General features: G+C 34.9%; 1 protein-coding gene across 1 annotated transcript; it reads right to left on the reverse strand.

The window, feature by feature from the left end:
- Window positions 1–55,844: 55,844 nt before the first annotated feature.
- On the reverse strand, window positions 55,845–228,518 carry LOC145666167 (uncharacterized). The gene is made up of 5 exons (XM_081733246.1): window positions 228,455–228,518; window positions 211,921–212,101; window positions 115,221–116,037; window positions 109,186–109,283; window positions 55,845–56,657 (listed from the first exon to the last, which is right to left on the reverse strand). Exons 1-5 carry the CDS (start codon window positions 228,516–228,518, stop codon window positions 55,868–55,870), a joined length of 1,950 nt encoding a protein of 649 aa, XP_081589372.1. The 3' UTR covers window positions 55,845–55,867.
- Window positions 228,519–288,358: the final 59,840 nt, after the last annotated feature.

The following is a 288,358-nucleotide window of genomic DNA, read 5'->3' on the forward strand; positions in this document are numbered from 1 at the left end:
AAAAATTGTTAAAATTTTGGTATAACTTGGCCACCGCCAAAACTATAAGAGCAACCAACTTGAAATTTTCACCAAATATGCCCCTTAACACCCCCGATACATCCACCAAACTTCATTGAGATATCTCAATATTTACTATATATATCTATATAAAAAAATTCTTAAAATTTTGGTATAGCTTGGCCACCGCCAAAACTATGAAAGCCACCAACTCTAAATTTTCCCCAAATATGCCCCTCAGCACTCCCAATATATCCACCAAATATCAATGAGATATCTCAATATTTACTATATATCTATATCAAAAAATTGTTAAAATTTTGGTATAACTTGGCCACCGCCAAAATTATGAGGGCTACCAACTTGAAATTTTCACCAAATATGCCCCTCAACACCCCCAATTCATCCACCAAACTTCATTCAGATATCTTAATATTTACTATATATCTATATAAAAAAATTCTTAAAATTTTGGTTTAACTTGGCCACCGTCAAAACTATGAGGTCCACCAACTTGAAATTATCAGCAAATATATATACCTACACCACCAATAAATTCAGAAATTTTCATTCAGATATCCCAATATTTACTATATACCTGTATCAAAATAATCGTAAAATTTTGGTCTAACTTGGCCACCGCCAAACCTATGAAGGCAAGCAACTTGAAATTTTCACCAAATATACACCTCTACACCACCAATCCATCCACCAAATTTCATTCAGATATCAATATTTACTATATATCTATATCAAAAAATTGTTAAAATTTTGGTATAACTTGGCCACCGCCAAAACTATGAGAGCAACAAACTTCAAATTTTCACCAAATATGCCACTCAACACCCCCAATTCATCCACCAAACTTCATTCAGATATCTTAATATTTACTATATATCTATATCAAAAAATTCTTAAAATTTTGGTATAACTTGACCACCGCCAAAACTATGAAAGCCACCAACTTCGACTTTTCCCCAAATATGCCCCTCAGCACTCCCAATATATCCACCAAATATCAATGAGATATCTCAATATTTACTATATATCTATATCAAAAAATTGTTAAAATTTTGGTATAACTTGGCCACCGCCAAAACTGTGAGGGCTACCAACTTCAAATTCTTACCAAATATGCCCCTCGACACTCCCAATATATCCACCAAATATCAATGAGATACCTCAATATTTACTATATATCTATATCAAAATATTGTTAAAATTTTGGTATAACTTGGCCACCACCAAAACTATGAGAGCCACCAACATGAAATTTTCACCAAGTATGTCTCTCAACACCTCCAATACATCCACTAAGTTTCACTGAGATATCTCTATATTTACTATATATCTATATCAAAAAATTGTTAAAATTTTGGTATAACTTAGTCACCGCCAAAACTATGACTGCCACCAACTTGAAATTTTCACCAAATATGTATCTCAACACCCCCAATATATCTGCCTAATTTCATTGAGATATCTCAATATTTTCTATATATCTATATCAAAAAATTGTTAAAATTTTGGTATAACTTGGCCACCGCCAAAACTATGTAAGCCACCAATTTGAAATTTTCACCAAATATGTCCCTCAACTGCCCCAGTATATCCACCTAATTTTACTGAGATATCTCAATATTTACTATATATCTATATAATAAATTGTTAAAATTTTTGTTTAACTTGGCCACCGCCAAAACTATGAGGGCCACCAACCTGGAATTTTCACAAAATATATCACTCAAAACCACCAATATATCCACCAAATTTTGTTCAGATACCTCAATATTTACTATATATCTATATCAAAAAATTGTTAAAATTTTGGTATAACTTGACCACCGCCAAAACTTTGTAAGCCACCAACTTGAAATTTTCACCAAATCTGTCCCATAAAACAGCCAATATATCCACGTAATTTCATTGAGATATCTTAATATTTTCTACAGATCTATATCAAAATATTTTTTAAATTTTGGTATAGCTTGTCACCGCCAAAACTATGACGGCCACCAACTGGAAATTTTCACCAACAAAAGAAAATTAAATTTTAGTGTAAGTTGACCATCGCTAAATCTGTGAGGATCACCAACTTCATATTTTCATCAAGTATATCACTCAACATCCTCAATATTTTCACTAACTTTTAATGAAAAATCCCATTATTTACTACATATTTTTATCAAAAAAATTGTTAAAATTTTGTTAAAATTAATTGTTATAAAAGTTATCACTCAACTCCCTAATTATTAAAATGAAAATTAAATTTTTTTCAGTTATAAATTTTTTAGTCGACTGCTATTCAATGTCTTCTTTTTTCTTTTTCGGAATGTTTTAATAATTAATCATGAGACTGATTGATCTCTCTTAGCCAAGTGGTTAGCCCTTATTTTTTTGTGCACATGGTTTAGGGTTCGATTCCCACTGGGACGCTCAATAATTTTGATGATCATTTAGCATCTTTATATCAATTTGTGGGCTATCTGAATTAAGAGGAGGCAGACTACGGGGTGGAATATCAGCATTACGTTCTATGAGTTCTGTTGTGCTGGCTACGTACCCTCCATATTAAACGTAATTCTGCTTGCATGTCATAGCCTCGAGGCTACTGTTAAGGGAGTTTAGTGGTTTTAGTTTAATTCAGTTCGATTAGTTTTACCTTGTGATAGCAGTAGTGATTTCACATTTTCCAATGTAGTGGTAGAACTTCAAAATTAGCCCCTTGGAAAAGGTTTTACCACGCTCCCACCAAAAATTCATATCTAAGCCCCTTAGGTCCATAAAACAATTCAAGTCATTTTATATTTCTTTCCAGTACAGAATTCGAAATCTGACCATGAGTGATGCAATGTAAATACTAGTAAGTAAAATAATCCTAATACTACTTTGCTTTAGGACTACTACCAATTGTTTAAAAAATATCGCCCACTTGTATTTTATAGATGAGAATGGATTGTTAATCATTGTTGCACTGTTACAATACAACGAACAGATACGTATAGACTTCTATGATCGACAATAACGAGTTCTGCAGAAAAAGAATAAAATTGTATTGTGTTACTTCCATAATGATCTTTCGATTTCATTATGAGTTACATACGCATATATTCCATCAAAACTAATTGTATTCAAAGAGATTTTGAAATATATTAAGTTTAACTCAGGCCCGTAACTATTCCAAAAATTTTATTTTATATTTAGTCAGAAAAATAAAAGATAATTCTGTTTATTCCCCCTGGTATAATCAAATGATAAACGACAATAGCCTATCAGTTGTTGTAACAACTCAAAACCAATAAAGGGTGAAAATAGTACCTAATTTTCAACGGGAGTAAATAAAAATATTTTAGTTGTGATTTCTGTTTTACTTGTCAGTAAAAGAAAACTTAAAACGCATCTAACTAGGCCACTGCGTGGATTGTCCCCCTGAAGTTGCCTCCGCCACTGACTCGATTGATACCTTAATTAATTAAACAGAAGGTGAAAAGAAAACTACGAAAAGTGAATGTCGTATAACAATCGTTAATAATAATAATCATTAACACCGGAGGTAAATTTCGTAGCTTCTGGAGGTTTCCCTTTTAGTCACACTCAGAAATTACCACTGCGCAGTAAGCGGACATTAAATGATTGAGTGGTTTCTAAAATATACCAAAGAAGTATTCATGTTGTGAAGCACAAAGCAAAATTCCCAAGAGAAGGAACCAGAAAAGTAAACTTTGTGCTTTCTAATTTGAACGTAATAGTTAAAAAATGAGCATTGACCTAAATGTTCAATAGGTGGTGGTATCAGCGATTTATTCCTTCAACCTTACTCAAGTATTTCTAAAGGGGGATATCAATATAATTTCTTATCGGATTTATTTTAAGCTTCATAGATTGGTGAGAGGAATGCATATTTCTTTCCGTTTTACAGCTTATGTGTCACGATATACACATTACCGTAGAAACCTCGTTCAAGATGAAAGTCAAAATTTTTATATTTTCCTTGTCACACACCATCAGTAACTGATACACTAGGATAATGTATAGTTGTTCGTCAGAAATACTAAGTGACATTGAAATTGGGTATATGTGGATCTAGAAGGGTGAAGTGTTTTTGATTTTTTCATAACTGGTGTTGTGGATATTATGTGATGTTATGTGTCTGCGTTTATTTTGTGGTTAGTGAAGTGCTGATGTAATAATATTTTTATGTTGGTTCACATTGTGCTTCTATAGCAGCAGGAAACTACAGGTAAGAATTTTTTGTGAACGAAATTAAATTTTTTTCAATCTAAAGAAAATGAGTACCGGTATTGCCTTACCATATGCGTTACACAAAAACTGGTTAACTATAGAAGATTATGTTAAAATACTGAAAAGTCCCGATAATGAAAAGTGTATTAACGTACCACCAGTCAAACCTAAACCAGGAGAACTCTATGTTTACAAAAACTACGAGAAACCGGAAGACTGGAAAAGTGACCAATATCGATGGAAGAATAAGGGTAACAAATGTCTCCCGAGTAAAAAACCCCTTGTGAGATGTTCCTACTTCACCCATTTTATAGCAAAAGACTTTTGTAAACGATCATTTGTATTGCTATCACATAAAGAAAACCATGAGTGCACTTTAATCCATTACAATGGATCACTGGAATTAGTAGTTCCACAGCCACATGGAAACAGCAAGAAGAAAAATTCTAGACCATATGTTATGACAGCAAAATCACAAATAAATCAGCAAAAATCCTTCGTATCAGAACAGCCGAAGGACGTGTACCGCAAGCTTCAAAGTCTAGACGTTCGTCCAGAGCAAGCAGCCGTATTGCTACCAAGAAATCCGAAGCAAGTCAAGAATACTCTCTCACGTGAAAAGCAACGGCATCTTCCTTCTCAAGACGACATAATAGGACTCTACATTTTGAGTCAAGAGCTAAATTTGTTTGTACAGAAATTGCAATTATTGCCAGAGTTTTATGCTATATTGTTTAGTAATTCCATGTTTACTTTGTTTACTGACATTAGTAATATTGACGGTATAGTGCTCTATTATGATACAACTTTTCTGTTAGGAGATTATTATTTGTCCGTTTTGATCTATAAACATCCACTTTTTGAAGAAGGTCCATCCATTCCCCTTGCATACTTGATTCACGATAGAAAAACAACTACTGTTCACAAAGGATTCTTTCAGTTTGTGAAAGAACACTGCAATGAAATAGATGGGAAAATTATTATTACTGATAGAGAACGTAGTATTAAAGTGGCGATCGAAACCATTTGCTCCTCATCTCCTTTGTTCTTTTGCTGGAATCATATTCAACAAGATGTGCGTAACTGGGTAAAACAGCAAAGAAACACAAGCAGTGCTGATGTGTCAATTTATGTGAACCAAATCTGGGACTTACTAGATTCAGATACAGAAGAACAATTTGAAGATAAATACAATGAAATGTCTATTTGTTGGAGCGCAGCTTTTAAAATATATTTTGAGCGATACTTGAAATGTGATATAAGGTCTAGTGGAAAATGGAAATTATTAGAAAAGAAAGTGTACACGCCGCGTAGTGGTGTAACAATAAACCCATCAGAAAGTATGAATGCAGTCTTAAAACGGCTTCTGAAACGACAGGAGGTAAAAGCACAAGTTCTCGCTTTATCCCTGTACGAACTAGATCTTTACTATCAAAAGGAAATTCTATTGGGAATATGTGGACTTGGCGAATACAACATAAAAACAACCTACCACAAGAAATTTCTTAAAAATGTGGAAGACATTAATTTCCCGCAAAGTCATGTATCATTAAAGAATGTCCCATATGCATTCGACAGTCAGAATTTGAGATATACGGAAAGAGCAGAAGAAACGTACACAAATTTTGGAGTCGCAAAATTGATCATTCTTCACGGCGGTGTGAGACATGTGCCAGAAGAGCAAGCTTTCATTGTGAGTGGAACAAAAGCCAAACATCTTGTAACACTTTTTCCACAAGCTACTTGCACCTGTCCCTCAAAACGAAATTGTCATCATATTGACGCTGTGAGATTATCGATCGGAGACACGGTGAGAAAGACAACAAATCTAAAGCTCAATACAATCCTTAGAAAAAACAGAGGCTATAGAGCAGGGAGGAAAAATTGCCCCAGGAACATAAAGATAGTAGAAGCAGCTGATGACTCCAGTGTGGTTCATGATAGTGAAACTTCAAAGATTGTTTCTATCCCAACAAAGGACCCAGGGAGTGAGATAATAAAGAATCGGCTTTTTCGAAATACAACTCTTCCATCTCAAGAGCTAATTTCTCATATTAAACATAACGATAATAACAATGATGATCAACCGGATTGTGTCGAAGCTAGTGATCCACATTATTTTATTAGAAACGATTTACCTTGCACATCTACTCCTACATCAGAAAATATAAACACAAAAAACAAGTGGGCTGAAGTCATAGATATCTCCAATGATTATGATGAAGAGTTGAATTCTTTTGACAGTTTCGAAACGAAGTACAAGAAAAATGAGGAATTTGTTGTATTGGGAAAATCTATTTATCCAAGTCACCTTTTTCCCTTGTTTAAAACTTTTACCGAAAACGTTACAGACTGGTACGTAAGCGATTCAGTATTGGAAGCTTACCTTGCTATCGTAGCTTATGAAGAAAGTAGAGGAAATCCCACTTTTAATGTGTATGTTGCAGATGCTATCTTAAATAACTTTGAAAGTAAAGATGCAACTCACAGTGCTTTTCTTGCTTTTTTGAAATATGGTATACCTGAAAAGGACATAACTCTCATTCCTTTCGTACATAATGCGCATTGCTCATTAGTCGTAGTACTAGGAAAGCAAAAAAATGTTTTGTATCTAGACAGTTTATTACGTTTACCCCCTGAAAAACTACTACGAACCATATTTTCTCTCCTTGCCGCATATCAGAAATACCACGGTATGACATTTGATATTAGTGAATGGAAAGTGTATGTTCCTGACGATATTCCTGTGCAAACTAACAGCTATGACTGTGGTCTCTATGTATGTCTATTCGGAGAAATTCTTTTACGAGGGTCATTTACATTTGTTTCGTACCATGAATGTGGAAGAATGGATAACTATCGCAAGTTTGTTGGACTCAAAATAAAAGAGTATATGAAAAAGGGTAGAATTCCTGGTCCTAGAACTTATTATTATAATAAGAAAAAGGCACAGCTATTCAAAATTGAAGAAGTACAGTGTATTTGTTCAGTGTTCACAGGTAATCCATCTGATATTCCTACAACAGCTTTCTTGTCAAAACTTGTAAAACATTAGTGCGGAAAAATTAGATGTTTATACTCAGGACCTTGTGTGAAATCATGTATCATCAATATGATTGCTGTATCCATGTTAAAAATGCAAAACCAAAAGCTAACACATCTTGCAACATGCTCCAAGTACATATACATTGTAATATAGATGCTCAAAGTGTGTAAATTGTAATATATAATATGTTAGTTGGTTATTTTATATTCAAGCTAGAGTTTAGTGGAAAAATTACATTTATTTTTCTGATTATAATTCCTTATTGTGTATTTGATAGTTATAGTAGTTATCACTCTCGTTCAAAAATTCATAGAAGGAGGTTTTTAATAAATACAGAACTAGTATTACACATCCTGGCATCAGAATATCGGTAAGATCTCAACTTTCTAGTCTAAACTTCTAAAATATTAGTGGGGAAAATCAGATGTTTGTACTAAGAATCTTGAGTGAAATGATGTATCATCAATATGATAGCCGGATCCATATAATGTCTAAAAATGAAAAACTAAAAGTTACCACATCTTACAACATGCTCCAAGTACATATATATTGTAATATAGATGCTCAAAGTGTGTAAACTGTAATATGTAATACGTTAGTTGGTTATTTCATATTCCTACTAAATATATTTATATTTATCATTTGTACTAAGAATCTTGAGTGAAATGATGTATCATCAATATGATAGCCGGATCCATATAATGTTTAAAAATGAAAAACTAAAAGTTACCACATCTTACAACATGCTCCAAGTACATATATATTGTAATATAGATGCTCAAAGTGTGTAAACTGTAATATGTAATACGTTAGTTGGTTATTTCATATTCCTACTAAATATATTTATATTTATCATTTGTACTAAGAATCTTGAGTGAAATGATGTATCATCAATATGATAGCTGGATCCATATAATGTCTAAAATTGCAAAATTAAAAGTTACCACATTTTTACACATGCGGAAAGTGGATCTACGTTGTAATAGAGATGCACAAAGTGTGCAAACTGTAATATATAGTACGTTAACTTAGTTACTTTATAATAAAATTAGGATTAGTGAAAAATTGCACTTGTTTTTTTAATTATAATTTTTATTGTGTGTTTGATAGTTGTAGTGGTCATCATTTTCATTCAAAAATTCATAGAATATGGCTTTTATTAAATACGGATTGCCTATTATACGGTCTGGCTTCAGAATGTCTTTAAGATTCCTAATTTCCTATTGTAAACGAGTTTCTTTCTTTTTGACTTCCAAAGACTAATAATATCTCTGGGGGTCATCATATTGTTAGTGTTGTGGTAAATTCAAGAATTTTTGAGGGATTACATATTAAAAAGTAGACGCTATATGTATGCTTCTATTAGATTGTAGAAGTGAGTTTTGCTAGTCATGTGGATGAACAGAAAAATATTCTTGTTTCCAATATTCAAGAAATAGTCAATATCAAGACCTCCAAGAATTCTTTTTAAACGACAATGTCGTCGCTCCGCCTTGAGAAACCGCTATGTGACATTTTCGTAGAAAATTAGTTTTGAATTTCAATACAAGCAGAAATTCATGTTCCAACTTCCCTTATATTCCTATATATGCATTCTTGATAGTTTTCTCGTAATAAGAAAACAATATATAAACCACTATGTAAAACGACGTAAAATCTAATACTTTTAATTCGCTATTGAATCACATCGTTTGATCAATTAGAGTTTCATTGCCACTCGTACTGACGTAATTCATATAATTTGGTAGACGGGCAACAAGTATACCTAACAGCCTCCATGGAACCAACATAGATCGAAATTGAGCCAGATCGCGTCATCTTCGTTTATCGCGTTTGATCGCCAACAATTAGAGTTTGATCACCACGCGTACTGATCACCACGCGTACTGCAATACGCATAATTTTGTAATGGAGGCAGTAATAAGGACATCTAGGAGGACTCCCCTTTTCCTCTAATAACGAGAAAACGACGATGAAGCGATTTTCCTCATTCCGATCAATTTTGCTTCCATGAAGGGGCTATCAGCTATAGTTATTCGCCCCTTTAACCCGTACTCCGCGTTCGCCATAACTTCCAGTTCTACCGCCTCTCCAAATTGTCTCTTCCTTTAACTTATCGGTTATATTGAGTGTATATGCGAAAATTAACATCGTGTCGGTATTTTCCGCAATATATTTTTCGGAGTCTGGCAGACTCCGCGTAGTAGTAATGTGACAGAAAACATGCGTAGTACTTAAGAGTACCGGTACACTTGGCATAGAAACACTAGATGTTGGTGATCAAACAATGATGAAGGGAACTGACAATTTTGCTTCCATAGGTTCGTGGTATCAGGTATCTTGTTGCTCCCCTACAAAATTACGTGTATTATCTCAGTACATGTGATATTCAAACACTAATTGTTGGCGAACAAACAAAGATGAGGCGAACTGGGCCAATTTACATCAATTTTACGTGCTTGTTGGCCTCCCTACAAAATATGTGTATTAAGTAAATGCGCGTGCCAACCAAATGCCAATTGTTGGCGATCAACGGGATGAAACCATGATAAAATGATGTGATTAAATTTCGATAAATTTTCTTTCCATGGAGGGCTAACAGGTAATTGATTAACGTCCGTGAACTTGGTCTCTTCACATTAGGCACTAATGATAAAATAAGTGTCATTCGTTAGTGCATCGTTAGTGCCTCTTAGTGCACTAACCCCTAACGTTAGTGCCTCATTAGTTTAGGTGCTACAAGTAAAAATTATTTGAGGGGAGCAGGCTGATGTTGCCCTCCACTTCAAATTGTACCCTACCCTTTTCAGGATAGTTACATTTATTTATTTTACATTATATATATTTTTTTGTAATTGTCTGAATCTTTATTATTTTAGAGAATTTATATTTTCTATTTTTTTGAACAAACATGGTTTCTTTTAAATTTTATTCAACATATATATTTAGTTTTATAACTGAAACAAATACTTATCAGCATACTTCCATTGTTTCTTGTTTCAAAGAAAAAAAATAACCAAAAAAAATCCCTCCTTTTGTCAATAAGTCTCCTATTTCATAAACTTTTAAATCATTTTCGCCCTTATTCGTTCTTTCGAACAAAGAAGTGTATTTTTATCATTTTACCGCCTAATCTCTCAAATCCTCGTAAGAGGCGCTTCCTCTAGTTTTACTCCATCCAATTCTTGAATTTATCCGCCAAATGTGTAATTGATCTATAAAATGGTCATTGGATATCTAAATTTGTTTCTTTAATTTCATTAGTTTTTTTTTTTTTTTTTTTTGTAAAACTCTGAATAGTTCTTGGCAACTTAAGTATTTATAATGTTATTCAAACGCAGAATTTTAATCTCCACTCCTTGGTTAAGCTATCTGGGTTCAAGAATTCACAACCACTTTTTGGCGCACTTGGTAAAAAAGGCGCATTATACGAGAAGGTTCTTCGAACTGTCAGTACATGTTTAGCGTATTGCAATCAAAATTGCGAATTTGGTGAAGCTGTCTTCAAAGAAGATGTAAATAGCCACGTTTAGTAAAGTATGCTATTTTGATTTAGTAACGCAGCCAAAATTCGATTTTTAAATCGTTTCTTTGTGGTTAGCTCGGCACCATGTCGAGCTGACGAACAAAACCGTTTGATAGACTAAGCTATATTGCGTGGAACCCATCGTGATTGTTGAAAACTAAGTCTGAAAATAATTAATACTATTTTGCAAAATGTGTTTAAGCCTCGCCATAAGAAGATTTTGAACTTATAAGAATCGTCAGAAAATTTCGTTCAATTAGAATCCCATTCTCCTGGACATGTGGTGATTGATTTCAGTTTGTATGTGGTTCCCCTTTCTTCTGTAAGGACCTTACAACGAGAAGGAAGTGATTAGTTAGATAGTGAGTAAAGTGAAATATACAAACTGTATCCTGTATGCATTCTAATGTTCAACGCAGGAAAACAAATAACATTGTTATTGCTATATTCTTAAGTGAATTAAACGTTGGCATAAGAAATTTGATTTTCTTTTTCAAAGTTCTTCTTTTTTAATGGCGGTAAATTTAACAAACATTATAGAGTCTTAAATTAGCCCTAGGCTCCATCACATAACTAAAGGAGGGCTCCATCACATAACTAAATTTTACAATGTAATTTTATAAGGCTTTACGTCCATCTCGTTTTCTCCTGTCGCTTGTCCTGCCGCGTGTAATTATGGAAAACTAGGCACACACACAATTGTATAATCTTTAACCTTCATATTATTATTTAAAAAAAAAAAAAATACCCTTCAGAAATTTTTTGCGTCATAAAATTCTCGTTCCTTTTAAACTTGCCAAATTATCTTAAGTTTAAAATCTTTACTATTATTACAGTATCAATTTTGGCATTACAGTTTCCTCCACCATTTGTATGGCGGTCTAACACACTACATTCTTATAGTGATAGTTTATAAAGATACCGAACAATTAACTCTCCCACGTCTTTCATTCTCTTTAGTGTGTTAAACGTATTTTAGTATATTTTGGCTATCCCTATAAAATACTACAATTTTTGGTGCTTATTTAGTGTTATATAGGTATATTATATAGCACCTTAACGTACCCCGTTTATTTTGTGTAATTTCATATTGTAATGTTTAAGAGCTTCATGATCTTGTGGGGATTGTTATTCTCAAAAAGGGAGTTACAATCTATTTGTTTCTATTTAAAGTGCATTTTGTTTCATGTGTGTGTTGTAATGTAAATGGGACGAATAGTAAATGAACACGCTAAATATTTCTTATTCATAATTTTATTTTGGGAGATAATTTGTTATTTAGTTATCCGCTACCTTTATGGTACAGCGAGCTGGTGTTTGAGAAACTGTGATAAAAGACTATTATGTTTTCTGTATTTTCCTTCGTTTAAAATGTTCATACAAAGCATTCGAAAACCCTTTTGGCAACATTATAACAACGTTCATCAAAGGACTTTCTTGTGTAATATGACTCCTTGCTAGGAGAGAAAAATAAGTAAAGTTTCATAAGGTTCATTTCAAGTGTAAATTGGCATATAAAATCGACCCTGTTGCTCGGAGAAAATTCCTTAACTCGCTATGAGCTAAACAACCTATTGTTATTATTATTATTATTATTATTATTATTGTTAGGGTCTTGAGACTACAGCTGTTGTCTGAATTTTTTTAAAAATACAAAAGTTGCTTTAATAAAAATGTAAAATTCTTTAGTTAAATGCTTAAACAATAAAAAAAGACATAAAAAGTTATTTAATAGATTATTATTTCTTTATTTAACTATTTGTAATGTGTTAATGTTTTAAGTTTCAACTACTTAAAGGTAACTTTAAAGTAAAAAAAAAAGTGTAATGTGTGTCTGTGTATGCCAACATAAATTAAATTCATTAACTGCGTATTTCGTGTCTGGTTTATGTTTGGGCAGCTTCACATCTCTAAAAATCTAAAGTTCAGTTCCCAGTCAAAACCCTTTCTTTTTAATTTTTTTATACACATTGTTTATTATATAATATAAAATATTCTCTTCTCTCTTTGTTTATTTCAAAATACTAACGAAAAAATTACTTCTAATCGTTACTGCATCTTTAGTGCTTCTAGAAAACACATATAGTTCAGTTAGTGTTTCACTATTAGTGTAGTTATGGCCAATTAACTTTGCCACCGCACTTCAAGCACTGACAAAAAGAAATGGTGAAATTCGTTAGTACATCGTTAGTGCTTCTAGAAAACACTAATAGTTTGGTTATTGCTTCAGTATTAGTGAGGTTATGGCCAATTACACGTCACGAAACTCCAATAAGAAATACATGGGGAATTTTTTATTGCGTCAATTCTCCGTCAGATTCAAAAGCACTAATGATTTCTTCTACTCCAATCATTAGTGCTTCTTGGAGCACCAACACCCAACATTAGTATTTCAATAGGTTGGACGCCAGAAGCAAAAAAAAAAAAAAAAAAAAAAAATCCAAGAAAGCACTAACGATGAAACCTAGTGCAATCGATAGTGCATCGTTTGTACTTATAGAAAACACTATTAGTTTCGTTAGCGCTTCAATATTAGTTTAGATATGCCTAATTGTATGTCAGAAAACTCTCATAAGAAAAACAGGGGAATTTTTCATTGGGTCAAGTTCTCGTGAAATTCAAAAGCACTAATGATCTATTCTAGTGCAAACGTTAGTGCTTCGCTAGTGCTTGCTAGTGCACTAACTCTGAACATTAGAGTTTCTCATCTTGAATGTTTTTGTGGGGAGGAGCCAGCATTGCTAGAGCTTTATAAAACACTAAGAATTGTCGTTAGTGCCTTGATGAATAATGCTGACAGGACTAAATTTAAATTTATGGAATTTTACACTAATTGTCCAACAAAGGTGTGATAACTGCCAATGGTTAGTGCACTGTTAGTGCTCCACAAAACGCTAATCTCTAACGTCTGTGCCATCACAGTTAAGAGTTATTAATAAATAACTCGGGCGGGGTTAACTCCAGGTTTTTCAACTTTTACACAATTATTGTAAAATTTGATAAATTTTAATTGAGTTCCGTCCGAGTTATTCACTAATACCTCTTAAACTATGATAGCACTATCGTGACTGCTTAGTATTTTTAGAACACTAAAAAAGCACAAACCCTTAGCGATTACCCTACTTTTTGATGGACAATTATTGTAAAATTCGATAAATTTAAATTTATCCTAATTAATAACTCCTAAATTATGATAGCACTAACATTAGTGCTTAGTTTATGGAACACTAACCGCGGATATTGCCTCATTTCTGCCTGACAATTAGTGTAAAATTGTATAAAAATTGAATGATTTGAAGCCCGTGTTGTTCATTAATAACTCCTAAACTATGGTAGCAGTAACGTTAATGCTTAATGTCATTTGCAGCGCTAACAGTGCACTAACCATTGGCGTTTATTACACCTTTGTTCGACAATCATTGTAAAATTCGGTAATATTAAATTTAGTCCTTCAGGAGCGAGGTTATAAGAGACGTGGACCTAGTGGTTAACGTGGAATCCTAACCACATGAGCTCCCTCCGGGAATTTAACCCGGGTCTCCCACGCCAAAGGCGCGTACGCTAACCGCTTAGCCACGAAGGAGCTTAGGGCTAAAAAAGTTGACGCTAAATATTGTTAAATTGGCTTCAGCTCACTAAGCTCTAAATAACCATTAATAAAGAGAGGGAATATTAACCTTCCAGAAAATAATCTTACTGTAATTTGTTATATCTTTAGTTCGTACGAGCTCGTAATTTTACAGAAAATAAGCCAACAGCGTCGAATTTTTGACACAGAGAACAGCCAGTGCTGATTTTTTAAAAATTTCTTTTCGTTAAGAAAAGTCATCTACAGGCAATAATGCGAATTATATGATATACTTTTAAACATGGTAACTCTTCTACTGGTTCTATCAGAACAGAGGTTAATTGTTCATGCTATTGTATTACAGTGGACTTTATATTCCTACAAGTTTTTAAGAAGAAATTTGCGACTGTCCATCTGCTTTCTGCGATAAGGTGACTAAACTATTTGCTTTTCTTAAAAAAAAAAAAAGTTATATATACTGTATCTTTGGTTCGTCCAATTCTTATATTGAACCTTTTGCCTTGGTAGATTGGGTTAAAATGATGGGGGGGGGGCCTTCAGAACAATCGCATTCACCCAAAGGGGAGCTACGCTCGAAAAGGTTGAGAACCACTGCTCTAACGAATGGCACTATTTTTTCTTAGTACTTGAAGTGGGGGGCGGTCAGCGTGTAATTACTCTCTATTATTGCTTTGGTTCTAGAGTGCTATACTGATGAAGTACTAGAGGTTGGTGCACTAAGAAGCACTAACGACGCTCTAAAGCATGGCACTATTCTTTCGTTAATGCTTGAAGTGGGAGCAGCGTGAACTTGGCCCCCAAATGTTTTTTGCTTGTAGCACCGACACTAATGAAGAACTAACGTTAGGTGTTGGTGCACTAAGAAGCACTAATTGTTCACTAACGAAATGCACTAGAAGAAATCACTAGTGCTTTTGAATTTGGCGGGAATTTGACGCAACGAGAAATTCCCCATGTATTTCTTTGGGAGTTTTCGTGATATAATTTCTCCATATCTGCACTAATGATAAAGCACTAACGAAACTATTAGTGTTCTCTAGAAGCACGAACGATGCTCTTACGAATAACACTTTTTTGTTAGTGCTTAAAGTGGGGGTCAGCGTGTAACTACTCTTTATTATTGTTTTGGCTTTAGAGCATACTAACGAAGCACTAATGTTAGAGGTTGGTACACTAAGAAGCACTATCGATTGCATTAAAGTGATCATTAGTGCTTTTGAATTTGGCGGGAATTTGACGCAATGACAAATTCCCCATGTGTTTCTTATGGGAGTTTAGTGACATGTAACAGGCCATATTTTAATTAATAATGAATCACTAACGAAATTATTAGGGTTTTCTAGAGGCACTAACGATGCACTAACGAATAACACTATTTTTCGTTAGTGCTTGAAGTGGGGGCAGCATGTGCCATTGTTTTGGTTCTAGAGTCTACACTGATCCACTAACATTAGGGTTTGTTGCATTAAGAATCACTAACGAATGGCACTAATTTTTTAGTGCTTGAATTGGGAGGCAGCGTAAACTTGGCCTCCAAAGGTTTATTTACTTGTAGCGTCTACACTAATGAAGCACTAGCGTTTGAGCTTGTGCACTAAGAAACACTAACGATGCACTAACGAATGACACTAATTTTATTGTTAGTGCGTCATGTGGGGGCCAAGTTCAGGGATCTCACCGTTTATATTAGTTGCCCTTACATAGAAATACATAAAGTTTGTAACAAATCATAAGAAACTTATTGTAACAATACCGTAGTGTAACAATTAAATATATAATTCATATAACGATATAAAATCTAACAATATAAATTTTAAGATATTTAAATTCAATTATCATAATTCTAATAATTCAAATATTTGAAACTTTCTATGGTTAGAATGAGGTTATTATCATTTGTTCCAAACTATAAAGTTTGTATAGATGAAGTCAGGTAATAAACAAAGAAACATGCTTATTAAGATTTACCATTTTTTAAATAAAATAATTTTATGTTTTCTGATCCCAAAAGCATGATTACATTTATGTGAGTAATAAAAAAAAATACAAAAACAATTGTTACGAGAAAATAATGTTAATTTAAATTACAGTTTTTGTATTGTTGTAGTGTGTATATTTAACCTAAAATATATTTTACCACTATTTATTCCAAAAAAATAAAATAAAATAAAATAATTGTTTACAACGGTACGATAATATCTGTCACAGAAGCGAGATCTGAAATTGTAGCATTTGCCAATAACGCTTACTTACTAGAGTAGGGTTGCCATATTTTCAATTGAAAAATGAAACGGTTGGCTTTTAGTGAAAGATTTAATCTTAGGGTACGGTTATGCTGAAATTTTCCTTTTTAATCCTTTGTTTTTGGTTTCCTATCAGGAATCTTTCTTCATAGGACATCGAGTTTACGCCAAGCCGATCAGTTTTTCTCACTTATGGCAAATCATGGCTGCCAGCGAAAACCTTCAAAGAGTTCTCTGCAGATCAGGCATCACAGCATATTTGAAAACTTTTATGCTGCTTATTCCTTATTGTGCGATAATATTATGAATCAAACATGTTATTATGGTCTTCACATCATTCATTTTCAGAACACAACTCTGAAATTTAGTTTAGAAGTGAAGAAATTACAGCAGCGAATGCCCTGAACAATAACTTGAAGTAAAGATAACATCGCTGAGCTACTATGTGTGAGAATGAATAGCCAATCAGCGGGCTGTGCACTTGATCTTTCACTGCAAAACACAAACATTTCTTCTTGAAAGAGGAAAGGAGTTACGAAACTTCACTCGGAATCTGTATAACCAAGTTTTATTTTAACAGTGTGTTCGTTTTGCTTTTTCTCTCCCGTTTAAGGAGGAAAAGGGAAGGATGAAAAATTAAATTTTTGGTATAAAAGAACCCTAATAAAACTCTTTGAAATAAAATGCCATATATTTATTTATACCAAAAACTAAAACAATAATGTTGCATTTCACAGAGTACTCCACTTCTAGAAAGAATAAAATCCTCATTCATAAGTACACATTCACAGAATCCACTACACGTCGTGGTTTAATTTTGACAGATTTGAAGTTCAACTTCCAGCAGTTTCAACGTCATCTTACGCCTTTCTTTATTAAATCATGGATTGTCGCAAGTTGCATTTGAAACAAGAACTCAGAGCAGAAATGATACTAGATATATATAGTAAATATTGAGATATCTCAATGAAGTTCGGCGGATGTATTGGGGGTGTTGAGGGGCATATTTGGTGAAAATTTCAAGTTGGTTGCTCTCATAGTTTTGGCGGTGGCCAAGTTATACCAAAATTTTAACAATTTTTTGATATAGATATATATTAAATATTGAAATATCTCATTGATATTTGGTGGATATATTGGGAGTGCTGAGGGGCACATTTGGCGAAAATTTGAAGTTGGTGGCTTTCATAGTTTTGGCGGTGGCCAAGTTATACCAAAAGTTTAAGAATTTTTTAAATAGATATATATAGTAAATATTGAGATATCTGAATGAAGTTTAGTGGATGTATTGGGGGTGCTGAGGGGCATATTTGCTGAAACTTTCAAGTTGGTTGCTCTCATAGTTTTGGCGGTGGCCAAGTTATACCAAAATTTTTCCAATTTTTTGATATAGATATTTAAAAAATATAGAGATATCTCATTGATATATGGTGGATATATTGGGAGTGCAGAGGGGCACATTTGGTGAAAATTTGAAGTTGGTGGCTTTCATAGTTTTGGCGGTGGCCAAGTTATACCAAAATTTTAACAATTTTTGATATAGATATATAGTAAACTAGCAGCGTTCACCCCGCTTCGCTGCGGTCACCCCGGAACGCAATAAACTTTGTTACTTAGATAATTTTTACTTTTTCGCTTTCAAATTGCAGTAAATGTTAACATTATAGCGCCTGTCATTTATGTTAACCCGCCGAGTGACACGGTCATGCGGGTTGCATATAAATACGTTTATTTTTACCTATGATGAACTAATAACAAAGGATTTGTACGTATGGACACTTGAATGGTCAATTATCTCAAGACACTGGTAATTAAAAATTAAAGTGATATGATAAAAACCATCTAGGGTCCAAATCCTAATAACCCCCCAAAAATAAAAGAAATTGGTTCAGCCGTATTAGCGTGGTGAGGGAACAAAGGTTTTGTACGTTCTCTTTTATAATATAGATATTGAGATATCTCATTGATATTTGGTGGATATATTGGGAGTGCTGAGGGGCACATTTGGTGAAAATTTGAAGTTGGTGGCTTTCATAGTTTTGGCGGTGGCCAACTTATACCAAAATTTTAACAATTTTTTGATATAGATACCGTATATAGCGAATATTGAGATATCTGAATGAAATTTGGTGGATAGATTGGTGGTGTAGTGATGTTTATTTGGTGAAAATTTCAAGTTGCCTGCCTTCATTGGTTTGGCGGTGGCCAAGTTAGACCAAAATTTTACGATTATTTTGATACAGGTATATAGTAAATATTGGGATATCTGAATGAAATTTGCTGGATTTATTGGTGGTGTAGGTATATATATTTGCTGATAATTTGAAGTTGGTGGCCCTCACAGTTTTGGCGGTGGCCAAGTTATACCAAAATTTTTCGAATGTTTTGATATTGATATATAGTAAATATTGAGATATCTGAATGAAATTTGGTTGATTTATTTGAGGTGTACAGGTATATATTTGGTAAAAATTTCACGTTGGTGGACCTCATAGTTTGACAGTGGCCAAGTTATACCCGAATTTTAAGATATTTTTTATAATATATATAGTAAATATTAAGATATCTGAATGAAATTTGGTGGATGTATTGGGGGTGTTGAGGGGCATATTTGGTGAAAATTAGGAGCTGGTGGCCATCATAGTTTTGGCGGTGGCCAAGTTATACCAATATTTTAAGAAATTTTTATATAGATATATATAGTAAATATTGAGATATCTGAATGAAGTTTGGTGGATGTATTGGGGGTGTTGAGAAGCATATTTAGTGAAAATTTCAAGTTGGTTGCCCTCATAGTTTTGGCGGTGGCCAAGTTATACCAAATTTTTAACAATTTTTTGATATAGATATATAGTAAATATTGAGATATCTCATTGATATTTGGTGGATATATTGGGAGTGCTGAGGGGCATATTTGGGGAAAATTTGAAGTTGGTGGCTTTCATAGTTTTGGCGGTGGCCAAGTTATACCAAAATTTTAAGAATTTTTATATAGATATATATAGTAAATATTGAGATATCTGAATGAAGTTTGGTGGATGTATCGGGGGTGTTAAGGGGCATATTTGGTGAAAATTTCAAGTTGGTTGCTCTCATAGTTTTGGCGGTGGCCAAGTTATACCAAAATTTTAACAATTTTTTGATATATATATATAGTAAATATTGATATCTGAATGAAATTTGGTGGATGGATTGGTGGTGCAGAGGTGTATATTTGGTGAAAATTTCAAGTTGCTTGCCTTCATAGGTTTGGCGGTGGCCAAGTTAGACCAAAATTTTACGATTATTTTGATACAGGTATATAGTAAATATTGGGATATCTGAATGAAAATTTCTGAATTTATTGGTGGTGTAGGTATATATATTTGCTGATAATTTCAAGTTGGTGGACCTCATAGTTTTGACGGTGGCCAAGTTAAACAAAAATTTTAAGAATTTTTTAATATAGATATATAGTAAATATTAAGATATCTGAATGAAGTTTGGTGGATGAATTGGGGATGTTGAGGGGCATATTTGGTGAAAATTTCAAGTTGGTTGCTCTCATAGTTTTGGCGGTGGCCAAGTTATACCAAAATTTTAACAATTTTTTGATATAAATATATAGTAAATATTGAAATATCTCATTGATATTTTGTGGATATATTGGGAGTGTCGAGGGGCATATTTGGTAAAAATTTGAAGTTGGTAGCCCTCATAATTTTGGCGGTGGCCAAGTTATACCAAAATTTTAACAATTTTTTGATATAGATATATAGTAAATATTGAGATATCTCATTGATATTTAGTGGATATATTGGGAGTGCTGAGGGGCATATTTGGGGAAAATTTGAAGTTGGTGGCTTTCATAGTTTTGGCGGTGGCCAAGTTATACCAAAATTTTAAGAATTTTTTATATAGATATATATAGTAAATATTGAGATATCTGAATGAAGTTTGGTGGATGTATCGGGGGTGTTAAGGGGCATATTTGGTGAAAATTTCAAGTTGGTTGCTCTTATAGTTTTGGCGGTGGCCAAGTTATACCAAAATTTTAACAATTTTTGATATAGATATATAGTAAATATTGAGATATCTCATTGATATTTGGTGGATATATTGGGAGTGCTGAGGGGCACATTTGGTGCAAATTTGAAGTTGGTGGCTTTCATAGTTTTGGCGGTGGCCAAGTTATACCAAAATTTTAACGATTTTTTGATATAGATATATAGTAAATATTAAGATATCTGAATGAAAATTTCTGAATTTATTGCTGGTGTAGGTATATATATTTGCTGATAATTTCAAGTTGGTGGACCTCATAGTTTTGGCGGTGGCCAAGTTAAACCAAAATTTTAAGAATTTTTTGATATAGATATATAGTAAATATTAAGATATCTCATTGATATTTGGTGGATATATTGGGAGTGTCGAGGGGCATATTTGGTAAAAATTTGAAGTTAGTAGCCTTCATAATTTTGGCGGTGGCCAAGTTATAACAAAATTTTAACAATTTTTTGATATAGATATATAGTAAATATTGAGATATCTCATTGATATTTGGTGGATATATTGGGAGTGCAGAGGGGCATATTTGGGGAAAATTTGAAGTTGGTGGCTTTCATAGTTTTGGCGGTGGCCAAGTTATACCAAAATTTTAAGAATTTTTTATATAGATATATATAGTAAATATTGAGATATCTGAATGAAGTTTGGTGGATGTATCGGGGGTGTTAAGGGGCATATTTGGTGAAAATTTCAAGTTGGTTGCTCTTATAGTTTTGGCGGTGGCCAAGTTATACCAAAATTTTAACAATTTTTGATATAGATATATAGTAAATATTGAGATATCTCATTGATATTTGGTGGATATATTGGGAGTGCTGAGGGGCACATTTGGTGCAAATTTGAAGTTGGTGGCTTTCATAGTTTTGGCGGTGGCCAAGTTATACCAAAATTTTAACGATTTTTTGATATAGATATATAGTAAATATTAAGATATCTGAATGAAAATTTCTGAATTTATTGCTGGTGTAGGTATATATATTTGCTGATAATTTCAAGTTGGTGGACCTCATAGTTTTGGCGGTGGCCAAGTTAAACCAAAATTTTAAGAATTTTTTGATATAGATATATAGTAAATATTAAGATATCTCATTGATATTTGGTGGATATATTGGGAGTGTCGAGGGGCATATTTGGTAAAAATTTGAAGTTGGTAGCCTTCATAATTTTGGCGGTGGCCAAGTTATACCAAAATTTTAACAATTTTTTGATATAGATATATAGTAAATATTGAGATATCTCATTGATATTTAGTGGATATATTGGGAGTGCTGAGGGGCATATTTGGGGAAAATTTGAAGTTGGTGGCTTTCATAGTTTTGGTGGTGGCCAAGTTATACCAAAATTTTAAGAATTTTTTTATATAGATATATATAGTAAATATTGAGATATCTGAATGAAGTTTAGTGGTTGTATCGGGGGTGTTATGGGGCATACTTGGTGAAAATTTCAAGTTGGTTGCTCTCATAGTTTTGGCGGTGGCCAAGTTATACCAAAATTTTAACAATTTTTTGATATAGATATATAGTAAATATTGATATCTGAATGAAATTTGGTGGATGGATTGGTGGTGCAGAGGTGTATATTTGGTGAAAATTTCAAGTTGCTTGCCTTCATAGGTTTGGCGGTGGCCAAGTTAGACCAAAATTTTACGATTATTTTGATACAGGTATATAGTAAATATTGGGATATCTGAATGAAAATTTCTGAATTTATTGGTGGTGTAGGTATATATATTTGCTGATAATTTCAAGTTGGTGGACCTCATAGTTTTGACGGTGGCCAAGTTAAACAAAAATTTTAAGAATTTTTTAATATAGATATATAGTAAATATTAAGATATCTGAATGAAGTTTGGTGGATGAATTGGGGATGTTGAGGGGCATATTTGGTGAAAATTTCAAGTTGGTTGCTCTCATAGTTTTGGCGGTGGCCAAGTTATACCAAAATTTTAACAATTTTTTGATATAAATATATAGTAAATATTGAAATATCTCATTGATATTTTGTGGATATATTGGGAGTGTCGAGGGGCATATTTGGTAAAAATTTGAAGTTGGTAGCCCTCATAATTTTGGCGGTGGCCAAGTTATACCAAAATTTTAACAATTTTTTGATATAGATATATAGTAAATATTGAGATATCTGAATGAAATTTGCTGGATATATTGGGGCTGTTGAGGGGCTTATTTGGTGAAAATTTGAAGTTGGTGGCCATCATAGTTTTGGCGGTGGCCTACTTATACCAAAATTTTAACAATTTTTTGATATAGATATATAGTAAATATTGAGATATCTCATTGATATTTGGTGGATATATTGGGAGTGCTGAGGGGCATATTTGGGGAAAATTTGAAGTTGGTGGCTTTCATAGTTTTGGCGGTGGCCAAGTTTTACCAAAATTTTAACAATTTTTTATATAGATATATATAGTAAATATTGAGATATCTGAATGAAGTTTGGTGGATGTATCGGGGGTGTTAAGGGGCATATTAGGTGAAAATTTCAAGTTGGTTGCTCTTATAGTTTTGGCGGTGGCCAAGTTATACCAAAATTTTAACAATTTTTGATATAGATATATAGTAAATATTGAGATATCTCATTGATATTTAGTGGATATATTGGGAGTGCTGAGGGGCACATTTGGTGCAAATTTGAAGTTGGTGGCTTTCATAGTTTTGGCGGTGGCCAAGTTATACCAAAATTTTAACGATTTTTTGATATAGATATATAGTAAATATTGAGATATCTGAATGAAATTTGCTGGATATATTGGGGCTGTTGAGGGGCTTATTTGGTGAAAATTTGAAGTTGGTGGCCATCATAGTTTTGGCGGAGGCCAACTTATACCAAAATTTTAACAATTTTTTGATATAGATATATAGTAAAAATTGAGATATCTGAATGAAATTTGCTGGATATATTGGGGGTGTTGAGGGGCATTTTTGGTGAAAATTTGAAGTTGGTGGCCATCATAGTTTTGGCGGTGGCCAAGTTATACCAAAATTTTAACAATTTTTTGACATAGATGTATAGTAAATATTGAGATATCTGAATGAAGTTTGGTGGATGTATTGGGGGTGTTGAGGGGAATATTGGTGAAAATTTCAAGTTGGTTGCTTTCACAGTTTTGGCGGTGGCCAAGTTATACCAAATTTTTAACAATTTTTTGATATAGATATATAGTAAATATTGAGATATCTCATTGATATTTAGTGGATATATTGGGAGTGTCGAGGGGCATGAAGGTGGTTGCTCTTATAGTTTTGGCGGTGGTCAAGTTATACCAAAATTTTAACAATTTTTGATATAGATATATAGTAAATATTGAGATATCTCATTGATATTTAGTGGATATATTGGGAGTGCTGAGGGGCACATTTGGTGAAAATTTGAAGTTGGTGGCTTTCATAGTTTTGGCGGTGGCCAAGTTATACCAAAATTTTAAAGATTTTTTGATATAGATATATAGTAAATATTGAGATATCTGAATGAAATTTGCTGGATATATTGGGGCTGTTGAGGAGCTTATTTGGTGAAAATTTGAAGTTGGTGGATATCATAGTTTTGGCGGTGGCCAACTTATACCAAAATTTTAACAATTTTTTGATATAGATATATAGTAAAAATTGAGATATCTCATTGATATTTGGTGGATGTATTGGGAGTGTCGAGGGGCATATTTGGTAAAAATTTGAAGTTGGTAGCCCTCATAGTTTTGGCGGTGGCCAATTTATACCAAAATTTTAACAATTTTTTGATATAGATATATAGTAAATATTGAGATATCTCATTGATAATTGGTGGATATATTGGGAGTGCTGAGGGGCATATTTGGGAAAAATTTGAAGTTGGTGGCTTTCATAGTTTTGGCGGTGGTCAAGTTATACCAAAATTTTAAGAATTTTTATATAGATATATATAGTAAATATTGACATATCTGAATGAAGTTTGGTGGATGTTTTGGGGGTGTTGAGAAGCATATTTGGTGAAAATTTCAAGTTGGTTGCCCTCATAGTTTTGGCGGTGGCCAAGTTATACCAAATTTTTAACAATTTTTTTATATAGATATATAGTAAATATTGAGATATCTCATTGATATTTGGTGGATATATTGGGAGTGCTGAGGGGCATATTTGGGGAAAATTTGAAGTTGGTGGCTTTCATAGTTTTGGCGGTGGCCAAGTTATACCAAAATTTTAAGAATTTTTTATATAGATATATATAGTAAATATTGAGATATCTGAATGAAGTTTAGTGGATGTATCGGGGGTGTTAAGGGGCATATTTGGTGAAAATTTCAAGTTGGTTGCTCTTATACTTTTGGCGGTGGCCAAATTATACCAAAATTTTAACAATTTTTGATATAGATATATAGTAAATATTGAGATATCTCATTGATATTAGGTGGATATATTGGGAGTGCTGAGGGGCACATTTGGTGAAAATTTGAAGTTGGTGGCTTTCATAGTTTTGGCGGTGGCCAAGTTATACCAAAATTTTAACGATTTTTTGATATAGATATATAGTAAATATTGAGATATCTGAATGAAATTTGCTGGATATATTGGGGCTGTTGAGGGGCTTATTTGGTGAAAATTTGAAGTTGGTGGCCGTCATAGTTTTGGCGGTGGCCAACTTATACCAAAATTTTAACAATTTTTTGATATAGATATATAATAAATATTGAGATATCTGAATGAAATTTGCTGGATATATTGGGGGTGTTGAGGGGCATATTTGGTGAAAATTTGAAGTTGGTGGCCATCATAGTTTTGGCGGTGGCCAAGTTATACCAAAAGTTTAACAATTTTTTGATATAGATATATAGTAAATATTGAGATATCTGAATGAAGTTTGGTGGATGTATTGGTGGTGTAGTGATGTATATTTGGTGAAAATTTCAAGTTGGTTGCTCTCACAGTTTCGGCGGTGGCCACGTTATACCTAAATTTTAACAATTTTTTGATATAGATATATAGTAAATATTGAGATATCTCATTGATATTTGGTGGATATATTGGGAGTGTTGAGGGGCATATTTGGTAAAAATTTGAAGTTGGTAGCTTTCATAGTTTTGGCGGTGGCCAAGTTATACCAAAATTTTAACAATTTTTTGATATAGATATATAGTAAATATTGAGATATCTCATTGATATTTGGTGGATATATTGGGAGTGCTGAGGGGCATATTTGGGGAAAATTTGAAGTTGGTGGCTTTCATAGTCTTGGCGGTGGTCAAGTTATACCAAAATTTTAAGAATTTTTTGATATAGATATATAGTAAATATTAAGATATCTGAATGAAGTTTTGTGGATGAATTGGGGGTGTTGAGGGGCATATTTGGTGAAAATTTCAAGTTGGTTGCTCTCATAGTTTTGGCGGTGGCCAAGTTATACCAAAATTTTAACAATTTTTTGATATAGATATATAGTAAATATTGAGATATCTCATTGATGTTTGGTGGATATATTGGGAGTGCTGAGGGGCATACTTGGGGAAAATTTGAAGTTGGTGGCTTTCATAGTTTTGGCGGTGGTCAAGTTATACCAAAATTTTAAGAATTTTTTGATATAGATATATAGTAAATATTAAGATAGCTGAATGAAGTTTTGTGGATGAATTGGGAATGTTGAGGGGCATATTTGGTGAAAATTTCAAGTTGGTTGCTCTCATAGTTTTGGCGGTGGCCAAGTTATACCAAAATTTTAACAATTTTTTGATATAGATATATAGTAAATATTGAGATATCTCATTGATATTTGGTGGATATATTGGGAGTGTCGAGGGGCATATTTGGTAAAAATTTGAAGTTGGTTGCTCTTATAGTTTTGGCGGTGGTCAAGTTATACTAAAATTTTAAAAATTTTTGATATAGATATATAGTAAATATTGAGTTATCTCATTGATATTTAGTGGATATATTGGGAGTGCTGAGGGGCACATTTGGTGAAAATTTGAAGTTGGTGGCTTTCATAGTTTTGGCGGTGGCCAAGTTATACCAAAATTTTAACGATTTTTTGATATAGATATATAGTAAATATTGAGATATCTGAATGAAATTTGCTGGATATATTGGGGCTGTGGAGGGGCTTATTTGGTGAAAATTTGAAGTTGGTGGCCATCATAGTTTTGGCGGTGGCCAACTTATACCAAAATTTTAACAATTTTTTGATATAGATATATAGTAAAAATTGAGATATCTGAATGAAATATGCTGGATATATTGGGGGTGTTGAGGGGCATATTTGGTGAAAATTTGAAGTTGGTGGCCATCATAGTTTTGGCGGTGGCCAAGTTATACCAAAATTTTAACAATTTTTTGATATAGATATATAGTAAATATTGAGATATCTGAATGAAGTTTGGTGGATGTATTGGGGGTGTTGAGGGGCATATTTGGTGAAAATTTCAAGTTGGTTGCTCTCACAGTTTTGGCGGTGGCCACGTTACACCAAAATTTTAACAATTTTTTGATATAGATATATAGTAAATATTGAGATATCTCATTGATATTTGGTGGATATATTGGGAGTGTCGAGGGGCATATTTGGTAAAAATTTGAAGTTGATAGCCCTCATAGTTTTGGCGGTGGCCAAGTTATACCAAAATTTTAACAATTTTTTCATATAGATATATAGTAAATATTGAGGTATCTCATTGATATTTGGTGGATATATTGGGAGTGTCGAGGGGCATATTTGGTAAGAATTTGAAGTTGGTAGCCCTCACAGTTTTGGCGGTGGCCAAGTTATACCAAAATTTTAACAATTTTTTGATATAGATATATAGTAAATATTGAGATATCTCATTGATATTTGGTGGATATATTGGGAGTGCTGAGGGGCATATTTGGGGAAAATTTGAAGTTGGTGGCTTTCATAGTTTTGGCGGTGGCCAAGTTATACCAAAATTTTAACAATTTTTTATATAGATATATATAGTAAATATTGAGATATCTGAATGAAGTTTGGTGGATGTATCGCGGGTGTTAAGGGGCATATTAGGTGAAAATTTCAAGTTGGTTGCTCTTATAGTTTTGGCGGTGGCCAAGTTATACCAAAATTTTAACAATTTTTCATATAGATATATAGTAAATATTGAGATATCTCATTGATATTTAGTGGATATATTGGGAGTGCCTAGGGGCACATTTGGTGCAAATTTGAAGTTGGTGCCTTTCATAGTTTTGGCGGTGGCCAAGTTATACCAAAATTTTAACGATTTTTTGATATAGATATATAGTAAATATTGAGATATCTGAATGAAATTTGCTGGATATATTGGGGCTGTTGAGGGGCTTATTTGGTGAAAATTTGAAGTTGGTGGCCATCATAGTTTTGGCGGAGGCCAACTTATACCAAAATTTTAACAATTTTTTGATATAGATATATAGTTAAAATTGAGATATCTGAATGAAATTTGCTGGATATATTGGGGGTGTTGAGGGGCATATTTGGTGAAAATTTGAAGTTGGTGGCCATCATAGTTTTGGCGGTGGCCAAGTTATACCAAAATTATAACAATTTTTTGATATAGATGTATAGTAAATATTGAGATATCTGAATGAAGTTTGGTGGATGTATTGGGGGTGTTGAGGGGCATAAATTTGTGAAAATTTCAAGTTGGTTGCTCTCACAGTTTTGGCGGTGGCCAAGTTATACCAAATTTTTAACAATTTTTTGATATAGATATATAGTAAATATTAAGATATCTCATTGATATTTAGTGGATATATTGGGAGTTTCGAGGGGCATATTTGGTAAAAATTTGAAGTTGGTTGCTCTTATAGTTTTGGCGGTGGTCAAGTTATACCAAAATTTTAACAATTTTTGATATAGATATATAGTAAATATTGAGATATCTCATTGATATTTAGTGGATATATTGGGAGTGCTGAGGGGCACATTTGGTGAAAATTTGAAGTTGGTGGCTTTCATAGTTTTGGCGCTGGCCAAGTTATACCAAAATTTTAACGATTTTTTGATATAGATATATAGTAAATATTGAGATATCTGAATGAAATTTGCTGGATATATTGGGGCTGTTGAGGGGCTTATTTGGTGAAAATTTGAAGTTGGTGGCCATCATAGTTTTGGCGGTGGCCAACTTATACCAAAATTTTAACAATTTTTTGATATAGATATATAGTAAAAATTGAGATATCTCATTGATATTTGGTGGATATATTGGGAGTGTCGAGGGGCATATTTGGTAAAAATTTGAAGTTGGTAGCCCTCATAGTTTTGGCGGTGGCCAATTTATACCAAAATTTTAACAATTTTTTGATATAGATATATAGTAAATATTGAGATATCTCATTGATAATTGGTGGATATATTGGGAGTGCTGAGGGGCATATTTGGGAAAAATTTGAAGTTGGTGGCTTTCATAGTTTTGGCGGTGGTCAAGTTATACCAAAATTTTAAGAATTTTTATATAGATATATATAGTAAATATTGACATATCTGAATGAAGTTTGGTGGATGTTTTGGGGGTGTTGAGAAGCATATTTGGTGAAAATTTCAAGTTGGTTGCCCTCATAGTTTTGGCGGTGGCCAAGTTATACCAAATTTTTAACAATTTTTTGATATAGATATATAGTAAATATTGAGATATCTCATTGATATTTGGTGGATATATTGGGAGTGCTGAGGGGCATATTTGGGGAAAATTTGAAGTTGGTGGCTTTCATAGTTTTGGCGGTGGCCAAGTTATACCAAAATTTTAAGAATTTTTTATATAGATATATATAGTAAATATTGAGATATCTGAATGAAGTTTAGTGGATGTATCGGGGGTGTTAAGGGGCATATTTGGTGAAAATTTCAAGTTGGTTGCTCTTATACTTTTGGCGGTGGCCAAATTATACCAAAATTTTAACAATTTTTGATATAGATATATAGTAAATATTGAGATATCTCATTGATATTCGGTGGATATATTGGGAGTGCTGAGGGGCACATTTGGTGAAAATTTGAATTGGTGGCCGTCATAGCTTTGGCGGTGGCCAACTTATACCAAAATTTTAACAATTTTTTGATATAGATATATAGTAAATATTGAGATATTTGAATGAAATTTGCTGGATATATTGGGGGTGTTGAGGGGCATATTTGGTGAAAATTTGAAGTTGGTGGCCATCATAGTTTTGGCGGTGGCCAAGTTATACCAAAAGTTTAACAATTTTTTGATATAGATATATAGTAAATATTGAGATATCTGAATGAAGTTTGGTGGATGTATTGGTGGTGTAGTGATGTATATTTGGTGAAAATTTCAAGTTGGTTGCTCTCACAGTTTCGGCGGTGGCCACGTTATACCAAAATTTTAACAATTTTTTGATATAGATATATAGTAAATATTGAGATATCTCATTGATATTTGGTGGATATATTGGGAGTGTAGAGGGGCATATTTGGTAAAAATTTGAAGTTGGTAGCTTTCATAGTTTTGGCGGTGGCCAAGTTATACCAAAATTTTAACAATTTTTTGATATAGATATATAGTAAATATTGAGATATCTCATTGATATTTGGTGGATATATTGGGAGTGCTGAGGGGCATATTTGAGGAAAATTTGAAGTTGGTGGCTTTCATAGTTTTGGCGGTGGTCAAGTTATACCAAAATTTTAAGAATTTTTTGATATAGATATATAGTAAATATTAAGATATCTGAATGAAGTTTTGTGGATGAATTGGGGGTGTTGAGGGGCATATTTGGTGAAAATTTCAAGTTAGTTGCTCTCATAGTTTTGGCGGTGGCCAAGTTATACCAAAATTTTAACAATTTTTTGATATAGATATATAGTAAATATTGAGATATCTCATTGATGTTTGGTGGATATATTGGGAGTGCTGAGGGGCATACTTGGGGAAAATTTGAAGTTGGTGGCTTTCATAGTTTTGGCGGTGGTCAAGTTACACCAAAATTTTAAGAATTTTTTGATATAGATATATAGTAAATATTAAGATATCTGAATGAAGTTTTGTGGATGAATTGGGGGTGTTGAGGGGCATATTTGGTGAAAATTTCAAGTTGGTTGCTCTCATAGTTTTGGCGGTGGCCAAGTTATACCAAAATTTTAACAATTTTTTGATATAGATATATAGTAAATATTGAGATATCTCATTGATATTTGGTGGATATATTGGGAGTGTCGAGGGGCATATTTGGTAAAAATTTGAAGTTGGTTGCTTTTATAGTTTTGGCGGTGGTCAAGTTATACCAAAATTTTAACAATTTTTGATATAGATATATAGTAAATATTGAGATATCTCATTGATATTTAGTGGATATATTGGGAGTGCTGAGGGGCACATTTGGTGAAAATTTGAAGTTGGTGGCTTTCATAGTTTTGGCGGTGGCCAAGTTATACCAAAATTTTAACGATTTTTTGATATAGATATATAGTAAATATTGAGATATCTGAATGAAATTTGCTGGATATATTGGGGCTGTTGAGGGGCTTATTTGGTGAAAATTTCAAATTGGTTGCTCTTATAGTTTTGGCGGTGGCCAAGTTATACCAAAATTTTAACAATTTTTGATATAGATATATAGTAAATATTGAGATATCTCATTGATATTTGGTGGATATATTGGGAGTGCTGAGGGGCACATTTGGTGCAAATTTGATGTTGGTGGCTTTCATAGTTTTGGCGGTGGCCAAGTTATATCAAAATTTTAACGATTTTTTGATATAGATATATAGTAAATATTAAGATATCTGAATGAAAATTTCTGAATTTATTGCTGGTGTAGGTATATATATTTGCTGATAATTTCAAGTTGGTGGACCTCATAGTTTTGGCGGTGGCCAAGTTAAACCAAAATTTTAAGAATTTTTTGATATAGATATATAGTAAATATTAAGATATCTCATTGATATTTGGTGGATATATTGGGAGTGTCGAGGGGCATATTTGGTAAAAATTTGAAGTTGGTGGCTTTCATAGTTTTGGTGGTGGCCAAGTTATACCAAAATTTTAAGAATTTTTTTATATAGATATATATAGTAAATATTGAGATATCTGAATGAAGTTTAGTGGATGTATCGGGGGTGTTATGGGGCATACTTGGTGAAAATTTCAAGTTGGTTGCTCTCATAGTTTTGGCGGTGGCCAAGTTATACCAAAATTTTAACAATTTTTTGTTATAGATATATAGTAAATATTGATATCTGAATGAAATTTGGTGGATGGATTGGTGGTGCAGAGGTGTATATTTGGTGAAAATTTCAAGTTGCTTGCCTTCATAGGTTTGGCGGTGGCCAAGTTAGACCAAAATTTTACGATTATTTTGATACAGGTATATAGTAAATATTGGGATATCTGAATGAAAATTTCTGAATTTATTGGTGGTGTAGGTATATATATTTGCTGATAATTTCAAGTTGGTGGACCTCATAGTTTTGACGGTGGCCAAGTTAAACAAAAATTTTAAGAATTTTTTGGTATAGATATATAGTAAATATTAAGATATCTGAATGAAGTTTGGTGGATGAATTGGGGATGTTGAGGGGCATATTTGGTGAAAATTTCAAGTTGGTTGCTCTCATAGTTTTGGCGGTGGTCAAGTTATACCAAAATTTTAAGAATTTTTTGATATAGATATATAGTAAATATTAAGATATCTGAATGAAGTTTTGTGGATGAATTGGGGGTGTTGAGGGGCATATTTGGTGAAAATTTCAAGTTGGTTGCTCTCATAGTTTTGGCGGTGGCCAAGTTATACCAAAATTTTAACAATTTTTTGATATAGATATATAGTAAATATTGAGATATCTCATTGATATTTGGTGGATATATTGGGAGTGTCGAGGGGCATATTTGGTAAAAATTTGAAGTTGGTTGCTTTTATAGTTTTGGCGGTGGTCAAGTTATACCAAAATTTTCACAATTTTTGATATAGATATATAGTAAATATTGAGATATCTCATTGATATTTAGTGGATATATTGGGAGTGCTGAGGGGCACATTTGGTGAAAATTTGAAGTTGGTGGCTTTCATAGTTTTGGCGGTGGCCAAGTTATACCAAAATTTTAACGATTTTTTGATATAGATATATAGTAAATATTGAGATATCTGAATCAAATTTGCTGGATATATTGGGGCTGTTGAGGGGCTTATTTGGTGAAAATTTCAAGTTGGTTGCTCTTATAGTTTTGGCGGTGGCCAAGTTATACCAAAATTTTAACAATTTTTGATATAGATATATAGTAAATATTGAGATATCTCATTGATATTTGGTGGATATATTGGGAGTGCTGAGGGGCACATTTGGTGCAAATTTGAAGTTGGTGGCTTTCATAGTTTTGGCGGTGGCCAAGTTATACCAAAATTTTAACGATTTTTTGATATAGATATATAGTAAATATTAAGATATCTGAATGAAAATTTCTGAATTTATTCCTGGTGTAGGTATATATATTTGCTGATAATTTCAAGTAGGTGGACCTCATAGTTTTGGCGGTGGCCAAGTTAAACCAAAATTTTAAGAATTTTTTGATATAGATATATAGTAAATATTAAGATATCTCATTGATATTTGGTGGATATATTGGGAGTGTCGAGGGGCATATTTGGTAAAAATTTGAAGTTGGTAGCCTTCATAATTTTGGCGGTGGCCAAGTTATACCAAAATTTTAACAATTTTTTGATATAGATATATAGTAAATATTGAGATATCTCATTGATATTTGGTGGATATATTGGGAGTGCTGAGGGGCATATTTGGGGAAAATTTGAAGTTGGTGGCTTTCATAGTTTTGGTGGTGGCCAAGTTATACCAAAATTTTAAGAATTTTTTATATAGATATATATAGTAAATATTGAGATATCTGAATGAAGTTTAGTGGATGTATCGGGGGTGTTATGGGGCATACTTGGTGAAAATTTCAAGTTGGTTGCTCTCATAGTTTTGGCGGTGGCCAAGTTATACCAAAATTTTAACAATTTTTTGTTATAGATATAAAGTAAATATTGATATCTGAATGAAATTTGTTGGATGGATTGGTGGTGCAGAGGTGTATATTTGGTGAAAATTTCAAGTTGCTTGCCTTCATAGGTTTGGCGGTGGCCAAGTTAGACCAAAATTTTACGATTATTTTGATACAGGTATATAGTAAATATTGGGATATCTGAATGAAAATTTCTGAATTTATTGGTGGTGTAGGTATATATATTTGCTGATAATTTCAAGTTGGTGGACCTCATAGTTTTGACGGTGGCCAAGTTAAACAAAAATTTTAAGAATTTTTTGATATAGATATATAGTAAATATTAAGATATCTGAATGAAGTTTGGTGGATGAATTGGGGATGTTGAGGGGCATATTTGGTGAAAATTTCAAGTTGGTTGCTCTCATAGTTTTGGCGGTGGCCAAGTTATACCAAAATTTTAACAATTTTTTGATATAAATATATAGTAAATATTGAAATATCTCATTGATATTTTGTGGATATATTGGGAGTGTCGAGGGGCATATTTGGTAAAAATTTGAAGTTGGTAGCCCTCATAATTTTGGCGGTGGCCAAGTTATACCAAAATTTTAACAATTTTTTGATATAGATATATAGTAAATATTGAGATATCTCATTGATATTTGGTGGATATATTGGGAGTGCTGAGGGGCATATTTGGGGAAAATTTGAAGTTGGTGGCTTTCATATTTTTGGCGGTGGCCAAGTTATACCAAAATTTTAAGAATTTTTTATATAGATATATATAGTAAATATTGAGATATCTGAATGAAGTTTGGTGGATGTATCGGGGGTGTTAAGGGGCATATTTGGTGAAAATTTCAAGTTGGTTGCTCTTATAGTTTTGGCGGTGGCCAAGTTATACCAAAATTTTAACAATTTTTGATATAAATATATAGTAAATATTGAGATATCTCATTGATATTTGGTGGATATATTGGGAGTGCTGAGGGGCACATTTGGTGCAAATTTGAAGTTGGGTGCTTTCATAGTTTTGGCGGTGGCCAAGTTATACCAAAATTTTAACGATTTTTTGATATAGATATATAGTAAATATTAAGATATCTGAATGAAAATTTCTGAATTTATTGCTGGTGTAGGTATATATATTTGCTGATAATTTCAAGTTGGTGGACCTCATAGTTTTGGCGGTGGCCAAGTTAAACCAAAATTTTAAGAATTTTTTGATATAGATATATAGTAAATATTAAGATATCTCATTGATATTTGGTGGATATATTGGGAGTGTCGAGGGGCATATTTGGTAAAAATTTGAAGTTGATAGCCTTCATAATTTTGGCGGTGGCCAAGTTATACCAAAATTTTAACAATTTTTTGATATAGATATATAGTAAATATTGAGATATCTCATTGATATTTGGTGGATATATTGGGAGTGCTGAGGGGCATATTTGGGGAAAATTTGAAGTTGGTGGCTTTCATAGTTTTGGCGGTGGCCAAGTTAAACCAAAATTTTAAGAATTTTTTATATAGATATATATAGTAAATATTGAGATATCTGAATGAAGTTTGGTGGATGTATCGGGGGTGTTAAGGGGCATATTTGTTGAAAATTTCAAGTTGGTTGCTCTTATAGTTTTGGCGGTGGCCAAGTTATACCAAAATTTTAACAATTTTTGATATAGATATATAGTAAATATTGAGATATCTCATTGATATTTGGTGGATATATTGGGAGTGCTGAGGGGCACATTTGGTGAAAATTTGAAGTTGGTGGCTTTCATAGTTTTGGCGGTGGCCAAGTTATACCAAAATTTTAACGATTTTTTGATATACATATATAGTAAATATTAAGATATCTGAATGAAAATTTCTGAATTTATTGCTGGTGTAGGTATATATATTTGCTGATAATTTCAAGTTGGTGGACCTCATAGTTTTGGCGGTGGCCAAGTTAAACCAAAATTTTAAGAATTTTTTGATATAGATATATAGTAAATATTAAGATATCTCATTGATATTTGGTGGATATATTGGGAGTGTCGAGGGGCATATTTGGTAAAAATTTGAAGTTGGTAGCCTTCATAATTTTGGCGGTGGCCAAGTTATACCAAAATTTTAACAATTTTTTGATATAGATATATAGTAAATATTGAGATATCTCATTGATATTTGGTGGATATATTGGGAGTGCTGAGGGGCATATTTGGGGAAAATTTGAAGTTGGTGGCTTTCATAGTTTTGGTGGTGGCCAAGTTATACCAAAATTTTAAGAATTTTTTTATATAGATATATATAGTAAATATTGAGATATCTGAATGAAGTTTAGTGGATGTATCGGGGGTGTTATGGGGCATACTTGGTGAAAATTTCAAGTTGGTTGCTCTCATAGTTTTGGCGGTGGCCAAGTTATACCAAAATTTTAACGATTTTTTGATATAGATATATAGTAAATATTGATATCTGAATGAAATTTGGTGGATGGATTGGTGGTGCAGAGGTGTATATTTGGTGAAAATTTCAAATTGCTTGCCTTCATAGGTTTGGCGGTGGCCAAGTTAGACCAAAATTTTACGATTATTTTGATACAGGTATATAGTAAATATTGGGATATCTGAATGAAAATTTCTGAATTTATTGGTGGTGTAGGTATATATATTTGCTGATAATTTCAAGTTGGTGGACCTCATAGTTTTGACGGTGGCCAAGTTAAACCAAAATTTTAAGAATTTTTTTATATAGATATATAGTAAATATTAAGATATCTGAATGAAGTTTGGTGGATGAATTGGGGATGTTGAGGGGCATATTTGGTGAAAATTTCAAGTTGGTTGCTCTCATAGTTTTGGCGGTGGCCAAGTTATACCAAAATTTTAACAATTTTTTGATATAAATATATAGTAAATATTGAAATATCTCATTGATATTTTGTGGATATATTGGGAGTGTCGAGGGGCATATTTGGTAAAAATTTGAAGTTGGTAGCCCTCATAATTTTGGCGGTGGCCAAGTTATACCAAAATTTTAACAATTTTTTGATATAGATATATAGTAAATATTGAGATATCTCATTGATATTTGGTGGATATATTGGGAGTGCTGAGGGGCATATTTGGGGAAAATTTGAAGTTGGTGGCTTTCATAGTTTTGGCGGTGGCCAAGTTATACCAAAATTTTAAGAATTTTTTATGTAGATATATATAGTAAATATTGAGATATCTGAATGAAGTTTGGTGGATCTATCGGGGGTGTTAAGGGGCATATTTGGTGAAAATTTCAAGTTGGTTGCTCTTATAGTTTTGGCGGTGGCCAAGTTATACCAAAATTTTAACAATTTTTGATATAGATATATAGTAAATATTGAGATATCTCATTGATATTTGGTGGATATATTGGGAGTGCTGAGGGGCACATTTGGTGCAAATTTGAAGTTGGTGGCTTTCATAGTTTTGGCGGTGGCCAAGTTATACCAAAATTTTAACGATTTTTTGATATACATATATAGTAAATATTAAGATATCTGAATGAAAATTTCTGAATTTATTGCTGGTGTAGGTATATATATTTGCTGATAATTTCAAGTTGGTGAACCTCATAGTTTTGGCGGTGGCCAAGTTAAACCAAAATTTTAAGAATTTTTTGATATAGATATATAGTAAATATTAAGATATCTCATTGATATTTGGTGGATATATTGGGAGTGTCGAGGGGCATATTTGGTAAAAATTTGAAGTTGGTAGCCTTCATAATTTTGGCGGTGGCCAAGTTATACCAAAATTTTAACAATTTTTTGATATAGATATATAGTAAATATTGAGATATCTCATTGATATTTGGTGGATATATTGGGAGTGCTGAGGGGCATATTTGGGGAAAATTTGAAGTTGGTGGCTTTCATAGTTTTGGCGGTGGCCAAGTTATACCAAAATTTAAAGAATTTTTTATATAGATATATATAGTAAATATTGAGATATCTGAATGAAGTTTGGTGGATGTATCGGGGGTGTTAAGGGGCATATTTGTTGAAAATTTCAAGTTGGTTGCTCTTATAGTTTTGGCGGTGGCCAAGTTATACCAAAATTTTAACAATTTTTGATATAGATATATAGTAAATATTGAGATATCTCATTGATATTTGGTGGATATATTGGGAGTGCTGAGGGGCACATTTGGTGAAAATTTGAAGTTGGTGGCTTTCATAGTTTTGGCGGTGGCCAAGTTATACCAAAATTTTAACGATTTTTTGATATAGATATATAGTAAATATTGAGATATCTGAATGAAATTTGCTGGATATATTGGGGCTGTTGAGGGGCTTATTTGGTGAAAATTTGAAGTTGGTGGCCATCATAGTTTTGGCGGTGGCCAACTTATACCAAAATTTTAACAATTTTTTGATATAGATATATAGTAAATATTGAGATATCTGAATGAAATTTGCTGGATATATTGGGGGTGTTGAGGGGCATATTTGGTGAAAATTTGAAGTTGGTGGCCATCATAGTTTTGGCGGTGGCCAAGTTATACCAAAATTTTAACAATTTTTTTATATAGATATATAGTAAATATTGAGATATCTGAATGAAATTTGGTGGATATATTAGGGGTGTTGAGGGGCATATTTGGTGAAAATTTCGAGTCGGTGGCTCTCATAGTTTTGGCGGTGGCCAAGAAAATGTTCTGGTCAGTAAATTAGACACACCCAAGTGTAGGTCCACAAGAATTAATCTATATAAAGCTACATCTATTGGTAGTAATATAATGTAGGTAATAGTTGCGAAATATTATTTGCAGATGGCGTGATATCACAGTTCACACACAAAATAAGAAAACATAAAATGTTCTGTAATTGAAACTTGATTTTGTGTATCTTTTCGCGGTTCAGTTTCGGCTAAGGGATCATTGACTAGGGTTCTAGGGTAAGAAATAACAGAATGCGGAAATTTGAAGAGTACATCTTCCAGTAGAGCAGCAATTTCAATGGCGTTTGTGTAGAATGAACTTAGGAAAGAGATTTGCAACAGAAACAAGTCATATGGGGCATGATATATAAGTTAGTAACAAGATTCATTACTACTTCGCGTAGCAGGTGTTCGAGCCCTGGGTGAAATATTTTCTAATGACCCTTAAGGATTAAGCAAGGTTTTCTGGAAGATGGACTTTTTAATCCTACTCGATGATTGGATATTGGATTTGTTTGAATTAAAGAGGACTCCTGTTGAGCTCCATTAGAGATAAATCTGTGTTCGGATTAGCATAATTATAGTTTGTTTTTGTACTAGTGGTAAGGCCCAGTATTTGAATTACGACCTCTGTGGAAACGAGTACACAGAGGATCAACTTTTAGAGTAATATCTGGCCTGCCTTCTAAAAGAAGAAGACGGATTAGATTTTGTTTGTTTGTTAGTCTATAAATTTACCTGATCTTGAGTGCAGATCATTTGTCTCTCATTTGAGGCACCATCTTAAGAAGGTTTTCCTTTCTTTGTTAACCTTTTGATCCTATACAAGATCAATTATTCCGAAATAAATACATTTTAAAAAAATAAGTACATAGGGGGCACTGGCCAAAGCATTTAACTTTCTCACCCCCATTTTCTAAAGTTGTAGTATATTATGCTACAGTTGTAACGAAAGTATTTATTTGGGAAATATGAACAAGATTATAATTGACGTACAAAAAATCACCTGAACTGCATTTGAGAAAATTGTATGGAAAGGAACTCTTCCTCCTGGGAATAAGTTAGAATTTCTGGATTAAAAATATGATGTTCATTAATGAAACATTTCATTATGAAATACTAGGAACTCGTCGGAGACGTTTGTGATAAACTTGCCCAAATAAACTCATACCTAAGAGTTAAAAAGAAAATCTTTATGAAAAATGATATATATATATTATACGTAAAGTTGTTGGAGCAAAATAATCTGAGAATTTTTGAAGAAAATTGCCGGGAAAGAATCAACTTGCAAGAGTAAACTATCCCTTCTTGATTTTTTTCCCAGAAAAATTATTTATATTGTATTAAGAAGTATTAATGAAATATTGATTCCTAAAATTAACCAAGATCATTAGATACATTTTCCAAAACATTTTCACCTTTCAGTACATTTTTATTTTCAAGGGCAAGGAAAAAGCTTCGTAAACCTTGTATAAACCTGAAGTTTAATATTTTGCCTGGTTAAATTGAATGGTGCTATCTAGAACTGACTGATGAACAAGCAAAGATAAAAGGAAAATCGCTATAACAAAACAGTTTCAGAACACATTAAAGTCTTAAATCTGATTTTGTATAACAGAATTTCAGGTACGGGACAAAATTTGGTTGATTGGGCATTTATTCCGAAGTTGGGCGTCCGCTTTCGCCACGTTTTTTTTTTCTCGCTGTTATCTCCTTTGCACACTTTCTGCAATTTGTTATTAGGTTCATTAATCCGTGCTCTTCACAAACTTTTAAGATTTTGCTCGTTATCAACGTATTGCCTCACAAATGTTAAAACTGTTAGTTGCCCTTGTACATTCGCCATGTTGATAACATAAATGCTCGTTTCTTTCCCACAATGCAACTATTCGGTTACCTTGCGCCAAGTAGTTCCCTCCGCTCACCGTATAGTCCCATGTTTATAACCGCTTATATATAACAAATAAACAGATTTTTCGAGACTCTTATATATTATCAAGCACACAAACGATCAAATTATTCATATCTTTCCTGTAAATTAAAAAAAAAAAATTGCTGGAAACGGACGCCCAACTTTGGAACTTAACCCGTTGATTGATTTGTAGTTTTTTTTCAACATTTTGAAAATATCAGACATGAAACTGAATCTTAAGGTGGGATGTGAATCACATGTTTCATTGGGAAACGAGCCCTGGTCATAAAACTGCAATCACTCAGGGCGACAAGATATTAATTCTTTTCTAAACTCCTAGGTGGTAGCTAAGAGGAGCTTTAGAAAGTTTTACCTATAAGAGAGATGAACAAAGTTAAACTTTACAAAGTAACCTTTTAGATTTTTCGCATTAACAGGTCTGTCAGAAAATTTATCTTACACATATTCATTCTCCAACAGATTATTAGAAAATTTAAGCTTAAATTGCTTCACATAGCAATTTCTTAAGATGTTTACCAATAGTATAATCAAAATCTAACATTAAAATACTTTAGTTTCCCTAGAGTCCACCAATTTCTTTAAGTAATAGCAATTTATTTCTTCTTGAATCTGAATTAGGAATTACATTTATGCTTTTCCAACCTCTATGATCATGTCAACTCATCAAGTATGTTCGCACGCGTTCACACTACCTGAGAAATTGGGGAATAGGAAAGGAACGGAGAAGAAAGGAAACTCCCTGGGACTATTATGCCTGGCGTGAATGAGTAAAACCTCACTTATGATGGTTACCCTGAAAAAGATTTTACAGTTTTTCGACCGAGTGTCTCCATTGGGAATCGAAACCAGGACCACTCGCACGAAAGGTGAGAGCCTTAGCGACTACGCTAAACGGAATCATTTCAATATGGCAAACTTTGGGTACAATAGTCCACTAGCAGGGCACTAACGAAATGATAGAAATACTCGTAGTTTGGAACAGATAAAAAGTGTGAGGTCTGTGGTACGTCAGGCAGGTACGAGGAAGGTATGAAGTGGGAGATGGTGGTGATGCAAAATGAGAGACCTCCCCGAGATTTAAAGAGACCAAGTTGAGTGAAGAAGAGGTGGTCAGTGTGTTAGATATGTCGCAAGGAACAGTGTCCAAGATGGTCATGGCCTGCAGAACTTATGACGAGACGAAATCGGCTGAGTTGTAGCAGGCAGAAGAAAAGCGTTAGTTACAGAAATCGCCGAGCATTGGAAAGGACAGTAACCAAGGACCGTAGAACGAATACGCCAGAAGTGAATGCGGAATTCAATCAACCCCTCGGACAGCCCATTTCGATATTCACAAACCAACGGGAGTTGCATAACTTGAACTACATGATCGAGTTGCAATTTTCAAACCGTTCATATCCACCAACAACGCTTTAATGAAGAGAACGTGCAATGTGAACCGCTGATGACTGGAAACTAATATCGGCCGACGAGTCCTGTTTTGCCTTTTCCACAATAGATCATGTTTACATAAGGCAGACACAAAAAAAAAGCTTATGTTCCGAGTATTTTCTCTACAGTGAAATATGGCGGATGCTCTGTAATGCTATAGGCTGCAATTTCCTGGTATTGCGCTCTCAGAATGCATTATTATTAGTAATTATGAAGAAATTTAAGGTATCCATGTGCATCCCATAGCTGAGATATCCTTTTTCGCCAATGACAGTTTTCCAAGATGATAATGAACGCAGGAGCTTTTTGAGGCTTTGAACGTTGGGGTGAAATTCAATAACTTCCCTGGCCCACCTACCTCTGAGAGTAGTAATGATTTCAGTGGGTGGCACTAGATAATTCACCCCTGGAGTCACGAAATTCCTCTCCCCGGGACTATAAATTCTATCGTGTTCGATATAAATTCTCAGCATTTTCGTAATACTAATTTTTGCCCCAGTGTATTGAAATTCCCCCTCCCTCGGAGAACATTTTCTAAAATAATCATAGTTCGAGACCTCAATTTATTAAGCATCTGTGGTTAGATCTGAAGCTTAGAATGTGGATCAGATCTCTTCTTCCATTCTAATTAGTGGAACTGAGTGCTGCACTGAATGAGGAATGTTATAATATTTCCTCGAGAACCATTCATGTTTTACATGCCTCCTCGCCACAACAAATCGGAGCTGTTCTTCAAGCTAATGATGGTCACATGGCGTATTAACTGCTAAGTTGCATTTTCTTCAGATATTTTTATTATTTTGATAAGCATATTATAAAATTATGCTTGCGCAGTAGTGAGAGTATACGTAGAGCAAATTACAGTCCAAAATTGTTCCGCACTACCGGTTTTTATTATAAAATCCTTTATCAACACTATTTTACAGAAATATTACAATAATGCAACTTCTTTTATATAAGGTAGAGAAAGATAATCCAAGTCTTGAGCAGCCTAGAGTAGGATTTCCACACAGCTCCGAAGCAAGCTAGTTGGAGAGAAATTGGGAATCCCAAATGCTCCGTAGCAAGCAGAGAGGGGTTAAGAGTCACAGATCTCCGAAGCAAGCTAAGCGACTGAGGTTAGGAATACCGGCTGAGCTCCGAAGCAAACTAAGCGGGAGAAAGAAAAGCCTAGAGTTCCGAAGCAAACTAGAGCCTTTGGATTGGATATCTCCTAGAACTCCGAGCCAGCTAAAGGAGGGATGGACTAGCCGAGACTATAGCTGTCCATGGGATCCTCTCGGTTATACAGGCGTTCCAGGTGGCACTGCTGTTCCCTCGTATTCATGTAACTGGTGATGTTGCCGTTGTCTTCGTCGTCTGCAGCTTTAGTACTCCATAGTAAGGTGCACGTGATTATTTTTTATAAATAGGAGTACATGTTGGGTGTTTGTAAGCACAAGCACGTGGGACATTACAATACGCAGATTTCATTCAAGAATACATACTCAGAGACGCAGAACTTGTATTTGGTAGCCTTCTGTTTCAGAGAATATGGATTTATAATTCTTTCTGACGAATTTAATATGAGTGACTCAGAGAGTTGGCGAAGTATATTGACTGCGATAAAACATTTCAATGTTTAGTTCAATTTTACGTACACATCTGAAGAACATTTACTTATCTGAAAAATACTGTACCGTAATATAAAACTCTTTTGTATCAAGGTGTTAAAGCAGCTAATGCTAAAATAACTAGAACTCGTATGATTGTTTTTAAAATAATGATATTTATTTGCAAAGTTTGATGGAGTATTACAAATCTTTCCCTTTTTTAAACATTTTCTTTGTAATTTTCATAACTGGTATATTGCACAAATGTTGTCCATTAGATTATACACTGAATGGTCTGGGTTTGTGACCTGAGAACTTGAAAAAACAAATATAGAACATCTTTCTTAAATAATTTATGTTTATAACGCTTATAATACGCTTATAATTAAGATTACAATACAGAGTATTATGAGAATTGAACTCCAGGCAGGAAATACATTGTCTGATTTATAAGTAAATAGTATAAGTAAATAGTAAATAGTATAGTCGTTTATTGTGTTGATAGATAAAGGGACATGTTTTTACTGAAAAAAGTTTCCACGATTAAAACCACTTAAAAGAATAGAGAATACCAACGCTTTTACTTATTTCTGTCTAATACTCATAAGCAAATTCAAGAATTTGTGAGTATACTGGGGTTATCTTCTATGGTACAGCGATAAGAGTGCAGAAACCTTCACTGTGAAGGAGAGATGCTGTACATCCTTTATAACTGAGAAATTTTTGATCGTTGAAACAATGCTATTCAATATACACTTTTGTAGAATGCTATAACGTTAAGGAACATTTGCATCTCCCTGTTCCTTCTTCGTGTATGATTATGTCTACAAATGTGTTGTGTTATAACAGGATAATTGACTAAGCAAAATTTTGTTTCTACTCTTTTCATTCACTTGAAAAACAATGCGTTACAAATGGCATATTCTTAACAGTTAAGAGTATAATGTATCACTGTAACGGAAGTGTGTGTCAATGTTTGGAAAAGACGGGCCAGGTAGATAATGTATTTTTTTATGTATACAGTACATACATATAGCTTTAAACAATCTGTTCTAGCAGGACTATTAATTATAGCAGGACTAGCAATTAACGATATACTATTTAGTGCCGTAAAAATTTAGCTTTTTATCGATTATTTCGAAAACTGCGCATCAGAAATTACTCTTAAACATATAATTTTGTTGCGCTGAATGTGATCTATCAAATGACATATGTCTTACATTTAAACAATATTTGAGGTACATTCATGTCCAAAATTATTGTCACATGTCTATAAATATGTTGTTCTAGAAATATTATTTGATAACGAATTCGCTCGGTATTTCTTATAATGTTAGTATGTGTATAATTGGCAAAGACATGTATGTGGCAAATTTCATGTCAAAAGAGCAGTAAATAAGAACAATAAAACGAAAATAAATTTTCTTGCCCAGTTAGCAAAATTTTATTTTACTCACTCTAATTTTCTTATGTATAATTCTTTTCTTATGAAATTTACCACAAGCATGCATTTCCCGATTACACATAGTATCAGTATTAAAAATACCCTGCAAAATCATGATCAAATTATGTTCTTACAAGAAAACAGTTATATACATGCGACAATAATTTTGGATAAGTGTGTACATAGAAATTAAAGTTTAAGAATTAATCATGATTTTAAGTTTATCTCATTAACTAAATCCTGTAGTTCTTTTAGTGTCATAATGAAGATTTTCATGAAAGTATCCTTACTAGGTGAGTGGTTTTCGATCAGCACAACTTTATTTGTTTACTAAGTTTTTTTATATTTAAAAATCCTTTAAAATACGCAGGGATTTTTATAGTGACACACATCATTTTGTTCGATGACATATTCTCATGTTTGGACAGTTTTTTCGTTAAACGCTAATAATAAATTGTGTGAAGGCGAGATTTGGGAAGTTTTACTTAGTTATTACTTTAGTTTTCAACTATGAAAAAGTAATGGATTTTAGAGTAAGATTAATTTTAACGAACAGGAAAACAATGAATTTGAGTTACTTACTTTACTTTTCTATATATAATTTATAATAGTCCTTTATCCTTTTACACTTGAAAAAAATGATTGACGTATTGAAAATAGACAGTTCTTGGGTTCCTTCATTTCTCAGTATGAAAGAAACACCGTGTGCGTGGGTTTCCTCGGGGTTCTCCCGTTTCCTCCCACTTTTTTCATTCCACCATTTCACTCATTTCTCATAATCACCGTCTCCTTTAGCCTAACCGGCATAATCGTGGGACGTAAAACTTAAAGATTTCATTTCATTTTTTCAGTATGAAAGATTTTTGACATATTAAAAAGTTCCATAGTTTCTGGTCATAATAGTTTATTCGCTGCTAAATTATTTTCAAACTTAGTAAGCTTGTTTTAATTATCCTTGTCTCAAATCTTAGAAGTCTGGGATTTTATACTGTTTTATGCAAGATTTTAATTTTGGGATAACTCAAAATATATTTAATACTATTTTGTTAGTGTAATATTCTTAAATATATTATTATTAACGTAAATTATTATGATTTCGGCTTATGGTTTACGAAGAAATAGTTTGTTTTCCAGTTGCGTCAACAGAAGACATTTGGAGCAAAGGATCTACAGAGACCACTGTCAAATTTAGAAACAGAAAACAATAAATAAACAGCATGTAAATCTTCTAGAAAATTGTTAAGAATGACATTTACGATAATAATGAATTATTACGTGATTTTAAAGTGTGAAAGGCACTCTTTGTACTTTATACAGTGTTAGGGACAAAGCAAATATCGCCATTTTAAAATACTTTACTTTAGCAGGTATTCTACAGGCCAATATCATTCCATATGCAAAGTCAACTACGAAATTTGTCAATGAAGTGGAATGCATTTCCCTGTCATAGTAGTACTAAATAAGACCTTATAGAGTTCAGTGTTGCTTTCGTGCTGGGCAAATGATAATAGTAATTTATTTAATAGTATATCTTTTTCTTAACAATATCAGGTTTGGCAGCACATGAATTTGCCCCTTCTACCAGCTAAGAACCAACTACACACATGGAAAAGATTGCTTGACAATGAACAAAAATTGTAGGAAAATATAGCTTCATAGTTGGATAGGAGGGCGTTGGTGAATAGAAAGAAAATTAGGGGAATTAATTTCTAGTTTTAAAACGAAATGTCTTAACCATTATAATGAAAACAAACTGAAGATGCAAATGTTCAAAAGGAAAAAAAAATTAAAACTTTTTACCTGGGAAATGTCGGGATTTTTAAACCTATTTCAGGCTTAGTGAAAAGATAACAGTATGTTCCACCTTGATTTTTTCGAGGAGAAAATTCTGAAAACAAATTCAGGAATCAAAGAAAATAGGGAATTCGATAGGATAGAAAAAGCACAAATCGATGGATGCTCTCTAGTTTTAACGAATTGTTTATAGAGCTATTAATTTAACATTCAACGACAAAAATGATTTACTAAAATTTTAATCATGTTATCAATAAGGTAGTAGATATTTTGGAACAAAATTATCATTTGAAATTTATGAATAAACCAAAACTTCATTATGACTTTATATAACATTTACTGAAGCAGTTTACAAGCGAGGGAGAGAACGTTTAAAACAATATCTACAAATTTCTTATTTCGAAAAGTTTGGCATGACATTACAGTAAAAAAAAAAGAGAGAGAGATAGAGAGAGAAAGATGAAATTCTGTGAATAATGATGTCAAATTAAGATAATACCAAAAATAGATATTTATAGGATTAATTTTGTACACTGAACTCTCTGAAGGACAAAACGTTTTCTGAACAGGGAACGAGATGTAAGTAAAATTTTATTGATTTGTGACTTTTTCCTTGCCTGTCAGATTGCATTTAGGTAACCATTAAGACACATAATACAATATGTATAACATCCAGGCACTTGATAAGAAAGTTAGACAACAAAACAACCTTTTGTGATATGGTGGTTGTATGACGTACAGTTGCTGGCAACAACTACAATGCCAGTTTGAAAACTAGCTTTAGACAGACACAGGTCTCACAAGTACTGGATGTGTAAACACACTATCTTAATTGCGGAATCCACTACAGCTGAATGGAAATGTTACTTGAACGAGAAATTATAAAAGATCAAAAAGAGAAAACTTCCGCATTTTATCCACAGGCTTTTTATAAAAAAAGTCCCAAAAAGTCCCCAAAAGTCCCTTTTTGCATATCTAAAATGAACCAAATAAATTGAATGACTTTACTTGTTTCTATCATGCTGCGCACACGCTAAAAGAAGATAGAATTTTTGTGTTTTTAAGTATGTATTTATATATGAGAATGTGTGTGTAAATTTATTTCATTACCATGTAGAACCAAAACACGAAGATACAATTAAGTATTAGAGTTGTTGTAATGTCAGGAGTAACACTGATTGTTCAAATCCAAGAGGAATACTGAACGGCTTGATAGCATTTGTCGACTAAACTATCGATAAATTTTTCATAATGTCATGCATTAATCCATTTCGTGGGCATATAGTGTTATGTAGAACTAATATAATTGTGGTGGGGCGATGAAAGTAACATGATTAAAACGTAAAAATAATATATTGGTAAATTTATGATTTATTCATTTCTTTCCAATACAAGTTGTAAATGGCTTCCATTTTATGTTTTAATTAGTGATAGAACATTGAATAACATCTATTCAACATTTAGTTCTATGATGAAGTATGTCAGTAAAAAATCTGCCATTATAATCGGAGACACGGTTGAATCCCTGACTTGATCTCACGCTATGTTACTTTGATCTGGAGAACATCGAGTTAGTGGATTCTTTTCTGAGTTTCCCTTTTCCTATCAGTATTATAATTCCTTCAGTTCTTCTATTGTTGTACCGTTGATCTTTTCATTTTACACACATCTTTTTTCGTTATGGGGTGCAAAACTACTATTTTATTTCATATATATTTGCAATCATAATACTTTTCTTGTATTTATTAGAGTATGTGACTCGTAATACTGAAATATTCAGGAAATGAATATAAATACTGTATACACATACAGAATTTTGATTGCAAGATATAAAAAATAAAAAAAGATTGGTTTTGTTTTCTTCACACAATTATTCCAAGAAAATTATTAATGTAAGAAGTATATTTTAATTGACATTTAAGTTACAACACAAAATAATATTATTATTTTCAATAACAAGTTGTGAAAGCAAATTTGTAACGTTTTATAATACTTTACAATAATTTATTATAAATAAGTTTCAACCCAAAATAAGAATTTATAAGAACACAAAACGTGTTGTTCTGCAAAAGCATATTATGGTTCAATCTTATAGACTTAAAAATTACTCTTTTGTTTAATACCTTGTTAGTGACAAATTTTAACGCATCCACTTAATATTTTAAACTAAGGTATACTACTTCACTATAGTAGACAGAAAGCAGAATGAGTTTAGAAACTATTACATAAATTCTTGACGAAGAAGAAAGCCAGAATCTAGGAATTAAGTTAAATTTCAAGTTCGTATAGTAAGAATGATTTTTCAAGGTTTGGCAATTACTTACTTATTATCTTAATACTGATAACACCCTTTAAAATTCGTAAGGAATCGTTATCTTGTTATTGAATATACATTAAAACAAGTAGAATATTCAGAGAGAAATTATTTTGTGATAGATATGATAGATCATGTTGGAAATATTTTGATATATTCAATACCTTTTTATTTTTTACTTTTAGAACATAACAATCATTTGAGATTACTCATTTTTATATTTCTTCCATTTGGTAGTTTTACTTCCATCACGTTGTTTGTATGAAAATGGAATATTTTATTACATCTTTATTACATCAAACTACATTTCTACATATCCACGAAATACTAACAATTCTCAATTGCATAACAAGATCCACAATCTATTTCTTTAAAAATATTGTTTAATTTAACTTATTGTTATTGACGTGTTATTAAGAAAAATCGCTATTTCAACTAATATTTGACTGTTAACCAATTATTATGCATTGGGTCAGATTCTTTAAAAAGAATAGCATAAAAGGTCAGTTGTTAACATGGAGTTGAACTACATTTTGCTAATAACGGGACGTGTGAAAAAATCTTGTTGAAACGTTTTACAAAGGAAATATCCATAATCAAACGTCAGATAATGGTACAACTAAATTATAGCCATATTTATACTTTTTATTTAAATTTTGAAAATAAATTTTAAATTATTGTCGGATTTTAACAAAATCTCTTGCCAATTCGAGTTGAACGTCATAAAGAATAGGAATAAACATCTGATAGATATACTATCTATGTACACATGTAAAATTCAATAAAGATATTCATTGATTTAATTATTATAAATAAAAAAATATTTGAGCTCCTCCGAAATAATGGTTGACTTTCATGCACCTGGTCACCAAAGGAAATCTTTGAGACTTTTTAGTCGTTAATTGTACAATCTATGAGGATACTTAATACATATTTTGTAAAACAGGCAATAAGATTCATCAAATAAATTTGTATAATTAATTGAGAAAAGTGCTAGTCAATTAGATACTTTAATATTATCACAATTTAGCACTTGTCAATAGCAAGTGAATTATATATAAACTTAACTAGCATAAATGGAACAGTTTGTGTCACACATACTTTGTGTTACACTCACAGAATCTTTAAAATATGAATATATTTGTGATTAGTTGTTGGTTTTCTTTTCGTTATTATTAATTTTCGTGCTAAGCGAAAAATATGAATATATACTATTTAAAATTTCTACATAAACAAAGGTAATAGTAAACTTATATAAAATAACATAAAACAAAATATAACAAAAATAAAAATATATTAACAAATAAATGTCTTTTAAAGAAACAGAAAACAATAAGATAAAAATAATTGTAACTCTGATGTATAAGAAATATTAAACATTTTTCTTCACATAATATAAAATTCTGATTTTCGAGTAGCATAAGTAAATTTACAACTGAAATAAAAAAGAGGTCGTTTCATTAATTCATAGCAGAATCAGTCTTAAGAGAATGAAACAAAAATGTTACAAACTGTAATTAATATTATATAGTAACAAAAATCGGCGAATATACGTTCAGAAATAAAACTTACACAAAAAGATGATAGCAGTTTAATTCCCTTCTGATAATCGATTGTCCCGAATACTGAAGTGTTTGCTGTTGTACCTAAATTATAGTTCCGTAAGTGTAAAAACTTATTTTATAAGCGACATTGAAAATCGGATTTTTTTTAGATCTTAAAATTAAATTATTTTCGATAATTATTCGACTTAGCTATATATCTCTTATGTGTAATGTTCCTAGTACAGTTGAAGGCCATTTTACATTGATAGCATGAACAATAGAACAAAAGAGATCTTATAAAGTCGGCGTGAACCTACACTTTGACAACACCGTCCAAGCATAAGCAGGGAAAATTTAAAAAGCAAAGTCAGGGTTTTCGGTTTCATAATTCGAATATGAAAACTTTAAGATTACTATGTAATGACCCTTACTGTTTTTTAGATAACATTAAACAGGACAACATGATTATAATTTCTAAAAAGCAAAACATTTTAGGGCTATTCGTACCAGATGAATCCTTAATCATACAACTTGGTAAATCATTCATAAAGCTTCTGTTTACAGATAGCAATAGATAATCTTTGCTGTCATAATATACGATCAGCTTATTTTATTGATAAATGAACCTATTGGTATTACAGAATTTCCAATGCAGAACTCTTGCTCTAAGCTTTGCAAGTTAAAGCAAAGACGGACATAGTTATTTTTAAATGTGAATCAGATGTTTTACTGATCATTTTAATGTTATTTATTAATTTCTAATCATTCAGATTGACTTATGTGTAAACTGAGAAATTTGTCCCTAACGTGATTATCATTTGTTTCCATAGTTTTCAATTTTACAAGATAACAGTAAAGTTATAGTATTATTTACTATTTTTGTTTACAGTATATCCCTCTACTGTATAATGGAGTTGCAATTCAGTATAGTTAGTCAATACTTACAAAAGTTTTTTATTTCCATTCTACTTTCTTTCTTCTGACTAGATCCCTAATGTACAAACATCTTTCTTCGAAAACTTTTATTTCATTTATGTTAACTTGTCACTGATGTTTTGCAATAGGAATAGCTTCTAGGGCAACAATATCGACTAAAATTGACTGTCTTCTTTCAATGAAATAATTTGAGCAAATAGTGTAGAATTTTAATTGATTATAGGAATTATACACATATCCTAAAATTAGTCTTAACTTTAATATTTGATCAATTTTAAACATAAAGCCAGGATTATGCCCAGCGCGACATAGCAAGAACAATAATAATCATAACCGCTCAAAAGCAGTAACGTAAGGATATCTTTCTAATCTGTATGTTAGATAGATCGCTATCTTCAAATAGTAAACAATAGACTTCTTCAAAACATTCTTCTGTTTGAAGAATACCTAGTTATATTCAAAAGCTTATATTATGGAACATCAATTGATATTTTCTTTCTAAAATGTTTTGCTAGAGTGTTCACGAAAGAATACATTTAAAATTAATTTACCAAAAATGCACCTAGAATTGTATATAGTCGTGCCTCAAATTTAAAAATATTTAAATTATGTTCTTTTATAAACTAATAAGCTTTACACTATGGTAAACTTTTTCAATCTTTCATTCAAATCAAATAATTAGTTTGAAACGATCTCTTATTTTTCTTATATTTATTAAATGAAAGATACTGTAATATTGAATAGGATTTTGGAGTATTGCATTAAGTGCTTTCTTATGAAACTTGATATATAAATATTAGTATACCAATAATTAGGATATTTCTTTTTGAATAATGTAGTTATATCAGTCTATTACGACTAGATTGAAGGCAAGATAATTCTGCATAACCAACAATAACTATGGCGTTGAATACTTATTAATATATATATCAGAAGTGTGTTTTTGAATTCTATCTAGATGTTGAATTGAAGAAAATTATTCTAGAAATATTATAAGTGCAAACATAGTTTTCATTATATTTTTATGTATGCAACAATTATTAAATTACAGTTCAAATAATAGCTTACAGATTGTGGTTACATTTGCAAATATCAATGATCTTACTTTAAAAATACAGTCATATTATTGTTTTCTAAACGCAACATGAAATGTAACAATTCAGTTGTCATGAAAACTAATAAAAGCTAGTATCAACAGACGAAAATTAAGTAGGAATACGAAAGGGTCAACTAACATCTATCTATAACGGTTCATAATATATTTGACAAAAATAGTAACTGGTAACTTAAACAATATATATTTAGCAAAAAGTATTTGTAAATAATGCTATGTCATAACTATACATAAACTACGTATACAAAAATATATTTTAATATCTATTGCACTTGCTATTGAAATTTTATGATAATGAAATTTATTTTTGTAAAACATAATTGATAAACAAAGGAATGTAAGAACAAAATATGAGATTAACAAAATAAAATAATACACATTTGGTGTCATTAAATTATATAATGTCTAAAAATGTGGCGTATATTCCACATAAATTTTAAATTTTGCATTTAACTTTTATCGCATTCAATTCTTCAAAAGTTTTAAATACTACTTGAGAATTTTTTATTAATTTAATAAATGGTTAATGTGAAATTTGCCCATATTGGAAACACGATTTTTTAATTGTTGATTACTCTTAAAGTTTCAAGTAATTAAGGAAACAATAAATTTCGATGGATGAATAAATATTTCTTACGCACTGTGGAAATCAAATGAGAATTATCTCTTCTATTAGCTGCCAGTGTTTTCAAGTATATTTAACTTACTTAAAAGAATGAATGATTTGTATATATTTGCAGTTTAAAAAGTTATTGTCTAATCACTATTTACACAAAAACATAAGAAACTTTAAATGTATGTTTACACAGAACAATAGACACATTTAAATTAAAACAAATAACAATTAAAATTTCTCTAATTTACTTAGGCTTAATTCTGCATTATTTGTGTAAAATAGTTGCATATATTGAAAACATTTAAGAGAGATGTTTGAAAGTTTACCGATAATATTATTAAAATGCTTAACTTATGTCATTATGTCACACGTAATATAATAATTTTATCTTTTTACACTTGACACATATTTTGTCTAAATACATTGTGGTAGTAACACACTATTTTCTAAAAAAAAATTGTTTACATAAATTTACCTAATGATTAGATTATTACTAAAACTTTACAAACGTTTCTAACGTAAACAGTATCATCAGCACTACAGAAAATTGATAGTATGTACTTTTATAGTTATTTTTCTGTTAAATTTGTATTTAAAGGAGTTGTTTACTACTTTTTTTTAATTATTTCTAGAAAATTGAATAAAATAATTTCTAATAGTCGCAAGTGTTCTATTTATATCCTAAATTAATATTAATTCAGAATAAAAGGTACTGCATTAGTTAATTGAAATTCAATAAAAGTCATTCAAGTAACTTTAATCCAATAATACTAAAATAAGTAAATCTTTAGGGGTTTAATTTCTGACTGGAGCTCATGTGGTTTGAATTACATGTTAAGCTATAGAATTACATGTTATATCTCGTATAATCTCGATGCTGAAACGAAATCTAACCTCTAATCCAAACAATGAACTAATATTTTAAGTGTTATCAATGATTTACTAAACAGTATTCCAAATCAACATTATTTACTTGTAATCATAATTTGCTAAGGTCATACTGTACTTAGTTAAGAACTGTTATCTATAATTTTATATTTAATAATAATTTAAGTTTATTATTGCTTATTTTTTAAAATTCGTATTTTCTTCAGAGTTTGTGAAAATGTTTCGTTCTACCATATAATTTAAATAATATGAAAATTAAATTTGCAAATTTGAAACAGCATATTTTTTTACTAATCATGTACGTTATAACTTGGTAGAAATCGGAAAGAAACAACATTTGAATAGTGAATAGAATCATGAATTAAAATATTGGGATATGAAAATTTTAACTTTTATACATTTCAGTTTGTTCAGAATATTAATATTGTCATCAATTACTATAACAAAAATAAATAACGAATCACATTCTCTATGACGTAACAGCGACTTTCTGATATCTAATAACGTCAAATATTTGTAACAAACATTTTTGGCACAAATATCTATGAGTTACTATCTTCATATTTAATATCTATAGTTTCAATATCGTGTACAAAATTTTTAACAAAGTTCTCTTTCTGTGTAGAAATGATTTAATTTCGTACTTCTTTTCAATAACAAAGTACAAAATATACAATAAAATTCAAGGCACAATTAAATTTATTACGTAAAAACTGTCATAAAGTAAAAACTTCTTTTATTATAACAAAAGTAAATTTCAGCTTTGTTATTTGACTTGTTAAGTAAATATGTATTGATACATCATACATTATCAGATATTTATAAAATATTGTGTTTGGAGGGAAGTGCATTATAAAAATTTAACTGACAACTTTAATAAACAATTTCCACAACAATCATGACTCCTAATATATATATACAGTATATGTTCTTACTAATATCATTTGTCATCATCTTCAGATCTATACTATAATCTATTGCTATTCCTAATATCTAATATACATAGAGATCAAGGTACAGTGAGAAAACAACACAATTAGTAGAAATAATAGTCGATGCATATTGACATAGAGAGAGTTTGTAATTGAGTATACAAAAGACTAGATATAGTTAATAACACTGACTAAGTCGCAATTAATATTTTCAATCAAGATAATTGTGCAGTTCTTTATACAATGAGGTCAATAACAATTTATTTTACGATATCCTCAACAGAACTAATCATATTCCAAATGCGTGGTGAATTGCAGAGTCAAAATAATTTATTTATATATACATCTAGGTATAATAATTTGAAAAAGGAATGAAAGATTCCGATTCGAAAAATATATGAATATAATGTAATCTTCCTAAATGATTAGATATTATTTTCCATTGTGTTGATATATTGAAATACTAATATTTGCATTATATCAAAAACCGCCTTATAAGATGGAAACGCCTTAGAATTGGAAAATGTATGTTACATGTGAACGAACATATATACGTATAATTGTTAAAAATGGTGAACCAAATATCACAAAAAAAAGTTCCATTTCTAAACAGTATTTGTTCATATACTTATAATTATAGTTTTAGAAAAGACTAACATCTGATAAATAAGTGTAAAAATTACATTGTAACAAAGTTTTATCCAAATCCTTAGCATATTTGTAAAATTGTATCTGTTCTTTTGCAAAACTACATAAATTTTTATATAATTTATACTGCAATTCAATTTCTCCTTTTGTTACCAATTTTGTTATATTTTGATAAAATATAATAGTCTTGATTATTAGATACAGGTAAATATATTTTACTGACTAGATCGAATGAAAGTATTTTCAAGGAATTTATTTGTAAGGATTGTTAGTAATGAAAATTATTAATAAGGATTATAGTGTAATTGTAAAAGTTTTAAGTGAAAGTGATAAGAGTATAGATTCTCTTTGGTAGATGAAAATTTAAACATAACTCTCTGGTAACTTACTGTTGACAATTGTGTCACTGTGCAATCTATGAAGTACAAGGGCTCTATATTTACGACCATTAGAAATCTTCTCCGAGTTACTCAGCAAACTCTCGGGAGAACCTGTGAGAATCATAGTTTTGGAGTCAAGTGACAATCTAGTAAAACTCTTTCTCAATGGTGCACTGGGAGATTGATTACCTTTAGAAGGCTGTTGGCTATTTGAACATGAAGTGGATGTAGTATTAATAGTTCCTTTCCTAACAAGTGGACTGCCACGACGTTTTCTTCGAATACCACACAATCTAAGGAACCCGTCACGAAATTTTGAGGACATAAGATTGTAAAGAATTGGATTGATTGCAGAATTGAGGTAGAGCATTATTCGAGTGAAATATAAAATATTGTAATACGCATCCAAACCCAACGAATTCAAAGTTTCATGCGGAACAATAATTATCCACAACGTAAAAGCACGAAAAGGTAATAAACATATGAAAAAGAACACAACTACAGTCCCTAACATAATTACCACTTGCCTTCGGGCTCTCAGACTGTTACCTTCCTTCTTAGAGTTAAACACAAGGCCCGAAGGAGTCATTAGGTGACGCGCAATAATGGCGTAGACGACAACAACGATTCCTAGAGGCAGTAGAAAGAAGGCAATGATTGTCATGACGAAGAACGTAGATCTCCAGAAGGTATTAGCAGCTGTGATGCACGTAGGAAGCAGTGTATGATCGTACAGCTGTTCCAATTGATATTCAGCAATTCCAATGATGGGACTGCAAATATACAAAGAAATATTTCAGTATTATTATGTGTCAATAACAATTCATAATTCTGTTAGTTCAATGCGATATAAATATAAAGGATTGTGAAAATTGATAATCTTAAACTGCTACCAAATTGAGATGCACTTCTCTCCAATTGTCATAGGCAGAGCTACGAATTGTCTGCTGGGGGGCAGTGGGGGCAGACCATTTGGTCGGTCTTGGAGGTCTTGGTAGATGGCTATCTTATAGGTGATATTTTTATTTTTCGTCAAAAAGTTGGGGGGCAATGTCCCCCCATGCCCCCCATAACTCCGCCCATGCCTATTGTAAGCTGTAATGTGTTTTATCTGTAATAATTTCGTATGTTCAGAAATATGTGCTGGGTCATTATCAATAAAGATGTTGAAACTCTAAATGTAGTTAAGTTCGCTATATGGAAAAATATCCTTCAATTTTTTCATTTCATAGAAGTGGAGACGATTCATCCTAGATCAACTTTTTACGTATTTTTAACATTCAACGTAACGTTGTTACAAATAATGAGATCAAAAAATTCCTACATAATTTCCGATTTTTAGCCTGTGAGTTACAAGAAACAAAACTTTCCCCTTTTCGTGAAACATGGTATATTTTTTTATATTCTCGTTTCACTTCTCTATATTTTATACTTATCTAAAATACTAGTAAATATCTATAACAATATTTAGTAGAATATATCTTGCACTCTTGTCCAAAACACAATATTTTACCTACATTATTTTGATTGGCTTGTCACGTAATTTCATGAGTTCCACTATGATTTTTACAGCAAGGCCCCAAACTTATATTTACGGGTATGCTGGGTAAAGAAACATAGGCCAGTGTCCGTTTTACTTTTTTTTCATGTAAATACGTTTCCTCACCTTCTTTACAGTTGATCCATTTGCTCGTTATGGTTCCTTCTTTTGGAAATATAAACCAAAACTTAAATTTTCTCTTTTAATATAAAATTTATCAGTCAACGCAAAACTCAACCAATGTACGTCCCATATGTAGATAATGTCTTTGGAGACTACAGAAAGCGTATGGTGCCGGAAGTACTTATGAAATTTGATTATTGCTTACCCATCCATTGTAAGTTACATACGAACATATGTAGCACATTTCTTTGATACCTGTCGGAAGCACATAATGGCAGAAGTATTGATGGAAGTACGTCATGCTCGACCAACCCATTAACAACAATTTGCAGAAATTGAATTAAAATATCGTTTACTAGTCTGTCCCAGAAGTCTTGCACCATCAGCACACAGCGCTGCATGACGTGAAGCTTGCGAGGGTAGGTTGCGCTAAGAGTGAAAGTCTATTGGAAGGCACAAAAGACAGGCTCATGGCAGCAAGTGGAGGAAAGAACAGCATATGTAGTAAGTGTTCCAGTGAAGTCAAAGGGGGCTAGATGAGTGAGAGAAATTAAATTTCGTGCAGTGCTATGATTTTTATACATAAAAAAAGGACAGATCAATTGACAGTTTCCTGTTGGTTCACTGCAGGTGATCAAGTCTCGCAGACAAGCTCAGCACATGGGTATCCCTGTTTATGGATGGTGTAAATACTGAATCACAATTCAGTACATATGGTTGGGACATCAAAATCAACAGTAAATCGTAGCTGACATGACAGAGATTATACCATTAAATAGCATGTAGGCTCAGTGCAGAGAAGAAATTTGCCAGAGATTGCAACAAGACCCATATGATTTTCGTTTTCGGAGAAGAATTGGAGCCAAGAAGTGGGTATTTTTTTTTAATCTGATACACGTAAGCAATGGGTGAAAAGATGACAAAAGGCAATAGCTCGTGAAACAGAGCAGATTTAGAAAAACGTTCATGCTGAGTTTATGGTGGAATATTGATGGGATTGTCCATGAGGAGTTTGTCCCAGAAGGTCGTGCGGTAACAGGTAAATTGTATTCTGAACAATTACGCCAAGTTTATGTCATTCTAAACGAGAAATATCCGGTATTAGCGAGGAAGAAGAGATTACTGTTGCAAATTGACAAAGCACCGGGTCAGTATTCTTGAAGAGTGACCAACATCCTGGCTAAAGTTCACGAGACTGAATTTTCACCTCGTTCCACCTATACTCGGGATGTTTTACCAACGAATTAGGTTTTTTTGCTTTCTTATTCATTTCCTGAGTGGTCGGCAGTTCAATTCATATGATGAATTGCATTCTACTTGTCGCCAGTCTTTCAACTCTGAACCTGCTACTAATATATCAGCTGCAGATTGAACAGCTATCTCAGAGGTGGGTGAAGGTCATTTAACATTGAGATCTGTACTTTGCTGAATAAAGTCTGTCTTTGTTTCTGGCACTCTGTGCTTCATTTTCGTCCTTGTTTGTGCAAGATTTCTGGTATATAACATTAGTAAACCCCTCTGAATTATGGAGCTCATTTTTTTCATTCTATTTCCTACTGTGTCCTCCACGTAATCCGTAATGAATTCTTCAAAGTGACTTACAGATTAGTAATCTTTGTATCAGGAATATTCTCCACAGAATTAACAAACATCTCTCAGGTATATGGCCAAAAGAACAATTCCGAAACTGTTTGAAACTTTATTTCGTACAGGGGCACAGTGGCTCAGTGGAAGAGTCTTCACTTAATCACTTCTGGTGCTGGATGTCTCTGGTATGATCCCAATATACTTGAGTTTGTGGTGGACAACATCGTTTTCATGAGTTCTCTCGGGGTTCTTCCATTTCCTCCCACTTTCCCGTATTACCAGCTTTTTTCACACTAATTCCTCTTATTACTCCAGATATCCCTGAGAAGCATTAGAAATAATTTTTTTGTGAACTCTTTCTGTACCGTATGTTGTTCAAGGCCTCAAGTATAATTATAATTTTTAATAACGTAATTTAAAATGAAAACGAAATCTTTGAGTTTTTCGTCCCACGGGTATGTCGATTAGGCTAAAGAAGACGGTAATTATGAGAAATGAATGAAATGGTGGAATGAAGAAAGTGGGAGGAAACGGGAGAACCCAGAGGAAACCCACAAGCACGGTGCTTGTCCACCACAAAGTCCACATGGCACAAGCTGGGATCGAACCAGGGACCCCAAGCACCGGAGTTGAACGTTCTACGACTGAACCACCGCGTCCCCCAATAACGTAATATAGTCAGGAGTTATGACGTAATGGGGTGTCCCATATATGGGATGTCAGGAAAACGCACAGTCGTATATTATAAATTCCGCTAATTACATTAGCTAATATTAGAGCTAGTTTGTAAGTAATTGAAAACATACAACTAGGTAGCATCCATATTTATTCAGCTATTAAATTATTTCTAACACAATATTAAAATTCTTTACAGTATATATAACCTGAAACAGGAAATATTATCTATAATAAGATATGAATTTTTAATTTGCTTTAAGTGTTTCACTCTCATTATCTTTTACTTTGTGTGGTATAGTATAAAACATTGAACATAGAGTCCAGAATCATACTTTCGACGTTTTGTAGGACATTTTCTGAATGATAGACACATTGCATGATTTTTATGAAGACCAACATAATAGTTTATACAATCATGTCTTAAGTCTAGGATTTGATGCCCACCCTGTTGCTTACTTTCACGATCCGTATTTTAAGACGATATCTTGGATACCTGTTTTTAAAAATGCCAAAGTATCATGCTTTTATCCAAAGCTTTTTTCCTGCTACATCCATACAATCCCAAATTAAATGGTAATACCATTTCTTTCCCCTGATTTAAATTCTGTAAAGACTCATATTCCGATCATACGTGTTAACTTCTCACATATTTGATCTGTATAGGGGACGATATCAAGCTCGATAATAATACCTGTTTTCTCTTTTTTTGGATATATATTGACGAAACAAAAATTGAACATTTCAGTCTTCTGCTGTCTTCAATTACACATTTTCCTTTATTTCACGTTTTTTTCAGGCCCTATAAAAGATTGAGGAATGTAAAACTCAAAGTAAACACTTATTACATGCGAGTTTTCAGAAAGCAACTAGTTTGCCGCTATATTATAAAACAACAGAAGACTAAGTTCAAAATCCTTGCACTTCTCATTGATTTGCTTGCTGCTATATTACGAACAACAGAATACTAAGTCCAAAATCCTTGCACTTCTCATTGATTTGCTTGCTGCTATATTACGAACAACAGAATACTAAGTCCAAAATCCTTGCACTTCTCATTGATTTGCTTGCTGCTATATTACGAACAACAGAATACTAAGTCCAAAATCCTTGCACTTCTCATTGATTTGCTTGCTGCTATATTACGAAACAACAGAATACTAAGTCCAAAATCCTTGCACTTCTCATTGATTTGCTTGCTGCTATATTACGAACAACAGAATACTAAGTCCAAAATCCTTGCACTTCTCATTGATTTGCTTGCTGCTATATTACGAACAACAGAATACTAAGTCCAAAATCCTTGCACTTCTCATTGATTTGCTTGCTGCTATATTACGAAACAACAGAATACTAAGTCCAAAATCCTTGCACTTCTCATTGATTTGCTTGCTGCTATATTACGAACAACAGAATACTAAGTCCAAAATCCTTGCACTTCTCATTGATTTGCTTGCTGCTAAATTACGGAGCAACAGAAGACTAAGCCCAAAATCCTTGCACTTCTCATTGATTTGCGTACTTCGATCATGATATGGCTAGATCCATAGCACACATTCCACACGCATTACTCCTACCCAAACATTGAAGCCATACCGGACAGGCTTGTCAGTTTGACATTCATCTTTACCGAAGTAAGGGATCATCGCTTCATCTACACTGTAGTGTTATATCAAGACATTCGTCTGAAAATTAGAATTCAAGGGTATAAAGAATAATCGTACTAAATAATCGTATCCAAGTTATTGATACGGACATTATCTGTTAGATGAACATGAGTCAAATCTGTCTGTTGATTGCATTTATAACTATGTAGGTTGTTAAGCGTATTTTTCAATTCTCTACAGAATATTCTTCGGGGTGAAAGCTGCACATAACCACTCAGATGTATAATAATTTAATTTCATCAGTGGAGTGTACGATTCTATTGACTAGCACGTCTCTTAGATTTACTTGCAATAGTATCAATGATGTCATCATCACAAAGAGAGAAAAATATTTCTTCAGAAGATAAATCTGTAAGGCTGAATGCAAAATGCCATGCGTCAGCATAAAGAGGGCACAGCTGTTTTGTTCACGAACATATATCAATTCTCTTGCTCGATAGTATACTACTCATACCCGTAACAATGTAATTTATATTTAGCTTATATTTATTTAACGACTGACGCTTGAATTCCGAATAAGCTATATAATCAGTTCTGCTCTCGTCTCAGGAGTGTTTCATTGAGGTGATCGATTGTTGAAAAGTTGCAGGTTCAGTGTATTTCCAGGCAACATTCTATGCTCTATTGTAAAGTTTATCGAGTGGACAGAAGGTAGGTGTAATAATTCAATGATTATATATTCGAACTGTTCGTAACGAAAAAAAAAGACGTTAATGAAAAATTAACACTGTCTGCTGCCACAATATGATTCCATTATTTTGTAATTTTAACGAGTTTCCTTGTCGTTAAGTGGACGTCCATAGATGTGCAAAGATAGAATGTTTCTATCTTTGATAATTTAGTTTTGAGATGACAGCTTAATATAGAATTCTGGAAAATTATACTACAAAGGTAATCGATCTGCTGGGACCTCGCATGGGCTTGAATTTTGCAAATCGAAAACAGTAGATGCGTCTGACAGAGAGACAAATCGAGTTCATAAATGCCTGAACTAGTGCAAGAAACATAATTCGGTGCTTGTAAGTGAAGATATGCTATATTAGTAAGAAAACCATTACTGTAATTCATATACAAAATGTGGTAATTCTTATTTTGTGTTACTGGAATATGGATAATTATGTACGTATGGCAAGATAGGCCCCCACTTTAGAAAATTGAAACAATGACTAGGTCATTCGTTTGTACCGAAAAAAGTTTTGTTTATACCCTGATAGTTTTCGAGAAACAGGGGACGACATTTGGGGGGGCTATCTTGGCGCCAGCACAAACATTGAAATACACCATTCGAAAGCAAATCATTTGTACCGTTTGTACCGAAAAACGTTTTGTTTGTACCCTGATAGTTTTCGAGATACAGAGGATGACACTTGGGGGCTATCTTGTACGTAAGATAGGCCCCCTAATGTGTACATTTTCCATGCCCATTAATAAGTATTTTTTGTTTATTCATGTGAATTGATGTGTATTTAGAATTCTGGTTGTACATATCCAAATAGAAAAAAAAAAATCCGGAAATAACTCAACGTTAGAATTGAATCGGCGAGTGGGAAAACAGTGTGAGTCCAAAATAAGCTATTTTGAGGTAAAGGCAAAAATAACACTTAAATTGTAGAACTACAAGTTGTAATGAAGAGCAGTGCAATTTGCAAGACCTCGCACGTTATAACAGAATGCTATAATGGCGACTGTACATTTGTGATATTAAGAATCGAAAGTTCTTTTTTCAAATATCTCAAAATGCGTTTTGTGGACTAGTAGTTTCTTTCTACTCACCGATTCAATTAAATGTGCAATATTTCTGCCCTTTCCAGTAAGTAAATACGTATTATTCAGCAATGACCTACTTCCTTTCGTCTATTGTTTATGAAAGCGGCAAGCTTCTCGAGCCGTTAATGTGACAGATATAAACAGTTAATTTCTTCAGTTGGTGTAAAGCTGAAACGTGGAAGGACGCAGTTTAGGTGAGCAAACATTTCATTATTTATTTATTTATTTATTTTGTTTAAGATTACTTATGTGAATCCAGTTTCTTTCTGAATTTGTACACACTTTGTTATTCTGTTTACGGTATTTATTTACGGAAAAGGGCACAAATAGATAAAATTTAATTGAATCCATGAGTGGAGAAACACTACTAGTCCACAAAACGCATTTTGAGATATTACATAATACTTATTAATGGGCATGAAAAAAGTACACATTACGGGGGCCTATCTTGCGTACAAGATAGCCCTTTAAATGTCATCCACTGTTTCTCGAAAATTATCGGGGTACAAACAAAACTTTTTTCTATTCAAACGGCACAAACGACTTGCTTTCGAATGGTGTATTTCAATTTTTTTGTTCTATGATACGGGGGGCTATCTTGGCGCCAACATAGCCCCCTGCCCCAAATATCATCCCCTATTTCTCAAAAACTATCAAGGTACAAACAAAACTTTTTTAGGTACAAACGGTACAAACGATTTGCTTTCGAATGGTGTATTTCAATTTTTTGTGCTGTGATACGGGGGGGCTATCTTGGCGCCAAGATACCCCCCCAGTTGACCTCTCAAGTAACCCTATAAGGAAAATGGTACAAACGAAAATATTTTCGGTACAAACGGTACAAACGAGTACAAACGAATGACCTAGTCATTGTTTCAATTTTCTGAAGTGGGGGGGGGGGGCTATCTTGCCATACGGTAATTATGTTTAAATTTGCAATTGAAGAATCAAAGGAAATTACATATGCTTTAGAACATTGGTAGTATACTCCTGACTCTTGTTCGATTAATGAACCTCTGAGGTTAGGATTATTTTGTACTATTTTACGCACCAACGCGAGTTTGATCAAAATACTGTTAACTTTATTCTGTAATAGACTTTGGATTGTATGGTCAAAGTGTTGTTCAAGTATTTGAGTTGAGTTGAGTTAATTTTGAGTTTAACGTCCCGTTCAGCAGCGAGGGTATATGAGACGTGGACCTACTGATTAACGTGGAATCCGAACCACTGAAATTTAATAGGGTTAGTAAGAAACGGTCATTGTAGTTTGGTACAGACAAGCTGAAGAATTTCATGGTGAATTTGTGTAACTAATTTTTCTACTGCTACTGTAAAGTTTGTTACAATATGCTTTCATCTATTGGATATTTGGTTTTAATTTTTTTATTTTCATATAAAGAGAGCCTACTTAGGCCAAAATTAGGTACCCTTGATAATATTAAAATTCATCCGCTTTGGTCTTTTGCTATACTCTCTTTGGAAGTCATAGGAGATTATATCTTTTACTTTCTCTATGAATTGTGTTTCTTTTTCATGTAATATGGATATCAATTCCTGATCGCCTCAACATGATTCGTTTTTTTTTAATTTAACGGCCGAAAAATCTAAATGCAGCCTGTAAGATATGAACTGAGTTTCTTCATAGTAAGTAATAAGTTTGAATTTAGTTATTATTGAAATACCATTCTTTCATATCTATTTCTTCTAAATATGTAAGCAAAACAAGGTACAGTAGAGTATTCATGGCGAAGGTGGTTCACCTGAATTGTATTTTTCCTATAAGAAAGAAAGCAAATTGCATAGTTCTCAATTATAGTTAATTGGGGTTAATAGTAGCTGGTCATTTAGAACGTGTGCCGTTAATTGAAAAGGAGTTTCGGAAATTTTCTTGAGAAGAACGGTATTAGAGGGGAACTTAAAAGAAAAAGTAAAGAATTTTCAGTATTTAAAAAGGGTGTAAAAGAAACATGTTTTAAAAAATAATGAACTGTTTTTTGAAGTACTGCAACGTAATAGTGAGGTACATTTAACCCTCCGGGACGCGCACTGTTGTATAAAGTACAACAGGTACAGTTCTTTTGCGTTAACTAGTGTAGGGTCTAATTTTGAGTTTAGCGGTTAGCAACTGCAATGTATTTTTTGGCCATTTCTCCCCTATCCGTGTCTGATCGGACGTCGCTCTGTTCATGGTCAGTTAGTTGTCAGACACTAATATTTGTATCCACCAAAGAACGTTCAAAAAGCATCCTCGTGTTATACGGAAAGGCGCGCGTCCCGATGGATTAAGAATAGCCACCAAAACGTTACATTTAGCATATGTTAATGAAGGTAAGTACATTGTCATTCTTTCGTATTTTGCTATTAAAACTAAAATGATCTAATGGTTACAATGAACTTTGTTCGTAGTAAAGAATTCTGCCAGTTTCTTTTGCTTTTTTTTGTTGCCGTGGGGTGTGTGATATATGGCTGACTGATTTCAAGTAGCTTTTTCCATTGTGTGATTTCATCTTTCTTCACTGTTGCGCGTCTTGAAACAATGGTTTTGAACTATCAATAGATACGTCCTGCGTCGGTGTTTTAAAGGTATCTGGTAGTTGGATCCGATACAATTTGGGGTTAAGTTTACAGATTATTGTTCCTGGTCCAAATTATGACTTAAACTAAATTTCCACAGTCCTTTCTTAATGAAAGGGAAGAAAACTAAGACATTTTGATTCGGATAAGATTTCTTTTGGCTGTGGGGTTTATTAAAATATCATTGTTGGTGCTCGTGAGCTTTTTGTAGATCCACTTTCAAGGTGTCTCTTATTTTCTTTAGTGATAAAAAAAATAGTAGTGAAGAATTCGGTAACCCCTAACAATGACCTGATTTCAAAATTCGAAAGTAATGTGAAAAGATTCCTATTCGAAATTTAATATAAAGATTGAGCTTCAAATTAATAAGCTTTTTTGAAATCCCACTAATTTGTGCGATTAATTAATTTACAATTTCGAGGTAAGTCTTTTCTTGCCTATAGAGACAAAGAGGATTCAGTGTCAGTTATCGAGGCAGAGTATTTGAATAGACTTTGATGTTAATAAGTGGTTTGTTAACTGTGTTACACAAACTAGAGTTTTCAGGCCGATCGCTGTTTGTGGTTTAGTTAAGGGATGAATCACAAATTTGAAAAAATTCTCTCTGATGTTAGATAATCCCAGTTGATCGTTTTGGTTGCCCATAGCTTGGTATTCAATTTTAATCTGTTGTTTAAAAGTGGCCCTCGAAGATTTTGGTTTTCTATTTGTGTCCTGAGAGAACGTTTAATTAGGCCTTGCGGGCTTGCTTATGCGTTTCCGTGGTTCTGTCTGTAAGTGGAGGTGCCATGCCTGTTTTTCCAACAAACAGCGAATACAGAAATCCTACCGCCTTTCCTAAACTTTTTATTATTGCTGTTACTACCGCTACTCTTGCCGTTTCTCTGTGTTATTGTTATTACTATTCCCAGTAATTTCAATTCCTTCTTTGATTGGGTTCCGGTTGGTTCTATTGCATCCATGCTGTGAACCTCGAATAGCGTTTTGAGAGATCATTAAAGATAATTCGCCCGTTTAGTTGGAACCCATAACCCCTATCCTGGTTATGTAATTAGGATTTTTGTTAATATTAACTTGTTCAGAGGGTGCGTTTTGGGTTGGGATTTGAACTTGAAGTTGAAATATATGTTGAGATAAACTGGAAGTTGAGTAAGTGGGAGGTGTGTTTTGCGTTAGCAGCGCGAGGGCAAAGGTTGTGAATAATAGTGATAATTTGGAATTGCTTGTCTTGCTTGCACAATGGAAATGGTTTGTTGCATTTGTGTTGTAATAGTTCGATTAAGAATAATAGGATTATTAATTTAGTTCAAGGTTCGGGAAAGCTGGCCATAAAAAATAGATTGCTTGTGAAATTTCGATACAATGTCACTTTCTTATTAGATCCTGGGCGGTACCAAGAGAATGAAGATGAGTTTGAAAAGAAGGTGTTCTCTGGAATGTTTCAAGTGCTATATTCTGTAAGATATTTGCTCTCTAATCAAAGGCATCAGTTGATGATTTGCCCTCAGTTTCCTTAAAAAATAGACATCAATCGGTTCGCCCCCGCCCTAATAAATCTAAAAAAATTCATGTTCCGCTTTATATGTAGGTAACTTCGGCCGACTTAGATATATTAATTTGTTTCAATTGTTCATAAGTTAGCCTGACAAATCAATCAATAAGAAAAAATCAAGAAAAGTATCAGGTAAAATATAAGTTTGCTTTTCCGATAATAAAAAGAGGGTCCTATAGGAAAAATTATTGCACTAGTTCTCTCAATCAAGTCCTGATTGAACCAGTCGCGTGCACCATGTAATATTTTCTGTGCAGGAGTCTGTAGAGTCAAAGATGCACGGGTTTTTAGTTCCGTTGCTATTTTATTACAAATGTCTCAAATGTTTATGTGGAATATGTGCACTGGCTTTATAGCAAATGAGATCAAATAAGATATTTGTTTCTCTAAAGATCTTAGAGGGTTTGGTAAGATGACTGTCCGAGTTAAACTCTAGTCCGCAGCAGCCGAAGGGAGGTTGAGTAAGAAAGGACGTCCTAGGCCACAGCAGCCAGGACAGGACCCCTCTCAGCACACAGCAGCCGAGCAAATATAAGGATCTTTCTAACACACAACAGATGGAAAAGGTAAAGGTGTTCGTAGCCCACAGCAGTCGGACAATGCAATGGAGTTTCTTTTTAGCCTTCAGCAGCCGGAGAGAGGTGGGTGAGGTTGATCAATCTCAACGCAAACTGATGCCGCCGGAGGCCTGCCGGCGTCTTTTATATCCTTTTCGTGAGTAATGCTGGTATTTCTCTTCAGTCATGTTTCGAAGTCATTGTGACGAGGTGTCCTGCTTATGTCATTATTTACTTCATACACGTTGGTCTGGTGGAAATATTATAATATTTTTGCAAGATTGAGAGAAAGAAATGCCTGCAAGTTGAATAAAGCCAGTGATTTTTTCAAAATTTAGCTTCTTAATCAGTTGTACCGCTTCTGGAACTATCGAATTGAAGAGTTCATCATCTGTATTTAGTTTCTAGGAATCCAACAACAGAAAACACCTCGTCAAACTTATTATATTTGACCATAATACATACTTTAAGAATATTCAAATCTTCCTTGCAAATACTAGATGATTTCCTGGCAAACACTTGTTAGTTAGGGAAGTCGGCGTTCAGTGACCTATGATAGTAATTTTCAGAAAAGCAAGACAGAATAATAGGAGTATCCCACTTTTTTGTTTCCGACTCTACATTGTAGGCTAAATGTAACTTATGCCTCTAGACAGCGTTTTTTATTACCGAGAAATTCATATATAGTTCATATCTCTGCGATAGTTACGGTAGAAGCTAGACGTAATTTATAAAATCAATAACTTTACAATTTGAGCCTTGGCCTTACACAGTAAGTGAGTCACAAGAGGTTATACCATTCACATGGCATCTAATTTTTTGTGCCTGAACATATCTCTGTTCTGGTGATATGCCTGGTCAGTTTCTGTTGTCAGTTTCCACTGAAGGAGGCACAGAGTGATCAAGTCTGTTGCATTCCTCTTGACAACCTTTCCAAAAGACCGTCGACTCTGTGCGGCTATCGACGGCCCAACGTTCTTTTCAATAATAGTTGTATTCATTTTATTTCTATATATTTCCAGGCTTTACCAGCATCTATGGCCTTGAGCCCGTCACGTTTTTCAATAACGGCAACGCACAGAAATCCATGGGAACTGTATCAGAGGTGACGAGCTTTTCACTCCAGTGTGACTACCTTGTGTGACTGGATACCTTGTCCTGTTGAATGAAAATGCGAGATATGTAGCTGGCATTCAGGGATCGAACATCATGGTATAGTGGCTCCAAAATGCTCATCTGGTAATAAGCTGCACTCATTTTAACCTTTTTGCCCAATCTGCATGCCATAAGTTTGTCATTATAGAAAAACAACCAACAACCATAAAGCTACGTGAAAACTTTCTTTTCATTCACGTACTCTGTCAAAACAACTTTTGGAATAATGAAGACGATAGAAGATTGGTTTCTTTTTACTGAATTTCAATACATGCACCCATGCTTCGTAAAGAGTCACTACAAACTTGTACCTGAACTACCCTCTCCAATTTAACGTTCCTGCAGCCTTCAACTACTCGTTTTTTCTTCATGATATGTCACATTGTGTGCAAAAGGGAAACAAGTCCACTTTTGGTCATTTAATACATATTTAGCGTTTAAGGTCTCTTTACCTATTTTTCTTACATTGGTAATTGGACCTGTTTCCCTTGTGGTTTGGACGCCACAAAATATGAACTTGAAGAATCTTTAGTGCTGTTATCCATAGAAATTGCAGTGTTACCAGAGTAACATATACCCCAAAATCTAAATTACTGCAGAGACTAGAGGAACAAACTCAACTGCATTTGATTATGTTTCATGTTGTTTTGGAATCCTGTGAACTACTTTTTAAATAACATTAGTATTTAATTTTAATAACTGTATGTTAAAACTATTTTGTTTATTACAAACTAAACACAACTATTATTTAAAAAGTAGTTCACAGAATTCCAAGACAACATGGTACGTAATCAAATGTAGTTGAGTTTGTTCCTCTAGACGCTGCCATAACTTAGATTTTTGGGAAATGTTATTCTGGAAACACTATAATTTCTATGGATAGCAACACTGAAAATTGTTAAGGTTCATATTTTATGTTAAAGAGCAACATTATGTATGATTATAGTAAGTTGCAGTTGCATTTCTACCTACCTACGTGCAATTTCTGGTTTCTTAATTTCTTCCTTGTAGGTTGAGAGCACTATGATTGCCATTGGTTCATGGATTATTTGTATAGGAAAACATCAACAGCAAAACTTTGACCAATTCAGATTCATTTATCTTTTCAAGACCAAAATTATTCCATACCTATTAATATAATATACTTTGGAGGGGAAATTCAACCCATTTTTCTTCTTAAGGACCCTTATCTGCCTGCTAATACTGCACCACATGACATTCAACATGTAACATCAAAAAGGAGGCATCACGATGATTTCACATTTCTGAATTTATTGCTAATGGAAAGATTGTTAAATGACAACCAGTGCAGCTACGCGGCCTACCCCTGCCACACCTTCTGGAAACAACATTCGTAGATAGATCAGAGAGCTACAGTAGTCACGCACTGTTGAAATGCGGCGAGTAAGCTGGACTATTGAACAATACTTCGTTGATCGAACAATTCCAGCAGGTTTCCGCCTTCAACACAAAAGAACTGTGACACATAGCGACTGTAGATTATTTCTTCACACAATTGGTGTCCATATTGAAGCGGTTGCACCTACAATGGCTCTTGGAAGGCAATATATAAGGACATGCAGGATCCAAACAGCTACGTCATATATCGGAGCAAGATTGTAGTCATATCGTGGACCTGGTTAAGGCGGATTGGATAGTTACATTCTGAACACTGAAGCACAAATGCGGGGTTTGTCGTGCAGTAACTATGTTCCAATTGCCATCTGGAGGACATAACATATTTCAGAGTGCTCATGTCGCGGCTTCCCTTGACTGCACATGAGCGGGAACTGCTTCAATGGTGCTTAGAATGTCACACATAGAGAGACAAATGACACAATATAAACTTTTCGAACTCATCTTTCTTCTGGTAGTTGCATCTTGATGGTTGCCATGTGTTTTTCGGCTCCCTGAAAACAGGCTGAGAGAGCCTTCATTCTGTATTGTCATACTGGTGCTGCTCCTAATATTCTGATATGGTATGCCACTGAATCTGCTTGTGTCTCATACGGTTTCACTGGTTTGACACATCAACGATGTGTTAAACCTAGTTGTGGCCTATTTACTGCAAATCCTCCAATCACTGACTGGACTATTTACTGCAAGCCAATTTCCAACAGAATAATGCACGACCAAATATGGCACTTAACGTCCTACATTTCCTGGATTAACACTAAGTTTTTCTGCTTCCGCAGATCCAAATTCACCTAATCGTTCGATAATTACGTGAACACGTCTGGTCCATAATTGTACAGCACCTCGCACACCAGTAGCCTTCTTCAGCCATAGCTGATGACCTTTAGCAACATATTGCAGAAGCATAGCATGCCCATGACATCTCATATCCTAGGTGTCTTCCTGTCTATGTCTCGTCGTGTCGCAACAATTTTGAATATCCATGCGCCACTAACATCCAAACTAACATCTATTATCTGTTCTGGTTTACCTCTAAACCGAAATGAAGATAACCACGTGTAACTAAAGCAAGTTGATTTGTTATTGACTTACTCATCCGCAAAATAGTTCACTCATTTTAATTACTGCTTCAACTATGAAACAACCGTACAGAAATACGACATTGTTATAAATGACAAAAATATGACAATTGCAACTGAGTATCCTTCATGAATAGCAGTGATATTACCTTTAGGCGCAGTGATTATAGTGCTAATTGAACTTTGTAAGTGTGTTCTGATTTTTCTGCTACAAGTACTCAGTACACCGAGGGTTGTTAAAGTGCATGTGTATAATTTGCTCCTCTTCGTGCATGAGTGGGAGTAATGCATCACTAGTCAATCATATTTTCAAACAACAGAAGGATACGAATATTTTTGTTTGTCCTCATTTGGAGATAAAACTGGACAGATAATAGGCTCTCAAGTCACTATCACATCGAATAAAGCGAAAAGTGTAATTATTTCACACAAGCTGTCTGTCACATCTGGGTCTGCTATATCTTTTCCATATACACAGAGAAAAATCCGTTCTCCTGACAGCGGTATATTGTACAAATATACGGCATCCTCTTGCTTACTATAGAAATCAGTACGGAGCATACGTTATTCGTATGCTACATAGGCACAGCCCTTAGATGTTACATTATGCCGTTGCAGGATGTCTGACATCTAACAGTTTTCCGCATATCACATGCATATACGTATGTTACCTTCGTCAACTATATGTTATATACGTCCATTTGTATGTGAGATCCTGACCGCCTACATTGTTTCATACGGAAAGTACGTATAGATGGAACACTTATGCAGAAAGTATTATAAAACATGCGTTTTCAGTTATATGTCTGCTGTATGTTAAGTCCAAAAACTACAGGAATTACGCATGTAACCTATCTTTTTAAGTACGCCACCTACATTTTTTCTCAGTGTATTAAGAACCGTGGTGGCTCGCTGGTAGAGCGTTAACCTCTGGTGCTTGGAGTCCCTGGTCTGATCCCAGTTGGCACCATGTAGAACTTGTGGTGGACAAACAGTGTGTGCGTGAATTTCCTCGGGGTTCTCCCGTTTCCTCCCTCTTTCTTCATTCCACCATTTCCTTCATTTCTCATCATCACCGTCTCCTGTAGCCTAGCCGGCGTAACTGTGTTACGTAAAAGAGAAAGATTTTATTTAATCTTTCTCTTTTCATATTGAAGTTGACTTCCCAATATCCAGCAGTATATTTACAACAAGTACGAGTGTTACGTGTACATCACGTCAAAGAATTTAATTTATGTAGCGTGATATTTTCTGAACTGATATTGAAATCATTTCTAGTATTAGAAGAGAAATTAGAGCGGAGATGGAATATATTTTCCTGGGATACTGAGCTGATTGCAGAAACTGATTCTGGATACCGTTTTAACGTAGCCATCAACATTAAAACAGGAAGTGGTTCATTTCTCCCGCTTCCGGTTTAAAACAGAGGGTTACGAGACAATATGGTACTTATTCTTAGAACGCCAAATTGATTCCAAATAAAAGCTTCTTACCACCTATTAAAGTTTTTTATATCTCTATGTAGATCAACACTGAAAACGGAATCTGGAGTGGATTTCTACCATTTCCGGTTTTGGTAAAGTTAAAGATGGATATAAATTATTCTTGGGACATGTAATCAATTGCAGAAAACTGTTTCTTACTATATATTACATTTTTTCTATGGTGACAAACGTTAAAAACCGGAAATGGTTGTTTCCTACGATTCCTAGTTTGAGTAACGCCTCCATCACCGAATTCGATTTCTAATTTTTGAACTTTTACATCCTCACCAAAATCGATTTTGATTCATGTAGTAGTTCTTGAGATATTTTGTCTCCTGGACATACGTAGGGATGGTATCGAGACGAGACGAGACTTAATACAGTCTAGGTCTCGTCTCGGGTCGAAAATTGTCGTTTCGATCTCACTTTTATCAACAGATACTTGTCGCTATCTCGGTCTCGGTCTAGAGGACAGAGTCTCATTCTGGGCTTGGTTTCGTCTCGACAGTCTCGAAATAAATTGTATAAAATTAAAAATGTATAATAGTTTCATTTTGCAGCCTGTAATTTGCTCTTTTTGTTTTCTCACTCTATTTTTGACTAGAGAATATTACAGGCCGCGTACTCGCTAATACAGGAACCTCGCGAGATTCCAATGTGGAAGCAAAGAATCAATTAACTTGTTTAATAGCCCTCGTCATACTCACTATTAAACCCAATATGCTAAATGCAAAAAGCAAACGCAAACTAGAAGCGAAAAAGGCAATTCGAGAAAATCGACATCAAAATTTCTAACAAATGAACCCAAAAGGAAAAATTTTGAACATAAAATATAAATTAACAACTAGTTCTTAATCGACTATCGAAGTTAAGTTAATTTTCAACAAACCACTTCGGACAAAACAACCTACAGACTTTATCACCTGCAACATCCACATAAAAAGTGGGTTGTACATTGTAGGCCAAAACAGAAGTGACAGTGCTAAGACAGAAAAGGCTGTTGGGTTGTGCGTCCACATTGCCCATGTTTTGAAGATCTGATATTCTCATAAAACATGTGACCACTATGGCCGATATGTTGGAGGCCACCACATTGAATACCACTTTAATGTTTTAAATACTAATATCGACGTTCATATATGTTTTATATGGAGTTCTTCACAGGAATGCGATGACGCTGACCGTTTTGTCCGTTCGCGAACTATGTTCTGTTTTGTGTTTGCTGGTGTCATTAACTGAACAATGACGCTGACCGTTTTGCCGTATCAATAACCGTTTACTAATTTTTACTTGTTTTATTTTACTGATAGAATTGAGAGCAATTTTGTTGACAACTGAAGAACGTCTCGAGATAATCCTAATTTGTAAAAATCGCAACTCTTTTATGGTAGCTGCTGAATTCAATGTGCTTCATCCCGATAAATAGTCAATTTCCCACAATGCTATTAACAAACTAATCAGCAGATTCCAAGAGACGGGATCTGTGATCGATAAGCCTTGCAGTGACACCTCTGAAATCGTTATAGATATGGTAACCACTGATGTTGTCCTCACATCCTTTAGCAAAAGTGTCTAGCGTAGCAAGCAGAGTTTATATTGAGGATATGAAGAAGTCGAATGTCGATACAGAGGATACTTTCCGTTAACAAGTGTCACCTATATAAAAATCGAGATGCACCGGCATCTGACAGAGGACAACATCGGATGTAGTTTACCGAATAGACGAAAGACGAACTACCAACCAATTTGAATCTCCTCTTGAACATGTTGTTGTACAATGAGATATTTTTATGTGAACAGAGAAGTACTCAAACAAAATTACTGTTACTCCATATTGAATAGATACATCAGAGACAGTTCGCAGTGAAGAGATTATGGTCTGGCGTGGTATTTCTGGCACGTAAATCATTAGTCCATTCTTCATCTACGACACGCTGAATGACGACCAACACTTGCGACTGCAGGATGAGACGATTCTGCCGTCAGTTTTGTCGGAAGATGGTTAGTACCCAACGTTTTTCCAGCTGGATGGACACCCTCCCATTATGAACGTATTGAGCGGAAATACCCGCATTAGGAATTTTCTATAGGAGATGGATCGGACGTCAGGTATCGGCTAACTGGCCATCATGTTCTCTGGAACTGTAGGAACCTGTGGGGCCACCTACCTTAAAGCCATAGTGTATACCGTCAAGATCCGGAATTTACGGCATTTAGTTCTGCGAATGGAGAATGCATGCCCTGCCGCAAGTTCAGAGACATTGCTCGCCGGCGTGCATGGAAAATGGGAGAAGCATGTGACGTACACCATTATTGCAGACGGTGGTTATGTTATGACGATCAACATACAAAACACAGTGAACTCTAGCGGTAAGTTCAGGAACATTGCACTTCAGCGAAAATTTGCATATAAAGCGTGCGTTGCATGCCGATGTTCGTAATTTTTTTTAAATATAAAGTGACATTTAAGATGACGGCTGTAGTGGTCACTTGTGTTTCTGAGGCTGCCAGAACATGAAATATGGGCAATGTAAATCCCCGCCCAACAGACTTACCTGTTTTGGGAATGTCACCTGACTTTGATCCACACTGTACAACTTATATCTTTTATGTAGATGTTGCAGGTGGTAAAATTTGGAAGTGATTTTGTCGAAAGTGGTTTGCTGAAAATCAACTCAACTTTCGTGGTCCATTAAGCACTGATTATTAATGTGTACATATGCCATATTCAGAATAATTCACTTTGGCCTCATATATCAGAAATTTAACATTGATTTTTTGGATTTTTTTTTTTTGAGTTTCAAGTTTTACTTTTTGGGTATGATAGTTAGTATGATGAGGGCTATCTAACGAGTTAATTAGTTCTTCGGTGTCTTGTGAAGTTTTCATGTAAGTAACCAACGGACATGCTTTCTGTACATGTGTTCGCAGATTAAATCCTCAGTGGGTGTATCAAACTTTGGACAAAATCCGAATATTGACTCAGATCCTATTTGAATTAATACACACTAAGAAAAAAAATGTAGATGGCGTACTTACAAAGATAGGTTACATGTGTAATTCCTGTAGTTTTTGGACTTAACGTACAGCAGACGTATAACTGAAAACGCATGTTTTATAATACTTTCGTATAAGTGTTCCATCTATACGTACTTTCTGTATGAAACAATGTAGGCGCTCAGGATCTCACATACAAATGGACGTATATAACATATAGCTGACGAAGGTAACATAAGTATATGCATGTGATATACGGAAAACTGTTAGATGTCAGACATCCTGCAACTGCATGATGTAACATCTTAACATATAGCTGACGAAGGTAACATAAGTATATGCATGTGATATACGGAAAACTGTTAGATGTCAGACATCCTGCAAGTGCATGATGTAACATCTAAGGGCAGTGCTTATATAGCATACGGATAAGGTATGCTCCGTACTGATTTCTATACTAAGCAAGAGGGTACCGTATATTTGTACAATATACCTCTGTCCGGAGAACGGATTTTTCTCTGTGCATCTTGTCTCATATAGCGTTAGTACTGGCTATACAACTAAACTCGTATCAATCAACTACAGTGCTAGAGCTTATTTCCTTCCTGCACCCTTAAAACTTTCCTTCCTCACAAATAAAAAAAGCATGTTCAAAACAAAATAACAATTTTTATTCATATTTGAAGAAAAATGGCTCATTATTTTCAAACGCGTTTTCATTTGTGAGCTCAAGGTAAATTTTCAGGTTCCTATTTATGAGATTTTCTCATTTCTTAAAATGAGAATGGAATAGTGCGTAATTTGCAATATCATAGATGATTAAAAAGTAACGGTAACAATCTTACCGAAATAATATTACTATGTTTTACTAGGGTGTAATATTGCTAGGTCTTAATTACTATACAGGAAACGAGATATACGGATTTCAGTTGTAGCAGAGTGCGAATGGCTATGAGTACGCAGTACGGTGATGCGGCTGAGGTGGCGTATGGATACACATCATATGACAGCAGCGAGGAGCAGCATGTACTGTATATCAGCAAGTTTGTGTGAATTGTAAACATACTACCATAGATTAAAAGATAATGTAGTACATTCGATAGAGTGTAGAACGCTGACCCCTCTCATACGGATTATATAGGCTATAGTAGTCAGGTTGGCTCCTTTATGTATCAAAGCTCAGTACTCAATTCACATAATAACGAGTGCAGCAATAACAAGTGAATGCGAGTTAGATCCCCGTAGGGCACGTTCTATATTACAACAGAATGGGGACGCATGTCAATGTTTTACCCCTTTCCCATTCGTTATAAGGTGCAAAATAGCTTATGTACGGAAACAAAGAACACATAAGTTATCTGTGTAGTTAGAAACAGCGTTAAAAAAGTGATTTAGTATTACGGAATTGTAATGCAAAGGTACTTTTTACTGATAGCATAAATTGACGCCTCCTTTTATCATCATCACGCCTCCTTTTTAAATGTCACACGAATGCAGGTTATTTGAGGCATAGCAGTATACGCGTTTGTTCTTAATTTAACGTAGGAGCTGCGGTAGCTCAGTGGTAGAATGTTCACCTCTGGTGCGTGATTCCCTTGGTTCGATTCCAGTTTGCGGCAAGTGGCTTTGTGGTGAATAAACACAGTGAGTGTGGGTTTCCTCGAAGTTCTCCTGTTTCGTCCCACTTTCTTCATTTCACTATCTATATTTTTCATTCTCATAATCATCGTCTGTTTTAGCGTACCCGACACAACTGTGGAAAGTAAAACTCGAAGATTTCATTTCATTTTTTTTAAATTAACCTCCCAGATTGTGCTCAAATGCTAAGGGAGACAGTGATAGAGATGGATAATAATGGTGTAATGAAAATGTGCACTTACGTTTCTTGGAAGTTTTGCATGAATACGGGTTTTTGTCCCTGTTTCCAATCTGAATTTTGTCCTTAGCAGTGGAGTTTCAGCATATTTATAAGGGACAGAAACTGTCGCATACTCTGCCGTAATGAAGAATGTGGTAGGTAGGAGCGAGTCCTGGGTCTCCGGATCTTCCCCGAAATCGCTACTTATATGTCAATTTTATCCAATTTTAGGGCCAATTTTACGAATTTTAATATAATTTGTCCTCGTATTGAACTTGGTCCCCCTCTGAAATAAATTCCGGCATAGTTCCTTGTAGGAGGAAACTGGAGAATCCTGGATAAGCCCACGCACATGGTGCTTTCTCATGTAGGCAACTTGTTTATGGCAGATAAGTAGGCATATTGGACCGCGATGACTCAGTGGTAGAACTCGCCTCCGATGCATGGGGGGTCCCTGGTTTGATTCTAGCTCCGCTAAGTGGGCTATGTGAGTAAACACCGTATATGTGTTTTCTTGGGATTTCCTTACTTTCTTCATTACACCATTTTCACTCATTACCATCCTAACGTCTCCCTAAGCTTCGTAGCATAATCGTGGGACGTTACACTCCAGTAAAAATTGTTGCCGTTGGGCTGAAGTAGAAGGATAATTATTGAATCTGAATTATCAAGAAGATTGGTATAATAATGGAGGAAAAGGGAGAATCTTGAGTAAATCCAAGTCGATGAAAAAGAAAAGTCTTGAGAAAGTGAACAATGATAAACGGGAAAATGTGATAAAAAGAAACTACCTGTAGGAATAAGTAACACATTTAAAATACAATTCTTCGTGGCCTTCAGGGTCACATTTTGTTGCGTTGAAATGAAGGTTTAAATGTGTTATACTTTAAATAATATAACTATAGATGATCATTTAATATAAATTCTGTATGTACTAATTTTTTTGCATGCTTATACTTTGTTTATGCCATTTCCCCTCTCCTTCTCGTATTTGAGAATCCCGTTTCTGTACACCATTTCTCGACAGACATTTCTCCGAGCTTATGTTTCATTTCCTCAAATATTATTTTCTCAATTAAAAAAATATTTATACATTTTTCTTAAATTTGAGAAAGCATTTGCACCCTCAGAAATGAACATAATTCCTCGCATTTGAGTCATTGTTTCCAAAAATGATTTGAGAAAATCGAAATCTCACTTTTAAGAATGCATTACTCGGCGCACAAGTAAGAAACGGATGTTCTCAAATACGAGGAAATTTTTCTCGAATTAAAGAAACCAGTTTTAACAGTGTGTTCAATCACTGTTATTGAATTTCACATATCAGATAATGTAATGAATCCGTGATGTTACAGCAAGTATTGGAATTATATATTAAACTCCCTGTGTAGAGATAAGCAAAGAGAGTTGGAGACACAATGTTTGTAGTGCTTTTATTGTTTAGTAGAAAGATATTTAAAAATTAATAAACATTTTGTTACACATTTTAAATGTGAAATGTTGGTTGATGGTTTTAACCAATTTTCTGGTTTAAGATGTTTTTCTTCTGTTTCCATGGTCTTGCTCTATTCTATTCCAAAATTTCTGCTCCCACTTACCTCCAGTTTCATTATTTTACTCTTGTGTCAAATAAAAGTTGGTGTTATTACTTATACGTAGTTGTAGTAAAACAACAAGAAATATTAAACATTTTTCTGGATAATTTCTGAACTGTTTGACAAAATAATGTTGGGAAGTTGAAACCTTATGTGTTAGCTTTTCAAAATTAGGTTTCGGAATATAATGCCAAAATTTGTGTGAGTGATTAAAATGACTTGAAAGAAAATAAAATATATCGAATCTCAACTCAAAATTGTTTGCTGCTCAAAGCGTTTTCGATATAGCACGTAATTAGATGTGTCATTTATGGAGCTGCTTTTTCGTAAAGATACATGTTGTGAACGTCACATTATCTGTGTTATAAGATGATTTGCATATTTAAATTTTTCGTAAAATTATGAATAATATTTCAATTAATTAGGAATTTGCATATAAAGAATTTTGAGATTTAAATAATTACCAGCGGGAGCATATAACTTTTATTAATATTTCTATGTATAGTTATGGTTTATTGTGTTATGTAAATGAATAGTAACGAACAACAGGGCAGGACTTAAGTGAGAAGCAATGAGAATTTGATATTATTTAATATCAACGTATAAGAAGATAGCGAATTTTGTATTTTGATATGCTAGTGTGCATGGATAGAGGCAGAGAAAGCTTCCCAGAAAAAAAAAAAACTCAAAGAAAGCAGGTGTACTTAACGGAGCGTTGGACACCCAAGTTGAGAAGATTTTTGAAATCAATATAACCATCTGAATAAGGATAGAGAACCTATGAGATTCAGATTTTGCTTAGAGGTATTGCTAGTTGAATTTCTTAGTGTTGTTATAGGGAGTAGCATACACTATCACTACCGAGACACAAATCCTAGGGAGACAATACTTGAAAAAATCATAAAATTTTTAGCATGTCTACGAGAGAAATCCGAATACAAAGAGGTGTTATTTTTTTTTAAACACGCCCATTTTTAGCGTGTTCGACTTGTGAAGCGTCGTTTTGCCAACGGAACATACTCAGAGAAAGAAAAGTTGACTATTTTAAAATTATTGACGAGTCCACTTGAACTAGAGGGGAAGCCGTCTAGAACGTTGTTTGTAATGGTTCCATGACATCCGCTAGATGTCTCTGTAAAAATATAGTTATCGTCTGCACCGCTGATATGATTTGAATGATAATATGTGTTATGTTATGTAAATAAACTTTCTGGGTGTTCCCGTAGTATTAGACATATGTAGTTCGATATATATATTTTGTTTTGTCAAATTGGCTTGTACTAATACCAGTTTAGGCCGAGTTTGTGGTTGTGGAAGGTATGCAGGGAGACTAACACATACCTTTGTTTTTTTTTTTAAATATAACCAAGAAGGCAATACTGTTGCAAAGGAAAAGCGACCTTCCAATCAGTAATATTATGTTGTTTATCATGTGTCAGGCTACTTCAGCCTTATCTAGAGTCATTTTAATTTGTTAGCATTTTGCATAGTTCATTTAATTTGTTTAATTAACATCATTAATTTGTTCAGAAACCAAATCCTTCAATGCATCCGTTTCTGTAATTCATCATATTCAATGTCACTTGTTCAAGCAGTTCCTGGTGTCGCCGATAGGTGGTGTCACCTGACAAAGGTGTTTAAGTAAACATGTCAAGTGACAGAGTTTAAATAATGTTGGTGTTTGTGTTAATATTTCTCGTAATTACGGCACAGTGTGTGTGCGTAACAGATACTAAATTGAAGCTTGATTATTAAGCAAGTTAACAAACATAGTGACAGACAACGATGCCATTGAAGTGATAGACAAAGTGGAAAAGAACATGAACAAGTGTGTTTTTTTTAAAGTTATCTAGGTCACTGGAAACTCGCAGGTGAGGGATGCACCTTCACCCCTATTCCAGTGGAGCGGGCTACTTTGGTTCGGCCCAACCCAGCAGTTGAAAGAAACAATGAAACTGCAAAGGAATATATCAGTACTCGGGACAACCAAAGAGTGAGTTATTGCTAAATCGCGAGACAGTGCAGATCAAAGCACTGCAAGTCGTAATCGTGTTGACCGTCAGCTATTTGGTACTCTTACCATTCAGAGATGTGTGTACAAGAATAGTGCGTTAGTTACACACTGATATTCTGTGCGTGTGTGCTGTAGAATGGGCAATCATAGCTAGTTTACTTTTAGTATTTCCTCGTTTTCTCCGGACTAACATTCTCGTGGTGGAATGGGAGAGTAGGAGATACCGATTATATATATATATATATATATATATATATATAGAAGTGTATTTTCACAAAAGTGAGATGAGACAAAGTGCGACATATATCACCATTTACTAGTGGGAAGAGACAAAGCTTTACATCATATTTCGTAAAGTGCTTCGCACCAGTATCAAATTTGTGCCATGTTTACGTCACACGCTATATCACTTGTTCACACTACTAACAGTGAAATCGAAAGCGAGTAACATTCTTAGTGAAGAAAAAGCATTGCCGTGTTCTGTAGGAAATCTCCAATGCTATCGTATAGTATAGTTTAATTAAAACCCATTCAATACAAGAACTGAGCTATTTTTGCTTGTATTAAGTAGGCGGGTTTTGTGCAAGAGAACGTCATGAGAACTTTCGTCAAATAAACTTTTATAGTTGTATCACACCAAGGACTACCCAGTTGAACCGCCTCTGGTGTTTACTGAAATTCCGTGGCAGAGGAAACCTGACGGTTAGCAGAACTTAGGAAGAGGATGGTCCACAACTTTGGAAGAAACTCGACCCGGAAGCGCAGTCAATCGTGAAACTAGAGACACTTCAAGAAAGAAGAGTGCGGCGTGATGAAAACAAAAGTGCACAAACAGTATTAATTGAGAGCTCAAAGTGTGAGAAAGAAATATTAAAAGAAATATTTTTTTTCTTTTCTTTTTGCTCAGGTCTCTTAGCGAGACCACGCGCGCGAGTGCCTTTGTAAATATAATTTCTGTGTGCTCTGGAATTACGGAAGTGGTGCATTAAAGCAGGATTACCACTGGAATGTTGGCTTCTTTTATTGTTGCAGTTGGCCGCAAGGTAATGTGTTACCCTTTTTGTCTTTCTTGTTTGCTTTTCAGGCCAGAAGCTGGGTCTATCAATGGATCGTAATTGCGATGAGCATATTGTGGGTATCTTTCGCATACAGGATGGGTGTTAAAACCATATTAACCTGTAAATTAGAGTGTCATGCTTAATAGGAATCTTATTTATTTTTTTAAAATTTTAACTTTTATTCATTCTAAGACTCTACCGACTGACTAAATTCACTAAATTAACTTTGTGGCAGGAGGTTACAGTAATTTAAAGTCAATATCAGATTAAATATTAAGATTCCTCCCACATTTGCATTTTTTGATATTAATGATTTTTGTAATTTATTCATATTATGCAAACTCACAGTCCTCCGCTCACAAAGAACTTGGCTGCCTTACGCGTGGGGCACGACACACACACCATCCTGGATGTATGTTTTGTTTTAGAAATGTCCTTTGCTAAAATTTGCTTTTGATAGTAAATCTTGTGGCAAGAGAAATAAAGTAAAGTCTTGTTTTCTTTTTCATTTTCTGGTCAGTAAAGAATGTTGCCACAAGAAATGAAAGATACCCAACGTTTTTACGATATTTAGTGCAAGCCAGACGCGGGTAGCAGTAGATGTGTTTTTCTTTCAGGTTGTCGCGCTGCCATCCAGAAAGTTTATTATTTCTGTGTATATTATTGTTGTGCTATATGCATTTATTTTGTTGAAGTGTATTGCCAAATTTTAAACCTTTTTGGAGGGGAATAACATTTAGCGAATCAAGTTTAGGCATATTAGAGAACCTAGTTACTTATTTAGAGTTCATAATCACTTGATGGTAGTAACGCGAAGTCATGCTAGAGCGATGGAAGGCTTTGTAGGCGACAACATTATTGACGATCAATTTGCGCAAGTAATGGAATTTCCATCGGAGTCTCAGGACACCGGAAGCGATTCAGTAGGAAATGTAAACACCTCTCTGCAGGAAGTAGTTCCGCCTGGAGAAGGTACAGTTAGTAATGAGAGGGCTAATGAATCGGAGCAGGTTAGGGAACCGGTTCCTAGCACCTCAGCGCAAGTCACATCTGTATTTGACCCGTGTCTCGCGTCATTATTTAGCATGTTGAAAGAAATTTGAGGCAAATTGGAATCGCAAGAAAAGAAACAAGAGAAAACACTGTTAGAAATTTCAAGTAAATTAGAAACCCAAGAAAAGACGCATGAAAAAACGTTATCGGAATTAGCAAGTAGGCAGGAGAACGCTAGCAGAACCATGCTAGATAAGTTGGAGGCTGTTGAAAAACAGATCACTGACAGTTTCCGGCGTGAAATGATGCAAAATGTGACAGAGCTAGAAGCAAGGATCAATTCCTCAGCGGAAGCTCTGGAATCCAAGATAACAGCATCCTGCCAGGAACTAAAATCATCAGTTGAGGCAACAGAGAATAAAATTAGTGAATTAGAGGCTCACACTGAAAACAGGATAGGCGAGATATCAGAGGTCCTTGGTTCAGACCTCGCACAGGTCTCTCGTGATGTCAACCATCTACGTGGTGACATGGAGAGAGTGGGGGAAAATGTAGCCGCCGTTTCCACAGAAATTGACAGAGTAAAAGCTACAGTAGATAGTTCGGTGGGCCACTTACAATCTAAGTTGCGTAGAGCAGAACTGAGATGGGAGGAACAGCTGGAACTGATAAAGGAGTCGGTGCGAGAAAACAGTTCCAGTTGTCAAAACACAGCCTCTGTCTCGCATGAGAGAATCGAAACGCCGGTCGCTGGACCGAGCCATGCGGGACAGTTCCCTGAGCTTCCCAGGCGTGAGAACTCAGACGAGCAGGCTGCCCCTCCCCCTCCAAACATAAACAACGTCAGCAGTAGCAATAGTAGTGTTGCGAATTGCCAGGTAGCGTCAGCCTTAGGGCTATTACATCGAGATCTGTCACTTCCTGTTTTTACAGGAGTTGAATCAGAAATACAGGCCCATAATTTTCTAGTAGAGCTAGATAATTATTTCGATTTAACGGGTGTACCAGAAGAGAGACGGTTGGCCTTTTCCTCCCACTGCTTCCGTGGCATCTCACGCCAGTGGATGCAGGTGACTTTGAAGAAATGCGCTAATTACCAAGATCTCGTTAGACATTTCAAGAACGCCTATCTTAGCGAGGAGAAACTTGCTAATCTCCGTGCCTCCATTTTGACATCACGTTTTGAGACACGGGGAAGCAAGAAACCGACAGAATACTTGTTGGAATTACTGCATACCAACAGTATTCTCGACCCCCCATTACCGCCCCAGGTACTTTTGCGAGTTCTTCCACGGCAATTGCCATTCTCAATCTATAGATGTATTGTGTCATCTAAACCTCGATCTATAGATGAATTGTTGAACATTGTTGGTGAGCTGCAGTCCACCTATCAGCCACCAAGTAACAACAACAGTAGGAGGGGAATAAATTCACTTACTGTAGAGGAAGAAGAAGAAGATGTAGGACGATCTTCCCCCCCCACGAAACAGTAGGCCGAGTAACCCCACAAGAGACAGGAGGTTCCACAGGGACAATGGGCCTTATTATAATAGGGGTTCACGAAGAGGCAATGTAAACAGAAATGGAAATAATAATGGCAATTGGCGTGCGAGAAATTCCAGTGGTCAGGAGCGTGACACTGGAGATTCTCGAACGAGAAATCAGGGAAATCGAGGACAACGACGTGGAAGGAATAGGGGTCGTGCACCAACTCGTAATAATAATAATAATAGAAATAGTGACTATGCTGCGGAGGTTAATGAGCTCCGAGTTCATAACGATAGGACTGAACAGTCCACGAGACAAGTCTCGTCTCGTGGGAATTCACGTTCGAATAGCCCTGGAACTAGTCAACGCCACTGAGAACTGTCCGCATGTTCTCAGAGCGGTGACTTGAATACTGGAGTACTGAATATTCAGGATAAACCGGCGAAATGTATTTCTGAGGATATGCGTAATTGTGTTATTGCATGCAACAATGTTGTAGAAGAAGAAAAAGAAGAAAGTAGTGAGACATTTGTAAAGACTTTAGAGACACTTGAGAATGGGGATTGTGAAACTTGTAGACGTATAATTAGCACGACACATTTCGTTCGTGAAGGAAATAACGACATTCGTCAGCCTGAAATTATGCTTTTACAGAGAAATGGGGACAAAATTAAAATAAACAAAAAGTTGTTTGATGAGACGAATGCGATTTTTAGGAACCTTTTAGATAGTTCGACCGAAAAGCTACCCAATAACAATTTGGTTACACTTCCTGAGGTAGAAGTAGGTCTATTTAACAGCAAAATTCTGGCATTATTGGACAGTGGCGCGAGCATCTCGGCTATCTCACTGCAATGTTGGGAAGAAATACGTAAGCGAGACCCCCCACCAGCGTTCATTAAGTCAGCGAACATTAAAGTCAGTTCAGCGTTCGGTCGCGCCGTCGCTTCGATCATCGGCCAAGTATTGTTAGAATTAGTGATTGCAGAAAAGGAGTACTATACTTCGGCAATAGTAGTGAAAGGGCTGAACCGTGAACTCATTTTGGGTTCACAGTTCTTTGTAGAAAGTAGAGCGATCCTAGATTATGAGAGAAACGTCCTTTCGCTTAACCATCCCCACCATATAGAAGTTTCTTTTCGAGACATCGAAATAGAGGAAGAAGACCTTTTCATAAGAAAATTATCCTGGGAGTTCGAAGAGGATGTGGTCGATTGTGAGAATCCCACACTTAGTAGTATGTGCGTGTCGAGGAGAGGACAGCTGACTACAGAGCAGTTCGAGCGAGCGTCAGCAGGCGGAGGCCACCAGGGAGAGTTGGCTACCCTGCGCAGCCAGTTGGACGATGGGAAGTTCCCAACTGTAGCCGAACTTGCAAACGTCGTTTACTCGCCACAGGAATGGGCGAAGGTTCGAACCCAGGCTACCCCAGAAGAAATTAGAGATCATGTCGAAAAGTATACTGATTTGAGTGGGGAGGAAAAGCAAAAGTTGTACGACGTGCTCTACAAACATGGAAGCATATTTGACGAGAAGCCCGGTACCATTAGGGATTATCAGCATTCCATTGAAGTGACCGATGATCGAACCATGAAGACGAGGATGTATCTTTACCCTCTGTGACCTAGATCCGCCGCTAATGATACGTTTAGTTGATAGATGACGTGGGGATTAGTACCGAAGAATACCACTTCGTTTTAGAGTCCGCTTGTTGAGTGCGAAAGTAGAATGAATTATTGCACCACTGTAATAGAAGAAATTAGCCAGTAAAAATTAAGTTTCCTTGCACGATAGCATAGCGTAGAAAATTGAAGAAATCGTTAAGAGCTTGAAGCCGTGGTGAGCTTCGCTCGTGTGTGTGCCTCTCAACCATCCTGGTTGATGAGTAAAGAAAGTGTCAATAAAATATATCGGAAAATTAAGTCATAGTAGCTCCTCCCAAATGAATATCATTAACGCATTTTCGTCGGTTATGCGCAAAGTTCAGTACGCCGTATTCGAGAAAGCATTGCTGTAAGATAAACGATCCTGAGACTAAGGAGGTATTAATGAAGAGAAACGTGTTCCACCTGAAAAAATACGTTCAGCGTGAAGCCACGCCTCCTCAGGACACAGCTGACCTGATGACGTAGAAAAGGCAGAAAATAAACACAGCACGTCGTACAGGATGGAGAGCTGAAGAAGAAAGAATCACTCCCAGACGCACCTCTTTACGTCTGGCCTTCAGAGAGTTGTTGCGCGGAGTGTAATACAACAGCTGAATCAGGATATTATGAAAGAGATGAATTTAGTATAGAATGATGAGTATAAAGTGATTATGACATGTTAGGGATTATAGTTGTTTGTTATTAGTGCTTAGTTTACCATTTTATTATTGCTATGATATATTGAGGTATTTAGGGAAATTTCTTGTATAAAGTTCGTATATACGGAATATGTATGTGATTTACGTAAAGTAGATTAGTACAACTTCTGAGAAAATGCAACGATTAAGCGATTAACGGTTGCATTTCCTTAAGAGGGGAATGAAAAGTGAACGTCACATTATCTGTGTTATAAGATGATTTGCATATTTAAATTTTTCGTAAAATTATGAATAATATTTCAATTAATTAGGAATTTGCATATAAAGAATTTTGAGATTTAAATAATTACCAGCGGGAGCATATAACTTTTATTAATATTTCTATGTATAGTTATGGTTTATTGTGTTATGTAAATGAATAGTAACGAACAACAGGGCAGGACTTAAGTGAGAAGCAATGAGAATTTGATATTATTTAATATCAACGTATAAGAAGATAGCGAATTTTGTATTTTGATATGCTAGTGTGCATGGATAGAGGCAGAGAAAGCTTCCCAGAAAAAAAAAAACTCAAAGAAAGCAGGTGTACTTAACGGAGCGTTGGACACCCAAGTTGAGAAGATTTTTGAAATCAATATAACCATCTGAATAAGGATAGAGAACCTATGAGATTCAGATTTTGCTTAGAGGTATTGCTAGTTGAATTTCTTAGTGTTGTTATAGGGAGTAGCATACACTATCACTACCGAGACACAAATCCTAGGGAGACAATACTTGAAAAAATCATAAAATTTTTAGCATGTCTACGAGAGAAATCCGAATACAAAGAGGTGTTATTTTTTTTTAAACACGCCCATTTTTAGCGTGTTCGACTTGTGAAGCGTCGTTTTGCCAACGGAACATACTCAGAGAAAGAAAAGTTGACTATTTTAAAATTATTGACGAGTCCACTTGAACTAGAGGGGAAGCCGTCTAGAACGTTGTTTGTAATGGTTCCATGACATCCGCTAGATGTCTCTGTAAAAATATAGTTATCGTCTGCACCGCTGATATGATTTGAATGATAATATGTGTTATGTTATGTAAATAAACTTTCTGGGTGTTCCCGTAGTATTAGACATATGTAGTTCGATATATATATTTTGTTTTGTCAAATTGGCTTGTACTAATACCAGTTTAGGCCGAGTTTGTGGTTGTGGAAGGTATGCAGGGAGACTAACACATACCTTTGTTTTTTTTTTTTAAATATAACCAAGAAGGCAATACTGTTGCAAAGGAAAAGCGACCTTCCAATCAGTAATATTATGTTGTTTATCATGTGTCAGGCTACTTCAGCCTTATCTAGAGTCATTTTAATTTGTTAGCATTTTGCATAGTTCATTTAATTTGTTTAATTAACATCATTAATTTGTTCAGAAACCAAATCCTTCAATGCATCCGTTTCTGTAATTCATCATATTCAATGTCACTTGTTCAAGCAGTTCCTGGTGTCGCCGATAGGTGGTGTCACCTGACAAAGGTGTTTAAGTAAACATGTCAAGTGACAGAGTTTAAATAATGTTGGTGTTTGTGTTAATATTTCTCGTAATTACGGCACAGTGTGTGTGCGTAACAGATACTAAATTGAAGCTTGATTATTAAGCAAGTTAACAAACATAGTGACAGACAACGATGCCATTGAAGTGATAGACAAAGTGGAAAAGAACATGAACAAGTGTGTTTTTTTTAAAGTTATCTAGGTCACTGGAAACTCGCAGGTGAGGGATGCACCTTCACCCCTATTCCAGTGGAGCGGGCTACTTTGGTTCGGCCCAACCCAGCAGTTGAAAGAAACAATGAAACTGCAAAGGAATATAACAGTACTCGGGACAACCAAAGAGTGAGTTATTGCTAAATCGCGAGACAGTGCAGATCAAAGCACTGCAAGTCGTAATCGTGTTGACCGTCAGCTATTTGGTACTCTTACCATTCAGAGATGTGTGTACAAGAATAGTGCGTTAGTTACACACTGATATTCTGTGCGTGTGTGCTGTAGAATGGGCAATCATAGCTAGTTTACTTTTAGTATTTCCTCGTTTTCTCCGGACTAACATTCTCGTGGTGGAATGGGAGAGTAGGAGATACCGATTATATATATATATATATATATATATATATATATATATATATATATATATATATATATAGAAGTGTATTTTCACAAAAGTGAGATGAGACAAAGTGCGACATATATCACCATTTACTAGTGGGAAGAGACAAAGCTTTACATCATATTTCGTAAAGTGCTTCGCACCAGTATCAAATTTGTGCCATGTTTACGTCACACGCTATATCACTTGTTCACACTACTAACAGTGAAATCGAAAGCGAGTAACATTCTTAGTGAAGAAAAAGCATTGCCGTGTTCTGTAGGAAATCTCCAATGCTATCGTATAGTATAGTTTAATTAAAACCCATTCAATACAAGAACTGAGCTATTTTTGCTTGTATTAAGTAGGCGGGTTTTGTGCAAGAGAACGTTATGAGAACTTTCGTCAAATAAACTTTTATAGTTGTATCACACCAAGGACTACCCAGTTGAACCGCCTCTGGTGTTTACTGAAATTCCATGGCAGAGGAAACCTGACGGTTAGCAGAACTTAGGAAGAGGATGGTCCACAACTTTGGAAGAAACTCGACCCGGAAGCGCAGTCAATCGTGAAACTAGAGACACTTCAAGAAAGAAGAGTGCGGCGTGATGAAAACAAAAGTGCACAAACAGTATTAATTGAGAGCTCAAAGTGTGAGAAAGAAATATTAAAAGAAATATTTTTTTTCTTTTCTTTTTGCTCAGGTCTCTTAGCGAGACCACGCGCGCGAGTGCCTTTGTAAATATAATTTCTGTGTGCTCTGGAATTACGGAAGTGGTGCATTAAAGCAGGATTACCACTGGAATGTTGGCTTCTTTTATTGTTGCAGTTAGCCGCAAGGTAATGTGTTACCCTTTTTGTCTTTCTTGTTTGCTTTTCAGGCCAGAAGCTGGGTCTATCAATGGATCGTAATTGCGATGAGCATATTGTGGGTATCTTTCGCATACAGGATGGGTGTTAAAACCATATTAACCTGTAAATTAGAGTGTCATGCTTAGTAGGAATCTTATTTATTTTTTTAAAATTTTAACTTTTATTCATTCTAAGACTCTACCGACTGACTAAATTCACTAAATTAACTTTGTGGCAGGAGGTTACAGTAATTTAAAGTCAATATCAGATTAAATATTAAGATTCCTCCCACATTTGCATTTTTTGATATTAATGATTTTTGTAATTTATTCATATTATGCAAACTCACAGTCCTCCGCTCACAATGTCCACTTGAAACAGTTTTTGATCATATGAAAAAAGAAACTCTTGACGGCCATGATATCATTCCAATGATTCCATACAAACTAATATTTTGCAGGTGATGAAATATACGGACAAATATTTTTCTGGTTGGAACTGTATTATAATCGATAAGAGATGCAAACGAAAAGTAATATCCAATTGAAATCTCAATTTCGAATTTTTGGTGACATATGCCCTTTTGCGTTCTCCCGTGTGCACGAGTATTTTTTTCTAATACTGCGTCCAACCACGGATAAATGTTAGAATTTTGAGTAAACATAATTTCAGTAATTTTTGTCAACATTCAAGACGAGACAAAAAACTTTAGAGATTGAGCTTAGTCTTGACTCAGTCTCGTCTGAGTCTCGTCCTAACTCAATCTTGTGTCGAATTACAAGTGTCTATCTTGTCTCGAAGAAATCTCAATATATTGAATGTAGGTCTTATCTTGATTTATAAACGTCCGTCTTGATCTCGGTGCCATCCCTACACGCTTGATTTAAGAAGGTAAGTATACTATATAAAGGAGTTTTGGTAAACTAAACCCGTTAAATATTTTTTTGTATTAGCTTTGCTAATTACCTTTATGATTGACTCCCAGTGAGAGAAATCCTGTTTTCACGATTACATTTTTAAATTGTACTGTAGGTTCACGCCGTATATAAGTCTAAAAATAATGTTAAAAAGGCACGTAAATTAAAACAAACAAATAATTTGCTTACGTAATTCTAAAACGTAATTTTAATTAACCGCAAATAATGTAGCCTAGTAAAAATTGTATAATAATAGGAATTTACGTTTGCTTAAAATTACATGAAAATTTACGTAAGTATGAAGTTTAGCTTCTTTTGTCACTACTGAAGCTATGGAACGAGGGATCGCTGTTTGAACTATTCAGTCAAATCGTATGCAAAGAATTGCGTGGTATCAAACACGAGGCTTTTGAAATTGTTTTAATAGAAGAAATGCATACATACATAGTCTTATATTTATCATTTTAATAAAATATACTGAATTAATTAATTCATTAAGATTCATTTCGAACAAAATAAATGATTTTCTCTTGCTTTCCAAACTAATAGCAAATCAAAAGACAAAATATACATTTTGACCACAATGTATTCAAGATTTTTGAAGCTACTAAGAATCAAAGTGATAGGTGGTTTGAGAGGTTAGGTATAGTCTTGTTAAAAAATATTGGCCACTTGCCTTACTTTAAAATGCCATATTCTGGCAAACGTACGAAGGAAGTTTAGTGTTTTTTTTTTTTTTGTCTAAATAAAGGTCCCAATTGGTCAAAGAAAATCCATATTTGTTTGATTAAATTTCAGCTGTAGGACAAGGCTATCCAAAGAGAGGCTAGGATTTATTGAAGATTGTGTAGCTGAGAAATGCGTCTGATCACACGAGACGTTCCAGGTAGTAAGGATTAACTTAACAAAAATTGCGTGTAATTTGAACGCTGGGAGTGACATTTGAGGTGTTGAAAATAGTAACACCAAACAATTCAGTTACAACCAATTCTAATGTCTTCCTATGAATAAATACCGTTAAGACGTGTATTTTCAGGAATCAATCCTTTCTTGAGTTCAACCATACTAATCGGAACGTCACTGTGATGTCTTAATTGTAACATAACGTATGGACGGATTAAAAACCATGTTCTGAAAATGGGATACAGTGGCTTAGAAAGTAGAGAGCACTTACTTTTGGTATGAAGGTTCCTACTTCTATTTTACAATTTGTGAGTTTATACCCGTTTTGTGAGTGTACATACAAGATTCTTTCTAGTAAACTTGGTTTATACAGTACAGCCTCGAGGTTCTTTCCCTTCTTCACACATTTGTAATTTTGTAATACTTCCTCCGTCAATTACGTAATTTAATAATCTATCTGCTTTAGCTTAAAGAACATAAACATTGGACATAATTATTAAAAGATTTGTTTTTTATTTACTAATTATTTAACAATCTTCAATAAACTCAGCAGTTTATTTCGAACCAGATTCTAGTTTCAAGAACTCAACATTTCAATTATGATTTTTTTTTAATCTTAGAAAGAAATAAACTGCTTTCTGGGTTCATAAATAAATACTGAAAATATTATGTTGACTTTGGATCAAATATCACAGTTTTCTTTAGGTATCCTTTAGGATCCTTTAGGTATACTGTTTTTGTGCTCGCTTGGAGAAACAAATAGTTCAGCTTAGAAAAGATAAGAATAAAGAAGAATGTGGCTGAAGTTTCCCTTATATTCACATTAGAAAAATGAAGTTAGAAAACAAATCGCGATCCTTTTTTTTATATATATATGTAGAAAGCTAAGAGTGCGTAGACCAGGATATATCCTCCTTCAGAAGCAAGCGATATGAGAGTGGTTCTCCACCGATGCCTAACAGCTCCTGTGGGGACACCATTTCACGACGATAATGGGCTAAGCTTACTAAATTAGGGATGTGGTCATGCCACGGCAGAGCTTTTCTGGAATTTCTCGCCATAGTATTGCATCACCTTTCCTGATATATTGGTGGCTATAAAATTGAAACATACAGCGAGGAGACACTGGTCTCTATGGATTAACTGCCAAACTGATAAAAGCTACAAATTCCAGTGCGTGAATGGAACAGAGGTAGCTGGACCAGGAATAAATTCCAGTAGCAATCACATATTCTCCATTGTTACGACAGGAACTGGTCAATTCTTTCGCCAGCAATTCAAGTAATTCATACACTTTTGAGTCTTTCTTTCGATCTATAAAGATTAATGAAGTAGATCAAAGAATAACTTCAACCCAACAACAACGAATTGCACATTGAAATTGTTGGTTATTAGCATAATACTTTCCTAAAACTTTCGTATTTTTAGAACAGTGCTTATGTAATAATTAACTTTTCATCAATCATTAACGATTATTACTATTTCCGTCAAATTTCGGACATTTCGGATGTTTTCAAAAAATATAGAATATAATTTAAAAAAAAAAAAAATCAGTTTAACGGCCCACGAATATGCCCTATAGGCTAAAGGAGACGGATGAGTAAAGCAAGTGAATGATGATGGAAGAATTGGTGGAATGAAATTGTGGAAGGAAATGGGGGCAACCCGAGAAAATCCATGGACACGATATTGTCTACCGCAAACTTACTTGGCCGGGGATCGAACTAGAGACTCCACGTACCAGAGGTAAGCACTCTAGCACTGAACTACTATGCTCTCTAGAATATAATAACCAAAACGTTCATCTACTATCTCCATTTTTTTTAAATGAACTAAATTATGCTATGCATAAGGAATGGAAGTCTTGCAGAATGGCTAAGTTCGTCCATCTCTGTCGGCATATATACCAGAATGCAAATGGTAAAAGATAGCGAGAAATATTTCTAATTACGCATTCAGAGCTTCAAGAGTGGATTATATCTCCGTCCTTATCTTTCTATTCCAACCGGAAGTGGTAGAAATTTAACATTTTCGGTTTTAATGTAAATCGCAATAGAAGAGAAAATGATAATAGATAGCCACCGAGAAAAAAAGAATAGATATAGATTTAGCAACCCAAGAATAAAACCCACTTCTCTACCCATAGCACTCTACTAAAACCTGAAGCGGTAGAAATTTGCTACAACTTCTGATTCCGTGCCAAGAATAGGTTCAATTATGGCTTTAATCCTCCTATTGAAATCGGAAGTCTCTCGCTTCCAGTTTTAAAAGTGGGATTTTATAGAGAAGAGGAGTAACAGTAAAAGATAGCAAAACATGTCCGCCGTTCGAGGAAGGAATCAGTGAGCGGGCGCACCTCCAGTGGCATCGTCTACTTAAACAACAATAAATACAATCTACTATTCAACAACATACATTTTTCCTATACAGTAAATAAATAAATAAAAGTTTATCTAGAGGAATAAAAGTATCAACTGAGTCAGATTGACAACGAACGACAAATATTTTAGCGCCATAAAAATTCATATTTCTCGATGTTCTCACAAATTATGCATGAGAATTCACCCTCATGCAAGTCACTCTGTTATATTCAACGCCATCTCTCGTTTGATTTATATATCATCTTTGGACAATATCATAGTTACGCAAAAAAAGGTAAGTGTTAATAAAAAATGTGGATATACTCGTATTTCATTAACCATACTATGTCTTGCTAGTGTAGTAATGTAAAGCTTGACGAGGGTATTTTTTTTAGGATCAGTTTTTCCTTAATAGATGGAGTGGTTAGCTATTGGATCAATATTTACGTTAAAAATAATTTTCTCGAAAACTGCACATGAGGATTTACACTCATTCACTTTGTTCAGCTGCGAAATCTATCAACTGATATGTACTGACATCAAGTTAAAAATAACCAAGATAAAATATTTATACATACCTGATTTGTAGATTTTTTTTTAGTTAAACGCGAATTTAATAGCATTTTGTAGATTCCATCTATTTCTCTTTCCAGACTTTTTTTTTATATTCTTCACTGCGTCAGCCTCTGGCTAAGTAGGCTGAAAGCCTAAGAGCAGCAACTGGCGTGTTTAGTGTGCAAAAAAAATTAAGCTCTTTTTTAATCATTTAAAACATATTTCATCTTTTAGATCTCTATCTGAAGCTCCCTTCGTTCATGCAACAATAATGTAAATAATTCTTATAATATGATTAAAAACTGTTAATTTTTTCTTGTACTTAAGCGTACCGTACAAACTTTATATCCCCTTTTCCTCATAATTCTGGCGATTGAACTTGATTTCCGTGTGCTCTGAACGTCACATACTTGGTTTCTCTTTCCCCTCTTTATATATTACAGAATAAATAAATTCTTTGCAGCAGAATTTTCTCATGTGAGCGTTTCTGCATTACATATTATAATATGCCTTTTCTTTTTCGAGTGAGCCTGCCATATAAACGTCTTGAAGAAAGGCACTTTGTAAAGCAGCGTCTAAGTACTGGATTCATTATCATCAACGACAATTTGGTCATTGTAACTTACAATAATTTTTTTTAAAAAAAGTAAAAAGGTTTGACGATAATGCACAATTTTCTTTACGTGTTAAAATAAAATGGACATTAACCACTCCCTCTTCAAATTCGGCGAGTAGAAGAAATATATTTCAAATTACATTACAACAGTGGCGTACACAAGGGAAATTTTGGGATTAACGCCCCCTTAGCAAATATTATGTGAAAATAAACATTTACCATAATAAGATATGCATACAAACACCTGAAAATATATGAACTTAGGAGGTTGAACCCCCAACTTTGAGAAAATTTTGCCTATGTTACTGTATTATAAAATCTTTTTTGGAGAAGGAGCGGTTCCGGAAGTATAGCCTAGAACGGAGGAGTGTCTTAATACGGCCCTGTTCACTATCTATTACCAATATAAGTTTGTCTCTCCCAAAACACTTTTTCCCATTTAAATGAAATCATAAGTGAAATCTTGGATTTAAGCTGGTAAATCAAAATACAAGAAGTTTAAAATATTTAAAAGTACAAACAGGATTTCCCTTACAAGTGGTGATATACGATTTTCTTTTTAATTCTAACCGAGTGTGGAGTATGATTTACTGCGTAATGATAATACCTTGTGAATAGTAAAATTTCTTGTATGTAGCACTGCTGGTGTTTGTCAAATTAATAATGCATAATCGTATTTATCCAGAGAAATACAACCAAATCAACTGTACCAGATGGCCAATTGCTCAACACCGGTCCAGTCATACGCTGCAATAAAAAGAAATACTTGTGCTTTGCACACGTGAGCAAGATGCTGCCACAGCAGGATGTAATTTAATAGCCAGCCACATACTTCACCCATTTCCAACGTACTTAATATGCCTTCAAACTATTATTGTAAATAGCAAATTTGTAGAAACGAAGGAGTAGTACTGTGCTTAGGTTTTTGCTACGTTGATTATTATTACTTGAAGCAATTTAATGGGATAATTATTGCTCGATTAAATCTCACGATTCTCACGTACAAATTTATAAGAAAGCAGAGAGCATAATAAGCGATAAAGATCTCGAATCTTAAGCTGAGGAACGTCTAGATGAAAATACAACAGTGGCGACTCTTAAGGGAAGTCACGTGAGTAAAAAAGTAACATTTTATCGCTTAAATCTAAGGAAACAAACCTTACCTAAGGTTCTAATTCTTGTATGTTCCTGTATGTTTTAATTCTTTTAATAGCTGCCACTGGATCGTTGGTTTCGGTTATTTTTAACTTGATGTCAGTATTTGTAAGTGCTGGCAAGTCCATGAGACCAACCACAAAGTCTCTGAGCACTCCCTACACCCTCCTCCGCAACCTACAAAATGCCTGAGACTCTCTGTCGTTATACACTAAACACATGAATAATAATTGAAGACAATGTTCAACAATTGGACCTGTTAACAAGTTAAATGCTATGAAGATCTCATGAATATACGATGTAGGATGCAGATATCACCATGGATTAGCTTATTCTCTACATTTTAATCTCTTCTTACACCCCCTTTGACCCTTAACATCACAGGCTGCTTTCTTTTGTTAATTTCTGTGCAATCAAGATCAGAGTCCCAGTTTGTAGAACAAAATTCCGGGATAGGATTGTTAGCACAATTCTCCATTTATTCCTACTATTTTGTCTGAGCAACAGGGAAAACAACCACATAATGCACAACATTATTGTATTATTGATAAAATGAATATACCTAGGTACACATACATAGTGTGTTCAATACGTTGGTGAACTACCTCGAAATAATACATCAAACAGAGCTAGAAAACTAATTACCACGTCAGTTTTCTAAATAATCCCTTACCGAGCCACACAGTAACTGGTCCTGTAGTAGAAACTCTGGAATGCCCTAGAAGTCATCCACTGGAATACTGTTTAGCACCTCTGTCATATTCACTTGAATCCATGCAACATCCTCAAAACGCCCCCCCCCCCCAAGTGAAGAGCAGATTTGAACTTAAGAATAAGCATGAAATTGAGTGGGGTCATAGCTGGCGAATATGAAGGTGTTCATGGACTGAAACCTTCTTTTGCCCAAACACTGACGCACAAGAAAACTGGTGTGAGCCTGCGCTTTGTCGCGTTTGACATATATCAAAATCAGGAAAAACAATTTACCGTCTCTGAAGCTTCAAATTTTGCCCCTGGTGAATATACGGCATAAGTAAGAAAAATATGGTTAGGTATACTACAAATATAAATCAATTTTGATATTTTCAATTCCCGCCGTACATTTTATGACTGCTTTACTATTCTCCAGTAGCTACGCTCGCCTATAGCATGTCTTCGATGCCCATGATTTCAGCTCTGTTGATCCGTTCATATCAGTCATATGGGCCACCACATGTAAGAAAACACAAAATTTCGAACTTCTATATGATACATAGCTGAGTTAGATACTACAGTTTTGGAATAATACTGAATTAATTTTGTCTATTTCATATAAATATTACTATACCATTTAAGTCAAACAGTTTGAAACATTGAAGGAAATCTTTCTAAACTCTTAATCTTCGACGCTTAACTCACATACAGATTCATGTATCGGTATCAGACAGTCTCAGTTCATTTAATCTCAATCATAGTGTTGTGAATGGGCAGTTACTGTTATTATTTTTTTAATATATAGTTTTGGTTCAGTCGTTGACCCAGTTCAATCATAGCAACTTTGTTCTACATACTTTCATACATCTTTAGACGGTACAAAATAACACTAAAAGTCCAATAATGCTGATTAGTTATCTTGTATGAGTTCGTGCATACTGACAAGTGTCTGTTACAAAGGAGCATGGATAAGGATTCTACTCTATCATTCTTATCAATAAACAATTGTCAAGTTCATGCGAAGACAAACTCGCAGCTGCCAAAGGAGAACAATTTTCACAAGAAACATATTTACAACAAATCTACTCTTTTCTCAATATCTCGAATTATCGCGATGTTTTTTTAATTGCAGCAACTCTCGTAATAAACACTGTCTTTGTCCTTAAGAAAAATCCCAGGATTTAATCTACAGAAACAAAAGTCTACCAATGAGGCATGTCATGTTATTCTTCATCTTTTGAAGTTTCTGTTTTACATTACGTATTTCTATTTATGTTTGATTTTCCAAAGACATCTTGCCAATAGACTTAGCACTCAACTTTCCATGCACCTCACGGTCATTTTCCCTGAAGATAATCATCCTAATTCCTGCAAATGTTTCTATTCTAACCATTGTCGATCTCATCTCTACATTCGACTTCGCAAAGTTATATATTATGAAGTACAAATTTTATGTATACCGCACATTACAACATTCTGGACGTTCAATGGTGTAATAAAACGGAAAGAATGACTGAAATATAAGATGATAATAATAATGTAATAAATGATTACAACATTAACAACAGATATACGTTGTTTTTATTAACCAAATTTTATTTATTTTTAAATAACAACTATTTTTTGAAATACAGTAACAAATTAATTAAATTACATGGTGGTGTAGTTCGATATTATCAAATCAGTCTATAAATAAGAAGTTTCTTTTTAAATGTACGTAACTAAAATCATTATTAATTAGGTGAAGAATACTTTTGATGCGGAATGTCTTTCTTGAGAAGGGCTACAAAACAACAAAGAGTTTCTTTTGTTATTACATAATTGTGTTAAACACATAGAACAAGGATTTGAAGTGTAGGCAAAGTTATAATTAATTTCTTAGTAAAAACTATGTATTTCGTGTATACTAGTTACACTAAACATTTTAAGATATAATTTGTTTGTATCGGCATAAAATATTACATTTTCTCAATACTGAGAATAATAATAGTTACAAATCTCACATCTAATACTTGTTTAAGATATAGGTGAATATATTACAAATGTAACAAAAGTTAAGGTTTTATTTATATTTTCTATGTTTAAACACACATCTTAACTCTTAAGACTATTCGTAAATAAGAAAGTATCTCCTCGATTTGGTTTGGTTAGAATCCTGCTGAAACAAGAATCCATCTAAAAACTCATATACTTTCAAATTTTCAGTATTCACAAAAAATATTTTTTCAGAATTTCTGATTTTTTTCTATTTGATTTAAATTTAGTAATAGAATTGAAAGTTTTTCTATTTTTTATAATTAATTTTAATAGCATATACAATAAATATTTATCGTTTGAAAATATTTAGTTCAAAGTGCGTTTAGAAGTTGAAAGACGATGATTAAGACACTTCTTAAATTTATCTCAATGTAGACATCGTAATAGATAAGTTAAAATAACTTCTATTATCAATGATTTTTAAGTATTAATTAAAACGTAAATACCGAAAAGAGCTCTATATTTTTATACAATAACGAAATTAAACCCACTGAAGTGAATAATATGTTATACGTACCCCGCTTTATTTTAGTGGTTATACCCTCTTTTATTTCTAGAGAATTAAAATAGTATTTGTTATCTAATTGTTTTGATCAGATTTCCAATCCTGAAATTTATTCCAATAAATAAAAAATCTTACATAACATTATTTGATGCAACTTCTAATTCAGTTTTTACTTACACACTGCTTGAGTAACGATCTTTGTTTAAACTAATAGAAGTTGATATGGTCTTACAATGTTCCTGATACTTGTAAATAATACCTCACATCGTTTATAAGTTTCATGAAATAGAAAGTTATGTAATTACCTTATTTACTTTTGTAGTTTCTTGTAGTAGAAACAAATTTTACATTATTGAGATTATTCACAATCATTCTTTCTGAAATGTGATTGCCTACACTCCAAAGCTAAGCAATATTAGACTACACAAAAATTTCTCAAACATATAGGTACTAAGTTCTTTTTGTCTACACTGAAACAGTACGTTCATACACACATACATTTCATATTCATGAATACTGACACAAAAAGAAAACTACATTTTTGTTACATAATTGATACAGTTCGACCACGAAGGGAAAATGAAAATAATTTTATGATATAAACAGTATATCTAACTTGATACCGAAAGTAGCAAAGTAGCAATAATATATTGTTTGTTAGTTGTGTATGCATATTTAATATGTAGACCTGTTATGACATTTACCAATAGTAAATTTTATTGAATAATTAATTAATAACATTTTACTAGAATTTTTCTGTAATATCATTAGATATTTCTCTTCTTGGTTGAACTGTAGTTCATTGATCAAATTAGCCATTATTGAAATGTTAAATGCAAGTAATGTTTTGTTCATACCATTTGTAAAGTTTTATTGTACCTGTTAATTCAACGATTGATCAATATTGACTTGACAACTCGTCGAAAGAAATTTTGATCATGAGAGAATTCTTACAGATCACATTATCATCACATTCAGATAGTATATTGGGATCAAATCTCTAGACACTCAGATAGAAAATATATCACAATGCATGCACCATATACAATGTCAACACAGTATACATATGCGTTTTAATGTATTCACAATATTGGCGTACGTACAGTTTAATCATATTATCTATTTGTAATATGATTGTAATACAAAACATAAATATTTGTTCTTGGCCTTTTATCTTAGCATGTTATGATTCCAATAAATATTACCTATAACTAGCAAAATAGCACAATAAGATTTTATAGTTACGAAAATATTATATAGTTTTTCTTTCTGAAAATGTTCTACTTAGTACACCTCACATTGATACATCAAACATGATAGTTAACTTCTAGCTTAAACAACGAACGGAAAATGGAAGCTATACGTTTTTGTTTCTAAAAAGACATTTTACATCTACTATCATGATGGCTCTTTTAGAGTTTATGAAATTTTTCTCCTTCATGATTATTAAATTAAATTTAGATATTCTGCTTTCATATAGTTATTTTTGAGCAATATTAGTGGAAAGATACATAGGTTATCATCAGAACACGGAGAGTTTATATTTTAAAAAGATAATCTGTTAACAATTGTTTCTTTATCATGGAGAAACAAATACTTGAGCACATATTTCCTACAGTACGTAACTATGTGATAAAAAAAATTCTCACATTTTCCCGTGCAAATGGAATTACAGAATACTAGTTAATATGGTCATCGTCCTTACAGAAATTCTGTTTCTATGAAAGTTCATGTCATTAGATAAGATAGTTGTAACATGCATTCGATTCATGTTCGTATCGTTTACAAAATGGGATGATTTAAACTATAATGTTATTGATTCATATGACAGTACCCATAGTGTCTTTGAGACATCATTGGAAGATGAGATAAATATTCCAGAACCTAATTTGTACGGGAATTACCTGGTCCAGTAACTTAACCTAAGACTAATTGAAAAGTGCCACACATATGCACTCTTATACATGTTCCGAGTTTTTCAAATTACGGTGAATCTTCAAAAGGGTGTACGTACAACAGAATAATGTTACACGACATAATAGCTAACTAATGCTCAAAAACATAATGACACATTCAACGACACAAAATACAATCCTGCTGTTTTAGCGGTACATAGCTGTTTTGATCGCGACTGTACTGTACATCATTGTTTATTTACGTTTGTTATGGGTCCATAAACAGATTAATATAAATAAACCAACTGTAAAATGTTTAAATTTTCCTACGGTTTTTTGTCAAGAATATTTTCATGTGAATCTACATTGGCAAAGATAAACTAATGAATGAAGGAATACAATACAACGCTACAAAAGTAACCAATAGAGCAAAATACTGGAAACTAGTTGCAAGGTAGCGTAACGATTCAGTGTTTTGGGAGAATAACATATTTATTGCTATTACATATTTATTGGTAGCAAAATGGTATTACAAATAATCAAACATCAAAAATATAGAAAGCAAATAGCACAACTATCGCCTGTCTCATGTCAACACTAAATCAATTTACAAAGATTTAACTGCCTCTACAAAATGCCGTAAGTATTACTGGATGTGCACTGTGTCCTTGAAATCCTTAGATCTAATGATTGGAAATTTGTCAGTGTTATTAATCTTACCTTATGTTGATCGTTCGTAAGTTTAAAAACTTCAATTTCAAAGGGGAGTTTATATGAAATTAATTATCTCATCCGCCTGTTCATATTTACTTCCAGGAAGTTGTGAGAAAACTATACATGAATTAGTTCACATATACCAATAGGACAGTTAAAAATTACGCACTCCTAAAAATAAAACACACTGTGTCTTCTACTTACTGCATTTGTTTCACACAACCACTTGACATACTCCAAATATTTTTATCCGGGAGATTTTCATATCATATTTCTGAAAATTCAACCTTGACATAAGGTACAGAGATGAGACGTTTTTACATTATCATATATTTATTTTGAACTGTCCCACGGTGTTAAACATTTGGAGATTTCGTTTTCATGTTTACGAACTATAAATCTTTTACTGATCTGCTGGAGGGATTTCGTTTATGTTCACAGGATACGAAATCAGCGGGACCTAACAGCGAAAAAGTTTGGATCTTTGGACATTTTGTTTAAGAATATATGAATCTGTCATTCAAGTATATCAATTTAATATTCATGACCAGAAAGGCAGGAGGTGTTAAATAATGATTGGGGTGGAAATAGCTTTGATTTATATGTAGCTTCGTAAATAAAGATTTATCACTGTGAAAACCATGTAAGAGATACTTACGGAATATTGAAGTGACTGATCGAAGCTTTTTGTTTTCATTTACCATTTCATTTGCCACTTATATTCATAAATTAAGGATTGTAAAACCAATGAAAGCCTATGTTTGCTAATATATATTGAACTTTTTAAATGAGACTTTCTGTAAACGGTTATGCGTTTCTTCGGTAAAGATTAACAAGAATCCGGAGAGTTTATTCCATCTTTAGGTAAAATCAATCATGGCCGAATAGTTAACTGAAAAACTTCCTAGTGGTTTCTACTTTTGTAGTTAGATTCGAGTTTACGAAAACTATCAACCTTATGTCGACATACACATTTTTCTCACGTCCACTGAAATTACTTAGAACTTGACAATTAATTGCTTAGTGAAGAATCTTCACGTATTTTAATGCAAATTTTAGTATAAGTAAATAAAGTTTTGACCCGTTAGTCCTCAAAGTAACACTTAATCAGAAATATATTTATTCATAAATCTTGTTTAGCAAACAACACATCTAATTATTCTTTTAAAATAATTGATATCTAAACATCGCTGGCTGAAGAGAAAGGTGTAACATTCTAGAGCTACCTAGGTTTGAGCAGAATGAAATCATACTCTCTCTATTGTATTTTTAAAAATATTTTAAAGTAGATTTAATTGCCTTCCAAAAATGTCGAGCTTTAGATGGTTATGCATGTAATTAGCCAGCGATAGGAATGTATCAGCAGATTGTAAGAGCCGTTGAATGAATATAGTCGGTAGTGTAGTAGATATGTATTTCCACCGGAATCTTTGATGTAGGTTCAAAGACATATCATACAACTAAACTTGTGCCTAATTAACAGTATCCTTGAGGAAAAAGTAAACCAAAACCAATCCATAAATCATCAATTAATATTTGTCTATAAATTTTCACATAAGGAGACAAGATAGCTCATGTTACCACCATCCAGAGAAAAATACATTGTGGCATGTATCCAATGGACTGGAGTCTCTCCAGAATTTTTTTTAAATATGATAGTTTTCACTAAAAGTATGATAGTTTTCACTATTATTTCATAATAACGAATTGATTGTTTCAGACAAGTTTAGCTCAAACAGGTTCGAATGCCAAACTTACTTTATTTGTTCTTCGATGACGACTTTTGTAGTACATTGAAATACTATTACATTTACTGTGATAAAATACTATTACATTTAGAGAACTAATACATTTACTGTGATTATAATCATAGTTAATTAAAAGATTGAATCTTACCAGATGTACCAGAGAAATTATTACAGTAATAAAATGACTCTCTATATTCTGACAATAACCTTCTTGACTTAGTTGAAGCAATCCATATAGCTTTGGTTATCTTATACTTTTTAAATATATATTTTTACTATTTAATACAACTTCATTCACACTTACGTATATATTATATAATCTCAAAAAAACAGTGTATCGTAACAAATACAACTAATACTTGATATTCTAGTCTTTACATTCTTTCATAATTACAGTCGAAAAATATCATTCACGAAATTGTTCTCAAACTTTATCACTTACTCTATACAATACATTTACTCATCATGAGATTTTCTAACTTGCAAGAAGATCGTAACAAATATGGAGATTGGAAGTATTGAATTATATGGGCAATCGTGAATAATGGTGAAGGTATAACGGATTTACTCTTTTATCAATCACATTTTTCTGTAAATTAATTAGCAGACACCAGATATGATTCACTCTACTAGTGATAATAAGCTACAATTTTCCATAAGCACGTACTGTACTTGTTGTGTATTTAACAATAAGTTTTCTAAGAATGTGGCGAGTTTGACAAAATTTGTGGGTCATGAAGAAGGGGAGTAATGTTTTTCCCGCCCCCAACTTACACACTTTTTTACCTTAGAAAGTATGTTTGACGATAATTTCGTGTACACTCAGTAATTTTCGTTAAACACGGTGAGTGGTTTATTTGAGGTTTTAGAAATAGACATTTCAAAAGAGTTATCATCAGTCTAGGAAACCAGATTGAATTTTCACGTACTAAATTTTAAACAAATCAATTGATCTTGCCTTATAGTGCGCAGCAGCATAAGTGATATGTTAATTTGATAAAGCACAAGGACTTACGAGATGCAAATATTACTTTTCTTTCCTTTCTTGATATGCCATGCTAAATATAAATCTGCCTAATTAAAGCGTAATGTTGAGATATACCAAAATTTTGATGGGGACAACATTTCATCTTGCATTTTCACATCACTATATCTGACTAAATAACACTCTCTTTTAATTGTTTCTTCGGTACATAAACTATTAATTCATTCCTATATTTAAATCCGAAACTCTTGATGATGTTATGAGAAAGAAGACAATAAATCAACCCCATTCGTACAACAGGGACAATTTATAAAAAGTCATGTCTCGTACATTTGATTAACTCTTGTTCTGTGTTATTGATAATAACGTGATATATATATTGTTTAATTCTATTGGTACATACAAAATTTTAAAGTCGAAAAAAATATTTGACCTGTCCATGCTCTTCAGGTTTCCTGTAGCGAAGTTAATGATATAAATTACTATTAGGTATTTTAAATTTTAACTAATTATTCCTAGAGAGATTTCAAACTGAAATTGCAACTGTACTTCACCTAGGTAAATAAATTATTACTTTGAGAAGTACTACGATATAATGTATTTTGTGTAAATATCATTAAGAAACATAAAGTTATGAAAGTCACTTTAAACAATGAACAGAAGGATAGAAAGAAGAAGTAGAATAGAGGCCCAGGTTGTATTCCCGGTGGCAAATCATGTGGTTCGGATCCTGCGTTAAACTGTAGATTAACGTCGCATATAGCCTTGAAGTTGACATATGAACATTAAACCCCAAAACAATCAATCTAATGTAAGCCTGAACTTTCTTGAACAAAATTTAGTTAGTGGGAAGGTGAAGTGTGATGCTACATTCTCTTAATGAAACAAAGTTAAACCTATTTTATTAGAATTTCCAACACATTTCTTTTTTCTTTTTTGTATATACTATATTTAGATTTTTCACCAATGTTACTAATATCAAACACTACACTATGACTTGGGAGAGCCGGGTTCGATTCCCGGCGGGAGCTCATGTGGTTCGGATTCCACGTTAATCAGTAGGTCCACGTCTCATATAGCCTCGCTGCTGAACGGGACGTTAAACTCAACTCAACTCAACAACTACACTATGACTCTGAATTAATTTCAATCAGATTGCAATAAGAAGTGAATGTATTTATTTGAACAAAAACTGCTGCACAAGGTTAGTGAGCCTTATAAGCACAGACTAAAGTAAGTTTCACAAATTGTTGTCTTAGTTTAGAATACGAGCTTATGATTAGCCTATGTTTTTTCTCTAGTTTGTTGAAATGGTTTCAACTATTTCCAACAAAGGAAGTTTCAGTAATTTTGTTAATTCTCTTTAATTACATCAATAAACTTCCTAAACGTTCAGGGAATAATAAGATACATATTTTGTGTTCCAGAGGTTTTGAAGAATCTAATCCTTTAACGAGAAAAGCTACAAATTCCACGGCCCCAGATTTTCTAAAGCATGCAACCTTTCAACGAATGGAAAGTTACAAGTCCCGCGACGCAAAGATACAAATCCTATGAACCCAGAGTTTCTAAAGAATTAAATTATTTAACGAATGCAAAGCTATAAATTCCAGGGCCGATATTCTAAAGAATCCAATCCTTTAACAAATGGAACGCTACAAATTCCACGACCCAAATTTTCTAAACTAATCCAATCCTTTCAGGAATGGAAGACTACAAATTCCATGGCCACAGATTTTCTAAACATTGCAGCCCTTCAAAGAATGAAAAGCTAGAAATTTCGCGATGTAGAGCTAGAATTCGCGTGGACCCAGATTTTTTAAAGAATCCATCTTTCAGCTGATACAAATTCAGAAATTCAATTATACACTCAGTTCTTACTTAATTCATACGAAACTTTAAATGGAGTGTGTTTAAATTCATTCATTACGTAAATAACTATCCACAGATAACAGCACCTTTACTGGAATAAAACGGGAATAGTAATTCTGGCTTATTTACATCTACGACCGACAATAGGGACACCATGCAATGCAGGTATAAAGCTTTCGCTTCTACTGGAATCGACTGTGACTTTCTCGCTTCTTTGCCAATTAGCACTATATAGATGGTGTCAGTGATGTGTTCACGGAGGGTTACAATGGGTTCAATTTCTCAGGAATATTACTACTACTACTACTACTATTATACTACCATCAATAATGATGATCTAAACTTGTTTATAATGTACATGTGAAAACAAGCCAACAAACAATATAACATCTCAAAATCTTTAATTATTATGTTAGTCGTATTTCTATACATCTGGTGTAAATTTAAATTATGAGCTTGCTATATTTCTGAATGTGGCTATATAAACACAATGGCACATTTAAATAATAATTCTTAGTACACATATCAATTGCCTTGACCTATCCTGAATCTCGCTAAATTATAATAAGGCTTGTAAAAAGTTCTTGATACATAAATATCATTTATGATGATTATAGAATATGTCCTGTAAATGTTTTTTCCTATTGATATTCCATATATATTTGAAAGTTGCTGTAAATATATGAGTAGATATTAATTACAAAGATGAGAAGTGTATTATTATTATTATTATTATTATTATTTTGAGTGTGTGTGTGTAAATTCCAAATGTGGTTGTAGATCTGACATAGAAGCTATAAATTTTACATGTGTCAATTTGATCTTTGGAAAACAAATTATACATTGATGATGAATCGAAAACAAATAACTTGACCATCTAAATGAATCACATTGATAATGGGGTTAAGGAAACTACACTTTGCAACAAAACCAGGCAAAAAAAAAAAAAAACCTAAGTAATGGCAAAAACTTAAATTTTAGCTTTTAATAAGTCATAAATGGACTCCTTTTGTCAAGTTTCATTAATTTCAAAAATGAATTCACTTGATTTTTTTCTGGGTATGACTTCGGACATAATACATATAAGGAATTTAGAGATGTATACTATATATCTATATATATATATAGATATAGATATATAGATATATATATAGATAGATAGATAGATATAGATATGTAAGTAGGCAAAAGTGCATAGTTTCAGACCTAGATTCGTCCAAATGTATAGAAAAGCTGCATTTAAACACACGTTATTTAGAGAAGACGAGAAACTGTGAATTGGCAGTTCGTATCAACGTAAAGCTGAGTCCAAGGTAGGCAGAAGATAAGCCTTGACAGGAGTCAATATACGAGGGGCATATTGAAAGTCGTGAGCAACATGTTTTCACAACCAGTGAAACCAAATATATCATCTCAATCTACACAGTTGTTTGACGTTGTTTGTTACTAGCATGTGACCACAGGCAGGGTGGCGGGCGGGCAGCAATGTTTCGTTTCTACAGCGTGCTGTGATTGAATTCCTTGTTAAAGATGAATAATCTGCTTCTTAAGTTCACCGCAGACTGCACCGTGCCTATGGAGATGTGTGCATAGGTGCCAGCAGTGTTAGAAGGTGAGTGAAACATTTTAAGGATGAAAACATGAGTATCGAAGATGAGCCTCGCAGCGGCCACCCTCGAACTGCCTCCACGGAGCGCAACAAGGTAAGGGTTGATGAGCTGATTAGGGTAGATAGGCGTTTGACTGTGAATGAAATCGCTGCAAAACTTGGTGTTGGACATAGTGCGGTGAAGAAATGATTCACAGCTTAGGTTATCGGAAGGTTTGTGCCCGTTGATTCCCACGTTTATTAACCGAGTACCACAAACGTCAGAGACTAACCACTGCCCAAAGCCTTCTTCAGAGATTTCGATATGAAGGTGATGATTTTTAGACGAGTATTGTGACTGGAGATGAATGCTGGTTCCATCATTATGAACCTGAAACAGAACGACATAGTATGAAATGGCATCACTTGAACTTGAAGAAAGCGAAGACAGTGCAATCAATAGAGAAAGTTATGGGGAGCGTCTTCTGGGATGCATAGGACTGCAATCTGTTTTACTTTCTTGAGCTTGAACAAACCTAAATTCTGCCCGCTACATCCAGACACTTTTAAAGCTCCGTCGTGCCTTGCGTGATAAACGTCCTGGAAAAGGATAATCCTTCAACAGGATAATACGCGTTCTCATACTGTACGTGCCACTATAGAGCAGATCAGGAGATTTGGGTTGGAAACACTTTCATATTCTCCCTTCAGCCCCGATATGGCACCTTTCGACTACCATCTTTTCGGTTTTGTGAAAGAACAGATGCAAAGCCATCGCTACGAGATATTGGAGGATATTCGGCAAGCTGTGCGTCAATGTCTACGGGCATCTGGAACCGAATTCTACCGAAAATTTATTTTCAGACTTGGAGAATGATGGGGAAAATGTGTGCAAGAAAACGGAGACTATGTGGAAATGTGAAAGAAAGGTTTGTAGATTGAAATGATATATTTGGTTTCACTTACAAATAAAGATTACTGTTGTGAAAAAAATGTTGCTCACGACTTTCAGTATGACCCTCGTACAATACGTTTGCGGGAAGTCGAAAGTATTAATCTGACGGTTCCTCGATTCCGGTCTAATGCGTGCTGTAATGTGTTGTTTCATGGTAGATTTCACATGGAATATTTTTTAAACTTATGAATAAGCATGAAACATCACGTGTTATTCTCAATCCGAGGAACCGCGAAGCTGACAGTCTGTGACAGTTCCGATTTCCCACCGATGCAAACCGTGTTCACTGCTGTCAAAGTTTACCTTTTGCTTACTTTGGACTCGCCTTGAAGTAGGAGCATATTCGAAAATTCTGTTTGGAGCACATTTGGAAATTAGACGCTCTTGCACACACGTTGAACATTGTTGAACCATGCGTTTTTGGTTGAGTTGAGTTGATTTTAGTTTATCGTCCAGTTCAGCAGCGAGGATATATGAGACGTGGAGGCTGATTAACGTGGAATCCGAACCACATGAGTTCCCGCCAGGACATGCGTTTTTGGATTGTGTACGTAAGACTTCATCGCTTCTCTATAGTTTTTCGTATTCGGAATAATGCGAGTTCTAATGTAGCCTTTCCATGCTTTTGGACGACTATAGCTCGGAGACTATGCACTTTTGCTCATAGGTTCATGTGAATATTTTTTTTTATTTTTATGTGAGGATTCACCTGTTAAAGTTTGTCGGTATATTCATTAACACCCTGTATATAAAGAATAATACAGTGCCTGTGTTTAGGATACAAAAGAATATAAATTTAATGTAAGAAATATGAAAAAGATAACTAAGAAATCTGAAAAAATAGAATTTAGAGGTATCTTGTGACGGAAACATAAAATAAAGTAGTTTTCTTTCCAATGGACGATGAATCGATTGCAAATTGAAATATGGTAGAAAAAGAGATAAACCGTATCTTTATTATTATTAAAGAAATTTTAATTTTATTAATCAATACAATAATTATTAAAAATTGTTTATTTTCAGAAATAAAATTAAATATCTTACAAGTATTTCAGTAGAGGAATTCAGTGACATTTAAAAATTGGGTAAGTTAATTCAATTTATAAAGCATAGTCCAATTTTTCGTCTTATTTTAGTGTAGATGGTCCTAGGTTTGCTTCCCGCTAATCGAACCCTAAGAGGTAAGAGGGAAAATATTTGTTGTTAATCCAGCCCTAAGAGGTAATTGTGTGTCTACTGAAACTACAGCGAACTGTTGTGTAGAACTAGAAATACACAAATATCAGTGATGTGGGCAACTATAACTACTGAACAAAATGAAGTGACATGCATTATTTCTGCTCTATAGCACAATTTCCATAAGCATTCTATTGTTACGTATAAAGGCATCATGCAATTGACAAGCTACCTGAAAGGCGAACAGTAGCAAAGTAGCGTTATTAGAGCGAGTATCTATAATTCGACTGTACACACTTATGTACGTACCGGTGTGCTTATATGTGACTATTACATGATAATTTTCGAAACGAAAAACCTGACTTTCATTAAATATAACATTTGTTTTCTTCCGTGCTTTTTTAGTTATACCTATTGCTTCGATTTGAAAACAAAAGAATAACAAGCTCAATCCAACTCCCCTTACTTACAAGTAAAGAATAAATATCTGAAGTTAATCTCCTAATTAGATCTTCATGCATACCCAGATAGCTCCACGATAACTTATGTAAAAGTTTATCTGGTTCTGATGGAGTATGTTTTCCTTTGATCACCTTTCTTTCATCCCAAAGTTCTGTCCAATATATTTTATAAACCTCTCAGTGGATTTCTAATATTTGTTTTCTGTTATTTATGGAAGATTATTTAAGGACAACCTTTTATTTTTATTCGAGATGGGGTACCGAACTTACGCCTTTTCTATGGCCAGTGACCTACTACACTATTTGAAAATGAGAAAGAAAGAAGATTGTAGACTGTAGTGCAATCATGGATAGCTGAACTGTCGGTCATATATATATATATATATATATATATATATATATATATATATATATATATATATATATATATATATATATATATATATATATATATATATATATGTGTAGTTAAATTTTATTGATGAATGACGACACTAAGGCTTTGTTTCACAAGTGCGAGTGGAGGATTAGTTCATTAAAGCAACCTTTTAAAAAAAGAAGTTAGTTGTTAGTACGTGGAAATTAGAAAATAAAAAGGAATGGAATAAATATTTGTATGAAACATATTTACTCCTCATCATTTTAATTTAGTTGGACGTTACTTAGTTATTGGAAACCATGAGATTATAACGAAACAAAGAAGAACTAAAATTGTGACTCATAGAAGAAAAGGAAAGAAAACGTTTAGGGGATTAGATGTGGAACAAACGATGAGCATGCAAGTGACTCGACCTGACAACCTATGAACGTAGTTACTGAATAAATGTGTTGTTATCGTCTTTCTTTCAAGGTGTTCAATGTATCGAGGACAGCAAACGTCCAGCTAAGGATAAAGTGTTGCCCGTGGAGTATACACGGGCAGAAGATTAATGCCTAATAGTGAATGCTGAAAGCAGAAATGAGAACATTATAGTATCGTTAAGAGCGACCGACTAACGATAAATAGAAGATTTAAGGAATAATTACATATAGGTATGATATATTCTAACGCATTACTAACGGACGACGTATAGCGACATATAAACCTTTGAGTGATATAATTGTTGAAAAATACTTCGAGGTGAAGTGAGAAGCTTTGAATGGCTGAATGACAGAGGGGTGCGATGCAGAAAGTGATTCATAACGCAAGACTTTTCAATGTGTACAGTTTTTAAAGGAGAAAAGAAGGGGTAGCAAAATCCAGATAGCGAATCCATGAGATAATACTGGACTTTACAAATGCATTTTGCTGTGGGAGTATTAAGTCCAGGCATATCTAGGATTTTAAGAGATTGGCCCAATTTTGTGCGTGTTGTATGATATGTTGAAGATATGTTTTCAGGTTAAGTGACATAAGTAACATAATATATTTTCACAATATGATAGGAAAAATGCTTCAATGTTCTTCAATACCTGACAGATTGGTAATATTACAGTGAAACTTTTCGAATTCTCGAGGAATTTAAATTGAGTTATCACGTTGTGCATTAAGTATGAAAGTGATACATTACAATTTCGAGTCTCTTGAACTAAGTTCAGAATATTTCGTATTAAAATTTATAAAATAATAACGTAATATTTTACGACTTCGTGCATTCAATTGAAAGTATAGGTGAAGAATATCAGAGTAATAAGAAGCAATTTTCGAAAATTTAGGTTTCGCTAAAATTTATGGCTTAGTAAGGCCTTTTTCAATAAATAGTGTGAAATTATACTCACTAAATACAGATTCAATTTAGGGGAACTACCAGTAATCGTTCAATAAAAATTCTAAGTTCAATGCAATCAATCTTTTTATTCCCTAAAGAGAGGTTCCCTGTAGGCCACAAAACATTCCACCTATTAGATTTAATTAGAGTTAGCTTCCGGTTGTTTATTGTGGGCTAATAAAGCAGAATATAGCAGAAGCAGCATTGTCTAGAACAGAGTTGGGTATGTTAGACTTAGTAACCTTAGCTTAATTTCTCTTTGCATTTACTCCCGATTTTTAAAAATCCATTCAAGAAATTTCTCAATCCCAAAATTTATTTTCTTTTACAACACATTTCTGGTGATCCCGTGAAGTAAATAGGGAAGTTTAAAATAATTTATCACTCCCTTGTACTCGTAATCTATATAAGAGAGAACTAAATGCTTTTGAATTATCATTCATTTCATAATTTGTTTGCTACTAGCACATGTGTTTCTGTTGGCTCCTATGAAGACCTATATACTTTTAAAATATAAGTCTAACTTTGTTTTATACCTAAGTAGATACTAATAAATTACACTAAAATCTCATTTTCCATATCTGGTACTTTCTATAGACATAGTGCATTGTATTTGGTCTGCAAGTGAGCTTCCTTCTGACTGTGTAGTTTGTACGTGTATCTACACATTAGGAGATCCTGATTCAATTTCAGTTAAAGTTAATGTAGTTCATATTCTTCCTTAAGCTTTACACCTCATACGGCCTTAAAATTGAAAAGAATATTGAACTTAAAAAATCGCTCTACAAAATTATTTTTCTTCATAGCTGTTATCCTTTATATCGCTATTATGAGGTATTTTACGCACAATTTTTAGCTCTTACGCTTGATATAAAATTACATCGTATATATAATATTTTTCAAAACACATGCTTTTTTTGTGAGTAATTTCATCTGTAAATTGCCACAATCCTGCTCAAATATTTTTAAATAGCACCCAATTAAAATGTTTGGTGATCGAAGTGAGTCAGTAAGACTGGAAGATGCTTAGCAATTGCCTACTCTTTCTCTATAGAAGTGGGGATCCTGCCAATTAAAACTTTCTACAACTAATGGGAAAAGAATGTCCAAGTGTTTTTGTCTTTCGGCTAAATCACCAAAACTTACACGAAATCTCATCATTGTGTATATACACAGCGAAAATAAGTTTGCGAAATTGTCAGGGAAACAAGTAGCGTAGTCTATCTATTAAAACTGTTCACCATATTTTTCGACTGTAATTAAACTTATCACCTGAACAAAGATCAGTGGCATCACTAGAGGTACGAAAGATGCATAAAGAAGCATGTGTCATTAAAGACATAAAAACAAAATAAGTGCAATATTTTATGAAGATTCTTTAAAAATATCAATGTAACCATTCTCGCTCTGCTTAAATTTCAATAATATATTTAGCTAGTAACTTTAATACTTGTCTTATTTGTTGTATCAGATGGCAGGTTGTTGGTCATTCCTTTAACTGCCTGGCTTGTTGGGTTAACTACCCAGTAAGACAATGATAGGGTAGCTAGTGTTTTTTTTTTATCTCTGGCTCAAAAACTTAAATGAAGAAGCGGAAAGAAATATTTTAGAACTAGATTAGAGATTCTATACGCATGCAAGAATTAAGTTATTGTGCCTTCACTTGCAAGTGTTCACTTTAATATGATCATTAATATTCTCAAATATGAGACACTCTGATTTTTTATGATGAATAAGCCAGATTCCTACAGAAGATTACATCAGTACTAAAACATTACTAAGGATCATGAATAGTATTATATACAAATATATTCGCAGAAACCATGAGATAATAAGACACCAACTCTAGTAATGCCACTGGCAATCACAAGTATCTTCTTTCAAGTCTATGGCTGATATATGTTTTTTAAATGTTATGTATTGATACTAGAGTGATATTACAGGCAAGAATGAGCATTGATTGATACTTATAATTAAAATTCTTAAACATAGCTTTCATGTTGGTTGCTGGATGAGCACCCTCCAAAGGTACTGTTGTGTCTCTCGAGAGTTGACTTAATGATTAATGATCGCCTGAGGGAACCATTGAAATGTGGACTAGAAGTGTTCTTTGGTGAATTATTATTTGATCTTTCCGGAGAATCCTTCAGACTTGGAGTTCTGGACTCTAAAGACCATCGTGTAACACTGCTTCTCCAAGAGAACTCGGGAGACCTGTTCTGATGGCAGCTGGAGTATGATATGGATGTAGAAGTAGTATTCAGAGTTCCATTACGCCCAAGGCGCCTTCTCTCACGCACACGAACGCCACACAATCTCATAAACCCATCACGAAATTTGGACGACATAAGATTGTATAGGATCGGATTCACGGCTGAATTCAGGTATAACATGATTCTAGAGAACCAAAGGATGTTATAATAAGCCTCTGGACCGAGTTCATTGAGTTTCTCATGAGGTACGAGGATTATCCACAATGTAAATAGCTTAAATGGCATTAAACAAAGGAAGAATGTGAGTACTACTGTCCCTAACATCATCACCACCTGTTTCCTGGCTCTCTGATTGAAACTTTCACCTTTGTTGACAGACACCGTAGTGCCTGGGTCAGCCATCAGATGACATGCTATGATGGCGTATAGAATGACCAAAACGCAGAACGGCAGGAGGAAGAAAACAGATATGGTCATAATGAAGAAAAACAACCGCCAGTTGGTATGAGCTCTAGTTAAACACGTAGGCAACTCATTCCCTTCCTCAGTTGAATTGTAGAGGAACTCGAACTCGGCTATTCCAAGTATGGGGCTGCAAAAAAACAAGACAGAAAAAACAGCTACTATTAGTGTTTCACTGAGATCTATCACTACTACAATAGACTACTCTATAGAAGAAGGGTGAAAGGCATTTTTAAAAGCAGAGAGAATGTTCTTTTCTAAGCTAGTATAATGTTATGAATGAATAATAATCCATAATTGTTTTATTAGACTGCTACACAAGGTCTTCCTAATTTAATCTTCCTCAGATTTAAAAGACCTTCCTTTAGTAAAATTGAATCTGCTGTGTTACTTTGATAAGTTGTTTAAATTGATGAGTATTATGTGGTTTGTATGTCTAATAATCTCAAGAGTCAATATTTTACCTATTTTAATGCGATGTCACAAACTTCCATATAATTATCAAGATAATTTATAGTTTAATGTGATTACATATTACATAGTTTGATAATATTACAGGATCTTTCTTGGGAAATGTTTCTATAGCAAATATAGTTAATTTCACAAAAATGCTTACTTTTGTTAATTTGATTTAGGTTCTTATTTTAAAACAATAATGTATATGAAAGTAAAGTTCTCATTTTTTAATTAACTTTTAATATGATGAAAAATAAAGAACGTATCGCGTATAGATCTAGATACTTTCCTTACACGTTTAGTTCAGTCCTTGATAAGCGCTAAAATGGAAATCAAATCTGATAACTTTCGCATTTATGTCCATGATAGGATAGGGAGTTGAAACTTATAAATCTTTAAGTACATAGGTGTACCTGAAAGAAATTTTGAATGGATAGTTCAAACACTTTCGCCTTTGACTTGATTTCTATATGTATTCTTTACTCTCATTTATAAGTACAAGGGCACTACCCTTCATAAAATAAATTGAGGAAAAGGAATTGCTTACCAAGCCCTTCCTAACTCCGATAACATTGTATTCATCTTATTTACATGTTAGACAATTGGATAGTGTATATTAATTACGAGAGGAGCAAAATCTATTCTTGATTAAGCCTCTTCTCAGAAAGAGAAAGTATAAAAGATGCGTGTGAACCGAACAATAAACAAAATAATTATACAATAAACATACCTATATTAACTTTATGAGTTCAAGTGTAGAACAGATTTTAATGCCTTTTATTATATGATTGAATAAAGATAGAGAAATGCATGTAATTTACAATTCAAACAGAATGTTTTTACATAATGTTAAAAGTTGTAACTTTTTGAGTTTTATAATTCTTGGAAAAACAAGGAAAACCTATTACAACTATGACGATTGTTCTAAACAAATGTTATTGCTATATTTAATGTTTAATGAAAACATCAAAAATCAATTTTGAAATTGTTTCTAAATTGATTAAGATTGGGTCACTAGTCTCTCCTTACTCTAAATTTAATAGAATCATTGTATTTTACCATATTTTACTGTCAAAAATATGTTCAACTGGATTATCTAGCTAAATAACGAACCAATTTGTTTCAGATATTCCATTTCTGAATGTGGCTATTGTGCAATAATTATTGAGTTTAGTCATTTGGTTGTTATTCGATTTTTAAAAAAGTCTGAATTAATATGAACAAGTCTACGGTACTCTGTCAAATTTGAACATTCGACTTAAAACATTGAAATATTCTCTTCCTTTTAAAATTGGAGACTTACAAGAACTCTTAAGATAAAAATAAAATGATTACAAATATTAAGCTTTTATTTGAAATAAATTGAAGTAAACATAGACTGGAAAGGAAATCGTAGATGTTATTTCCAAATTTAAATGAAATACAATATTATTTATGGACAGCGACGTCATAGAAAAATTTGCAACATGAATAGTCAGTTTGTAATTTTGAGTTCAACTGTTTCTTTTATCGATAACCGAAGCCAAAGATAATGACCTAAATCTACAAGTTGCGATAGTGAAATGCACGTATTAGGTATCTTTCAAATGATATCTTAATTATTCTATTAAGGTAGTAAAGATATTTGTTCCATGATATGACTGAAAAACTTAAACTTTCGCAATGATTTACTCAACAGATTTTCATAAATGTGAGAGAAACAATACACTGTACATTAACAAATTAATTAAGAAATCGCCTAATAGATTATTGAATAAGTACACCGCAAAGGTAACTGTTCATAGAATTTACTGTTTGTTTTTTTTATTATTTTAATTATAAAAAGTATCTTAACATTGGTAAAGTGACAATTTTCTGTTCCACTTTTGTCCAAAGTATCGCGCCATTTAACTTCGAATATTTGGTCTGTGTATAATACGAAATGTATAGAGTAAATGTTTGAATTGTAATATAACTGCTGAAGATCTCTGAATATGATTTAATATTGAGACAATAGATTTCTTAAATATTTCAGTACATTGTTATATATTTTACATCCTACTTAAGCTTACTACATTTCCCAAATATTAGTTATTTGAAAATTTCTGATACGTGATAAAAATACGATATTTCAATGTATTTTCTATGAGAGGGGTAATTCTCTTGAAATATGCTATGCTAATCTTTTTATATGAATTAATTAAATGTTGTTCCTTGCCTTAAACTACTATTTAAGTGTGTTCTGAAAAGATTTTTTATAAGATCCTATATGTTCTTGAAACTGCTGTTATACAGTCACACGTCTCTGGAGTGCTAAACATCAACGCAAAACGAAATATTGTAGAATTTTCGAAAGAATCAGAGAAAATTTGTTACTATGGAAAGGCATTCGGAAAGGCAAGACAATTGACTCAAGAAGAAATTGCACAAAAACTCAAATGAATAATCCTTATACCAAATCATGATACTTTATTTACTTTATTTTCATATGTAACAGTTATTGGAATTACGAGATAAAAATAGGGAAGAAGTTGGAAGTGACAAATATTGGAAGACCAAGATGAAATTAACTTATCTAATATACATATCCACCCACACCCACACCCACACATACACCCACCCACCCACACACACACACACACACACACATATATATATATATATATATATATATATATATATATATATATATATATATATATATATATATATATATATATATATATTAGAAAAAGTTTTAAGTAAAGACTCATTTGCCATTAGGAAAGGACAAAGTGGAATGAAGTCTTTTCAACAAAGTTTAATTAAGAACAATGTAAAACATATGGTAAAATGAATAAATATAATAAAAATAAAGGTGGTAGGAAAGTGAGGTATATAATAATGTGGAAATTCTAAGAAAAAGAATTAAGAAGACAATCCAGTATATGTGTGATGAGAGTTTGTATTATCATAATAATAAGAATCGACATTACACAAAACTAATGTAGGATAACACGAAGGATTCAAAATGTAAGTATGGTTAAAGAACGGAGAAAAATGGCTGAACAGAACAAAAAATTAGTAAGGAAATACTAATTAATAAGCATGGAAAAATCTGGAAAAACCCAGACAATTTAAAATAGGAAAACATACTGAAAGGAAAGTACTTGGGATCGAACGGGTGAATACGCACAGAAAGGAAAGCATGTGTAATGTTAGCACCCCGGAAGTAAACAGTGATATTCGTTTTTCTGCAAGATGCTGTAAACGTTCGGAAGAGCAGGGCAAAGTAGAATACGTGCCGTAACTTCACGGCGTGTATAAGTTTGACCCTCGGCAATTTTTGCGGAAGCGGTTAGGTAGATTGAAACATTGCTGCACACGTATCCCATTATTTTTCGGAGCACACATGCTGAATGAAAACGTATTGCCCCAGGGTTCCCCAGAGGGTCCCAAACTGGGTCCACTTCACAATTTTCAAATGGTAAGGGGACGAGTAGTATATTGTTTGAAAGGTGTTTTGAAAAGAAACAAGTTGCAACAAGTCCCGAGTTTGTATGAGCACCTTATGTACAATGGTGGTCACAAACTCTTTCATGACAACTGTGTTGACATTTTCACTGCCTACCATTTTGTATAGAGTGAGCGTAGAGACTCGGGACTTGCTTCATCTTGTTTCTTTTCACAATACTTTTCAAACGATATACCACTTGACCTCCCTTGTCATTTGTAAATTGTGAGGTAGACCATGTATGGGACCCTCCGGAGGACCCTGGGATACAACGTTTTCATTCAAAATGTGTGTTCCTAAAAATAATGGGACAAGTGTTCCCCGATTTTTCTATTCCCTCATCCAAATGAGCCGGGATCATACTTTTTAGACGCCCTGAAGTTATGGCACGTATTCTACTTTGCCCTGCTCTTGCGAACGTTTACAGCATCTTGCAGAAAAACGAACATCATTGTTTGCTTCCGGGGTGCTAACGTTGCACATGCTTTGCTTTTTGTGCGTATTCACCCGTTCAAGCCAGTACTTTCTTTGTAAAAGACTTGATGTGAAAAGTTATATTATTCTGAGCATGATAAATGGTATGGTGGAACGAAGAAGTAGGAGAAGGAAATCCTTGCTATTCAGGATCCTTGAAGGAATTGTATTAAAATAGGTGGCTCTAAGATGAAGTGTTTGATAATGGAATATAGTGTTTGAAAACTTATCAATTTTCATAATCTTATCTGCAAGTGAATAGAGGGTACTTATATTGATGGTAAGTACTAAATCTGAAGATATGCTAAAGACCTATCAGAAAGAGTGGAGTCAAAGCAAGTGTACATCCTCAATCTGTTAATTGACGAAGAGAATTCGAAAAATAATAGCTTAGCAATGAAGATATTTTTTTAAGAAATAGAAAACTATAACAATTGCTTGAATCCAGAAATCTGTATCTATAATAGTAAATACAAACAATCATATAAATACTTTTAAAATAACGAAAAATAACTAAGATCAAAGCACATCATTAGGAAAAAGCAAGAACTAAAGTAAGAAAAATATTGCATCCAGACGAAAAAGCATTAGATAAAGAATAAAAGAATTATGAGAATAAAAAGCGTGAATGTTTTGGATTTTGAAAAAAGAAAAGAAAACAATATTACTGAAACTACAATTAATGAGAGAGAAAATTGAAAAAAGCCGTACTTATTTATCACGGTATTGAAGTGAGATAGTAACATGTGACCTAATTTCGGTACTGCATATATTGAGAGTGTAATGAAAAACTTTCGCTTTCTGTATCATCAAGTAAGGTAAATAAAATTATATCGAAATAGCTTTCAGATGCCACAAAAGTTATTAATACTATATGTCATCTATATACGTAATTCGATTAGCCTTGTTTTGAGTAAATAAAGAAAGGTGTATTGAAAAATGCGTAACAGATCTGACATAGATACTAATAATCCCATCTTGTACTAATATTTGGTTATATTACATATATCGAAAATACTTTTCGTTTTACTTGTAATTCAATATAGTAGTGAATATAATTTTGGAAAAAAAAAATTAGTCTTAGTTGAATTACGAATATTTTGTGTAATATGAACATGTTAGAAAGTAAAAAGAAGCCCAATTGAACTACAAGGGAAAAATAGCGTATAAATGCTGATACCATTGGTGCTCAAACAACACATTTTCAGAGACTTGAGATACGAAACATTAATTAAAATCTTATAACGTATAACTGAACACCGAATTAATAAATTTCAAAATCGTTTCAAGGTAAGTAAGTATTTTATTTTTTAAGAAATAAATAATCTCATAAACTATTTAAACGCAGTATCTTGGAAAGAAATTTGGTGTTTACGATTCGCGAAGTCTATCACCTTAATATTAACTAAATTTGAGATTTAGAAGTAGAAATGTTTTTCAAGAGGAAACTAATAAAGTATATGAAGTGAATAATTTTTTGAAATATTAAAAAATAAATAACAAGGGATAGATGGTTTGAAATTACTACGTTAAAAACAATGTTTAATATTTGTATGGTAAACAGTCGAAAGAACTATCCTTCAATGTTAAAACAAGCATGGAAGTTTACAAGAATATCATATTAGGAGAATAGTAGAGATTAGAAACTTAAATACACAATTGATAAAATTGTATTCTATGATAATTTATCTAAGTTTATTGCTAACAGTTCATAACTTTTGGAAAATAATATATCCTATTTATTTTAAGTGTGGGCTTGTTTGTATGTGTAATATATAACCGATAAAATTAACACAAATTAACTAACTTTATGTTGGTCTACTATTTAAGAAGAGAGTAAGACGAAGGTATAAGATTTAATAAATGAAAAAAAGATCAATCTAGAAAGCATTTTAGAGTCGGAATTTATTCTCCAAAAGTTTGACTTTAGACTCGTGATTTTGAAACAACAAAGATTGCAAATTAATTCGAACTAATGCTTTGTGGTTAATTAGGAAGCAATTGAAATTTAAAGAAATATCGCATAATCATAAATTTCATGACATAGTTTTACTAGTAATGAGGTTATTGTCTTTATTGGAAAACGAAGATAGATTATGAAAAATTGAAATAATGCATTTTGAATGAAACTGAAGTCAACTAAATAGGTATGTTTGAATTCTCTCTTTGACAAATACACAAAATATTAGAACTACACTATATGGTTTTGACATTAAACCGAATGAAAAATCACAAATATTTTAGTTTAGCATTTTCAATAAATAACATGAAGAAGTTATACAGTTTTATTTATAAATATGAAAGTGATATATTATGAAGGAAACATAATGCCTAACAGTTTTGTGAAAGTTAAGTAAGTTTATCAATGTCGAAAAATGCTTATAAATTTGGTTATTAATGTAATCACAAAGAACATCTAACTCAATCTCCACGAACATGTCGCTTATCTTATTTATACAATGATCGATTCCGTGTATCGAATTGATGCAAAAGTTAGTCCCGTTTTTATGACAAAATTTGAAGAAATAATTACTTTCATAAATATAAACTTTAGTCAATAAAGCATGTGCTGTTCTGTTCGATGACATGACCTTTATCCACCTCATCGCTAGCTATATAATCCCTACACTCATAGAAGTTCTTATGTGTCTGGCGAAAGAACTGATCCAGATGCTTTTTCAGATCTTTCCATGTAATTTGTTTTACCATTTAAGCTGTTTTGAAGTAATCAAAGCAAATCATAGTCAAAAGGCACAAAATCTGGAGAGTAAGGTGCGCGAACAAAACATTTCAATTTTCAGTTTATGTTTTGTGGCAGGCACATGTGTTTTAGCATTATCGTAATGGAACACGACACAATTTTTGTTGGCTAATTCAGATTGCTTCTCGTCGATTGGTCTCTTTAATCCGCTGAGTTGTGATATACTATTTCTCGAAATTAATCGTCTGGTTTTCAGGTAACGGTTTGTAATAAACGATTCCCTTTCAGTCTCGCCAAATTCATAGCATAATCTTATTCGGATATCAACTGGTATTTGCATTGGTATATCCGCTTATACCATGATCTCTTGTGCCTAACGCTGTTGTATATAATCAAGGTTTCATCACCTGTAATCATATGATTTAAAAATGGGTGGATTTTGTTCAGTTTCAATAGAGAATCGCAAGTAGAAATTAGGTTCTCAAATGTTTTTTGTTAGCTGATTCAGCACACATGCATTGACCTTGCTAACCATTCCAACGTGACGTACTCGCCTTAACATTCGTGACTGATTGATTACAAGAATTTGTCTGACCTCTTGAGTAGTTCTATGCCGATTACTTTCAATTAGTTCCAATATTTCGTTATCATCAGCTTCGCCCCGAACGTGGTGCAGCGCTAGCATTAAAATTGTTCCACTTACGGCACGTAAAGTTATCGACGACACTCCTACACAGTACATATCTCCTTCTACATCTAAGTCTACGACACATTTTTGCCTTTTCGGAAATAAAAAAGCATGATATATCGAAAATGCACGTTATTTTTTGCCATTGTTTATGCTGTATAAAATGTAAACAACACAACCAAATCACACTAACTTCTTTTTCGCGTATTTACGAAAGTTCTCTGTTACATACTAGCAAGTAACCATTACATGTAAAGCAGCAAGCACTTTAGTTTTGCGTTGCAATATCATCTAGTGCCAGAAACAGAACCAACTTTTGCATCAAATCAATAAATAACAGAAGGAATTGATAAAATATTTCATGAATTTGTAATTACGAAAAAAATTAAAATATTACCATAATGAAAATTGTATCGAAATGATACACATGCTATTTAAGTGTTTGTGCTCAAAATATAACATTTAAAATGGACCTAAAATATTTGGAACCCATAAAAATTTGCAAAGAGAATTTATGCAAGTGCTAATAATATCACCAATTAGGAAATAAAAATTAAACAAAATGCATGTCCAGTTCATGAAACTTCCAAGTATTGCACGTTGAAAAGAAATAGTGGGACTAGAAAAAACAAGAGTATAGGGGGAAATTTCATATTTCCGTTCATACAATACTAACAATTTGTAAAGTAATGTTTAACATTGGTATTTAATGCTGTATGTTAGGTTTAAGAAATATTTTAGGAATGAAAAATACAGTCTTTTATCTGCTAGGTTATGTTATACTTTTGAAAGAGTGAAGTTAAATGGTGGAATAGCCAAGTATACTATACACAAAAATAAACCTTACTTATTTACAATACCCAGGACTGCAATTTTTCAAATATACAAACAAAAATCTTGGATAAGATGTAATGACATCAGACAATAATATTTAGAGATATTAGTTGAGATATTTTTCCTTCTTGTTCTTGATATATTGAAAGACATTGGTGAAGTTCCAGAGAGGTAAAATATAAGTGCTAAATATTACAAATAGTATTCTAGCTAAATGTTGTGTACACGGAAGTATATGTCTGTAAAATAATGTTACTTCAAACGCAGAAGATATAATCAAATTATATAAACTAAACCAAACGGAAGTTAATGAATGACTGGTTGTAAAGTGATTATTAGAAATTAAGTAGATTTCTAAATATAATGTTTCTTTTCATATGAAAATCATGTTAATTACTTAATAGAACTAAGCCGTCATCCAACAGGCAACATAATTTTAATAAAAACTAGGGATAAAGGCCTGTCAAGATGAATCTACAAGTGTCTATGATCCTATCTAAAACCCTAATAATATTTGAAACTTCACCACAAGGAAGAAATATTATTTTCCTTTCTTTAATCATTTTCCAAACGACAGTACTTTTAATTACAAAGTAGCATTAACATACCAATCATTGAGAGTGTGTAATGTAAACTAGATCAGTGTTTCAAAGATCTTGGAGACATCTAGGACAATCTATGTGTGTATTATCATATTTTTAAGCTTTGACAAACACACCATCGCAGCTAATTTTTCCTGTCTTAAGGATTATGATAAAATGTTAATAAAAGATAACTAGGTATACAATCTCTGATGAACTTATACTTGAGATGATTCGTATTTACTGTATTGATAATCGAAAATTCTGTTGAATCAGGTTGAATTGAAATTATTGGATTCAAAACTAACTCTTTGCGAAAACTAAACTTTTTTATTATTATTACTTTGGTTTAGTTCCATATGGAACTTTCGTGATATCAAGAGCATAATGTAATAAATTTGAGATGTACAACCCTCTGTTGTTTGCATCCGAAGCGTTACGCTGTCATCAGGGAAGTTGAATATTACGTACATAAGCACCAAAAATAACTGTAGTTCTGAGATTACGAGAAAGCCCTAAACCAAATATGTAGTTGAATTAAGATGCAAGATATAACAAAATAGTTTGAAACCACAGTAAAATAAAAAGTAAAGAAAAGTAATTAAAGAGATTTATATTTAATTTGAGATCTTTTATTTAATAGAATATGCATAGAACAAGAGTATGATTTATTCGTAAATCCTTTCTCCACGAAGCATTGCTAAGCTATATTCATTTTTAAAGATAATTCAGTTTCACTGAAATTTATATTTACATGCATTTGCTTTTAAGTTTTGAATCATTCCATTATTGAAAGTGTATTTTATAAAGGAAAAAAAGTATGCATATTGTTTAGAAAATTGAATAATATGACTTGTTTAGTGGTCGTGCAAATTAAAAATGCCTTCAACCCAAAAGATATTAACATATCACAAGCATAACATGTTACAGCTAGCATAACTAAAATATTCTTAGAATACAATGAACAAACATCAAAAAAATAACAAAATAGATTATTTTGAATAAACTAAAAATATACATATATGCTAAACAGATGATTAACATTCATTGTAATATGTAAAAGTACTTAAATATATCAATACATTTCATATACGATTGACTTAAAAAAAGAATATCTACAAGCTATTCTAAACTTTAAAAACAATGTAGCTATAATATTATTTTTGGAGAAAAAGATTAATACTCTCATTGTGTATTCAATCACGTTGCTCAGTGATCATATGAGAACTGTGATGCTTAAGAAAAGTGTAAAGACAGATTGCGTGCACAAGTAATATATGCAGTAATCCTGTATCCAGTAATATATCTCGAAAATCATTGTAGTTCACTAATATATATAGTAAAATTTACAACGATTTAAGTGCGAGTATACTGATGTGATATAGTTGTAAGATTCTAATTATTTAAATAATGACTATAATATTGTAGTTATTAAGGAACACTGTAATTTCCACTTCTGTCGCCCATACACATTGATATATAATTTAATTTGGACATCATAGAAGCATATACGTGAAGGTTTCGTTGTATTCTTTGATAAAAGACTTATAATGTAACGATTAAAATTATTTTTAACTGATTTCAAATATCCTTAAAGTCTAGCAATACATTATAAGAGAATTAAAGCTGAAAAGGACAATACTTAACCTAAAGCCGAACTTTTTTCTTTCACTCACAACAGTAGAGAAAAGTGTATTTACAAAATAAATTTAAAAAAAAATACACATACACCGCGTATTTAACACATGTATCAGATGGTGAGATAGTCAATATATCATCGGTCTTCGTTTGATTAAGAAAAATCAATCACGACTACAGTGTTTATCACACATGATCTACGAACTTTCCAAATCTTGACCAAGTTTTACCTTCACTTAATCAGTATGTTTGAAAAGTATCTTTCAGTATAGATTATTAGTTTCCGAGTTACTAACCATTAGACTTGGAGTCGGACTTAGCCAAATTTTAGCAAAAAAATCACTACTTGTTATTTTAACAAGAATTAGGGAAAATACATGGAATAAACGTGTTAACATTAACTTGAAGTTCAGCGTAAACCTGCTAAACGTAAAGTAAATGCAGCACGTACTTGTAATAAAGATTTTGAATATAATGAAAATAAAGGATGAACTTTTCCGCCATTAGGAAACTAATTGCTAGTTCTACACTTCTTTTATTTTTCTATGAAAATTTGTCCATGTGCTTCAATATTTCTTAAAATTGAGGTAAACGTATTTGTAGACTGAAAATGAAATTCACGCTAAATGCCAAAAATAGAATATCAAAATGTGGGCTATGTGCCTAACACTTCTCAGTTAAAATTGGGCTATATAGTATTCACTGTGGAAGTAGTTTAAATAATCGCCAAGAGAATGCGCGTGAGCCTATGAGCCACAAGTTCTGAAGTACAATCTAAGCTTTTTACCCAACATTTTCATTTTGGAACTTAGCACGGATTTATAATCAGTCTACATTTATCCTGATTAATTCTGTCATCCTCTGATAAGACAGTTGGATATATGTATCTCTATTACATGATTTGTTAGACTTCCTAACCTAACTATGCTGAGCATAAGTGTTGGATGTCTTATAGAACGGTTTTGTTCGTTTGTCTATGCGTCCGTTTCTTAACCAATATCAGGGGGAAAACGGTAAGAGGCATCGAGAAGTGGGTTTTAACAATCAATTTAGCGTCCCAGAACGTTTTATCTCTTCCGTTAACCCTCTATCAAAACCGGAAGTGTTTCAAATTAGCCATTTCTGATTTCAACATTTATCGCTACAGAACCGAAACGATAGGACAAAACGGTTTTTCGAAAAAAAATTCAATGCCTCAAGACAACATAGTATCATTATCCACAATACTCAAAACAAACCGGAAGTGGTTCAAATTTACTATTACTTTTGCTTTCAACAGTGATTTTAATATAGCAGAAATGGTAAGAGATACGAAATGCGGCTTTTGCCAATTATTCAGCGTTGCAAGAATAGAGTTCATCTCCTCCATTAACCGTTTATTCAAATCGGAAGTGGTTCAAATTAACCATTTTATGTATCAACATTTATTGCCACAGAAGAAAAATGATAGTAGATACCGCAAAGCGGTTTTCTACAATTCATTTAGGATCTCAAAAGAACACATCATCACAATCTGCAAGACTACTGAGACCAGAAGAGGTTTAAATTTAGTGCTACTTCCGGTTTCAATATTTATTTCCATAGAGCAAAAACAGTACGAGATATCGATATGTGGTTTATTGCAAATCGATTCAGCTTTCCAAAAATAGGTTTCATCTCCTCTGTTAACCCTTTATTCAAACCGTGTAGCTCAAATTAACCATTCCCAGTTTTAACATTTATCATTGTAGAACAAAACTTGTAACAGATAGCGACAAGAGGCTTTCTGCAATCGATTCAGGGTCATATCACCACAACCTGCAACACTCTACCGAAATTGAAAGTGGTTTAAATTTACTAATACTTTCGGTTTCAATCTGATTTCCATAGAGCAAAACCGGTAAGAGATGTCGAGATGCGGTTTTCTGCAATTGATTCGATAAGAAACTAAACTTTAAATCTTAAAGATAGATTAAATAATACCTTCTGAAATTATACACTTAACTATCTTTGAAGGATTTTCCCGAAGTTATTTTGAATATAATAGTTTCTATACATGTTATTAAGATACCCTTGTGCTTAGGTATTTAACGTGCAAGTTTAATTAATGAAAGAAACCGACAAAGTGAAAGTTCAATTTTCGAACAAAATTTATATTACTAACGCCAACACAAATTGTTACCATAGAAACTGCTATGAGTAGCACGAACTTGAATATAAAATGGCTATCTTTTATTTCATTTTTTTTTGAAAAAATAATATTTCTTATTAATGATATTGTACGGTCTAGCATAAATATTAAAGAGGTCTTTTATGAATTAAAGCGTAGGCGAGCGCTTTTATTTAAGTGAGATTTAAAGTTCAGCACCTGCATATTCTCCATAGAAAAATAACACAATGCAACAAAAGAATGGTATATGGTATAAAGAGAAGATTAAAAAAAAAACATAACAATAGTTCAATATTTGTTTTCAAAGATAGCACATAGAAAATGAACGGAAGCATAAAAATCCAATTAAAAGAAAAAAAAAGAATTGAACATATGTTTATAAAAATGAAATTTAAATCCTATGTGTATGTATATATTCACATTGAAGAAAACTGACATTCCTTGCGAATAATATAACATTCGCAAACTCTCTCTCTCTCTCTCTCTCTCTCTCTCTCTGTGTGTGTGTGTGTGTCGATATATACATATATTTAACAAATCTCTATTTTCATTGTCTATGATCAATATGTTATGCAACCCGAAAGAAAATGTCGAATAGTGGGTTGAATAAAGTATCGGGGTTTACATTTGATTATCATATCCATGTTTCTTTTAATGCAAAGCTTGTCTATTCATAATAAATCGACATTTTCTTGTTTGAACTCAAACACTTCTCTCAGACCTGTAACCCGGAAACTTTCATTAATGAAATTAATTCAAAGCGCTTTAGCATAGTTTTAATAATTTACGAGAGATATTTTTTTTTTAACCACCAGATGAGAACCACATGGGATGACGAAGCGGGAATAAGCCAAATTGTTTATTAAAAATTGTCCCACACCAAAAGATAGATGATACCATTAAATCATTGTGGAGTAACGAGCATGAAAACATATCGAACGCCAATCAACGCGCAAAGTATGAACTGCGTGGTGAAATTAGATTTCTCCTAGCGGTTGCTGAGTTCCCTGAAATTCCAAAAGCAGACAGTTCAGCAATCCTAACGTACGCCTTTTCACCAACCACATGATGCATGCGTTGCCTACCCCACACATTTCAAATATTCTTTACTCTTGCTGTCTACTCCTTTAAATTTTCGCAGTTAGTCATCACTTATAAAATTTCTGCCGTCAATCAACTCATACAACGATTAATTTCATCCATATTGTGTCCCTTCTGCCTGGAGAAATTGAATCGCATCACAAGTACACACTTAGCAGGCGTATTTATGCACGTTTTTGTCTCTCGCTGCTTTACAATGATTAACAGCAGAATTTGTCTCTTGGAAGAAGGGTGATGCCCAAAGAAAAATTTGTCTTATTCTTGTTTTGTCATCTCACGTAGTTCGTCTGGTGACTTAACGGAGGCTGAAAAAATTCTCTCTCGTGTTTAAGCTTGAGTGCGACTGTGGATCATAAGTATTTTTCTGAAATGGAAAGTTGAAGAGTAAGTTTTCTTAATACATCGAATATAAGGCGCTTGGTATTTTTTTTACATAGCTTAGTAAATGACTTCAATCCATATATATGAAGGTGGTGTAAAGCTGCATTTAGTCTAGATATTATGCCACACAATACTGAGTTTTCGTAAAAGTAGAGATGGTTCGATTGCTACCCAACAACCCTCATATATGAAATGTAGTCTATGAAGTAAAAAAGAATCACGTTGTTCTATAATATAATATTACACGTTGTTCTATAATATTAAATCATATGTGTGTCTGTTTCAGGATTAACTGCCACTGTTTCTTCTTTATCATCACCAATCTTTATTAGCCCGAAACCAACAGCTAATTACTTGCGAGGTGGTAAAATAGAAGTTGAAAGTCTTTTTCGCATAATTTATAAGAACTGGAAAAATTTAGGCAAATTCACTTCGTACTCGCTTAGCTTCCCTTGTCTACGGGGTTGATTATACCTACTTGTAGGAAGAATTAGCTGTGCATGGCAATAATCTTTTCTCCTCTCTCCAGAGGATCTGTTTTGTCTTTTAAGTGAAATGTTCAGACACGAAATTAATTTACAGTGTTACGAAGGCAAGTCCCAAAATATCTCACGAAAATTTGTAAATACGATACCAAGACGCACAAAATTTGTTTTGCAGGATGTGTCGTAAACATATACGGCTCAAAATTTCCTTTAAAAAATACACATTAAATAAAAGTTTGAATAATGCTAACCTATCCCCTGAGGAAGAAATACAGGCATCTAGGAGAGAGACGAAATACACGAATAAGGTATTCTATTATCTTCCGCCTGTATAAGGGGAAGAAGGCAACGCGAGCAGACACCTGTGTTTCTTTGCTGTCTCGTCTGAGAAAAGAGCCATTTCTGGATAGGGTGTTGACATGTGATAAGAAGTGGGTCATGTAGCAAGCTCCATGCCGCCGTCATCATTGGTTAGCAACCCATGAACCGTTTCCAAAACAGCCGAAACCAGCATTGCACCAGAAGAAGGTCCTCCTGTGTGTTTGTTGGACTCGTGCATCGGGAACTGCTACCATCAATGTAACTGTGTACTGTCAGCAGTTGAACCGTGTTCAAGGAAAACTCAAAATTCTGGAGCCAGCACTTTTGAATCTCAAAGGGGTTCTCCTGTTACAGGACAAAGCTAAGGCCCGCGTGACTAGCATGGCCCGGGACACCATTCTACGCCTTGGGTGGGAAACACTATTGCATCCGCCATACTCCCCGGACATTGCGCCGTTCTATTATCACCTGTTCCATAGCTTGGACAATCATCTTAGAGGATGCCAGTTGAAATCCCTAGTAGAGGTGCAAACTGCACTTTATACCTTCTTTGTTCCACGGCCCACCAAGTTCTATTGCAATGGAATCCATGGTCTTCCAGAACGTTGGCAGAAGGTCATCGATGCTGATGGGGACTATTTTTTACCTTCCAGGTACGTCTTAGGTGACAAAACTTTCTTGGTTACTTTTATATAAATTCGTATAAGAATAGTGCAATCTAAAATACACAATAATTAAACAGGAATAAAAGTTGGTGTTAGTAAGCCAGTAAACTTAAAGAGTAATTCAAACTATGTACCTGATGGGTTCATGCTATGAAATCAGATAATTAAATAGCTAATATCGCAATACTTCCCAGAATTGAAATATGATTCGAATGTAATTTGATTTTTTTTAATAATTAAAAAGGCAATATAATGAAATCCAACTATAATACAAGATGATTTTATTATTTCTTCGGAATTCCTAGTTGCAATCCATGAGAATATATTTGACCATGTAGCCGATTGGTGGCTTACGTCGAATTCTGTTGGAATAAGAATTGTCCAAACAAATATTGTCGAATTTGGTTGGAAAAAGAGCATGATAGAAAGATGTGATTTTTTTTCTGCGTGTACCTTCATATCAATGATCAAACGGTAAGGGCTTCTTCTTCTTTTTTTTTTTTTTTTTTACCTCTAATGAATTTCACATATGAAATGTTTTTAAACAGAGAGATTATAAAGATTGTGGATTGTGTAAAGCCCATTTCTTCCTTGATACTAGTTTTTTCTGTATATATAGTTTTTTCTACACCCTGTTCAGTTCTCATAATCCTGGACTAGTTCTTCCATGAAGATTTTCATACATGAGCTTCAACTTCTACGAGCATCTATGGAGAAACTATATTTAAAACGTTCATCTTAGTACGGTGATTCGAAACTATTTGTTTAAAAAACATCTTCAAATAATGGTCACGACATCGATCCAACTCCATTATCCATTATTTCAATAATGGCGCAAATGTTGATCAGGAGAGATAATAAATTTTATACTATTTAAGGGTAAGATAGGTTACCAAAATCTTCACTCAAAAGTTGGTTCAGTCACTTTCGTTCTATATCTTTCGATGTCCAAGATGCTACTCGTACTGGCAACCAATCATAGCAAAAGAGGATACTGGCAAAAATCGAGGAAGACCGACATGTAAACAGTCATAACATCGTTAATAATCTAAACATAAATAATTGAAGAGTTTTAAATAATTTAGAGAATGCTGAATACAAAAAAAAAAAAAAAAATCCTCGACATTTAGGTGTCCACATTATATCACTCAAAACGTTTACCCGATCAAATTTCTATCCGCAAATCTCTATTTAAACGCAATTAACTCGAACCATTTTTGAAGTGGTTGATCATAAGTGATGAAAAGTGGGTAACTTAGGACAACAATGTACGAAAAAGAAGCAAGGAGAACCTCCACAGCTTGTGGAAAATCCATACTTACGACCAGAAAGGTTAAGGTGTGCTTGGTGCGATTGGACGAACATCACGCATCACGATTTGCTGTCGCCGAACAGAACTATAGACTCAGGCTTATACTGTCGACAATTAGTTCATGTAGCAATTCAAAAGAAATGAGTGGAACTGGTTAACAGAAAAGGTGTAATATTTCATGCTGATAACGCTAGACCGCAACATATTCAGCGTCTCGTCAGAAATTGAGAAAATTTGGCTGGGAGATTTTAGTGCATCCATCATACAGTCCGCACATAGCATCATCCGACTAGGGATGGCCAGAACCGGTTCCTGGTGGAACCGGTTTTCGGCTCTGAACGGATCCGATTCTAGAAGATCCGGTTTCGGAATCGGATTTCCTGGTCCAGGTCTGGAACCGGTTCTGAAAACCGGATCTTCAAGAACCGGTTCGAAACCGATTCCGCAGGAGCCGGAACTTTGTGGGCATCCGTAGGCTAACCCCGAGCTGTTGGCAGGCTGTAAACAGTGTGCTAGATGAAATGGTCGAAGCAATAGGCAGGCGTCCAGGCGGTGGCCGCTTTCTTATTTGGCTAAACAAACTGGGTAACTGACAAACTCATTGGCTAAACAGGTAAACTCATTTGGCCACACACCCACTGGTGGACCAAAAATTTTTTCTTGGGAGAACAAGCGGGTCTGGGCGGGGGGGGGCACAAGCGCGTGGTCATCTTTGCAGCATTTTGAAGGTGAACAATCTGCCTCCTTTACGGGTCTTTGGGGGCTTTCGGATCCAGTTTGGAACCGGTTCCTAAGATCCGGTTATGGAACAGGTTTTTCGGATCCAGGTCTAGAACCGGTTCCGGTACCGTTTCTGAAAACCGGATCTCCAAGAACCGGAACTTTGTGGCCATCCCCACATCAAACTTTGTTGCGGTGTCTGCAGAACTCCACGTATAGTGTTAAATTAGTTTCAAAAGAGACCTGTGAAAACTACATGTCACTTTTTTTTTCACCAGAAACCCCACAGATTCTGCAGAGACTGGGTTATGGTTTTGCCGGAAATAATGGCAGAAGGTCAATGAACAAAATAGTGCACATGTGGTCGCATTGTAATCTTTTCAAATCAAAATAAATGTATTGCCAATTGTTCCCTTTAAAAGCTCAACGCTTTTTCGACAACCTGATATTAAAATATTTTAGTCAAATTACTTTACAAAGCTTGTTTGCCACTGTATAAACATTATCTGATAACTATCATGTTAAAATATCATTATAGCTTGTAAACTGTTCACAATTTGTATACGTAACAATGATTCCTTATAGACATAATAAATTTAAGTTATGTTTCATCCTTAAGGATTTCAAGATAATTCTCTAAGCTGGAATGCGAAACACGTTGGTAAAAAACTGATATTTATTAGAAGGTAAGTTTTTATTATTTATTTACTAGGAGAAATGTACGTTCTTCACACTGGAAGAATAGGTTTAAAGATAATATTTGAAAGATATATTTGAAGCTCATTTCCCTTCTTACGATATATATTTGTACCAAAGTGAAGTGTTAAAAACTCTACTTACTTCAAACACTAACCATGTTTTAAAATCCAATCAGATGGTACCTAGGTACAACAGTTATTCTGGACAAAAAAACTTAAACTCATTCCCAACCACGCAGAATACAGTTTCACTCAAAACGAAATTATAAAAACCCAACGCAAGTGGTATGTTTGAAAACTGATTTACAACAATTCAAATATTTCCTCATCACTTTAGCCATTTTCAGAATATAAAATGGTAAATTGAGATATTTTAGATGTTACTTCTTGCCTCTCTTAAAAGCAGAATTTCCTAAAACGACGAGTCAAGTTTTAACTTGATTTTAACGAGTTTAGAATCAAGTTTCATTTCTCTGGCATGCAGGGTCCGTGAGATACTCGATTTTTGGCGTATATTTGAACCCTTGCTTCTTCTTAGAATACGAATTTTAATGTAAGAGGCATAGCAAAAACCCGTCATGAGGACAGTGGTAACTATGTTTAGGGATGCGCACGAGACGAGTCGAGACAGAATTTTCCTGACAAAATTAGAGTCGAGACACTTCTCTTCCAATAGAGAAGAATACATTTTTCGAATCGAGACATTACTTTTACAGCACATTTTCGAGACGAGACACCCTCGAATCTTGTCTCGTGCGCATCTCTAACTATGATCAGAAGTTCGTTTCTAGCGGTTCATTCTTTTCTTCCGGTTCATTCTATGAGACAGACAATATGGATATGAATACGGAGAAAAAGGTTGTAGTATTTGTTCCCCTTTCACCCTCAAAAGAAGGATTTCCAAAAACTCTGAGACTCGTTTCAGCTTAGTTTTAATAAGCATTTTGTATACCGAGTTTCATCTTCCTAACTTCAAGGGCTCCTTAGATTCTCTATTTCTGGCATAAATTTTGAGCTTCCCGCCCCCGTTTAGGATACAAATTTTAACCAAAATGTCATAATAAAAACACAGTTCAAAGTAGGTACTAAATATCCTCAAAAATTTATTTCAAACATTTAGCCGTTTCCCGCAATGATAAGGCATACAACTATGATTTCATTTTTATAATATAACGGCATACAGTTTAAAAATATACCGATATATGGTAATGATTTCGTTTTAGACTATTTTATGGACTTCTCAAACTTCTTTTATTTGTAGAACTTGATCACAACCACTATTGCGTCTTTCCATCACAGTTTTACTGTGGGCTGAAGGAAGATTATCGATTGCTACAGTGATACAGTGCTGTATGCACAGAAAAATCATCTGTGTTGGTAACACTGTTGGAGATCCAAGAAAGTATAGCAAAATATTGTAATAGGTACAATTATGCAGCAAACGACAAAGAATTAGCACTTTCATCTATTACAAGCAATTAAGATTGGAAAGTGCATGTGCAATAAATTTTTGGCACGATGATGAAAACCTCATAGGCGATGTAACAAATGTAAGTAATGGTACCATCACAACAGCGTAAGAAAAAATAATTTAATACATATCGATGTACTAAGGATAGAATACAAAAGTAAGCAATCAATTTTTATGCAATAAACAGTTTAAACCATTGAATCTTGTATAGACATGCCAATAAAATTAAAGGCAGTATGCAGTTCTCGTTAAGGGAGAAAACGTTTGAGGTTCATTTAGTGCAATATTTATGACTGAAGTTCTTGATTGTAATAACGCGTTGTCCATTACAAATTGGTTCCAAGAGAATTCATCCATAAACTTGACTCTATTTATGTTATTTGATTTGCATTTGTGTTTAAACTTCGAGTGCATGGTTGTAAAATACATTCATCGTTGTGTGAATACATCACACTGGTATAACGAGCTTACGCACGTTTGTCATTATTGATAGCATGCTACAATGAGATTTATTTAAAATATATTTATGTGGTATTTGCTCTGAATATAAATGTTCTGATAGGTTAATAGCTTTAGTTATGTGTTTGACCGTTACTATGCTCCAAAAATAATATTAGGTATCTATCGAGGTAGTTACTGGTATTTAGGTTCAAGTTTATGACTGGATCTTCTCTGACTGTATAAATTCAGAATTACCTGCATTGACAGAATGGAAAGCACAACATTTGATAGAATATTAGCTTCCTACTCCACAACTGTCAAAGTAAGTTATCGAATATTTACTCTACTTATGCTTTGTTCTTATTGTCCTGGGATGAATCACTACAAAGTGAGCATATGTATAGAATCACAATTTTTGGTCTATTCTCACATAACATTCATATTTGGAAACAAAGAATAAAATCTCTCAGTAATAATAATAATAATAATAATAATAATAATAATAATAATAATAATAATAATAATAATAATAATAATAATAATAATAATAAACATTAACAAAGTTTGTAATGGGCCATTCCGTTACAGTAACGTTATATATACAAACGATCTGTTTTCAGATGCTTTATGAAGTTTTCATCTTTTCAATTCTTATTAACTGCGAATACTAGAGCGTTCACCTCGGGTGCGTGGGGTTCCTGGTTCGATCGCAGCTCGCGCCAAGTAGTTGAAATTTATCAGTATTGCAACCACTAGTAATACTACTTCAAGTTAAAGTATTGAATTCGCGTCTACCGTAGTTCCACAGTGTGAAACGATATCACTTGTAATACACTTAAAGCCCAATAAAATGAATATATGAAAATGTTATAGTGAGAGAGTGAGTGGGCTTTAATTTCGGCTTTAATTATGTACACCCATATGAAAAGTTCTTGCTATGCCTGTCCCTTCGAAATGTACAACTACTATAAACAACACTTCAAAGTGGCTAGTATATCGAATTTAATAACTTTCTACTCAGGAATTAACATTTTCAACAATATTACTTCCGATTCCCAACAAGAGCGATTCTAGTACTTTCTTTTGTTATTTCCGATAGGTATGTGATATCAATAAACGGGTACCGGCGTTTCAAATCCTATTTAATTACAAATAAAACAAGGTACGAAGACATTCATCATATTCTAAGCCTAAAGTCGTGGGATGACGAAATTAAATGAAATGGTTGCATCAGCCTTCCTTATTATGAAAACAAGAAGTGGAAGTAGCTGGCATTTATCGTTCGGTTTTAGTAAGATCCGGAACGTTGATATCCAGCAATATACAAGGAAATTTGCAAGACAATACTCCTTTGCACAGCATTTGTTTGCAAAACTGCTGTTCTGCAGTGCAGTTTCCAACTTCTTTCCCAACCACCCTACTCTGCAGCAATTGTTTCACCGAGTTTCGTCATCCCATAATAAAATTATGTTTATTATCTGTCAGTATATATTTATAATCATTTAATGTTTCCATGCACTGTTGCCTTAGTAGAGTTGTTTAGGCAGTTCAGATAAGCACAATTAGAAAAACTGCAAATTATTATACCCTTTATTTTAGTTGCAATGATGTGTAACTTAGAATATCTTTAATGTGTATTAGTATACTTTTACAATTTTTTAAGTTTGGTTTCTATGCAGCGTTTTTCATGGTGCAATCGAAAAATGTGGAACAAAGACAGACGATTTTGGACTTTAAATCTAAAAAAATCCCGCCATTACTTCCTTTTACTAGGTACTACAGACAACTGATATACCGTACATCGTCGGAAAGCGTATCTTATAGTGATTCCAAAGAGGTGTGCCAATTAACGAATTAGTATGTCTGCTATATCTGTTTACACACAAACCTACAACTATCTTGGAACCCGGTCGGAGTACAGCCATTTTCCAAAATGGTGGCTTAAGCATAACTATTATATTTGAAACAACCTGCGATTTTCTTGGAAACCGATAGCAATATAACCATTTTCCAAAATATCGGCTTAAAGCACAACTTTTATATTTGAGGATCTCTGTAATTAGTATTAGGAAGCCCCTTGCTCATATGATCTTGTTTCTCTAAACTTCACTGTTGAGCCCACCATAACTGGACTATTTATCGAAAGATACTAAGTCTCCTCGGAGTAACTTCTAGAATTTTATTAGAGAAAATTGAAATTTAAATCTTCCCTACCTGTTTCCATAATAAATTGTTTCCCACTTTCCTTTGTGACAAGCGGGAGAAAGGAGTGTACGTCTTCGTTACGTAACACTTTTTTTTTTTGCTTTAATTTTTATTTTTATTCTCAGGTTTATATGCAATTTTTAAATAAACAATCAAGGATGTTATAAATAGAGGATCTGCCCATATGTATCTTCATCCTATTAAATCGATGAAGCGAAAAAACAATCGAGCATAGACATGCCTGATTGGCTACTCTCGTTTCCGCCATCGTCTGATTGGCTACTTTCGTTTCCGCCATGATTGTTGGCTCAAAACATTGCGATTCTATTGGGCGGAGTGGGCAGAGTAGGGGTGGTGAAACTGTGACGTATGGCTTCAAGATTTTGTTGTAAGGGCAGATTCTCTATTTTATAAGATCCTTGCAAATAATATTATTTTGCTCTTTTCTTTTCTATATAAATAAGTAAATAAATATTTCTACTGTTTTGGGAAATTGCAAACATATAGCCTATATATATTGAATCATGCAGAAGAGATTCGAAGACGCTACTAGACACCAGTATGACTGATGACGAATTCTGTATGCATTACAATACAATAAAACTCTGTTTTTTGACTATCGTAGCATGGCATTTACAGCACACGCTTTTCTGGAGTTATTTGTTAGTGACCGTAACCACCGTTTAAAAATGTCCACGCGTTCTCACTCGTATCGCTACTTCTGAGAATATTGTTCAAAACTTTTGATTTCTCTATTCTTCTAAGGGGTTTTGTATGTGAAAGAGAAGAAACTCATTTTCGTAAAATAACATTTTCTGCGATGGAACGATCCACAATTAGCAGAGAAAAATAAGATTTAAGACGTAATTCGTGGGATATTCATCTCGTACTGATTTTTTTTTTAATTTTTGGATTTGAATATTACTGGAGTTTATTAGCATTCTGGCGCTGATTTCGGACAAGAAGAATTTTAAAAGACGTAAACTGAAGTCCAAACAAGATGCTCACAAACGAGATGTCCCTGATCCTTCACGTGTGCAGCCACTTCGAATCTGCTGTCGACGAGAAAAAGAACTTTGCCATGTCGACACTGGCGAACTTCAAATACACCTAGCATCCTGGCTCAAGGAAAAAGAGGTCGATGTCAGTTTTTAGATGCTGTTTCATCTGCATCTTCCAACAGTATTTCCTTCTTGCCAATCATCAGTGATCTAAAATGATGGAATCCAATAATTAACTGGTTCATATTAACTTTGCTATCTTCAGTAACTTTTACCTTTAGCTGCATTTTGGGGTCAAATTGAACCCTCGGGTGTTCCTTTCTGTATTTTAAGTGTATGAGTTTTTAAAAATCTTACTGGTTCTTTCTGACATCTTGCAGTAGCTTCTTCTGTATTATTGTTTTACATTTATTTAATAATTTTATTTATAATAACGGTGTAGGAAGGTAGTTATTACATGTACTACGTATTTTCATTTGGGGAGTTAATTTCACCATTTCTTAAATTCTGTTGTTTTTTGGTTGAATTTTGTACAATGTTTCACATTTAAGTTATGATAGTTACTAAACCGTCTTTATAAGCGCAAGAAGAAGAACAAGAAAAACAAAAAAGAAAAAGAGGAGGAAGAAGAAGTGGAAGAGGAAAGCCTGATGATTCTCTAATTTCTAGGAGATATTTATTATGTCAGATAACTGTCTAAGTACTGCGTCTAATCTGATAAGTTATTGTTGTGTGGTCGAAACAGGCTGCTGAAAGATGAGTGGCCCCACAAACGTTGAAATTTTGTAGGAACTTATTTTAGAGGAACAGGAATAACAATGTACGCGGATATGAGAGTAACAAGTTTGAAACCCAGCTACACAAAAGATAAAGAAATGAAATGAAATATTTGAATTTTAAGTCCCACGATAATGCCGGTTAGGCTAAAGGAGACGAGGATGATGAGTGATGAATGAAATGGTGGAATGAATAAAGTGGGAGGAAACGGGAGAACCCCGAGAAAACCCATGCACACGATGTTTGTCCACCACAAAGTTCACTTGGCGGGGGCTGGGATCGAACCCGGGACCCCAAGCACCAGAGGTGAACGCTCTACCACTGAGCCACCACAGCCCAAAAGACAAACAGTTCACCTATTGTATAAAGTTTGCAATATATATCAAAGTTCACAAAAAAATAGCAATTTGTTATGAAAAATTGATAATTAAGTTATATTTCTTGAAAGTATAAACGAGATTTAATGTTTATGAAATTTAGGTACAGTACTCACTTATTGTTAATACAAAGATTAAGCCCTTGTACCTAAATGGGAAATCATTAAGAAAATATTGCGTGAAAATATTGATTATGATCCTAACAGTATGTTTCAAACAAGAATTACAAAACTATGTTCGAATACACAAGAAAAAAAGTCAAGGGGTCAGAATGCCCTCCCAAATGTAATAACGTAGAAAAAAATCCCAAATGAATCTAAAGGTTAACTAGAAATATAGATCACTGGACAAAGCAACATTTTTTTTAATTTTTGGGGCCGCGGTGGCTCAGTGGTAGAGCGTTCACCTCTGGTGCTAGGGGTCTCGGGTTCAAACCCTGCTCCCGCCAAGTGAACTTTGTGGTGGACAAACACCGTGTGCGTGGGTTTTCTCGGGGTTCTCCCGTTTCCTCCCACTTTCTTCATTCCACCATTTCATTCATTACTCATTATCACCGTCTCCTTTAGCCTAACCGGCATAACCGTGGGACGTAAAACTCAAAATTTCATTTCATTTCATTTTTTTTTAAATTTTAAAATAATAACTGTGTAAGAAGTTCGGCAACTAACTGAACATGTTGGCTTCATCAGACACTATGAAGCCAATACGCTCAGTTAAGTGTTACACAGTTATTTTAAGATAAAACTGTTACAACACTGATTGAAACTGTTACACAGTTATTTTAAGATGAAACTGTTACACAGTTATTTTAGGATAAAACTGTTACAACACTGATTGAAACTGTTACACAGTTATTTTAAGATAAAACTGTTCACACTGATTGAAACTGTTACACAGTTATTTTAAGATGAAACTGTTACAACACTGATTGAAACTGTTACACAGTTATTTTAAGATAAAACTGTTAACACTGATTGAAACTGTTACACAGTTATTTTAAGATGAAACTGTTACAACACTGATTGAAACTATTACACAGTTATTTTAAGATAAAAACAAACGTTGCTTTTTTCAGTGATTTGTATTTCTAGTGTACGTTTAAAAGATGGGTCGATCTCCTTAGGAAAACGACAGTACGCAATTTCGAAGAATTAAGACTGGTTAATTAAACAATCTGATGAGGTCAAAATATTATTACGATACTACCATTTTTTAATACTTTGATTTATTAGCGGAAAAACACTAGAAATGCATTCAGAATACACACATTTTGAAATAAATTGTTCTGTCATTAAAATTGGGAGGGAGGGGGTAAAAATTGGTCAAAAATAGCGTTACGTAATATGTGGACAACCCCTTGACGCAAGCCGGGACCGTACCAAGCATACCATGCACCAGACGTGAACGCATTACCACTGAGCCACAGCAGCCCGTTAAAGAAGTAGTGTCACATGTACATCATGTGAAGGAGTTTGGTTTGTATGGTGCAATATTTGCTCAATATTGAAACCGGAAGTGGTTGATTTCTGCCAATTCCGCTTTTAATAGTAATATTAGAGTAGACAATCTTTCAGTTTAACGTCCCACGATTATATACCCTTTAGGCTAAGGAAGACGGATGTTTAAAGCAAGTGAATTTGAATGGAAGAATTGGTGAAATGAGGATGTGGAAGGAAATGTAAGTTATCTGAGAAAACCACCGACACGATGTTGTCCACCAAAAAACTTACTTGTACGGAAATCAAACCAGCAACTCCAAGCACCAGAGGTAAGTGATCTACCACTGGGCCACTGTGCTCCCTAATATTAAAGTAGAGACGGAATGTTTTTGAGATGCTTAACTCACTAGACAAAACCGTTTCTGTCTATCCATTATTGTTTTCACTCTATAGTAACCAACGCTAAAGCCTCAAGTGGTTGACTTCTGCCACTTTCGGTTTGAATAGAAAGTTAAGGGTAAAGAAAATATCTATTTTTGGAATACCAAACGGATTTGGAAAGGGCGTTTCTAGCAAGTTCTTGTTCTTTTTGCCTTATCTAGATCAATACTGAAACCGAAATTTGTAGTGGATTTCTCATTTCCGCTTTTAGTAGAGAGTTGGAGATAGAAGTGAAATGTATTTTTGGAACGCTTATTTGATTGAAGGAAACCGTTTCTCGCTACTACCGTATTTGCTCTATAATGATCAACATTCCAACCGGAAATGGTTTATTTCAACCACTTCCGGTTTGAATATCACCTCTATCAACGAACTCGATTCCTAACTTTTTACCTTCTATATCCTGGCCAAAATTGGTGATGCCCAGTGGCGTATTTAGGGGGGTGGCTTCCGGGCTTAAGCCCCCCCGAAATCTTACTTAGTATAGTAAAGTAAATGAAATATCTTGCAGAATTTTCACATTTCCAGGCAAAGCCCCCCGAAAGTTAGCAAAGCCCCTCCCGAAACAAAATCGTAAATACGCCACTGGTGATGCCTCAAGTAGCTATTGAAGTTTTCTGTCTTCTGAATGAATGAACACGACTTAGGGGAGAAACAGGATCAATATATAAAGAAGTTTTTAGTAAACCAATTACCTTAATAAAATTAACTGTATCTCACATAGAATAGTCGTAGTCATGATTCAAGCTCAGAGTCCCCAGATTCCGGAACAGCCAGCTAGCGAACGTGATATCTCTAAAAATTCGAGCTCAAAATCGAAGTGACCTAATTCTGAAAATATATAGGATTGCAAACAACAATCATCTTTACGCACACGCGCCCATGGCTTTTGCACGAACAGTCCGTGAAGTAGGAGAAGCGAATACCTTGTGACGCATAGCCGCTCGGTCGAGTTAATTCCCTTGTGTATCCACTCAGCAGGCTGCGCTACGATCGGAAAGTACCCGATATTGGAAACGTCAGCTTCTTCAATACCTCTTGAGATTCTGCTTTTCTTCTTCATTTCTTTTTTTCCTTTCTTATTTTTCTCTTCTTGCTTCCTCTTCTTTCTTGTATCGATGTGTAGAAAAAAACGGGTAGAAGGGAACAACCAAATACGAAACTCATGCAAACGAACTTCCCACGGCAACGACACAACAAAACATGGAAATAAAATATGTATAAAGACACGAGAGATTGAAGGAACTTCCGACAAGATAAGTTCGCAAGTACTTCAAATAAAAGACAAATACAACCAGTTATTCGCTTTTTGATTTATCACTTATTCTGACTGGTGGCAGAAGAGACAGATTCAATATAAATATGAGAGGAAATATATTGTCTTCAAATTGTTCTCTTGTCAATATAATAAAAAGTAAAACGGTTCCAAATGAAATAGGTATATATATCTGCCTAGGAACTCTTAAAGACAGTAAGTACTGATAAACAAGAAAGTACGCCACTACCAGACAGACGTGCTTTTATGCCTTGTAGACTGGTATTTTATCGAATACATTCATGAATGTTGGACAGTCCCAAAAGAAAAAAACAAAAAAAACATATATATTGTTTCGTCAATTGATTGCTCATCGCTCTAGTCTTGTCTGATTATCAGGTGCTCCCGTCATAACTTTTGAGATACGCTCTACGGAGATTAGAATGTTCCAAATTTCGTACACTATTCAACCAGTCAATCATTCAGATAGGACTTATTATATTATATAGAAGCGTTCAGTGCTCTCCCACCGGGAATTGAACGTGAGACCATGTGCACCGAAGGCTGCGCGCTACTAACTAGAGCAGCATGGAGGAATATTTACGTAGTTTGTGTTTCGATTGTGTAATAAGATGGACTGAGAAAGTGCCAAAAATTTTTTTCAACTCTTAATACCAAGGAAAAGTTGCGAATTGCGAAGATGAAAAAGGAGTTTTAAAAAAGGAAAGAAAATCGGGTTTATATCTTCCGGTTGCAGATATGATCAAAGATTTGCCGAATAAAAAAAAAAAAACATTTCTACGGTGCCTTTTTTAAAATCTTGCTGAACTTGTCAATATTTAAATGTAATAGCTCTATTCCAATCTTATTCGAACCGATAATGATTTACAAAAAGAATTGTTCAAATTGGCCAAAGTATTCCGCTTTTGCAACGGCTGGCAATTCTTACAACGAGCGCCTGACTATCTTACTTGTTAGAATTGACAGCCGTTGTGCGAGCGGAATATCTTGACCAACTTGAACAATTCTTTTTTCGAAATCACTTTCTGTTCGAGTAAGATTCGACTAGAACTATTACATTAAAATATTGAGAAGTTAAGTAAAATTAAAAGTATCATAGAAATGTGTTTTTTTTTTCAAATTCGGCAAATTTTAGAGCACATTTGCGACCAGGAGATCACGGATTCCACTATAATCAGCAGGCCCACGTCTCCTTTAGCTTAGCAGCAAGGGCGCCGATCCCGGGGGACAGGGGGCCGCCCCCCAAAGCTCATCTGGGCCCCATTACTGTATTTGTAAATTTACAATATTTGGCATAATTCGAATGCAATTTGTTTTAAAATCCTCATATATACTTTCTGTATCTAAATGGGCCCCCCTAAATCTACAGAGAAATCGGCGCCCTTGCTTAGCAGACATAAGCGTGGGACGTTAAATTAAATCAACTCAAACCAAAGCAACCGGAAGATATAATCTGGTTTTATTTATTTATTTTTTTTTTTACTCCGTTTTAGTCTCCTTAATTCGCAACTTCTCTGTGGTATTACGACTAAAAAAAAAAAAAAAATGTATTTGCGGCCACTCACTTGTGTAAAGTGAAAATGATTTATTTATTAACTGGTTAACTCCCAATGTCAAATAGGACCAAATTTTAGAATGAATCTGGCAACGCTGCTATAAATTCCAGAAGAAAATGTTTACTGAAATGCTTGGATTTTGTGCGATCCCTAGTTCCGTTGCTAGTGAATCGATTCTTGTCTCGTCCGAAGTCCTCCTTTACGTCTTTTCAATTTCTCCTAACTGGCTATTGGTTCCATCTATTGAGGAAAAATACGGAAAACAAGAAAGCCCATTGAGTGTTGACCACAGTTTTCCCCCCTACATATAACGTACGTACAGAGAAAGAACCAACTTTTCCATTAACTCAAGGTAGACTTTACGTTGGTTCGTCTTAAACCAACAGAACAAAAGATTTATTGCCAAAGTGGTCGCTGTCAGATGTTTACTTTTGGTTAAACAAAATTCATAATAATATCCTGCTTTCTTTCTTCTTTATTCGAAGAAGAACAAATAAAGACAATTAATTATGCGTTGTCGTAGTTAGAGTATCATGAATTTGAGGCATGGTGGTTTAGTGGTAGAGCATCAACCCTGGGCTGAAAGCTTTTTGGTATGATTTTGAGGTAAAGTGAGATCATGGAGGACAATTAGCTTCCTCGTGGTACTTCTATTGCCTACATTCTATTATTTCTTTCATTGTCTGCAAGTAAAGAAACTCGATTTTATAAACAAGCAAACAGAAAAGTATTTGATTTCGAACAGTGATACACGCACAGTCGTAAAAACTGTCGTCCTTATTTGATTTATGTCCAAGGCTGTCCTTTAATTGCATTTATGTAGTATTTATTACGATTTTTTTTAGGACCAAGGTACTGAGTTAGAGTTTTCAGCATAACTTAAGGACAAAACGCCTATACTCCGTAATATTTCACAAGGTCGTATAGTAGTTGAAGGTCTAGCATCATGCCAAAGTCTGATTCAGATTTTATAAGTTCGGTTAAGGCTGTTGCTACCTCTTCGCTGAGTCGAGTTTTCCCCTATCTAATAACATTGGAACTTTTTTCGTGTTTTTCTCAGCAAGCAATGAACAAATCCTTATAAAAATTTGCATAGAGTCAGGTCGATAATAAAGAATTCGTTATATGAGCTTATAATTTTACTAAAAGCCTCCAATTAAGTTATTCATTCCCCCCTTTTTTTCATGTGAAGATTTGCAACAGTGCGATCTCTGCTTCTCCTTGTTTGTATTAGCAGCGTGAGGGAAATTCGGGCTAGCCATTTAAAACAGGTTTTTAAACTCTGTCCATATCACATCTGTGGAATGAAATTTTCTAGCCCTCTCGTCCTTTTCGAGGACAGATTTATGGCACTGAGAAGGAGGGGGCGCTCTTTATTTTCTTTGCTAAACCTATTGCTTTTAGTATATTCGTCTAGTCCCATTCGGAGTTCTTGTGGTTACTTTCAAACATAGCAAGATGCCTCTTGCGTCTCATGTATTTCAGTCTTATACCTGGTGATTGATTATACAAATATAAATTAGCAGACGATTGTGATAGCAGATAAATTTCCTGTGTGGGGGCCGCGGTGGCTCAGTGGTAGAGCGTTCATCTCAGTTGCATGGGGTCCTTGGTTTGATCCCAGCTCGCGCTAAGTGAACTTTGTGGTGGACAAACATCGTGTGCATGGGTTTTCTCAGGGTTCTCCTGTTTTCTCCCACTTTCTTCATTCCACCATTTCATTCATTACTTATCATCACTATCTCCTTTAGCCTAACCGGCATAACTGTGGGACGTAAAACTTACAGATTTCATTTTATTTTCAAATTTCCTGTGTGAAATAATAATAATAATAATAATAATAATAATAATAATAATAATAATAATAATAATAATAATAATAATAACAAGAACAATAATAATAATAATAATAATAATAATAATAATAATAATAATAATAATTATTATTATTATTATTATTATTATTATTATTATTATTATTATTATTATTATTATTATTATTATTATTATTATAGGAAATTCTTGGCACAAGAGATTGTGACGAGCAAGGAATATCAGTGCGGTTTGGCACTAGTAATTTAGTTAAAATTTGTGGTCACCACATCGGTTCCTCCTTGCCGGTGTTTCCTTGACCAGAGATTGGCCGCGCTGCCGACACCAGTGGGGTTTTCACATTGAAAACACCAGCGCTCTTTGACTTTTGTAACCTCACGGAAACAGGTAAACCAGTGGAGATAGCATTTTGGAATAATTATATATATGTATATGCAGACCCGTATTCAGGAGGATCTAGGGGTTTGCCTCCCTAAATTTTCGCTGGCCTCCCTAAACTTTTCACGGTAGGCTTGCAAATGAAATATAATATGGTGATAAACTATGATATGGTTGGATCGGGCTCCCCTAACTTCAGCCGCCCCCCTACATTTTTGGGCTGGCTACCGGCCTCTGTATATGTATTTGAAACTGTGAATAGTAGTATAGAATGTTTATGCTAAATAATAATAATTTCATTTTTACCACATACGAAGGAAATTTAGAAATAAACTTTTTTGTTACACAAATGTGTTCTTAGCGTGAATGCTGTCGAATTCTATTCCTAATGATGACAGATTTTTCGGTGTTGTTTCAGTATCGTGAGGCAACTGGGAAACTGAAGAACTGACCACATATTACCCTTCTAACAGAGCACATTTGTAGGAAAAGTTAAGTGTAATATCAGGGATTCTTTACTAAACAGAAAAACATCTATACATAATGAAATATGTAGTGTTAATGTAGATACAAACGTCATTTTCTTGGTAACGTCTTTTCTTGGTTATTACTTTACGAAATATGAATAGGGACTTATTTCTTGGTAACAGGGAATAGGGACTTATTAGTGTTACCTGCTAATAATAACCTTGTAACTTACGCATTCTAAATAAGAAATATTTATTTTCCAGATGGTGAACGCGAAATTTCATCTATAGCTACAACATATATATATATATATATATATATATATATATATATATATATATATATATATATATATATATATATATATATATATATATAGTACAACATATATTAACAGAATAATTTTAATTTTATGCATTATTTTTTCATGCTTCATTTTAAAATATAGGGCTTTTTTTGTTGAGGTACACCAATTTGTCATTGTTATACATATTAAACTAAAGCATTACCGTATGAGTATAAAAATATGTGATGGAATACTTCGTTACATCAAGCCACAACATTATGTAAATGAAGTTATTAAAAAATAATAAACAAGCAGTATAATCAAAATGCTAAATATCACCGAAGCACTATTCACAATTTAAATATCTATGAGCATACTCCAAAATCCCTAGGTAAGTTTCTACATTGAAAAAAAAAGTAAACAAAATTCACAAGGCCACGCTAAACATAAATACAGGAAAAGTTAAATAAAAAAAATGTTATCAGTAAAATTTCTACTCTTCCCCTCCAAAATTATGTCTCAAATCAAGTAAGTAACTTGCTTAAATTATACTGGTCTATGACTTTTTAATTTTGTTGATAAGTGGTCAAAGTTACACTCGAAGTATTGTCTTCAATCAATACAAATAAATCAACCAAACACTAATATTTCACATTTATTTATACAATGAGTATGTCATAGTTTTTTTAAAAAAAAAAACAATTTTCATTTCATGTATAAATTTTAAAGAAATAATTCGGTTTCAAATGTTACTTTCACGCAAAAAAAAAAATATATATATATATACTATGGTAAATTAAAGTGAGATTACAGTGTTACGTTAGTTCAAATAAGATGTTAACGAAATTTTGCGGACAACTCTCGAAACTTATCTCAGAAGCAACTTTAAAAATTGACAAAAGTTATAGATATACTTCATGAGTGAGTAAAGAAAGAATACAAATGTAGATTAAAAAGAGATCTTTTTAAAAAAATCTGCAGTTAACAGGAATATAGTTAACAAATCTAAAAGATTCTATAAAATAGATTTAAACAAATCTTCAATCAGATCAATTGATTCCCTAAATTTTCTTCGTATCACCTTATATATAAATATAAAAAAACATATAAAAACAAGAATTTTAGGAATAATCCAAAAAATGGATCAAAAGATAGCGATCTTGGCTAAGAATTTTAAAAATGATCCAAAAATGCATAAAAAGATTTCGATCTTGCCAAATAATTAGTTTTTGGATCAGGGGCCACAAAAGTTAGCAACGGTTCCTAAATCGAGTTTTCGTATTTTCTACGGAATTAGCACATCATACTGAGTAAATTGTTAGTTTTGGTTTGGCCACACACTTTGTAATTGTCAAAATATGGGGCGTACAAGAAAATTTTTGATTGAATGTAATATATTGAATTTTGTGGATCAGGGCCCACAAAATTTTTAAACGGTCCTTAAATCGAGTTTTTGTATTTTTTACGCAATAAGCACATCATACTAAGTTAAGTCATAGTTTGGGTACGTATGTAGTTCTCGAGATATAAGGCCTACAAGAAAATTTTTGTGTGAAATAGATTGCATCTTTTGATCCAATAGGGTCTAAATGTATACAATATATTGGTGTTGTCCATTATTATGTTTGATCTAAATATATAGTTGACTGGTAATAGGTGCTGTTTTGAGCACTATTCGTTGTTACAAACGATACACTTTATTTTAAATTGAAATATAATAAATAAAATACAAATAATACGTCACTATAAAAGTAGCTTTTCTTTTAGCAGTATAGAAGTTTATTATAAATACCTCATATATAGATAAAATGGGCACTGTAGTCAAGAAAGGTATGTCTCTTCATGTTTTGAAAAATGTAATAATAATAATAATAATAATAATAATAATAATAATAATAATAATAATAATAATAATAATAATAATAATAATAATAATAGTGATAAAGTGACATTCGCTTTCGTATACATTAAAAGTATCTTTATTCAATAGAGACAGTTCGCTTCTAATTACTTATAACTGTCTATACTTGACGGGGGGGAAAGCTATGTAAAGAAGAATGGATCTGTTCTCGCTGTGTTTATTTTTTTCTGCTTTCAGCAAAGAAAACGTACTCCAACGCCTTCTCACTGAAATGCCATAAATATGTCATTGTTGAAAAGGGTCCCCTCACAGCTGTGGACAATGTTGAAACTTCAAAGTAACCCTCAGTTACTCGCCGCAACCTGCTAGAAGAGAGAACGCAGTGTCGTCAATGCGTTGTTGCAAATCTTCACATGAAAAAAAAGGGGGGAATGAATAACTTAATTGGAGGCTTTTAGTAAAATTATAAGCTCATATAACGAATTCTTTATTATCGACTTGACTCCATGCAAATTTTTATAAGGATTTGTTCATTGGTTGCTGAGAAAAACACGAAAAAAGTTCCAATGTTATTAGATAGGGGAAAACTCGACTCAGCGAAGAGGTAGCAACAGCCTTAATGTTTTTTTCTTTGTTTCCAAGACTGTGACCCAAACTTTGATCGCCTATAACTCGGGAACCAAAAGCCTGCAGAACATAAAATTTCATACACTTATATAGGCAAACTCTACCACCATGTCAAGTTTGATCCTGATTGATGAATTCCGTTTAATTCGTACGATATATAGTCCTTCATTTTTCAGGGACAATTCAAATTAAGGACGAAAATGTATAACTGTGATGTAATTAGGCCTTCTTCCCTTTAAACGGCACTTCCGGTTCCACCATAGATGGACGACAAAGATAATTCTGTGCCTGAGAATCGCATTTTTATTTTATTTATCATTCTTAATTTGACTTTTCCCTAAAATATCAGGAACACAATATATCACACGACTTCAACCAAAGTCATAGGATCGGAATCAAACTTGGCATGGTGGTGGATCTTTACCTGGTATAAAACAGTGTGAAATATTATATTGTAGACATTTTCGGTGCCGACTTATGGGCGGTCAAATTTTGAGGAGTCATTGTCGAAAAGAAGTCATACACCGAACTATTCCGGTAGTAGTAGATTTTGAAGCAGTATATAAAACCGTACGAAAATCTTTGTTTTGCAGACTTTTGGTTAGAAACTGTGAGTGATCAAATTTTAGTCATATTTTTGAAAACAAACGGTTATACACCGAACTCATTCAATCGGGATAAAACTTGGCATGGTGATAGGACTTGAACTGTATACAAGCTCGTGACATAATATGGAGGCTTTTGTTTTCTAAGTTATACACAAAACAATAACTCAATGTCTTGGGTTTAATAAGAAAGTACAGTGAAACCTGTCTATGTTGGCCACCATCGGTTCCATCGAAAAGTGGCCAACATAGACAGGTGGCCAACTTACAGAAAATAAGTGTGATTTGTGTATTTTTAGAATAGGATTTCTAGTATTACTTGATTGTAAAATTTTAATAAGCAGTGGCACGACAGCTATTTATAAATAATGTATATAGATTATCATAAAAATATACAGTACTAGAAAATATTACTTTAGTATGCAAGAGCGCCGATTTCTCTGTAAATTTGAGGGGGGGGAGAGAATTCAGATGCAGAAGGTACATATATGAAGATTTTTAAGACAAATTGCACTCAAATTATACCAAATATTGTATACTCATAAATAAAATAGGGGCCACATGAGCTTTGGGGGGCCCGGGCCCCCTCGGTCCCCCCAGGATCGGCGCTCTTGATAGTATGTTTAATATATATGCATACCTTTCTCTTCCTGAAAGCTAGTCTGGTACATTCGATTATTCGGATTGAAAACACAATAACACAAACAACCATGAAATAGAAGTGTATGTAGGCAGTTTATTGAAATTGATATTATAGCGCACTGAGTTATTCAGATTGCAAACAAGAAAAGCTAAGTTATAAATTCATATGCAATTTATATGACTTCTTCTCAGTTGTTACTGAATGGTGGTTCATTCTAGACATATGTTTTGAGAAAATCTTGAGGGAATTCATATCTCAAAACCTCCGCTACCTTTTGACATGCAGTCGGATGCCAATAAATGACAATTGAGCTTTAAGCATGAGAATTTTCCGGAATTACTAAAGCTTCCCACTGATGAAAGGAGCCGATATAGCTAATGGTTTTACCAAAACAGACAGGGTAAACAAATACATACAACCATTTCCTGAATTCCTGTACGTGCGTTTTCTTATTCACATCTTCCTTCACCACCTTTTTATGAGGGTAGTGTTCTGGCCATTGACCTCCAAGAACAAATCGTGCGAATCTATGCTCCTTTGTGTCCAGTCACAAATACAGAACATCTGCCTCTCATATGAGAATTTGAATGAGTTAAGAAAAATAACAAAACTGTATTTTTCGTGGCCAAGATACGCAGGTAAATTTATCATTATCATCATAGGGTAAACATTGCTTCAGTGTGGCCAACTTCCAAGATAGACAGGTGGCCAACTTATAGAGTAGTAAGTAACGAATGTCTTATGGGAAAATGCAGGTTCAAGACGAACTAGGCCAAGATAAGCAGGTGGCCAACTTAGAGAGGTGGCCAAGTTGACAGGTTTCACTGTAATAAACATAATTTAAATACAAATTAAAGGTCAGACTTGCAAAGGAAAAATGAAAAAGAACAGCTTTTTTTACAACTATGTGTATTTCACTTGTTAACGAAATTTCACATACAGTAGAAATGCAACTTCATACTATTATGATGATGATGATGATGATGATGGTGATTATTATTATTATTATTATTATTATTATTATTATTATTATTATTATCGTAATAATAGCAGGAGCTTTGTCTAAATAAAATAATAAAATAATTCCAACTAACTAAATATTTGATTAATATGCACTTGCCTGTTCTAACATCTCTATACTGTGTTGTGACGTCAAGAGCACCTCACTTATCACTAACCATTCGTCGTCAATTTGTACTATAATTTCTTTCAACTATACCTTTTGTATATTTCACACTATTTTATTATACTCTACTTTTCTTGTCATTGTTCTTGTTTTTTTTCCACTTATGTTATTTTTCTGCACCTGCTTCTTTGTTTACTAGTTTGATACTGTCTTTAATGTTTTGTTTAATATTATTTTGTTTCATATTTCCTTTTATTTATTATATCGATATAAACAATAATCTTTGTATAATCTTTTGATTTTGTTAATGATTAAAATAAATATTTCTTTCGTAGCTTCTTGGCTACCCATGACATTGATAAAGAATAATTGATGATCGCAAACTCCAGGCCAAGAGAGAGGGCGAAACCCTCTAATAGCAAATTATATACAACTTATGCTTATTCCGATTTTTTAATAGTAAAGAATGCTCTACTGCTAATAAATGTCCTCTAACTTCCGATCTAGAAATAAAATGTTACATCGAACCATTACCCTAAAAAAAAAGTATTTGGGAGAAAATCAAATGAAAAAAAATGGAATGAAATCTTTCAGTTTAAGATTATGCCCTTGAGGCTAAAGGAGATGAATAATTAAGTGGAATAATAATGTGAGAGGAAACTGGACTATCCCGAGAAAACCCACGGCCATGATGTCCACCACAAACTTAACTTGGTCCGAAATCGAACCAGGGACCCCACGCACCAGAAGTAAGTGCTCTATCACTGAGCAATCATGCCCCTTTACAATCAAAAGATCACTTTTCTCAATTTTCTCGAAAAATACGCATTAGGACCTACATCCAGGTTTAAAAGTGAAGGGGAACGCCGTCCCCGCGCTTCCAAAAACTATCCATGGCGTCCCCCCACTTTCTAAGGTAAAGTCAATGGGCAAAGATAGGCACGGGGGACGGCGTGGCATCATGCGTCCGCCTAACTTTTCAGATCCACTTTTACCCCTGCCTACATTCACCATATCCTTTTGTTTAGCTTCAATAAAATCTACCGATTGATTCTTCTAGTCTAAACTTTAGACTTTTTTTTTTTACCTTATATGTTTAACAGCATTGTAGAATGAGTGTATAAATATTTGCATATTCTAGCAACGACATAAACATTCGGTTTGTGATGTTGTTAAAATCATTCTTAAAATAGACCAATTCAATTACACTGCATAGCTTTTAACATCATCATCTTCTATATTTAATCTGGAATGCAGACTGGTAACACTGAAACGAAACCTCAAACAGCTACAATGTTTCATTTCTCTTTGGTAAATATTAACCCACTGCACAGGGACACTATAAATATAACTCTTGGGAATTCTAAAACCGTCTGGGAAGTGATATTCATTTTACTGCAAATATGTGCAACTAAGTCTTGTTTCTACTTGTAAATTTCAAAATATTATAAATTTCTTGTTCTGGTATTCGCTACCAATTACAATGTTTCATTTAAATAATAACACACAAGTTTTACTAGTGTTACAATTTTCTGGAATAATAATTCTGTACGTATTCTTCTCACACATATTAAAATCTACGAAGCTAGATATACATATATGTACCTAAGATATGTATACAAATACTGTATATATAACCATGAGTGTAGCGTATCACTTTTCTCATTTAAGCCAACAAGAGCATTTTGTATGATAATCCCTCCTGTAATTACCACAGGCAAGCAACTTTAATTCCTGCGTAGTTCTCAGGACATTCAATAAACTAAGACGGAAGTTTTCATTTTCGTGTGTTGTGATTAAGTGGTGGTGATGCCTTTATGATTATCTTCCCTTTAAATTGGAAGTTTTAATTTATTTGAATATCTCAGAAAGCAAAGTAAATACTTTTACATTAATGAAAATTGCTACTCAACATGATTATATATATTTTTTTAGATGTATATGGTTTTCAAGTACACAACGAATCTAATAGAAACAAGAAATTTGATAAGACACTATACATATATATACGGTACAACTACTGCAAATATATATATATATAGGGTGTTTCAAAGCAACAGCGACAATGTTCGGAGGGTGATTCCTGACAACAACATAAGACAAAAAGTATAAACCAACCTGGGTGCACAGATGCTTTCTTTCAGAGTTATAAGGTGCCGAAAACATGAAAAAATGAACTTTAAAGCCCTATATCTCCAAAACTATGGGACCAACCGTAGTCCGGACAAGACTTCACTTAGGAACTAATATGTGCGCTATCCAAAAATACATATTTCACAATCCTAAGATACTCACATAATAGTTTTTACAGAGGCAGTTCGTGTAATTTGAAGTACTCTCCAACTACCTCTGAAAAAATTGTTGCTGAAGTACCGTAGGATTCTGAAACATTGATATTTGGACATACATACAGGATGTTAATGAATTCCGTGTTTCAAATTTGGAAGATGATACTGCACAATCAAATACGAAAAAAATGTTCCAATGAAAGTACTGTATGTCCGAAACCGCATTGTTTCTGAGCGAGAAGATGCCGAAAACGAAAGAATAGCAAACATGCACAGTGATTGCGCAAAGGATTCCCCAAAATTCTCTGGTGTAAAGGGGAGTCGAAATAAGCATGAATGGATCAAGCATGTGGCATTTCCGCCAGTTTTCCGGCATTATTTGGTTCCAGTTGGTTCTAAAATACATGTGCTACATACGGAACTTAATAATTTGCATTGACTTATAAATATAGTGGATGATAGAATTAAAATTTTCGTTTAAATTTCCAAAGGGAGGAACTTCAAAGAGCAAATGGGTCAAAGATAAGGTAGGTAAGAAAACGTATTTATATGAAAATAAGATGAAGCATACATCCATCAATGCCTTGTTTATCTAGCATACGTACTATTTGGAACCGAAAATTTTAGTCTTGTAATCTTGCACTTAATTGACAGTGGAAGACATTCGTCCATAGATGGAAGGGAACATCATTAGGAAACAGGACGTGGATATTGCGATCGATATCAAAATCGTGGATTTTAAATGTTATGTGTGGTTGCATAAGATCAGGGGAGAACTGACCATGTAGACATGAAACGAATCTTGCAGATAGCGATCGTTTATTGTTCACAGTACAATCAGGAGAATTGTTATACTTGTGGCATATCTCCATCATAAAGTGGAAGTAATAGTAAAAAATGGCTCTGTTAATTTAATAGAATACTTCTGTGCTATACTAGTGTGTTAAATTTTGACGGGATTCGAACGCTTCCTGGTTGTAGCGTAGAGCTTAACTCAGGTTTCCTTATGAAATACGTATGGTAAGATAGCCCCCCCCACTTTAGAAAATTCAAACAATGACTAGGTCATTCGTTTGTACTACGTTTGTACCGTTTGTACCGAAAATATTTTCGTTTGTACCATTTTCCTTATAGGGTTACTTGAGAGGTCAACAGGGGGGGCTATCTTGGCGCCAAGATAGCCCCCCCGTATCACAGCACAAAAAATTGGAATACACCATTCGAAAGCAAATCGTTTGTACCGTTTGTACCGAAAAAGGTTTTGATTCTACCCTGATAGTTTCCGAGAAACAGGGGATGACATTTGGGGGGTCTATCTTGGCGCCAAGATAGCCCCCCCGTATCACAGCACAAAAAATTGAAATACACCATTCGAAAGCAAATCGTTTGTACCGTTTGTACCGAAAAAAGTTTTGTTTGTACCCTGATAGTTTTCGAGAAACAGGGGATGACATTTGGGGGGGCTATCTTGGAGCCAAGATAGCCCCCCGTATCACAGCACAAAAATTTGGAATATACCATTCGAAAGCAAATCGTTTGTACCGTTTGTACCGTAAAAAGTTTTGTTTGTACCCTGATAGTTTTCGAGAAACAGGGGATGACATTTGGGGGGCCTATCTTCGGGTCAAGATAGCCTCCCCGTATCACAGCACAAAAAATTGGAATACACCATTCGAAAGCAAATCGTTTGTACCGTTTGTACCGAAAAAAAATTTGTTTGTACCCTGATAGTTCTCGAGAAACATGGGATGATATTTTGGGCGTGGGGCTATCTTGGCGCCAAGATAGCCCCCCCCCCCGTATCACAGCACAAAAAATTGGAATTCACCATTCGAAAGCAAATCGTTTGTACCGTTTGTACCGAAATAAGTTTTGTTTGTATCCTGATAGTTTTCGAGAAACAGGGGATGATATTTTGGGCGGGGGGCTATCTTGGCGCCAAGATAGCCCCCCCGTATCACAGCACAAAATATTAGAATACACCATTCGAAAGCAAATCGTTTGTACCGTTTGTACCGAAAAATGTTTTGTTTGTACCCTGATAGTTTTCGAGAAAGAGTGGATGGCATTTGGGAGGCTATCTTGTACGCAAGATAGGCCCCCTAATATGTACTTTTTCCATGCCCATTAATAAGTATTATGTGCCTATTCATGTGAATTTAAGTGTATTTAGAATTCTTGTCGTACATATCCAAATAAAAAAAGGACTTGTTGGGAATAACGCAACGTTAAAATTGAATCGGCGAGTGGGAAAACAGTGTGAGTTCAAAATTATCCATTTTGAGTTAAAGGCGAAAATAATACTAAAGATGTAGAACTACACGTTGTAATGAAGAGCAGTACAATTTGGAAGACCTCGCACGTTATAACAGAATGCTATAATGTCTACTGTACATTTGTGTCATTAACAAACGAAAGTTCTTTCTTCAAATATCTCAAAATGCGTTTTGTGGACTAGTAGTGTTTTTCCGCTCAACGATTCAATTAAATTTTCTCTATTTGTGCCCTTTTCCGTAAATAAATACCGTAAAAAGAATAACAAAGTGTGTACAAATTCAGAAAGAAACTGGATTTACAGAAATAACATTAAACAAAGAAAACTAAAAGATGAAATTTTGCTCACCTAAACTGCGTCCTTCCACGTTTCAGCTTTACACCAACTGAAAAAATTAACTGTTTATATCTGTCACATTAACGGCTCGAGAAGTTTGCCGCTTTCATAGACAATAGACGAAAGCAAATAGGTCATTGCTGAATAATACGTATTTACTTAAGGAAAAGGGCAGAAACAGGGAAAATTTAATTGAATCGGTGAGTGGAAAACCACTACTAGTCCACAAAACGCATTTTGAGATATTTGAAAAAATAACTTTCTTTTGTTAATGCAACAAATGTACAGTCGACATTATAGCATTCTGTTATAACGTGCAAGGTCTTGCAAATTGCACTGCTCTTCATTACAACTTGTAGTTCTATGTCTTTAGTGTTATTTTTGCCTTTACTTCAAAATGGTTTACTTTGGATTCACACTGTTTTCCAACTCGCCGATTCAATTCTAACGTTGAGTTATTACTGAAAAACTCATTTTTTATTTTGATACGCACAACCAGAATTATAAATACACATCAATTCACATTGATAAACATATAATACTTATTATTGGACATGGAAAAAGTACACATTAGGAGGCCTATCTTGCGTACAAGATAGCACTCAAATTTCATCCCCTGCTTCTCGAAAACTATCAGGGTACAAAGAAAATTTTTTCGGTACAAACGGTACAAACGATTAGATTTCGAACTGTGCATTTCAATTTTTTTGTGCTGTGATACCTGGGGGCTATCTTGGCGTCAAGATAGCCCTTCGCCCAAAATATCATCCCCTGTTTCTCGAAAACTATCAGGGTACAAACAAAACTTTTTTCGGTACAAACGGTACAAACGATTTGCTTTCGAATGGTGTATTCCAATTTTTTGTGCTGTGATACGGGGGGCTATCTTGGCGCCAAGATAGCCCCCCGCCCAAAATATCATCCCCTGTTTCTCGAAAACTATCAGGGTACAAACAAAACTTATTTCGGTACAAACGGTACAAACGATTTGCTTTCGAATGATGTATTTCAAATTTTTGTGCTGTGATACGGGGGGCTATCTTGGCTCCAAGATAGCCCAACCAAATGTCATCCCCTGTTTCTCGAAAACTATCAGGGTACAAACAAAACTTTTTTCGGTACAAACGGTACAAACGATTTGCTTTCGAATGGTGTATTTCAAATTTTTGTGCTGTGATACGGGGGGGCTATCTTGGCGCCAAGATAGCCCCCCGCCCAAAATATCATCCCCTGTTTCTCGAAAACTATAATGGTACAAACAAAACTTTTTTCGGTACAAACGATACAAACGATTTGCTTTCGAATGGTGTATTTCAAATTTTTGTGCTGTGATACGGGGGGGCTATCTTGGCGCCAAGATAGCCGCCCCAAATGTCATCCCCTGTTTCTCGAAAATTATCAGGGTAGAAACAAAACTTTTTTCGGTACAAACGGTACAAACGATTTGCTTTCGAATGGTGTATTTCAATTTTTTGTGCTGTGATACGGGGGGCTATCTTGGCGCCAAGATAGCCCCCCGCCCAAAATATCATCCCCTGTTTCTCGAAAACTATCATGGTACAAACAAAACTTTTTTCGGTACAAACGGTACAAACGATTTGCTTTCGAATGGTGTATTTCAAATTTTTGTGCTGTGATACGGGGGAGCTATCTTGGCGCCAAGATAGCCTCCCGCCCAAAATATCATCCCCTGTTTCTCGAAAACTATCATGGTACAAACAAAACTTTTTTCGGTACAAACGATTTGCTTTCGAATGGTGTATTCCAATTTTTTGTGCTCTGATACGGGGGGCTATCTTGGCGCCAAGATAGCCCCCCCAAATGTCATCCCATGTTTCTCGAAAACTATCAGGGTACAAACAAAACTTTTTTCGGTACAAACGGTACAAACGATTTGCTTTCGAATGGTATATTCCAATTTTTTTTGCTGTGATACGGGGGGGCTATCTTGGCGCCAAGATAGCCCCCCCAGTCGACCTCTCAAGTAACCCTATAAGGAAAATGGTACAAACGTAAATATTTTTGGTACAAACGGTACAAACGTAGTACAAACGAATGACCTAAACATTGTTTCAATTTTCTAAAGTGGGGGGGCTATCTTGCCATACGTTATGAAATGCCTTACTTTCTTATTTTCGTATAGGAAAACTTCTTACAACTGTGGTGTGATGTCTATGTTATATATTTTTATTTTTTTTTAACAAATAGTTTGATTATCGCTTCCTTGGTTTACAATAAACAAAATAAATTAGCAAAATACATGTTTGAATTTTGGGTACTTTACACTATTGTGGTAGAAAGTGGGTATTCTTCATACAGTGCTAGTTATATATTATTTCACAGCGTAAGTCGCATCTTGTGACACTATTATGTGTACAGAAAATAAAACAATACCGTTGGATGGTCAATTAATTCTTCAAATAAAAGAGCAATAAACAATAATACCAACTAGACTCACTTTATTGTGTCAAGCTGTTCGCCGTTTACGTCCAAACATAATGAGCAATGTAATGGAAATGCATCAATTGCTCTGATATATATACTCACAGGAATTTTTATTTTCATCGCGGCCAGATATATCGCAGTTTTTCTACCACTTTCTCAGAGTTGATTGCAAAAATGTTACACTAAAAGCATTTCTCACTAGTGTTGCCCCTAGACGATTATTTTGTGCTTTGTCTTGTAAATGTTGTAGAAGTATCGTATCGTCTCGATTCTTGAAAAGACTTTTCTAATCTCGTCTCGAAAATTTTCTCGTCCCATTTTGTAAATTTATGCACAAGATTTATATCTTAGTTTTTCTTAATCTTATTCAGAAGTTATCAGAAATCTTCTGCGTCTCGAGAGGTCCACAAAGAGTGTGATATAACAACATTTAGGCCTAAACGGCATGTATTATTGAAGTGTATTGTGTGATGACTTGCGCATTTTAAAATGCTGATAAATACTCTTCATTATGCATGCACATCACTTTATCAATTTAAAGATTTTATACTGTGAACCCAGTGTTTGAGGTTAAATATTTGGGTGAACTAGTGTTGCCCACAAAACTCGTGAAATATTTCGTCTCGTCTCGATCTGAAAACGAGACCAAATATGTCACAATTTTCGCCTTTTCTCGAATTTGAAGAGAACTTCTCGTGTAGAGTCTAGTCTCGAAAATGGGATCGGAATCGAGACCAGAAATTTCTCAACTCGGGAGCACTACTCACGACCTTGCAATCATTCTAGTCTGTAAACTTCCATACTGTAACTGTAACTTGCTGGTGCATATTCAGCGACACCTTGGCTAATGCCTTAGGCTTAAGGTTCCTGTGAACTCTCCCTTGTCCGAGCACTTCGCCTTTTCGCCACCAGATGCTCACTTTTTCATTTAGCAATCACTTCTGGCACCTCTACTGGGAAGAACTGAAAGATCGTACCGCTCAGTTTGAATGTGTCCAGGATATCCACACTTGAAGTGGGCGGGGAGAAGAATCCAACAGGTTTTTTTTTTTTTCGTGCACCTGCAGTCAGTCAGTCTATTTATACAAGCCGTGTTGTTCAGCCGCAGGGCAAAACTTCAACCATTGATGAGTAACATAAATATTTTCTTTTTGCAGGTAGGAATAGAGTTTTGTACGAAAAACGGGAATTAGGTTGCAGAGAACGTCATTCACATTGCGTTGACAAATTATCTTTCGTACGTTTATCACATGAAACTCTTTTCTTTTTTATTATTATTACCAGAATATGAGATAAAAAGAACCTAAATGGTTCTTTGTATACAGAAAACAGACAAACAATACTAATATTTTCTTACATATCAGTATTATATGATTTTTTTTTTCTGAAGTGTATGATGCATGAAAAATGGACAAAATGAATTTTGACTTTTCTATTTGTCCCTATCCTTCTGAGTAGAGAGAATGATGTGGCGCAACTAAAGAACCTGCAGGGCCCGCAACATTGAGAGGCCCAGAACAGAAAGAGGCCCATTTCAGTTTCGAAGTTAAACTTTATATTTTTACCTATGAAGACGGTAACACCTGAGCGATTATTTAGTAAATTAAATGCCAACAAAACTTTTACTGACCAGCGAAAACATTATGACCACTCGCTACTTTTTGAACGAAATCATCGGGCTGAGATAAGAGCTACAAGGCATAACACAACCGCGCGCCAAACACGACAAGAATCTCACTCGATTAGTCAGTGTGATGCTTGTGCCTTGAATGGGGAAGGACGACGATATATCAGGGTGACTAAGTGGCTGGGAGCTTCATTTCGGAAACAACGCGACTTGTCGAGTTTTCGCGATCTGCCGTGCTTATGTATTTCAAAGATGGGAAAAGAACAGTGAAACCAGCATCGAACCAAACAACAAAAAGTGGGACGACCACACCTCATTAAAAATGTCGGATGTCGTAGACTCTCGAATTTGGTATAGCAGAATAGACGAAAACTATAGCACAATATAATAATAATAATAATAATAATAATAATAATAATAATAATAATAATAATAATAATAATAATAATAATAATGTGCATTTTTTTTGCATATGAGCAAGTTGTGACTCACTAGATAGAACATAGAAAGCCAAAACTGTTCTCTGTAAATTTTACGTGACTCATGAATGTGGAAAGAGGGGGTCCGTTTAACATTTTTGCGGGTAGGCCCATTCGTCCTTACTTACGCTACTGAGAGAATGTAAGGTAAAATAATAACACCAATATATATATATATATATATATATATATATATATATATATATATATATATATATATATATATATATATATATATAATCCTGGCGCAACAGTCCCTTGTGATCTGAGCCTGCAGCGGGCTTATGTTAGTAGTAAGCACAACCACACCCAACGTCGCCGGCTGTCTAGATTGAAGTCCGCTATCTTTTAGTTTCCCAACTTTTCTCTCGATATTTGGTCAACACAGAAATGTTTGAGTGCCACACCGGGAATTAATCCCTGGACGATGCACACCGTATCACTTTCGCTAATCATTTGGTAAAATTCAGGTTAGGGTGGTACTGAATTAATTTTGGAATATGCCATTTCTCATAAGGTAAAGTTCAAAAGTATTGTGACATAATTAAAAAGCTCATTATCAACCACGTATTCTTGCCTCTAATATCTCTAAAAGTTTTCGAGTTATGTGTCAAAAATGGTTGAAACACTTGAAGTTAGTTTAGTAACTTGAAGAAGATAGTGGACTTATACATACATGATTAGAATTGCTCCAATTTTTATTTTTATTCTTCCTTCTCGTAAAGAAATACAAAATCATAATTTCAACCATTTTGGTACATTTTTCATAATTTGAAGCGCGAACAGCCGGTTTCTTTCCTTACGTTTTGAACTTGGGATTTATATTCTCCTTGTCACTTATCGTGAAAGTCATATAATAACATGGGTCACAAAGCTAGAATATCTTATGCGATAGAGGTAATGACAATTTTTGTCATTTCATCTGTCAAGATCTGTTAAATTTGACATTTATTGAATGATATCGGTTTTATAATACGAATAAATTTTTCGCAATAAGGTGCGTATAGTGGTCGTAAGAAATGGCAAAAGCTACCACTGTCCTTTATAGTTTGACTCATGTTTTTTCGATCATGGTATTCGTCTTAAATTTTGCAAAGGACAGTATCATTTTAATTATCTTAACCTAATTTCCTAAAGCATCTCATTCGTACGCTAAAAGAAAGATTTCTATTTTTTATGTATAAGAATTCAGGGGATGCAAATTTATTCAAAATTCCTTTACAATTAAAGCCGCCTAAACAGATATTCCTTCGAGATTTCTGTATTTTGGAAACAATTCACGATTTCAGTTCTTTGTATTTACTTGTTTCCATGACTGTATGATCAGTTCCCAGAGTTATTTTAGTTCCCCGGTAAATCCATTTATAACAAGCTCCAAATACTGCTACAATTTTAATGTGGTTTCAGGAGAATCTGCATATCTCATCCTTTTGTTACTCTCTATATATTCATCTACTACGTAAACAAACATCAGTGAAAGAAAGAGGCTGAGAGCTAACATGTGCTCCGTGAGGAACGTTGTCATACCTTGCACTGATATATCTAGTGTTGCCACGAGACGAAACGAGACAAGACGAGACTTATGGCTGTGTCGTCTCGTCTAGAAAAGATGTGTCCGTCTCGTCTTGTATCGAATGGTTCTGTCTCGTCTCGTGGCAACACCAGAAAGGCTGAGGCCCACAAAAGAGCTGTTAAACCAAGTGGTTAAAATTATAACTTTTAACCTAGTCTGGTTAACAGAGCACAACACAAAACACGACTGCAATCCTCCAGCAACGACTGCTTAGTTTCGACTGAACCCGTAATTACTTCGATAGGAACATTTGTCAATACCGTCAGTACAGACGAAAGGCAAGATTTCCCCATTTATTCTGATATCCTTTTTTCAGAACCCCTGGCGCCACTTAAACAAATAAGGAGGCCTATGTAACTTTCCCATTTAAAAAATGGTTTATCTTCGAATAACAGCATAAAAGGATAAAAAAGATAAATTTTATTGTCAAATCAGAATCTTTTTCGAAACTCAGTGTCGAGAAAGGCTGACACGTTTCTGTCTTGGTTCGGAACGAGAAAGACCATGAAACAATAGTTAGTTACTGATAAAATTGCCACTTCTACGCATACTTGTACTTCTATTAAAGGATTTTTATACGTAGATATCTCCACCAGCCCCCGGAATAAAATCTTCTGAAACACTGATCTCAATGAACGCTTTACATTGTACTTGAATCTGGAGCACTATCACAAAATAATTAAACTTGAATCGATTGAAAAATGGAAGTGAAAGCTGTTTGTAAGAATCATTTTTAAAAAGTGCTTTAGGTATTCCCTGTTCTTTGTAGGGTTTGAAACGTTGAATCATTTGGATCATTTGAAATAATAAAAGATGGTTTCGAAGGCAAATAATTTATTCCGAGTTAATCAATTTTTAAGCAAATTCAGAAACTGTGTTTGTATTTTTCGAGACACGAGACAAGACGTTTTACGAAACGTTTCGTATTGTATCATGTCTCGCTTCAAAGAGTCCTGTCTCGTCTCGTTGCAACACTAAGAGAGTCTTACGCATTATCTTTCCAAGAAAATGAGCTAGAAACTTGAAAAGCACATTCAGTCAATTGTTATCATAGAATATACTATGGGCATAGCCGCTGATGTGTAGAAGGTGACACAGGCGGAATTTGTTTTTGGCGAGTTGGAGCCGTGGGGCTCTATTATTTGGATTGGAAACATTGGTTCAAAAATATTTTACATTTAGCATACATACATATACACATATCATACGCACACACACACACATACGTACATGTGTGTTACATATACTTTAATTAATGTGTGGATCTAAGGACAAGGTCCGGTTCGCCCACCCAAAAACCGCCTCTGGGAGGTGGATTGGAAGGGCACCCCTGAAACATAGAATTATGCTAATCGTAATCTTCTGAGATAGACTACCCCCCGAGGAATAAGTAAATAAATAAAAATAGTTTATTAATGTTTATCTTCCGTATACGATTAATTGAAAAATTTTAGTGTCTCAACAATGAGAGCCATATACAGGTGATCCTGCGTTCCTGGCGGAACTTCCCTAGTTGCGGACAAAATTTCATACTATAAACTCTTTTCGGCTCTCTCCCTCACGGTAGTTTTTTTTTTTTTTTAATCTATTATCTACTCCCTTGGAGTAACTGTTGCTCTGTATTTTCACGGGCTTGCAACCGTCAGAATGAATATCTTGGCTGCCTTCCCAGCTACCCAATCAGCATGCAATAACAATCAAATCCCACACAAACTACTCTACCCATCAAATATTTTAACATGGAAAGTTCTTTTACGCAACGTATTTCGTTTGTTTAAAATGGAATAGACCTAAATACATCTTTTTTTTTTTTTAATGTTCTTCTGGAGATTCGATAGCGAGACCGCTCACATCAAAAAATGAGAGAATTAGTGCTCTGACAATCTGGTAGAAATACAACATGCCATATGTACATTACTGTGATTACATTGCTATTTATTCAATGATTAATTTGCTTAGAGTTTTCTTACTCTCCAGGGTACTCTTCAAGGATATACAATTACTCTTCACTTATGCCGCGAAAAAATATTCAGCTTGCAAATTTATTTCGAGAACTTCTAATTCCCTAATACATGTTTATACTCTCAATTTGTGCGTACAACCGACAAACTTACATAGAATCTCAACAGAGTTCAAATGTAAGGTGCCTGCTGTGAAACAAAGGTCAGTTATATGGGAGGGGATTTTAGAGTGCAGCTCTAGGAACACTGTGGGCTTTTAGAGTGTAATTCTAGGAACGCTGTAGGGGGCCATCCCGCTCCACCTGAGACAAAAAAAAAAAAAAAAATGAAAAGAAATCTGGCGGCACACAACTAATTCACACTGGTTACAAAGCAGGCACAACAAAGTTCTGAATGAAATATGTTTATTTATTTTATTTATTTATTTTTTTTTTTTGCACTATTCCATTTTCCGAACAATAACATTTACCGATGACTTGTTAGCCCCTCCACCACAGCCACCATGAAAACAAATTCAATCGGAATTTGGCCAGCTCGTTTGATCACGAATAATTATCGTTTGATCCCAAGCATAATGACGTATTACACACAATTTGGCTAGGGCTTGTTAGCCCTTGATAATCGGCATGTACCATTCCATAGACATTTCAATCGTAAATAGGTAAGCAAAGTTTCGTTAGTTTCTGGTAGAAAGTATGACAGATAAAGTTGATTGTTTATTTAACAATGGTGGCCTCTAACAATGAAACTAACAACAACAACTGAAATCGACAAGTACCATTTCATAGATAACTCAGTGGTAATCCGATGGGTGTGCCAAGTTTGGTCAGTTTCTGGTACAAAATATAGCAAAATTGATTCTTTGTTTAACGATGGTGGCCTTCAACAATGAAACTAACAACAATATGTGGAATCAACACGTACTATTTCCTAGGTATTTCAATCTTAAATGGGTGTGCAAAGTTTGGTTAGTTTGTGGTAGAAAGTATGTAAGATAAAGTTGATTGTTTATTTAACAAAGAAGAAATCCAATGATTGTTTATTTAACAATGGTGATCTTCAACAATGAAACAAAAACAATATGTGAAATCGACAGTTACCATTCCATAGATATTTCAATCTTAAATGGGTATGCAAAGTTTGGCCAGTTTCTGCTAAAAAGTATGGCTGATAAAGATGATTGTTTATTTAATAATGGTTTCCCCTAACAAGAAAACTAACAACAATATGTGAAATCGACACGTACCATTCCATAGACATCTTAATCGCAAATCAGTGTGCCAAGTTTGGTTAGTTTGTGGTAGAAAGTATGGCAGGTAAAGTTGTTTGTTTATTTAACAATTTAGAAATCCATCGATTGTGTATTTAACAATGGTGGTCTTCAGCAACGAAACTAACAACAATACATGAAATCGACACGTAGCATTCCCTAGATATTTAAAACTTAAATTTGTGTGCAAAATTTCGTCAGTTTCTGGTAGAACGTATGACAAAGTTGATTGTTTATTTAACAATGGTAGCCTATAACAACGAAACTAACAACAATTTGTGAAATCGGCAGGTACCATTCCCTAGATATCTCAGTTGTAATCCGATGGGTATGCCAAGTTTGGTCAGTTGGTGGTAGAAAGTGTGGCAGATAAAGTTGATTGTATATTTAACAATGGTGGCCTTCAACAATGAAACTAACAACACTATGTGGAATCCACACGTACCATTCCCTAGATATCTCAATCTTAAATGGGTGTGCAAAGTTTCTTCACTTTCTGGTAGAAAGTACGGCAGATAAAGTTGATTGTTTACTTAACAACGGTGGCCTCTAACAATGAAACTAACAACAATGTGTGAAATCGGCACGAACCATTCCATTGATATCTCAATCGTAAATGAGTGTGCCAAGTTTGGTTAGTTTGTGGCAGAAAATATGACAGATAAAGTTGACTGTATATTTAATAATGGAGAAATCCAACGATTGTGTATTTAACAATAGTGGTCTTCAACAATGAAACTAACAACAATATGTGGAATCCACACGTACCATTGCCTAGATATTTCAATCTTAAATGGGTGTGCCAAGTTTGGCCAGTTTGTGGTAGAAAGTATGGCAGATAAAGTTGATTGTTCATTTAACAATGGTAGCCTCTAACAATGAAAGTAACAACAATAAGTGAAATCAACACGCACCATTCCATAGATATCTCAATCGTAAATGAGTGTGCCAAGTTTGGTTAGTTTGTGGTAGAAAATATTACAGATAAAGTTGACTGTATATTTAATAATGGAGAAATCCAACGATTGTGTATTTAACAATAGTGGTCTTCAATAATGAAACTAACAACAATATGTGAAATCGACACATAGCATTCCCTAGATATTTCAACTTTAAATGGGTGTGCAAAGTTTGGTCAGTTTGTGGTAGAACGTATGGCCGTTAAAGTTGATTGTTTATTTAACAATGGTGGCCTCTAACAATGAAACTATCAGCAATATGGGAAATCGACCCATATCGTTCCATAGATATCTTAATCTTAAATGAGTCTGCAAATTTTGTTTAGGTTGTTGTAGAAAGTGTGGCAGAAAAACTTGATTGTTTCTTTAACAATGGTGGCCTTCAACAATGAAACTAACAACAATATGTGAAATCGACACATACTATTCCCTAGATATTTCAATCTTAAATGGGTGTGCAAAGTTTGGTCAGTTTCTGTTAAAAAGTGTGGCACATAAAGTTGATTTTTTATTTAACAATGGTGGCCTCTAACAATGAAACTAACAAAAATAAGTGAAATCGACACGTACCGTTTCATAGATATCTCAATGGTAAATGAGTGCGCCAAATTTGATTAGTTTTTGGTAGAGAGAGTGTAAGATAAAGTTGATTGTTTATGTAACAATTTAGAAATCCAAAGATTGTTTATTTAACATTGGTGGCCTTCAACAATGAAAGAACAACAATATGTGAAATCGACACATACCATTCCATAGATATCTCAATCGTTCATAAGTGTGAAAAGTTTGCTTAGTTTGTGGTAGAAATTATGACAGATAAAGTTAATCGTTTATTTAACAATAGAGAAATTCAACGAATGTTTATTTAACAATGGTGATCTTCAACAATGAAACTAACAACAATATGAGAAAACGACACATATCTTTCCCTAGATATTTTAATCTTAAATGTGTGTGCAAGGTTTGGCCAGTTTCTGGTAGGAAGTATGGCAGATAAAGTTGATTGTTCATTTAACAATGGCGGCCTCTAACAATGAAAGTAACAACAATAGGTGAAATCGACACGTACCATTCCATTGATATCTCAATCGTAAATGAGTGTGCCAAGCTTGGTTAGTTTGTGATAGAAAGTATGGCAGATAAAGTTGATTGTTTATTTAACAATGGAGATCCAACGATTGTTTATTTAACAATGGCGGCCTCGAACAATGAAACTAACAACAATATGTGAAATCGACTGGTACCATTCAGTAGATATCTCAGTTGTAATCCGATGGGTATGCCAAGTTTGGTCAGTTTGTGGTAGAAAGTGTAGCAGATAAAGTTGATTGTTTATTTAACAATGGTGGCCTCTAACAATGAAACTAACAACAATATGTGGAATCCACACGTACCATTCCCTAGATATTTCAATCTTAAATGGGTGTGCAAAGTTTGGTCAGTTTCTGGTAGAAAGTACGGCAGATAAAGTTGATTGTTTACTTAACAATGGTGGCCTCTAACAATGAAACTAATAACAATATCTGAAATCGACACGTACCATTCCCTAGATTTTGTAACGTCCATTAACCAGATTATATCCGTTTTTGCTTAATTTTTGAACTGTTTATTTTATATTTGATTGTTTTAGTTTTATTAGTTGTATATGTTAACATTGGTGACGGTGGCGCCATCTATCGTTTTAGACACAAACTGTTTGGACGTTCTGAATAACCTTAAGGCTCATTACTCTTATATATGAAATTTACAAATATTAGGTTTCAATTTCTATGTATCATTCACCATTTCCCGCTACGATTTGCTGTAACACATTATTGTTAGGGTTTAGTAAGTATGCTTGGACAATGTTTAAAAATATCGGACAAAGTGTTGGTAAATTGGACTAACAAAAGAAAAGCGTTACTACGGAAGATAAATAATGTGTAATTGTGTTGAAGTCGGAAATGAGATATAAGTGGCTGAGGTTATTTAAATGTTAGATTGGAGCCATAAGTAGCTGGGATTATTGTATAATTGTTATTATTAGTTGTGGTTCACGTACGTAGAATACGTATGTAGAAAGGAGACAGTTAGGGTAACTGGATATGTACTTTGTGGTTGCAATAGTGTATGTTAATGTACCCAGAGATATATTGATATATTAAAGGTTTGAAGTAGTGTGGAATTAGTTTTCACAGTCATTGGTGTTCACTAGCAATTGTGTAAATTTTATTTAAGTAGTACCTGTGCAATAAGAATTACCCTAACAATTATGTTTACTTTAAACTATAGCCATACATTTTATTCACCCTGTATTATCAAACTTCAGCATTACACAATCTGGAATCGATCTCATAATTTTACGTCCAACGCTCTACATTACGCTTATCCACTTCATGAAGTACGATTTTTTTTTCATTTTACAAATAGAGTTCTTTCGTTAGAAAGCAGTTTCCGTAAATATTATGTTAATCTACTAATGAAAATTCAGAAACAGGATGATGATGTTGGCAGCATCTTAATATTTCCCCCAGAGATCTTAGCAACAACGTAACTGAACTGCCTTCACCGTAAACTGTTTATACACTTCCACGCCATGAGAAACAACGGCCACTGTGTATGCAGCTGATAAATAGAAAGTGAAGGAAAGCGTAGCTGAGTGAAAGAAGAAAATCACGTTCCGCAAAATCAGTCATCGACTGCAAATCACGGTTGCTTTTCTTCTTTTTTTTTCTTTCCTTTTCCTCCCATCTCTAAGCACTGAGGCTTGCACATCAAATCACCGTTGGAAAATCAGGGTTGCTAGACATGTGAGAATTATTGCACTTTTTCCCGTAATGTATTTTTCTTTATTTCTGTACTATAGACTCTTATTTTTATCATATCCAGTGTGTGCCTGTGTCGTGACATGATTTATTTATTATTACAATGCGTTTACTTATTTGTTAGAGTTAAATCTTGCAATCCAAATTTCATCCAGTACCATGCCAACAACTACGTCTATAAAATTTTGTACAATTACATGAATTCGAGGATACTAAAACATTTGCATATAATAATCGCTCTGGGTTATTGCTATACTGTAAAGTTTATTAAGTTATAACACGTGTATTTAGATTGCCTATATGTGTAGGCAATTCAGTATTACTTCAATAAATATCAAACTGGTTCAGTGCTCGTTCGAAATCTTAATATAGCATCTTTAACGGGAAGGTCAGGTATTGTTCCCTTCCAGAAGTGTTTTTTCACCTGTTAGAAGCCAACGATGATGCGTACTTTGAAAATATCTACGCTCACATACTGAAATCGTCTAATATTTTCAAATTATAAGAAGGAAGGAATTGATTGCGAGATGTTGAATACAGCGGCGGGTCTAGGTTGGGACCGGGGGGGGGGGGGCTAGGCACTTCAGGTTTTTGAACGACAAGAATCATTGAAGCTAGTATTTACATGTTTATCAAAGTCCACAATGTTAACGTGCAATCTAGCCGTTAAGTTGGGCTAGATCGGGAGAGAGAGTTAAGTGGAAACTTCTGCAGGACCCATGAAAAATTATAAACTTGTAATATACCTATCATAGTCTGGGTTCTGGCAGGTTATCTCGGAATTACTTTCTAGATCCGCCTAATTGAATAAAAACTAAAACGTAAATAATACCTCCGCAAAAAATGAGTTAGAAACAATGTTTTCATAATGTGCTTTAAAATGGAGACTTTTTTGAGAGGCGAGTTAAATAATAATAAAGAAAGTCTAACAACGCTGAAAGTATTGGTCGCAATTTAATGCAATATCCATGAAAACTTTATTTCTAATTCTCAACTTTCAGATGGGCGCCTTAAGTCTTGAATCTTAGTTCCATTTCTTTATTTTACACATCAAAAGAATATTTTCTCTTTTTTTAGTGCATTCTACAAAACGCTGTTTTTTTAATTTTTTTCCTAATTAATAGGTGAATTAATTATATCACATCAAAATAAGAACATACCGTCATTGATCGAAGATAATATGTATCACGGCATTCGCCTTGAAAATTGTACCTGCCTTGTAAGAATTATTATAAACTCTTTCCAACTGCTGATTAATATGAGAAAGTGTTAGGGTTTAGGATTTAGATTTCTGGGATGTCGGCATCTAAGGCCATTTAGCCCGTCACGTTTTGAGGATGACGTCCCTTGGCGAGCACACTATCCGGGGAAAGGGAAGGAAGGAAGTGGCCTGGGACCTATAAGTTAGGTGCCACCCCGGCATTTGCCTGGTGTGAATGAGGAAAACCCAGGAAAACCTCATTCAGGGTGGCTGACCTGGAAAAGCGCTTTACACTTTTTCGCCCGAGTGCCCCCACTGGAAATCGAACCCTTGATCCGCTCGCACCGAAGGCGAGAGCGTTAGCGACTGTGCTACGCGAGGTGACCATGAGACAGTCTTATATGTATCCTAGGATACACTACGTGAAGCAGTTTTGTTTAGTTTTTGGTACACCAAACTCATTAGCAAGGTAAATTTTTACCAAACCTTGGCTTAGGTGAAGGATTTTACTTCAAATTAAATAAAATATACTGTATGTACTTTAAGATGAATGATTATTTGAAGATAGAAGATATTTATGTCTTTAGATATGTGAAGTAGAAAGTCATTTATTTCATTATAGCGTTGTGTTCCATCGACAGATTAGTATTTTGCATTATAAGCATTATACTAATCAGCTAATCTCAACAGAACTGTGGGTAGTCTATCTAGAAAGTATAGTATCCATAATTACTCTTATAGAAATAACTGGGCAACCGATTTTTGATTGCTCATATATTGAAATGAACTGGATGGATCACTTTTATCAACGAACCTGATTACTAGATTTTAACTTTCAACATCCTGAAAAAAAAAATGTTTGTGATCCATCAAGTAGTTCTTAAGATGTTGTGTCTACCAGATGGACACGCGGACAGACAGAGTACAGGTATATAAAGGAGCTTAAAAATTGAAACTGCTTAAAAACTGAAAACATCAAGGGACTTTCTGTGTGGGATAGTTTTGTATCAGGTCAGTATTGCCAGAAAACCGACGCAGATTTTTTTACGCAAATATTTTGTTATAAAATCCATGATTAGTACATATGTAGTTAGTATTTCTCGTTGTAGATATACCACACAATGATTCGATTTCTTGTGAGAGTGCCTCGTATATACCCGTCGTCTCATACGGTCTCGGAACTGAAAAGAGATAGGAGTCAGTTAATCTTAACAAAAATTTAAGTTAATGCATAACATTTTACTCCTATCGTTATATTTGGTATTAAAGTTCCTGATTTGGCCTCAAGACAAATAGTTTCTTGGTTTGGAGTTTAACGCCCCTTTCCACCATCGTAGACCCTTTCTACCCCCTTTCCAACACGAACCTACCATTTAAGAAGGTACTCGATCTACACGGGTTCCAAACGCCGAATCAAATCCGAAGTTCCAGCACCTCAGGCGCATATTCTATCCACACGCACAGACGAAAAGCCTCCATGGACTTGGTGTTTGACAATGTCATATTCGCGGATTTCCTCGAATTTTCTTATCTACCTTTAAATCTTTCTCGATCCATTTTCTTCATAATCATTTACTTTGTAATTATGATCATTCATATTTGATTTATCGGGCAAAACTGTGAGACTGTAAACTAAAGATTTACTTTAATTTCGTTTTAGTATAATGATATCTGATGCGTCGTGCCTCTGGTTTGATCCCAAGTCATGTGCTTGTGTGTGTGGACTACCGTGTCCCTCTATGGGTTTTCTCGGGTTCTCCATCTTCATTTCATATTTTCGTTCCATTAATATTATCATACTCTCATTTACTTTCATTAACCATATGGATTGCTTAACCTACAGGGCGTAGTGGAACTGTGAGTTTGAGTTTTCGTGGTTCACGTCCTTATACAATACTAGGTTATGAAAGATAGAACCTAATATTAGTCTGGTCTCCGATCCACGACCTGGGCTCAAATCGGATGTAGTTGGTGGGTGCATAGACCATCATGTAAGGTCAAGGCCGTCCCCCACCACACTGTCTCGCCTCTAAAAGAGCTGGATAATAGGACTTCGCCTCCATTCTCCATAGATGAACTGATAAAACAAAATTTTGGGGCGAGATACGAGACGAGGCAGAGCTTTTCCAATAGAAACATACCAACTTTCCGAGACCATACACCCTTTCACATCGTTTCGATACGAGACACCCTCAACTATTGTATTGTATGCAGTTCTAAGCGTAGAATGTAAAACTAAACTAATATTTCCTTATAGGCCTAGATCTAAAGAAAGAATTTGAATAGATGATGCTATAATTCCTATTTAGAATATTTCGTTCAAATATTTTCAATTTTCATTTCTATTGATTCCTTTTAGTATGTAGGCAGGAATCGAAATATACTGTACGAAGTGCTACCCAAAATATACGAGAATGCCACTGTAAAAATCAGAAAACTATCCTTACGTCCTAATGTCCTCCATCACTTTCAAAGTAGTCCTTCCGGCATGTACGCAACGATCCCAGTGTTGTTCCCACTTTTAGAAGCAGTCCTGGAAGTCTCTATGATGAAGGGTGTTCACGACCGTTGCGATTCCAGTTGGATGTCTTTAATGAAGTCAAAATGTCGACCTTTCAACCCGCGTTTTATCTTTGGGAACAGGTAGAAGTAGCACGAGACTAAGTCAGGGAGTAGCGGGAGGATGGGTGGCCGTTGCCAGGAATTCCCTCACAACAAGCGAGGTGTGCGCGGTTTGACAAATAGCATAAGCACTGAAACACGTTCTGACACGCATAATTACAACTCACAACTGAATGCGCCCAAGATGACCCAATTTTGTGCTGCAGTAGCTAATACATGTACCTCGGGTCATCTAGTGGCGGGATGTCCTACCGGTACTGGTTTGCCCGATAAAAAAAAATCTTGGATATTTTGGGCTGCACCTCGTAGAAGGAAAACGTACTACTTGTTTTTTCTTACCTCTTCCCCTCTCTCAACCTGGTTTGGATCATTACACGCTTGCCCTTAGATTAAAAAAGATGAATGATTAGAAGAAAATGAAAGTAACTGTAGATTGGAAAGAGAACATGAGAATCCGGAGGTTCTCTCATTGACTTCAATCCAATCGAGTTGAGTTGAGTTGATTTTAGTTTAGCGTCCCTTTCAGCAGCGAGGCTATATGAGACGTGGACCTACTGATTAACGTGGAATCCGAACCACATGAGCTCCCGCCGGGAATCGAACCCGGATCTCCCACGCCAAAGCGCGTACGCTAACCGCTTAGCCACGGAGGAGCTCTTCAATCCAATCGAATTAGTTGAATCATTAGAAATGAATACCCAACTAATAAGCTACATTGTCTTTCTGTAAAGTACACTCTTAGTTTTCATAATGACAATTTGATCCCTCAATAATATCTTGGGGGAATTACCCATGAATTTCATCACTTTACAAGCGATTAAACTTAAGAGAAAATTTAAATGGTTAGTACAATGATGACGAATGAAACGAAATTACTTCGTTCAAAAGATGATTTGAGGGTAACGATGCTTTCTTATTTATCGTAGCTCCTGTACAGTGGAATTTGGTATGGGTTAAATCCAAGACTTTTACTAAAGTCAATACTCTCTCACCGACTCCTTGCAATCTACTTTTGTTAATGGGCCATACTAGCATCTCCCTGAAGTAATTAAGAAGCTTAATTAAAATACAAGACACTTAGAATTACAAACAGTATTTCCCAATTAAGGAGTCATGGTATACGATATATCGGCCATACTTCATTTTGGAGAGGATGTCACAGGACACAAATACTATATTTCAATGATCTGACTCAAACAAGTTGCTGTTAAATATATTTAAAAAAAAAATGCAAAGTAGTATCATATAGGCCTACCTGCTAAGCTAACTATGTACACAATGTGTATACTATTAATCAAACGCCAATTGAGAGAGTGGATTATATGACTGATCTTGGAGTCACTATGCAGTCAAACCTATCATTCCATATTCATATCAACAGAGTTGTTGGTGAGGCCTTTAGGAACCTTGGTTTGGTGATAAGATCAGGAAGTGATTTTTTTAACGTCTCAAAACATTATACATTGTCTATGTAAGGTCTAAGGTAGAATATGCAGTGATAATATGGGGTTCTAATGATAAGAAATATGTAAACAAAAACGAAAACATTCAAAATAAATTTGTATGATTTTTAACATATAAGGAAACAGGATATATTCAAAATTTGAGAAATACGAAGATCTTCGAAGCAAAAATTCATTACAAACTCTTGAAAGCAACAAACCTCATTTCATTTTATCTTTCTTAAATAAAATAATTCACACTGCAATAGAATCAGAATATTTGTTATCAGAAATCAAACTCCACGTCCCACATAGAGCAACAAAACCCCATAATGGCATATTCCATCTTTCAGCGCAGAAGACTAATGCATTGGATGTATCGCCTGTCGGAAAAAAAAAACGTGTTTATTATATAATAAGATGTCACAAGGACTCGGCAAGGGCCCTGGCCGAGAGCTTCCCAGGGCTCGGCAACATAGGCTGTGTTTCACAGCTTTGCACGCCAGAAGTTTCTGAGTGCGGTTCTCCGATTGTGTTCTCCTTGTTGTATTTATTTATTTATTTATTTATTTTGAAACTTTTTTTAATTTGAATCTTACAATAAATCGCTGTCTTTCACTGATGCTCCAAATTAATCACACGAGCAGGTTAACAAGGAATCACAAATACACACATAAATTCTTGATACACAAGACGTTCCAGAACTAGTAACCAAAAAATGGTACGTATTGCCGAATCCAGGAAAAAACCCTCTTCCCGTAAGACTAAAAAGAGGAAATAGAACAGCAATTTAGATGAAAGAAGAGAAGCAGGTCATAGAATATGAGAAGAAAAGATTCGTGGATGGTTTTGAAAGACATAGAGCAATGACAGTTGAATTAAGTTTTTGGTGAAAGCTCACTCAACTCGACTGACTACAATGACTAACATTGGTGCTGAGTACAAATTTCCATTGACTTAATTGTGATGCATTAGAACTGACAGAGTTTAACTCATGCCTTCATCACTGTCTTCGATATCTGCTATTTCTGAACCATGGGACGTAAAACTTAACACGACCATTCAAGATACTCTGAAACCGCAGTATCAGATTAGAACATCGGCTAATCAAATATCAAGGTTGCCTAAAAAAAAGTATTGAGCTTTTGAAGGTCAAACTTGAGAATATATTTATGCATAAAACCATATATGTACCATTTTGTTCGATGTCCTTCTGGCATTTTTCCGGCAACACTATAATCCCATTGCTACAGGACTTCTGTGGTTTCTGGTTAAAAAAAAAAAGCGCACATGGTTTTCACAGGCTTGTTTTGAAACTAACTTAACAACGTTCGGGAACTTCTGCAGAGGCAAAATCAAATAATAGTTTGACAGTGCAATGTTCGTGGTAAATGATGTAGAAATGTATGTATTCTGGCATTATTAGCGCAGTATACGGCACTATTTTTTTTTTTTTTTTTTTTTTTTGACCAGCTCGAGCCGTATCTTTTGACTTACTTGACGCACTCACGCTAATTGTTGAGAGTACAGTTCCGAGTCTATCATTTTGCCCAATGGCAGCAGCTCCTGATGCATCATGCCCTTCCAATCCCACCAATCACACAGCATAACCTGCTAACGTCAGTGTAGGTTTTGCCATAGACTGTGTAGCTTGTCCTCGCTTCAACTACGATCGTTTTCGTACATTTTTGCAGTATGTAATCCATTTCTCGTCACTGATGAGCAGCCGCTTCAAAAATGGCTCGAAGTCTACGTTTCAGTAGAGATTCTCAGATAGAAAATTCGATCAAGTAAATGTTTTTGAGTAAGTTCAAGTGACACCCGAATGTCGAGCTTCTTTTTGTAGCCAACTTTTCCCAAAGGATTTATCACAGTTTGATTATGGATGTTTCCGCTCCTGAGAATGTCATGGCTGCTTACATGCTGGTCTAGCTCGACATTTGCCAGAATATCATACACTGTTACTGAGATTGATCACCCACTGCGAGGAGTATCTTGAACAGCAAAATTTTCAGAACAAAAACGATTAAACTATTTTTGGTTGTTGCTTTTGATAACGTATCTTGCCCATAAGTAGCACAAATTTCTTACAGGTCTGTGAAGCATTTCCATTTTTATAGACATAAAATTGTAAATGTAACGGTTTTACTGAAATCTCACTGATCTGCACAGTACAATACATCTTATTATAAGAATTTCAACACTTTCTGCACACGTAGTAGCTCTAACTATCAGCTGTGAAATGACGTTATGCCCGACCTGCAAATAATATATCCTGGGTTGTCGAACACTAACGACCTCTCGTGCCTAAAGGTCTCAATACTTTTTCGACTATGTCATATTCAGTGTTTCACTTCTTAATTAAAATTTTAAAAAAATGAAATGAAATCTTTAGTTTTACGTCCCACGATTATGCCGGTGAGGCTAAAGGAGACAGTGATTATGAGAAATGAGTGAAATGGTGGAATGAAGAAAGTGGGAGGAAACGGGAGAACCCCGAGGAAACCCAAGAGCACGGTGTTTGTCCACCACAAAGTCCACACGGCGCGAGCTGGGATCGAACCAGGGACCCCAAGCACCAGAGGTGAACGCTCTACCACTGAGCCACCGCGCCCCCTTAAATAAAATTAAATCTGCAGGTCTAGTATAAATGAAGTCACAATTAATTATAGTTGTTTTAAGGATTCCAAGTGTGCATGATCTACAGCTCTCACAATAAGAGTATTAATTAGCCAAAATCTGAGCTACATATTGACTACGCTCGCTCGATGGTCATGAGCCATTATTCAGCAAGTTCACGTATCAATATTTTGTATATTTTGTCATAAATTATGTGTAGTCCCTGTGCCAAAAATTAGGAAGCATTGTATTTCATTGAAGATGAGCATAGGCACAAAATTTATTTAAAATTCTATTTCAATTTAAAACAAAAGAACAGAGCAAAGCCGTTAATCTCAAGTATTTAAGGTTATATGTAGAATTACAAAAACTTAAATGACATTGGGAAAGGTCATCAATGACATTGTATCTCATTTTGTTTTGTTGGCATAGTTAACTTATTGATTGATTTGTGCTTACATCCTTTGTCTTCAATAGAGCTATATGTAGGTCGAAATCTACAGTCTAGATCGGTTCAATTTGAGCTTAGCGTTTCTTCTAGCAGCGAAGATGCATGAAACGTAGATCTGTAGCTACGGAACCCGAACCATATGAGCTCACGCCGGGAATGAAGGGTAATCTGACATATTGTAGTGCGTTTGATGCTTTCACGCCGGGAATCGAACCTTGGACTCTATGCAGTAAAGATATGGACTCTATAGTCATTATACTATGGCGGAGGGCGATTCGATTTATTGCTAAACTGTAGCTTCAAATCTCGTGTTGCTGCTCGATAAAGATATTGCATCAGTGATTTGATTACTTCCGCTGTGTTATTGTCCGGAAGCAAGCTTCTCTGTTACACGTAACTGCAGTGTGGGTTGCATACGAAACGGGCGTTATGAGTGTCTGTCAGATCATTACAAAGAAAATTTATACACAGAAGCCAAACTACTTATCCTTTCCGATTTCAATCGAAGACACCTTCATATTTCATCACTCTCCAATGACCAGTTTGGAATTTTGACAGGGTTCCTCAAAGGAATTTATATCTTGGGGATAGTTTATGAGTTTGAACCGAGTTTTGTATAGCACTCGGCAAAATGTAATTTTGCTATCACAAACCAATGTCGAAATAGCTTTTTTTTAAAAAAAATCAAAATTGCTGAATTTGCAAACAAACAAAAAAATATTCATTGAGGAAACTTAAATGCTATTTAAACGTTGAATCATCTGTAAGAGACTCACAAAAATTCTTGTTCAGGTAATAGGCAGCAGTACTCATATATTGATTAGCTTATATAGTCCTTCTATAGAAAGTTGCAGTATATGAAATGTCTTTACGATTAGTTAAGCTGCAGATTATACACCATATTCCATTTGTTCCGTTAAAATAAGTCAAAATTGGCATTAAATTACTAATTTAAGTTATTAAGGCTACAGACAACAGAAGTTAGTAAATTAAAACTTAGAGAAAGGATCAAAAAGGAAATTTTAGTTTGAAGATATGATGAAGATGCGTCAGTAAAACGCATTTTGCTGACACGGCAAAGTATCTCGGAAAAATTCAAACATAATCTTTAAATTTTACATATGCTATCATACAATTAATTGGTGGTTATTTAGGTTCCTTGTCAAGTGCAAGTACATGCAGAACGAGATCTACAGTATGTAGTAGGATCTGAACCACTGTATTTCGATCGATGCTGTACCACTGAATTGAATCCGGGATCTAGTGCACTTAAATATTGCATTTGAAGATTATTTTTAAATTTACTATTTATTTTAGAACTGCTATACTATGCGGCATATGAGAACAACACTGTTGTGTTCAAATTAAATCTTTACTATATATAAAACTACATGAGCTGACATAAATTATTGAGCACTTCCTGCAGGGCTACAATGATTAAATTTGGCATGATTGTAGCTTTCCGGAACTAACCGACAGAAAAATTGCCAAAAGTAAATATTTTTAATTTTTAGGGGGTCTAAAGAAGGGATTAAAAATTTCCCCATGTTATTTAAATGGAACTTTTTTCGGACCTATAATCTCATGTTTTAGGTACTTAAAATTGGAATAAAAAGTTTAAATTCGGTATGCTTATACAGGGTTTGTCCGGAAAGTAATAGGACTGAGTCGATTTTTTAAAAAAAATTGAGCCAATCGTTACAATTCTTTAAAAACTTTCAAAATAGGCTCCTTCTGCGTCGATGCAGCGCTGCCAGCGCGATTTCCAAGCATTGAAGGCGTCACGGAAGTCATTCTCCGGAATAGCCTTGAGAGCCGCGGTGCAAGCTGCTTGGATCCCCTCTGTCGTCTCAAAATGCTTGCCTTTCATCGGGCGTTTCAGGCGAGGAAACAAAAAGAAGTCCGGGAGGCCACATCTGGGCTGTAGGGCGGCTGCGGAAGCGTTGGGATGCCGGCCTTGGTCAGGTAGCTGTTCACAAGAAAGGCGGTGTGAGCCGGGGCGTTGTCGTGGTGCAGCTTCCAGTCGGCTCCGATGTCTGGTCGGACCCGATTGACCCTTCGTTTGAGTCTCTTGAGCACTTCCACGTAAAACTTGGCGTTGACGGTTTGTCCAGGAGGAACAAATTGATGCCTTTGATGTCGAAAAAGACAATGAGCATCGTTTTCACTTTGGATTTGCTCATTCTTCCCTTTTTTGGGCGAGGAGACGCCGGCGTGTGCCCCTCGGAAGATTGCCTCTTTGTCTCGGGATCATACTCAAAGATCCATGATTCGTCACTTGTGATTACGTTATTCAAAAATTGGGGGTCACTTTCACACATGTTCAAATTTTCTTGGCACAATTCCACTCGCCGCAATTTCTGGTCGTCAGAGAGCACTTTTGGGACAATCTTCGCGCACACCTTGCGCATGTTCAAATGCTCCGTCACAATTTCATGAACCACAGTTTTTGGTAAATTTAACATCTGGGCAATTAAACGAATACGTAGTCGCCGGTCTGAGTTCAAAACTTCGCGCACACGAGTCACATTGTCGGTGTTTGTCGAAGTCGAAGGTCTTGCAGCACGGTCTTCATCGGCGACCTCTTCCCGGCCCTCCGAAAAGGCCTTGTGCCACCGAAACACACCACTTCTTGCTAAAGCATCATCTGGGGAAGCCTGCTTGATCATATCAAACGTCTCTGTCGCAGATTTACCGAGTTTAACACAGAATTTAATCGCGTACCTCTGCTCTAACGAACGCTGCATTTTCGGCTTGCACCACTCACAGAAACACGTCGCGCGAAAAAGCCTGTCCTGACTCTCCGTGTCCTCGGAGACAACTGACCAGCCGCTCGTTCATTAGCTAGGAACGCCCTCTACCGGATCCAGTCGGTGCGCGCACGCTCCGAAGTACAGTCATGGCGGAATAAAACCAGTCCTATTACTTCCCGGACAAACCCTGTACGTTTTCGTTAGTACTACCTAAGTAAATCAGTAACAATAAAAAACTCCAACTTTAGAGTGGTTCTATAGGGAATTGTAAAATCGTTACCATGTTATTTATATGGGTCATCTTTTACACCCCCAAATTATTGAGCACTTCCTATAGGACTACAATGATTAAATTTGACGATTTTAGGCTTTCGGGACAAACCCACAGGAAAATTGCCAAAAGTGAATATTTGTAATTTTTAGGGTGTCTAAACAGAGGATGAAGAATTTCCCCATGTTATTTAAATGGGACTTTTTTCGGACCTATAATCTCATGTTTTAGGTACTTAGAATTGGAATAAAAACTTGAAATTCGGTATGCTTGAACGCTTTTGTTAGCGTTACCTGAGAGAATCATCAGAAATAAATATTTCCAACCATAGAGTGGTTTTATGGGGAACTGAAAATCTTTCTCATGCCATTTATATGGGACGTCTTCTACACCCCAAAATGTTTAGGCACTTCCGGCAGGATTAGAATCATGAAATTTGGCATGATTATAGCCTTCCAGGTCTAATCAAGAGGAAAATTGCCAAAAGTGAATATTTTTATTTTTTAGTGGTCTAAAGGGGGATGAAGAAATTCGCATGCTATTTAAGTGGACGTTTTCTTAGGATACAAAATCTTAGGAAAAGAAACGATAGAATTGTGGGTTCAAGGTGTGCGAGGCTGTAGACTGAGCAAAGACAGTGTGTAGGGGCAAAGCACCGGGATGGTCAGGTTCAGGGAATATAAAGAAGAGCAAGTTCACGAAACTCACTGTTGATGCAAAGGCCGATAGATAAGAAATGCGAGGCCGTAGGCCGAGCAGACTTCGGGGTCTGGGGGCGGAGCCCTCAGCTAGCCAAAGGCTAGTATATTATCTAAAAGCGAATGTGAGCTTTTGTCTGGCAGCATCATATCATAACTAATGAACCAATCGAAACGATATTTGGCATATTTCCTCCCCCCCAAGGATCACATGATATTAAATAGATTAAAATATATATCCTAAAGGAGAGCTGGTGATGACGATTTAAGCGGAAAATTTAAAATCTCACAAGGTCTTCAACTTAAGAAGATGAAGCTTAGTATATAAATTTCACAGTAGAAATAAAGTAAAGGACTCACGTCCCAGTAATTTGGAAATTTTCCTTTCAAAGAGGAGCAGGGGAAATCCTAATCCTAACTATATATAAAACTACATGAGCTGACATAAATTATTGAGCACTTCCTGTAGGGCTACAATGATTAAATTTGGCATGATTGTAGCTTTCTGGAACTAACCCACAGAAAAATCGTCAAAAGTGAATATTTTTAATTTTTAGGGGGTCTAAAGAGGGGATGAAAAATTTCCCCATGTTATTTAAATGGACCTTTTTTTGGACCTATAATCTCATGTTTTAGGTACTTAGAATTGGAATAAAAACTTCAAATTCGGTATGCTTACACATTTTCGTTAGCACTACCAAAGTAAATCAGTACAAGTAAAAAATTCCGACCTTAGAGTGGTTTTATAGGGAACAGAAAAATCTTTCCCATGTTATTTATATGGGACACCTTTTACACCCTCAAATTATTGAGCACTTCTTGCAGGGCTATAATGATTAAATTTGACATGATTATAGCTTTTCGGGACAAACCCACAGGAAAATTGTAAAAAGTGAATATTTTTAATTTTTAGGGGGTCTAAAGAGGGGATGAAGAATTTCCCAATGTTATTTAAATGAGACTTTTTTTGGACCTATAATCTCATGTTTTAGGTACTTAGAATTGGAATAAAAACTTGAAATTCGGTATGCTTGTACGTTTTCCTTAGCTTTACCTAAGTGAATCATCAGAAATGAAAATTTCTAACCGTAGATTGGTTTCATGGGGAACTGAAAAATCTTTCCAATGTTATTTATATGGGACGTCTTCTATACCCCAAAATGTTTAGGCACTTCCGGCAAGATTAGAATGATGAAATTTGGCATGATTATAGCCTTCCAGGACTAACCGACAGAAAAATTGCCAAAAGTCAAAAATTCCAACTTTAGAGTGGTTTTATAGGGAACTGAAAAATCTTTCCCATGTTATTTATATGGGACACCTTTTACACCCTCAAATTATTGAGCACTTCCTGCAGGGCTACAATGATTAAATTTGACATGATTATAGCTTTTCGGGAAAAACCCACAGGAAAATTGACAAAAGTGAATATTTTTAATTTTTAGGGGGTCTAAAGAGGGGATGAAGAATTTCCCAATGTTATTTAAATGAGACTTTTTTTGGACCTATAATCTCATGTTTTAGGTACTTAGAATTGGAATAAAAACATCAAATTCGGTATGCTTGTACGTTTTCGTTAGCTTTACCTAAGTGAATCATCAGAAATGAAAATTTGCAATCGTAGATTGGTTTTATGGAGAACTGAAAAAAATTTTTCGCATGTTATTTATGTGGGACGTCTTCTACACCCTAAAATGTTTAGGCATTTCCGGTTTGATTAGAATGATGAAATTTGGCATGATTGTAGCCTTTGAGAACTAACCGTGAAAAAATTGCCAAAAGTGATTTTTTTTTTTAATTTTTCAGGGGTCGAAAGGGGATGAAGAAATTCCTATGTTATTTAAATGGGCGTTTTCTTGGGATATAAAATCTTATCTTGCAGATAGTTGAGATAGGAAAAAAAAAAAAAAAGAAAGTCGGTAGAATTCCGCTCCGCTGCAGCTGCCTTTGTCCCCACTTTGAACTCGTATTGCATACACGCCCTTATGACGCTCTATGGAGGTCTCATTCACTCTGTTCTTACGCAAGTTCACAATGTAACTGAACTACCATAACCAGGTAGTATGCTGCACATACGCAGAACAACAGCTGACCTTCGTCTTATCCTCATTCGCATTCAACTCACGGTGGGAGGTCCAATTGAACACAGACCTCCAGAAAAGCGACAGTACTTTCTTGCTTACCTAAATAAATTAACAGAAATTTGGTGGGGTTGATTTCGCACTTGGACGTGTCCGATCAAGGGATTCAGTTGTGTTACTGGTTCAGTCTGAAACAATAATTGAAGGAACCGCTTTTGTAAAGAATGTTGTATACCCACAACTTCTACGATAGTTCCTTTCAGTGAGTGATAGCTATGGAATTACCCAGGGAACAACACCATTGGACTTTCATTTCGGAGTATGATACATGTCTGCTGCAAAAATTCCTTTTTACTTATACTTGATAGTAACATAAGAGTCTACGCAAAAAGAAATCCCTTTAAGCTTCTTTATGGAGAATACTTGGTGCCTGTCCAAATACAAATCATATTGAACTTCATTTTCACACTATGATACGAACCTTCCCAGACACAAATACCACTTACGTTCCAGTTTTTTTTAGTATACGAAAGACATGACGAAGCAAAAGCTTTCATTCAAAGGAAATGAAATGAAATCTTTGAGTTTTACGTCCCACGGTTATGCCGGTTAGGCTAAAGGAGACGGTGATAATGAGAAATGAATGAAATGGTGGAATGAAGAAAGTGGGAGGAAACGGGAGAACCCCGAGAAAACCCACGCACACGGTGTTTGTCCACCACAAAGTTCACTTGGCGGGGTTCATTCAAAGGAGTATGCGTGTAGCAGGATACCACAGGGGTGGTGTGGAAATACTACAAAGTTACAAGAAAAAGAATCGACCTTTGTCTTACAAATATGCAAGAGTTATGGTCGAACAAAAATCCCAGATTTCTTTTTTGAAAATTATAAATAAGAAAAAAAACCTCTGAAAATGAGAATCCAACATCATCATTCATTATATAATAAGTCGATAAATTGTGGTTGACAAAACAAAGGTTCCTATAAAAAAAATAAACTGTGAGTTATTAAGCAGAGTATTAAGGAGCAAAGGATGATAAATATGAGATCTGGGAATGTTGGGCCGATTTAAGGAAACATTAAGAATAAATGCACGAACATATGACATGCGAGGCCGTAGGCCGAGCAAATACGGGGGTCTGGGGGCGAAGCCCCCAGCTGGCCAAAGGCTAGTATATCTATATAAAATGTGCGTAGCTATGTGTGTAGGTTACAGCATAAATCTGAAACGCCTGAAGCAAATTCTACCAAACAGTATACTTTTACTTTAAAATCTAGAAGAAACGCTGTAGAAGTGAGACACATCTAGCACTCCTAAGGGGAAAGGGAGAGCGAGTAGAAATAATCGAAAACAACTTATATTAATGTATGATCTAAAGTTTTCGGGTTGCTGAGAAAATTGGCTTTATTCACGATGACATTTAAGTCAAAATTCAAATACGGTACCTGTAGCACCATTAGAGAGTTCGGAAAGAGGTACGGGTAAAAATAACCGAAAACAAAACGATATTAGTATCGAATCCATAGATTTCGGGGGCGCTGAAATGATTAGTACCATTCCTGATGATATTTAAGACCAAGTTTACGCAAAGTGAGGCATGTCAGGTGGCCTACGAATCGATGAAGGCAAGGTGTTGCCATTAGTTATTCATTTAATTAAGTATTGCCGGGGAATTGACAGAGGCAATGCCGAAGGTATTGAACTTTGATATTTATTTTACTCGCTTCTTCGTTTACATGAAAATAGGGGGACGGCGACTCCAAAGATGTTGTTCTTCATTATTTATGATATTTCATGGATTTCTTTAGAGGAAACACCAAAGGTGTTGCTTTTCATAATTCATCAAACTATGCGTTGCCTGGTAATTGATAGGGTATATGCCCAAGACGCTGCTATTCGTTATTTATTTCACTCATCTTTTTTTATTTTGACGAAGGCTTGGGGAGAGCAACCCCGAAGGCGTTTCTCTTCGATATTTATGTGACTTATTCCCTTACTTTCAACAAAGGCGTTAGTTACTCTTAGTCTTTATTAGTCTAATTTCTTTGTTTAGAAAATTGTATTGCCTTTATTCTTCCTTGTATATCAACTGCCCTGGGAATGGACAGAGGCAGCAACACCAACACCTCTTCATTATCTATTTCATTCATCCTCTTACTTTCGACAAAGGCGTGAGAACTTCAACGCGAAAGACTTGAGGAAGTATCGAGTGGGGTACGAAGTGGGGTGACATTACGGATTTTCATTAATTTTCATTGAAATGGGTAATACTAGGGAAGGAAAAGATTTAGACATTTTTCATAGAGCTATTCCACACCTGCGAAGACAGTACAATTCAGCAAGTAAGTATATAAATATACATTTTTTCCATAATAATAATAATTAATGTGCATTACCAGCGTATCCTTTACATGAAAAGCATAATTTTGGAACGATAAGTTAAAGATTTTTACTTCATTTCTCTCGATTGGGGAGAGGAGGGTCATAGGAAAGGGAATATGGCCAAAATGCTGAATATACTGAAACTTACATTATACTTCACATAAATCCTGATCCTTCACTAGTCTTAATTTCGCTTAACATAAAAATGTTATCCTCCTCAATAAATATAATAATAATAATAATAATAATAATAATAATAATAATAATAATAAATTCAGTAAGCGAAAAAAATAAATGAAATCTTTAAGTTTTCTGTCCCACGGTTATGCCGGCTAGACTAAAGGAGACGATGATGATGAGAAATAAATGCAATGGTGAAATGAAGAAAGTGAGAGGAAACGGGAGAACCCCTAGAAAACCCACGCACAAGGTGTTTGTCCACCACAAAGCCCAGTTGGCGCGAGCTGGCATCGAACCAGAGACCCCACGCATCATAGGTGGACGGTCTACCACTGAGCCACCGTGCCCGCTCTCGATTGGAGGAGAGGAAAGTAGGAGAAAGGGTAATATGGTCAAAATCCTGAATATACTGAAACTTACATTTTACTTCACAGAAAGTCTGAATCCTTTACTACTCTTAATTTCACTTAACAAAAAGAAGCTTATCATCCTCAATAAATAAATAAATGTAATTAACAATAATAATAAAGATTGAGGAAGTGTGGAATATTATAAGAGTATGTCAGATGTAAAAGAAGATCTAGTTGAGTTATAATAATAAATTAATGAATTTAGTCAAATGCGAAAGAATTATCACCTTAACGATTAAAAAATATTCTCATAGCAGTACTTTAAACCTGATATTTTTTAAAAAAAAAAAATGTAACCTCTCTTTTTTAAATCAGTATTAATCGTAAAAACATTTTATTACTGACTTACTTAAATAAATAAAGTGTCCAAAATATAGCGAAAAGTATGCAAAAATATTAGGTGTTGTAGTCATAATCTTCTTGAAACACATTAACTCATGAAATCTCGCTTAAATGTGGAGCAGTATTGAACACCTTCAGAGACTTGATGACAGTTTAGTGGCTCTAAACGCGCAAAAAATATTTTTGCAAAGTCTTTTTGATTTAAAAGAATCTTTTTGGCATCTTCTTACTTTATTTATAAGTTCCTTCCGCATTTATAACACCAATTCCAATGCATTTACCAGAGGCAGCGTATGGAGGGTCTATACACGTAGGATGAGTGTTATGAATTTGGAATTTGCAAATTATATAAACATCTACAGTGTAATGTTTATGTGTTTGCGCACGGTAGTTATGAGAAGTGAAAATTAATGAGCTAACAAATGTAAATAATCTCCCTATGCAAATAAGTTCTTTCTTTCTCTTCTTTTTGAAAATAAACGATTTGGGTGTGGATGGTCCATGTCTAATGAGCCGTGGAGTGATGGCTTCTCGAAGGAGTTTCGTAAAAAAGAACGGATTATTATGACAGATGCTATTTAAAGGACTTTCCGAGTACGATTTCAATTAACTTTCCACTTCAGTATTTTTGTAGCTGCTTGTTGACAATTGAACAGCCATTTGTTTCCCACTTGTATGGCAAAAAGCAGTAACCTGCTATTTGTTTCAATGTATAAGTGATGTTATAAAGTGAAGATCCAAACAAGATTTTTGACTAGAACTTACTTAAAATTTATCAATTTTTTTTATAAACACAATATTGCTAATGGATTAAAAGATCATGACGTGTACGAAGCATGAAATAACGCAGTGTTTTTAAGGAATTTTTATAAATTCACTCAAGAAAAGCTATGCAGATAATCACACAGTACAAATGATATAATGGCATTATAAATACTTCAGATTTCTGTACACCTCATACAATACACGTTGCTACCTTCATATTGAGATAAGGTATTCAGATTTTATTTCAGTTGGGTGGTTAATCTTGATGAAACGAAGAAATAATACATTTAATTGTGCCTAATTGAATGCTAATATGTTGGGTTGTCTACGCAAAATATTTTAATCTATAAACTAATTAAATAAAATATGTAGTTCTACTAATTAAAAGAAATATCCATTTAAAGAGAATCATTTAACGTATCTGTTAACCATCAAGAATACTCTAAGCCTAACGCTTACAGCGCTACGACCATGTATACACGGCGATGCTGCTTTTAGCATCAGCGCTATGACTATGTATACTCGGTTCTATATTTATCTTAATTTCTAAGCTTCTGAGCCATCAATTTGCGACTGAAATTGTTCTGTAACTATCCGTTGGTCTTTGTAGTTCAAAATGTCAACAATATATGGTATAGTGAGCATATTTGGGGAGCCTTGGCTGTGTTTGGGCTAGAGTCACCTGTAGCAGTTGTGAGTTTATGTCATTGAGAGGAGAGAAGTAGGTTCACTTGGAAAACCCGCGCAACATCAAGGTACTGTACTAAGACTCTCTTTCCCTGAGCTGTATCTTTTCAATTGACTATCAAATTACTTTTCCCATCTACCATCACGTCTGTTCCTCTTTGCAATTGTGATTTTCTATAAAAGCAACACGTGTTCAATTTCAACATTTCAAAGTCCTACGACGGCTGTGTTAGCCAAAATACTCAATATTCTTCATTTTGCAGTGTAAACTGAGCTTGATCGGGACTAACAACTGTTACCTGCACATGGTGCTCAAGGAGATTTGGTCTTATTTCTGAAAATTTTCCTTAATTTATTTGCTACTTTTTTGTCAATTTGTAAGTTGTTTTCTGGAAGTTTTTCTTTAAAAAGTAAATAAATAAATTTTCCCCTTAGATTTGAAGTTTTCTCAACTTGAAACTTTTTTCCTTCATCAAATTCTTGTGATTTATATTATGATTATTGCTTTAAGGGGTCCTCTCCCTCTCTCCCTCCCTCACACTCTCATTAATTTTATGGTGTTGTATATTGAGTAGTTGTGAGGAATCTTTTGAGTTGTTTTTCTAAGGTTTAAATAGCATTAGTAGTCAAGAATTATGTTCTTGTATATAGTTGATATAGTTTGATATAGTTAGTTTTTGTATTTTGCAGTTATCTTCTATCGTGTGATCTATTTGGTGTTATCATAGAGGTTTTGAAGGATCTTAGTATTCATTCTCCTTAACGTTAAGTCATATTGTGAAACCAGTTTTCTTCTATGGGAATATAGGGGAAGACGCTGAATTATTCTTGGACCTATTCGAAAGCTACGCATTGATTCATAATCTCGACGAAGAGAGGCGTCGACGTCTTTTGTTATTCTGTATTAGGGACTCAGCTCGTCTTTGGTATATGGCATTTGTGCCATAATTCGGAATTTATGGATTTAACTTATGTTTATCCCAAGCGGCGGCGTTTATTTAGTGCATTTAGCCTCCGTTTGCTCCCTCAAGTAACAGTGGACGAGATACTGTATTCTAGCAGAATCAGTCAAAATCAGTGTTGTGGTATGTTCCTAGTAAGGAAAAATTTAATTTTACGTTTCAATTTAAAAAATGCCAATTGTGGATCAAATAGAGTTGATCACGAAAGGGTTACTTTCGGAGTTTTCCGAGTTGTACATGATAAGACCTTTACATCGATGGAAGCGCTTGCGAGGAGAAGGTAAATCTTATTGTTAACTATAACAAAGCCAAAAGATTGTTTCAACGTGAATGTTCATATTTCCCATATCCTGTCTTAAACTTCACTGCAGAAGGATGATTGTAATGTAGTTCGTTCCCCCTCTTCAAAGCAGTGAGGAATCTATTTTTTTTTCAGCGAAGGATGATTTTTCATTCCTCCTTAGAAAATATTCAATTACACAGTGGCAAATTGTCAGCTTTTCTTGCTTCCAAAACAGCTGATTCTGAATGATTCAAATTAGCAAATAACATTACTGTGTCACAAAAACAGGATGTTATACGTCAGACAGATTTTAATATTATTAGCTCTGTTTATTATTCTGCTGTTAAAGATCACGTTGGAAATGAAGTTAAGTTTGTTGGAGCTTTACGCAATACTTCAAATAATAAAAACAGAGGTTTCAATAGAAGTATTATGTCTTCTTACAGGATGTCTCAGAATTCTAATTCTAAAAACTTCACGATTCCTTTATGCATGATGGAAGATCTACCATTTGTAGAATCATACATTTATTATTAATATTGTCCTCTCCTGTTTAGCGTAGCGCACATTTTCTTTCTTTTGGCGATGAGCAACCGGTACAAGATCGTTTAGTAAATAATGTTCAATTTGATTTTGCACCCGTTGCTTATGATAGGACGAGAGTTGACGTTAACCATGCTCATACATCTGAGCTCCTACATCTTAAATAACAAATCTAAGTAGCTTTTCCAGTACACCAAATTTAGTAAGAATATTATACATTGTTTTCCTCATAACATAATGGTAGGCTTTTCTGATATCAATAAATAACTGATGTACCGGAATATTGTATTTCCATTTCCTTTCGAGAATTTCACAAATGGTAAATATCTGGTCGATAGTTGATCGATTTCGCATTAACACGCACTGATAATTCCCAATAATTCCATCTGCATATAGGATCAATCTTGTTAACAGAATATTTGAGAGGATTTTATAGAATGTTGAAAAAAAGAGAGATGCTCGATAATTATTACAATCAGTTTTCTTGCCTTTCTTGTGAATTCGAACAATGATTTATTCTTTCTACTCTTGTGACAATTTCTCCTTATTCCAGGCGAGGACAATTAGATTGTGTATCTCATTTTACAACTTTCCCCCTCCAGCTAAAAATTAACTTAGCAGGAATTTTGTCTACATCCAGAGATTTGTGTTTCTTTGATTTATTTATAGTTATTTCTATAGTATTTCTGTTCGGTTGGATTCTGGAGTATAGGGTTCTTCTATATGTTTTTCACTTTCTTCACGTATATTATTTTTTGCCTGCGTGTTGAGCAAACTTTCAAAGAAATATTTCTATCTATTCAAAATACTATCCATATCCGTAAAACTTGTACCCAGAGTCCGATTTAGGCTTGGTGGGGCCCTAAGCTATTGAACGTAATGGGGCCCCTTAAGTATCAAGTTGAACGTAGGCACCCTATAAACCAAAATGAAGAAACTAGTGATAGTTTATGAAGGATGCTACCAGAAGGGGCCCCATTACTTATATCATATGAGTCTACACAACACAAAGTACTGTTTCTATGTGTAGATTTTATTTTATTTATTGTTTTTCTTATATTTTGGACATGTGCATTTAGTTGTTTTCTTTAAATTGTGTGGGCCCCAAGAGAGTGGGGCCCTAAGCTATAGCTTGTTTAGCTTATACGTAAATCTGGCACTGATTGTACCCGTCCAGTTTCGTTAATATGTACGAGGTCGATAGCTTTTCTTAAATTCGTTGATGCCTGTATACATGTCCCTAATAATTTTGTTTTTACTATTAGCTTTAAGTTAACTAATTTTAGCTTCCAAAAATGCGTTTGTTTTTCTAAATATTTTTGAAGTTTTCCAACTGATATCGACGAAATTTTATTTGGTTCTATCGTTCGGATTTTGTAGTCAAAGTAATTTTGCTTGTTTGCTCTTCTCTTCTCCTCTCTCCATTCTTGGTCGAACACCGGTTTGTTCCTTCGTATTTTTACGCACCTTATTTTCTTCTTTTGCTGAAATTTTAATGTTATCCCTAATTTTAACCCAAGTATCCTCAACAACCAGTTCGTTCTGAACTTTCTAAAACCGAGACCTCTATTATCAAGTCATAATTACTCAGTTCTTGTAGGGACTATCCTTAATTTTAATTAATAGTCAATTTATACCCCACTCCAGTTTCTTAATTTCCACATATCGTCTTACAATTATAGAGAAAGAAGCTGGCCATTAATGCCTTCTTTACAAACTTAGTAGCATCACTATCTACGTTAGGTAACACACTACTTGCTTTTCTATCAGAACAGTATAATTTGATTGTTTCTCAAAAACACTAGAAACAGCATCTCCCTCTTGTGAGATGTTGAATCCATATAAAACGGTTTCTCGTTACACATTACCGTATTTATCCTATGGGAATAATGTCCTATAGTAAAAAAATAAGAGCGAAGTTAAAAATATTCTTACAAAATAAATGCTACTCATTACCTCTTTTTATTTTAACGTTCCACAATTATGTACCAAGGCTAAGGAAGACAGTGTTGATGAGATGGATGATGATAGTGTAATGACGAAAGTACAATTAAACGGGAAAACCCAGAGAAAACCCACATACGTAGGGTTTGTTCACCACAAAACCCACTTCATGGAAGCTGGAACCGAGCGCCAAAAGTGAGCGCTTTACCACTAAGCCACCGGATGACCATGATCCTTCATACATAATCATATTATAATTTAGAACTGAAATAAGGCGGAAAGATTAAAAAATATTGTAAGGAAAGAAAGAATACTCTAATACAATAAAACAAGTAAACGAAAATAAACATATAAGGTAGTGCCACATAAAGCATTTGTTTGTTTGTTTGTTGAAATTTAGCACCTCTTTTCATAACCGAGGCCATATAAGACGAGGAACTAAAGTTTAAGATAGAATCCGAAGCACCATAATGCGTTAAAGATTAGGTAGTGATGATTTCGGAGGATGTTCCGCGAGGAATCCCTACCCGGAGCTACGAAAATCCCCTCGGAGCCACATCTTCGATCATGTTCAAATTGGATGGCCAGAATTTTGCAGTACTTTTCACCTCCCGTACATTGAAATCCTTCCGGAGAGAATTAGAAATCATCACTGCCCACATGAAATTCAATCCGGGACCACGCACATCAAAGCCGCGCACGCTAGCCATAGACCAGTGGGGAGGAGTTCTTATAGAGCATTCTATTCGTCGATATTTGCGCAATTCGTATTAAAGAAAGTGGGTTAAATGCAAATGCTATTATCTTAACCACCAGAATATTACGAAATAGCGTAAAAATTTTAAGCTCTTAGCAGCATAAAGATGTAGCTAATTTTGAGTTTTGTTACACAAGATAGAGAAAGAGTGTAAAAAAGACTGAAATGAGGACGTAGAAGGAAGAGGGAAGAAACTAGGATGCACCCTTTTCTTTCCGAGACAAAACAATGTAATGAGTCTTTAGAAGTGCTTACAAAAGTTATGTAGTTAACAAGAATCCGAAGAGCAATGTAGTTAATTAAGCCTTAGGGAAGGATGGGGCTGACCGATCTCTTGGGGAGACTGCTGGGGGGTTGTTACGCATCCGTTCCCTCTTGTATAAGTAGAGTTATAATACAAGGAGAGGCGATGTACGCGTTGGAATGAAGAAGGAATTAAACGGGAGGCACTCATTTGCGTGAAATGAATTATGGGATATGAGATTGGCTTCAAAGAAGAAGAAGAGGACCTAAAAGAGACTTCAAGAACTTCCATGACGCTCTTTGCCGTGGCAGAGGATGTAAGAAAATGAGGAACGAACCTGTACGATGAAGATGTTGAAAGGAGCCTACTTTGACCGTATTAATTGAAGGACCTGGCCTCCACAAAAATTGTTTTCTTCTATTATATAAGCTGGTGCCAATTATTATCTGATTTTTGGATATCTTTATTGTTAAAAATGCCAAGCCTTGACTAATTTGCTATTTAAAATTTATAGAAAACATAATGTTTTATTATATATCTTTGTGAAGGTTTAGGCACATGGAAATCCCTCAATGTTATTTTACGGTCTTCACTGTAAATTTTACTATTCTATTGTATTTGTGGTTTTGGAATAACGTTAAGAAATTACAGTTTAATCATAAATAAATATTTTACTTTCTTTTCTTTTTTTGTTTGTTTTGGATCGAATATGGCTACTTTATTTTCTTTCTCAAGTCCCATCTCTATTTGAAACATTGCTTCGAATAAAATTAGTTCTATCTTTTATTATATTTCGTTCTAACTTGAATCCACTTTTTCCCTTATTTCTGTTAAGATAGCTTAATTTTCTATGTTTTCGATTCAATTTTCGATCTTATCGGATTTTGTCAGATAAAAGGGCATCGTAATTTTGATCAATATAGTTAACTATTTAGTTATTAGAGGGCTTTCCATCGATTTGATCTCTTTCTATTTCTTAAAATTTTCTTCTGAATGCTCAAGTTATGATTTCGATTTCGATTGTCTTTCAAAAGTAATTTTTAATATTGGTCAGAGCACGAAATTTCAGTTCAGCCTAGCAATAAGAATGTGTAGAACGTGGATTTGGAGGAGAAGAATTATCCCCACACTCCCGTCGAGAACGTTACGTGCTTGGAATTTTAACTATTGGCGGGGAACCGAGTGTCGAGTTTCTCAGCGAAAGGAATTACAACCATGAGTCCTTTCAAATTTTGCCAAAAATTGGACATTTTAGTACACAACTGTGCTTAAAATAGAATTGCAAGTGTTAAAAAGCTTATGGATATTAATTTCTGAGCGAAATTTTAAAATTTTCAAGATTTTGTACAATTTATGTCTTGGTGTCTATTAAGTCAGTCAGTATTAGGCAATTTCTAAAAGTTTTCTTTTACTAGTCCAAAATGCATCGGAGAGTTTGAAATAAGTTTAGAATTGCTCCAAGTATTGTGAGAAAAGAGTTGTGCTTAAGGAACTGAACATTATTATTTGTTTTGAAAAGTTCGTTATTTTTGGGATGTCCATGTTTTATCTGCGTACTCCGAAGTTGCCTGATGTTCAAAATTTTTAATGGTTTCTAGATGAGTAAGCCCTTAACCAGCTCCGTGATTCCTGGGTGTCCAATTTCTGAGCGTGAGATTTAGCTGTAAACTTAATATAGATAATGGTGAAAAGTGAAGGATATTCTGAAGATGTCGGAAAGCTTGCCGATGTTTTGAGATTCTAAAATTAACGCAGATGCTTTTATTCTGGAGTGTTATCGATACCCTTTTTCTGGAGTGAAAATTGACTTTATTTTTGAGGGTATTTGGTTGCCAGGAAGTTGTATTGAGCGTGCTTTATGAACATTGCAGTTCTTCAGAAAATTAAGGTTAGACCTATTTTTTTTTAAAGTGATTTTAGTTTTTCTTTCAAGTACGTAATACCGGTACTAAATTTATCAGCATGGAATATCTTTTGTATGGTGAGATTTTAAGTGCCACTATGAGATTCTAAATTTTACCTTAGCCAATACCTACTGGGATATTTGACAATATGGTATAATACGTATATAGTCACTAGATATTTAACTGTTTCAGTCACTTCACCATGCTTACAAAATATTCTAAATTTTGATTTTGATTCGAAATGTTTCTTGCCTTGATTATTTTCCATTTACTTGGTCTGCGTTTTTTTTTTACTTACTATTTAACTTTGATGGAAACAATAGACTACGATAGGGTTAACATATTAAAGAAATCATTCCTTGATAGAAAAAAGTATTTAAACTTTCTTGTATATTTCTATAAATGTATTGCTTAGTAACTCCGTTTGTCCACATTAAATTACATTTTTACTAGTATAATATTTTGTGTGGCTAAGATTAAATTTAAGTGTGCGTGAAAATTAGTGTGAATATACGTATATGCAGTATTCATTTACTCATGTGATTGTTTGACGGCGCATATTTGCGTTTTTTAGTTTGAGACACTGGTCTTCGAAACACGATTTCTTTTGTGGAAGTAATTGGTGAGCCTTGATTGCTCTTCATATGTTTATTTTCCACAAGGTTATTATTTCCTTTATATTGTGTTTAATTTATGTGTCATAACCTACGTACGTGCAGAAAATGAATGCTTTCAACATTTTCAGTTTGCTAGATGTTGTTTCCAAGTATTTTGATAATTTTCGAAATGTGTTCATCATATTTGTTTTCGAAAAATATCTGTGAGTGCCTCACCGAACGTTGTTTATCATTCAATATTATGATTTTCTTTTTTAGTACTCGACTGTATGAAGCAATACTTTATTCGATACTCTATAAAGGGCAAACAATAAACAACATTAAAGAAAACGATATGTTTTAATACAATACACATTTGGAAACATTTGAGATTAAAAGAAAGAGTTTTTCTTTTCAATTCTTCGTTCAGCAGTGACAACTACGACAATTACCGCCCTGCTGTTGCATAAGCTACACTATAATGAGTATTTGTCTTCAGTGTGTTGTCTGCCAACTTCTTTTTTCTTTTCTTCTCACGTAAAGCAGTGAACTTATGTTTAAAATGTTTTCATGAATTTTATTCGAACGAAATCATTTAGTAGTTCTGTTTGTACTAATTTAAAGGTAAGAATTTCTTTTTCAGGATTTGTTAAATTGTGGTTTCAGAGGAAAAGTATAGTTGCCAAGTAAAACAAAATACTGTTAAATGTGTTGATTCTTTGTAGGCGATCTGACCTCCTTTCTTTCCGAGCGTGAGCTCATGTGGTTTGGACCCCACATTAAGCTGGAAGTCCACGTTTCCTATAGCCTTGATGTTGAAAGAACCGCTAAACTAAAATCTAACTTACCCTCTTTCCTGTCTAAAAACCCTGGTTTGACTCCTAGTTTGCGTTATCACTAATTCAAAATTTATATTATTTATTAGTTTCTTTTCCGTTGCGCTTTCATATTAAATTTGTTTGTTTCCTTTTTAATGTGAATTTGAGTTAACAAACTCCGAATCCCTAGTCGTTCCATAAGGCGATCATAATACATATTTGGCTTATTATTATTTTCTTTGATTATAAAGTATTTTACATGTTTTACGATTTAATTTTATTTATTTGTTTATGGTAACTTTACATTTTACATATGCGTACTTTGCTCTACCATCAGTTAACTATAATATCCATTATGTTGCACAGCATAAATTTGTAGACTATGCAAAAAAATCAAGATGACTATATGCTCTAAAAGTATGTATCGAGACAGAACGGAAACAGTTTTGGTAAGGAAAATATTTCCCTTCGTTTCTTACTGTAGACTTATTTCCTTTTAATAAGTCACATTAACATCTGCAGAGATATTTTCGGATATATTTAGTATTTGGTTTGAAAAAGAAAGAGGTCAGTTCGTTACTTGGATTTCTTCTTTAATTGTCAGAAAATTATACTTGCTTTCATTTCAAAAGGTTGGTACTTCCATTTTCCACCAGATTATTCAATTATTTGCCCATGAAAAGAAAAACAAACTTAAGTAACTGTGATTTTTTGAAACGTCCTGTATAAAAAAAAAAAAAAAGATTCGGAACTGTTTCCATAACAGCAATTTTTTGTTCTCTGATGACTTTTCAAAAGACAACTCTTTGGCAACGTTCCTACTTCCTGGTTGCTTGCTGCAGAAACAAATATAAATGTCAGAAATTCCCGTTGTTTGGCTAATTTTATGCAATTTTTCTGTAATAGTAGGGTAGTTTTTAAATGTATTGAAGAAACGTTACGATAATTTTTCTTCAAATTGTAGTATTAATGATACAACAGTAAATTTTCTTGTTTCAGAAAAAATAATCTATTTTAGCAAACTTTTTTCATACGTACATATTGTGCGTTGATCAACCGCCTCATCATTTACTTTCTTATTTCTGATATTAACGTTTAACAGTCTAACGCAGGAGCCAAAGTCCTGCACAGGAAAGGATTTTACATGCTATTATGCAGGATAAGATCTATCATTACGCTCAGTTTGAAGAAAATTATATGAGTTAATCAATTAATTTTGATATTAGATTTCCTTTGATATTGATTTAGGTATTTAGAGAAACAGCAAATGAAGGCCGATAATCCTGATAAGCATGGATACCGATCCCGAGAGGGCGAAAGGGCCCGGCCCTCAGAAGTTTGTTTGAGCCTCCGTATTTGTATTAACATCTTCATTGATGTCTTGATAGATGATGTCTGATAAACCTGAATGGGCCTCCCCAAAAGTTATACAGAAATGATCGACACTGCTGATAAGCTTAAGTAACAACACATATTGCAAGCTAATAAATTAAACTTTTCATAGAGAAACTTAAACATGTTTTACTAAATGGTGTTATTTTCTCAATGATTCATGGCGTTTTGAGTTTTTTTGTATTTGGAGGCCTTATTATGCAACACCGAGTTTATAAAGGACAGAAACTAACATTAACGTGATATCCGTACCACAAACCAGGCTTGAATCTGATAGTGTTAACGACTGCACAGACTAACATACAAGATCAAACGTTATAGTAGGTCGTTCCCCACTCCACTATTTCTCCTCTAAGATAGCTGTATTACAAGACCAAGCCACTGGTCCCATTCAATCATTGATGCAGCTCACAATCCCTTTCCTTCTATGAAATATGATAGTCTTATCCAATAAGTTTTAAAGAGAACTAACGATTAAAACATTGAAAATAGCACGATCCTGGACCTTACTATACCGAACTTTTTGTTTTAGTAGGACATATGTATACTGTAGGTCTAAGAAAAAAATATTCTGTCTTCCAGTACCTTAATTGATGTTTTACATTATTTGGTGCAGACTTAAATTCCAAACAACCTATTTCATGTATTATTGTTATAATATTTGTTTTGTAATAAGGTAAATTCATAGTTTGTCCAAGCCTATTATTGGCGATTGTTTTCAAAATTCCACTTGCCATAAACTTAAAATTGTTCTAGTTAAGATTGTTCTACTCTATCACATGTAATTGTTAACTATTCGTTCGAGAAATCTGCTACATGAGGTAAAAAAAAAGTTCTTTCTTTTTAAATAGTTTTTTCAATGTGACTCGAATCTTCTGGAAAAGTCTTTCATAGATTCCTCCTTAAATTATTCATTGTATCACACGAAGTAAATGTAATTAACTATATTTGTATTACATTTTTGAGTTAAATAACACATTGTAAAAAAAATTAGTATCAATAACAAATAAAATTATAAAAAGTCTTCAACACTAATAAAGTCTTTCTTACATGTCCATCTTCTAATTCATTCCTTCTTTATATATATCTATATAGATAGATAGATATAGATATAAAACAAGTGAACCAAAACTATTACACAATCATAAGCCTAATTAGTGAAAGACATCTTTGCCCTCCATAGAATACCGAATACCGTAGAACAATAGTTTAGGTTCTTTCAATTTTTAGGTGACTCAAAAGAAAAAAAAAGAGAGAAATATTTCAATTCGATCCATTTATATACATTCGATAATCTGTGGGGTCATCAATTTTGATGACGTTGCTTATTATTATTATTATTATTATTATTATTATTATTATTATTATTATTATTATTATTATTATTATTATTATTATTATTATTATTATTATTATTATTGAAAGAACACTTTTACGATCCCATGCAAATTTCATTAGAATCTAGTGATAGTCTGTGATGCTAGATCATGAAACACCTCAACGGACGCAGTGTTAATACCCAATTAACCGACTTCGTTGTTGTCTACTTAACCATAAATTCGATATAGATTCATCAAGCTTCATTATTCTTTTTTGTTTGAAAGATTATGCTCCTGTGATAATCTCGTGTTAACTCCATTAGGATCTGATACTAGTTTTGGAGTTGAAACATGAAACTTTTCAACAAGTGAAAATATTGAAATCGTAATTGAGTTGAGTTGATTTTGAGTTTAACGTCCCGTTTAGCAAACTAAGCTATATGAGGCATGAACTACTGATTAACTTGTAATCCGAACCACATGAGCTCCCATCGGGAATCGAATCCGGGTCTACCCCGCCTAAGGTGTATACGCTAACCGCTTAGCCACGAATGAGCACATTGTAATTGTAGTTGAGTGAAGAATCTGTTTTTACAAATAATTCCATAACGCGTAGACCGATTTGTTGACGCGCATTTCGTGGGCTGATACATTTTATAAGAAGTTAATATTCTATTTTTACGTACCAAAACTAATAGGGTAACGAGAAATGAAAAAAATAAAAGAAAAATCCTAACCGACTCATAGAAAGCGCTAGAATGCAGCAAACAACAACGTTCTATTAAAAGCGCTAAAAAGGATAAAATAATTTTAAAAAGCGTTAAATATTATTATAAATAAAAAAAATGAAGTCTCTCCCAAAACATACTGAATAAAATTAGCATTTTGTATTAGGCAAAAAATTGTTTCGATTGGGACAAATTTCCATTTTTTGTTGATAATAGTAACGTTTTAAAGCTTTAAAAAATTATTTCCCCCTTCTTTTTGCACTTTTACAATTATTGTTTTCTTTGCCATTAAAAAAAGTCGGTTGATATTTTTTAAAATGTAAAAACGTTTAATCAGAATTAAAGGACCACAATCTTCCCTAGCAAAATGTTCTAGCTACGTCAATCTACACAATTCATTTCGTTTCTAAGTTATGTCATTCTATATCCACAGTAATTTGATAGTTATTGTACACATAACAACTTATTTTTTTCTTTTCTTACCTTTCTTTTCGACATTGAAATTATTTTTGGCCAATTACAAAGCTCAAATTCTCTGTGCTTTCCCAAAATTTAACAGTATTTTTATATTTAATACAGAGAACAAGTTTCATATTCGACACGTATATGCTCTTTAGACTATAGTAGACGAACAGTTAAGATAAGTGAAAGGTAATCGTAGAATTCGTGGAATGAGAATGTGGAAGTGAGGAAACCCAAGGAAACCTACTGACAGTGGTATTCACCACGAACTCATATGGTTTGGAATCGAACCAGAAACCCTTCGTGCGAGAGGCAAGCACTGATGACTAAGACACAGTAGTCTCACAGAGAGCATCATTCTTAACTGGATAACACTGTAAATGCACAAATTATTTAAGAAAAATCTTCCTTTTTTTTATTAGAAAATGCAATTTTAAGTATTTATGTGTAGTCGCTCTGTAATATTTTGTCACTGAAAATTACAACAAATCTCTGTGAAATATATCTCCACCGAATCACTATTAAATTATATATTAAATAATAATGAAATCATATTATAATTGATAATTGTTAAAAATACACAAATTAAAAATTATATCCAGTTAGCTGAGGACAGATGTCAATGGAGAGCTTTTGTGAAAGCGGCATTGAATCTCCGAGTTCCTTAGGCCATAGAGTTAATTAGCCAATTGTTAAAAGTATTTAATAATTAATAACTAAATTGTGTTAAACAATAATTTGATAGTTATAAAGCGTTTCCGTTACTCGTTATTATTTTGATATCAGTCAATATTTGCTCGTGTTATGGTAAATTGTAAATTCACAATATTACTGATTTCAGCTTCAATGCTAGGTGTTCCTTATTTTCAAACATAAATTTGCTTAAATTTGATTATATATAAATTACATTCAAACAGAATTGAAAACGAAATCCGGGGGTCACCGGGGATGGATACCGAGACATGTAAAAATAATCCAAAATGATCGATATTAGTGTCAAATCCTTGGTTTTCGCTGTTGCTGAAATAATTGGTGACACTTCCATCAGCGATGACTTGGAAATTCTGCTACCATTGTATGCGGGCCGGAGGTTACCTGCGGGAGGAGGGGTTATTGAGACATGTAAAAATAATCCAAAATGACCGATATTAGTGTCAAATCCATAGTTTTCGCGGTCGCTGAGATGAATGGTGATACTCCTACAGGAACCAGAAATGTTTCTTCTAAATTCGAAGCAGGGGGTCTCAAGGGCGCTTACCGGGATATGTAAAAGTAGTAGAAAATGACTGATATTTTTACTTTCGTTGCTCAGTTTGTTTACATAGATATTTTATCTGACCCATGCAAAAAATGAGTATTTCAGCTTGTCTAATATATTAGTATGTTAGTAAGCACATCTGTTTTGATATGTATTTCTGAGAACTGAACGCTCTTCGAAAACCCAGAGAAGAGAAATTGATCCCTCTCCCACCTTACCCTGGGGATGGCCATGACTGTAGTCTATCAATGTAATACAACTATCAAAATTCTTTGTTAAGCGACTTTAGGGGAAGTCAAAGGTTCTCGTGTGACTTTTACTCCTCTTCCTCACTTCAAACTTGTAATATTCCTCATCTAGCTGAAGGACGTATGAAGAGAAATTCAGACAATAATAATAATAATAATAATAATAATAATAATAATAATAATAATAATAATAATAATAATAATAATAATAATAATAATAATAATAATAATAATAATAATAAAACTCTACTCCAAAATATTGGGGCAAGGGCCTATTTCCTAATAACTGTTGAGAGAAAAATCGTGTCCTCCCAAAGGAGATGCTTGTGTATGTATTGAATTTCTAGTGGTATATATTTAAATATTCTGAATGTAAGAAATCGGTTTGTAAAACGAATCGAAACTCAGAAAAAAAATCGGAGCTGAATCGTGGAATCGGAGCAGAAAGCAATTATTGTTCTTGTGTACCGTTTAGGAAGCGTCACGGAAAAACTCTTCGAAGCATTTTACGAGACACCTTGGAAAAAGTTTAGCGAAAGCGGAGGAAGTTGCTGATGGACGAGATCGTTAACTTCAGTTGACGAGGTCCAGATGTCTCTACAATTTCTTTCCTAAGTTTCTACACTGGACGGACTATTATAAATGATTTGCCAGAGTAGTTTTGAAATTTATTTTAGTAACATATTACGAACATTGTCATATTAAGAGTTTAGTTTCCATTCTTCAGTAACTTTGATGAAATGATATTTGAATCTCGTTAAGAAGTTCAAAAATAGTAATATATAAAATATATTTGTACGCAAAAAAGAGTACATTTATCTCGCAATAAGATACTATCAATTCCCTCATATGAGTTTGAGTTTTAAGATTTATCTCATGCAACACTCAGGGGCAGCGGTGGTTCAGTAGTTGGACACTCATTCCTGGCGTAAGGGACCTCTGCTTCGATCCCAGCTCCTGCACTGAGAAAAATCCGTTATTCGGACAGCGTATATTGTATAAATATACGGAATCCTTATGTTTACTACGGAAATCAGTACGTAGCATACTCTACCTATATGCTACATACTTTTCCTGCTTAGATGTTACATCATGCCGTTGCAGGATGTCTGACATATAACAGTCTTCCGTATATTACATACATATACTATGTTACATACGTTAGCTATATGTTATATACGTCCATCTGTATGTGAGATCCTGACCGCCTATATGCAGTTCTTTCGTTCGTAAGGAAAGTACGTTTAATTCGGAACACTTATACGGAAAGTACGTGTAAAATATACTTCTCAGTTATACGTTTGCTGTACGTTAAGTCCAAAATCTACAGGATTTACAATTGTAACCTACTTTTTACGCACACCACACACATTTCCCCTCAGTGCACTAAGGGGACTTTGTAGTAGAAAAACACAATGCGCATGAGTTTTTTACGGGTTCTTCCATTTCCTTCTCCTCACTTCAATCTATCATTATCATCCATCTCATTATCACCGTTTCCTTTAGTCTCGATGCGTAATCGTGGAACGTCAAACAAAAAAAGAAAGAAAAAACGAAAAAGGAAAAGAAAAGAAAGAAATGTTTATGAAAGACAAGACATACTACTAACGTGGATTATGAATCACGTTATTGAACCCAGTGTCATTCCAGAATGCGCAGACTATTGTGTAAAGTCAATCCTCACAGTGGCTGTTCCCACCACGCTATTTCGCCTCTAAGTGAGTCAAATTACTTGACCACTGTACTGACCCACATTTTTAGCAAGGGTTGAATAAAAAATAATATCAATATTGTTATAATTCATAAGTGTACATTGCTTTGTGCACAGAAGAATACTTGTTACATTTTTTCCAAGGCTGCAAAGACTTCTGTGTCCGTGTTACCAGAAGCTTGGATCACTTTGTGACCCTCGTATGAAAGATGCTTGGAAATGAACTGTTTCTTGTTGTATGGATTTACGAGGAAAGTATTTTGGTTTCTCTGTCTTCAGTAGCTCTTACGTTGACTGACATGACTTTAGCAGAGCGCCGTTGATGTTTATGATCATTAATGGAAGATTGGTCACCATAAACATCAAATACTACTATAATTTGATTGGACCTTCCATATTTGCAAAAAAGTGTACTGTCTGTACTGATGGCAGATTTAATGTAATCGCCTTCCATCTCTATCACCTTCTGCCATACGTGTAAAAGTCATCGTACATTGTCCCTGATTCAGTCTTTGTCGATGTCCGTCAAGGATCGCCATATGACACTGATGGTAACTTCTCTTGTATCGTAGTGTTTCTCGCGAAGTGGTTCCTCTATTTTGTCAAAAATAACGTCACGAAGTCTCTGAAAACATTGTAGTACACTGCGTGCACGTGTCACTTCAATCTTAATGGACGCACGCTATTCGTCTTTTTGAACCATATTGTTATGAAGCTTCCACTTAATATACATACAATATACACTTACGATGTGGTATGAATGAATGAAACACCCTGTAGAAGGCTGTTTGACGTCATCAAGACGACGAGGACCAGAATTTCTTGCGATTGTTTGGGAAGCGCGGAGAAAAATGAATCTCGCGGAGATTCATATGTCTGTCGAGCTTAGACTATACTTGATGACTATAGGAATTATTTTTAGAACAAGAGTGTATAATTTATTTAATATCTTGATCATTATATACATCTTACAAATATTTATAGGTTTTGGTGTTGAAATCACATTATTAATATACATTTGTGATTGACATAAAATTATATTGAATTATATAAGATCGGCCACTTCTTAAACATTCATGCAAGAGATTCTGGTCCTCGTCTTCTTGATGACGTGACACAGTCTTCTACAGGATTTCATTAATACCACATATTAAGTACATATTTTAAGTATCTTTAACCGTTCTGTTATATAAAATGATACGGTTATTCAATAAAAATGGATTAATAATATTTTTTTTAAAAAAGGTCGCTGTTTAACGAATTAATTCAATTGATTAAATAGATTCGATCCAAATAAATATCAAAGGGCTCATTAAATTGATATCACACTTGACTCAATTGATTAAAGGTTTAATTAAAATAATATCAAAATTATATGAACAAAATATTCTAAATCAGCCTAGTTTTAGATAACTGCGAAAAACAGTATATAAGGTTATAAAATGCGAAAAAAAAAACAGTATGAAAGGAAAATTGTAAGTTGGAAACCAAGAAGTATACGAACACCGACATCCGTACTCATTTGTGTATCAATAATACACGTAATTTCTAAGGAGTTTGGTTTACAAAACTCAGAAAAATTGGGCACTTAGAAAACTAGGGCACATTGGAGCAGATACTATGCAATATCTTTCGGGACACGGTCCTTTTAAGTCAAACGTTGAAAAGTTAAATATTGATAATAACGACGCGCGTGAATGTGGGAAAATTCAGGATCCAGAACGTATCCAAGGAAATGTGATAACTTTATACTTGTAGAATAGGAAGAAATTAAAACTGAAAAGAACAGACTCAATGAATTGGACATGAATTAAGTTATTGTTAATAGACAAAACTTCAACAGGCTTGAAAATATAGTAAAACATCTAACAAGGAGACATAGAAAAAAAAAGGAAATACTATCGACAAAACTAAAACTGACTAAAGAAAGTTCAATAAAAAGTAATAAGTTCCAGAATAAAGAAAAAAACAGTTCTGATTATAATTAAGAGCTAAATAAATACTTTGTCTTTAAGTGTTAGAGTTAAGTGTTAGTATTTATCTACTAAATAGTGGTTTGTTTTAGTTTCAGTGTTGTGTAGTACGATCAATAGTGCCTCGTTTTGGGTTTATGTGCGGAAAATAGAAAGTGGTTACAAATCTTTCAAATAATTAGGTGAAAAACCGAAAAAAACAATGAAAATATCAAATAAAAACGTGTAAAAAGCATAGTAAATAAAAATGAAAAGTGTGTAAATGGTGAAAGTGAATAAATGCAATAATGATAAAACAGCTGAAATTTTACCTAGGTAAAGGCAAAATATAATTTTAAAGTGAAAACTGATTAGTGCAAATATATTTAAAACCAGTTTAGCTAAAGAGAAACAGGTGAAAACCAAAAAGGAAACAAAGTATTACAATGTGTGTGGAAATACCCATATATAAAGGAAGAAAACACAGATAGAAATCATGAAGAGAAATCACAAAAAGAAACACCTAAAAGATAAGAAACAAGAAAGATGAAATAGAAAAATATAAGAAACCAAAAACACAAGGAAGGAAAGGACATAAAACTAAGGAATATCGATAAAAAAAAAGACTAACAACAACGAAGCACTTTTTCTTGTTCCGTTCCATATGTGTGTTGTTGATTTTGACTGTGGAAAGAATTGTATATTGTAGAAAAAATAAATAAATGAACTAAAATAAAATCATTTATTAAAAAAAGTAATTTTCAAAAATGGGAAAATGGCACGTTTAAATATATAAGGTAACGTGCTGCAGAAGAATTGCCTCGCCCGCAGCTAAAAGGGATTAAATCGAAAAGAGAGAAGAGAAACTAAAAGAGAAAAGAGAGTAATAAGCAGCAGCGATTTTTATATAATAAGTCCTGACGATACAGACAACGGCAGTGGGAAGTGGAGGCTTTTAAAATAATAATAAAAAGAGTACCAAACTCCTAAATTTGATCATTATAGTGTGTATTTATCCTGTCCGTCCATCCGAAAGGCAAAACATCACAGAAACTACTGCACCAACCACCTACAAATTTGATGAAAATTTAGGAGGTCAAAGGTTAGAAACCGAGTTCTTTTTGGGGGTCGTTACTCAAACTAGAAGTGGTTGAAATTACTATTTCCGGTAATAGAAAGAGAGATACTGGTTTCTACAAACGATTAGCCCTCCTAAGAATACATATCATCTTCACTCTGACTTCTCTTTTAAAACCGGAAGTAGCAGAAAATCAACCACTTCCTGTTTCAAGTTGATTAAAATGAAATCTTTCAGTTTTACGTCCCATGGTGATGCCGACTAGGCTAAAGGAAACAGTGATGATGGAAAATGAATGAAATGATGAAAACTGAGAGGAAACGGGAGAGTCTCGAGAACACCCACGCACACGGTTTTTGTTCACTACAAAGTTCACTTGGTGTGAGCGGGAATTGAGCCAGGGACCCACACACCAGAGGTGTAACGCCCTATAACTGAGCCACCGCGATCCCTTTAAGTTGATCACTATAGAGTAGAAACTGTAGTATATAGATAGAGAGGGAAGCGATTTCCTGGAACGGATTAAGCTTCACAACAATACATTTTATTTTCATCCTTAAGTATCTACTAAAACCGGAAATGGTGGAAATCAAATACGACTTCCTGTTTCAATATTAATCTACGTAGAGCAAAAACCTTGATATAGCGAGAAGCAGTTTTATGGTATCATTTTTGCGTTACTGGAAGTGGTAGAAATTAACCACTTACGGTTCTAACGTTGGTTGTTATAGAATGAAAACGGTAACAAATACCAAGAAGTGTTTCTTTTGCAATAGATTAAGAGTCTCAAGAATATATTGCATCTCTCTACTAAAATCGGAAGTGATATAAATCTACTACCACTTCCGGTTTAAATAATAATTGAGAAAATATCACACCATATAAACCAAATTCGTTCACGTGGTGTACACGCACGTGACACTGTTACTAGTATATAACCATGTATTATCATTTTCGATACTACTAACAATATTATGCAGTGTTTTATTCTGTGAAACAAAATACATGTTGTCAACATATGCGCGTCTTATACCTGATGTCTCGTACAGAAGCTGTTGATATTTGTAATACTGAGCGTCAGGACCAAGTTTTCACCCAAAAGACTGCTATCGACTTCGACAAAAAAATTTCCGTACTCATATCCCGTTTTTTCTTTTTTTTTTTAAATTGTCATCGTAATTGTACAATGATGTTTCGCTCATAAAAAGCACATGTGTAGTTAATTTCAAACATGACTCATTTTGGCTGATGGTCCTGCATTCAAGACTGATGAGACTTCATACATCAGATTTAAATAATGTATTCATGGTATTACCAATTAAAGCTCATGAAAGTTGAACCAGTGAGCGTCTATTGAAACGGGGTTCTTTTCCATTTTCAGTTTTACGTGCCACGGTTATGCCGTATAGACTAAAGGAAACGGTGATGGTAATAATGATGAAAATGGTAGGAAATGTAGAATCCCAATAAAGCCCACGCACACGGTGTTTGTCCACCACAAAGTCCCATTGTCTTGAGCTGAATCGATGCTAAAAAGGGGATTCTAAACTCAAAACAATCGAATCTTTTGTAATAAGCCTATAAAAATTTTGTTTGAGATAAAAGTACAGAGAGATTCTTTTAAAACTCACGGATTTCATTTGGGTCTAGAATTTCTAACTGAGGTTCGATTTTCATGCGATTTGTGGCAAATGATCAAGTAAGGATGGGAGATTTATGGGAACATGTTTAAAGGTTTAAATTCATAAGGGATAATATCGGCTACGCCTCAAGAAAAACAGCAAATATTTGCCAGTGTACCTTGCAATTGAAATGAGGTTTTTGATTTTTGAAGCGAAATAGCAGAATACAAATTAAGTGTTAGTGAGAATACAAATTAAGTGTTAGCGGTAACACCCAAAAATCCCATGTTGAATAGCTACAGCTGATTTCTTGCGACAAACAACAGAGAGATTTCTTGGGCGACTTAAGAAGTCGATAAATGACATTTTCCACAAGAGCTGCCTACAGAGTCCGATGCTTCCCTGCCTCGCTCAGAAGCGATCTTGTTTCTTCCCATTTATTCACTAGCGACCATAGGTATACTGTATTATGTTACTATCTGGAGCAGAACGTGAGGCAAATTTGTTTCTAAATGACCTTTGCGAAGCAACAACAGATTATATTTACCAAACACTTTTAACGATAAACTCATGTTGCTCCAAAGAGTATACTATTCTCACTGTGTCCTCATTATACTCATACAGTAGCACAGGATTGTACAGCGCAATTCCCAATACAACGACCCAGTTTCCTATTTCTTATTCTTATTGACCTTGGCGAGGTTTCCATGTACGAAGAAAACTCAAATCTTCACACCGCATCGCACTTGATTCCAATTGTAAGGTACACTGGCGAATACTTGCAGTTTTTCTTGAGATGTGGCCGATATTACCAGTGATGAATTTAAACCAGTAAACATGGTCCCATAAATCTCCCATCCTTTCTTGATCATTTGCCACAAACCGCATGAAAATCGGACTTCCGTTAGAAATTCTAGACCCAAATGAAATCCGTGTTTGTTTTTTTTAAAACTGTATAAAATAACCAGCTAACAGAGTTAGATATGAATACTGGTATTACAAGTATAAGATCCTTGAGATCTTAATGGAAACCAGAAGGTGATACATTCCGACCTAATTTCTAATTCAACACTTTATATTACTTACTGAATTTAAAAAAAAGACTTGTTTTAAAATATAGAAAGTTAAGTTCTCCCCAGAGGCGGATCCAGGACGGACTTCTAGGGGGCGGGGGCGGTCGGTAGTAATACTGCTACTTAGAGCTACTTTTAAGAGCTCCAAACATTTTATGGATGGGTTTATTTATATATAAAATAAGATAATTTAATGTTCCGAGGGGAATCACCCCGATCGCCCACCCTGGATTCGCCCATGGTTCTCCCATGTCGACAACAATTGATTTCAAATTATTGTAATGTATCTCTTTCCTTACTGTTCTTACGTAATAACTTACCTGAATTATTTACCTTCATATGTGAACGGGTGTTTTTCTCTTTCATACAAAGTTTCCAGTTGGTTGGACAATAGGGATGCGCACGAGACGAGTCGAGACAGGATTTTCCTGACAAAATTCGAGTCGAGACACGGCTCTTCCAATAGAGAAATATACTTTTTTCGAGTCGAGACATCACTTTTACATTACATTTTCGAGACGAGACAACCACAAAACTTGTCTCGTGCGCATCCCTATTGGACAATTTGGTGACTTATAATTATAAGCTCAGATGCAGTGTGTAGACAAGAGAGTGATTGTGTTCTGAGTTATACACAAAGTAATTATTGTTGAAATATAAGCTTGTAAAATAAAAACAGTGTAAATATACTATATAACTTATATAGTTACCTGCTAAATATGGCGGCGAGACCCCAGGCCAGCAAACAAATGAGTAGAGCTCGAGCTTTGGTACAAACGTAGCCCGCCTTCAGTGGTTTACAGATGGCGTAGTAGCGCTCAAAACTGATGGCTAGGATGGTGAGCACGGATGCATGTGCAACAGTCAACTCGACGAAGGGCACAGCCTTGCCTGCAACAACAGGAAAATTATTATTAATATTATCGTTCTTAGACACTGGGCATTCAAGTACTAAAAACATGGATACAGGCATTTATAACTAAAATAAGTAGTAACCACGTGAAGACCACATGTACACCACGTGAAGAAGTTTGGTTTGTAGATGTGATATTATCTTAATTAATATTGAAACCGGAAGTGGTGGTAGATTTCTACTTCTTGTTCTAGTAGAGAGATTAGAGTGGATATGAAACATGTTTTTGCGATACTCAATTGATTTCAAAAAGTTACTTCTCGTTGTGTATTACCGCTTTTACTATACAGTGATCAACGTTGAAACCGGAAGTAACTGATTTCTGTCAGTTCCGGTTTGAGTTGAAATAAGAGAAAAGATGGTACGTATTCTCTTAGAACAAAAATTAATTTCCGAAAGAAACTCTTTTCACTATCTCTCATCGTTTTTGTCTTATGTAGACCTCAATATTGAAACCTGTAGTTGTAGTGGATTTGTATTACTTCCAGTTTAAGTAGAATTAAGGATAGGAATAAAAGTATATTCTTAGGACGTTTAATCGATTTCAAGAAACCACTGCTCGCTATCTATTACCGGTTTGTGATATAGTGTTCAACGTGAAAACCAGAAATAGTTGATTTCTAATATTTTCGATTTGAATTTCATGTCCATCAACAAATTCGATTGCTAACTGTTGGCCCTCGACATCCTGACTAAAACTGATGTTGATCCAGCAAGTATTTCTTGAGAAATTTGTATCCCAAACGGACACAAACATACGGACAGACACGGTAAATATATAAAGGTATTTTTGTAAATCCAACTCCTTAAAAATAGGCAATATCAGGAAATAATGAAGATAAACACTAAATGAATACTAAAAGTGAAATTAAATCATACATACCATTGAAATAACCTAGAAACATACTGTGCTGATTCTAGTTTTTGTAGAGGAAATTTTATTCTAAAGAAAGAAGCAGATTTTATTCTTAAGTAGTATTGTTTTGAGAAACTTGAAATGTTAATTTTGTAAATATGTTTTTAAAAATATTAGAATAACTGTGTTTTTTAAAATAAATATCATATTTCTTAGCCTATGACTTTAACTAGTAGCAGTTATCTGTCACTTCTATAGTAATGCGACCTATACTTGAAACATACACATCGCTATTCAAATAACCATTGATCATCTGTTATATGTTTGTTCTGTGAACAGTGTTGGAATGGTAGGTCTACACATGAAATTTCATTATGAATATTTATACACAATTTTCTTTATGTTTCGCAAATCCTTGAACTCACTGAAACTTGTCTTTTCTCTCTCTCTTTCTCTCAGTCTCTCTACAGCTTCCAACACACACACACACACACACACAAAAAAAAAAAAACCTCATCTTCCATCCCCAATTTTCGAAAGCGTATGCAGTAGCGTCGCTTCGTCTAAATGCATATATATCCAGTTCTCCTCTAAAAACCCGCCAAGTTCTAATAGCCAATCAAAATTTCGAAAACAATAATGAAATAAGAAAAGTGCCAATCAATTTTATAGAAATTTACGGATTAAGAATTAGAATTAGAAATCAGGGATTAGGATTAAGATTACGAATTAGATATCTGGGCTCTCGGCATCTATGGCCATGTTAGTCCAATACGTGTGAGGGATGACGTCCCTCGGCGATTACACTATTCGAGAAAAGGGAAGGAAGAAATCGACCTGGGACCTGCAAGTTAGGTATCATCTCAGCATTTGCCTGACGTGAAAGAGGGAAACCTTACTCAGGATGGCTGGCCTGAAGAAGCTTTTACACTTTTTCGACCGAGTGTCCCAACCGGGAATCGAACCCGGAACCGCTCGCACAAAAGACAAGAGCGTTAGCGACTACGCTACGCGGGGCCACTTTATAGAAATTTGTTGGAAACCAAAATGGGGGATAAGATTCTTTTTCCGAACTTTGGGGTAGAAAATATAACAATATTCTACAGTGGATAGTATGCGTTATGCAGTGATTGTGTCGACATCGTGTTTGATCGTCAAAACAAGACGACTAGACAAACTCTAAAGGTGTGCGGATATATCAGCATGGACAGTAAAGAAATCTAATTCACCATGTGAATCCACAATCTTAGAAGTGCAATGACATAACAACTTTGGGCAAACAGCCTAGTTTAAGTGGTTAAATGACCCAATTAATAGTTGAGGAAATAATCGAAACAGCAAGAAGAATGTTAACTGAAACCAGGGGCGGATCCAGGACGGACTTCTGGGAGGGCGGTGGGTTTTAATACTGCTACTTAGATCTGCCTTTAAGAGCTCCAAGCTTTGGAATGAGATTTATTTATATATATAAAATAAGAAAGCTTCCACTTCTTGGGGATGGGGGGCGATCACCCACTGGATCTGCCCCTAACTGAAACTGTGAAGTGTTAAAGTAAGTGAATTTAGTGACCATTTCAGAAGAACTGCCAAACAACTATAATTTCTAAGAAGTAACTACAAAATGACCGTATTGCATATCAAAACTCTTGAAGTGGTCCATCTAATGTAATATAAATTAAGAAATTTCCTCTTTATAAAGTTGTATGGTACCTTAAATGTTTTTATTTTTGATGTAGTTGATTTCCAGTTTTCTTTTATTTTTTATTTTTATTTTATTTTATTTTATTTTATTTATTTATTTATTTATTTATTTTTTTGTTTTTGTTTTTGGAATTTCAAACCTGTTCTACCGCAATTTACCACTTCAACGTACAGTCTTAATTTAAAAATCTTGGTCACCCATCTTCTTTTAGAAGGCCATATCCTGACAACCGTAAGTAGGAAATATTTGATAGTTTAGCTCTAATAAAGATCACAATTAATTGAAGAAATTTCGTGTTTGTTTAATTTCAAAAGCTTTTAAGAGTGCAGTGCTTTTCAGAGAGGCTAGGATTCTTTTTAACAAGACTGTACACTTAAACTCGAGTTTGACTTTTTGTAGATTATGTCATTATACAATAAGGAGGTTATGAAGGACGAGGCTTTTTGTTAATTTGGGCCCCGAACCACGACTTCAGCTTGAATCCGGTCAGGCCGTTCCCACCATACTATCTTGCCTCCAGGAGATCTGGATTATCTGGAGTGCATTCGGATCAGGACGCTGCAGATCTATGGGCAATGTAATGGTTAAGAGTACACAATTTCGAGATCTCGGCAAAGAGACAAGGTGATTGGTCAGCATTTCATTACATTCAATTCCCTCCCAGATTATCCCAGGTACTCACTAGGCTTAATCATAATAGATATTTTGTCATTGTGGACAAGTTATTTGCTGAAAACTGAGAGATTTTTCACTCTCTATGCTCCTCAACCAACCTCATCGTTTTGTGTAATTGAGCAAATCTCTGAAACTCATAGTACGTTCTTAAGACGCGTACAGTCTGGCTTCATCGAAGATCGAACCTAGCCTGTCCGACCGACGTTAGATAGTGTAACACAACTACAACAATATGCTTGTACTATTCCTATTCAGTGTGTCTTAACAACCAGCTCTATGACTAGTACAGTAATTTGACTTAACATTAGTACTTTTAAGATTTATAATAATAAGTATCAATATAATTATTTTTTCTAATGATAATAGTAACACTGAGTGGGATGGTCATGCAGTATTCTTAAATTCGTACTTTGTTAGTAAGAATTTGAAAGAATTGAAAGCCATTTAATTTCCCGATTAAATGCAAAATTTTCCGCAAAATTAAGGTATTTAGATATTTCTTCCAGTCTTTGAAACAGCAGTAACGCCTGCGCGAATGCTAAAACCTGAAATACATCAGGAACCCCTATTGGCAACGGGTTTGCGTCAGTGCAAGGGAAATTTTGCGTTACTGATAGGAAACTAAGCACATACTACAGAAACACATTGTGTCATCAATAACATCGATAGAATTACATTTCAACTGATTGAATGCTGTAGAAATTGAAGTGTCGAGTCTCGCCCTCAACTGCAGAGTATAAGAATTGCCTTTTATATACTAGATTCTCAAAAGTAGTACTAAAGATTGTTTCCATGTAAAGTACTGGATTTTGAGGAGGAGAGAATTTTCACAATCGGTTTCGAGAACCTGAAAAGTTTTATAACAACTTTTGTTATAATAGCTTTGGGAGAAAAGTTTTGTAATAGATTTGGGAGAACTGAATAAATGACCTCACTGCTACTACTAGTACCACTAGCCGTCTTCCCTATTCTGGTGAATAGAGTGGATGCCTCTGATAGATAAGGTCCATGGTTTGATTCCTGCTGGGAACATCGAACGCACTACAATGGTTCAAATCTCAGTTGAAACTTTAAGTCCCGTCCTGTATAGAATCACTGCTGGCAAACAATATAGGTTCGATCAAATTATTGTTGTTATTATTTTTGACAATAGGCCTAATTTGATTTACTTATTTTCAGTAAGGTATCAATCTAAAGAGCGTATTTTTGCATCACCAATAAGAATTAAACTGAACGATAAGTAGCTCAATACATAACATTACCCAAAATATAAAATAAATTAAATAAACAGTTTAAATTCCTTATCATGTTCTTCAATTTTGAAGTTTTCGAGGCTCAATTTGATTTATTAAAGAAATCGTCAAATTTCTTAACACTACATCTTCAGTATAATGGAACAAGAGGCAGTCCCGTAGCCAGCCCAAAAACTTAGGGGAGGGGTTGAAGTTCGGGGAGGCCAGATCCAACCATATGATAGTTCATCACCATATTATAGTTTTTTTTTTGCAAGCCTACTGTAAAACTTTTAAGGGGCCAGCAAAAGTGTAGGGGAGCCCGGCCCCCCCTAGACCCCCTGGGTACTGGCCTGACAAGAGGATCAATATATTAAAAGGATCAGATATTCTTCATTTTAAAAAATGATCTGCAGACCTTCTGCCCGCTGGCCACTATAGGCCTAGTATAAAATCGTGACTATTTAAAAGCTCGAATTGATTACATTTAACAGCCTTTTTTTTTTTTTTTTTTTTTTTACACAATGCCAATTTATGCAGTTATTCAAGGATTTCTTTACATTGAACATTGCGTTCATTTAAATCATTTAGTAATGTGAAATTAAAGTTAAATGAAATCTTTCAGTTTAACGTCCCACGATTATGTCCTTTGGATTAAGAGATACGATGATAAAGGAAGTGAATGATGATGGAAGAATTGGCGGAATGAGAAAGTGAGAGGAAACGAGAGTACGCGAGCAAACCCACGGACACGATGTTGGCCACCACAAATTTACTTTGTCGGGGGATAGAACCAGGGACCCCACGCACCAGAAGAAAGTGCTATACCACTGAGTCACCGTGCCCCATCATTGAATAGCAAACGATAACGCAGCTAGTGACATCTATTGGTGTCAGACAGCGCAAGTAGAGACATCTATTAACATCACTGTTTACTATTAAGAATTATCATGATATACCTGACATGTCTGCCTTTTATAAATAAGATTTTTTAAAAAAAACTTTCCAGCACGGTAGTAACTTAATTTAATATTTACAATACAATGGGAGAACTAAATAGGGGTGCGCACGAGACAAGATTTGTGGCTGTCTCGTCTCGAAAACGTGCTGTAAAAGTGATGTCTCGACTCGGAAAATGTATATTTCTCTATTGGAAGAGCCGTGTCTCGACTCGAATTTTGTCAAGAAAATCCTGTCTCGACTCGTCTCGTGCGCATCCCTAGCTCTGTGTTTGTTAATCCTATTATTTGGTGTTTCTAATTCGAATGTAAGTAGTGTACCGACTGATATACAAATTTACTTTCATATGAGAATTGTTTCAAAACGTTCTGTAGTGTCACTTAGATATTCTAATCACAGAGATATGTCATTACAAATTTTAATACCAACAACTACAATAGTAATCCGTTTTAAATTGAATCCAAAATGGTCTAATAACATGTTTCTGTGCAAATTACACTGTATTATGCAAACTCTTGGAAAACCTGTTCTCTATTTGAAATTTTACAAATCACTTTTGTAATAATATTTTCGCCTACCTTTTTTTTTTTAAAAAAAATTCTGTTTATTATTTAGAACGAATGCGGTTCAGAGGCTGAAAGGATTTAATAGAATTAACTTAAAAGCGTAGATATTTCTTCCTCTGCAAATGTTGCGGTGTGACTTTTCCGTCAAGTCATTTATGTGCTTTTTTCTTTCTTTCTTTTTGTCCTACCTTGCTAGAGGAACTGGGTGAGGAGAGTTATTTTTTAACATTCTGTGGTATGTGAGTTCTTGTTAATTCATAAAAGCCCTAAAAAAAGAAAGAAAAAAAAGAAACTTAAGTAATTACGATTCAGTTAATACAGGTTGACATTTAAAACTGCATTAATCTGAGAAGTGGTGGATTTTAGTTAATGGTGGATTCTGGACGATTACATAGGCCTCTCCTATATATTTTATATTTAACAGAAAATGAATATTTTTCACAGTCCCCAAAGGAGGAAAATTAAACATATACCAGAAAGTAAATGATTTTTTTTTATGTTCAGGAACTAAATAAAACAGTTCCACAGAATTTTATTTCAGGTAATGAGGCTATATAGCAGCAAATAAATGACAAAATTAGAAAAAAATAAGCAGGAATGCCTGTTAGCAGTTACTAGCACATCTCTTTTAAGAATGTATATTTACTACTGCTTTCATATGAAAAAGAAAGACCCAGATCCAGTTTAGAAAAAGGAAGACCCAACCAGGCCCGTGCTGGCCCACCGGGACACCGGGACGTGTCCCGGTGCGCCCTCCGAAATATCACAGTATAAATAAAGGTACAAGTTTTTAGTAACAAATTCTTACAGTTTTATTGGTAAAGAACCCGTTAAAGGTGCAGTGCGGCCTTTACATTAGGCGCCCTTCCGAGACCACATCAAAGATGAACGATTTTATTTACTCTTCTGTTATACCACAGTTCTGTACAATAAATACATACAGTTACTGTTGGCGAAGAACCCGTGAAAGGCACAGTGCGCCCTTTACATAAGGCGCCCTACGAAACATCACATTATAGATAAGTGGTTTTAGTTATCCTGTATACCAGCTTTGTTTAATAAATTCAAATACTGACTGGTAGTATAGAACCTGTGAAGAATACAAGGCGCCCTTTACATAAGATGCCCTGCGAAATATCATTTTTTATTTTATTTCACTCTTCTGTATTTCAGTTTTGTATTATAAATTCATACAGTTGCTATTGGCAGAGAACAGGTAAACAGTATAATCACTTATAAAGTTATATAGCTATAAAGCGAAACAATGTGATACATCAAGAATAGTTCGGATAGTCAAACGTACGATGCATTTATGTAATACTACACTGACACTAGTCTCTAATTTACGATTTTTACGGCATCGAAGCTTTCACAGTCTTAATATGTATCCATATATACGAACATATTCATTGTTCCTGTGTGTTTTAAAGCAGTGTTCGGATAATCAGTACCTATTGTATTTCTGAAATATAGCTGTATGAATTTCCGTAAAATGTGGTCTTCCTGTCACCACAGCACGGCGCGTCTTCAGGTTGTGGATCGAGGAGAAGGCCTCTGGGATATAGAGGTTAGCTGCGAATATGCTGAGTAAGCAGTCGCGGACAGACAAGGGGTGATAATCCAGCTTGAGAATTAGGTATGAGGCTAACCACTTCATCCTGTTAAAAAAAAATGTTAAGATAAGTTCAGAATCCTCGGATCAGAACTGATAATTTGGCACGAACTCCGCAAAGTAAAATCTACATGAGATTTGGAACATGAAATATAAGAAGTCTCTATACGGCAGGCACGTTAAAATTTGTAAAAAATGAGTTTAGAAATAGAGGTTGGACCTATTGGGATATCAGGAAGTTAGATGAGAAGGAAATGGAGGAGTCAAGTCGGGAAATTTTACGTTTTTTTTTTTTTACGGGGAACAAATTAAAAATTACCAACTAGAAACAGAGCTTTCCGTTCACAAACGAATACGTAATATCAGCAATTACATAGGTTGAATTTGTAAATGATAGATTTTCTTTTACTTCTCTTAAGGGTCAGTTGTGTAATATTATTGTTTTAAATGCACATTCCCCAACAGAAAATAAGGATGGCGGTTAAAAAAATACAGTTTTTATGAAAGAATAGAACGGGTATTTGATCATCTTCTGCAATACCATATGAAAATTCTGTTAGGCGGTTTCAATGCGAAGGTAGGACCAGAGGGTATTTTCAAACCGATTATAGGGAATAAATGTTTGCATAAGAAAGGTTGTGACAACGGCGTTAGACTCGTGAACTGTGCAATATCCAGAAACCTTATCGTGAAGATTACAAAATGCCAACATCGCGACATTCATAAATATACTTGGACTTCATCAGATGGAAAAACACATATTCAAACTGATCATGTTTTAGTAGACAGAAAAGAACAGTCTAGCACAACTGATGTTCGGTCGTTCAGAGGAGTTGATTGTGATACTAAGAGAGAGACTATCGTTGAATAAAGGAAATATTCAATATCTGAAAACGGAGCGTTTTTTTTTTTTTTTAATAGAGGAGAGTCAGGTGAGAGGGGAGCCAGATTGAAGTGTCGAATAGATTCTCGGTTTTAGAAGGTTCGGAGTGCACTAGTGTTCAAGATACTTGGTTGAAATTAGAGATAACATTAAAATTTCAGCAGAAGAAATATTGGAGTACGCAGAAATTCGTAGGAACAAACCATGGTTCAACCAGGAATGTACTAAAGTAGCAGAGAAGAGAAAACAGAAGAAACTGTGTTGGCTACAAAATCCGAACGAAATAACTACATAAAATTTCATTGTCATCTAGCAGAAAACTTCTAAAACTTTTAGAACAAAGAAGCGCGACTTTTGAAAGTTAAAATGAATTAACTTGAAGATAATAGTGAAAACAAAAACATTCGGGACATGTATAAATGCATCAACGAACTTAAGAAAGGCTATTAACTTCGTGCTTATATACCTAATAGATCAGTTCTCACTGATACAGATAGCATCTTAAATAGATGGAAAGATTTCTTTGACGATTTGCTTAACACATAGCCAAAAACTAATGCGCGAGGAGAAAGTGAAATGCATGCAGCATAACCGTATATTCCAGAACCTAAGCAGACAGAAATAGAAATCGCTATTTAAAAAAGTTAAAACACACATCTCCGGATGTAGATGAAATTCTGGTTGACTTAATTTTAGCTGGAGGGGAAAAATTGTAGAGCAAGATACACAAACTCATTCCCATTATCTGGAACAAGGAGGAATTACCATAAGAGTGAAGAGAATTAATCATTGTTCCAGTTCAGAAGATAAGCAACAAAACAGATTTAATAATTATCGAGGCATTTCTCTTCTGTCAACATCCAATAAATCCTCTTAAACATTGTACTGTATTAGCAAGATTGGCTCCATACGCAGATGAAATTGTTGGAGATTATCAGAAGGGATTTAGGTAAAATTGATCAACTATCGACCAGATATTTACCATTCGACTATTACTTGAAAAGAAATGAGAGAATACAACATCCTGGCACATCAATTATTGACTTTAGAATCTGGTAGGAGGGAAACATTGTACAACATGCTTACAGAATTTGCAATACCGAAAAAGGTAGATTAATTAAGATACGTTTAAATGAATCCCACAGTAAGGTTCGAGTAGAGAAATTCTTGTTCACGAGCTTTCACGTTGAGAATGACCTGAAACAAGGAGATGCGTTGTCGTCATTATTATTTACTTTGTTCTGGTGAACATTGTATGGAAAATCAAAGACAGCAATCAGGTCCTAGAGCTGAATAATTGTATTTACAAGGTTATGGCGTATGCTAGTGATGTAAATTTAATAGGTAATGATAGAATAATAGAAAGGAATGCAGACATCTTAATTAACGCTTGCAGGGATATAAGCTTAAAAGTAAATGCAGAGAAAACTAAATAAATGGAAGTTTGTCGGGATCGTAATACTGCATTTTATGGATGCGTTAAAATTCCAAATAATATTTTCTTTCGACAAAGTGGATACTTTCAAATATCTAGGATCATTATTAACAGACCAAAACCATAATCACTAAAAAATTTGATGTCAACTGAAAGCAGGGATTTCGTGCTATTATTCAGTTAAAAATCTTTTGTTGTCACTAATTCTGTTGAGGAATTTGTAGCTCAAAATATAAAACGATAATCATGTCTGTTGTGCTGTATGGTTGCGAAACATGGTCACTGACTCTGAGGGAAAATCGCAGACTGAAAGTATTTGAAAACAAGATTCTTAAACTAATATTCGAACTCCAAAAGGAACGGGAATGGGGAAAGGCGGAAACTTCATAAGGAGGAACTGCATAATTTTATACCGTTTACCAAACATTGTTAGGGTCATCAAGTCTAGGAGGCTCAAATGGTCAGTTTATGTAGCCAGAATGGAAGAAATTAGAAACGCTTTCGAAGTTGTAATTGGAGATCCAGATAGGAAAATGACCGTTAGGAAGACCGAGGCACAGATGGGAGGACAATATTAAAATGGTTCTCGCAGAGATTGAAATATAAAGTAGAAACTGGGTTCAGTTTTCTAAGGACAGAAATCAATGGAGAGCTTTTGTAAACCGGCAATGAGCCTCCTGCGTCCATAGGCGTGCTATATTAAGTAGTTGATACATTTGGCTTCTTTTTGATAGAAATGTTATTACAGGAACTAAAAAGTTTTTCTGAAGTAAAGAGGATTTCGATTCGAGATTAAAATGGCACCCATACTTTCTTTCAAAGTCTCTCTCTCTCTCTCTCTCTCTCTCTCTCTCTATATATATATATATATATATATATATATATATATATATATATATATATATTCCCGTTTGTATGGGCGCCTTTTAGTAGACTTGTCCACCGCCCTCATTAGTATCCCAGCACGGCCCTGGACCCAACAACTGATTATTGACTATAGTGCCATCAAAACATGAATGGAACTAGTCGTGGTAGAGTTTGCATTTAATAATAGGAAATTCGAATTCTATATATGGATAATAAATTATTGAATAACTAACGAACTTAAATAGTGCTTTTTGCCTCGACTGTCGTCTAGGTTTCGAGAAAAAACGAGAAATTTCTCGTCTAGCTGGCAATACTAGAACAAGATAACGAGAAACCACAATAAGAAATACAATAAGAAATACAAGTAATTTAAAATAATTATAATAAAAAGAAGTATGATAATGTTAACGACTTAAATTAATATTTATTACATTCCGACTACACATAAGTGTCGGAAGTCTTACAGAATGAATTTGTCCGTCCGTCTGAATGTCTATCGACAGATATCTGAGCAGAAACGGTAGGAGTGAGAAATGGTTTCTTGTTATGGATTAAATTGTCATAAGAATAGATTTAAACTTTTTCCTTGCTCATCTCTTCAAACCGGAAGTAGTAGAAATCAACCTTTTCAGGGTTTTAATGTTGATCACCATAGAAGAAAAATATGTTACTGTTTTTTTTTTTACTGTTTTTTTTTAACAGCGTCCCAAGAACAGGTTTTAATCCCACTCTTGTCTCTGTACTAAAACTGGAAGTGGTGGAAATCTACCACCATTTTCGGGTTAAATTTTGTACTCCATAGAGCAAAAACCACTCATACGAATTTTCTGCTAACACTGCGATAATGTATCTGCAGGATCTTGGTCATACGCCACCAAATGACGTCTGTTTGACTTTGATACTAAACCCGATGTCGCGAAAACCAGGAATGGAACTCCTTCTACAAGAAATAATAAGTAAGGTAGTCGGAGTGTATTTCCTGATGAAAGAGTTACATATTACATTAATTTATGTATATAGACCTGTAAACTGGGATAGTACGATTTTTTCGTGCATTACTGCTCCCAACTACGCGTTATTGGCATGCTAATAACGCTCAATGTTAAATATTTTACATTTCAAACTAATAAATAAATAAATAAATTTTGATGTCTCCGCAGAAGTTGTCATAGACGTTCCACTTCTTAACAAAAATAGATTTTTAACATCCAATCTAACGAAATTAGATTCAATTCAATACAGCAAGTTAATTTAATCCCCTATACAAGCTCAAAATACCCCAGTATATATATATATATATATATATATATATATATATATATATATATATATATATATATATACTACCCCCGAAAAGTTTCCGGACACACACGAAATAAAGACATTTTCAAAATGTAACATAAGAATGCATTACAATTTGCTCACAAATGAAAGATGAAATATTTTAGAATCCGACTGGAGAAAAGATCTTGGCCTGTTGTGGATAAATTAAGAAAAATAAACTTAAATATCGAACCGTTATGATGGTGCATTATGTACGCGTGCGATACAAAACGGCCATTACACTAGAAATTGAAGGTCGAACACATAATAGATGCCTCAAGGTGTCTCTCAAGCTGCTCTGTGTACTTCTCTCTCAGATCTCACTGTTGGGAGTTGTCTATTGCACACTAGTTGTGTGTGTGTGTGTGTGTGTAGAGGTGAGGTGCAAAGTGTTCCCTATTAGTCAGCATAATGCTCCGTACGAAAAGGGAATTAGGCATTGAAACGAGAGCAAAAATAGTTACTTTACGAGAAGGAGGCTATACAATACGGGAAATAGCCGCAAAAGTGAAAATACCCCATACTACAGTGCATGATACCTTAAAACGATATGCTGAAACAAGGAAAAATCGCTCTCGAGCAAGATCTGGAAGGCCGAGAGCTATTACTGCAAGGAAGGACAAGTACATTATAGTGACAAGCAAACGCGACAGGTTGAAAACAGTGCCCCAAATACAAGCTGAAGTGAACGAAACACGCGAAAAACCGCTCAGCTATGAAACTGTCCGGACGCGGTTAGTTAATGAGGGACTAAACGGCCGTGTGGCAACTAGGAAACCGCTCTTGTGCCCTCAAAACAGAAAGAACAGATTGCTGTGGGCAAGAAAATTTGCAAGCTGAGGGCCAGAGCAGTGGAACAAGTGCTTATTTACTGACGAATCAAAGTTTGAGCTCTTCAGTCATAGACGCAGGGTTTTCGTGCGTCGTTCCAAGGCCGAAAGACTGTTTCCGTCGTGTATTTTGCCAACGGCAAAGCACGGGGGTGGTTCTGTGATGATGTGGGGTTGCTTTAGTAACAATCAAGTGGGGGATCTAGTGCAAATACAGGGTGCAATGCAGTAAGAACAGTACCATCAGATTTTGATCAGACACACAGTGCCATCTGGGAAGAGGCTCATTGGTCATGGGTTCATCATGCAGCAAGACAATGACCCAAAACACACATCCCGACTTTGTAGAGGGTATTTGTCAGCAAAAGAGCAACAGGGAGATCTCAAGAATATGGTGTGGCCCCCACAATCACCGAATTGTAATCCAATTGAGTTACTGTGAGATGAGCTTGATGGGGCAGTTCGAAAGATGCGTCCCTCTAGCGAGAAACACTTATTTGAGTGTCTTCGCAAAGCCTGGATAGCAATCAAGCCGAAACTCTACAGATACTAATACGGCGAATGCCCAAAGTCTGTAAAGCTGTTATCACAGCACGTGGGGGCTACTTTGATGAATCAAAGATTTAAATTTTTGACAAAACAATGGTCCATTTCTGTTAAATTTCTGTATTTTCCTCTCAAATACATATTGTAGGTTCCAGATAAAAATAAATTCCATTGATATGTCTATGGTTTTTCTCGAATACACGTAAAGTATACATAAACCTACTTTTACGGATATATATATTACATAAATATCTAATAACTAAAGAACGTGTATTCTGTTAGCAGTGGTGCCAACCCCCCTCATGTCCATGACGCACCCCCTCAATTGTCTATCCGTAGGTGTTCTTCCATGAAAAAAATCTTTTCGATTGATTTTTACACACCCTCAAGCATATTTATATAGATTTTAACCCCCCAAAATATTTCAGTGACGCAGTTTGCGTCATAGCCCCCCCTTGTGGGCACCCCTGCTGTTAGCATTTTTCTACGTTTGTTTGCAAAATGAATGCATATTTGGTTGAAACCGGATTGAGTAATAGTGAGCAACGGCAACAAGCAAATAATTAGAACGTTGAAGGCGCAAAGGGTGGCGCTGTTCTCATTCATTCCCATTTAAGATAGAATAGATGCACACAAGTAGGGTTTCTTTGGCAAGTTCACACATTGTATCCTAGTATAAATCTGTACAGTGGTTTCGTTATGACAGATTACAAAGTAATGTAATACTCTCAGAATTCAATGAGCTTCAGGCCCGCAAACAGAGGGGGGATAGGGGGGCTGGCTCCCCATAACTTTTCGTGTCCCCTCCAGACCTTAACACAAAATGCTATTATTAATACAAAAAACACAATTTAGTTACTTGTAAGAAAATTTTTAATGACTTGGCCCCCCCTAACATATTCTTGCCCCCCCAACCTCTGTGGTTGGCTGTGGGCCTGATGTGCTTCATGATACAGAAAAACTTCTTGGTTTCTTTGCGTGATATGAAGTAAATCATGTCCAAGATATATAGGAGGCTCAGATGGGCAGGTCATGTAGCGAGAATAGAAGAAAGTAGGAACGCTTTCTAAGTTTTAATTCGACATCCAATCGAAAAACGACCATTACGAAGACTTAATCGCAGATAGGAAGACAATATTAAGATGAATCTCGCAGAGATAGGAATACAAAGTAGAAACTGGATCCAGTTGGTTAAGGACAGAAGTCAATGGAGAACTTAAGTGAAAGTAGCAATGAACCTGCGGGTTCCATAGGCCATAGAGTTAGTTATACGAGTCATATATAAATTAATTACACTTTCTAAGACAGTTTGAAGGATTATCTTCTAATTGTATAATTTTCACTTTCTTTTTTTGGTATAGATACTTTCCAAGTTGGACTGGGACTACACAGGATGCGAGTCCTGGGAACGGAGACCACCTAAATCCCAACTTTTCCTTAAATTTACTGTAATTTTAGATGTGATTTTACAAATTTTAATGTAATTTATCCTCATATTTAATTTGCCCCTCCCCGAAATAAATTCTTGCGTACCGATATGTCCCTTCATCTATATGTAATCATCTACCACAAAGACGGAAAAGGAAGTTAACAAGTTGGGTGTTATCCTATTTTAGGGGACATAAATTTGTAAAATCTATACAAGAAATATATTAAGAATTATATTGATTTTACCGTAGGATTGTGTAAGTAATCAAAATATAGCAACAATGTTTAGCAGGAGTCCAGCTATTTTTTCTAAAAATGTTACAATTGCGGTACTTTCTGTTGATTGTAGGTTAGTTTAGGTTGGGTATGTTAGTTTATGTTAAATAATGTTAGTGTAGGGACATGGGCGCCTGAAGAAATTTTCTAGGGGGGAGCTCATCTCCATGATTGCCAAATTACGTTTGGTACTTAATATACGTGGTTTGCTATAGTACCTATAAATTTTCGTGAGCCAAGGGGCCCGGGCCCCACCCTGCCCTCGCCTTCGGACACTCATGTGTGGGGTCCAGTACATTTTATTTAAATAAGATAGAATTTCGCTTATTTCTACTAATACCAGGTTAGTTCACGTTAGTTTAAGTTAGTTTAAGTTAGGTTAGATTTGGTTAGGTTATGTTAGGTCTAAGTACTTCCATTTTCCCTGTAAATTTTGTATTTTTTTTAGGTACTTCTAGACCTCTTCTGCTAAACATTTACCAAATATAGTTGTATTGGAGAGTAGGTCCAGAAATGTGCAGAGTACGTAAAATGTACTGTTAGAAATACGAAATGCAAACTACATTCTTTACCATGTAGTACTTGATAAGGAAGACATGAGTAAGTGAAGAGCTATGTGAAGGCAGTCTACAAAGTGAACCTAGAAGTGTCACAAAGCTGTGCCACACGCAAGGCATGTGCTTTATGCCACATATAATATTTTTCCAATATGCTTGTGTATGCGTATGGTCACCCTCGCTGACGCGCATACTTCCTACGGCCGCGTGAGCTCCCATGTTACGCTCCTGCTCTGACTCAGTTAGATAGCATTCGTGCTTCCCAGGGCAACCTAGCACCAGCTGGTTTGCGTTTGAAGTTGATTAATTGTGTTTTATGCACTATGTTTTTTATGTCATCTGTCCACAAGCCTAATCTATGCTTAGTCCTTCTTAAGTCAATCTGTGCTTATTAATACAATTCTTACTAAAGAAATGCTTTCTAAGGCAGTAGGAGTGCATATCCTACTAAGAGAAGACAATATTACATAAAAGTAAGTATGCTTTCCTAAACTACGGTAATATGACAATTCATACTCGATAGTCATATACGAATGTTTGGTTTAACACGTTTTCCACTACGATATTAAGTATTAACTTTTACCTTTCCACTCAAATTCGTTTATGAAGCTTATTCTGTTGTACCGTGGAGCACAATATATTAGCATATACAGGTATTGTTTTCTTTCTTTCTTTCTTCCGACTCTTTGTATATGCGCAGAGGCTCTCCTCTGAGCACTATTTCACTACCGGTACATCAAGCAAGTACACACGTTTAGTTGATATTCAGGTATAAATTGTATTTGCTGGCGTATACCAGATAATAATCGTATATCAAACAGCAATTTGGTTATTTGCAAAGCTATATACTTGCTCCTCACTAACACGAATAAAGATATATCAATGACTATACCCAGGTAGGTACCAAATTATGCTAATTTCTTTAGTCTCATTTAAATAAATATTCTGTAATGGTCTACTAGGTAATAGTATACAACAGTTCCTCATCGTGTTCCGTACTCGAAGATAGTTCTTACTTTTGCATCACGTACAAAAATGGTGGTATGACATGTACAAGTGGTAATAGAACACGGAAGAAACCCAGATCATGTTGTACTCACACTGGAATATGCAGTATGAGTACACCGTGATCAGCGTTTCTTATGTGTGCTATTACAACTTCTACATGAAATACCATCACGTTTGTACGTAGTGCAAGAGTAAGAACTATCCACGAGCACGAGACATGCAATATGCGTTCAAGCCCCCCCCCCCTCCCCACACACACATAGTGAAATATAAAGTACAAGGACACTATAGAGGCGCACATAAAGTAACGGGTACGTACAAGTCTTCACGAAAACCTGTACGGAATGACCCCCAAAGCTTCCTTTCTGTCTGCAAACACCGCTAAGCAATCACGCTTAACATGGTACTACTCCGTACACCTCAGACATTTGAACATCAGCAGTCGTGAAGAAAAACAACACGTAAGAACAACAAAGGTGAATACAGGTTCGTTCTTTTTTATTTTCGTATCAGTCGATAAGTAAATGAAAGTCGCTTTGTTACCCCATTTTCAAGTTCCTAGATCCTCAATGAATAATCCGTAAAAGACTGAACTTCGTGAGTCCTCAGGAAATGATGAGGAACTGTTGTATACTATATCCGTCTACTATACTGTACCTATAATCATTATATACTATAACAGGGTTGATATGTTTAAAACAAAATGTTTGAAACAAGTGTTTAAAACATGTTTAAAACGAGGGCTGTTGTTTTATTCAGTTTGTTTTAAACGTTTTAAACAAATTGTTTTAAACGTGTTTTTTTTTCGATGCTGGCTGGACATGTTTAAAACAATTAAAATATCAGATTGAAGAAGCTAATTTAATTTTCTAACAAACAACCCATCCTCCGCAGGATTTGTGCATGGAGTAACTTACAAGCAGAGAGAGTACTATTCTTATTATAACAGCAATTACTGAACGAAATTTTGCACTTCAGTGTGCGTGTAACTAAACCAACATAAATTCAAGTGAAGTATTTGAACATTTCTTAATTTGCAAGAATAACGAAGGTTAAACACACTATATACACTATTCTAAGATCCAAATTCACAAATTCAAAACTTGGATATTTTTTGATCAGTATCATTTCCATAATAATGAACAGTTCTCACATCATAAGCTAGAAGAAATGCTCTGACAAATACAATACAACTCATAGAAAAGAGCAGTGACTAGCCTACAAGGAGCAAATGACATTTTAACCAAACAGTTTTCAAGATACATCTCTATCTGTAACATAGGTAGCTAATAATGATTAGTGTCTACGGCATAACAACACAATTAACTCTAGACACCCGCCAGGGATTTTAACAAAATGGTAGACTCTCACGTTCGGGGCTCTAGTGACCCCCCTAATTATCACAGAGTCAGAAGTTATATACCATTGGAAAGCTTATAGACCACAAATTCCAACGAGATAACATGAGTGAAATTCTTGCCGTATTCGTAGAAAAAGAACAGGCATAAAAAATCATTAAAAATATGAAAATATTGACTGGGGGGCCCTGGCAACCCTTGCAGTCACCCTACGCTGACAAAATGATGCTAATGTGTAGGCCACATACTTGTGACAATAATATAAGGAATGGCAGCCATTGCTGCCACTCCGTAATGAATTCGTTTTATGCAGGAAATATTTTTTAAAAAAAAATATGCGCAGAAAAACATTCATTGAATTAGACATTCTCTCCCCTCCCCCACTAAAGTACCACGTCCATATGCGAATTATTTTTGCTGCACACATCATGTATACGAGCAAGAATTATGCTTCTAGACCACTTCAGTCAAATATATCTTGTGTTATATGGGACCGTCCCGAAAATAAATGTAAACTAACCAAATTTAACTCCCTCTTCCTCTATAAACAACAAGTACACATACAGGTTACTATCATGTAGGGGACTACTTCATTGCTTCACATACCAATTTTTATGGATGTACCACAAAGGGGGGTGGAATATCCGCCAAAACCTGATGAAAAATTTTAAAAAAAAACTTCATCCTCCCTCTCTCGGCCGTACATACGTACCCCCCATATACATAAAATGCATTTGACGAAAAGCTTTATCCCTCAAAAACACTTTGGTACCAAATCATCTTTCTAGCTTAATTAAGGGCTGAACTATTGATGATTGTTGTAAAAATAAATGTAATTTACGTCAAAAAAAACTTAAACTCCAAAAATTGGCTAACTTTGCCCCCTCCCTACTACCCCATATAAGTAAGAAGTACAAATATACGATATTACCATGTAGTGGCCTACTTCATTGCTTTCACGTGACAATTTTTATGAATCTATGCTCCAAGATGAATGGCCCCCAAAAAACTGTTGAGAAAAACACGATATTTACCCTCCTCCCACATATATAAAATGCACACCAGCAAAGCTGCATCTTTTCGGAATAAATTCATACCAAAACCATCTTCCAGCCTTAATTTGAGGTTTAAGACTGAGCCATTGAGGTTTAAAGCCCTGATACAGCAATTGTGTCAATGCGCGTTTAAAGATTAAGAATGCAGACGACCAGTAGTACACAACACAAAGAAACTAAACTACATATTCTGTGAACGGAGATCAGGAAAATCCCGGTTTCTTTCTCCGGAATTGAACATTTGGGCGGATCGAGATTAGGGAAGTTCCCGAAATTTGATCTAGTGGTTGAATATAGATGGCAAGCAATACCTAAGAGTGTAAAAATGTAATATATATGCCTATTTAGATTATTGTTTTAAACAAAATAAACATTTTAAACATGTTTTTTTTTTTGTTTAAAACAAAGTACTTTATTTTAAACGTTAAAAACGTTTTAAACAAAAAACGTGTTTTAAACATACAAAACGTTCTTTTTTTTAAAAAAAAAACATGTTTTTTTTCAACCCTGTACTATAATGATCCACGTGGCTAGAAGTATGTATATTGGCATATCTATATGAAGGAGAAGAGCTCCCTCCTGGCTATTTAGTTAGTGTTCGGCTTTTTGACACAGGAGATCTGGGTTCGATTTGCACTGAAATTCAAATGATTCGGATCCCACGTTAGGCTGTAGGTCCATATTTCATATAACATCTTACTAAAAGGAACACTAAACCCAATCCAACCACGAATTTCTACAATGAAAGAATACATTCTAGGTAGACATCTCATGTGTACCCAGAGAAGGATCGTATTATTCTGTTGATAGTGATGTTGGTAGGTGGTAGTGGTATAGGCTGGCGTTGAATAAATGTGTTAATTTGTATTCCATTAAAATAATCTAACAATATCATAGATGCAAATAAACCAATTTGACTGTTTCTCTTGAAATATTTACATTACTTATATTTGGTGTTCTGTATCATAGTAGAGATGTATCACTATTCTTTCGATATATGTTTACGAACAAGCCATTACTTCTACGGATTATACAATATTTTAATGAAAATATCTAGCATGTAGAATAAATGTAAATTTGCTCTCCTAGAAACAAAACTATGCTTTCTCTCTATCTATTTCAGGTGGTAGAATGTGGTGGCCAATTTGGCTTCACAATTGCTTCACGTCATTTGATTTCGTTTACCGTGCCCAGGGGAAGTCTACAATATGAATGTGGAGAAAGTTTACCAGGTGCAAATCATACTTGTGATTGACATCGTTAATGTGTGTGTACGTGTACAGAATATCGAATCACTAATAGGTAATATTGTTTCAGAACTTATGTATTCATAGTGGCAAACAATCTTTCAATTTGCTTCTGAAGGTACTGTCGTATTAGACTATACATAAATTTGTAGAATTTACAGAATTGCATTATTTAGTTTGAGAAGAGCAGTTTATAAGAAGTGATGAAATACATGGATCTTACCTGTTATGTACATATTAATGTTGCAGAAGAACAGAAGGAAACTGTTCTTTCAAGCAGATAAAAAGACACAGAAGACATGAAATTTCGTGAAAAGAGTAATTTAAAATGGCGAACTTAATTTCGGTTACAAGCTATGCATATATTCGATAAAGAAGGAACTTTATATTAGAAACCAGATTTGGTGATTGTGTGAATTACGAAGAACTTCTTGATTGTATGGTTAGCATATGAACCTCCGGTGCTGTAGACCTGGATGCGATTCCAGGTGAGAGCTCGTGTTTTTCGGTCCCACTATAAGCTTAAGGTCAACGTCACATGTAGCGACGGTGCTAAAAAAAATTAAAAAAAAATAGGACATTAAACCCTAGTTCAACCTACCAACGAAGAATCTTTTATTTTTATCTGGGGCTATAATTGATTCCAATATATTTTCCGTAAATTCCTTTAGAAGAAAATGCATAATTTGATTTCCGGACACCAAAAATAATGAAGATGCAGGATGTCACCTGCAAATAGGCGGATTACTAGAATTAATTCTTTTATATCGATCTATATATATATATATATATATATATATATATATATATATATATATATATATATATATATAGGTACCGGGTGAGGCATTTAAAACTGTTTTTTTGAATATCTGGAAAACTACAAATCGGATTTTGAAAAAGTTGTAATAAAAGTTGTTCGTCTCGAAGGAGGACATCTAATGATACCACACTCGACCCCCTGCCCCCACCCCCCGGGGGCGGGAGGGGAGGCAACTTTGAAATCTTAAATAGGAACCCCCATTTTTTATTCCATATTCTGATTCCCCGTGAAAAAATACGTAACTTTTGTATTGAACATTTTTTTCGTTGCGTGATAAATGGCGCTGTAATCTAAAAAATCAAAATGGCTCACAAACATTTGAAAAATGAGGCATTTAAAACTGTTTTTTGAATATCTTGAAAACTACAAATCGGATTTTGAAAAAGTTGTAATAAAAGTTGTTCGTCTCGAAGGGGGACATCCAATGATACCACACTCGACCCCCTGCCCCCACCCCCCGGGGGCGGGAGGGGGGCAACTTTAAAATCTTAAATAGGAACCCCCATTTTTTATCCCATATTCTGATTCCCCGTGAAAAAATACGTAACTTTTGTATTGAACATTTTTTTCGTTGCGTGATAGATGGCGCTGTAATCGACAAAAATCAAAATGGCTCACAAACATTTGATAAATGAGGCATTTAAAACTGTTTTTTTGAATATCTGGAAAACTACAAATCGGATTTTGAAAAAGTTGTAATAAAAGTTGTTCGTATCAAAGGGGGTCATCCAATGATACCACACTCGACCCCCTGCCCCCATCCCCCGGGGGCAAGAGGGGAGGTAACTTTAAAATCTTAAATAGGAACCCCCATTTTTTATTCCATATTCTGATTCCCCGTGAAAAAATACGTAACTTTTGTAGTGAACATTTTTTTCGTTGCGTGGTAGATGGCGCTGGAATCGACAAAAATCAAAATGGCTCACAAACTGAAAAATGAGGCATTTAAAACTGCTTTTTTGAATATCTGGAAAACTACAAATCGGATTTTGAAAAAGTTGTAATAAAAGTTGTTCTTCTCGAAGGGGGACATCCAATGATACCACACTCGACCCCCTGCCCCCACCCCCCGGGGGCGGGGGGGGCAACTTTGAAATCTTAAATAGGAACCCCCATTTTTTATTCCATATTCTGATTCCCCGTGAAAAAATACGTAACTTTTGTATTGAACATTTTTTTCGTTGCGTGATAGATGGCGCTGTAATCGACAAAAATCAAAATGGCTCACAAACATTTGAAAAATGAGGCATTTAAAACTGTTTTTTTGAATATCTGGAAAGCTAAGAATCGGATTTTTAAAACAAAAACGTAAAAAAATCACTCATCTCGAAGGGGAACATTCAACAATATCACACTCGACCCCTGCCCAACCTCCCGGGGGCGGGAGGGGGTCAAATTTGAAATAATATACGAGAACCTCCATTTTTTAATAAAGGTTTGGATTCTCTGGGAACAAATACGTAACTTTTGTATTGAACATTTTTTACGTTTCGTGATAGGTGGCGCTGTAATCGACGAAAATTTGTTTCGAACAATTGAAAAATATCCAAGAAATACGCATCAGATTAAGAAAATTAAAGTAGATAGTTTTGATATCTTTGTAAATACTATCAAATGACACCATAGTTGACTACCGTAACGCTATCTCAGTTATTCTGAAAGGTGGTTATTCTAAAATCTTTATTGAGAAACTGTAATGTTTTAAGCAAAGCACTTGATTCTCCAGAACATAATTCATTACTTTGCCCATATTTTTGGTGTAATTTCTGTTACCGATGTAGGTGAAATTTACTTCAATTGGACTACGTGGACGTAGTATCTATTAGTTTGTTGCCTTTTGTTTGCTGATTCAATGTGAGTCCCCTTGCCTCTCACTAAGGAGGTGCTTGTTTCAGGTAAGTCCCCTTGAGTCTCGTCATCGAGGTGTTTGTTTTAGTTGAGCCTCTTGCATCCTACCATTCGGGTGTTTGTTTTGGGGTTGTCTCTTTGCCTCTCACACATCTTCATTTTTACTGAACAAACGGACAAACGTTCGAAATGGTCCCCCTTTTCTGCAATAGACTACACATTGCAAGTAGGGGTAGGCGCGAGTCCAGCTTAAACTCGACTCGAGTTGAATTCGAGTCGAGTCAAAGGTAATTTTCTCGAGTCAAGTTCCAAGCCGAGTCACTGTTTTGAGCTCGAGTTTCGAGTCGAGTCGAGTTTGATAAATGGCTCGCACATTCAGCTCTTTTTAACTCGTTTTTAAATTATGGCCTGTTTAGACTGGAAAGCGAAAGCCATGAGAAATGTAAGCAGTAATGTCGAATACTTTTAATATTTCTCACGACAGAGGTACATCTGGTGGGGGTACGTTTAGTATATGTCATCTCGTCTCGAAAACGAGACAACAATAGATTTTTATAACGAGACAGCTTCAAATTTCGTGAGCACCAATATAAGTATATACTGTAGTTCTTACCGTCTAGGCTTAGACCTGCACGGTCGACTTTTTGAGCCCCAGAAGAAGCCCAATCCGTGCAGTGATGTCAATAGGCTCGGCTGGTTCAACTGAGCGAACAGCTCAAGCCGGCTTGGTTGGGACGAGCCAGCGACTCGGCACAATTGAACCGATGGCTCGAGCCGGTTCCATTCGGATCAGCCACCAACTCGACTCATGTGAGCCATCGGCTCGAGCCAGCTCCATTAAAAGCAGCCCATCGACTCGGTTCGACTCATCTTAACTGAGCCTATGGCTGAGCCGGCTCGCTTCGGTGAGCTGTTGGCTCACTTTTCTGTTTGGCTTGATAGTGAATAAGCTGTGAGCCGACCGCTTGAGCCGATGACAACCCAAAAACCCGGACCAAGCAGTTTTGAACATGTTTGACCGACGCCCTATAACTTTTATCAATTTTTGGCTTGCTCCTCCGGAACTCAAACCCAGAACCTCATGACCGATGTCCTTGCCTCCTAAAGACTTGTCGACTACGCAGATAGACAGTCAACTAGTTTTTAGTATTCAGATACAAACCGCGTAATAATAATAATAATAATAATAATAATAATAATAATAATAATAATAATAATAATAATAATAATAATAATAATAATAATAATAATAATAATAATAATAATAGTAATAATAATAATAATAATAATAATAATAATAGTAATAATAATAATAATAATAATAATAATAATAATAATAATAATAATAATAATAAGTTGTAGTAGTGGTAGTATATTACTAGTAATATCATTGATAATTATATTATCTACGTAGGATATTTGAAAAGAGTATTTGGAACTACACACAGGATTTAGCTCGAATTGGCTCGACTCGACTCGAAACTTAACCCGAATTCGAGTAGAATTTCGAGTAGAGTTGGAGGATGTTTTTCGAGTCGAGTCGAGTCGAGTTTCAAAGAAAACTTGCTCGAACTCGCTCGTGCCCATCCCTAATTGCAAGTGTTACACCTACAGGAAATCTAACCATGGACTGCTACGCGTGATAGCAGTTCTTGCTTCGTAGACGGTAGTTTGAATAATGCAAAATATATCGCAAAAAATAGTCACAATTTCGAACATTTTCTTATCACTTGTCAGCGGTGTTTACTCATTTTGATTGTTGTCTATTAGAGCGCTATCTATTAGACAGCGCCAAGAAAGACAATGTTACATAACGTACTCACAAAGTACGTTCACATGTCATTCAGGGTTATGTCGTTGTTTGTATTGGTGAGAATAATATGTAGTTTCAAGGATTAGTTTCTTGATGAAATTCTATTGAGTGGCGTTCGATTGTGGATTTCACTTTTAATGGGATGTTAACTGAAAGAAAAGAATATGGGCAACAAGACAATAGTCCGTATCGTATGATGAAGTTGGACGTTGCTATGTAGTTAGAGTCTGTGATCAATAATGATGAAAATAGTTGTTCATTAGTTACAGAAAAATTCTTATTATGGATCAATTGAAGATATCAGTAACATTAGGTGACGAAGTTAAGGAATACTTTGAGTCAAATAGACAGTAGAAGAAGCACGTTTAAGGTATGCTAACCTGTTCCCTGATAGGAATGTTCCTTCTGCAACGACTTTTCGCAGTATTATTCAATTATTTATTGAAACTGGAAGTATTCAACCCAGACAACGAGTCCGATCACGGCCTGTGACGAACGAAAATGCCGCAGTGAATGTTTTAGCTGCAGTTGCTGCAAATCCTCACATCAGTTCTCTGCAAATCGCGCGAAGTTCTGGAATGTCGCAAAGAAGTGTTCTGCACATACTGCATGAACACAGATTCCATCCATATCACGTTTCGTTGCATCAGGAACTACATGGGGACGACTTTCAACACCGCTTGAACTTTTGCAATTGGATACAACAGCAATTAGCAGTTAATGATGATTTTATTTCACAGATACTTTTCTCTGATGAGGCAACTTTCACGAATACTGGTCAAGTGAATCGGCATAATATGCATTATTGGTCAGTAGATAATCCACATTGGTTAAGGCAAGCCGAGCGTCAACGTACATGGAGTGTGAACGTTTGGTGCGGTGTTTTAGGTACTCGAATAATTGGCCCATACTTCATAGACGGGAATTTGAATGGTCAAATGTATGCCGATTTTTTAGATAATATTTTGCCAACACTACTGGAAGATGTCCCACTTCAAACAAGAATGAATATTTGGTTTCAACAAGACGGATGTCCAGCGCATTATTCACGGATATCTCGTGAGGTTTTGAATAGAAAATATCCTGATCGATGGGTTGGACGAGGTGGTCCTCAAAATTGGCCTGCACGATCCCCTGATTTAACTTCTTCCGACTTTTTCCTGTGGGGAACGCTAAAAGCAAAATGTTACACGGAAGAACCAACAACCCCAGAAAATATGCGGCAGCGCATAATCAATGCATGTGCAAACATTAGCGAAGAGACACTTAGAGCAGTAGAATTGTTCTTCAGAAACAGAGTTGTAATGTGTATTGCAGAAAACGGACACCATTTTGAACATTTGCTTCGATAAAATATGGAGCTTCCGATGGTGAGAGGCAAGGGGACTCACCTTAAACAAGCACCCCGATGGTGAGAGGCAAGAGGACTCACCTACAACAAGCACCCGTATTTTTTCACGGAGAAACAGAATATGGAATAAAAAATGGGGGTTCCTATTTAAGATTTTAAAGTTGCCCCCCCTCCCGCCCCCGGGGGTGGAGGCAGGGGGTCGAGTGTGGTATCATTGGATGTCCCCCTTCGAGACGAACAACTTTTATTACAACTTTTTCAAAATCCGATTTGTAGTTTTCAAGATATTCAAAAAAACAGTTTTAAATGCCTCATTTTTCAAATGTTTGTGAGCCATTTTGATTTTTGTCGATTACAGCGCCATCTATCACGCAACGAAAAAAATGTTCAATACAAAAGTTACGTATTTTCTAACGGGGAATCAGAATATGGAATAAAAAAATGGGGGTTCCTATTTAAGATTTCAAAGTTGCCCCCTCCCGCCCCCGGGGGTGGGGGCAGGGGGTCGAGTGTGGTATCATTGGATGTCCCCCTTCGAGAAGAACAACTTTTATTACAACTTTTTCAAAATCCGATTTGTAGTTTTCCAGATATTCAAAAAAAACAGTTTTAAATGCCTCATTTTTCAGTTTGTGAGCCGTTTTGAATTTTGTCGATTCCAGCGCCATCTATCACGCAACGAAAAAAATGTTCAATACAAAAGTTACGTATTTTTTCACGGCGAATCAGAATATGGGATAAAAAATGGGGGTTCCTATTTAAGATTTTAAAGTTGCCCCCCTCCCGCCCCCGGGGGGTGGGGGCAGGGGGTCGAGTGTGGTATCATTGGATGTCCCCCTTCGAGACGAACAACTTTTATTACAACTTTTTCAAAATCCGATTTGTAGTTTTCCAGATATTCAAAAAACAGTTTTAAATGCCTCATTTTTCAAATGTTTGTGAGCCATTTTGATTTTTGTCAATTCCAGCGCCCTCTATCACGCAACGAAAAAAATGTTCAATACAAAAGTTACGTATTTTCTAACGGGTAATCAGAATATGGAATAAAAAATGGGGGTTCCTATTTAAGATTTTAAAGTTGCCTCCCCTCCCGCCCCCGGGGGATGGGGGCAGGGGGTCGAGTGTGGTATCATTGGATGTCCCCCTTTGAGGCGAACAACTTTTATTACAACCTTTTCAAAATCCGATTTGTAGTTTTCCAGATATTCAAAAAAACAGTTTTAAATGCCTCATTTTTCAAATGTTTGTGAGCCATTTTGATTTTTGTCGATTACAGCGCCATCTATCACGCAACGAAAAAAATGTTCAATACAAAAGTTACGTATTTTCTAACGGGGAATCAGAATATGGAATAAAAAATGGGGGTTCCTATTTAAGATTTTAAAGTTGCCCCCCTCCCGCCCCCGGGGGGTGGGGGCAGGGGGTCGAGTGTGGTATCATTGGATGTCCCACTTTGAGGCGAACAACTTTTATTACAACCTTTTCAAAATCCGATTTGTAGTTTTCCAGATATTCAAAAAAACAGTTTTAAATGCCTCACCCGGTATATATATTCTCTGAAATATACTAATGAAGCTTGACATACGGAATTCTCTCTCCACGGAAACGCACATTTTTTTTTCTGTATGTACTATGAAAACTCAGGTGTAAATAATCAATCTTCCTGAACAAATGAGTGCAGAATTTGTCATAATACATATCAAAACATCACGACAACTTCTTTCAACCTACATGTAATATCCTAACTCATAAATAAACTCAGTGTTTTCCACTGTAATGTGTGGAAATCATCAATCACATAGACTTAATTTTTGTTACTCTGTATCTTCATATCTTTAAATAATTACTTAGAATAGTGATACCCATAAATAATTCAGATCCTCTTGGTCTTAAAGCTGAATCATTCTCATGAAAATACATACATCTGGATTTATTATGGATCAATACATGTGTAGGTTCATATTGAAAGTAAAGGTCATCGATATTCGTGCAAGCATTCAAGGAGTTTTTGTATCAGTGTATCCGTTTAAGATAAATTAATTCTATATAGGGTGGTCCGAAAGTGGGCGTACCCCTCTTATAGTTTCAACATTATAGTGTTACTTTTGGAAGAATGTCTGTACACAGTTACCTTGAAGTCTTAAGAGTTATGAACATCGGTATGGTCACCATCCATGTCGTAACACAGCTGAATTCTGCGCCAAGTTCTCGCTAATGTTTTGCGGAGTCACGGGGATGAAGGCGTATTTCACAGCTGTTCGTAAGCTGTGTTACGACATGTGATCATACCGATGTTTATGACTCTTTAAGACTTCAAGGTAACTGTGTACAGACATTCTACCATAACTAACACTATACTGTTGAAACTAAAAGGGGGGTACGCCCACTTCCGAAGCACCCTGTACAATAGGCCACGTAGTATTAGTCTAACGGATAACATGAACAAGCATGAGATATACCAATCAATCCATCTCATTGAGTCGAAGAAGATGGTGTGAATGTAGACCCTCATGTGTAGTTTTGAAGAAAACAGAGTAGAATTACTATGTTTTTGTAAAACCAAAGAAGTACAATAACCACACGACTTACTAAGATTAAAAAAAAAAAAAAAAAATTAAAGAATACCCTTATATCGGGTGTTGCAAAATAAGTGTTACAACTCTTGGGAGGTGACTCCTACCACTGAGACAAGAAAAAAAGTTCTCTTCAACTTTATGCTATCGGACATAGTTTCAGATCTACAAGGTGCCGAAAGCGTGGGAAAATGACTTTCGGACGCCAATAGTTCGGAAACTATCCAACATAAAGAGGGCGGGTAAAAAATTCACTGAAGAAATCATACCTGCTCTATTGAATTTTGCATGTTTCACAATCCTACCGTGCACGCGCAAGCGATTCCCCAAAGGAACGTAGGGAGTCCCGGATAATCTGCCAAATGAAACTTGGTCTAAATGGATATGAACTGATAGGCTTTCTACCAGGTAACAATAGTTCGTTTGTCTTAAGTCGATATCAGGAACAAATACAAAATGGCGGACACCTTTATGCCCGTTGTGTGTGGTTGCATAATCGCCAGATACGGATGCTGACCAACAGTGACGTTCTGAGTATTAAGTGTACCGAATTTGTACTCAAATGCTCTAGAAAGACATCTGGAGTGTCGGTAGAGCATAACAGATGAAGCAGGGTGATTCACATGTGTGGAAACACTTAACGAAAAATGCCCAGAAATGCACTCATACTCAGTAAACGTGAGTTCAAAGCGTCGGAAATGTAAGGATTAGCGTCAAGAACATGAAAGCCATTGCCAATTCACCAACAATATTCCTTCAAACCGATGCAATATGATGTGCACGATTGCATACCAATAAGGATGCAACAACTGAGTCCAAGTTCAAATTGTGCAATGGACTCAGTAAGAAACTGGGTAAACTAAAGGAATGTCACTAGTGGGATCGCATGATCGATATTGAAATAGGTCAATGTGTGTGTTGATATTAACATGTAGCTAATGAACAAATGTCAACATGTCCCACTACTGCCGGGACATCGTCCCACGTGCAAAAAATAGGAAAATAACCACTCGGGTCTTGAATCTGAGGCCGTGGGCTCCAAGTAGGATTGGAAACTGCGACCACGCGAGCAAAAGCGAGCGCTCTAGCCCTGAGGTTCGAAGGAGCCTCACTTTCTCTGTATTCATTTCTTTGAGGAGTACACACTTTGTTCGGCAAGCCCTCTTGTACAGCCTTCCGACATACTTGTGTGTTTCATTTTGTTACTCCTACTGCACAGTTGTAAACAATCAGAGCTTTAAAATGTTTCTTCCTATTTCTCATGTCGTTTTATTTTCCATATGTATGGTGTTCCAGCTGTAGTGTTAAATGTGCCAAATCGGTTCATTTTCGTCTTTGTCTTGGTATATGCACTGTGTGTAAGATACGAATTTCTGGAGGTATTTTCCTATATTTCGAGTACGTCATATATCTCACAAGACGTGGGACATGATACAAGTTTGTTATTTTCACGCTCTATCAGAATTTGAACCGAGCTCCCTCGTGGCTAAGCGGTTAGCGTACGCGCCTGTGGCGTGGGAGACCCGGGTTCGATTCCCGGCGGGAGCTCATGTGGTTCGGATTCCACGTTAATCAGTAGGTCCACGTCTCATATAGCCTCGCTGCTGAAAGGGACGCTAAACTAAAATCAACTCAACTCAACTCAGAATTTGAACCATGCATTAAGAGATTTCTTTTCATATGTATCGACTGTGGGACAATGTCCCAAACAAAGAGGGACATTGATACAATCGTGTTCTAGTTACGTTCTAGCAAAAGGTGCACCAGATGTAATAGCAGAATGTACAACGTTATTTTCCTAGTTTTCGCACGTGAGATGGTGTCCCAGCAGTAGTGCGACATGTTGACATTTGTCCATTAGCTACATTAGTCCATTAACACACACATTGGCCACATTTCAATATCGATCATGCGATCCCACTAGTGACATTCCTTTAGTTTACCCAGTTTCTTACTGAGTCCATTGCACAATTTGAACTTGGACTCAGTTGTTGCATCCTTATTGGTATGCTACCGTGCACATCATATTGCATCAGTTTGAGGGAATATTATTGGTGAATTGGCAATGGCTTTCATGTTCTTGACGCTAATCCTTACATTTCCGACGCTTTGAACTCACGTTTACTGAGTATGAGTGCATTTCTGGGCATTTTTCGTTAAGTGTTTCCACACATGTGAATCACCCTGCTTCATCTGTTATGCTCTACCGACACTCCAGATGTCTTTCTAGAGCATTTGAGTACAAATTCGGTACACTTAATACTCAGAACGTCACTGTTGGTCAGCATCCGTATCTGGCGATTATGCAACCACACACAACGGGCATAAAGGTGTCCGCCATTTTGTATTTGTTCCTGATATCGACTTAAGACAAACGAATTATTGTTACCTGGTAGAAAGCCTATCAATTCACATCCATTTAGACCAAGTTTCATTTGGCAGATTATCCGGGACTCCCTACGTTTCTTTGGGCAATCTCTTGCACGTGCATGGTAGGATTGTGAAACATGCAAAATTCAATAGAGCAGGTATGATTTCTTCAGTGAATTTTTTACCCGCCCTCTTTATGTTGGATAGTTTCCGAACTATTGGCGTCCGAAAGTCATTTTCCCACGCTTTCGGCACCTTGTAGATCTGAAACTATGTCCGATAGCAGAAAGTTGAAGAGAACTTTTTTTTCTTGTCTCAGTGGCAGGAGTCACCTCTCAAGAGTTGTAACACTTATTTTGCAATACCCGATATAAATATTTTTCAGTATCACACTAGTAAGATGATGTAGTCAATGTAATACAGTTACTATTAACTCAAACTTTTATTTCTTAATCAACAATAATATTATCCAGAAATTACAGTTGAATGACTCACTGGTCTCATCAAGCAGAAGAAACTACATGTTTTAGGATAAATTCAGATTTGTAGTTTTCGATTGCGTGTATTGATAGTGGATAGTGACAAAAGAAGGTAAAAATAGTACATAATTTCTCGAAAATGCTATAGAAATATGCTAGAGGGCGCTGTTCAGGGGTCATCAGAAAAAGGAAATTGTTTGTGCGTGACTGTATTTTATACACAATAGAATCATGCATAGTGCGATACCTGTTGGTATTTAGATAGAGCCTGAGCTATCAAAAACAAATTTAATAGTAGACCCGAAACAGTTAGCATTGAAGTGTTTCAAATGAAAATATTTGCCAGTGCCGGGAGTACGTGCAAGACAACGATTATAGATGTAAGTAATGAAACACGTTCCAGAAAAGTTTCGGGTAATTACATTAACGGATTAGTCTATATTTAAAACAAAAATCCTGAGAGCAATAAATGAAAGAAAAATTCTAAACTTCTCTAGTATTTTATTAGACTTGAATTATCTGTATACATAGAATTATTTAGGTCATTTTTTAAATATTAATAAAATTTCATAAAAATAGTATTTTAATTATTTGTCTGCTTAAAACAATATTAAATACTCTTCTGTATTATACATTTCGAGGAAATGAAATTCGTAATGAAAATAACCTAGGCAACATGAAAAAAGTCAATTAATCATATAGTTTCAAACTCTATTCCTTCTCATACCTTATAACTAATGTTATCTTCGCCTCTGATTCATTTTTCTTCGAACTTAACTTGTTTACAAAAATCGTTTACCTTTACCTATATCGTTTTGACAGGTGCATTAATCACCCTTTGATAGCTTTCCGCTAAATCCATTAGATAAACCAGCTGAGCCAGTCTTCCGTACCTGAGGAAAATTCCTAGTCAGTATTAGGCTAAAGTTTTCTCTTTGAAATTAATTGAGATATTTCTCCCGACGTCATTTTAACAGCAATCCCTCTCTCTCTCTCTCTCTCTCTCTCTCTCTATATATATATATATATATATATATATATATATATATATATATATATATATATATATATATATATATATATATATATATATATATATATATATGTATATATATATTCAGTAATTTGTGAGTCCTTTCTCCTTGAACTTCATAGAAGGAAGAAAATTTACACACGTGAGGTAAAAGAGCATGTAGTTTAACATTATTCCGCGTAATGTTTATTAAAATATTAAGTAAACTCAGACAAAATCTGTTAAACCTGCATCCACACTAATATATTGTTGGATATAACGTCTCAGTAGTTAGGATATTGCTATAACGATAATGGTCTAGTTGAAAATTATGATGGACAAATACTTTTGTGAGTTTAATCAATTTTCCCAGCTTTAATATTATCAGTTCTCTAGTCTCACCCTCTGGTCAAGTAGGTAACGCGTGTGGGTTTGGTACCTGTGGTTCCGGTTCTATTCCCAGTGGAAAAACATTACATTTGAATGGATTACGATTAGATGGATCGGATATCATCTTACTGTAGATCCACGCCTCATACAGCTTAGGTGCTGAAAAGAAACGCTAAAGCTGAACATAGTTATTTTCCCGTTCTATCATCATAATTTGTTTGCACTGGCCTTCCATCACCTCTTTCGCTTCCAATGGGTGCACGGGATTTAGTGGTAGAAAGTTTTCCTCTTGTGCGTGAGGTTCCTGGTTCAATCTCCGGCCAAGAAAGTTTGTGGCAGACAACATTGTGTCCATTGGTTTTCTCGAGATACACCCGTTTCTTCCCACATTCTCATTCTACCAATTATTCTATCATTACTTACTTTCCGTAATTATCCCTTAGCCTAAAGGGCATAATCATGAGACGTTAAACAAAAAGGTTTCATAGGTTTCTAACGTTCAGCGTTTAATGGTAAATTAATAACTAAACCCACTTAATATGACTTATTTACAAGAAATATGTATCCATTTTCGTTCTGAAACTGAAATGAAATGAAATGTTTCAATGTAAGTCCCACGTTTATGCCCTTTAGGTTAATGGAGACGGTGATTAAGGCAGGTGAATGATAATGGAATAATTGGTGGAATAAGAATGTGGGACATGTAAAAATACTCCAAAATGGCCGATATTAGTCTCAAATCCATAATTTTCGCGGTTGCTGAGATCAATGGTGACATTTCCATTAGCGATGACTTTCAAATTCAGCTACCATTGTATGCGTGAGGGAGGTTACTGAGACATGTAAAAATAATCCAAAATGACCGATATTAGTGTCAAATCCATAGTTTTTGAGGTCGCTGAGATGAATGGTGATACTCCCACATGCGTTGACTTCCAAATACACCCTTCATCGGCTAGGTGTCAGAGGCGTTTTTTTTCTAATTCGAACCAGGGGTCTCAGGGGGCGTTTACCGGGATATGTGAAAGTAGTAGAAAATGACCGATATTTTTTCTTTCGTTGTTCAGTCTGTTTACATAGATATTTTATCTGACCCATGCGAAGGATGAGTACTTCAGCTAGTGTAATATAAAACTATCTCTTTCGGTATTAAAAAAAAATAGCTGCTCCACTAAAATTTCACTGTCCCCCTGAACGGCGAAATGGCAAGCTGACATTGTCATTGATGTTTCACTGCTAAAGTATTGACATAGGGTGCAAGAAGTTCTTGTCTCATCGCAAGCCTTATAAATTTAGTTAAAAGTACATACAGTTCCATGAAAAAGGAACATTCCGTGCACTTTAACATTTGCTTCTTCCCTCATTTTTTTTTCGCCAGTTATAGCCAATGTATGAGATAGTCATATAATTTCCGAAGCATCTCCCGAAATCAAATTTCTTCAGAAGCCTTCTGCTATTGCTAATCCTTATCTTTAGAAAGGCATTATTAGCACAAATAAGAAATATATAGACAATACACCCGGACAAAATTTGGAATCTCGAAGCGGGACTAGTAGGAGATTCTCGACGCAAAAGAAGAAGAATGTTGTACAAACTTGGCAACTGTACAAGAATTCTTGAACACACAAAGAAAGCTTTAGGTTTATGTATGGTAAGCAAAAAAAAGTTCTAGTACACTTTTGAATTAAATTAGAGGAAGTAATGGAAGTTTACGACGGAAGTTTATTAGCCTAGCCTTCCTACCTAGCCTAGCCTAGCCTAGCCTACCTAGGTATATATATACTTATTACATTTTTTACACAACAAAAAATAATTGTTTTAAAACAACTCAATTGTAACACAGGCTAGTGGTTTCAACATGGCTACTACTTGGGCGTGTTATTTGAACACCAACAGGTCCCTGTTGCAGTTAACATATTCCCGGTGTTACCGATTCGACACAGAGACGGTGTTGAGCGGTGAGAAAATAATACCGCAGCCGTGTTATAGAACTAGGTGAATGAACGAAGGAACATTCCCACCAGACCTTCATCTATATACCCACTGAAACATTATTTACTTGACGACTGTGGCGGAGAACGCGGGTTCGATTCACAGTGGGAGCGCAGATGGTTTGAATTCCACGTTAAGTTGTAGATTCATTTCTCATATAGTTCGTTGCTGAAAGGGACGCAAAACTCTAATTGAACCAATCAACATTTACTTCAAGTAAATCTGACTTCTTCCGTAATTTTACAAGTGGCCTAAATAAATGCCGACCATCATTTTTACGATATATTAATTTACAACTGGGAACAAAACAATTTCGCATGTTGAATGTAATATGTAGATAGCACTACTTATTATTACTATTCCTTATCCATGTAAGCTACATAAGAGTTAAAAAGAAAATATTATTTTCATGTAGGCCTATGTGCTCTCTCTCTCTCTCTCTCTTTTACAAACACACACACTCACGCACATACAAAGCAGAATAGATACACTGTTTTACCCTCTTCCCACCTAAATGCCAAGCGAAAACTATTTACACATTCATTCCTAGCTGGTGGCCCCACGTAGCGTAGTCGCTAATGCTCTCATTTTCGGTGCGAGCGGTCCCGGGTTCGATTCCCGTCGGGGGGCACTCGGAAGAAAAAGTGTAATAAGCTATTTTCAGATCAACCTGAATGAAGTTTTTCTGAGTTTTCCCCATTCACACTAGGCAAATGTAGGGGTGGTCCGAGGACGCTCCCTTCTTTCCCCAATCCTTTCTTCCTTCCCTTTCCCCGGATAATGTGCTCGCTGAGGGACGTCATTTCTCATATGTGACGGGCTAAATGGTCATAGATGCCGAAAGCCCAGAAACCTAAAAATCCGTGCACATCTGTTCATAACTAATACACGTAAAATCGGACCACGAATTCTTATGACGCTTCCAACACAAAGTTTAAATCGTCATGCAGGATTCGTAACTATATTCCGTCCGAATTTAATTATGAATATTTCAAATTAATTTCAAACTTAGTTATGGATATGAAATTGTACGAGGCATGCTTTTTAAGTGGGTACTGTTTCGATTTTTTTAAAGTATGCTTTTCGTAACAATTTTCGTGTCAAATAAAAGCCTGTATCTTAACCTACTTTTCTACTCGTACATGGTTTCTACCAATATTAAGACACTTCTCATATCGTACAACAAGCTTTTGAATACCATCCCCATAAAACTCTGCCACTTGCTTTGAACACGGCCGTTTTGACCTCGTCGTCGTCGTCGTGGCGCTGATCACGCAGATGCTTATTCAAAAGCAGGAACATATGGTAGTCATTACGCGCTAGATCGGAACTGTACGGAGGATGATGAAGTTTCCAACCAATTGATACGATGAGAGTTTGAGTTTGAGTTGCCGCGTGTGGGCATTATTATCGTACTGGATAAACGTTTGGTTTTGTGCAACTCAGCCAACATTTTCGGTACTCAGCGTGAGTACAACTTTCGATAGTTTAAGCGTTGAGTCATGATTTCATAGGAAATACTTCTTGAAACTTGAGGAAACTCATCAGATAACGACGAAATCGTAAACCATTTGTTGTCTTTCACGTTTTCTTAAACTTTCTGCACCAAGTTTTCAGTAACGACAGAAGGTCATCCACTTCTTTTCTCTTTAAAATATCTAACCCATTGCCTCACCATTCAATGGCTCGTAATGTATTTTTCTATACACTTCTCTAATTTGGCGATGAATTTCAACCACTTTCATGTCTTTAGCACTAAGAATACGAATCACAGTGCATATTTCACAGTCGGTGGAATCATTTTAACTGTATTCATAAAAAACGTAAACACGATCAAATGCTTCTGTAATGGTGTTTGTAGCTAGATGTACAAGTACGTGTGCGGGATGCCGACCGCAGTGATGCTGCGCCCAAACTTTAAAACGGTACTTACTTTAAAAAAAAATGGCAAATATTAACTGCAACATCATTTCGGTCATCCAATAATGTTCTTGGTACAAAGACGAATTTTGTTTCTCTTTAACCAGATTAGAACACGGTTTTCATTATTGCGAAAAACTATGTTAAATAAGATACTTTGAAAATCTGATAAACTATTGTTTATTTTCAAATACAGTCTACATAAAATTTAAATTAATTTATTTTATTAAGCGTCAGATAGATAGCATTGAAAGTTGCTGTGATTAGCAATAGCTTTCTTATGAAATGTTCAAATTTTTTCTACGAAGTTTACTTTTTGAGATTTGTGGAAATGTTTGAAAGCGATTTTTCTCTAAATCTTAATTGAGATGATAACTTTTCCTTTTATCATATGTTATACAGCTTAATTAGCTATATCAAATTCACGAATTAGTTCAACTCCCTTCGTAGCATACTTATCTATTGCCCTTGTTAGTATAACTCCACTAAAATTACCGTCGTTTTCTTTTTCTTTTCCTAAAACGTTCTTATTACTATCTCCCCCTGTCCCAGGACCCTTCATTAAAAAAAAAAAAAAAAAAAAAAAAAATTGAAAAAGTATATGAAAAAATATATATTTATTAGTATTAAATCAAGTTCTTAGTTTTCCTTTCCCTAGTTAGACACTCCTATACTGTCGATGGCAAAGGAAAATTAAATTTATACACAACATACGTACAAAATTTTAGAAGAAGCATACAACAAATAAACGCAACGGAAGAGGTTGAACAGAATTTGAAAGTTAGTCACTTGGACAGAAAGAAAAGGTCATTGACACTACATTTTAAATCATTTAAGTTTTGTTTCGATCAAAAATGTTGAATTTTATTTTCATAATATTCCAAAAATTCATCTCCTACTTCACTTGTGCGAACGGGCACATAGAAGTCCATCGACAAACGTGAATATTTTCTTGTATGAAGTTTACGAATGGTAAAACACGCTATACCAATGATACACCAAATAGTTATTAAACAACAAGCCAACGCAGGCCAAGACTGCATAATTAGATTGCAGTATGTTTCAACTGTTGTCCAAATTCTCGTTACATTCAGTGCTTTTGTGCCTTCTTCACTGGTAAGATTTGCTTTCTTCAGGATTGTGCGTGGGGAAGCTGCTGTAGAAGTACTATTGTGATCTCGGAAGGCAACAGCCTTGCCAGATTCTTTTACATCTAAGCCTTGCTCCTGTTTCTTAGTATTAACTGCGGATATTGGTGAAATTTTGCTGCCGATATTTGGGTTTTCTTCCAATCGTCCAAACCTCCTTCCGTTAAAACGCTCCTCTTCTTTGTATATTTTATTATTATCTTTCTTATACTCTAATTCTTCTGTTGGTTTCCTTCCGCCATATTTGTTTAATGGTTGGAAGATTAGGTTACCAAATATACTTTCCTCTGGATCTCGCTCTGAATTCTCAGTTTTATCTCCAAATAAATCGAATTCGTCATCATTACTTTTATACATGTTCCCCTTATCAAATATAGATCCAACGAATGGACGTTTAAATCTTTCTACATAGCGATGATATACGAAGACAGATTTACGAGTTGTTAATTGATGTTGAGCAGAATTTTCGCCCAAAGGTTCCAAATACGATCTCTCTGGATCGCGGTCATAAGCTAAGTTTTTAAGCTCCACAGATGATAATATTACTGTTAGAAGCAGAAGAGTAGAGTGCACCATATTTACAAACATATTGTTTCACTGATTTCCCCCTTTTCATGGCCTGTAACCACAGAAATAAATATTGATAAAGAGTTGGTAACAATACATTAAAATCATCACAAATAGTCATTGTTTAACAAAGGCCAGACAGACAATATTTGTCACAATTAATAAATTTTTAATAGTGTCACCAAAAGCTGGAGGGCGGAATGGGTACTTGCCTCTCCTCATTGTGTCGTGGATACATTCATGTCTCCAATTTTTCCTAAAAAGAAAAATTAAGTACTGGTTGGTTACCTACATAATTGTGGAATGCCGGGACCGGGAGAAAATTTCAACCAAACCTGGAATACATATGACTTGAAATAATAATAAAAAAATCTGTCGGGGTATGACACTCCTAGAGGATGGGAAGGGATAACGTATAAGAGAAATAAAAAATAACATATATTAGTGTTAACTCCATACTTTTTAGGTCACTGAGATAAATAGTAACACTCCAGATACCAATTAGTTCAAATTCAGCTCTCATTGGCATTGAGGATAGGTCCCTGGAAGGTGAGGCTGAGAATGGGTAGAAATGACGTAAAAATAATCGAACATGACATATTAGTGTCGATTACACAGTTTTCAAGATCATTAACATCAAGAGTGACACTCGTGATGCCGCTAATGTCTAAGTTCAGCCTCCATGGGCGTCGGAGTGATAATAAGTGAAAAGTAAATTGTCCAAAATATCGGAGATTATTGTCGAATCCATAGTTTCCGTAGCCGCTGCATTTATTGGTTAGTGTCTTGATGACATTTAAACTCATCTTTAGTCGAATAGAAGTGGGCAGGTCTTCCGAAAATTACGGTTTTAAAGGGAAAAGGTGGGCAATTTCTATAATTATTTTCGCCATATTTGAAATCGATGTTGTGTTGTTTGTGATCGCATCAAGGTAAAACGACTGACTCGTATGAAGTGAATTTTAGAATATAGTTCTATCTCAGGATGGACTTTCACCATGTCATATTCATTAAAGGACACATATTAAGTGCGGTAGGAATTCAAAATTTATGCTAACAAATAGAAAGTCTTATGGGTTTTACCACTGCCATTTCATTGAAATATGTATTTTAAGTCAAGGAAAAAGGTTTCAAATACTTCCTACGAACCTATCTTTCCCGTGCGAAGAACGGGCATTTCATCCAGTCAACTGCAAATCTGACCATCAAACTTTGTCAAAATGCTTTCTTCACTTAGAACTTTAGCCTCCGAACGTTTGGCATTTCCTTTGATTTGTATATTTAACAGAGAACTTTGTGGTATAGATGTATTGAATCAGTTTGTCTTATATATATAAAAAAAAAAGCATCAGACACTCATTGGTAGATCCGTTGAAGGGGGAAGTTGACACTCAGATCCTTCACTCGCTCGAGCTCGTTCTTTTATACATTGGCCTCTTATTATATTAAAGGGGTTTGGGTGGAGAATATTCAATTCTGTCATGGCTAGTTATGAACTAACTTCTGAATCTTCCAAGATAGACTCTTTGCACTGGATATCAAATTCATGTCCATGTGTATTTGGATTATGAAATCGGTTCACAATAGATTAGTTCTTTCCATCAAGCCTTCGACTCTCTGTATACTATAGGCTAAAATCCTACTTAATTAAAACCTCTAATTATTTACATTTACCAAACATATTTATTTATTTTTAGTTTGATCACCAACCACTCCATACTCCGTACCAAATGTATGCAATTAAGGATTTAGTTATAAATAACATTATGTTGATTTAAATCATTGAGTAGCAAATCAACATCGCAGCTAGCGTCACATATTGGTATTAGACAGGCTGTGCTATTACTGCTGTTAAGTATAAGGAAAGGATTACACACATATTTTCATGTTTTGCTTTTATGCTGTTAACTATTAGGAATAAGGGTTACACACAGATTTTCATGTTTTACTTTTATATCGTTAACTATAAAAAATAACCGTTACACACGGATTTTAATATTTTGCCTTTATATTGTTAACTATAAGAAATAAACTTTACATACAAATGTACATGTTTTGCTTATATACTGTTAACTGTTAAAATAAATGTTACACACAGATTTTCATATTTTGTTTTTATACTGGTAACTATAGGGAATAAGCGTTACATACAGATTTTAAATTTTGCCTTTATAATGTTAACTGTAAGGAATAAAGGTTACACACTACATGTTTTGCTTTTATATTGTTAACTATAAGGAATAAGTGTTACACACAGATTTACATGTTTTACTTTTATAATAAGGATTAGTTAATTTTGGTATGCATTTTCAACCACACGAATTCGTTATGTGCCCATATACCATATTGACTACATTTCATGGACATCTATGGTTTGGATATTGTTTGGTTTTGGTGTTCATTCTGAAACAACAAAGATATGCATGAATGTAGTGTATAAACTGTTCAAATCACTTTCATAACCACTGATTTTGCCAAGTTGCATTAGCTTGAGCATCAGTTGAATAATTTCCTCTTAATTGCAGGGACAGACCTTATAGCAGCAAACAGAAGAATTCTTTATAGAGAAACGATACTCCGTATGTTTTTGGTGTTTCATTCGTATTTTATTTAGCTTCAAACCGATATATTGCCGCTTCGAAGAATGTTTTCGTTATCTGAGCGGTTTTAAAGCGGTTAAGATGTCAGACGATGGAAACAGATGTGGTTTTTCAGAACGGTAACACGAAAAAAAACCTTAATTAGAACATGCCTTCCTCAAAGAAAACTTATTAAAGTATACATAGGAAATTCCAGTATGTATCCTTCGAACTCGACGAGAAAATTTACATCAGATGCAATTACTTGTTTTGATAGCATCTTAGCCAACAAACTGTCAAAAGTTTCCTCTCGTGTTCATCGTGACTTAATAAGATTCTGTTATACTTGTCTTCCAAAGATTCTGAACCATAAGTTGAGTGATTAACGTTTTTGGTTTTGGCATGGGAGATTCAGTTCAATTCCCGTTGGAAGCTCAATGTGCTCTGAATAGCACTTTACCTCTATTTTTCTTGAGCTCTTCCTGAAGCACAAGATTGGAAGAGCATTTCTCTTGTGATCCACCTGTTATATAATATCTTAGATGAATTTCTTATAGATAAATTTTCATGTAGAACATTTCAAATAAATTTATCTGTTAGTCTAAATATAAGATCTACATATTAAAATGCTAGATTTATATGTTTATCTCAGAAGAAAAAAATATATTTTTGTCTCCAATCCTTTCGACAATGAGATCTCGAAAACCAGGTATGGTCTTGGTCTTGCACCCCTGGTCTTGGTCTTGGTCTTGGTCTTGCATGCAAGACTCTTGCAAAAACTGCAAGACCAAGACTCTTGCGCTCATCACTATCGACAACTCCCCCACTTCAACATTTGTAAGACTACCACTTTCCAATTTTGTCCAGAATTCGAAAGAAACATTTTAGAATCTTAACTTGCCTCTCATCTTGTTTCAAGTTTCGTAGCTTTCTTATCCGGTAAAACGCTCACTTAATTTTATTATCGTCGGTCATTGGTATTAGTCTACATGAAAAACAAGGTACTATTGAAAAGTGAATGAAAAATGAAAACACACATCATTATAAATAATTTTAAAAAAAGACTCAGGATAGAAACGAAAATGTTGAGGAATGACAAATTAACTAATAGACATTAACAAAGTGAGTATTAAGCAGAGGGCAGCGACTGTCATCCACTGATGTTAGGAACTTAATTTAAAATTTCCCTTAGAAATAATCAAAAATTTCATTTGTATCGCCTCTTTTCTTAGTCCTCGCCCCCTTCCCTGGTCCAATGGACAACAAAAACCTCGTCGCTTGGACTTCGATAATGTGCATTTCATTTACTCTGGCCTTTCTCAACCCTCAACTGTGATCATAGAACTGAAGCACTATGCTGGGACACATCTATGACAAGCGGCATCACCCTTGAAGACATTTTTTTCTACTGTGATAATGCAACCTAATCCATATGCAACACGGCAGTTGACTTCTTTATGTTTGTTGATCTACAGGGTGACCAGAATGGGACTGACGGTTTTTAAAAGTGTATAGTTTTAATATGGTCAGAGATACAGAAGAAAAAAACATGCATTTCAAAGGACAACTCAAAAAGTTTATTTGGTCTTACAAATCATTCAAACTCAGTGTAACTCCACGTGAGCTCCATTTGTAACTCTTACAATATCTAGCCTGAACTCAATCTCTCTCTACGTATTCTGTAATATCTGAGGTGTTACTGAAGCAATTGCATTCCTAATACGGTTCTTCAGTTCATCAAGGTTACGCATCTTTCCACCATAATACACAAGCTCTTGCACATACCCCCACAGGAAGAAGTCCAGGGGGTAACATCAGAAGAGCGTGGAGGCTACTTAATTGGCTCATCATGGCCTATCCAACGGCCAGGAAATTCAGTATCAAGGAATTCCCTCACTTGTAGGCTCCAATGTGGCGGGTTACCATCCAATTGGAATATCACTTGAGGTTGCAAATGTTGTAACTGAGGAACATCAAAGTGTTGAAGCATGTCTACGAACACATTTCCTGTTATGTTTTGCTCTATGAAAAACAAGGGGCCTATAACTGCATTATGTGTTAAAGCATACAAAACATTAAATTTGGGACTGTCTCTAGAATGTTTTATGTACGTGTGCGGATTCTCAGATCCCCATATCCTAACATTGTGTCTGTTAACACGGCCAGACAAGTGAAGAGTTGCATCATCAGAGAAAACAACGTTCAATAGGTAATTATGGTCATAATCAATCCTGTCCAGAATTTCAGTAGCAAATGATGTTCTCTGTGACTTATGGTGGGGGCTTAATTTCTTGCAACAACTGCATCTTATACGTGCGCAGACGTAATCGTTTGTGTACCACATCGTGCACTGTTGACTTTGGAATTGCGAATTGCCTGCTTGCTGCGCGAATTGACTTCCTCGGACTACATGAGAAACACTCTCTTATTGCTTCCACATTTTCTTCTGACACGTGCGATTTACCACTGTTGTGTTGTTTCACTACACTCTCCGTTGATAAAAATTGATCCTTCCATGCCTGGATATTGTTGCGTGATGGAGGATCGTTGTGGTAATCACACCGAAAGTTTCGTTGAACTTGAACAACACTTTCTGTCTCTGCAAACCACCACATGCATTGCGCCTTTTCGACTGCCGACGCTATTTCTATTTATCGGCGATACTAGCGCCGTCATCTGTAGTTGTTCAAGTATGAAAATTTGCTGAACAAAACGTTTTGAGTTTTCCTTCAATAAGAATGTTTTTTTTCTTCTGTATCTCTGACCATATTAAAACTATACACTTTTAAAACCCGTCCGTCCAATTCCGGACACCCTGTATTTCCATTTCAAAGACATATTTGGCAATGATATTCTCTACCAAGGTCGCCGAAGGGTTGTTCGGAGAGGAATGAAGAGTCTGTTATGTTTATATTTTGTGGGCATGATGGGATTGTGGAAAGAATGCCGCTGTCTTTAGTCTTATTCCCGTAGTGGTTAGTATAACATATATTGAAAAGCCAAATTTTCATACATTTTATCTTATGTTCGTAAAATCTTCCTTTCCCCTCTTTAAAAAATCTCTCCTAAATCTCCCTGCGTCGCGAGAAATTTTCCTTAAACTAGCATCAGTTGTAAGTGTGGTATTGGCGCTAACTGATGTACTAGTCCACTTCAATTGTAAAGAGGCTGTTTTACAGCCAACCACTTAATTATATGAAGTTACTTGGAAAAGTTCCTATCATAACATTTTTTCCAATAAATATTCACATTTAAAACACAAAATTCATTTTCTAGTTTGGTGCCTCTTCACCTGGCGCCTCCTGCGAACGCGTAGTTCACAGGATTCAAGATCCGACTCTGGTGACAGGGCCAATGACAAAACAAATTATGAATAAGACAAACTACATTTTGTATGTTATGAAAGTGAAATGCCATTGTTAGAATCACTTAGTAATGCTTTGTTATTTACATGTAAATATAATTCCCGATAGAACTTCACGGAGAAGAATATGGAATTATACAACTTATTGATATCATTTCTGATTACTATTTCACTAGTTAAGCCTCACTCATTGATATTAGATTATTATTTCTCTGACGTAAATAATGAACCAGTATGGAAAAATGAACATTCAGAAAATTCTAGGAAGTACTTTGAAAACATAAAAAAATATCAGGATCCATATCTGGCTGCGACGTATAAAAGGGAACAGAGCCTACCAAAAGTAAGCAATATAGTAAACGTGAATTTATTTTTAAAAGCCAAATCATACGAAAAGCATATAATGCAACCATCTTTGTTGGAAGAAAATTGGCCAGTAAAAGTACACCATTACAAAATTAAGACAAATGCTTCTATTATTAGTCGAAGTTTACGTGATAACGGTCCTCACTCGAAAGTTTACGCTAAACAACGCAGAAAGTCTCACAAGAAATTAAGTGCGAATTCGTCGATAAGGTCCAGAATGTTCCATAGGAGAAGAAACTTAATGAAACATCGCTTGCTATTATCGAAAGGTAGCTTGGTTGCCGTTGACAAGATGCCTCAAATTAATGTACAAGGGAAAAGAATGACGAGATTATTCACTCACCCTCGTCACCACCATCATCGTCATCAACATCATCACCATCGCCATTATCATCATGGTAAACATTATAAGAGTAACAATACAGTATCCACGAGAGGCGTTAGTAGCAACAAAGTTCCAATAGGAATAACCAAAGGCAGTACTCGCAAGGACACCAAGAAAGACAAGAGTTTTGCAGTTTCTGACTACATCACAGCATCTGTCAACAACAGGCATAAACGTCGCAATGCGAGAAATTATAGTGGCATGGTTGAATTAACTCGGACATCTACAGTAGCTGTAAAATTCACCCCTGATCAACTCGCCACTGAGGAGAGCGACGAATATATCCTAGAAGAGGAAGTAGATGATTTAGAAGACAACTTTGAGGTGAAGCAAAAGGATTCATCTTCTTTGTGGATATTGACAGGAATTGTCTCCAGCTGTCTTTTGGTTGCTGCATGGCTAGTAGCTTGTGCGTACCTAAAACTGGATATCAATTACGGAAGATATAAAAAATATTCACCTTCTTCTAGGCCATCAGTGACGTTAAATAACGCATACCTAACATCTCACAGTAATGATCTTAATGAGAAGTTTACGATTTCTTGAAGAGAAAATGTACGAAGCTTTCAAAATACTTTACGTCAACCTTGCAGATTTTGGGACACTATGAAACAAGTTTCAGGCTCTAGTACTTAAATATTTTAAAGTGTGCCCAAGTAAAAGGTTTCCTGTATACAGTATTTATGTACTCGTATATTAGTTTGTATAGGTCTTAATGGTATTTAATGGAACATATGTATTAATACTTTGATTTAATTCTTTTTGGAAACATTCTTTACAGTGGCGTGTCTGTAAAGAAATAGAACAGACACAATTGAAGGGTTTGGTGCAAGAAGGAGGCAGCTCCACTTTGTGCCGCTATTGAGTTTCACACCCTATCACATACAAAAGAAAAAGACGCATGCATTGGTGTGTATTCTGGTCAGTTGTATTTGATACCCCGTAACCTAACACAAGCCTGAATATTGTTTGGTTTCGGTGAAAACTGAATTTTTAAAACGTTTTTTTCTAAAATTCCTACATACTGGAAAAAGTGGAGCTGCCTCCTTCTTGCACCAAACCCTTCAATTATAGACGACACACAATTATTTATTCAAATGTTTTGCTATTTCTTACCTACTTCTACATTTTCTGTAACGACTTGGCACTGGTAATTGTCTCTATTTAAATATTTTCCTCTTACAAGGATGCTAAAGGAAAACAAATTTATGATATAAAAGCTCCATCTTCACGAGAACAAGTGAAATTAAATCTTAAGAAATCTTTAATTCAGATTTGAGGATGTTACTTACGTATACAAAAAATATATTGATGTTTTATAATTTATATGACCATTAATGAAAAATAAAATAAGTTTGTCGCAATATTGTGAGGGTTCTATAAAGTGTGTAGTCAGTTATCGAAGGTTGGGAATCACTCCCATAGACTACTCTTGTAAGCATTAACTTGATTCAGAGGGGAAAAAAGCAACTACCAGGCTAATTTTAAAAACTGAATTTGGAAATTTGAGCAATTATCGAGCATTGGAAAAATACACTTCAAAATTATCGATTTAACTCCAGATCAGATATTCATTTTATTGTTATTTTCATCATGGAATACGAAATTTGTAAATTGTGCGTCAGAAGAAGCGTGTTTAGTTTTCCTCTTTTCCTTGTAGGCTATTAAGCAAAAAACAAAAAGAAACACCTGAAAGTGTTCAAAATATGGGTATGTAGAATAATAGAGGCAGTTGGGAGGATCAAAAGTTTATGATGAAATGCCGAGTTGGGAAAATGCAAAACAGGTTGATAGTTGAAAAGAAAAAATAGTTAGTTAGGGCATTAATTAAGAAGAAAATTGGAGATAATAGAAGAAATGCACTGAGAAAAATCCATTCTCTGGGCAGCAGTACAAATATACGGAATCCTCTTGCTAACTACAGAAATCAGTACGGAGCATACGGTATCCATATGCTATATAAGCACTGGTCTTAGATGTTATATCATGCCGTTGCAGGATGTCTGATACCTAACAGTCTTCCTTATATTACATACATATATACATGTTACCTTCGTCAACTATATGCTATATACATACGTCGATTTGAATGTGAGATCCTGACCGCCTATATTGTTTGATAGGAATGTACGTACAGATGGAACACTTATACCGAAAGTATTATAAAACATGGGTTTTCAGTGATATGTTTGCTGTACGTTAAGTTCGAAAACTGCAGGATTTGCAAATGTAACATACGATTTTACGTACGCCACATATATTTTTTTCTCAGTGTGTTTGAAGGCAGAAAAGATAGAGGGAAAAGGTTGCTGTAGATAGGTCGTATAAAAAATGGTGATATGTCAAAACGGAGGCATTAATGGACGAGTTTCTCAGTTTACTGAGATAGTGGACCTGTCAGTAATATCACAATACATATGATAATGAGTCAAATTGTATACATGAACATAGACATAGAAGAAGTTAAATAATATCTTGAATTTAGCGTCCTGTGGTTATGACCTGGAGACTAAAGAAAAGTAGTATTAAAATGCAAGGAAAATCAGAGGAAAGTTTGCTTGAATGAAGCCAATTTTAACAAAGCTTAGGCGTACGGTGTAGTTCACCATAAACTCATGAGAATTGGGAACAAACTAGTGATATCTAGTAGTGTTAATGATGTTCGTTCTCTATCACTGATCCACCGTAGTCCTTCCTACTTTATACTAAGTCTCTCGTCCAAGTAGCATGATGGTCAGCATCAGGGGCGGATCCAAGGGGAGGGCGATCGGGGCGATTGCCCCACCCCAGAAGAAGAAACTTTCTTATTTTATATATAAATAAAACCTATCTCAGAGTTTGAGTTCTTAAAAGTTGCTCTAAGTAGCAGTATTACAACCTATCGCCCCCCCCCAGAAGTTCCTCCTGGATCCACCCCTGGTCAGCATACTTTCAAAGTTAATCCCCGATAAAAGTTCAATATTCTTCAGCATATGATTACAAGCCGTGAAATATCAATAAAAATATCTTGATAGGAATTATTAAGCTTTAAAGAGGGCGGGGAGTCAGTAGTAGATAGACCGTCTCTCGTGAGAGAGGTCTCTGGTTTGATCCCAGCCCATGTAAGTTGTGATGGACAGCATCATATCCATGAGTTTTCTCTATATTCTTCCGTTTCCTCTCACATTATCATTCTCTCAATTTCTTTCAAAATAATTCTCTTTCACGTATCTTTGAGTCAATGAATCATAAGTGCGGAACGTAAAACTGAAAGCTACGTATAGCCATCGACAAAAATAAATAGCAAATCTGTTGTTGATTTTGAGTTTAACATCTCGTTCAGTAGCGAGGCTATATGAGACGTGGACCTATTGGTTAACGTAGAATCCGAAGCACATGACCTGTCGCCGGCGCGTACGCTAACCACTTAGTCACGAGGGAGTCAATATCAAGTTGCGTACGTAATTTGTACATGTATTATTTACTTTTGTCGATGACCGTAGTATACTCTTAGAAAATATTAAGAAAATTCGAACGGATATAGAAATGGTATATTTCACTTAACGTAGCACTATTCAAAATAATAATAAAAAAAATATACCATTTTGTTTATTCATTTGACTTTAGACTACTTTTTACGCGAAGAAAGAAACAGAAAAACAAGCACTTTTACCCGAAACTTTTGTTCTTAGAAGAGAGTTGATGCTCTTTGTTCGGGAAATGTTTCCCAGTCGTTGGTGCTTATGCTATATTACTTTCCTTAACATCAGAAAAAGAAATCCAACAAAAAAGCCTAAAGCGTAAAAGTTCTAAACTTACATTTTCTTGCCAATGACCCCATTCAGAAACCTTTATGATTCGCGTTATTGAATCGTGTAGAATTCTACACCCGATTCTCTGAATCAATAAGAAATGTGACTCTTCAATAAAACTGTTTTCAATTTCTTGTGCATATTGTCTTTCAAATTTTCTTTTATCGCGTTCGTTACGAGCTCAGTTTTCAAGTAATATTCGTTCAACATACGCATTAAGAGAATAACGATCATCTTGTTAACTTAACGGAATGGAAGGATCAAGTGGGAATAGAGGTGAAGCACCACTTGTAATTTGCAACGTTGCAAATTCAATTTTATGATAAATAATGAGTAAATTACATTGTAGTTAACTAATATTGAAACTATCTTCTCAAAGTACGCTCCCAGTACTTTAAATCTCGAAATTGATATGCTAATGATTTCAATTCAGTTAATTTTATTTCGCTTTATCTTTACGTTCTTGTATTGTGGATATTAATTGTTTTCGCCAAGCTTTCAATTCGCTGTACACTATAGGTTTAAAAGCGTCCTAAATTAAATGTTTTAATTTTCTATATTTACCTTTTTATTCTTTCATAAAGTTTAGCCCAACTATAATGATCGCAATGAATCGTGAAGCTTAATCTAGATCTACTAATTTTAGTATCCAATAGAATGGGAAGGTGTGTCTCGGTCGTCAACAACCATCCTTAAAATTTTGAAAGCGTCGTGTCTCGCGCTACATGGAGAATATCTCTTGAAGGAACAGCGTTGTCGGATTGAAGCTAAGTTGTTATTACTATTGTTGGTGTTATTGTTGATGTCATTATTTCATATTTCAGCTATTATTAAAGTTACTAATTCGAATATTTGTTAGTGCTCATGTTATAATTCTTTAAGTGCTTTTCTTTCACCCTTTTGCCATGTCCTCTAAGTTTGGCAACATTGTTGGTGCACTTCTACTGTTTCACTTTTACTCAAATTCAAGGGCGCCCATGTTGTAGTTTCCAAAGGGGGGCAAGTATAAGCGACGTTTCAAATATAGTTTCAAATTTTTGTTGTAACTAATGTAAAAATTCTATTGGGTTTTTGATATTCCCAAGTATAATTTTTTCTTAGGGGGTCGAGCGCCCCACCTTGCACCCCCTGATGGGCGCCCTTGCTCAAGTTTCCTTTACTAAGAAAGCTGTACTAATTGTACCGAGTTTTTCCGATGCATGACATGTGAGTGAGAGAAAACAGTTGTATGATTTGTGTATAGTCCAGGCTTCACAAATTGTCGTTGTCACTATTAACTTACGGTTACACACATATTAGCACTCAAATCTAGAGATGGTTAAGAGCTTGCCCTATTTTCAAAACTATTCAATTGAAACAATTCAGTTTCTAAGATGTCATTAAACCGTCATAAGGGTTTTAAAACTGCAAATTGTCTGCAGGCTAGCTCCATCTATTGATGCCAAGGAGGTAGCACACGTTTGAAGGGACGGGTGTTAATTATTAGGAGTTAGTGTTACCCACAGACTGTGATTTTTTTTAATGAGAATTTTGTTACGGAATTTCACTTAAAATTTCTTTTTATAGTAAAATTTCAGAAACTAACTTTTCTTATCAGCAGGAAAACGATGAAAGGATATTAGTGGTTACATGAGTGAGTCTAATTTTGCTTCAAGTCTCGACCTTCGAAGAAAGAAGTTGGTTTTCTTTGTGTTTACACTGTATTATAAAGAACTTTTCAAAAGTTTTGAAAAATAGACCATAACTTTTTAAATAGTTGCAATAGAACCATGCAATTTTGTGAGTGTGTACTTTTGTCCTTTATGCTGAAGTTGTGTAGCAAATTGTATTCCTCTATTTACAGATTTGGCCATAGTGGAGAAGGAATTGCGTTGAGTTGATTTTAGTTTAGCGTCCCTTTCAGCAGCGAGGCTATATGAGACGTGGACCTACTGATTAACGTGGAATCCGAACCACATGAGCTCCCGCCGGGAATCGAACCCGGGTCTCCCACGCCAAAGGCGCGTACGCCAACCACTTAGCCACGAAGGAGCTCTCACAGTGGAGAAGGAAGTAGACAGCCGCATTCGCCAACGGTAGATCATTGAATTCCTGTACAAGACCAGCAATTACTCAGCCACATCCATTCGACACAAATTGCTTCGTGTGTATAAGGATGAGACATTGGATCACAGCAATATCAAGTAATGAGTACAAAGGTTCCACAGTGGTTATTTCAGTCTCCTGGACCAACATGGTACGGCAGACCATCAATTGCAGCGACCAACGTTAACAAAGACCACATTGACAAATGTGTAACTACATGACAGCTTGTTGAAGCGACTGACTTATTTGTTGGTAGTATTCTAACATTAATACAGTGTTTAAGTTAGAGGAAACTTTGTATCCTTTGTGTGTCATACCTGCTCACAAGCGAACAGAAACAAATCCAGTCACACACGGCAGAAAATCAAAATGGGAAATGGTTTCTCAACCCACTTATAGTCCGGACCTGGTAGCGTCTGATTTATTTCTGTTTGGTCGTCTGAATGCCACCTTCATAGTAGGTAGTTTTCCAGTGATAAAACACTCCTTATTTGTATGTATGTGTGTGTGTGTGAAACAGTGGTGTAATTGTCAGCGTCAGGGGTTTACCAAAGTGCATTTCGACGGCACTTTGCAGCTACCTTGAATCGTTAAAAAAAAACGAAAAAAAATTATTGTGTTATTGTAATTGACTTCTCAATCAGAAAAGTCGGTGACTTTCAACTAATCTCCAACTTTTTCAAACTTTTTTTCTTCTGTAAAGTTGTGTTTTGTTTTTGAGATACGAGGTAGCTGTAAAATACCTTCGATTTACGGCATCGAAAGAACAGTGGGATAAATGTGTCACACGGATGGAAGATACATTGAGTAACATGTGTAGTATTGATACATAAAGTACACGCACACAAAATTTCCTGGCCCTGCTGCAACTTGAAAAAAAGTTATAACCCACTGTCCAAAACTTTTTGAATCCATTTTGTATATTCCTTGTATTGTGTGTTTTTTTTTTTTTTAAAAAAATAACATTAAATCCGTTTCTTTTATTACGTCAAATGGAATTCATCTTTCATCATACATTAAAGCCTAAACTTCTTAACACTTTGAGTTGTTCCTGAATTAATGTCCCGCTATTAGAATAAAGATCAGATAATAAATTAAAATAAATGATTATGAAAGATTTGGTGAAATAGGTGAAAACAAATACAAACAAATTCACATCATCAGTGATCGAACTGGATACCCCTCAAATCCAATGTGATTGCAGTCGTATTAAGCTCATGCGCATGCGCAAGCTACAGCAGGAGAAAAATACTCTTTAGTGTTTCGACAGCCGGTAAAATATACACTGGAAACCATGGGTGCACCCAAGAGACCCACGGGATCTGGTGTTCCCTACATACCCCATAAAACTGTTTTTGAATATTATGCTTGTGTTTTATCTGTACCAAGGGCCTACTCACGGTATTTGATCTGTTCCGGACTCCCTTCAATCTTTCGACTTTGGATTCTTGAACAATACGTAGTTTCTCGATGTACGCCTGCTAAAAGCAAAATTTTTGGCAAATTAAATATTTTTCATCTCAAATAGTTCATATACACTGATTTTACATCTACGTTCCTCATCCGAAAGTTTACGCACGATTACGAGTAAAATAACTTACTCAACATATAAATAATCACTTATTAATTGCAAACTTTGTTCATGAATCAATGCAGTAGAGTATCCAAAAGAATTTCCACGAGGAAAATTCTTAGACAAGTATAATATTTGGGAGCAAACGTTCCTTAGATTTCATCTCATAGATCCATACTTTTTCCACGCATACCATAGTGTCTAAGAAAAAGGTAGGTAACCACACTATGTCACACCAACACAATGTTCATTCTTCATAAGGGAAGAATACTGGTTAAAATACCTATTGATGCAAGCTTAGTTTTGTAGAGGCATATAAACGCTTATCCTTTTTTATCCTTTTAGGGGTCTTAAAGAGTAAAATTTTAACTTATCATCAGCCTAAGTAAAATACACGAGGAATGTTTATACCAAATTTCAAGCTTTAATGCCTGGTAGTTTCTGGGATCTGGAGAACAGTCCTTTACGCCACCCGCCCAAAAAAATTCAAGCGTCTCTTTTACCCCTTAGGGATCGCATTTCTTAAAACACCGAGTTATCTATACTCTAGAACAGTGTTTCTCAACCGATGTGTCGCGACACATTGGTGTCTCGCGAATATATGATCGTCAGGTGAGTCACGATATTTTTAATGTCTTTTAAGATCTTCCGCAAAGAAATTATCTTTAGAAGAAAATAAAAATTTATCGCCAATCGACTTGATTTCATACTTGTCTTTCAAGTTTAATGCTGGAAAGTTTGCTTTTAATGTCGTTCATTTTTCTTTGGAAAGAAACACTAGACATGGGGGTGTGTCTGTCAAGAGTTTGTCCATGCATATATATATGCTTTGCAAAAATCGCCAAGGACAAATATCTCACTAGTTTTAAGTTTGATGTCTTCTTATATTTCTGATGGTAATATTTCCTTCTCATATTCCTGCTTAAGTTTTTTATGTTAATATGTTTCTATTCAAGAGTTTTACATATTTTCCTTGTAAGATTTGTATCTTATAACCATTCTATACATATATTTTTTAAAAATATATTGTGTTTTTTTTTTATGTATTTGCCTTTTTGCAACTAGAAAAAATATCATGTAGGGGCGTTGCGAGAGTTTGAAACGTATTTTGGCGTTCCTCAAAGAAAAAAAAAGCTATATATAAATTAGCATTGGTTCATAGCTTAGTTAGGTATGATTATCTCAATTTTTAAAATTTTGTAAATTTGTTTTCTTGGGAACACTTATAAGTTATCACGGGCTCAATTATTCTTTATCTACAGAAGTTTTGAGAGCAAGAATTTACAGTATTTGCCTCCTCGTGAGTTCGCGCCTGAAAACATTATAAGACAATTTATGTTGTTATAATTACATATGGAATTCACATCTAGGCCTATACCTTGACAGTTAAACTATCTTTCTCATTCCCACTGGTAACCCAAAGATTCTTCGCATCATTGTAGATTTTTCAGAATTCAAGCCACGTGTTGGAGAAAAGTCAACCCATTGAGCTGAGTATTTTTTCCCCTTTCTTTTCTTCCTCTCTCTTTCTAGGTTGGAAGTGAACAACCTAAAAAAAAAAATCGTTTGTGTCAAGTGACCGGAACAGTTGGTGCTACGCAGAAGATTCGAATTGTGTTCATTAGGAACACTGAGCACCAACACTATTACACAACCACCTTTTCGCCTCGTATCCTCTTCCCCCAACACTCAACCAGCACTGCCATTTTCTTCGCTGGAAGTTAGTTTGTGTGTGTGTGTGTTCTAGTAGCGAGAACACAGAGAGAGTGAGAGAGAAAAAAATCTCGATTTCACGGGCGACGCACCCGGAGTGTCCCATTTGCATTCTGCTTTCAGATACGAGTATTTCTCCGGATCTCTTCAGCACTTAACAAAAACTTTTTTTAAACCCTCCTTTTCTAGCTCTGCCGCTAGGGAAAGGAGCAAAAACCATTCACAGGAATGTAATATTGCATTTTCTCGTACCTACGATCATTTCATATTTCATTTCATTAGCATTTCACTCAGAATTCGTAGTAAACGAGTTTTCCTTCAGTTCAAGTTGCAGTCGTTATATATAATTTTCAATTTTCGACACACAAACAAGTCACAATGTTAAGAAGTAAAAGAAAAAAGTTTTTCTGTCATGTTTTGCCAGATAGAGCACTTTGACTATTTAGAAGAAAGAGGTCAATATATCTTACATGAAGAAAATGTAAGAGGAAAACAGTAAAAGATAAATACGTTTGCTTACTGAAAATCTCACCAAATATGACACTTCCAGTTTAAATAATCAACAGAAATATATAAAAACAGAAATATATATATATATATATATATATATATATATATATGAGTTGAATTGATTTTGAGTTTATCGTCCCTTTTCAGCAGCGAGGCTATATGAGACGGGACCTACTGATTAACGTGGAATCCGAACCACATGAGCTCCCGCCGGAATCCGAACCTTACTGTACGGCCCAAACGGCTCGTCCGATTTAAAAAGTTCCTTCACTTTAAATTGAAAACATATTTGGAGACGGTTTCCCACTCTTACATTTTGTTGTAATTCTGAAAATAACAAAGTTACTATATGTCAGGGGACTTTCGAGACACCCTATTAGGGTGCTTCATAAATATCAATTTTCAGATCGGGCTGGTCTCACACCCTAAAATGGTTCCATATGAGACTAAATTAAGCCAGAAGAAAAATTAGCTTCATTGAATAATATTAAATGGTGCCCCAAGCGACCTAAAATTTTGAATCCGATTACAGTACATATTATAATTATGGGAAAAATCTGGAATAAACTCATGTAATTTACAAACGGCTAAAGGTAGTGCGAAGATACCCTGGATAATAGAAATAGAGGAAGAACATACCTAATTTTGTATAATACTGTCATTGCGACCATCCTGAAATCCGCCATCTTGGATTCAGGTCAAAATTTTCAAAAAGAAAGAGGGTCATGTGACATATCGTTTTGAGGTATCGTTTTACCTGAAGCTCAAATTTGGCACTATTTTAAAGAGAGCTTTAGTCGTGTAAGAATTATTACCTGTGAAAAGGTTTCTCTTACACGAATAAAAGTACAGACATGAGTTTGGCGTGAAAAGAACGAAAGGGATATGCACGATTTCAAAAGAAAGTGGAAAGCGAAAGAAAATGAACTTCTGAAAATGATTTGTTTCAACTTTATACACAAAAAGACATGGCGTAGTTCAAATAATGAAGAGGAAAACCCAGTTGAGAATGTTAGAGAAAATGTAAATACGGATGCGTGTGTGTCCGGACCGTCCAAGAGATGTAAAAGGGGAAAAAACTAATTTTATTACACAAAGACTGGTGTTGCTCTTAATCGATAAAAGGTCACCGGTAGAGCAGCAATGCATATTCTGACAGCGACGGCAGAAGCATTAGGCCATAATGTAAACAGGTCTTCCATTCACCGATGCTGAGACAAAACCCGTAGCGAAGTTGCACAGAACCACAATAAACAATTTCAGAGTGCATCAAGTGCGTTAGTTGTGCATTGGAACGGAAAACTACTGCCGAATTTGAGTGGCAGAGAGACTGCCGACAGGTTATCAATAATTATTACAGGAGATGGTCATGAGAGGCTAATTGGTGTTCCCATTTTGTCGTCATCAAGTGGATTGCATACTGCTTCTACTATAGTATGTTCGGTTGGAGAATGGAACTTGGTAAAGTTCGTGCAGGCAGTTTATTGTGACACTACTCCCTGCAATATGGGTCATGTCATCGGTGCTTGCATTCTGCTAGAGCAGTAGCTCCAAAATAACCTTCTATACCTTCCTTGTAGACACCACATTTATGAATTACTATCCATTTCATAAAGATAGGCCCCTGACTTCGAGGTGCTGCTGTGACGTCCAGTCAAAACTTATACTGCATTGTCGTACATCGTTGGAATTGTTGGAATGTTGTCTTTTCAATACTTAAGACATACAAATTTTCTTTGTACTGTACAATGAGAAAAAAATAGAAATTAATGAAAAAGTGCGTATTTTTTCGTATTTTTTTGGTAAATCAATGTTTGTAGGACTATATCTCGGAAAGGAGTTAACATGAAATAATTTCCTGTGCAAGATATGTAGATGCATATATTACCTGCAAGTTCTGAAAATTTCATTACTCAACACGTAGTAATTTTCTTGTTATTCAGCAAAAAGTGAGACATCATTATCTCTGAATTGCGGCGGTGTATTAACAATCTGAAAAAACTTTTAGAAAGACCTTAAAGTAGCTTTTTCAACCAAACTGTTTTGACTTGTTTTAAAAGATAAACAATCACAAATATGACATTATGATTTTCTCTGCTTTGCGCCCTTCGCTATCGCAGTTTATACGGAGTGCTACGTTGCCACATTTTCCTGACGCGTATACACTCTCAGCCGGACGGGTATTTAAACTTGTTACGCACTGTCCGTCACTTTTTAGAGATATTTTAAAAATGTAATGTCTCCACAGATTTTAAACCAATTTCTTAGAAATTAACAGGATATACAGTAAATGTACCAAGTGTTCAAAATTGGAAAAGCGAACTCTTATCTTGTTTGGATTTGCATGTGATGGTCCTCGAAAATTTGTTGATTTTTGTCAGTTCTTCATTTATTGCCACGCAGTACAAAATACACTTGCACAGAAACAAAAACACGCACAAAGTTTATTATATGATACAACCTTAGTTGATATGTAATATTGAGTTTACACTTCACAGAAAATCTGTTTTCAAATCTAAGAGCTCCAAGCTACATTAGAATCTGCCTTTGAAAGGAATGACGCGTTTTTTTTCTTCGGTGCAGCCTCAGGTTTACTTGAAACAGAGTTACTATCTTGTTCACTCCCGGATACGCCACTGAGCACAGAATAATCAATGTCCTTACTATTAATTACTAACTCATAACCGTCTGAGTCGGAGTCATTCATCAGTTCTGCAATTTCATTATCGCTAAACATTTTGCCTCTTCTTTTTGTAATACTGCCGCTCGTGAAGGAATATCCATTTTTTTTCAATCAAAAAGCACAAGATATACTCACGAAAATACAAATGCCCGTTCGTCCGTCTCATTGCAATGAACCCATATGATATGAATGCGTGTGTAAGTTTTTGACGCCTACGAACCGAAGGGAAGCATTGAAGACTTAATCAGTGCGACGTGATTAGACGCAAATACAGCCCTCGTCACCTACTCATTGCATTGTTTTCTTTCGTTGAAAGAAAACAAAGGACCCATTATGTGTTACTGTACATTCGGCAGGGGAATTGATCGCAGAACTTGGGTGAACACGTGATTGCCAAGGCTATATTTCTTTTTAACCTTTAACATGTTCGTAAGCTGGAGAGTGTGTATACTGATAGATCTTGAGGTAGAAATGCAGCAATTGTTTATAAATATTAGGGAAGATAGCAGGAGCAGCGATGAGTCAACAAAGTCATGACGAAAGTGAATGAAGTAAATAGATTAAGAGATGAGTTTTTGGATGTGTTACTTCAACGTTTTATTTCGATTACATTGAGATGTGTACACTCATGTCCAAAATTATTGTCGCATATCTATAACTGTCTTCTTGTAAGAATATAATTTGATAATGATTTTGCAGGGTACTTTTAATACTGATACTATATGTAGAGTCGGGAAATGTATATTTGTGGTAAATTTCATAGAAAAAGAATACGAAAATTAGCATGAGTAAAACAAAATGTTGCTAAATGGATAAGAAAATTTTAGTTTCGTTTTATTGTTCTTATTTACTGCTCTTTTGACATGAAATTTTCCACATAGCCTACATGTCTTTGCCGATTATACACATACTAACATTATAAGAAATACCAGGCGAATTCGTTATCAAATTATATTCCTACAATAACATATTTATAGACATGCGACAATAATTTTAGACATGAGTGTACATGCATTAATGTTTTTATGATGTTGTGAAAGGTTATAATAAATACTTTTTCCTATTACATTCTTATGAAGTAGGCTTCGCGCTACAAGCTTCCTGAACGCGACAACACTGCACGACAGCGTTGCCGCACTTCCATTTACTGTATACTGTTTCTTCATATAAGCGCGGGGAATTTAAAGATTGGGCTGCAACATGGCTCACCGCTTAACGCAGAGAACATGTTGAAGTAAACATATTTCTTTAAAAAATAAATACTCTACCAACTAAACCCTTTTTTGTTAATAGTTCCAAATATTTGGAACACTAGACTTCCAAATTTTCGAACAGTATTTTGTACGTTTCTCTACCTACCATGGTAAAGGAGATCAGAGCTTCGCACATTTGTTTTAATTACACAAAAAATATCAAGTGATGAAAATTGAACTTTTCACAACTTACAGTTAATGGATGCATCTACATATTGTACACAGGAAATTATTTCACGTGATCTCTTTTCTGAGATATAGCTCTATAAACATTGATGTACCAAAAAAGTACGAAAAAATACGCACTTTTTCATTAATTTTTATTTTTTTCTCACTACATAATACAAAGAAAATTTTTATGTCTTAAGTATTAAAAAGACAACATTCCAGCAATTCCAACGAGGTACGACAATGCAATGTAAGTTTTGACTGGACGTCACGGCAGCACCGCAAAGTCAGGGGCCTATCTTTATGAAATGGATAGTAGTTTTAAAATGTGTATTTGATAACTGTTGTGTTTCGTTTGCATCTGGACCGGACATTCTCCTATTGAAGTGTTTTCAGAACGAGTGGTCTAGAATAGATTGCACTAACTTTATTCCAGTAATTGATGATGATGTAAGGAACAATATTTCCGATGTAACAAATGAAGTGTTGAATTTTGCTATCAAACTTGTAGAAGCAGGACACTGCAGAGAAGATTACAGGGAATTTTTAGAACTGACTATCAAATTCTTGGGTGACATACCTCCTTGAGGAGTTTTCTTTCGTTTGCCTGGAGCAATTCACCATGTATTTTTTTTTTTCTAAGGTGGATGGAAAAGCAATCTACTATTTAAAAATATTTCTCTTTTGTCAACAATTTCGTTTAACGAAGCAAATAGAAACGGGTCTTCGGAGAGTATGCACTTTCTGATACGACTATATGTTCACACTTGGCTTAAATGTGATCAAGCATCCCATTCACCATTACAAGACCTACAACTTTTGAAAGGTTTGTACAGTTAAAGACAAATAGATGCTGAATTATCTGAAGTGGGTCTTTCTAAATTTTCACGCCAACTCTGGTACTTGACGAAGAAACACGTAGCATTGGGGTTTTTTGATGATGGGGTTACCATAATCAAAAAACAAAAAAAAATGGTTGAAAGAATTAAAACTATAAGGGGAAACCGTGAAGCAGCAAAGAGGCTTGACGCAAGAGATGATACTATAAAAATTCTTGTGAAAAGAGAAATCAGTGATTTTGTTACAACAAACACATATTTTCCTCGAACGATTTAAAATACTCAAAGGGTTTCTTGAGTGTGATTCAACTTCATGGCCAAATAACAATGACTATCTTCAAGGAAAGGCAATAGTTAAATTCATCCAGGTAACAAACGGTTCAGTAGAAAGGAGAATGTAACTAATAGAAGATCGTAACAACGTTATTACGAAAAATGAGAAGCAGAAACAGTTTCTTTTGCAGGTAGTAAAGGCCCAGAGACAATCTTTTCCTATATGCGACAAAGTGAACTATGTAGCAAATAAGATTCATAACTTACCAAAAAGATACTACATAAATAAGGAATATTTCATGAAATGAAATGAAATTTTTGAGTTTTACGTCCCACGGTTTTGCCGGCTAGGCTAAAGGAGACGGTGATGATGAGTAATGAATGAAATGGTGGAATGAAGAAAGTGAGAGGAAACGGAAGAAACCCGAGAAAATCCACACACACGGTGCTTGTCCACCACAAAGTTCACTTGGCAGGAGCAGGGTTTGCACCCGCGACCCCATGCACCAGAGGTGAACGCTCTACCACTGAGCCACCGCGGCCTTCAGGAATATTTCAATTTCTTCCAAGTTATAATTTTTCTTTTTCCTCATAATGATCTATGAATTATCTTGATGGAAAAACTTATTCGTAGTTCAAAGCGAAACAAGCAGTTTGTTTCAGTTTATGTAAAAGATGTCCAAAATTCTTACAAATCTGTGTTCCACAACTGCAATAAAATAACATTACATGAAGTATTTTGTTTTTCACACGTAATAACTCTTAAATGAATATAGGTAACTTGAAAACAATACCAGATTTATGCCTCTGGCGAAATACTACCTCAAAAAGATATGTCATATGATCCTCTTCCTATTTAAAAATTTTAACCTGAATTCTAGATGGCGGACTTCAAATGGCCGCCATGACAACGCTATACAAGATTAGGTTGGTCTCTTCCTCTAGTTCTATTATCCAATATATCTTTTTATTCTCTTTAGCCGTTTCTAAATTACAAGTGTTTATTCCAGCTTTTCCCCATATAGCCTACTATGTATTGTAAACGAATTCAAAATTTTAGGTCGTTTGGAGCACCATTTAAAATTATTCAATGGATCTAATTTTTGTCCTGGCTTAATTTGGTCCCATAAGGAACGATTTTAGGGGGTGAGTCCAAAGAAATTCCTAAATTTATTTTCCCCATATAAATTTGGACCAAAGTATACACTATGTGATCAAAAGTATCCGGACACCCCCAAAAACATACGTTTTTCATATTAGATGCAATGGGCTACCACCTACTGCCAAGGTACTCATTATCAGCGACCTCAGTAGTCATTAGACATTGTGAGAAAGCAGAATGGGGTACTCCGCGGAACTCACGGACTTCGAACGTGGTCAGGTGATTGGATGTCACTTGTGACAGAAGTCTGTATGCGAGATTTCCACACTCCTAAACATCCCTAGGTCCACTGTCTGAAAAAATGAAATGAAATCTTTAGTTTTAGTCGGTTATGCCGGTTAAGCTAAAGGAGACGGCGATGATGAGAAATGAATGAAATGGTGGAATGAAGAAAGTAGGAGGAAACGGAAGAACCCGGAGAAAACCCACGAGCACGGTGTTTGTCCACCACAAAGTTCACACGGCGCGAGCTGAGATCGAACCAGGAACCCCAAGCACCGGAGGTGAACGCTCCACCACTGAGCCACCGCGCCCCCTCCACTGTGTCTGATGTGATAGTGAAGTGGAAACGTGAAGGGACACGTACAGCACAAAAGCGTTCAGACCGACCTCTTCTGTTGACTGACAGACACTGCCGTCACTTGAAGAGGGTCGTAAAGTGTAATAGGCAGACATCTATCCAGACAATCACACAGGAATTCCAAACTGCATCAGGATCCACTCCAAGTACTATGATAGTTAGGCATGAGGTGAGAAAACTTGAATTTCATGGTCGAGCGGCTGATCATAAGCCACATATCACGCAGGTAAATGCCAAACGACCCCTCGTTTGGTGTAAGAAGCGTAAAAATTGGACGATTGAACAGTGCAAAAACGTTGTGTGGAGTGACGAATCACGGTACACAATGCGGCTATCCGATGGCAGGGTGTGGGTATGGCGAATGCCCGGTGAACGTCATCTGTCAGCGTGTGTAGTGCCAACAGTAAAATTCGGAGGTGGTGGTGTTATGGTGTGGTCGTGTTTTTCTTGAAGGGGGCTTGCACAATTTGTTGTTTTGCGTGGCACTCTCACAGCGCAGGCCTACATTCAAGTTTTAAGCACCTTCTTGCTTCTCACTGTTGAAGAGCAATTCGGGGATGTCGATTGCATCTTTCAACACGAGCGGGCACCTGTTCATACTGCACGGCCTGTTGCGGAGTGGTTACACGACCATAACATCCTTGTAATGGCCTGGCGTGCACAGAGTCCTGACTTGAATCCTATAGAACACCTTTGGGATGTTTTGATACGCCGACTTTGTGCCAGGCCTCACCGACCTACATAGATACCTCTCCTCAATTCAGCACTCCGTGAAGAATGGGCTGCCATTCCCCAAGAAACCTTCCAGCACCTGATTGAAAGTATGCCTACGAGAGTGGAAGCTGTCATCAAGGCTAAGGTTGGGCCAACACCATATTGAATTCCAGCAGTACCGATGGAGGGCGCCACAAACTTGTAAGTCATTTTCAGCCAGGTGTCCCGATACTTTTGATCACATAGTATATATACAGAGCGTTTTATTTCTAAAAATAAAGGATAAAGGTGCCAGTACGCTAGACCTCAGGTTCATAATAGTTAAAAATTGCATACCTTTTAGAGTATTATTATTATTATTATTATTATTATTAACAATAACAATAATAATGTCCAGTAGCTTATCACAGCAGTCCTGTGACTAATAACTCATACGTACATAGACATAAAGATGCGTGAAAAATGTCTCATTCTTACATCTTAATTTTATGATACAATAAGCGTAATATAATCAGAATTTCTTACTGATTTTTTCTTGCTTTTTTCTCTTTTTGTAAACGGGCTAAAGTAAGCTGATATTGTTTGTTTTCAAAAGGCATCAAGAGTCCATAAATACTGAATTTCAATAAGAACACACATACAGTGCATTATTCCCATGTTCTTCAGAATATTAATCATGCTACCAGAACGATATACAAACCTCTGCTAAATTAATGGAAAAACTTCGCGAAAAAATCTAGGGGATATTGTCTCTTAATTCTCTTCCTAATAATGAATAAAAGCAACTAATTAGATATATTAAAAGAGGGACAGAGCGAAGACTCTTCTGCGGAGAAAGTAACGAGGTGGAGTTGAGTTGTTTTTAGTTTAGCGTCCCTTTCAGCAGCGAGGCTATATGAGACGTGGACCTACTAATTAACGTGGAATCCGAACCACATGAGCACCCGCTGGGGATCGAACCAGAGTCTCCCACGCAAAAGGCGTGTACACTAACCGCTTAGCCATGAGGGAGCACCAGTACCGAGGTAGAGTCCCAACAGAACTTAAGTATTGGCTTTTAGTTTAACCGAACTTTAGTGACAGACAAATTTGTTGGGATTATTCCGTTGTGGGAAGTCAGTCTTATCAGAAAAAAAAATGGTCTGTTTACTACCTTTATTCTTTATATTAATGTGTTGAAAAGGAATGGAAATAAAGGGATGGGCGAGGACGTGTCAGCAAACAACAGGCAGAAGGGCCCAAATATTTCTAGTACCTGAATACAATTAACTGACTTCTAGAAGTAACAAAGATTCGAAACTCTTTCTTTAGAAAAAAGGAAAAGGAAAAAGATAAAATCTCTGATTTTTCAATAAAACTATATATTTATTACTTCGTTTTTTCGAAGTTTCTCGTCAACCTCTTTAAGACAGAAGATGAAATATTCCGTTCTCATGAAAAAGGTGCCGGTAAGCCGTACCTTTACGTACCGTCAGAAATAAAACACTATATATATGCAATGTGTGTCTGTCATTAGATTTACGCATAGAAACAAGTCACCTAAAGCCACCAAATTTGATTTACAGTTGGTGTCACCAGATTTAAACGCGTAAGATTTTTTTTTTTTAATTTTTGACTTGGAGGTAATCAGCAGGGGGTCAAAATGTACGCATGAAAGAAGAGGATCTACAGCTTAACGTAGAATTCAAACCACATGAGCTCTTACCGAGAATCGACCACGGGTATCCTTGCGCCGAACTGGATGTATATGTGCATTTATATGTATATAGACCACACCGTTTGACGTACGACAAAATTTTAATTTTCAGGTTCTTATGTGATTTCTCAGGAAGGATTTGAAATAATATATTCTTATTCTTCTTATTAGCTACTATTATAAATTTTATTATTATTGTTATTGTATGAAATAGTATACTGTCTTCTTTCTCTTTACGAGTATAATTGCTATATTCTTGTGTGGCACATGAATGTTAGTATGACGTGTAACGGATAATATAATGAACTGCGTCTAAATTAAAAATCTTAAAAAAAAAAAAAAATACTGCATACTATTTAGTGGGAAAATGTTAGGGCCTAGATTATTTTTTTAAATAAATAGCACAGAGTAAATAATTAGCAAAATAAATAATTGTAAGGTTAATAACAAATACATAATTTTATTCGCCGAACTTATAGCATTTTTACTCATATTTTGAGTAAATAACTATTATTATTATTTGCGCATTGGTCTACCTCTAAACATTTAGGGCTGTACGAAGAGTCGTTTTTGTGTTATGTTAAGAACTTAAGTAACGTGTAATGCTTTCATATTTAGAAACACTTCCGTGAAGTTAACAACGATTTATGTCGAGGAACGCCAGTCACGATCTCTTCAAAGTTTGTCCAAGCTCATTGGGGGAAATGTAACTAAGGCAGACGTATATTCTCTTAAAGGGTCTATTGATTTCTCCAATTGTGTTTGGGCAATCGTGTGGTGAAGTCATGGCTGACCTTCTTCGATATAATTCGTCGTTAACTTCACTAACATGTTTTTAAATACAGAAGTTAGCATCACTCGATAAAGCGACTCTGCATCTGTTATAGATTGTTTAATAAAAAGCAGGGCCGTAACTTGTGGGGGCAGGGTGTAACTCTCCCCCAGGGAAGCTCCTTGCCGTTCCAGGGGGGACCACTTTAAGACAAAATTTTCTTACTTCATATACGATACGAACCTGAAATTATAAATGAAGCATCAAACAGGTCCACTACATTACATAAACAAATCAGCACCCAAAAGGTAAATAAAACAAAAATGAGTCGTGGGCCCATTCCAGTAAAAGATATCTACTATTAGAGGCTCTAGAAATAATATTTATTCGTATGGCTGAGATTTGTCAATATTATTCCCTTAATTAATTTATCATGTATGGAACAGGTTCAGCGGCGTGCAGGAGGGCTTACAGGCTCCAGGAGGCCTATAAAGAGTAAGAGAAAGATGGAAAGAAGGGGTCTATTTTCGAATTTTACGGGAGGACCCAAAATAACTTTTTCTAGTGGGCCCAAATATTAATCCTTGCTCCCCAGAAAAAAAATCCAAGTTACGGCGCTGATAAGAAGCATAATGTTTTCATGTTTAAATTTTGTGCGAGTGTTTGCTCTGGCTCCTAAGTACTATAAAGTCATTTGAATTACCGCTATTTGCTTTATTTTTTTTCCACTTCAACAGGGGATTTCACATTCACTGAAATCTAGTACTAAAATAAATAAATATACGTATAAAAGCATAATAGTAAAGTAGTAAGTGTGTAATTATATTACACAGAAAGATATTAAAATTTATATTTAAAACTCAGTTACACGTAAAATGCCATGCGTTACAGACAGTTACTTGTTTACTAAAGTAGAGCTCAGGTGGAAAATTCCCGCCATTTAAAACACGTGTGGTATTATTTTTAGAGTATGCCTTGTTAGGTTGTCAAGAAGAACAGAAAAAGTAAAATGAAGTAAACACATACACACAACAGAAAATAACGTAAAGAAAAAAAAAAACAAGTGTGATATGAATGGCAGCACTGAAAACTTAATCTCTGATGATACATAAGTAGTGGTACCATGATGACAACAGGTGCAAGACATCCCGAAGACGTAAAGCTTTTTGGTAACAAAAAAATAACAAGTGACGTCACATTACATGAAACGGAAGTGGAGGAAAAAGAATTCCTCTGCTTTGAATCTGTGTTTTTTATTCAAACTACAAAGAGGTTTTATATTAAGACAGTTTACTCTTGGATTCTCTGATGAGAAGTGAACCAGAGCCATCTGTCGTATACACTTTGAATTTCACAGTACTCTGGACACATCATTACTTGAATGTAATGTGAGTAATGTAATTTGTCGTTTTGCTCGTTATCCAAACAGAGATCATTAACTCCGCCTGAGAGATTGGAAACAACGGAAAATGCGTGCATTTGTTCTCAGAGAGAATTAAATCCCTACCCGTTTCTTTGCGTTAAATTATCTGACAGTGAGAAGTTTTATTTGTATAACATATACAGGACGTCCGGTGCACACATTTAACAGTGGAACGCCAGGAACTTCCACATCCGAGTAAATTTACTCAGTTGAAGTTTGTGTATTTACAAGTATTTTGTGATCAAACAAAGTGTATCTATGTATTTTATATACCGGTACATTTTTTGGCGAGCACATTTTTTCAGAATAAACGTAGTTTGGAATTTGAATGTATATTACGTTCCCTTAGATCTGAATTATTTGTATTTCACTCCAAAAAAAAATGTGTTCTCAATTGCACAAGCCTTTCCATTGACACATTAATGCATGTAAATATAATCAAGTGTATGTGTGTGTTACGTCATAAGGACAAAATAGTTGAACCGACTTAAATGAAATTTTATAGTCCAGGGAAAGTTTGTACAATTTTATTTGATGGAACAATTTCTATGAGCTGAGATACTGGGTCACCCAAATGTCCATAGAGTTTGTATTTAATATATGAATAGAAAACTACCACATACATGAAATTCCAACATTGTTGCCATAATGTAAAAATTTATCTCATTGTTGATTTTGGATGCTGTTCTGTTTAAATTAAGGAAGTTATTTACATTTTATTTTCATTTCTTAAACTTTTTGCCAACGCACTAGCTACACTGGAATATAGCTTCCTGAGTGAGCTCATTAACGTCAAACTGTGCCGGGTTTGGTCGTAGGAAATGAGTCCATACTCACCAGAGCATTGCGGCATTCGCCTAACGTGATGACTACATTATTTATTTATTTATTTATTTATTATTATTATTATTATTATTATTATTACTTATTAAATTTAATTTTTACTATTGGCAGGTTTTATTATTATTATTATTATTATTATTATTATTATTATTATTATTATTATTATTATTATTATTATTATTATTATTATTATTATTAATTTAACGTCCTATGAGTACGTCCTTTAGGCTAAAATTGATGGATAATTAATGGAAGAGAGTGATTGTGAAATTAAATTTTGTGTGCTCTCCACCTGATATCAAACCTGGAACCACGTGCATCAAAGACACGCGCTATTCAGTACACCACCGGAAGGAGGAGGGCTGCATTGTAAATACAGTTGGAGAACTATTTGAAAAAATGAAGTAGTGAACTTCGGTCTAGAATGTCAGCATTAAAGCGAGGGGAGCCAACGTACTGGCTACACGTAATTCTAAAAGCCCAGCCCCGAAGGGCACTTATGCCAGGAGTTTAACTTGATTTACTTGATTTATTCAGTTATAGCCAATTTCATTGCAACCTTTGTTTTTCAAGCAGTGTATTTGGTGCAAGCAGTTCCGTATTCAATTTCCGTTGGAAACACTCGGTCGAGAAAGTATAAATACTTTTTTCAGGCCAGCCATTCTGAGTGGGGTTTTCCTGGGTTTTCCTAATTTTATACCAGGCAAATGCCATGATGGTACCTAACATATAGGTCCCAGGCCAATTCCTTCCCTTTCCTGGGACAATGTGATCACCGAGAGACGTCCTCCCTCATAGGTTAGATTTCTGGATGGACTAACATGGCCTTAGATGCCAAAAGCCCAGAAATCTAAATCCTAAATCTTAAATCAAACAAAGTATTTTAAACTTCTTACAGGGAAAGAGGAAGTAAGAAAATGTACGAAATTTTTCGTTAGATGTTAATAATTTAGGATTTTGCAATTAATCCAACAGAAATTAAAGATGATCTCCAGGTGACGTTCATTTTGAGAATAAAGCAAATGACGTGAAAATAATAAACAAGTAAATAAATCAGCAATTTTGCAAAGTAGAAGATTTTATACGTACAAACGGTGATACACTCCTCACAACCAGTGTTCGAAGTGGGAAAAAAGCAGAGGCGGTATATTTCATTACGATTTTAACTCGACATACCGGCTATCTTAATGCTGAAATACAATGAGGGTATGTTGCCTAAAAGATCACGTTTCTATTTACATAATGACTGGAGAGCTTCTCTGTAGTTACGGGGTCGGACATGGAGCCACTTTGATCCCCCGCCAACAACTTTCTGGAAAAATTTAAAAAAATATCTCCTTATGTTGTATTATAGAGAATTATACACGAAAACCCTCGAAACCAGGTTTTCATATTAACAATTTCCTGCGGGAAAACTTCCGGATCCTCACTCGACTGAGGAGTATTCCAAACCCCGGAAGATCTACCACTACAGAAGACAATCCCTAAATCCGGTCATGCTCAAAACACGACATTTATATGCATTAAGACAAAAAGACATACACATACGTAAGAAAGAAATAATTCAATATTGCACATCAAAAAATAAACTAAATAAACTTCTTTGAAGACACCTCATTTTTAAAAATAATAAATAGTAGGAAAAAAGATACCAAATATGTCAACTTAGAAATTATTTTCACATAAGAAATAAAATCTTTTTTACCTGCAAAGCTATTCGTCAATTATTGTGTATAAAAATGAATTTATTAAAGGTATTTAACATCCACTCTCCAGTGACGGTATGTCTTGATCACTGAAAAACCAGAGGCGGTATGGCATACCATCGCATACCGTCTCACTTCGACCACTGTTCACAACAACAAAATAATCTTATGCAAAGCAATCTTTATTATGTCGTAGCCAAAAAGAGAACCTAGAATATTCAGTATTGGAATGGAAGAATATGGTTTGTCATTTACCATCAAGAAGAAATAAAGAACAAAACAGGGGAAAATGCTGTGCTGCCTCCGCTGGGAGACACTTCTCGCACTCATATTTTAGCTAAGTATATTGCTTCCAAGAGGCTATTTTAGTATTTCTGTAGTTTCCTCGCCCGTTATGACATATTTTTTGTGATCAGTTTATTGATATTGACGTTAGCATGAAACCTCCATTTTACCTGAATAACGTTAAGTGAGATTGTTGGAGCATCATAAAAACAGCCGCATCTTCTTCCACACATGTTTACTGCAACCCATGTCCGGTAAACTTGTGGTGATGACCAATTCAAAACAGACACAAACTATAAAATTATACATGCGTGTCATGTCTATTACATACGTTGTCTGATGTTACATTATTCCAAACTTAAATGAAGTAATAACGTGGTGTTAGTACTACACCCATATTGAAGAAATCAGTTATGAACCTCCTGATGTCATAATATTAACTTGCAGACATCTTGACTAGATAAGTATGGAAAACAATACTTGAGCTATCATGAAAAAAAAAAAAGTTACTTCAAGATTCTAATGTTTAATTTCATGTTGCCAGTATCGTAGTTTTATGACTTTAGCCGCCACTTATTTTCAACCTTTCTGTGCAGTGACGACGCCAGCTTTATTTTCTTGCCGAGTGGATAATGGAGGGACAGAGCCATTATTGGGGAGATAGACACTGTTTGCATACCAAAAAGGATACTTTTATATTACTTGACATACATTACAATACATCATGTATGGGAGGTTGAGGTCTGCACGGGACGGAATTTTTAGCCCGGGCCCGGCCTGGTCCGTGAATTTATAAAGTAAGGAGGTCCGACCCGAGTCTGAAATATGTTTTAGGCTTTAGGCGCGAACCCGGCCTCAGCCTTTGTGATAATTAAATGAGCCCGAAATAAGCCCGTATTAGAGAAACTTAATAATTAATGCAAAATTGCATTTTTATTTACAGCAATTACAAGTTTAATTTTGCAGTTGTGCTTTAAAAGTTGTCCAGAAAGAACGGTCTAGTAAATATCGTTGTACAATATATTTACAAAGTTAGGCACGAAAAGGCCCGATAAATATGGTTATGATATCCAAGCCCGGTCCGAACCCGAAGTAATACAATACTTTATAGGCCTGAGCCCGTGCAGACCTCTAATGGGAGGGCATAGATGCAGAAAGCCCAGAAATCTTAATCCTAAATCCCTAACTATCTATTATCGAAAATCGTGTTTGTGTCATTACGAATAATCAAGTAGAACTGTCACATATAGCCTACACTACGTGAATGAATTTGGTTTGTATGGCGCTATATTTTCTATTAATTTTGAAACCAGAAGTTTCTTCTACTTTCTGTTTTAGTAGAGAGATTAGACTGGAGATGGAATACATTCTTGAAACTTAATTGATATGGAAATCTTACATTTGTTTATTGCTATAAACTTACATTTTTAGTAAATACGAAATCAAACTATCCAAGTTAGTAAATGTCTAATATACACACGAAAAACATAACGTGCACAACTCCACGCGTATATAATCAACTGTGAGATGAGGCTGACAATAGCAGTTGCATGGGAGTAAAAAGCAGTTGTTGGCGTCAGCTCAGTGGAGAAATCGAGGTTAGCCAACTGGAGCGTTAACACGATCTACCGACAATGTCCCCGCGGGCTACTAGTACCTCGCGATCAACGGTTTGGCGGGCATTACTTTGTAGTGATCAACGTATAAAACCGGAAATTCTTGATTTGCACCATTTCAGGCGAATAGATCACCTCCGTCAAAGAATTTGAATCCCAACGTTGATCCTCTACACTCTGGCCAAACTTTATGATCTGTCGAGTGGTTCTTGAGATCTTTTGTCTCTCGGACAGACCGACACACAGACAAAATTAACATATAAAAGCAAACGCTTTAAAAATTAACCATAATTTCGTTATGAAGAAAGACAGAGCAAAAATAATTACAATAATTGAAAACATGCGCTCTCAGAAAATAATATTACATCCTAAGGTTTCCATTTAAAATCTATATGACCCAAATAAAGTATGATGGCTTTCATGATATCTACCAAAGTAATCACGTGCCCTGTCATACTTACCTTCTGTCTCATATTATATCCACAGGGTTTGATTTATCTAATATTTTATACCTGTTTCAATTTTTTCCCTACTTTTTGGGCCACTCTGTATAAACAAGTTCTGCTGTTTCGTAGAGCAGCATGAGTATCCTGAATGCAATATATAGGTCGAAAGAGATAGGAAAAAGAAGTGTTCCTAAACATGTGATAGGTACCTATATGATCCATTACGAATGCGAAACTGAAATAACAGCTGCGTGCAAATGTGGTTATAAAGCTCTTCAATGGAAATGCCTTGGATCAACACTGGCTCCGAGAGTGAGAAAGTAATCAGCCATTGTTGAAATTCGTAGTTTCCATTTCAGTAAGTGTAGTAGTCATCATTGTTTACTTTACTTAATACTGCGCTGCCCTACATACTAAGAACAACAAACGCTTTATAATGGAACTGCAAAAGGTCGTCATAATATTTCATTGACTAATACAGAGTACGTAGTTTGTCATCCAATCGTAATTACAAAATAACATTTCTCTTTTTTTATGGTTGATAAACAATAAAGGATACACATTATTTATTGACTGCGGATGCTTGGTAGGTGCATGTTCTCCGATAGAGACACGACGGTCATTCCAGAGAACGGGAGAAGAGGAGAAAGAGTAAAGCAGCAGCGACCATCTAAGCGTTAGAAGGACCAAAAGCGTTGTTTGCCGATCTCCTTTTCAGTAGCCATTCAACACACATTGATGCCACAACGCGAAACATAAACTGCGCTGCCTAAGTGGTTCCTCGATCCAATCTTTTGCTTTCTCACTCCACACGCTCTCTTCTCTCAGGATTCACAGGCGAAGAGTACTCCCAAGTTATGTAGTTTGGACGACAACAGTGGTACAAAATGCACCTTATAAATTTCTTCCCTTTTTGATCACAAAATTTCCCTTCAGTTATAAAATTTCCCGTGTCTTTTTTTTTCTCCTTTATATGAGCACTAGTTAGGGGAGTACCCACAGGGGTCCACTGGGTCCGGAACCCCCGCAAAAAACTTCCTAATTTGACATACATTTACACATTTTCTCAATAAAATTATATTTCTTTAACAGAGAAATGATTGATGTAGCATGTAAATTTGATCTTACACTTCATTTGTACTCTTTCTCTTATAAAACAATCTATCATTTTTTTTTTCTGAAAATGTAGGTGGAAGTATTTTGCAATTACTTATCGTCTTTTCGAGCGCAGAATAATACCCGTCCAATACTGGATAGACGTAGTGGGTTGGACCCCTCACAACAAAAATTTCTCAGTAAGCGCCTGAAGGGTTGCCTCGAGAGGAGACGAAACAGAATTTTCATGGCGAGATACAAGACGAGGTATAACTCTTTTAATAGAAACAGATACGCTTATCAAGACTAATTTTTTTTTTTCATGACTCATCTTAGAGACAGGCAGCCTCCTTTAGCTCTTCTCTCATGTGGATTCCTGAAGACTAGACAGAGTTCCAAATCCAAACCCCATTGGACGCTTCTCAACGCAAAAAAATATGAAACTTAAGAAGCTTACAACTGAACATTTTAGGGCAAAAATTATAAATTAGAGAAAAATAGTAAATAGCAGTATCAGATGTACACTCATGTCCAAATTTATTGTCGCACATCTATAACTGTCTTCTTGTAAGTATATAATTTGATGATTTTGAGGGGACTTTTAATACTGATACTATGTGTATAATCGGGAAATGTATACTTGTGATAAATTTCATAGGAAACGAATTATAAATACGAAAATTAGAATGAGTAAAACAAAATGTTGCTAAATGGACAAGAAAGTTTTATTTTCGTTTTATTGTCGTTATTTACTGCTCTTTTGATATGAAATTTACCACATACATGTCTTTGCCGATTACACACATGCCAACGTTATAAGAAATACCGGGCGCATTCGTTACCAAATTATATTCCTATACAATAACACATTTATAGACATGCGACAATAATTTTGGACAATGAGTGTACATCGTTTAAAGGAGTTTGGTCTGTATTGCGTGATATTTTCTCAGTTAATGTTAAAACAGAAAGTGGTAGTACATTTCTACAGCTTTCGGATGTAGTAGTAGGATTAGAGAAAGGATGAAACATATTCTTTGGAGAAAACCTTTTCGTTACCTATTACCGATTTTGCTCTTTGGTGTTCAACGTAAAATCCAGGCTTTTTTAAAAAAAATCATTTTCGGTTTGAATATCATCTTCATCAACAAATTCGATTCCTAAATCTTGACCCTCTACAACAATGTTTCTCAAAGTATGGATCGCGACCCATTGATGGGTCGTGGATAGTTTTGTTTTTCGTGGATCGCGAGAAGTTCTTCCATTTAATTTTGAAAATGTTATTTTGATGCAGAAACGTATGTTGTAAAGTAAGTACCATACAGAAAATGAAAATTGGAAAGTTTGTTAATGAAATGAAGAGTAAGTGGTTACTCAGAGCCCTGTCCTAGTGTACAGTCAGTAGTGATGCTAGGCTAGGATGGAAAGAGAATGGGTGAGTCAAAATCTGTCACGGGGTAGGACATTGCGTTGGGAGTAGTGTGTTACCTTTCTATGGAAAAATCAGAAATACAATTTTCAAAATTTAATTGGTTTGAAATACACCACCATTACGTAGAATGACGTGTGTATTTGAATAAAAATAGGTGGGCCACAAAACACTTTTTAATATTTAGCGTGGGTCGGGTAACAACAAGTTTGAGAACTATTGCTCTAGAATGTTGGCCAAAATTGATGATTATGTATCAAGTTGTTTCTTGAGATTTTTTTGTCTCCCGAATAGTTTCCTATAAGTAATTTCTCGACTCGTCTCGATTTTCGTGTGGAAAACGAGAGGAGAAATTTCTTGAGCAATACTAGTTCATTCAGTGTTCACTCTTTCAACACTGAACAACACCGTTTCAGTGTTGCATGATTCATAGCAGGGGTAAAAGACAGGGGAACGGGAGGTATGCATCGTTCCCCCACTTCCAACAAATATCTATAGCGTCCTTTCACTTCCTAAAAAAATTACAATGGACAAACATCGACTACGAGGGGCGGTGTAGCGTCATGCATCCCACTACCTTTTCAGATCCACTTTTACCCCTGATTCATAATATATAAAAACTATTAATTCATCAAATGATTATACGAACATAATAAAGAACATTTATTAACTTTAAAGATTCAAAACGCATCACACAACAATAAATTGAAATTAAATCTTTAAGTTTTACGTCCCACGATTATGCCGGTTAGGCTAAAGGAGACAGTGATGATCAGAAATGAATGAAATGGTGGAACAAAGAAAGTGGGGGGAAATGGGAGAACCCCGAGAAATTCCACGAACACGGTGTTTGTCCACCACAAAGTTCACTTGGCGCGAGTTGGGATCGAACTAAGGATCCCATGAACTAGTGTTGAACGTTCTACCACTGAGTCTCCGCGGCCCCTACTCCAATAATAAACATAGTTTAAGTGTTATCATCTCCAGCAACATAGAACAATAAATGAATTCCATTTTTTACAAAACTACAATCTTTTTTGCGAACATTTATGAAATTTCCCTCTCAACATTTCCGTAAATCTTGGAGAAAACTGTACGAGACTAGCACCACTGGCTGAAACTTCTAGTACGATCTTCGTAAATAGCTTTGGTGTCCCTCTTACGTGTTGTCCTTTGTCCCTTTAGTAGGAACACAGACTACTACACCTCCCTGTTTCGAAGACCTTTGATTTTAAAGCAGACAGCATGAAGGAACAGAAAAAGGTGAATCAATATAAAACTGGAACCCCCATCTTTTCGTTTTCTTCTGTTCTTCACATTTTCCGAATGCAGAATAAGCAGAATTTTCATACATATATCGACTATCGAAATAAAATTTCCCATATGTAACCTAAATACATACTAAACATGCCAGAAATAAATGTATACGTTTTTTTTCTTTTTTTTTTTTTTTTGTCTTGTTACGATTTTGCTTTTGATTCTTATTTTCCAGTTTTATCACAGAGGACATTTTCTGTGGCATATATAAGGGAAATAATACAATATATTTCTCTTTCAATGTTCATTACAATGATAAAATCAAATTGATGCATTTTTTAGCTAATTTAATGGACAATTCTTGATGAAGTTCGATTTTAAATTAGTTCAAAGGATAAATAAAACATTCAGTTGTTACTCAAGGTATATGGAAGAACAAAATAAAATTTAGCATCTCACAAGAAACCCTAGGTAACCAGAGCCCGATTGTTTCATGAAACTTGGTATATAGAGAGAGTGCCTCGGGAAACTCGCACAACCAAAATTGTAGCTGCAGTGTCCAACAGGTTGGGACACTAGGGCTCCAGAAAGATCAAAGGTGGAAAGTCCGTACGTTAAGGACATGGTGAAAAAATGCACGTTTTTCTTTAAAACTGGTCATTGTAACGACACGAAATGAGTATACATGGATACGAGATGGTAGATATGGTCCGTTAAAAGTGATAAAAAGAATATCCGCCATCTTGAAAGAGGCCATGTTGAAACTGGTACGATTGGTGTAAATGAGATAAGGATCATGCGATGCATTAATTTGAATGTAAATAGACGCAAAAATCTGTTGGTGAAGTCTGTTGTGGGATTACATTGTTCCTGTGCTTCTGGTAAAGTGGTTTAGGTACAAGGTGAGCAATGTATCTCATGACTAGA

The sequence above is a fragment of the Thermobia domestica genome, chromosome 12, assembly GCF_964235325.1.
Source record: "Thermobia domestica chromosome 12, izTheDome1.hap1.1, whole genome shotgun sequence".
Taxonomy (NCBI): Eukaryota; Metazoa; Arthropoda; class Insecta; order Zygentoma; family Lepismatidae; genus Thermobia; species Thermobia domestica.

What these genes read in the sequence shown, in the direction of transcription:
- LOC145666167 (XM_081733246.1), bottom strand. Translation starts at nt 228,518, where the DNA reads ATGCTAATATATTGTGCTCCACGGTACAACAGAATAAGCTTCATAAAC. An exon ending in AAACGAATTTGAGTGGAAAG is followed by an intron (nt 212,102 to 228,454) that starts GTAAAAGTTAAT and finishes CTGTTGTTGCAG; the next exon opens with GCAAGGCTGTGCCCTTCGTC. An exon ending in GCAACCAACATGAAAGCTAT is followed by an intron (nt 109,284 to 115,220) that starts GTTTAAGAATTT and finishes GTTCTGTTTCAG; the next exon opens with GTTCATAATGATGGAACCAG.